The 246,835-nt window shown below is 46.0% G+C and overlaps 2 protein-coding genes and 1 long non-coding RNA gene across 4 annotated transcripts; 2 read left to right on the top strand and 1 right to left on the bottom strand.

The window, feature by feature from the left end:
- The first annotated feature begins 31,699 nt into the window (after positions 1-31,699).
- LOC141072981 (uncharacterized) lies at positions 31,700-162,039 on the top strand. Its single transcript, XM_073560247.1, has 22 exons — positions 31,700-31,830; positions 60,740-60,890; positions 61,018-61,206; positions 62,161-62,284; positions 62,368-62,465; positions 62,664-62,754; positions 67,388-68,625; positions 115,169-115,318; positions 115,448-115,636; positions 115,719-115,842; positions 115,926-116,023; positions 116,222-116,312; positions 120,962-122,218; positions 125,792-125,850; positions 128,506-128,808; positions 138,793-138,825; positions 157,088-157,165; positions 157,295-157,474; positions 157,558-157,681; positions 157,765-157,862; positions 158,060-158,159; positions 159,019-162,039. The coding sequence occupies exons 2-22, from the start codon at positions 60,819-60,821 to the stop codon at positions 160,599-160,601; spliced, it is 6,279 nt and encodes a 2,092-aa protein (XP_073416348.1). The 5' UTR covers positions 31,700-31,830; positions 60,740-60,818; the 3' UTR covers positions 160,602-162,039.
- A 9,633-nt stretch (positions 162,040-171,672) lies between these two features.
- Positions 171,673-193,506, top strand: LOC141073015 (uncharacterized). Its single transcript, XR_012226934.1, has 3 exons — positions 171,673-174,472; positions 190,191-190,406; positions 192,740-193,506. It is a non-coding gene; the product is annotated as an uncharacterized lncRNA (long non-coding RNA).
- A 22,227-nt stretch (positions 193,507-215,733) lies between these two features.
- Positions 215,734-238,540, bottom strand: LOC141072998 (uncharacterized). 2 transcript variants are annotated; one of them, XM_073560270.1, is made up of 7 exons: positions 238,451-238,540; positions 237,356-237,505; positions 237,047-237,226; positions 235,980-236,109; positions 235,799-235,896; positions 233,658-233,748; positions 215,734-216,773 (listed from the first exon to the last, which is right to left on the bottom strand). In XM_073560270.1, the coding sequence occupies exons 2-7, from the start codon at positions 237,431-237,433 to the stop codon at positions 215,734-215,736; spliced, it is 1,617 nt and encodes a 538-aa protein (XP_073416371.1). In that variant the 5' UTR covers positions 237,434-237,505; positions 238,451-238,540. The 2 variants fall into 2 exon arrangements, with proteins under 2 accessions (XP_073416371.1, XP_073416372.1); XM_073560271.1 differs by having other exon boundaries at positions 235,980-236,103.
- Positions 238,541-246,835: the final 8,295 nt, after the last annotated feature.

Below are 246,835 nucleotides of genomic sequence, written 5' to 3'. Positions count from 1 at the left end.
TGCTCACAGAGCTCGGCAGTGTGAGCGCTAGTGTATTGTCACAGGACTCCGCCCCTGAGACACTGGGTTAGAGCCCCTCTAGACACACTAGTGCTCGGCGCCGCAGCTGCGGTGCCAGCAGGATATTAACTGGAGTAATAGCGCACTTAAATTCGCACTGCACCGCTCTGGCAGACGCCACTAACCTGCCTGACGAGGGCATGGAAAGCGCACGGTGCCGCATTGGCAGTTGCAGCTACTAAATGCGGTACTGAGTTGCCTTGTGCTGAATGACACAATATGGCGCTAAGAAAAGTGCTGTGACTTGTAGCACAGTGGCGCAAGACCATGCCACTAGTAGGCGCTGACTCTAACTCAAGTGCCCTATACACATACACAACCAGAGGGAGGGAGTCTTAATGAGTCAGTCACCAGTGTACATGCATCCATCTTCACACACACAAATAACAATAAGAGTCTATACTAGCGCATGGCCGAGCGGCCATGCGAACCTTTTATAGCAGCGTCCTTCCAGGACCTTCCTGATGGTCCAATCCAAGCTACTTGAGGACTTGAGCATGTCACCTCCAACCTCCAATGAAAGGTCATCACACGGGCATGCTCAGTAGGCTGCAAAAGGGACTTAGACTCTAGAGCTGCTTGCTGCTGGCTAGTGCGGATTGCTAAAGCCATACCAGAGGTAGCAGTAGCAAATAACATGACAGCACTTGCCTGAGCAAGACGCCGGATCGACGCCTTTGCTGAGCAGCCTACTCTTTGGCCGGAACAGAATGGGAGACCGCAGAAGGCAAGGCTCGGGATTCCTCCTGTGCAGAGGCAGGAACCCGACGCCTAACATTACCCCCCTTCCAAGGGTCCTCTCCCCCCTAAGAGACTCGCACGATTCAATATACGATTTTATGGTTCAATATACTCTCTCAACCCTCTCATTTTATTTAATATGTTGAATTGATTTTTCGGGTGTTATTCATGATATTTGAGTTGTAACCGTGTAATTATTATCTTGATATCCTCCTCTGGAAACCTTTGTGTAGCCATATTGCATTTCACTCAGATTTCTGAAAGTTGCTGTTGTTTCAGCACATGTATATTAATTATGTTAATGCTTCTACATAGGCATGTGTGTGTGTTTATTTAACTCTTTATGTATCTATCTATCTATCTATCTATATATATATATATATATATATATATATATATATATACACACAACCCCTGGCAAAAATTATGGAATCACCGGCCTTGAAGGATTTTCATTCAGTTGTTTAATTTTGTTGAAAAAAAGCAGATCACAGACATGGCACAAAACTAAAGTCAATTCAAATGGCAACTTTCTGGCTTTAACACTATAAGAAATCAAGAGCAAAAAATGTGGTAGTCAGTAATGGTTACTTTTTTAAACCAAGCATAGGGAAAAAATTATGGAATCACTCAATTCTGAGGAAAAATTTATGGAATCACCCTGTAAATTTTTATTCCCAAAACTAACACCTGCATCAAATTAGATCTGCTCGTTAGTCTGCGTCTAAAAAGTAGTGGGCACACCTTGGAGAGCTGTTGCTCCAAGTGAACTAACATGAATCATGGCTCCAACATGAGAAATGTCAATTGAAACAAAGGAGAGGATTATTAAACTCTTAAAAGAGGGTAAATCATCAAGCAATGTTGCAAAAGATGTTGGTTGTTCGCAGTCAGCTGTGTCTAAAATCTAGACCAAATAAAAACAACATGGTAAGGTTGTTAAAGGCTAACATACTGGCAGAGCAAGGAAGACATCAAAGCGTCAAGACTGGAAACTAAAATCAATATGTCTCCAAAATAGGAAATGCGCAACAAAACAAATGAGGAACGAATGGGAGGAAATTGGAGTCAACGTCTGTGACCGAACTGTAAGAAACCATACAGAAAAGCTAAACGAAAGCCATCATTAACACCTAAACAGAAAAAAACAAGGTTACAATGGGCTAAGGAAAAGCAATCGTGGACTGTGAATGACTGGATGAAAGTCATATTCAATGATGAATCGCAAATCTGCATTGGGCAAGGTGATGATGCTGGAACTTTTGTTTGGTGCTGTTCCAATGAGATTTCTAAAGATGACTGCCTGAAGAGAACATGCAAATTTCCACAGTCATTGATGATATGGGGCTGCACGTCAGGTAAAGGCACTGGGGAGATGGCTGTCATTACATCTTCAATAAATGCACAAGTTTATGTTGATATTTTGGACACTTTTCTTATCCCATCAATTGAAAGGATGTTTGGGGATGATGAAATCATTTTTCAAGATGATAATGCATCCTGCCATAGAGCAAAAACTGTGCAAACATTCATTGAAAAAAGGCACATAAGGTCAATGTCATGGCCTGCAAATAGTCTGGATCTCAATCCAATTGAAAATCTTTGGTGGAGGTTGAAGAAAATGGTCCATGACAAGGCTCCAACCTGCAAATCTGATCTGGCAACAGCAATCAGAGAAAGTTGGAACCTGATGGATGAAGAGTTCTGTTTGACACTCATTAAGTCAGAGACAGCTAGCTGTTATAAAAGCCAGACGTGGTGCAACAAAATACTAGTGATGTGTTTGAGTGGTTTTTTGTTGGTTTGTTTTTCATGATTCCATAATTTTTTCCCTCAGAATTGAGTGATTCTATACTTTTTGAAACCAAGCATAGGGGAAAAATTAATTGTTACTGACTACCACATTTTTTGTTCTTGATTTCTTTTAGTGTTGCCATTTGAATTGACTTTAGTTTTGTGCCATGTCTGTGATCTGCTTTTTTTCTGAATGAACATCCTCCAAGGCCGGTGATTCCATAATTTTTGCCAGGGGTTTTATATATATATATATATATATATATATATATATATATATATATATATAGCCTTAATAATGAAGACTTTATTTATTTTCTTTACACAGAACTGAAGGGAACCTGCAAACTGCTCAGCCTCAAGAAAAGGAAATGGAAAATGTGCCTGCCACAACCTGCCTAGAAGCAGAAGCTGGCACATCTGCTTCTGCAGCTGCAGACATTACAGCAACTGCAAGCACATCCAGAGTTGCCTATCCTGTGTGTTACGGGCTGGCGGAATGCACCAAATAATAAAGAAGGTATAAGCCCACCATGCAGAGATGGTAACTGCTGCTCGGTAATGGAGGTACAATAGAGGAACACACAGGTTTAACTCCACCTAGTGTGTACAGAGGCAGACTCTGTTACCTCACAGAGCCGCCCGACTGCCAAACACAAATGCCGCAGCCTGTTTATGCTCACAGAGCTCGGCAATGTGAGCACTGGTGTATAGACACAGAACTCTACCCCTGAGACACTGGGTTAGAGTCCCTCTAGTCACACTAGAGCTCGGCACAGCAACCGCGATGCCTGAACAGACACCTATAGGATGCTGTGCCCTGTTAGAAGTCACAGGGCGCAGCTGAACATTGCTTACCGTACAGCGCAGCTCTGGCGGATACCACTAAACAGCCTAAACTCAGGCCTGGAAAGCGCATAGGACGCGCACGGCAGTGCAGTACCTGCAGTAGCGTGGTGCCTTAGGTAGATTGGCGCACACAGGCGCTAGCATGTGTGAAGAGCTGGGAGCACTGCGGCGCTAGACAGTGCCACACAACTCTGTACTCTAACCCTAGTAACATGCGTATCAAAGTGAAGGGGTTTCATAATGAGTCATTCAGCGGTTCACAAGCTTCCATCATCACACACATCTCTACCAAATACAGTGTATACCAGCGCATGGCCAAGCGACCAGCGACCATGCAAACCTTTTATAGCAGCATCCTTCCGGGACCTTCCTGATGGTCCAATCTGAGCTGGAGAAGGACCTGAGCATGTGACCTCCAATCTCCAATGAGAGATCGTCCCACGGGCATGCTCAGTAGACCGAAAGGAGGACTTAGTCCCTGGAGTAGCTCGCTGCTGACCAACATGCGTTGCTATAGCTGGACCAGGGGAGGCAGAAGCAACCAAACCAAAAGTGCTAGACTGAGCAAGACGCCGGGAACGATGTCTTTGCTGAGCAGGCTCCTCTGCGACTGGAGAGGTATGGGAGACCACAGAAGGCAAGGGTCAGAATTCCTCCTGTGCAGAGGCAGGAACCTGATGCCTAACATTACCCCCCTCCTAGCGCCCCCTCCCCCCTGTGCCTCGCCATGCTCAAAGGCTGCAAGGGAGCATGAATATTCTCCACAGGTTCGCAGGGCCATGACTGTTGTGAACTCATTTTCTGGTTTACCTCTGGCTTCTGGTGAGGGTGGTGGAGCTGGCTGTGTTGACAGAGGAGTTGAGAGTTCTCCATCCGGGCTCCCTCTAGTGGTGACAGTAGGTAATGAAGCTGATCTAAATAGCAGAGACCTGCCACCTGAGGAGGAGGACTGTGAGTGGACATCTGGAGTCTCTGACTGGATGTAAGACAGCCGACTCCCTAATTTTGTGCTGGTGATTTTTTCCTGCCCTGAGGTTCTGGCTAACAGTTCTGTTCCTGCCTTCTCAAGCTAAGTGTGCTCTGCTATTTTTTCACATGAGATTTGGTCTGGTTTACTCAGTTTTTGTGGTCAGCCAGCCCCTGCTGGGGCTGTGCTGAATTTCCATTCTTATGTCTCTGTTTATGCCAGTTTGCTTTTTGTCCCTGATCAGATTGGTCTCTTTTTGTTCTGTCTTCAGAATATACCAGAGTGCTGATATAGGGAATTGAAGTCTAGCGACTTCAGGGGTTTTGTTATCAGAAAGTGTTGGACATTTTTTGGCAGGGTTTTGTGCGTGATTGCAGACAGCATCTTTCCTTTCCTGTCCTTTCTAGTTAGTGTGGGCCCCATCGTTTGCTCAGCCTATTTTTCTATCTGTGTTTGTGTTTTCATCTTGTCTCACCGACAATACATGTTTGGGGGCTGTCTATTGCTTTGGGGGTCTGCTCTAGGACAGTTTAGATTTCCCCTTTTCTTGCTTTAGGCTTATTTAGTTCTCCGGCTGTGACGAGGCGTCTAGGATCAACGTAGGTACGCTCCACGGCTACTGCTAGTTGTGTGGAAAGGATCAGGGGTCTGCAATCCGCTTAGTTACCAACCTCTCTGGTTTTCTGTGGCTTAGCTTGTTTTTGTTTTTCCTCCTCGGTGACTCATTCATAACACATGACCCTTCCAGTCCACTAGATAATATTTTTTGCCCTGTACCACCTTACACCCCACGATGGCGTTCACCTCGTACTCGTCCAAGGACAAGCTTGAAGTCCCGGTAGGTGACCCCGAAAATCGGGACATGTGAACGGGCTTAAGGAGGGACAAGTGGAAGGTGTCAGTGATACCCAGGTGTGGAGAAAGAGCCAGACTGTAGACCACAGGGTTAACCTGTTCAAGGACCAATATAGCAAGGCGCGAACTTAGTGGACTCGACCCGTAGCCTGATATTACGGGCGGAGAGCCACACTAAGTGCCATGGGCAAAGGTCGGAGCAGGGCGCCGGTGTGCATCCGCTGAGACCCTCAATCTCTCCTTGGAGGCTCGGATGCCATCTTGGGTGCGGACCCAAATATCACGTGCCTCCACCACCCAGTCTTCCACCCTAGAGTCGGTGGAGGACACGGGCATGGGAACAGGGATGCATGGATGCTGGCCATAATTAAGGAGGAATGGGGTCTGACCGGTGGAATCGGCCACAGCGTTGTTTAAGGCCAACTCCACCCACGGCAGCAAGGATGCCCAGTCATTCTGCCTGGCCGAGACAAAATGTCGTAGGTATGTGACCAGGGTCTGGTTGGCCCTCTCTACCAACCCGTTCGTCTCGGGATGATAGGCCGAGGAGAGATTGAGCTCAGTGCTGAGCAGGTTACAGAGCTCTCTCCAAAACCGAGACACAAACTGGGTGCCCCGGTCGCTGACAATCTTGTCCGGCATGCCATGCAGGTGGAAAATGTGTTTAATGAACAGCGCTGCCAGGCCCCGTGCAGAAGGTAACCGGGAAAGAGGTATCAGGTGCACCATCTTGGAGAAATGGTTGGTGACAACCCAAATGACCGTGCTGCCACTGGACTTGGGCAGTCCCAACACAAAATCCATACCGACCATCTCCCAGGGCCTGTCTACTACTGGCAGGGGGTAAAGTAGCCCTGCTGGCCGCTGTCGAGAGGACCTATTCTGGGCGCAAGAGACACAGCCCGAATATAGTCCCTGACGTCACGGGCCATATGCTGCCACCAGTACATCCTCGCCAGAAGCTCAGAGGTCCGTTTTGTCCCGAAATGTACACCCACCCTGGACGAGTGAGCCCAAGAGAGGACCTCCAGTCGCAGACGGGCAGGGACAAATGTCTTGCCCAGAGGTACTGACTCAAGGGCGACCGGAGCCACGGTCCTCAGACTCTCGGACGGGATGATCAGCCGAGGCTCCTCCTCCGATGACACCACGGAGCAGGAGAGAGCATCAGCCCAGACGTTCTTCTCACCGGAGAGAAAATGGAGGGTAAAGTGGAACCGGGAGAAGAACAAGGACCATCTGGCCTGGCGAGAATTTAGCAACTTGACTGTCTGCAAATGCACCAGGTTCTTGTGGTCGGTGAACACCTGGAAAGGGTGGTGAGCCCCCTCCAGGAGGTGTCTCCACTCAGAGAAGGCCAACTTCATCGCTAGCAACTCCCTGTCCCCGATGGAATAATTCCTCTCCGCCGGTGTGAAGGTCTTAGAGAAAACGAAGCATGGGTGCTTCCGACCTTGCGTGTCCTTCTGGAACAGGACCGCTCCAGCACCAACAGATGAGGCATTCACCTCAGGAATGAAGGGTTTATCTACATCAGGGCGATGTAGAAAGGGAGCGCTAGCGAAATGGGACTCAATGGAGGAGATGGCCTTGGAGACAGGTTCCGACCACAAATTGGGATTTGCGCCCTTCTTGGTGAGGGCCACCAAGGGGGCTACCAAAGTCGAGAAGTGGGGATGAATTGGCGGTAGTAGTTTATGAACCCCATAAAGCGCTGCACCGCTTTGAAAGAATGGGGCTCCTGCCAATCCATCACCGCCTGTAGTTTGGCAGGATTCATGGCCAGTCCCTGGGTGGAGATGATATAGCCCAGGAAAGGCAAGGACTCCTGCTCAAACACACACTTCTCCAACTTGGCATAGAGGGAGTTTGCCCGCAGGAGGTCGAAGACTTTGCAAGCATCTCTCCGATGGGAGTCAATATCTGGAGAGTAGATGAGAATATCATCCAGATAGACTACTACCGAGGTGGTAAGCATATCCCGGAAGATATCGTTCACAAAGTCTTGGAAGATGGCCGGGGCATTACAGAGCCCAAAGGGCATAGCCAGGTATTCATAGTGCCCATCCCTGGTGTTAACTGCCGTCTTCCATTCGTCCCCTCACGGATGCGAATCAGGTTGTAAGCCCCCCGCAGATCGAGTTTGGTAAACACTCTCACTCCCTGTAGCCTATCAAACAGTTCCGATATCAGGGGCAGAGGGTACTTATTCTTAACGGTGATAGCGTTAAGACCCCTGTAATCGATGCAGGGATGCAGTTCTCCGTTCTTCTTCTGGATGAAGAAGAATCCCGCCCCTGCTGGTGACACTGACTTCCTAATGAATCCCCTTGCCAGATTCTCCCTGATATAGAATCATAGAATCATAGAGTTGGAAGGGACCTCCTGGTCCAACCCCCTGCTCAAAGCAGGATTCGCTAAATCATCCCAGTCAGATGTCTGTCCAGCCTCTGTTTGAAGACTTCCATTGAAGGAGAACTCACCACTTCTCCTGGCAGCTTGTTCCACTCATTGATCACTCTAACTGTCAAAAAGTTTTTTCTAATATCTAATCTGTGTCTCCTCCCATTCAGTTTCATCCCATTGCCTCTAGTCTTTCCTTGTGCAAATGAGAATAAAGTTAATCCTTCTACAATGTGACAGCCCTTTAGATATTTGTAGACAGCTATTAAGTCTCCTCTCAGTCTTCTCTTTTGCAAACTAAACAATCCCAAATCCTGCAACCTTTCCTCATAAGACAGGGTTTGCAGACCGGTCACCTTTCTGGTTGCTCTTTTCTGAACTTGCTCCAGTTTGTTGATGTCTTTTTTAAAATGTGGTGCCCAAAACTGGACACAATATTCCAGATGAGGTCTGACCAAAGAGGAGTAGAGGGAAATAATGACTTCACGTGATCTAGACTGTATGCTTCTGTTAATACATCCTAGAATTGCATTTGCATTTTTTGCTGCTGCATCACACTGTTGACTCATATTCAGTCTGTGATCTATTAGTATACCCAAGTCTTTTTCACATGTGCTGTTGCTTAGGCCTATTCCTCCCATTCTGTATATGCTTTTTTCATTTTTATTGCCCAGATGTAGTACTTTGCATTTTTCCCCATTAAAAACCATTCTGTTAGTTGCTGCCCACTTCTCCAGTTTATTTATATCTTTTTGAATCCTCTCTCTCTCTTCTCTAGTATTAGCTATCCCTCCTAGCTGTTAAGATGTGAGGCTGGGAACCTCCGGGGGCTGAACCCTCAGGACCGCGACGACGAACCTCCCCTAGGCGAGCTGACCAGGTGGACCACCCCCTATACAGGGAGTGTAAGGGGCAGACCCAAGGGAGACTATCGCCGCGGAAGCTGATACCCGGGGACAACCGGAGGATGACGTAAGCCGGGGGAGGACTGGAGAACCGGTGGGAATGAAGACGACCACAGGGGAGACTGCTGTTGCCGCGAGGAGGGAGGTGACCACCAGGAGGGATGCTGGAACATGTAGCAGAAGGGAAGCTGGAACAGGCGGGCGAGGACAGGAACGGAGTAGACCTGGAAAGGAACACGAGAGGGTAACTGACAGGCAGACTAACGGGAAGTCAGGAGAAGTACAAGGCACAGAGACAGACAGAGCGCTAGGAGACGTGGACCCGATATCAGAGCGCGAAGCACAATTGATAATCAGGCAGGGAGCCTAGGGAGAGGCTGCCTGATATAGGGCACGCAGGAGGACTTCCGGGTTAGGGAGAGGCGGAGTCTGGGATCCGAGGGATAGGACGCCTGGACAGGGGGGGCGTGCGCCTGCATACCTGGAGAGAGGCAGAGGAGGCGGGCCGAGAGGACCGGAAGTGCCTGGACCGCGTGGAGCCAGGGAGGAGAGCGGAGACCGCCGGCGTCATGGCAACAGGGGACGCAGCAGAGGCGGGCGGCGGCAGGAGCAGGGCCCGAAGCAAGGTCAGGACGCGCTGTGGTGGCAGCGGTCCGAGCGGCGGCTGCAGAGGCCAGAGGACGCGCTGGGGAGGTGAGCGTGACAGTACCCCCCTCCTTACGCCCCCCCCCTCTTAAGGCCAGAAAGAAATCGGGCTAGGATACGAGGAGCCTGAATATTCTCGCGAGGCTCCCAAGATCTCTCCTCGGGACCGAATCCTTTCCAGTCAATTAAGTAGAGGGTCCTACCTCTGGATCTTTTCATCGCAAGAATGTCTTTAACTTCAAAGACATCCTGTGCGGACACAGGCAGGGGTGAGCGGCCAGTGGAGGAGTGAAAACGGTTCAGGATAACAGGCTTTAGGAGAGAAGCATGGAACGAATTAGGAATTCTCAGCGAGGCGGGAAGTTTTAACTTGTAGGCGACATCATTGATACGAGCCAAGACTTCAAATGGACCTATATACCGAGGGCCCAGTTTGTATGAGGGTTGTTTTAGGCGGACAAACTTTGAAGACAGCCATACTTTATCTCCGGGTTGGTACAGTGGAGAATCCAGGCGTCTTTTGTCCGCATGTCTCTTGATCCTACCTTGAGCCAGATCAAGCGCGGTTTTGGTCTCCTGCCAGACCCTGGAGAACTCCTCGGTCAGAAGATCGGCCGCCGGCACACCTGAGACAGGAGGTACCGGCAGAGGTACACCTGGATGTTGTCCATAGACAATGAAGAAGGGTGATTTGGAGGAGGATTCACTGGTATGGTTGTTGTAGGTGAATTCGGCCCAAGGGAGTAGGTTGGACCAATCATTCTGGTGGGCGTTGGAAAAATGCCGAAGATAAGAAACAAGGATTTGATTCGTGCGTTCAGCCTGGCCGTTGGTCTGGGGATGGTAGGAAGAGGAGAAGTCCAACGTTACCTCCATCATACGGCACAGGGCCCTCCAAAACCGAGAGGTGAACTGAACCCCTCTGTCAGAAACGATATGTTTGGGGAAGCCGTGAATCCGGAACACATGGGTGACGAAAATCTTCGCCAATTCAGGCGCGGAGGGTAAGCCGGGCAGAGAAATAAAATGGGCCATCTTAGAAAACCGATCCACCACGACCAAGATGACGGTGTGACCAGAAGACCGGGGCAGATCGGTAATAAAGTCCATTGCAACATGCCAGGGGGCCGAAGGAATCGGAAGCGGATGTAAGAATCTGGAGGGTAGATGTCGTGGGACTTTGTTTCTGGCACACGATGGGCACGAGGCGATGAAGTCTCGGACATCTTGACGAAGCGATGGCCACCAATAAAAACGAGAAATGAGAAAGAGCGTTTTCTTGAGGCCTACATGGCCGGCTAATTTGGAGGTATGGCCCCAACGTAGTACTCGTCTCCGCTCACTTTCCTGCACGAAGGTCTTACCCGACGGTAAGGAAGTCAAGTTAACAGGTGCGACCATGATAACTTTGCTGGGATCCACGATGTGCGATGGCTCCTCTTCATGATCCGAGACCAGAAAGGACCGGGACAACGCATCTGCCTTGAGATTCTTGTCTCCAGGACGGAAATGCAGTTCAAAGTCAAAGCGGGCAAAGAATAGTGACCACCTGGCTTGCCGGGGGTTAAGTCTTTGTGCAGACCGGATGTATGCCAGGTTCTTGTGGTCGGTGTAGATTTTGAACGGATGCACAGCTCCCTCCAGAAGGTACCGCCACTCCTCCAGGGCCAATTTGATGGCAAGCAACTCTCTGTCACCAATGGCGTAGTTCCTCTCTGCGGTGGAGAACATCTTAGAGAAAAAACTGCAGGTGAGCAGACGGCTGGAGGGAGATCTCTGGGAAAGAACCGCCCCTGCTCCGATGGCTGATGCGTCTACTTCAAGAACAAAAGGTCTATTGATCTCAGGACGATGGAGGATGGGAGCTGTAGCGAAAGCTTGTCTCAAGGCTTGAAAAGCATCCTCAGCTTCCGAGGGCCAGGGGAGAGGATTGGCTCCCTTTCGGGTTAAGGCGGAGATTGGAGCGGTCAAGGTGGAAAAGTGTGGAATAAACTGCCGATAATAATTGGCAAAACCGAGGAAACGTTGAATCGCCTTGATTCCCTGGGGACGCGGCCATTTGAGCACGGCGGACACTTTTCCCGGGTCCATACGTAGGCCCGAGTCCGAAATAATATAACCCAGGAACGGCAGAGAAGATTGCTCGAAGGCACATTTTTCGAGTTTGGCGTAGAGACGATGCTCTCTTAATCGTAGTAAGACTTGACGGACGTCTTTTCGGTGAGCAGCCAGGTCCGGGGAAAATACGAGAATGTCGTCCAAATACACCACTACACAGGAGTAGAGAAGATCTCGAAACACGTCGTTGACAAACTCCTGAAACACTGCGGGAGCATTGCACAGGCCAAAAGGCATAACTAAATACTCGTAGTGGCCGTCTCGGGTATTGAAAGCGGTCTTCCACTCATCTCCGGAGCGAATGCGGACTAGATTATAGGCCCCTCGGAGATCCAATTTCGTGAAGACTCGTGCTCCCCGTAGACGGTCAAATAGCTCCGGAATGAGAGGCAGCGGGTATTTGTTTTTGATGGTGATGTTGTTGAGACCCCGATAATCTATGCAGGGGCGAAGAGACCCATCCTTTTTCTTGACGAAAAAGAAGCCTGCTCCAGCAGGAGACGACGACTTGCGAATAAAGCCTCTGGCCAAGTTCTCCTGGATATTTTCGGTCATGGCCAGAGTCTCGGGAGGGGATAAAGGATAGATCCGACCTCGAGGTGGAGTTGAGCCAGGGACCAGATCGATTGGGCAATCGTAGGGTCGATGCGGGGGTAGAACCTCTGCCTCCTTCTTATCGAAGACGTCCGAGAAAGCCCAATAGGCCGATGGAAGATCAGTGGAGGTCAAAGTGAGAGGCGTGAAGTTCTTCGGTAGAACGGCAGACAGACATCGGTCTTGACAAGACTGTCCCCAGCGCAGAATGTCCCCGGAGCGCCAGTTCAAGGTAGGCTCGTGCGTTTTCAACCAGGGTAGGCCCAAGAGGATAGTATGGGATAGCGCGGGCAGTACATAAAAAACAATCTTCTCCCGGTGTAAGGCTCCAATCTGAAGTTCCACTTCTTCGGTGACCTGAGTAACGGACATCCGCAAGGGTCGGCCGTCGACCGAAGCAATCTGCCGAGGAGTCTCCAGGGATCGCACAGGGATCCGAAGTCTCTTAACCGCCTCGAACTGAATAAAGTTGCCCGCTGCGCCTGAATCAAGATAAGCCCACTCAGAGAAACGTTTGGAGCCTATGTGCAGAAGAACGGAGAGAACCAAGGGTAGAGAGGAATCATAATCACCTAGGGAGGCCTCTCTTACCTGTCCTAGGCGGAGGCGTTTCCCGGGCGGATAGGGCAGGAACGGAGGAAGTGGGAAGCACTCCCACAATAGAAGCAGAGCCCCTGTTCGATCCTCTCTCTCCGGCGTTCCTCCACCGGTTTTAGCCGATCTACTTGCATGGGCACCGGTGCAGGAACCACAGAAGACGACGCCGGACGGGAGCGAGGAGGGCTGCGAGCGACCGGTAGGACGCGAGGTCTTCTCTCTCTGGCGGCCTCGCGGGATCGCTCCTGGAATCGTAGGTCGATGCGGGTGGCCAAGGAGATCAGGTCCTCCAGGGAGGCTGGAATATCACGGCCTGCTAACTCGTCCTTAATTCGAGCCGAGAGTCCCCGCCAGAAGGCTCCCACCAAGGCCTCATTGTTCCACCCCAACTCAGAAGATAGGGTATGAAACCGAATGGCGTACTGACCTACCGAGAGCGCCCCCTGGTGTAGATTAAACAGCGCTTCGGTAGTAGAGGCTAAGCGACCCGGTTCATCGAACACCTTCCGAAAGGTGTCCAGAAAAATGGACAGCTGGGAGACTATGGGATCATCTCGTTCCCAGAGGGGGTTTACCCAAGCCAGGGCCTCTCCTTCCAAGTGGGACACGACAAAAGCAACCTTGGCCCGGTCAGTGGAATACTGCAGAGGGGACAGCTCAAAGTGTAGCAGACATTGGTTCAGGAACCCTCTGCATAATTTGAGATCGCCGTTAAAGCGTGGGGGCTTTGCTAGACGGGGAGATGGGTGGGGAGCTGCAGCCTGGGGTGGAGTAGAGGCTGCGGACTGGAGAGCCAGAAGACGGTTATCCACTGAGGCCATATAGTTTAAAATGTGGGCCTGAGTGTCACGCTGCTGTGCGAGCTCCTGCTGAAGGCTCGCCACCTGAGGAGCGCTAGTGGGATCAGAGGTCTGTATGGAAGACAGACGGGACTCCAGGACTTGAGGAAGGACATTATCCTCGCCTGGTTTTCTCGTAGGAACAGGAGTCCCTTCTGAGTCGGGGTCGGGGTACCAGCGGGGTCCATGGCCTGATTATACTGTTAAGATGTAAGGCTGGGAACCTCCGGGGGCTGAACCCTCAGGACTGCGACGACGAACCTCCCCTAGGCGAGCTGACCAGGTGGACCACCCCCTATACAGGGAGTGTAAGGGGCAGACCCAAGGGAGACTATCGCCGCGGAAGCTGATACCCGGGGACAACCGGAGGATGACGTAAGCCGGGGGAGGACTGGAGAACCGGTGGGAATGAAGACGACCACAGGGGAGACTGCTGTTGCCGCGAGGAGGGAGGTGACCACCAGGAGGGATGCTGGAACATGTAGCAGAAGGGAAGCTGGAACAGGCGGGCCAGGACAGGAACAGAGTAGACCTGGAAAGGAACATGAGAGGGTAACTGACAGGCAGACTAACGGGAAGTCAGGAGAAGTACAAGGCACAGAGACAGACAGAGCGCTAGGAGACGTGGACCCGATATCAGAGCGCGAAGCACAATTGATAATCAGGCAGGGAGCCTAGGGAGAGGCTGCCTGATATAGGGCACGCAGGAGGACTTCCGGGTTAGGGAGAGGCGGAGTCTGGGATCCGAGGGATAGGACGCCTGGACAGGGGGGGGTGCGCCTGCGTACCTGGAGAGAGGCAGAGGAGGCGGGCCGAGAGGATCGGAAGTGCCTGGACCGCGTGGAGCCAGGGAGGAGAGCGGAGACCGCCGGCGTCATGGCAACAGGGGACGCAGCAGAGGCGGGCGGCGTGGCGGCGGCAGGAGCAGGGCCCGAAGCAAGGTCAGGACGCGCTGTGGTGGCAGCGGTCCGAGCGACGGCTGCAGAGGCCAGAGGACGCGCTGGGGAGGTGAGCATGACACTAGCTTTGCGTCATCAGCAAATTTAATCAGTTTACCCTCAATTCCTTCATCTAAATCGTTTATAAAGATGTTGAACAATACAGGGCCCAGGACAGAGCCCTGTGGTACCCCACTTGAGACATTCTTCCAACTGGATGTGCAGCTATTTACGACCACTCTTGGGTCCGATCACTAAGCCAGTTATGAATCCACCTAACAGTTGCCTTGTCCATTCCATACTTAGTCATTTTTTCAATAAGGATTGTATGAGATACTTTGTCAAATGCTTTGCTGAAGTCAATATATACTATATCTACAGCATTTCCTTGATCCACCCAATAAGTGATTCCGGCATAGAAGGAAATTAAGTTAGTCTGACATGACTTATTAGTTACAAACCCATGCTGACTCTGTTTAATCACTTCATTCTTATCCAGGTACTGACATACATGTTGTTTAATAATTTGTTCAAAGATCTTTCCTGGTATAGAAGTCAGACTCACCGGCCTATAGTTGCCTGGGTCCACCTTCTACCCCTTTTTGAAGATAGGAACAACATTTGCTCTTCTCCAGTCTTCTGGGACCTCCTGTTCTCCAAGAATTTTCAAAGATTATGGAGACATGGCCTCTGTCTCCAGGAGAGAAAGGGAATATATTCGACCCCGAGGAGGCTCAGCATCAGGCAAGAGGTCAATAGGACAGTCATAGGGGCGATGAGGCGGAAGAGTCTCTGCCGCCCGCTTGGAGAACACATCTGCATACTGTTGATAGTGTTTGGGGAGAGAGAAAAGATCTGCAGGGACTTCGGTGGAAGCAACCTGAACGCACTCCCTCTGGCATCCACCCTCACAGGCTTTACCCCAACCGAGAATCCTCCCCGAGGACCACTCTATATGGAGAGAGTGGAACCGTAACCAGGGAACCCCTAAAAGGACCTGATCGATACCCTTGGGCATGACGAGGAGGGATATCGTCTCTTGATGAGACGGAGACACCGAGAGTATCAACGGGGTGGTCTGGTGGGTAATTTGTGAGGGTAGAGTTGCGCCGTTCACCAACCTGACAGAGACTGACTTGGTCATCATAACCAGGGGCATTATGTGCCGTTGAGCGAGGGCAGAAGACATGAAATTGCCCTCCGCTCTGGAGTCCACACAATCCTCCACCGCCAAAGTGGATAAACCAACCTCAAGCGTTCCCTTAAAAGGAAAACGCCGCTGATTCTAGTGAGCCCCCTCCTATGACCACTAGAGATGAGCATTTTCCTGACCGCTGTGAGCACCGGTTGGCATGGTGACCAGCCTGCCGGCAAACATGGCAGACCACAGGTGCTCGCGTGAACCGGGACAAGAATCCCGCGCGAGGAGCCCCCAAGGCCCCCTGAGGCTCGGACGCCTGACTGGGAGATTCCAAAGGTTTAGTAAAACTAGGTGCCAACCTAAACCTCTGCCTACACTGGGCCCGCTCCAACCCTCACTCGACGGAGCGACGGTCTATACGGGTAGAGACGTTAATAAGCTCCTCCAGTGTGGCGGGAATCTCCCTGGTGGACAGAGCGTCCTTCACGTGGTCAGCCAGACCTCTCCAGAACAGAAACCAGGGTCCAGAACTGGATGGCATAATGGCTGACCAAGGACGAGCCTTGTGACAGTGCCAGCAGCTGGAGCGCGGTGTCATGGGTGACTCGCAGTCCCAGGAAGACCTGCTTCAGAGATGCCAAGAACCACGAGACACTCTGCACCACATCATCATCACGCTCCCACAGCGGTGTGGCCCACTCCAAAGCCCTGCCCGACAAAAGGGAAATAACAAATCCCACCTTAGGCCGCTCGGAGGAAAATCGTGCAGCCAGCAGCTCCAGCTGTATGGTACACTGGCTCTCGTAACCCCTACAAGAACCTCTGACTACACTGAGACCGCTCCAACCTTCGCTCAGTGAAACGAAGATCTATATGGGTGGAGACCGTGATAAGCTCCTCCAGTGTGGCGGGAATCTTCCTGGTGGCCAGGGTGTCCTTCACATGGTCAACCAAAGCTCTCCAGAATGCCGGAATGAGGACCTTATCTGGCCACTCCAACTCGGAGGCCAGAGTCCTGAACTGGTTTGCGAAATGGCTGACCAAGGACGAGCCCTGTGACAATGCCAGCATCTGGAGCGTGGTATCATGGGTGACTTGCGGTCCCAGGAAGACCAGCTTCAGAATGCCCAAGAACTGCGAGGCACTCTGCACCACATGATCACCACGCTCCCACAGTGGTGTGGCCCACTCCAAAGGCCTGCCCGACAAGAGGGAAATTACAAATCACACATTAGCTCGCTTGGAGGGGAATCGAGCAGCCAGCAGCTCAAGCTGAATAGCACACTGGCTGATGAAACCCCTACAAGAAACACCATCGCCGAGAACTTTTCGGGGAATGGAAGGCAGGACATAGGGCAGGGATGGCAGTGGTCGTCACACGGGAGGCAGCCTCCGTAGCTGCCTGAACAGCGACCGCGCTTACATCCACAGCTGAGGATGAGCTCTCGAGAGCCGCCAGCCTGCCCTCCAGCTGCTGGTTGCACCTGAGAAGTCGCTGTTCATCTGCCATTACTAGCCAGACCCTGGCGCTAGTATAATGTTACGGGCTGGCAGAATGCACCAAATAATAAAGAAGGTATAAGGTGAGTTCGCAGCCCGGGGTCCACCGTGCTGAGATGGTAACTGCTGCTTGGTAATGGCGGATGTTATATGGCGGTACAATAGAGGAACACATGGGGTTAACTCCACCTAGTGTGTACAGAGGCAGACTCTGTTACCTCACAGAGCTGCCCGACCGCCAAACAAATGCCGCAGCCTGTTCATGCTCTCAGAGCTCAGCAATGTGAGCACTGGTGTATAGACACAGAACTCTACCCCTGAGACACTGGGATAGAGCCCCTCTAGTCACACTAGTGCTCGGTACCGCAACTGTGATGCCTGAACAGACACCTATAGGATGCTGTGCCCTGTTAGTAGTCACAGGGTGCAGCTGAACGTTGCTTAGTGCACAGCGCAGCTCTGGCGGACGCCACTAACCAGCCTAAACTCAGGCCTGGAAAGAGCATAGGATGCGCAAGGCGCAGCACTAATGGATGCTGCAGTACCTGCAGTAGCGTTGTGCCTTAGGTAGATTGGCGCACACAGGCGCCAGCCTGTGTGAGGAGCTGGGAGCACTGCGGCACTAGGCAGTGCCACACAACTCGGCGCTGACTCTGAACTCTAACCCTAATAACATGCGTATCAAAGGGAAGGGGTTTCATAATGAGTCATTCAGAGGTTCACAAGCATCCATCATCACACACATCTTTACCAAATACAGTTTATACTAGCGCATGGCCGAGTGGCCATGCAAACCTTTTATAGCAGCTTCCTTCCGGGACCTTCCTGATGGTCCATTCCGAGCTGGAGAAGGACCTGAGCATGTGACCTCCGATCTCCAATGAGAGATTGTCCCATGGGCATGCTCAGTAGATCGAAAGGAGGACTTAGTCCCTGGAGTAGCTCGCTGTTGACCAGCATGCGTTGCTATAGCTGGACCAGAGGTGGCAGCAGCAGCAACCTAACCCATGGTGATAGACTGAGCAAGATGCCAGATGTGCCATCTTTGCTGAGCAGGCTCCTCTGCGGTTGGAGAGGAATGGGAGACCGCAGAAGGCAAGGGTTGGGATTCCTCCTGTGCAGAGGCAGGAACCTAACACTGTGGCCATAACTAAACACAGAAAATAAAATTAAAAAAAAAAAAAGAGCTACATGACTGGCTAGAGAAAAATTTGAGCTTAAAAAAGAGGATCACTGAGAATAACTTTGACTTTTCTGGCTCTACTATAGCCAGTAAAATTCGCTTATTGCCATGAGATAGGAATACACAATTTATGGCTGCTGTCTTATCCATGATGGATGCATATGAGGACCCAGCACCAATAGCAAGTCTAAGGCTAGTTTTACACTAGCGTTTGCGGGCGCAGCGCAGGGCCGCCGCTAAGCCACGCCCCCTTCGGTCATCTCCTCCTCCGATCGCATGACTGTGCATGCAATCAGCGTACCCTATACTTAGCATTGGGTGCGCTGGTCTGATTTTGCTGGCGCTTCTCCCAGCGCACAAAAATGCAACACAGCATGTTTTTGTGCGCTGGGCGCAGCGCCAAAAGGGCGCAGCGCCAGCAAAATCAGACCAAGCATAGGGTACGCTGATTGCATGCACAGTCATGCGATCGGAGATGACAGGAGGGGGCGTGGCCAGGGCGGGGCTTAGCAGCAGCCCTGCGCTGCGTCCGCAAACGCTAGTGTGAAACTAGCCTTACTGACATTGTGTTGGGGCTCAAATATGCTATACATCCGAATGCAAAACCACCAGCACCTGAACTACAACAGTGATACCCCAGACCAGCCACCACTTTTACGTACAATTCTGAAGCTGGTGATGGTTCACATGGGTATTACCATAACCCAAGAGCTCAGTCACCTAGTTCACAAAGGCCTGGCCCATCACCAAATCCAAGATATGGTTATTGCCCAGAATATAATTTTTTAAATTAAGCTAATTTCAATTCACTGACAGCAATAACATGTCTTTGGCATCTGGCTGTGCTGTGACTCTCGTAGTGGAACACACATGTACAGGGAGTACAGAGACCTGATCACAGCTGGTGCTGTGACCCTCCGCTACTGCTGATAAGGGTGCACACCATCGTGCTCATGCCCACTCCATTCACATTATGAAAGTGGAGGCGATTCCTGCGAACAAGTGACGCATCAAGCAGTTCCATGAATCAAAGATCAAGTTCCCTCTGCCACAGAGTTTTACATCGCCAGCACAAGCCCCGCTTCACCACCAAGATACCAAACACCTTCTTCAAGGCAACATTCTTGTTCTGTGGTGAAAAAAAAAAACTTATTTAAAAAAAAAATGTTTCATTTTTGAAAAAAAATGACAATGTCATAAATCATAATGGTTTTATTAGTTATAAAATAAAGTAATATTTGAAAAATTTAGTTTGATCAACATTCAAATAAAGGTTACATACAAGGGCTCTTGTGCTCAATAACATAAATACTTATGGCAAAACTCAAGCTAATTTTATTACATTGCTGGAGTGGTGATACAAATGTAAGTATCATGACCTACTGAACAGCCACCATGTTAATTTGTTCCTGGCGTCCCTCCCAACCTGAACCACCATTGTGGCGCCCCTGAGGGTTCAGTCGCCACAGAGGTACTGCACCTCCTCCTGAGGTGTGGTGCCCCACCATTCAGGTAAGGTGGAGACACCTGACCACACTCCAACACCTGCATCCCACACAACACAGTAGTGTAGCAAAGCACCCTTTGGTGGCTCCCTGCTTAGAACACGAAGCGTGCTGGGAGGCGGGTGGAGTTTAGTTGGCATCAAAAGAGCGGGAAGAGTTTAGGATTTGGTCTGTCCGACAGAGTCAGAGGAGGAGTGAAGATTCCCTGAGTGGGATGGATGAAGGAAGTGCTGCAGCCGACCTCAGTGACCTGGGTCCGCTGGCACAGGAAAGGAACATTGATAGAAAGCCTGACTCTCTCCATAAGAAAGAAGGATTAGTACGGAACGTGAGGAGAGGAGGACTAAGGATTAGGGTTAGAGCAGAACCCTTCCCAAGTTCACAGCGCACGGCCGGGGTCCGGTCCCCGAGGTTATATGGATACTAATGGTCCTGCAGCAGACACCGGAGGAATAGAAGTTGTCACCACTTTATTCCCACACAAGACTTGGGGGCACATCAGCAACATGAGTGACCCGGGACTTAGTAACACGGAGTCCCCGAAGCAGGCTACAGCTGTCTGCCGTACAAGTAGAGTTCATAGGAACATCTGACAGGAGGAACTCCAGTGTAACTCAGTACTGTGAGTACTTCACTATAGGCGCAAAAGGGAGACGTTCAGAAAAGGCACATATGTTGGCGGAGTGTTGGAAAGGAGTACTTCATCTTGCCTGGAAGTTGGCTGAGCTCCTGACCCGGAGGACACGGCACCGAGGCGGGCACCTGTACCTGCAACAGACTGTGAGTAAAGCTTTGGAACTACATGCCCTGGTGTCCTCCACTTATTCCTGAGTCAACACACCCAGCACTGCTACATACTTGTGCCTAGCCCTGCACCATCCTCGTCTCTCCCCTATCTCTTCATCTACACTGCCCTGGGACTACAGCCCTGCCTGTGGAGGGCTACACCATCATTGCTGCACCACAACATCTGTCCCAGAGGATGTCTGCAGCGTCGGCTTAACATCTTCATTGCCGAATACCACAGGTGGCGTCACGAAACATTCATTAATAAACTTTATTCCATCACTCAACATTCCCCTTTTACAATGGACGCCCAGGGCCACGGACTGGTCACAGCTACCGTGACAACTTCCATTGAAATCAACGGGCCCGGTACTGAGTACCCCACGGCCCTAGGTGAGGGCGATCCAAATCTTGGAGTCACGAACAGGATGCCGAAGCCCGGTGCCACCGGGTTCTGTGTGCCTGAATTTATTGGACTTAAACATTGCTGAGAATGTGCAAAATAACCAAATTGATAGACTGTAAAATGGACTCTAAAAATTGCCGCCGGCGAGGTGAAGAAGGGCGTGACAATATGGGTGGTCCTAAGAAAAGACCGCGAACTGTCCTGGGCCTCCCCTGCCTGAACTTCTATGCAACTGCAACATGGGGAAAAGGGCAAAGAGTCGAGAAAGAGTCCCCTGGAAGCAGCATAAGCGACCCGCTTCCACCAACCCAGGAGGAGACCACCAGCACTAAAATGTAAATAACTAACTGTTACTCAAGAGAGTATTTGCACCTTTGTGCCTTTTCCTTTATTTTTGTATTGTTCTTCATGTTTTTACAGTTTTCTCCAGTTGCCCAGTTTTGTTGGCAGCCTTTAACCCCTTCACCCCCAAGGGTGGTTTGCACGTTCATGACCGGGCCAATTTTTACAATTCTGACCACTGTACCTTTATGAGGTCATAACTCTGGAACGCTTCCATGGATCCCGGTGATTCTGACACTGTTTTCTCGTGACATATTGTACTTCATGTTAGTGGTAAAATTTCATTCAAATAACTTGCGTTTATTTGTGAGAAAAATGGAAATTTGGCAAAAATTTTGAAAATTTCGCAATTTTCCAACTTTGAATTTTTATGCCTTTAAATCACAGAGATACAGCACACAAAAAACTTGATAACTAACATTTCCCACATGTTTACTTTACATCAGCACAATTTTGGAACCAAAATTTTTTTTTGTTAGGAAGTTATAAGGTTTAAAAGTTGACCAGCGATTTCTCATTTTTACAACACCATTTTATTTTTAGGATCACATCACATCTGAAGCCACTTTGAGGGGTCTATATGATAGAAAATACCCAAAAGTGACACCATTCTAAAAACTGCACCCCTTAAGGTGCTCAAAACCACATTCAAGAAGTTTATTAACCCTTTAGGTGCGTCACAGGAATTTTTTTGAATATTTAAAAAAAAATGAACATCTAACTTTTTTTCACAAAAAAAAATACTTCAGGTTCAATTTTTTTTATTTTACCAAGGGTAACAGGAGAAATTGGACTGCAAAAGTTATTGTGCAATTTGTTCTGAGTACGCTGATACCTGATATGTGGGGGGAATGACTGTTTCGGCGCATGGCAGAGCTCAGAATGGAAGGAGCGCCGTTTGACTTTTTCAATGCAAAATTGGCTGGAATTCAGATCGGACGCCACGTCACGTTTGGAGAGTCCCTGATGTACCTAAACAGTGGAAACCCCCTACAAGTGACCCCATTTTGGAAACTAGACCTTATCTAGATATGTGGTGAGAACTTTGAACCCACAAGGGCTTTACAGAAGTTTATAACGTACAGCGGTGCAATTAAAAAATCATATTTTTTCCACAAAAATGATCTTTTCACCCTCAATTCTTATTGTTCCAAGGGTAACAGGACCCTAAAAGTTATTATGCAATTTGTCCTGAGTACGCTGATACCCCACATGTGGGGGTAAACCACTATTTGGGCGCATGGCAGAGTTCGGAAGGGAAGCAGCGCCATTTGACGTTTTTGGCTGGAATTGAGATCGGACACCATGTCGCGATTGGAAAACCCTTAATTTACCTAAACAGTGGAAACCCCCCACAAATGACACCATTTTGTAAACTAGACCCCCAAGGAACTTATCTAGATGTGTGGTGAGCACTTTAAACCCCCCAGTGCTTCACAGAAGTTTATAACGCCCGGGCGTGAAAATAAAAAATTCGTATTTTTTCCACAAACATGATCTTTTAGTCACCATTTTTTATTTTCCCAAGGGTACCAAGAGAAATTGGACCCCAAAAGTTGTTGTCCAATTTGTCCTGAGTATGCTGATGCCCCATATGTGGGAGAAAACTACTGTATGGACACACGTCGGGGCTTGGAAGGGAAGTAGTGACGTTTTGGAATGCAGACTTTGATGGAATGGTCTGCGGGTGTCATGTTGCCTTTGGAGAGCCCCTAATGTACCTAAACAGTGGAAACCCCCCACAAATGACCCCATTTTGAAAACTAGACCCCCTAAGGAACTTATCTAGATGTGAGATGAGCACTTTGAACTCCCAAGGGCGTCACAGAAGTTTATAATGCCAGGGCATGAAAATAAAAAAATCGTATTTTTTCCACAAACATGATCAATTAGTCCCCAATTTTTTTATTTTCCCAAGGGTAACAGGAGAAATTGGACCCCAAAAGTTGTTGTCCAATTTGTCATGAGTATGCTGAAACCCCATATGTGGGAGAAAACTATTGTATGGACACACGTCGGGGCTCGGAAGGGAAGCAGTGACGTTTTGGAATGCAGGCTTTGATGGAATGGTCTGCGGGTGTCATGTGCATTTGGAGAGCCCCTGATGTACCTAAACTCCCCACAAGTGACCCCATTTTGGACACTAGACCCCCCACGGAACTTATCCAGATGTGTGGTGAGCACTTTGAACCCCCAAGTGCTTCACAGAAATTTATAACGCTCGGACGTGAAAATAAAAAAATCATTTTTTTCCACAAAAATGATATTTTTGCCCCCAATTTTTTATTTTCCTAAGGGTAACAGGAGAAATTGGACCCCAAAAATTGTTTTGCAATTTGTCCTGAGTAGGCCGATACCCTACATGTGGGGGTAAAACACTGTTTGGGCGCATGGCAGAGCTTGGAAGGGAAGGAGCACCATTTAGACTTTTTCAACTCAGAATTGGCTGGAATTGAGATCAGACGCCATGTTGCATTTGGAGAGCCCCTGATGTGCCCAAACAGTGGAATCCCCCAATTCTAACTCCAAACCGAACCCCAACACACCCCTAACCCTAATCTCAGCCCTAACCGTAACCCTAGCCCTAACCCTAATGGAAAAATGGAAATAAATACATTTTTTTTATTTTAGTATTTTTCCCTAACTAAGGGGGTGATAACAGGGTGTTTGATTTACTATTTATGGTGGTTTTTATATTTGGCAGCTGTCGCACGCTAAAAGACGCTTTTTATTGTAAAAATAGTTTTTGCATCACCACATATTGAGAGCTATAATTTTTCCGTATTTTGACCCACCGAGTCATATGAGGTCTTATTTTTTTGCGGGACGAGTTGACGTTTTTATTGGTACCATTTTTGGGTATGTGACATTTTTTGATCGCTTTTTATTCCGATTTTTGGGACGCAGAATGAACAAAAACCAGCGTTTCATGAATTTCTTTTGGGGGGGTGCGTTTACACCGTTCCGCGTGCGGTAAAATTGATAAAGCGGTTTTATTCTTCGGGTCAGTACTGTTACAGCGATACCTCATTTAGGTCGTTTTTTATGTTTTGTCGGTTTTATGCAATGAAAACTATTTTATATAAAAAATAATTATTTTTGCATCGCTTTATTCTGCGAGCTATAACTTTTTTATTTTTTCGCTGATGATGCTGTGTGGCAGCTCGTTTTTTGCGGGACAAGATGACGTTTTCAGCGGTACCATGGATATTTATATGCGTCTTTTTGATCGCGCGTTATTACACTTTTTGTTTGGCGGTATGACAAATCATTATTTTTTGCTTCTTTTTTTTATTTTTTAAGGGGTTCGCTAAAGGGGTTAACTAATGGGACAGTTATATAGGGAAGGTCGTTACGGATGCGGCGATACCTAATATGTGTACTTTTATTGTTTTTTTTTTATTTCCAAAAAATGGATTTATTTGGGGGAATATTTTTTTTTCTAATTTATTTGGCGTTTTAAAATTATTTTAACACTTTTTTTTATTTTTTTTTTAACTTTATTAAATAGTCCCAGGTGGGACATCACTGTCCTGTGAGAGATTGCTGATCTGTCACATCACAGATCACTGTGACAGATCAGCGATCTGTCACAGGCAGTGCAGAAGGCTTCCTCATGCCTGCGCTTTGCAGGCACTGAGGAAGCCAGCTTCCTGCAGGCACCAGAAGGCCCCCGTCGCCATCTTGGATTCGGGGGCCTGCAGGAAAGGAGCCCCCCGCAGCAGCGCTGCACATTGCGCTGCCGTGGGGGGCTCAGGGAAGCATGGAGGGAGCCCCCTCCCTGCCGATGCTTCCCTTTAACCCCGGTACACCGCGATCATGTTTGATCGCGGTGTGCAAGGGGTTAACGTGTCGGGGGCGGTCCGTGACCGCCCCTGACACATTGTGCCGGGTGTCAGCTGTGATAATCAGCTGACACCCGGCCGCGATTAGCGGCGCTCACCACGTGGGCGCCGCTGATCGCGGTAGACGTACTATCCCGTCCATGAGCATAGAGGCCCGGGTCCCATGGACGGGATAGTACGTCGGATGTCAGGAAGGGGTTAAATTTGAACTGTAGAGATCATGGAAGCTGAATAATCCAGAACTGTTATGTATATAATTGCACCTCTTTAGGTGCCCGCTCTTGGTTTTACATAGCCCTCTTAGAATAAGGACAGTTCAAGGCAACTTGGCTGGACCAGTGTCTATTCTACATAATTGTACTTAACCATAATGTTTAGCACTTTTGATAGAACAGATTTTATAGTTACTAGTGAGATTTAGAAATCTGATTGATAGTGGATGCTTTACAGAGTTTATACTCATGCTCCTGTTTGAATAAAGATGTAAAAATTTGACTAAAGATTTAAAAAATTGCAGGTGACGAACCAGGCATCAGCGGTTGTCACCTAGAGTCTAGAAAATGCGAAAGAAAAGAAAATGATACTTGAATTGGTACTGAGTTTACTGCTAATAGCACTTTTGAATTAGATACTATATTAAGACATAGATAGTTAGTTAAAATTGTTGGTAACGTTCAAGAATCAGTGCCTCCCATATTGGGAAGATTAGATAAGAATTGTTTATTAAGCATTTCAAATTTTTGTATGTTCCTTATGTTTTGTCTAACTTTGTTTCACTTGCAGCCCGCGGACGTGCTGTGTTTAACAGGGGGTATGTGGCGCCCCTGAGGGTTCAGTCGCCACAGAGGTACTGCACCTCCTCCTGAGGTGTGGTGCCCCACCATTCAGGTAAGGTGGAGACACCTGACCACACTCCAACACCTGCATCCCACACAACACAGTAGTGTAGCAAAGCACCCTTTGGTGGCTCCCTTCTTGGAACACGAAGCGTGCTGGGAGGCGGGTGGAGTTTAGTTGGCATCAAAAGAGCGGGAAGAGTTAAGGATTTGGTCAGTCTGACAGAGTCAGAGGAGGAGTGAAGATCCCCTGAGTGGGATGGATGAAGGAAGTGCTGCAGCCGACCTCAGTGACCTGGGTCCGCTGGCACAGGAAAGGAACATTGATAGAAAGCCTGACTCTCTCCATAAAAAAGGATTAGTATGGAACGTGAGGAGAGGAGAACTAAGGATTAGGGTTAGAGCAGAACCCTTCCCAAGTTCACAGCGCACGGCCAGGGTCCGGTCCCCGAGGTTGTATGGCCACTAATGGTCCTGCAGCAGACACCAGAGGAATAGAAGTTGTCACCACTTTATTCCCACACAAGACTTGAGGGCACAACAGCAACGTTAGTGAGCCAGGACTTACAGTAGTAACAAGGAGTCCCCGAAGCAGGCTACAACTGTCTGCCGTACAAGTAGAGTTCATAGGAACATCTGACAGAAGGAACTCCAGTGTAACTCAGTACTGTGAGTACTTCACTATAGGCGCAAAAGGGAGACGTTCAGAAAAGGCACATATGTTGGCGGAGTGTTGGAAAGGAGTACTTCATCTTGCCTGGAAGTTGGCTGAGCTCCTGACCCGGAGGACACGGCACCGAGGCGGGCACCTGTACCTGCAACAGACTGTGAGTAAAGCTTTGGAACTACATGCCCTGGTGTCCTCCACTTATTCCTGCGTCAACACACCCAGCACTGCTACATCCTTGTGCCTAGCCCTGCACCATCCTCGTCTCTCCCCTATCTCTTCATCTACACTGCCCTGGGACTACAGCCCTGCCTGTGGAGGGCTACACCATCTTTGCTGCACCACAACATCTGTCCCAGAGGATCTGTCTGCAGCGTCGCCTTAACATCTTCATTGCCGAATACCACAGGTGGTGTCACGAAACATTCATTTATAAACTTTATTCCATCACTCAACATTCCCCTTTTACAATGGACACCCAGGGCCACGGACTGGGTCACAGCTACCGTGACAACTTCCATTGAAATCAATGGGCCCGGTACCGAGTACCCCACAGCCCTAGGTGAGGGCGATCCACCATCTTTGGCCAATGCTTGTGACTGAGCAGATTCAGAGTCACAATGTAATCTAAGTGTATGATAGCCCTGATCTAGCTGTCATGGACTTACATTGAGATATACTTTTATATTGCCCATCTAACACTGGAGCAGCTGCCAGTTCACTAACATAGTGGAGACTGTCATCATCTTTTTATCACTTGTGCTCTGTTCTTCTCTGTTGGTCAGGCTGCACATCACCAACACAGGAGTATTGCCAGTGCACAGCACCTTCTGGACTCATGAAATAGACAGTAAAGGTTTCTCACACCCAGGCAACAGAGATGGATGGCCTTCCCAGACCCACCTTGATCACTGGAGTAAATACTGGCTGCTGTGACTCATCATCTACCTCAGCGCTGTACTCAGGATTATAACTATGAAGTACACAGCATGCCTTAATCACAGCGTCAACTGTGTTTGTTTCCAACTGGATGAATGTGTGAAAGGTCCTAAACTGACTACTCATGATTCCGAAGGTCCATTCCACATATCTGAGTGCACGACTCAGCCGATAATTTAAAATCTTCCGCCGGACATCTAGTCCCCTTCGTGGGTATAGGTTGGTCAGTTGGTCATTAAGGTAAATGCCTCCTCTGATACCATCACAAAGGGAACGGAATGTGTGTGGAACCAGCAAAGGTTGTGGGTCTGGAAGCATTCCGCAATCTTGAAGAATTTTCAGACCTATCTGTGATGTTAAAAACACCCAAGAGTCCCCAGTACTGCCATAGGGACCAACATCAATGGCAACAAATTTATAATGTGCATCAGCCACCGCCATCAGGACCACAGAAAAATGCTTCTTATAATTAAAAAAGCGTGATCCTGATCATGGTGGTTGCTGAATCCTTACATGTTTTCCATCAACGGCACCTATGCAGTTTGGGAAATTGGCCACAGACCGAAAGCCTGCTGCGACATGCAGCCAAGTCTCCTCGGTTGGGGAAGGCATCACGATGGGTTGCAACTTCTGCCAGATCATGTTACATGTGCACCTCACAATTTGTGAAATGGTGGATTTACCAACCCTAAATTGGAGGTGTAGTGATGTATAGCTCTCTCCTGTGGCAGGAAATCTACATAGGAAAAGTAAAGATGATTAGAAGCGCCACAAAAAATCATTAACATACAAGGCATAATGATTTAATCTTAAACATATGCAGATTGCCTCTTTTGAAAAACACGTCACAAAAATACTTGAAATGACTGACCAGTCATCAGATCCAGGTATCGGCTTTAAAGCAGTTAAATCCCACTATCAAACTCTTGACAACGGGATTAAACATGCGACAGCTGAAAGTGCATCCTGCCGGCCACCCTTCACATGATTACGTGGCTAATCTATTGCCATGACAGTGTGGGGTCAGATGATGGACCTGTTGCTGTCATGAAGACCCTTCCCTGAACAACGGCCTGTGGCCAGCGTTCAGAGGAGACGTTCACTTCTGCTGTCCACAGCAGAGCTTTTGACACTGTAATAAAACAACACAAAACACATATTTGGTATCACTGTATTCAGAAATGGCCAATCAAAAAATATAAATAAACTAAACAATATAATGATAAAACAAAAATATAAGAATTTTACTTACCGCAAGGTGATGAGCAGCTTTTCCTCAGCAGAGATCGCATTTCTCATTAGAGTATCAGAATAATTCAGCTCTGGGGCTAAAATATAGTAACATAGTAACATAGTTAGCAAGGCCAAAAAAAGACATTTGTCCATCCAGTTCAGCCTGTATTCCGTCAGAATAAATCCACTGATCTACGTCCTTCTAAAGAACCTAATAACTGTAAGATACAATATTGTTACGCTCCAGGAAGACATTCAGGCCTCTCTTGAACCCTCGACTGAGTTCGCCATCACCACCTCCTCAGGCAAGGAATTCCAGATTCTCACTGCCCTAACAGTAAAGAATGATCTTCTATGCTGGTGGAAAAACCTTCTCTCCTCCAGACGCAGATTAACAGATGGTGAAATCCTTGTATAGGTATTCTGGAGAAAGATATAAATTTCTTGGGATATCTGAAAAAAAATTGACATAAAAAAAAGGTTAGGTAACCATGGTGATGTTTTTTGGGGACATATTTTACATATGAAAGTATCTTTACATACGGTTAACTTAAGTCCTTAAATCCCTGTATAACACATTGAAGTGCCCCTTCTCACTTCGTTCCAATACAATGGGGTGCACCCACATGTGGAGAAACGGGGGGGGTCCAAACCACATGGACCAGGGATCGCCCCTCCTAACGCCCGCTCTCCCGCTAAATGTGGGCATAACGCTACACAGACAATGCAGGACTAGGGTAAAACAGTGTGGCAATACTTTATTGAACCTCAACACCCAACAGCAAACAGAAAAATCCCAGCAATTACCCCACGATGGTGCACATTATAGGGTCTCACCCTTACGCTTACTCGCTGGGATAATGGTAGGTGTTAAGTCCAAGCTGCCAGGGTCGTTATTCCACCTGTGATACACACACAGAGAAGAAATATCGACAAGCGTAGGGAGATGACAGAGAACAGTCCATAGAGTCCGTACAAGATCCAAAGCCAGTTGACAACGTCAGAGCTCTCAGGGTTGCTATTCCATCTGTGAAACACAGAGAATAGGTAACAACAAGCATAGGGAGATGACAGAGCACAGTCCATAGAGTCCGTACAAGGTCCAAAGCCAGTTGACATGAGAGTCACCACCTGGTTTATCTGACCATCTCCATGGATCCAGGCAACCAGTGGGTCCCAAAATCTGGCTTTCCCCAAATGTATCCATGGTTCAACAATAGTCACTGGATCAGATCTGTGTCCTTCCAACTGGAACAGAAAACCCCTAGGTTGTTTCCTATAGAATCATAGATCCGTGTCCCTTGTGATGGTGTCATGATGAATTGGCTGCAGTCCTGTCTCTGGTCCATTGGGTGTTTTGCAGAACGTCCAGCTGGTAGCTCTGTGTTACTTCAGTTGGAGTGGTGAGATCTCTGAGTCTTTTTTATACCCGAGGCATGTAAGTTGTTTTTAGAAATACCCAGTGTCCTCACATTCTTTTCCCTCTTTACTTTCAAAGTCAACAAACTGGTTACAGACTACAATACACAATTAGCATATGAAGCAGTATACAGTATGTAGAACTAAACCTAACAGCAGGTTTCGATGGGGCCTGCGGTCTTCAATTCCAAATGGAGAATGAAAAAGAAGAGGCTGAACAAGGAAATGACATAACAATTCTTTTTTTAACAATATATCTTTATTTAGCTCTATGGCTTTGCAAAAACGCATGAAAAATGCATGCAAAAATGCGTTTTTTACCCAACGTCTTTCCTGCCAAGAGGGGCTGAAACCTTGCAGAAATTTCTGCAAGCAAATACGCAACGTGCGCACATTTCCTAAGGGCAAGGTTAAAGAACCATTTACCACCAAAGGTTTATTATAGTTATGGCTCTGCTCCGCACACACACGGCTCTACTCCATACACAAAAAGCCGCACACCTTGTACATATGCGTCTCCGCTCTGTACACACACAGCTCCGCTCTGTACACCTCGTACACACATGGCTCTGCTCTTTAAACCTCATACACACAGCACCGCTCCATACACTTTGTACGCGCATGGCTCCGCACACCTTGTACATGCACAACTCATATGCTCACCTCATATGCGCACGACTCTGCTCTGTACACCTTGTACATCCATGGCTCCACTCTGTACACCTTGTACGTGCACAGCTCTGCTCCGTACACCTCGTACACACACAACTCCACTCCATACACCTCGTACACACACTGCTCCACTCCATACACACACTGCTCCACTCTGTACACCCCGTACACGCACGGCTCTGCTCCGTACACCTCGTACACACACGGCTCCGCTCCATACACCTCGTACACACGCGGCTCCGCTCCGTACACCTCGTACACACCCGGCTCCGCTCCGTACACCTCGTACACACGGCTCCGCTCCGTACACCTCGTACACACGCGGCTCCGCTCCGTACACCTCGTACACACGGCTCTGCTCCGTACACCTCGTACACACACGGCTCCGCTCCGTACACCTCGTACACACACGGCTCCGCGCCGTACACCTCGTACACACACGGCTCCGTGCCGTACACCTCGTACACACACGGCTCCGCGCCGTACACCTCGTACACACACAGCTCCGCTCCGTACACACGCAGCTCCGCTCCGTACACCTCGTACACACGCAGCTCCGCTCCGTACACCTCGTACACACGGCTCCGCACCGTACACCTCGTACACACACGGCTCCGCTCCGTACACCTCGTACACACACGGCTCTGCTCCGTACACCTCGTACACACACGGCTCCGCTCCGTACACCTCGTACACACGCGGCTCCGCTCTGTACACCTCGTACACACGCGGCTCCGCTCCGTACACCTCGTACACACGTCTCCGCTCCGTACACCTCGTACACACACGGCTCCGCACACCTTGTACACACACGGCTCCGCTACGTACACCTCCTACACACACGACACTGCTACATCCACCTTGTAAACCCCTCCTGACCCCACACAGAAACTTCCCCTCTTCCAGCACCATGACAACCAGCACAGCAGAGTCCTGCATACACTGAGGCCACTGATCATGTGACCCCTGACTCCTCCCCTCCTGTGACCTCATCACAGGTCCTGTGTGCACAGAGCAGCCATATATGTGGAGTGCGGCTCTGCGGGTGGAGGTAGGTGCTGGAGATTTTTCATTACTGGGGGACATTAACCCCTTTAGCACTGAGACTCTTTTGGGTACTCCTTGTGGTGTGAACAGTGACATAACAGCTGTGGACAGAATGTGGTTTAGCTGGTTCCCAGCTCCACATTAGGTCCCAGGTTATCCGACAAGCTATAGCGCTTGCTGAATAAGCTGCAGAGGGATCCCGGATACATGGAGCGCATCAGCTGATCGGTGCCGCAGCTATGTCACAGTCACAGCACATAGAGAGCCTGTATGTTCCGCTCTCCTTGCATGTGCTTTGACAGTGACACAGCCACGACACATGCAGCTACGGTGCTGATCGGCTGGCTCATTCGATCAATCCGGGCTCCCTCTACAGCTTATTCGGCAAGCGTTAGGCTATGTGCACACGATGCAGATTTGCTGCGGATCCGCAGTGGATTTTTCCATGCAGAAACGCTGCAGATCCTCACTGTGATTTACAGTACAATGTAAATCAATGGAAAAAAAAAAGCTGTGCAGATGGTGCAGAAAAATCAGTGCGGAATTGCTGCGGATTTAAAAGAAGTGCATGTCACTTCTTTTGTGTGGATCTGCAGCGTTTCTGGACCCCTCCATGATAGAAATCCGCAGTGGCAAAAGCTGCAGAAAATCCGCATCAATTCGGCGGCAAATCCGCACAAAAACAGCGGCAAATCCGCGGCTGCGGATTCTGCCAGGAGATGCAGATTTTGTGCAGAAAATTCTGCACCACTTTTCCTACATGTGCACATAGCCTTATAGCAGGGGTCCTTAAACTTTTTAAACAGGGGGCCAGATCACGGTCCCTCGGACCGTTGGAGGGCCGGAATATAGTTTTAAAAAAATTATGAATAAATTCCTGTGCACACTGCACATATCTTATTTAGAAGTAATAAAACAAAAATAGGAACAAATACAATATTAAAAATGAAGTTAAATCATCAAACTTAACGATTTTTTGGGTTCTTCAAATATCCTACACTTCGAGTCAATTTTTTCTCTTTTTTGATATCATTGTTTCCTAGGGATTCAAAATTGCTATTCGTAAAATACCAACATATACAGCGCTACAAAAACAATATACCAGCAATAAAATTGCCCACACAGAGACATACAGACTGCACTGCCCATCAATGCAGCCTGATCAGTGCCCATCAGCGCAGCCTGATCAGTGCCCATCAATGCAGCCTGATCAGTGCCCATCAATGCAGCCTGATCAGTGCCCATCAGCGCAGCCTGATCAGTGCCCATCAATGCAGCCTGATCAGTGCCCATCAAAGCAGCCTGATCAGTGCCCATCAATGCAGCCTGATCAGTGCCCATCAGCGCAGCCTGATCAGTGCCCATCAATGCGGCCTGATCAGTGCCCATCAATGCGGCCTGATCAGTGCCCATCAATGCGGCCTGATCAGTGCCCATCAATGCAGCCTGATCAGTGCCCATCAATGCAGCCTGATCAGTGCCCATCAGCGCAGCCTGATAAGTGCACATCAATGAAGCCTGACCAGTGCCCATCAATGCAGCCTGATCAGTGCACATCAATGCAGTCTGATCAGTGCCTATCAATGCAGCCTCACCAGTGCCCATATTGGTGGAACTCCACTTTCACCTCAGGCTCAAACTGGTGTGGTGCAAGAATCCCCAATAGGCAGCATTGATCCCTAAAAGGCAGGCAAATGTCCCCAATAGGCAGCATACGTCTCCAATAGGCAGGTAAATGTCCCCAATAGATAGTACAGGTCCCCAATAAGCAGCACAGGTCCCCAATAGACAGATAAATGTCCCCAATAGGCAGCATAGGTCCCCAATAGGCAGGTAAATGTCCCCAATAGGCAGCAAAGGTCCCCATTAGGCAGCACAGGTCCCCAATAGGCAGGTAAATGTCCCCAATAGGCAGCACAGGTCCCCAATAGGCAGGTAAATGTCCCCAATAGGCAGGTAAATGTCCCCATTAGGCAGGTAAAAGTCCCCATTAGGCAGGTAAAAGTCCCCAATAGGCAGGTAAATGTCCCCATTAGGCAGCACAGGTCCCCAATAGGCAGGTAAATGTCCCCAATAGGCAGCACAGGTCCCCATTAGGCAGCACAAGTCCCCAATAGGCAGGTAATGTCCCCAATAGGCAGCACAGGTCCCCATTAGGCAGGTAAATGTCCCCATTAGGCAGCACAGGTCCCCATTAGGCAGCACAGGTCCCCAATAGGCAGGTAAATGTCCCCATTAGGCAGGTAAATGACACCAATAGGACCCAGCGTTAAGCACTGTGCACTGTGCTCTGCTGGATACGGAGGGCTGCGTAACGCCTTTCCTCGGTGTCTCGTCCCGCCCGCGATTACAGGGCCCGCCGGCATTGAACTGCAGTGCAGTTCATGAGTTCAATGTCGGCCTGGCGGGGGGCCGGATAAAAGTCCTTGGCGGGCCGCAGTTTGAGGACCCCTGCCTTATAGCTTGCCAAATAAGCGGGGACCCAAAGAAATTCACGCAACTCTAGTGATGAGTGACCGCACTCTCCACTCGATTATCACCGGTGATCGGACACTATGCTCAAGTTCTTGTCCCGCATGATTTGCCACTGTTAGACAGCCACTAACCATGCGGGGATTGCCCGCCATACACGGTGATGCTGTGGCCATGTTGGCTCCTGACATTACTGTGACTGTCCGGCCACATTACGTTATTGGGTTTATAGAAGACCCGGTGACACATCGTCCTCAAGAAGCATTTCAGGCAGAGTTGGTATGGGAGGGTGAACTTGGATTAATGTCCACCATCTCTAAGGGTGTATGTAATCTTTTTTAAATCTAATAAATAATTAAAAAAAAAAGTGTGGGGACCCCCCTAATTTTGATAGCCGGCCAAGGTAAAGCAGACAGCTGGGGGCTGATATTACCAGGCTGTTAAAGTCCATAGATATTGGCCCCTTCACAGCCTAAAAATACCATCCCCGGCACTTTGCCTGGCTCTTCCCCTTTGCCCTGGTGCTTTGGCAATCGGAGTAATATCTTTGGAGGTTGATGGCAGCTGTGTATTGCAAGCTGATGCCATGCCCAGGGGTTATTAGTAGAGAGGCGCTTATCAGACTCCCCCAATGACTAACCCAATAAATTAAAAGAAAAAACACAAAAATTTTATTTCAACAAACGTCTTCTTCCAGTACCGCCATCCACCCACATACAGTATAATGTTCCCACAGTACCTCCATCCTCAATTTTATTTTGCAACATTTTAACACCTGTTTCTTGTTTTTTTTAATGTAATATATGAAAGCCTACATCAATATACCCCAAAAAACCATCATATCCAGAAAAAAAAACACTGTACATGGAGACATTGGCCTCAGATATCTCCTGTCTTGTTGTTCTTACAAACAAGCTTTTATAAAAAGCCTCAAATTTCTGTGTGTGAATCAGACCTGAGATCTAACATTAATTTATACATCAGCCCCAGTCAAAAAACAGGGGATAAAGAGGCATAGGCAAAATTTGAAATAAAATTAAATATTTATTTGTAACATTTAAAATACAATTTCCAAGGGAGTCTCCCAAACAGGTAAGAAAGAAGGGGACAATGAGCAAAACCAAAAAACCAGTAGTGGTAAAAACACCATAGCAATGGTTAATATTGATAATGGCTAGAGTCATCCCTGGATATCCACCAAAAGCAAATCAGTTTACAAATGCATAGTGCCCATATATTGCAGCGGTATCAACCAAAAATGAGTAACCATATCCCAGCCTGTAAATTTATAAAGTGCTTCAGCGCGTGTATAAAAAAACCAATGCTAATAAACAAACATCATCTTACCTACATAGACGTGTGTCCTGGTCTTGTGATGCCCGCTGCCCGACCCCAACAGCGCCGTTTCGCCTTAATGGCTTCTTCACAATGGGGGCAATGTGTGTTATGTGCCGCGTGATGCTTATTTATGCAGAGCTCACAGCTGATAGTAATATCGGCAAGGTTGGTTTACCATTGCGCATGCGCTATTTTCCGGATTTCCCCTCTAGTAAATCTGACTTCCTGATTCATGCGTGGAACGCACTGCATACCATAGTGGCGCATGTCCGGAAGTCATCAGGTGATCCCAAAGCTCACATGCGCCACCAAACCAGCCGAGACACATGAAAAGACGCTGTAATGTTTGCTCAATGAAAAAAAGGGAAATGCAAATACAATACATCCAATAATGGGACATTAAGGGATGTGAGAGTGAGGAAGTGAAAAATAATGTAAATGAGTAATAAAATAAAACGGGGGGGGGAGAAAAAAGGGTGAACCATATAGGAGGCTACCATAGGCACCTGATTAGTTATAATATTTAGCAATAAAGTGATAAGGTGCATAACTATCATATAAATAAAAAATCATCTTCTACAATAAATATGTGTATTTTTTACAAAGTTTATAATTTGCCTACATATATATATATATATATATATATATATATATATATATTACAAATAAGTATATAAATTCCTATAAATTTATAGATTGCAAAAATTACTATTTAAATATAGAAATAATATTTCTAACATAAAACAAAATGATGTATAATATAATATCCCTATAGAAAAATGTGCACTACGATATTAATTAGAACACAGTCCAAATGAATTGAAATACATGAATCTTGCAGATGAATAATCCTCAATCAGAAGACTCTTTCAATTGGATCCAACTAAGAACCGATTTTCGTGATGGCCCTGAAGAAAACATCCCAATAGGAAACTTAAAGGGAAGGTGCCATGTTTTTTCATAATTTACTGTAAAAAAGAAAACAGTATAAAAAGATATTGTCCCCTAAGCTTGACTCAGTGGTGTGTATGGTTTGTTTTTTGTATGGTAGTAATGCAGCCACTGGGGGCTGCCATCTTACCTCTCTGGCTGCTGAATGACACTTTCCATGCTAATTTACGGCAGTCCCTGGGCATAAGAGACAATAGTCGGTTGCCGACCCTATCTGCATCATTGCAGCTGCATCAGGAGTGAACTGGCCATGCCTCTGTGGGCAGCTCAATTCACAGCTGTAGGTGTGGCCAGACGCCATCTTATGGATGCTGTACTGTTCCAGCATAACAGGGCTTGGATGTTCACTCTGCACATACCACCAGCTGTAGGAGAGGAACCAGGACGAGTTCCTGGAGACCGAGCTGCTCTTTCCAAAACACCCGACCAGCTGCTGCCCCTGCAAAACATAGGAGGAGCTGCTCCCTGCTGTTTCAAAACACTTGGCCATCTGCTGGACATCTAATCCTCTCCTGTGTGATACTGACTGCTGAGCTTTGTATCTAATCCTATCCTGTGTGATACTGTCTGCTGAGCAATGTATCTAATCCTATCCTGTGTGATACTGTGTGCTGAGCTGTGTATCTAATCCTATCCTGTGTCATACTGTGTGCTGAGCCGTGTATCTAATCCTCTCCTGTGTGATACTGACTGCTGAGCTGTGTATCTAATCCTATCCTGTGTGATACTGTCTGCTGAGCCATGTATCTAATCCTATCCTGTGTCATACTGTGTGCTGAGCCGTGTATCTAATCCTCTCCTGTGTGATACTGACTGCTGAGCTGTGTATCTAATCCTATCCTGTGTGATACTGTGTGCTGAGCCGTGTATCTAATCCTATCCTGTGTGATACTGTGTGCTGAGCCGTGTATCTAATCCTATCCTGTGTCATACTGTGTGCTGAGCCGTGTATCTAATCCTATCCTGTGTGATACTGTCTGCTGAGCTGTGTATCTAATCCTATCCTGTGTGATACTGTGTGCTGAGCTGTGTATCTAATCCTTTCCTGTGTCATACTGTGTGCTGAGCCGTGTATCTAATCCTCTCCTGTGTGATACTGACTGCTGAGCCGTGTATCTAATCCTATCCTGTGTGATACTGTGTGTTGAGCCGTGTATCTAATCCTATCCTGTGTGATACTGACTGCTGAGCCCTGTATCTAATCCGCTCCTGTGTGATACTGACTGCTGAGCCGTGTATCTAATCCTCTCCTGTGTGATACTGACTGCTGAGCCATGTGTCTAATCTTCTGTGTTCTACTGACCCGTGTATCTAATCCTATCCTGTGTGATACTGACTGCTGAGCCATGTATCTAATCCTATCCTGTGTGATACTGACTGCTGAGCCCTGTATCTAATCCTCTCCTGTGTGATACTGACTGCTGAGCTGTGTATCTAATCCTCTCCTGTGTGATACTGACTGCTGAGCCATGTGTCTAATCTTCTGTGTTCTACTGACCCGTGTATCTAATCCTATCCTGTGTGATACTGACTGATGAGCCGTGTATCTAATCCTATCCTGTGTGATACTGACTGATGAGCCGTGTATCTAATCCTATTCTGTAAATCCTCATGGATGAAATATTTTTTCGGACTCACTGTGTGCTGCTTGACATAGTTCAGTCGTACAACATAAAGGGTATTAACAGTTTAATTCCCAACGTGTTTCGAAGTTTCTAATACTTCTTCCTCAGGGGATGACATGGAGTGAACAAGTACAGCCATCTCCAGTTATATACATACAATATTTGAAATTGGGCGCCAAAAGCACATGTGATAGTGGGACAAATGTCAAAGTTCACAGGTTAAAACTGCGCAAGTTGTATTAATCCATTTGCAATAAAATTAAATTTTATTGCAAATGATTTAATTTTATTGCAAATGGATTAATACAACTTGCGCAGTTTTAACCTGTGAACTTTGACATTTGTCCCACTATCACATGTGCTTTTGGCGCCCAATTTCAAATATTGTATATATATAACTGGAGATGGCTGTACTTGTTCACTCCATGTCATCCCCTGAGGAAGAAGTATTAGAAACTTCGAAACGCGTTGGGAATTAAACTGTTAATACCCTTTATGTTGTACGACTGAACTATGTCAAGCAGCGCACAGTGAGTCCGAAAAAATATTTCATCCATGATGATTTACATTGGCGGTCACAGAGTGGACCTTCGGGCGTGCAGCAGCTGACAGTCGCTTATGTGCCTTTATTTCCCTCAGAAAAGGTGAGTGAATTTCTTATCATCTATTCCCAATATTACCCGGATAAGACCCTATAGCGCTTTCTTTTTCCTTTAGCCTCTTTTATATTTAATCCTATTCTGTGTGATACTGACTGCTGAGCCGTGTATCTAATCCTATCCTGTGATCCTGACTGCTGAGCCCTGTATCTAATCCTCTCCTGTGTGATACTGACTGCTGAGCTGTGTATCTAATCCTCTCCTGTGTGATACTGACTGCTGAGCTGTGTGTCTAATCCTATCCCGTGTGATACTGCTCTCCTGAAATACTCTGTGCTGCTGTTACCCTGCTCCCTCCACCATATACCTCCCTCTGTGACCCCCCCATAGACCAGCACACTGCTCTCCTGAAATACTCTGTGCTGCTGTCACCCTGCTCCTCCCCCATATATCTCCCTCTGTGCCCCCCATAGACCAGCACACTGCTCTCCTGAAATACCCTGTGCTGCTGTCACCCTGCTCCTCCCCCATACATCTCCCTCTGTGCCCCCCATAGACGAGCACACTGCTCTCCTGAAATACTCTGTGCTGCTGTCACCCTGCTCCCAGAATCCTTGCTGCCTGCCATCCTCAGTGACCGAAGACCCCATTCCTCTCCTCAGATCCCGTCCTGGCGATGTGTGAAAGCGAGGCGACAGGGGCCTGATATATGGAGGAAGGAGCAGGGTGACAGCAGCACAGAGTATTTCAGGAGAGCAGTGTGCTGGTCTATGGGGGGGTCACAGAGGGAGATGTATGGGGAAGGAGCAGGGTGACAGCAGCACAGAGTATTTCAGGAGAGCAGTGTGCTGGTCTATGGGGGGGTCACAGAGGGAGATGTATGGGGAAGGAGCAGGGTGACAGCAGCACAGAGTATTTCAGGAGAGCAGTGTGCTGGTCTATGGGGGGCACCCTGTTCGGTGCCAGGGATTGTACATAGAGCGCTGTGTTTTATACACATGGATGGACCGTCTGCTTGTCTGCTCCACAGAAATCCAGGACACATTTCTGCTGATTGATGGCCTGTTCTGATCCAGACTTTACATGCAAAGACAGTCAGTAACTTTGCAGGCCCCATCAAAATGGCAGCTCACTGTGTTCCTAGATGTCATCCTCTCTTTTCCCTTAGCAAACACCCAGAAGGGGAGGAGAGGAGTGACATCACACCCATGTCGGCAGACTCCGCCCATATTTACTCCAGTGCAGTAATGTGAGCTAGTTGCACTAGGTTTTTGTGCCAAACTTCAGTAGCTGCTCCCCCTAGTGTTAACAAGTGGAAATGCCAAACTTTTTAAAATTATTTTTCATATTTTACAAAATTAAAAACAAATGATAATATTTTTTAAGAAAATGTAAACATTAATTCTTTACATTTTTTCTATTGTTGAAAACATTTTTTTGGGATGTCACCTTCCCTTTAAGATAATTCAATTGAAAGAGTCTTCTCATTGAGGATTTTTCATCTGCAAGATTCATGTATTTCAATTCATTTGGACTGTGTTCTAATTAATATCGTAGTGCACATTTTTCTATAGGGATATTATTAGAGTTGAGCGATACCAGCCGATACTTGAAAATATCGGATCGGAATGGATCGGCCGATCTTAAAAAAAAAGTATCGGTATCGCCGATTCCGATACCGGGAACCAATGCAAGTCAATGGGGCCAAAATATCGGAATTAAAAAAAACCCTTTCTTTCCTTGTAGGTTAATTCTACATGAAGAAAAACAACTAAGAATAATGTAGAATGTATTGTGGGAGGTGGAGGAGACATTAAAGCCATAGAGGTTTAGCCCAATCAAATGGAATAGCAGGAATTAAACTTTTTTTTTAAAGATGTTAGGAGTTACAAAGATATTGACTATGTTAGCCTCATTTATATTTTGCCAGACATGCATGTCTTCTTCTTCTTTCTTCTTTCTTCTTCTTCTTCTTCTTCTACTTCCTTTTTTTACATTCTTCTTCTTCTTCTTCTACTTCTTCCTTTTTTTACATTCTTCTTCTTCTTCTTCTACTTCCTTTTTTTACATTCTTCTTCTTCTTCTTCTTCTACTTCCTTTTTTTACCTTCTTCTTCTTCTTCTTCTTCTACTTCCTTTTTTTACCTTCTTCTTCTTCTTCTTCTACTTCCTTTTTTTACATTCTTCTTCTACTTCCTTTTTTTACATTCTTCTTCTTCTTCTTCTACTTCCTTTTTTTACATTCTTCTTCTTATTCCTTTTTTTACATTCTTCTTCTTCTTCTTCTACTTCCTTTTTTTACATTCTTCTTCTTCTTCTTCTTCTTCTTCCTTTTCTTACATTCTTCATATTCTTCTTATTCAACAATTATTATTCTACATATTCAGCTTCTTCATCTTCTTCCTATTCTTCTTCATCATATTCTTGTTTGTGTCAGGCATTCCTGTAGTTGTTATCTAGAAAAGTTAGAAGTTTACACCTTCCGTTCTGCCTGTCACAAAAGATTTACAACAGGATTTGTCCGCGTTCAGTTTGGCCTGCAGCAGCAGGCCTTTTCCAGGGGCACCACGAGGAGGAACGGACTCACCCCCATACACTGCTTAGTCTTCTTCTGCTTATAAATAAGATAATATCATTTGCTCAGAGTATTAGTCTTATGCTTAATGTTCTTCTGCTTTGTTTTTTTTATGCTTCTTTGTCTTCTCTCTCTTGTTGTTCTGCATCTTGGTGGTTGTCTTCCTGTTCTTTGTCCTCTTGAACCAGCTGACGGTACTGGCACCCGGAGGGGCAGCAGAAGGAACAAGAGCCAATGGCACTACCGAGGACCAGCTGACGGTGCTGGAACCCGGTTACTAAGCAGGAGGTACCTGTGCTACAAAGCACTACCAAGGACCAGCAGACGTTGCCGGAACTCGGATACCGAGATGGAGGCACCTAGGCCAAAGGCTCTGACGAGAACCAGCTGACGGTGCTGGAACCCGGAGGGGTAGCATAAGCTGCAAGAGCAAATGGAAATAGCGAGGACCAGCTGACAGTGCTGGCACCCGGAGGGGCAGCAGAAGGAATAAGAGCCAATGGCACAACCGAGGACCAGCTGACGGTGCTGGAACCCGGTTACTAAGCAGGAGGTACCTGTGCTACAAAGCACTACCAAGGACCAGCAGACGTTGCCGGAACTCGGATACCGAGATGGAGGCACCTAGGCCAAAGGCTCTGACGAGAACCAGCTGACGGTGCTGGAACCCGGAGGGGTAGCATAAGCTGCAAGAGCAAATGGAAATAGCGAGGACCAGCTGACAGTGCTGGCACCCGGAGGGGCAGCAGAAGGAATAAGAGCCAATGGCACAACCGAGGACCAGCTGACGGTGCTGGAACCCGGTTACTAAGCAGGAGGTACCTGTGCTACAAAGCACTACCAAGGACCAGCAGACGTTGCCGGAACTCGGATACCGAGATGGAGGCACCTAGGCCAAAGGCTCTGATGAGAACCAGCTGACGGTGCTGGAACCCGGAGGGGTATCAGAAGTTACCCCTGAAAAGCAAAGTTGGCATGCCGCAAGCTGGCCGCAGTTACCGAATCACACAGTCCTACAGGGGGTGCTTGTCCTACTGGAACTATGGAACAAACCTTTCTTACCAGAACCCGCAGTCCACATAGGAAGCACCTAAACTGCTGGCACCCTAGCCTCGGCTAACCCAACCGCAACACGACATGGCAACTTGGGGTGGCAAACTGACATTGACACTTCCCGGAAACAGCAGGCAGGGCTGGAACCAAGCTGGGCAGGAGGGAGTACCCGTGCCAAAGTCAGTTATGAGCAGCAACTGGCGATGTTGGAGCCCAGGACAAGCACTTAGCAGGCTGAGGCCTGATGTGCTGTCAATTGGGAGGCAGCAGGACAGATTGCCATCAAAACAGCAGGGGAACAGCTGATGTTACTGAACCCCACAAACACAGGAGCTAGTGTTTTACTCTGTGAAGACGGCACTTCCGAGCAACAACTGGCTGTGTTGAAGCCCAGGGACAAGCACGGAGCAGGCTGAGGCTGCATTGAAGAAATTTTAAGATCGGTTGTAGACTACTAATTTGAACCAAGCTCCACTTAGGCCTGTGGCTTCACTGATTTTCGTATTTCCCCTGTCCTCCAACCCCGCCAGTTACAGCTCCGAAGTGGCGTCTGCACAATCCACACTTATTCCTGTGTTACAGGTGTTCAGTCCGGTCAGTTAATCCCCTGATGTGTGTCCGGCAATGTCGCCTGCTCTGTCCACATTCCCATAATGGGAATGTGGACAGAGCAGGCGACATTGCCGGACACACATCAGGGGATTAACTGACCGGACTGAACACCTGTAACACAGGAACAAGTGTGGATTGTGCAGACGCCACTTCGGAGCTGTAACTGGCGGGGTTGGAGGACAGGGGAAATACGAGAGACAGTGGAGCCACAGGCCTAATTGGAGCACGGTTAAAAATCAGTAGTGGTACGACTGTGTAGGCAGCAGGAGACTTTGCCATCCACACAGCAGGGGATCAGCTGACATTACTGAACCCCACTGAGACACGGGAGCAAGTATCTCTTTCCGTGTGGACGGCACTTCCGAACTACAACTGGCTGTGTTGAAGCCCAGGAAATAGGAGGGTGTAGGCAGAGGCCTACTGTATTTTGAATGAGGTGACAGCAGGAGAGACTGCCATCCACACAGCAGGGGATCAGCTGACGTTACTGAACCCCACTGAGACACGGGAGCAAGTATCTCTTTCCGTGTGGACGGCACTTCCGAACTACAACTGGCTGTGTTGAAGCCCAGGAAATAGGAGGGTGTAGGCAGAGGCCTACTGTATTTTGAATGAGGTGACAGCAGGAGAGACTGCCATCCACACAGCAGGGGATCAGCTGACATTACTGAACCCCACTGAGACACGGGAGCAAGTATCTCTTTCCGTGTGGACGGCACTTCCGAACTACAACTGGCTGTGTTGAAGCCCAGGAAATAGGAGGGTGTAGGCAGAGGCCTACTGTATTTTGAATGAGGTGACAGCAGGAGAGACTGCCATCCACACAGCAGGGGATCAGCTGACGTTACTGAACCCCACTGAGACACGGGAGCAAGTATCTCTTTCCGTGTGGACGGCACTTCCGAACTACAACTGGCTGTGTTGAAGCCCAGGAAATAGGAGGGTGTAGGCAGAGGCCTACTGTATTTTGAATGAGGTGACAGCAGGAGAGACTGCCATCCACACAGCAGGGGATCAGCTGACATTACTGAACCCCACTGAGACACGGGAGCAAGTATCTCTTTCCGTGTGGACGGCACTTCCGAACTACAACTGGCTGTGTTGAAGCCCAGGAAATAGGAGGGTGTAGGCAGAGGCCTACTGTATTTTGAATGAGGTGACAGCAGGAGAGACTGCCATCCACACAGCAGGGGATCAGCTGACATTACTGAACCCCACTGAGACACGGGAGCAAGTATCTCTTTCCGTGTGGACGGCACTTCCGAACTACAACTGGCTGTGTTGAAGCCCAGGAAATAGGAGGGTGTAGGCAGAGGCCTACTGTATTTTGAATGAGGTGACAGCAGGAGAGACTGCCATCCACACAGCAGGGGATCAGCTGACGTTACTGAACCCCACTGAGACACGGGAGCAAGTATCTCTTTCCGTGTGGACGGCACTTCCGAACTACAACTGGCTGTGTTGAAGCCCAGGAAATAGGAGGGTGTAGGCAGAGGCCTACTGTATTTTGAATGAGGTGACAGCAGGAGAGACTGCCATCCACACAGCAGGGGATCAGCTGACATTACTGAACCCCACTGAGACACGGGAGCAAGTATCTCTTTCCGTGTGGACGGCACTTCCGAACTACAACTGGCTGTGTTGAAGCCCAGGAAATAGGAGGGTGTAGGCAGAGGCCTACTGTATTTTGAATGAGGTGACAGCAGGAGAGACTGCCATCCACACAGCAGGGGATCAGCTGACATTACTGAACCCCACTGAGACACGGGAGCAAGTATCTCTTTCCGTGTGGACGGCACTTCCGAACTACAACTGGCTGTGTTGAAGCCCAGGAAATAGGAGGGTGTAGGCAGAGGCCTACTGTATTTTGAATGAGGTGACAGCAGGAGAGACTGCCATCCACACAGCAGGGGATCAGCTGACATTACTGAACCCCACTGAGACACGGGAGCAAGTATCTCTTTCCGTGTGGACGGCACTTCCGAACTACAACTGGCTGTGTTGAAGCCCAGGAAATAGGAGGGTGTAGGCAGAGGCCTACTGTATTTTGAATGAGGTGACAGCAGGAGAGACTGCCATCCACACAGCAGGGGATCAGCTGACATTACTGAACCCCACTGAGACACGGGAGCAAGTATCTCTTTCCGTGTGGACGGCACTTCCGAACTACAACTGGCTGTGTTGAAGCCCAGGAAATAGGAGGGTGTAGGCAGAGGCCTACTGTATTTTGAATGAGGTGACAGCAGGAGAGACTGCCATCCACACAGCAGGGGATCAGCTGACATTACTGAACCCCACTGAGACACGGGAGCAAGTATCTCTTTCCGTGTGGACGGCACTTCCGAACTACAACTGGCTGTGTTGAAGCCCAGGAAATAGGAGGGTGTAGGCAGAGGCCTACTGTATTTTGAATGAGGTGACAGCAGGAGAGACTGCCATCCACACAGCAGGGGATCAGCTGACATTACTGAACCCCACTGAGACACGGGAGCAAGTATCTCTTTCCGTGTGGACGGCACTTCCGAACTACAACTGGCTGTGTTGAAGCCCAGGAAATAGGAGGGTGTAGGCAGAGGCCTACTGTATTTTGAATGAGGTGACAGCAGGAGAGACTGCCATCCACACAGCAGGGGATCAGCTGACATTACTGAACCCCACTGAGACACGGGAGCAAGTATCTCTTTCCGTGTGGACGGCACTTCCGAACTACAACTGGCTGTGTTGAAGCCCAGGAAATAGGAGGGTGTAGGCAGAGGCCTACTGTATTTTGAATGAGGTGACAGCAGGAGAGACTGCCATCCACACAGCAGGGGATCAGCTGACATTACTGAACCCCACTGAGACACGGGAGCAAGTATCTCTTTCCGTGTGGACGGCACTTCCGAACTACAACTGGCTGTGTTGAAGCCCAGGAAATAGGAGGGTGTAGGCAGAGGCCTACTGTCTTTGTAATGCGGAGACAGCAGGAGAGACTGCCATCTCCACAGCAGGGGATCAGCTGGCAATGATGAACCCCACTAACACTTGAACGAATGTGTTTGGCTCTGTGGAGACGACACTTCTGAACACCAACTGACGCTGTTGGAGCCCAGGATTAGGCGAGGAGCAGGCTGGGGCCTACTGGATTTTGGCAGGTGAAGGCAGCAGGAGACTTGCCATCTCCACAGCAGGGGAACAGCTGGCAGTGCTGAACCCCACTAACACTCTAACGAAGGTGTTTGGCTCTGTGGAGACGACACTTCTGAACACCAACTGACGCTGTTGGAGCCCAGGATTAGGCGAGGAGCAGGCTGGGGCCTACAGGATTTTGGCAGGTGAAGGCAGCAGGAGACTTGCCATCTCCACAGCAGGGGAACAGCTGGCAGTGCTGAACCCCACTAACACTCTAACGAAGGTGTTTGGCTCTGTGGAGACGACACTTCTGAACACCAACTGACGCTGTTGGAGCCCAGGATTAGGCGAGGAGCAGGCTGGGGCCTACTGGATTTTGGCAGGTGAAGGCAGCAGGAGACTTGCCATCTCCACAGCAGGGGAACAGCTGGCAGTGCTGAACCCCACTAACACTCTAACGAAGGTGTTTGGCTCTGTGGAGACGACACTTCTGAACACCAACTGACGCTGTTGGAGCCCAGGATTAGGCGAGGAGCAGGCTGGGGCCTACTGGATTTTGGCAGGTGAAGGCAGCAGGAGACTTGCCATCTCCACAGCAGGGGAACAGCTGGCAGTGCTGAACCCCACTAACACTCTAACGAAGGTGTTTGGCTCTGTGGAGACGACACTTCTGAACACCAACTGACGCTGTTGGAGCCCAGGATTAGGCGAGGAGCAGGCTTGGGCCTACTGGATTTTGGCAGGTGAAGGCAGCAGGAGACTTGCCATCTCCACAGCAGGGGAACAGCTGGCAGTGCTGAACCCCACTAACACTCTAACGAAGGTGTTTGGCTCTGTGGAGACGACACTTCTGAACACCAACTGACGCTGTTGGAGCCCAGGATTAGGCGAGGAGCAGGCTGGGGCCTACTGGATTTTGGCAGGTGAAGGCAGCAGGAGACTTGCCATCTCCACAGCAGGGGAACAGCTGGCAGTGCTGAACCCCACTAACACTCTAACGAAGGTGTTTGGCTCTGTGGAGACGACACTTCTGAACACCAACTGACGCTGTTGGAGCCCAGGATTAGGCGAGGAGCAGGCTGGGGCCTACTGGATTTTGGCAGGTGAAGGCAGCAGGAGACTTGCCATCTCCACAGCAGGGGAACAGCTGGCAGTGCTGAACCCCACTAACACTCTAACGAAGGTGTTTGGCTCTGTGGAGACGACACTTCTGAACACCAACTGACGCTGTTGGAGCCCAGGATTAGGCGAGGAGCAGGCTGGGGCCTACTGGATTTTGGCAGGTGAAGGCAGCAGGAGACTTGCCATCTCCACAGCAGGGGAACAGCTGGCAGTGCTGAACCCCACTAACACTCTAACGAAGGTGTTTGGCTCTGTGGAGACGACACTTCTGAACACCAACTGACGCTGTTGGAGCCCAGGATTAGGCGAGGAGCAGGCTGGGGCCTACTGGATTTTGGCAGGTGAAGGCAGCAGGAGACTTGCCATCTCCACAGCAGGGGAACAGCTGGCAGTGCTGAACCCCACTAACACTCTAACGAATGTGTTTGGCTCTGTGGAGACGACACTTCTGAACACCAACTGACGCTGTTGGAGCCCAGGATTAGGCGAGGAGCAGGCTGTGGCCTACTGGATTTTGGCAGGTGAAGGCAGCAGGAGACTTGCCATCTCCACAGCAGGGGAACAGCTGGCAGTGCTGAACCCCACTAACACTCTAACGAATGTGTTTGGCTCTGTGGAGACGACACTTCTGAACACCAAATGAAGCTGTTGGAGCCCAGGATTACGCATGCCGCATGCAGAGGCCAATGGGCAGCGGTTTTTATGGAGGTTGTGGACTACTACTGATTCTAACCATGCTCCACTTAGGCCTCTGGCTCCACTGTCTCTACTATTTCCCCTGACCTCCAACCCCGCCATCTACATCTCTGAAGTGGCGTCAGCACAATCTACACTTGTTCCTGTGTTACTGGTGCTCAGTCCCGTCAGTTGATCCCCTGATGTTTGTCCGGCAAGTTCGCCAGCTCTGTCCTCATTCCCACTACTGGTTATGGGAATGTGGACAGAGCAGGAGACCTTGCCGGACACACATCAGGGGATAAACTGATGGGACTGAGCCACAGGAACACAGGAACAAGTGTAGATTGTGCTGACGCCACTTCAGAGATGTAGATGGCGGGGTTGGAGGTCAGGGGAAATAGTAGAGACAGTGGAGCCAGAGACCTAAGTTGGGCACGGTTAAAAATCAGTAGTGGTTTGAATGTTGATGGAGCTGGTGACTTTGCCGTCCACACAGCAGGGGATCAGCTGGCATTACTGAACCCCACTAACACAGGAGCTAGTGTGTTTCTCTGTGCAGACAACACATCTGAGCGACAACTGGCTGTGTTGAAGCAAAGGGATTATAGTTCAGGTGGTAGAAAAATGAACACACCAGCAGACCTGGATACAGTTGCCAACCACTAATTTAGTCTGTAAGAGGAATGGCAAAGTCTTTGGAGATCCAGGCCTTGTTCATTTTCAGAAAAGTCAGCCGGTCAACATTATCGGAAGATAGTCGCGTGCGACGGTCTGTTAGTACACCACCTGCGGCACTAAAGACACGTTCCGATAATACACTGGCAGCAGGGCAAGCCAGCACCTCCAATGCATACTGGCTAAGCTCTGGCCATGTATCCAGCTTAGAGACCCAAAACTTGAAGGGGGAAGAGCCATCTGGGAGTACAGCGACAGGGCAAGACATGTAGTCTGACACCATCTGACGGAAGCGTTGCCTCCTGCTGACTCGAGGCGTCGCTGATGGTGTAGACAATTGTGGTGGACACACAAAACTTTGCCACATTTGGGCCATAGTGGTCTTGCCTTGTGCTGCGGCGCTGCCTCTGCTCCCTCTTTGTGCAGAGTTTCCTCCACTGCCTCGACGCACAGAGATGCTTTGTAAAGCACTAGCAACAATGCTGTCGGGTGGAATGGAAAACATTATGGACTGCACCAGTGACTCTTCGTACTCCCGCATTTTACGCTCCCGGTTCAACGTTGGTATGAGCCTTTGTACGCTGTCCCGGTAGCGAGGATCTAGGAGGGTGTACACCCAATAATCAGCCGAGACGAGAATGTGGGCGATGCGGCGGTCGTTTCTCAGGCACTGCAGCATGAAATCAACCATGTGCTGCAGACTCCCAACTGCCAAAGAACCGCTGTCCCCTGTTTGAGGCGTGACCTCTGCCTGCTCTGCATCACCCCACCCTCGCTGTACATACTGAGTAGAGGTTTGTGTACCTCCCTCCTCTGGAGAGATGTCTTCCTCCTCCATCGACTCCTCCTCATCCTCCTCACAAAGTGTCCCCTGCCTAGGCCTTTGTGAGGAAACACGTAGCGCAGACTGTCCAGAAGCAGATGGCATTTGGGACTCCTCATCCTCCACCTCTTCTGAAACCTCATCCCTTAGTGCTTGCAGTGTTTGTTGAAGCAGGCAGATAAGGGGGACAGTCATGCTGACTAGTGCATCATCTGCACTCGCCATCCGCGTGGATTCATCGAAGGCACGCAAAACGAGGCAGATGTCCTTCATAGAGGCCCACTCAATGGTGCTGAAGTGTGAACGGCGCACAGTGCGACTTGTTTGCGCCTGATGCAGCTGGTACTCCATGACTGCTGCCTGCTGCTCACACAACCGCTCCAACATATGTAACGTTGAATTCCACCGGGTGGGTAGGTCACATATGATGCGATGTTCCGGAAGGCCAAATCATCTCTGCAGAGCAGCGAGGCGCGATCTTGCCGTGCTGGAACGTCGCAAGTGAGCGCACTCTATGCGGACCTTGTGCAACAGTGCAGCAAGATCCGGATAGTCCCTCAGAAAGCTCTGCACGACCAAGTTAAGAACATGTGCCAGACATGGGATGTGTGTGAGGTTGCCTAGGCCAAGAGCTGCCACCAGATTTCGGCCATTGTCACACACTACCAAGCCCGGCTGGAGATTCGCTGGCCCAAACCACACATCGCTCTCCAGCTTGATAGCATTCCAGAGCTCCTGCGCTGTGTGGCTTCGATTCCCCAAAGAAATTAATTTGAGTACAGCCTGTTGACGTTTGGCCACGGCTGTGCTCATATCGGTCGTAACAGGCTCCTGCTCTGCTGTTTCTGAGGAACTTGAGTAGGAGGAGGAGTCTATGTGTACAGACTGGAGTCCTGCAATCCGTGGCGTTGGAAGAACACGTACAGCGCCACTCTCCAGATCCGTACCCGGCTCCACAACATTGACCCAGTGGGCAGTGAGGGAAAGGTATCGTCCCTGTCCATGGTTACTGGTCCACGCATCGGTGGTCAGGTGGACCTTGCTACTAACGGCGTTTAGTAGCGCATGTTTTATTTTGCCCTCAACATGTTTCTGCAGGGCAGGGACGGCTCGCCTGCTGAAATAAAAGCGGCTGGGCACGTTGTATTGGGGGACTGCCAATGCCATTAAGTCCCGGAAGGTGTCAGTGTCCACCAGCCTGAATGACAGCATTTCAACTGCCAGAAGTTTGGCAATGCCAGCATTCAGAGACTGTGCTCGGGGATGGTTTGCCGAGTAAGGGCGCCTTTTATCCCATGCCTGTGCTACCGATGGCTGTGATGGATGGGAACGTGCTGCTATGGGTGTAATCTGACAGGGTCTCCGGACAACAGTGGCAGAGGTTCTTCCTTGGCGATCCTGTGAGGAAGCCGAACCAGCAGTGTGTGAGCTGGAGGAAGAGGGCCCAACACGAACTGAAGAGGTGGTAGGTGGTGCTGTACGTTGGCCTACGTCTTCAGGGTGTCTCTGCAACTCCAACTCGTGCTTGGTGCGCACATGTTTCCACATATTTGTGGTATTGAGGTTGCTGACATTTCTCCCTCTTTTGACTCTCTGATGACACAGCTTGCATTTGACAAAGCAAATGTCATCTGCAACTGTGTCAAAAAAGGACCACGCACTGCAACTCTTGTGAGCGCCCGGTTTGCCTTTGGAAGGAGGAATGCTCCTAACGGGTGCCGAAGTGGAGGGTACAGGCAACCAAGTCTTCCCCCTCCCTCTGCCTCCTGTTTTGGCCGGTAGGGGAATCTCTTCCTCCGAGCTGCTCCCACCACCTTCCTGTTGCTCACGCCATGATGGGTCAAGGACCTCATCATCTTCCCTCCCCTCTTCAAACAGCTGCTTCTCCGGGGTTGTCTCGCCAGCACCGTACGCACCAGAAAGTGGCAACTGAGTCTCGTCATCATCTGATGCGTACTGAGGTGTGCTGACCATAGGCACTGGCCCACTCGCCTCTTCAGATTCAGAGGGACAAAGAAGTTGCGCATCACTGCATACTCCCTCTTCTTCACATTCAGGAATGCTGCTTGGCTGGCCCCCTCTTTCCAAGCCAACAGATTCCGAGAACAGAAGTAGAGACTGTGATGGCTCCTGTCCATGTCTCTCTGACTGCCTGGGCACTTTGGCAGGTGGTGAAGAGACAGATGGTTGCTCTTCGGTGCTCTGACCCTGAGAGGATGCGGAAGTAATTGAAGTCGATGCGTTAGCTGCCATCCATCCGACAACGGCTTCAATTTGTTCCTCCCGCAGCAGTGGGGTACGTTGAGGTCCTACAAAGCTGCGCATAAAGGACTGTTGCCTGCTAAAACTGGGGGATGCTGATCCACTGGTGCCCGCAGCAGGCCCAGAATCCCCACGTCCTCTACCTGTAGAATCCCCACGTCCTCTCCCTGCAGAATCCCCACGTCCTCTCCCTGCTGAAACTCCACGCCCACGCCCACGCGCCTTACTCCCTGCCTTCTTCATCTTGCAAGACTGCTTAAGATAGGCAAAAAAGTACAAAGGGGGGCCTTAGTGTGCTTATTCCTGAACAGCTGGTTACAGGTACAAGAAACACTAATTTTATGAAGTGTGTGTGTGTGTGGACTAGACTTTAATAGGAGCTGATGTGGCCTACACAAGTTCAAAATGTAGTGTTTGGTGAACTTTTTTTGTGGTTTCTTTGTTGGAAACAAACTCAAAGTATGTGAACAAAGAATTGAAACTGATAGTATCACCAACTTTTTGGAGCTATTACAATGCAGGCAGGTAACCTACAATGCAAAAGATGAGGCTCCAAAAAAATTGGGTAATACTAATCTGGCTGCGCCGGCAGGGCACAAGCCAGAAAAAAAGGCTCCTCTATCTACTCCTATATAGTGTTTGCAACCAACCAATGTTGATGGATACGGATGGATGCACACTAATAGAAGAAAAAATGAGCTGCACTCAAAGACAAATATGTGTGAGGCAGTGACGCACGTTGAGCGTCCTACAACCAGACGTAGCTGCAGGACACTCTACTCAGCGTGAGCTGCACTCACACACAGTCAGAGGCCTCTCAGACAGCCGTCACCAGTGCAGCTAAGTGGGCACTGGCACTGACAGGCTGCAGAAAGGCTCCGCTGTGTACTCCTTTATAGTGTTTGCAACCACCGTAGATGGAGACGGATGGATGCACACTAATAGAAGAAAAAATGAGCTGCACTCAAATAAAAATATGTGTGAGGCACTGACGCACGCTGAGCGTCCTACAGCCAGACGTAGCTGCAGGACACACTACTCAGCGTGAGCTGCACTCACACACAGTCAGAGACCTCTCAGACAGCCGTGAACAGTGCAGCAAAGTGGACACTAGCACTGAAAGGCTGCAGAAAGGCTCCGCTGTCTACTACTAGTGTTTGCAACCAACGTATATGGATACGGATGGAAGCACACTAGATTGAAATTATGTAAAAAATGCAGCTCAAAAAATAAAAGATGTATGAGGCAGCAGTGATCACACTGGGTGGCCTACAGCCTGACGTGGCTGCAGGACCCACTCCACAGCGTGAGCTGCACTCACACAGCCCTTGCAGACAGCTGTGAACACTGCTGCTAGGGCAAAGAAGGCTACAGTGGTGGTTTATGTAGCCTGGGTAAAGCACTAGATGTTTGGTGGAATCGCTATTTCTAACTGTCCCTCACAGTCTTCTACAGCAGCCTGTCCCTAACTGAATTCACAGCAGAGTGACCAGAAATGGCGGCTGCGGTGGCTTTTATAGTGCATCATGACATCATTTCGGCAGCCAATCACAGCCATGCCAATAGTTAACATGCCTACATGCCTAACAGGATGTGCCCACACTTCAGAGGATTCCCATTGGCTTAATCAAAGCAAGCAGGCTCATAGCATGATGGGAACTTCCTATTCCGATTCCGGAATCCGATATGACAAAAGTATCGGAACTAAGTATCGGAATTCCGATACCGCTAATATCGGCCGATACCCGATACTTGCGGTATCGGAATGCTCAACACTAGATATTATACATAATTTTGTTTTATGTTAGAAATATTATTTCTATATTCAAATAGTAATTTTTGCAATCTATAAATTTATAGGAATTTATATACTTATTTGTAATATATATATATATATATATATATATATATATATATATGTATGTATGTGTAGGCAAATTATAAACTTTGTAAAAAATACACATATTTATTGTATAAGATGATTTTTTATTTATATGATAGTTATGCACCTTATCACTTTATTGCTAAATATTATAACATCAGCTGCCTATGGTAGCCTCCTATATGGATGACCTCCCCCCCCCCGTTTTATTTTTATTTTATTTCTCATTCACATTATTTTTCACTTCCTCACTCACATCCCTTATTTAATTTAATATATTTAATGTCCCATTATTGGATATATTGTATTTGCGTTTCCCTTTTTTTCATTGAGCAAACATTACAGCGTCTTTTCATGTGTCTCGGCTGGTTTGGTGGCGCATGTGAGCTTTGGGATCACCTGATGACTTCCGGACATGCGCCACTATGGTATGCAGTGCGTTCCACGCCTGCGTTCCAGGCGCTTGAATCAGGAAGTCAGATTTACTAGAGGGGAATTCCGGAAAATAGCGCATGCGCAATGGTAAGCCAACCTTGCCGATATTACTATCAGCTGTGAGCTCTGCATAAATAAGGATCACGCGGCACATAACACACATTGCCCCCATTGTGAAGAAGCCATTAAGGCGAAACGGCGCTGTTGGGGTCGGACAGCGGGCATCACAAGACCAGGACACACGTCTATGTAGGTAAGATGATGTTTGTTTATTAGCATTATTTTTTTTATACACGCGCTGAAGCACTTTATAAATTTACAGGCTGGGATATGGTTACTCATTTTTGGTTGATACCGCTGCAATATATGGGCACTATGCATTTCTAAACTGATTTGCTTTTGGTGGATATCCAGTGATAACTCTAGCCATTATCAATATTAACCATTGCTATGGTGTTTTTACCACTACTGGTTTTTTGGTTTTTGCTCATTGTCCCCTTCTTTCTTACCTGTTTGGGAGACTCCCTTGGAAATTGTATTTTAATTGTTACAAATAAATATTTAATTTTATTTCACATTTTACCTATGCCTCTTTATCCCCTGTTTTTTGACTGGGATTGATGTTTAAATTAATGCTGAAATGAGGATGGTGTTATATCTCCAAAGGATATTTGATATTCATGAGATCTAACATGAAAGAAGATTACAGTGCGGGGAAGATGAGAAACCTTCATATAGACGGCCGGTGGTGATGGAGTCAGTGGTAGAAGATGAAGATGTCATCCTTGTCATGATCCAGTCCGGGTTTTGAGTCCTATCTGCCCTTTCCCAGTCTGATCATGGCAAGGGTTAACTTTGCCTGGCCTCATTTTGGGTTCATGTCTCCTATTTTCTTCCTGCTGCGTCCTACAGGCAATGTCAGTTATGTTTTCTGACCTACGGTGTATCTGACTCTAGTAGTACCCTGATTTGTCCTACTGCACTTTCTGACTTAGCCCGTGTCTGTTCCTTCCTCCCTGCCCATCCCGTATTAGTGTTTCCCCTTGTTTTTGGATTTCCCCGTGTTAGACTCGGCCTTGGCTTTGACCTGACCTTGCCTCTTGCTTCTGGTACTGCTGCTTTGGACTGTTTTTGACCCTCTGGCACTCCTCTGACTCTGTGCTTGTTTTTTCCCTTCGTACTGAGTGACAGTCTAGGTTTTGACTTGGCTTGTTTGACTTTTCTGCTGCCACCTGATGGTAGCCTCATCTAGTGGAGCTTGCAGCTGCCTGCATAGCTGCAGCGTGACAGTCCTCATCATGAAGTAGTTATTTCTCATGTCACATGTAATGAATATCTCCTGCAGTATTGCTAATGCCGATTCCAGTGTCGGTAAATGAGACGAGAATTAGCGTTATGGAAGGTGAGTCTATGAGAAACATATTCAGCTGCCGACTCCGAAGAAGAAACTGCTTGTTGTGCAAGCAGTTAAAAAAATATAGGTTTTATTAGTGGATGAAAACTAAATATTGTAAAATAATAAAATAAATAAGAAATAAATTAAAAAATAAAAAATACAGAACTCTGTAAAATAATAAAAATACCAGTGCTCCATGGGTCTCCGCATTTCATGGTCAGTCCCAATGAACTTGTGATTCCTGCAGCTAATCAGTTGTCCAAATGTAACAAGGTGGCAAGGGGGGGTAGTCATGGCCGAGTCCGCTAGGTCACAGTCAGTGAGCACCCCGGCCCCTTGCACATCAAAGGAAAGTTCTAATCCAAGTCCCAGGTCACAGTGGGTTACCTCAGGCACACAGCTGCTCTCCATGCTTGAACGGCATCCTCTGGATGTATAGTGTAGGTAACAGCACAGCAGGTTCGCAGGATACAGTGACGAGACGCGAGACTGGTTGAACTTTGGAAAGCAAACTTTTATAAATTGAGGCCACTAGGGCTATACTAAGCAACCAAAAAGGGATAACAACAGTTGTCCTCGCAGGGACTAAGTATAACCAAACACTATTTGAAAAGAACACGACTAAACCGGCCGAGGCCGGTGACTATGGGGCCGCGGTATGGTCTTTTACGGGTCCTTATACTTTATAATGTCACTTATCCGTCCTGACGGCCCTCAGCGTCTCTGTTGGAGTTGCGTTGCGGATGAAGCTGCTTTGACGTCTTTGATGAGCCTACTTTGAAGTCTTTGACGAGGCCGCTTTGGCGACGCAGCCGCTGGGCCCAGCCGCTGAAGATTTGGAGTAGTCTTCGGGCACCCCAGCGCCCAGGAGGAGTTGGGGCACAACCGGCCCTGATGGAGTCTTGTGATGGAGTAACCCCCTGTGGTAACAGCGGGGTTGCGCTGATTAGCGAGTTCAGTGGGGTTCTTGTACTCAAGCAGGGTTGTGTCGCAGTCTTTAAAGAGTGGTGGTTTACTGGCCACGCACACAGCCTGAGGCTGTGTGCAGAGTGTCTCTGCTGACGAGGAACAGGCCCCAACTGCCGACTGCAGCGGGGTGAAGGCGGCTGTGAGCAGTGATATACAGGCTGCAACCTCGGGCTGAAGTGACACGGCAGTGTCCACGGGCAGCAGCAGGCAGGCCGCAACGGCGGGCTGAAGGGTGATGGCAGTCGCCGGGAGGGGCAGCGGACAGGCCGCGGCGGGCTCGGGCTCAGCGATAATGGCGGAGGATGACCGGGGGCAGTTTGAGACCTAGGATTGGGACGAAGAGGCAGTCCCCTGTCTGTAAGCTTGGCGGCTCTCTCCTGAGGGCCACTGTGTATCTACCCTCTGCTGCTGGTCTCCTCTCTGTACTATCTGTCTCCTCGTTCGCTCACGCCCCCCCGTCTCCTGCTCCGTGTCTGACATATCACCAACTGACTCCGCTGCGCGCTCCCTGTCCCTTTTATACTCGCCCCTCCCCTTGTTGTCCTGTCACTCTCCACAGTCCACCCTCCTCCTCCTCTGCTCCCCGGGTACTGTTTCCTTAGGAACTCAGATGGCGGTGGTACATCCAAAATCTTCCTCATGACTAGCAAATACCTTGCAGTACTGTCCGAGCAGTGTTTTTATCTGGGAGAGCTGGGCTGTAGTTAATCCGGAGAGCTTGGCCCGCATTTGTTCCAGGATGTCTCAATCCTTTTCCTGAGTTGAGATTTCGGTAGCCTGACTGTAGAGTCTGGATAGTTACTGCCCAAGGATCCTCGGAGTGCACACTCAATTGAACCGCAGGGGTCGGTAGCACTTCTTCAAAAGGCCTTATTAGCTTGGCCAGTTCTGTCCGGGGCTTCAGGACGATGTCTTGGTCTTCAAGGTTGACGCAGTGCACCAGGACAGTCCCCTTCTGCACTGTGGTCAGGGAGCAAGCCACCAGTATGCCAGGGGGGGTAAGAGCTCCGAGTAGCATGGCTGCACCTGCATCTCCACGCCTTCCAATGGTATCGGGGCTCAGATGGAGGGCCACCACTGTCTGTCCAGGGGGCAGTACAAGCAGGGGAGCCACTGGCGCGATGACATTGCCCAGGGCCTCGCCCACCTGGCAGTCCTGGAGGACTCGTGCTTCCCGCACCAACTGCTGTAATACCTGTCCTTGGGCCGTGCGGGAACCCCACTGTTTCAAGGTCTCATGTGTGGGATCATTGAGGAGTAGGTTGCCAAACTCCCGCAGTATGTTCATGCCCAGAATGACTGGGTGCTATTTATCAGTTTCTCCGTGGGTCAGAACCACTCCTCTGCGGCCGAGGAATTTACCGCACAGCGTCACCTGTACCCACACCACCCCGGCAACAGGGACCGGTAGTTGATTGGCGGCTACTAGTCTGATCATGGACCCCCACTGGGGTCTCGCTGCCTCGGGGAAATTCTGCTGGAAATAAGTTGCAGGCATAGTTGTTACTTGTGACCCCGTATCCACCAGGCACCGGACGGCACTGCCTTCGACTTCTGCCCATACCACCGGACACTTTGCGACCAAATCTTCGGGACTTCCACCACCACTAATCGTGGTTTCTGGCACCAAGCGGCGTCCCCCCAGCCTGGAGACCTCTAGTTTAATGGCCGCCGGGGTGGGTATCTCCCACGCCGCGGACACTCTCGGGCGAAGTGGCCGGCTCTCCGCACTCATAACACCGGGTCTGCGAGGTCTGTCCGCCCCGGGTCGGCCAGAGCCCCCAGGGACCAGGGTTGATACTAGGCCATCCAATCCTGGACTCAGTCCTTCTTTTCACTTCAGCCAACTCGCCCTGGATGTTCTTCAACTCCTGTTTCATTTCCTCTACCCAGTGAGGCTCCGCAACTACGTTCAGAGAAGCCTCCACACTCCGGACCTTCCCCACGGGGACCGCCATTCCTTGCTCCTGTTCTCGAGCACGTGCCTGACTTCCCACTTTGGAAAAGTCTATACGTGGATTCATTCTAATCTGCTCTTGTAATGCCTGCTTTATTAACGGTGCTATAGAAAAAGAAACGTGGCACAACTGGTGCGGTGCTCCGGTAGGATCCCAAACCAATAGTGCAAATAAGTAAAACCTGGCACTCCACTTGTTTAGCTGATTTAGTAGAAATTTTATGGAATAGTCAGTGGTACAAATAAATAGACGTTCTACTAAATCAGCTAAACAAGTTGAGTGCCAGGTTTTACTTATTTGCTTTATTAACGGGTCCCGTAGTCCAGTCACCAACAGGTCGCGTAGTGTAATGTCAACAGGTCCTACCCCTATGCTGTCCTTTCTTTCGATGGCCGTATGCAATTCTTGGAGGACATTCATATACTGGGTGATGGTCTCCCCCTCCCCCTGCATCCGACTGAACAACCGGGTTCTTAACTGTCCCACAATGGTTGGGTCCCCATGGGTCTGTTCTAAAATCTGTAAAAATCTTGTCAAGGGTGTTGCGGTGTCCCGAGGGCTTCAACATCACTGAATTCCGAGCCTTCCTGTCTAATGCCATGAGAGCTACTACTGCTTCCCAGTCTGGAGTCATTGGGCGCATTTGAAAGAGCCCCCGCATTCGCTCTGTCCAGCTCCATAGCATGGTATTGGAGCTGGAAAATCTAGGCAAGTTGCTCAGCATAGCCCCCAACGAAATGCTGGAACGAGGGCCCTTGCCAATTGTTGAGTTCACGGACCTGCCCTGGTCTGGGGCATCGTTGTCCGTGCTCGGAGACTGCATCCTGCCGACCTGCTGTTACCTACACTTGGCTTAGTCGGCACAGGGGGTTACTCCATCACAAGACTCCATCAGGGCCGGTTGTGCCCCAACTCCTCCTGGGCGCTGGGGTGCCCGAAGACTACTCCAAATCTTCAGCGGCTGGGCCCAGCGGCTGTGTCGCCAAAGGTTGAACTGATGGACAGGTCTGCCTGTGGTGTGAGAAGCAGAGGGACAGCGCAGTGTAGGTACAGGGGTGCTGAGATAAAGAGAAAGGGGTGCCGTGTCGCAGTTTGACCGTTAGAGGGCAGTGGGGAGTGTAGGAGTGTGCTGTGAAGCTGCCATTGGTCAGGTGATAGTGGGCGGGGCTACCAGGACTGGGAGTATAAGAGGTCAGGGAAGGTTCTGGAAAGTCCAGTCAGCTAGGGGAGCTCACTAGTAGGGAGGTTCTGCTGTAGTGACAGGGACCGTAGAAAGCATTCAGAGAGGAACTTACAGTTGAGACGGTCTCGAGGGGTAGCCCAGAGTAGCCACAGACGGAGACGGTCTGAGGATGTAAAACGGACGGTCTACTTTGAATGGTGAAGCGCTGTGGTGGATGTGCCTAGGGCAGCCACAGTGGGAAGAGCCACAGAGGATGCCACGACCGAGAAAATAAGAAGTGAAGGTACCCGGGTCTGCGAGCAAAAGGACTGTGAAATTCCTGTGATGAATTGCGGTGGTCGTCAGGAAGCGGCCAATAAAAACAGACCTGTTGAATATAACCCTTGTCTCAGTCTCGTGTCTGCCGGCAGCATGAAGCGGGTCACCCCCCATCCCTGTTGGTCTATCTCTCTCATCTCCCCCCGCCCTACCTACATACACCACACGTCACACTCTTTAGGACACATCAGTGACAACTTGTTTAATAAGAGAAAAAGGCAACAATTTATGAACTGTCCCTATTCACAGCAACAGCTGCAGCAGCAGAGGCAATGGCTCCCAGTTGGCTTCCAGGAGCAAACAGTCTCTAGTAGGGCACACACACAGTCCCGCTGCCCGACAGTCCACAGGTAGCTCTGTTCCTTCCAAGGGGTGCTGTATACTCCCAGCAGGGGAGCATCTCCTGCTCCTGATCCTTTGAGACTGCCAGTCCTGCCTCCTTTATTAACCTCTTCTGTCCTTAAGCTACATATAGTACATAAAACATTAAGACAATAAAAACCCAGCACAGCATAACCATGACACATTACATTAATACATATAGAAAACTTTACATGGTACTAAAAGGTAAACATTAATACAATACACACTAATGTATGATTCACAGTCAGGGCACCACATGGGGTACCATATACAGGGACAGAGACGGGGAGCAACCGAGGATGCCCGCCACCTCCTTACACAAACAGTGGCCAACTTAGCCAGTAACTGGGAGCATGGAGGAGATGTCTTAGTCAGCAATTCAACTTATATTCCAGTCCATGTACAACATCTACACGTTCTATCTCCTCATATGTTTCCCTTATTATATCCAGTAATTGTATTATTATATAGAATTCTTTATGATGTTACATCGGCTCATTATCTTTCTATTCAGGTCTCCACAATATCAAATCCGCTCAATGAAGATCATCTATATAAGAGAATTGTCCTGATTTTTCTCATCAAAGATAGATATGGACAGAGACAAGATGGCGGAAAGGATATTACACCTCACCCTAGAGATCCTCTTCCGGCTTACTGGAGAGGTGAGAAATTCTGATGATGTCACATTACATCATTCTTAACTATGGGAATGACAGATGGACAGGACTGGAGGTGAGGACTCTGGAAATGTCTGTAGTGAGATTTATTAATGTGTCTCTCTATAACCAGGATTACACAGTAGTGAAGAAGACCTCTAGTGAGCGCTGTCAAGACCCTGTGTCTGAGGGATGGGGAAGACATCTGAGCCCAATCACAGGACCTCCACCTCCTCCACCTCACCCCCTGATACATGAGGCCATCAATGACCAGAAGATCCTAGAACTCGCCTACAAGATGATTGAGCTTCTGACTGGAGAGGTAACACTGGTGGGAATGCTGGGACATTATACAGTAATGTGTTATGAATGGGTCACCGAGGAGAAAAAAGCAAAACAAGCTAAGTCACAGAAAACCTGAGAGGTTAGTAACTATGCAGATTGCAGATCCCTGATCCTACCACACAACTAGCAGCAGCCGTGGAGCGTACCTACGATGTTCCTAGATGCTTCGTCACAGCCGGAGGACTAAATAAGCCTGAAGCATGAAAAGGGGAAAACTAACTGCCCCAGAGCAGACCCCAAAGGAATAGATAGCCCCCACACATGTATTGACGGTGAAACAAGATGAAAGCACAAACACAGGCAGGAAAATAGGCTGAACAAACGATGGGGCCCAAACTAACTAGAAAGGAAAGGAAAGACACTGTCTGCAACCTGCAAAAAACCCTACAAAAATAATGTCCAACACTTCTGATAGCAAAATTAACCCTGAAGTCACTAGACTTCTCCCACTATATCAGCAATCTGAAATATTCTGAGACAGAGCAAAAAGAGGCCAAACTAGTAAGGGACAAAAAGCAAATTGGCAAAATACTGATAAATAAGAGTGGAAATTCAGAACAGCCCCCAGCCGGGGCTGGCTGACCACACAAAAGCTGAATAGACCAACAAAATCAAGTGTGAACATTAGCAGAAAAACTTAGCTTTAGATGACTGGAACAGAGCTGAAAACCAAGAGCTGACAAGCCAGAAGGAATCACCAGCAACTGAATAGGGCGTCGGCTGTCTTAAATCCAATCTGAAACTCCTGAGGTCCAATCGTCATCCTCATTCTCAGGTGGCAGATCTCCACCGATCAAATCAGCCTCACTACCTCCTGTTACCACCAGAGGGAGTCTGGAAGGAGAACTCACAACTGGTGAACCAGAGAATTAACTCACAACAGTAATGCTATCAAGATATCGGGGGATGACGGTATCATTGTATGTCTCAGGTTTCTATAAGGTGTCGGGATGTCGCCGTCTATTTCTCCTTGGAGGAGTGGGAGTACATAGAAGGACAAAAACATCTGTACAAGGATTTCATGATGGAGGTTCTCCAGCCCCTCACATCACCAGGTAATAGACAGGACTAAATACACATGGCCTATAATTATCTATATGTAAAGAATTAATTCAGTCCCTGCATGTGTTTCCTCCAGATCTATCCAGTAAGAGGACAACACCAGAGAGATGTCCCTGTCCTCTTCTTCCACAGGACTGTAAACAAGAAGATCCCAATGTTCCTCAGGATCATCAGGTAGATGGAGAGAAGGTGTCATGAGATCTCCCCTATGATGTGTAGACGGCGGTGAATGTCTTGTGCTCACTCTTGTTTTATCCACCAGTATTCTAGGTTTTATACTTTTGTAATGAGAATGGTGGAGATGGCAGGATTAGAGCTTATCATAGATGTGACTTCTCCATCTGTCTGTGACTTTTACAATATTTGTTTCAGGGTGAAGATCTGACCCATATTAATACTATAGAGACATATGTGAGGGGTGATGAGGTGTGTAAAGTGGCAATTCCTACATATGACTACCCAGGTGAGTAGTAATCACTAAATGCTGAGAAGTCACAGATTTTTTTCAGTCATTGCCTGCTTTATCGGTGGTGTAGTCAATCGTGTCATCACTGCTTTCTCTTTAGACCACTACATTCTCCTCCACCCAAAACTGTTCAAATGACTTTGGGCATTGAAAGCCCTTTTCTATAGAACTTACAACCTGGCGGATCTACCTACCTCCTGGGATTAGAAGACGCTGACCGTTACCTGCCCAGATCTGTAAACTACAAAGCCAAATGACAGCGTTTGTATAATGTGCAGACAAGTTAGAAAATCAGTTGAAGAAACATATTATGATTGGTCACTTAGAGAAAGCCGAGGGTAAACATGTTGCCTTTGTAGCAGCAGTGCCGGTGTCTCTGCATGGTCCTTTTCCAAGCTCCCGGCAGGAACGCCGTCATACTCACCTCCCTGGCCACTTGTTGGTGTCTCTGTTCCCTGTTGCCTCCTGCTTTTCTGGGCCTGTGCACGCTGCGGAGGGCTACCTGTGGCACGTCTAGTGTGCACTTCCCAATTTTTTAATGGGCAGCACGCACACTTTGCAAATAGCTGGAAGGCATCCGGTATATAATACACCCTCCCCAGTAGGGAGGTGCCTCACTAACTCCTGTAGTTAGTGTTTGTGCAACTAGCATGTTGCCAGGTTCCTGTCCTTGAGTCTCATATTGGTTTAACCTGTTCCTGAAACCCGTATTGCTAAACAAGCACCAATGTCCGTCCTGGATAGTTTTCCAGAATCCTAACTGTCTGAACAAGGATCAGTGTCTATCCAGTCTGGTGATCCAGAATCAGTACCGTTTAAACCAGCTCTGATATCTAGTTTACAGTATCTGAATCCGGTCCTGCCAAAGCGTCCGAGTCATGTCCATTACTGAGATCCTGACCCTCGGGGTCAACTAATGCAGTATCGTGGACTACCCAAGAGTGATACATGGTGGCTACCTGCAGCGCATGCTTAACTCCACCATTAGGAGCTTTAGCGAAAAACAAGGTAGTCACTTAGCCACACTCCTTCTGGGTAAGCATGGCTCATGGCACAGTGTGTCCACTATCCATGTGTGTTAAAGTTTGTTCAAGACATGGACCCTGCTAATCCCAATGCCTCTTCTCACTCTGAGTTATTCAAAAAGATGTTTGCCACCCAGATCAGTTGGAAAAGATTCTGTCTTTGAGGACAACGAATAGCCGTTTAGAAACCCTGAAGTTGGCTTCTTCATCCACTCCACCTCAAAGTGCAGCATCTATAGCCGTGACTTATGCACTTGGAGCTAATCCTTGTCTGTCTGCTACACAATGTTATGATGGGGATACTAAGCAGTGCCGTGGTTTCCTGAACCAGTGTACGCTGCACTATGAACTATTTTCCCATAAGTTTCCCTCTGATCATGCTAAAGTGGTATTCCTAATGTTCCACATAGCAGGAGAGGCCTTAGCGTGGCTCGACCTTTTGTGGAAGAGAGGGAACCCTGTGACATCGAATCTGCAGTCCTTCCTGGTGGCCATCCGTAAGGTACAGTGCGTTGCAAAAGTATTCGGCTCCCTGGAACTTTTCCACCTTTTTCCACATATCATGCTTCAAACATAAAGATACCAAATGTAAATTTTTGGTGAAGAATCAACAACAAGTGGGACACATTTGTGTAGTTGAATGAAATTCATTGGTTATTTTAAATTTTTGTGGAAATTCAAAAACTGAAAAGTGGGGCGTGCAGTATTATTTGACCCCTTTACTTTCAGTGCAGCAAACTCACTCCAGAAGTTCATTGTGGATCTCTGAATGATCCAATGTTGTCCTAAATGACTACTGATGATAAATATAATCCACCTGTGTGTAATCAAGTCTCCGTATAAATGCACCTGCTTTGTGATAGTCTCACGGTTCTGTTTTAAGCACAGAGAGCATCATGAAGACCAAGGAACACAACAGGCAGGTCCGTGATACTGTTGTGGAGAAGTTTAATGCCAGATTTGGATACAAAATGATTTCCAAAACTTTAAACATGCCAAGGAACACTGTGCAAGCGATCATATTGAAATGGAAGGCGTATCATACCACTGCAAATCTACCAAGACCCGGCCGTCCCTCTAAACTTTCATCTCAAACAAGGAGAAGACTAATCAGAGATGCAGCCAAGAGGCCCATGATCACTCTTGATGAACTGCAGAGATCTACAGCTGAGGTGGGACAGTCGTACACTGCACAAATCTTGCCTTTGTGGAACAGTGGCAAGAAGAAAGCCATTTTTCAAAGATATCCATAAAAAGTGTCATTTAAAGTTTGCAATAAACATGTGGAAGAAGGTGCTCTGGTCAGATGAAACCAAAATCGAACTTTTTGGAAACAATGCCAAAAGATATGTTTGGCGCAAAGGCAACACAGCTCATCACCCTGAACACACCATCCCCACTGTCAAACATGGTGGTGGCAGTATCAAGGTTTGGGCCTGCTTTTCTTCAGCAGAGACAGGGAAGATGGTTAAAATTGATGGGATGATGGATGGAGCCAAATACAGGACCATTCTTGAAGAAAACCTGTTGGTGTCTGCAAAATACCTGAGACTGAGACAATGATCCCAAATGATCCCAAACATAAAGCAAAATCTACAATGGAATGGTTCACAAATAAACGTATCCAGGTGTTAGAATGGCCAAGTCAAAGTCCAGACCTGAATCCAATCGAGAATCTGTGGAAAGATCTGAAAACTGCTGTTCACAAACGATCTCCATCAAACCTCACTGAGCTTGAGCTGTTTGCTAAGGAAGAATGGGCAAGAATTTCAGTCTCTCTATGTACAAAACTGATAGAGACATACCCCAAGCGACTTGCAGCTGTAATCGCAGCAAAAGGTGGTGCAACAAAGTATTAAGTTAAAGGGGCCGAATAATATTGCACGCCACACTTTTCAGTTTTTGAATTTCCACAAAAATTTAAAGTAACCAATAAATTTCGTTCAACTTCACAATTGTGTTCCACTTGTAATTGATTCTTCACCAAAAATTTACATTTGGTATCTTTATGTTTGAAGCATGATATGTGGGAAAAGGTTAAAAAGTTCCAGGGAGCCGAATACTTTTGCAAGGCACTGTATTCAATGAGCCTGGTTGTGTATCTTCTGCTGCAACTTCCCTTCTCAGACTGCGTCAGGGAGTTCTGTCTGTATTCCACTATGCTGTCTCGTTCCACTCCCTGTCTTCCAAACTTATTTGGAACGATGAAACTTTGGTAGCCGCGTTCTGAGAGGGTTTGTCCAGAAGGATTAAGCATGAATTGGCTGGTTGAGACATTCCTGCTACTTCAGATGACCTGATTTCCCTGGCAGTCCGGATCGACCTCAGGCTCCAGTAATGGACCAGAGAGGTGACACAGGAGAGGAAACCGTCGGTGTCTGGCTCCATCCTTTCAGAGACTAATAGTTCCCCAGCCTTCTAAAACAGCTACAGTTGTGCTCACAAGTTTACATACCCTGGCAGAATTTTTTCTTTCTTGGTCTCTTTTTCAGAGAATATGAATGATAACTCCAAAACTTTTTCTCCACTCATGGTTAGTAGTTGGCTGAAGCCATTTATTGTCAAACTACTGTGTTTTCTCTTTTTATTTATGCAAATTGTCTCTTCAGAGAGGAAGAGGACTAGAACTATTCCTATTGGAAGTAGCAATCCTAAAAGTCAATGTCGACCCTTTAACGAACCTTGTTGCATGACTTAGGATAAAACCAAGCCAGAATATCAATTTGCAGACACTGTGTTTTGGGGTACTGCCCCTCGTCAGTGCAAAGTGTGAGATCTGGTTTGGCTGTGAGAGAGGCGTCTGACCGATATCCCAGAAGTATAATCTCTCTCGAAATGCTTAGCATGTCATTCTCTGCAAGGAGAAATGATACTTCTCTTTTTAAATCATAATGAGAACCCAAAACATCCAAATGACCCTGATCAAAAGAATACATACCCCATTTCTTAATACCGTGTATTGCCCCCTCTAACATCAATGACAGCTTGAAGTCTTTTGTGGTATTTGTGGATGAGGTTCTTTATTTTCTCACATGGTAAAGCTGCCCACTCTTCTTGGCAAAAAGTCTCTAGCTTTTGTAAATTCCTGATTTGTCTAGCATGAACTGTGTGCTTGAGATCTCCCCAGAGTGGCTCAATGTTATTGAGGTCAGGTGACTGAGATGGCCAATCCAGAACCTTCACTATGTTCTGCTGTAGCCAATGACAGGTCGACTTGGCTTTGTGTGTTGCTTTTCAAAAGCCTTTGAGCCACTAATAGTGTGGAAACCTCTGTTTTCTGTTGACAGATGATAGACCTGAGTGGGGACTTGATTTCTTGTGAGACGAGTAGACATTTTTATTTGTATTACTGTATTTTGGCCAACATAACATTGGTAGCTTTTTATTCCATATTTTTGAGGCAGAATGAACAAACAGTTGAACACCATGCTCTACTGATTCATCCTATGAGGTTTTCTATTAGACTGTGAACTGTCATTGTCTTGGTGAATAATTCAGTATTTTTACAAAACTTGCTATTTTTATGGACAGTTTAAGTATAAATGTTCGAAAATATAAACTTCACGGATATTTTATTCAAAAATAATAATTGGTTTTATTCTTAGCAGATGACTGTACCAGGAGATCAGAGGGACAGCTGACATCTTCAATTTTTAAATCAGATGATCTAAAGATCCCACAAGATACAATTGAAGTGAATGCTATTACTCCAGATTTACCATCATCTCTTCACTGCAAAGATATATCATCTGATCCTTTGAAACAGGTCCTGTCTTCTGATTCATTACTGACTATTACGGAAAATAAAAGTCTCAAAATAATCTTTAAAAAAAATATTGCTCCTAAAGCAAACAAGCCATTTTCACGTTCAGAATGTGGAAATACTTTTCCTCTTGAAAAGTCTTTTTTTAAACATCAAAAAATTCACACATCAGAGAATAGATTTTTTTGTTCCAAGTGTGGGCGATGTTTTAACCAGAAATCAAATCTTGTTACACATCAAAGAACTCACACAGAGGAGAAGACTTTTTCGTGTTCAGAATGTGGAAAATGTTTTAACCAGAAATCAGAAGTTGTTACACACCAAAGAACCCACACAGGTGAGAAGCCACTTTCATGTTCAGAATGTGGAAAATGTTTTAAATGCAAATCAGATCTTGATAGCCACCAGAGAACCCACAGAGGGGAGAAGCCTTTTTCATGTTCAGAATGTGGGAAATGTTTTAAATGGAAAACAAATCTTATCAAACATCAGAGAACTCACAGAGGGGAGAAGCCTTTTTCATGTTCAGAATGTGGAAAATGTTTTAAATGGAAAACAAATCTTATCAAACATCAGAGAACCCACACAGGGGAGAAGCCATTTTCATGTTCGGAATGTTGGAGATGTTTTACTGATAAATCAAATCTTACCAAACATCAGAGAACCCACACAAGTGAGAAGCCATTTTCATGTTCAGAATGTGGAAAATGTTTTAAGCAAAAATCAGATTTTGTTCAGCACCAGAGAACCCACACAAGCGAGAAGCCGTATCCATGTTCAGAATGTGGGAAATATTTTAGCCAGAAATGGATTTTTGTTAGACATCAGAGAACCCACACAGGGGAGAAGCCTTTTTCATGTTCAGAATGTGGGAAATATTTTAACCAGAAATGGATTCTTGTTAGACATCAAAAAACTCACACAGGGGAGAAGCTTTATTCATGTTCAGAATGTGGGAAATGTTTTAACCAGAAGTCGAATCTTGATCGCCACTGGAGAATCCACAGAGGCGAGAATGCCATCCAACTGGTCTCTGTACAGACTAGAAAGGCCCTAGCTACACAACTAAAACACCACCTCTGACCTAACCCCTTAATAAGTTATTGGGGATGTTCTTGTACCTCCTGAGGAACCAGAGCGGATCCCACAACACACTGTCAAAAAAGAGAAAAGAAAATGTGAAGTAAGATCTGAAAACCCTGGGTGAGAAACTAAAACACTTTGATATAGGGCAAAGAAGGCAAGCTAAGGATAACCAAAAATAAAAGGAACAATTATAAGCTCCCAGAAGCCTTACAATGGTAGAAGGAAAAGGTGCTGGGAAGGAAATCAAACAGACTCAGTGCAAAAATACAACTGAATTTTACCAAGCATGGTAAACCACTTAACTGAAGGGCTGGAACTCCTGAACACACATTCACTAAGAGGTAAACGGGAAAATGAGAAACAGTTGGAGAGGAGCAAACAAAGAAAGGAAAACAAAGACAATAGAAACCATTAATAATTTTAATAATCTTTGTTTTTATATAGCGCTAACATATTCCGCAGCGCTTTACAGTTTTGCACACATTATCATAGCTGTCCCCAATGGGGCTCACAATCTAAATTCCCTATCAGTATGTCTTTGGAATGTGGGAGGAAACCCACGCAAAAACGGGGAGAACATACAAATTCCTTGCAGATGTTGTCCTTGGTGGGATTCAAACCCAGGACTCCAGCGCTGCAAGGCTGCAGTGTTATCCACTGAGCCACCGTGCTGCCATTAGCATTTGGACAGGGAAGAATAGGCAACAGGTGAGCAAACAGAAGAATCGACCACATGTCACATGATTGAGTCTCCAAACCAAACTATGACAGTACTCTCACTTCTATGAGGGGCCACCGAACCCTCATAAACCCCTGACATCACTGATGGAACTCTGTCATCACCCAATTCATAGTTACATAGGTTCAAAAAAGACAAGGCTCCATCAAGTTTAACCTTTCTTCACCAAATATACATTTTTTTTTCACTGCATTATCTATAACCCATAATGTTATATGTACTGAGGAAATCATCCATTCTTTTTTTTTTTAAAAGTTTTTATAGTGTCTGCCATTACTACCTCTTGTAGTGGTTCATTCCATAGTCTGAGTGCTCTAACTGTGAAGAACCCTTTCCTATTTAGCTGCCAGAATCATCTTTCTTCCACCTGTAATGAGTGGCGCTGGTTCTTAGTATGATATTTGGTTTGAGTAAGTTATGTGCCAGTCCTTTGAACAATCATAGAACCATAGAATGTTAGAGTTGGAACGGACCTCAAGGGTCATCGTGTCCAACCCCCTGCTCAATGCAGGGCGGGATTCACTACACCATCTCAGACAGATATTGTATTGACCACATGTGTTTTACACATATAAATGAGATCTTTGAGACGTCTTTTTTCTAACTAACATGCCCAAATTTTCAACATATCATATGGTAGGCCTTCGATCCTTTGTAATAAACTATTTGCCCACCATTGATCTAACTCTATGTAACGATTTCACCCCTCAATGTGTCTTAGGACACTGACAGCTCAGTCGTCCAGTGTTGTGCAGGGGCGTGCTGAGCTGTCTCTTTTCATTGACAGCTTGGCCATCCAATCTGAGACTGGATAGTGCAGAGCTCTAGTCAGGTGCTCCCTGTTCCCTCGATTACTCAGCTACTTGACTGGGCTGGCAGTCCCAGATAGCTGCCAGTTGTAGCTTCAGCTCAGTGTGTTTTTTTTCTCTATGCCTAGTGGTTGATCTATTGTTGCTTTACCTTGATCTCATTGTGATCATCTATTTGGCTAACCCTCTTGACCTGATCCGCTATCCTCCCAAGTATTTTCAAATCAGACCCTTACCTGACTTCACCTTTGTCTCTTCCCTCTATTTATGATGTACCCTCCTGGTTATTGACTTCTGCCTCCTTGTCTATCCCGACTTACAGCTAGTCTGTAAGAAGTGACTCAGTATCACTGTAGCTTCTGAGTATCCTTTTAAAAATGTGGATCCCAAAGTTGGATCTCATGATGTGACCTTACAAGTAATTAATAGAGGGGTAACAATATATTGGGATCACATCTCTCTTTTTATGCACCCTACACCCTACAGTCTTGTTTGCTTTTGCGGCTGCTGCTTGACATTAAGTACTGCTGCTCTGCTTACTTGTAACCACAATACTCAAGTCCTCCTGCTCTGTAGTTCTGAAGTTTCTTCCATTTAATATGTACAGTATATGCTACAATAGGATTACTCCGACGTAGGTGCATTACTCTACATTTATCAAAATTAAATCTGATTTGACAAGTGTTTGCCCATTCAGACATCTAATAAAGATTGCTTTGTAATATTGTACTGTTCGTGTCAGTTTTTAACCCCTTAATGTCCAATACGCCTTTTAACGGTGGCAATTAAGGGTACTTATGCCTTAGCGCTGCTTTTTAACCGCACTGAGAAATAAGTACAGTATATAGCACCCCCAGTGTTGGAATTTCTCAAAGAATATGATTCGGGTTGGTTTTTACAGACCCCAGTGTTGCGATCGCCGTTATTTTTCTTTCAATAAGTCAAACGGTGCTCCCTCCCTTCAGAGCCCTGCCATGCGCCCAAACAGTGGCTTTCCCCACATACAGGGTATTGGCATACTCAGGAGAAATTGCGCAACAAAGTTTGTGGTCCATTTTCTCCTGATACCCTTATGAAAATAAAAAAAAATGGCTCCAAATTAAACTTTTTTGTGAAAAAATGTAAAATATTCATTTTTTTTTTTCTTCCACAGTGTTTTAGCGCTCGTGAAGCACCTAAAGGGTTAACAAACTTTTTGAATGTGGTTTTGCGCACCTTGAGGGGTGCAGTTTTTAAAATGGTGTCGCTTTTGGGTATTTTTTGTTATATTGATCACCCAAACTCAATTCAAATGTGAAGTTGTCTCTAAAAAAAAAAAGGTTTTGTAAATTTTGTCGGAAAAATAAGAAATTGCTGGTCAAAGTTTAACCCTTATAACGTTCTAGCAAAAAAAAATTGTTTCCAAAATTGTGCTGATGTAAAGTAGACATGTGGGAATATTAGTTATATATTAACTATTTTGTGTGACACCAGTTTATGAGTTAAGGGTACAAAAATTAAAAGTTTGAAAATTGCATATATTTATTCCCATGACAGCACCACGAGAGAGGGGATCCGCCCTTCAGGAACAGGAAACCTACAGATACAAAAGGGCGGAACCTCTCCCACGCATCAGTTGGTTTCCTGTTCCTGAAGGGACGGGATCCTACAGACAGATGGATCCCAGGCCGGCCGGTGCAGGTAGCGGGGGGGTCTCCTACCTCGGCCTGGCGCGGAGCTCCTGGATGACGCCACGGTGGCCCTGGATGGGCAGCACGGCGGTGGCGTGTGCAGCAGGGAGCGGTGTCCAGAGGATGTCCGCCTTCATAGGAAGGATCAGCGGTGGTCGGCGGGGCCGGCGCGGCTGCAGGGTGCTGGGGACCGGGGAGAGCTGCATAGGGGAATGCCCGGGCGTCCCGCGTGACTTCCGGTTTTTGGGGTCGCAGTGACGTCGGGGGGCAGAGCCTGGGGGCGCTTCCGGGTTGGCAGCGCCACTGCGCAGGCGCGAAGACCCCAAGATGGCGGCGTCCCTTCGGGAGAGGTGCCGGTAAGCGCTGGTCCACCGGCCAATAGCGGCGCCAGCTGGGGAGGGCGCTGCATATCTGCTGTCCGGAGGAGTGGTATACAGGCAGTACCCTAGATGGGTGCCATGCCTTGGCCACATTATTGCAGTGCAGTAATAGAGAGTGATCAGCAGCAGCAAAGCATCACTGCCGCCCCTGGAGGACCTTCGGCAGGTCAGACAAAAGAGGAAAGAGTCCCATGAAAGGAGCATGCGGGACGAAGTGACCAATCCAGTCATAAAAGCTCTAGATGGACAGGAGCATCGACTGAGAAAAATCTCCCTCATTCTCCGGTACTTAATTGTGGCACTGGTAAGTGATCTACGTGAATGTTCACTCAGTGACGGGGCCTCCCTCTATGCTTTAGGGGAAGAAAGCCACAAGTAAAACAAAACACAGACAATGCACACTGTGTGCATGCCCTATGCCAGACTCGTGCCCCAATAGATTGTGTCCCCCCTGTATCCAGAAGACAGTGGCGGAAGAATCGCCCATGGTAGCTGCAATATTAAAGGACATAGTCAGGGCAGAGATGAGGGAAACCCTGAAATCCCTGTCTAAACCGGGAAGCTTAAGGGGTGGGGACCCTGTGGAGTCTGATTCCTCGGTAGAATGGAGGAATGGTTTCATCCCCCTCATCCTCAGAGGAGGAGGATTCGGGTCGGTTTTGTCTGCCGCTTGACCGAGTGGACAAGCTGGTAAAAGCAGTGAGAGGAACAATGGAAGTGGAGGAGCCTAGACCTCAGTTATCCATGCAGGATGTCATGTTCGGTGGGCTGGAGCAGAGGAAGCGAAGGGTCTTCCCCTTGAACGAAGATTCAAGATCTAATTCGTAGAGAGTGGAAGAAACCAGAAAAGAGAGGTTCGCTACCTCCAGCCCTCAAACGTAGATACCTGTTATGAATGGGTCACCGAGGAGAAAAAAGCAAAACAAGCTAAGTCACAGAAAACCAGAGAGGTTGGTATCTATGCAGATTGCAGATCCCTGATCCTACCACACAACTAGCAGCAGCCGTGGAGCGTACCTACGATGATCCTAGACGCCTCGTCACGGCCGGAGGACTAAATAAGCCTAAAGCAAGAAAAGGGGAAAACTGCCCCAGAGCAGACCCCAAAGGAAAGACAGCCCCCACACATGTATTGACGGTGAAACAAGATGAAAGCACAAACACAGGCAGGAAAATAGGCTGAGCAAACGATGGGGCCCAAACTAACTAGAAAGGAAAGGAAAGGGAAAGACACTGTCTGCAACCTGCAAAAAACCCTACAAAAATAATGTCCAACACTTCTGATAGCAAAATTAACCCTGAAGTCACTAGACTTATCCCACTATATCAGCACTCTGAAATATTCTGAGACAGAGCAAAAAGAGGCCAAACTAGTAAGGGACAAAAAGCAAATTGGCAAATACAGATAAATAAGAGTGGAAATTCAGCACAGCCCCCAGCCGGGGCTGGCTGACCACACAAAAAACTGAATAGACCAACAAAATCAAGTGTGAACATTAGCAGAAAAACTTAGCTTTAGATGACTGGAACAGAGCTGAAAACCAAGAGCTGACAAGCCAGAAGGAATCACCAGCAACTGAATAGGGCGTCGGCTGTCTTAAATCCAATCTGAGATTCCTAAGGTCCAATCGTCATCCTCATTCTCAGGTGGCAGATCTCCACCGATCAAATCAGCCTCACTACCTCCTGTTACCACCAGAGGGAGTCTGGAAGGAGAACTCACAACTGGTGAACCAGAGAATGAACTCACAACAGATACCCCTTCGATGATCCGACGGTGAACACTTGGGACAAAGCCCCCAAATTAGACGCGGCAATCGTGAAGGCATCAAAAAGGTCCTCACTACCTTTCGAGGACATGGGGTCCCTTAAAGATCCTCTAGATAGGAAGGCAGATACCTTCCTTAAGAGCACCTGGGAGATGGCAGCCGGTTCTTTAAGACCAGCAGTAGCCTCAACCTGTACGGCCAGGTCCATGATGATCTGGTTGGACCAGTTAGAATCACAGTTGAAACAGGGGACGTCTAGACAGACAATTCTTGGGGCCCTACCAGTAATTCAGGAGGCCGCAGCCTTCCTAGCGGACACCTCTGCTGATGCGGTAAGAATGGCCGCCAGGGCAGCAGGACTCTCTAATGCGGCTCGTAGAGCCCTGTGGCTAAAGTGCTGGCAGAGAGACATTCAATCCAGAGCAAAACTATGCACTATCCCGTGTGAGGGGGAATATTTGTTCGGAGCAGTCCTGGATGAGCTGCTTGAGAAAGCCGGGGATGATAAGAAAAAGTTCCTGAATTTGTGGTCTGCATCCTACCGACGTCCATTCAATAGAAGGAGATTCGGTCAGGGGAGAAGGCGCAATCCTTCACCTAATAGAGACCGTCCCAGATGGGAAGATGGGAGAAGAGGTACGGGCTTCATGTTCAGGCGTTCCTCAAGAGAGCGAAAGAAACCGAGCCAATGACTAGCAATTCCTGTGGGGGGGGGGTAGACTGTCAGCCTTCCTCCCAGCATGGTTGCAGATCACCAATAGTGACTGGGTGCGGAATGTAATATCCACCGGGCTCAGGTTGGAGTTCAGTTATGTTCCACAGGATACCTTTAAACTAACTCCCTTAAGATCTTTGCCCCTTGAACAGGCTGCTTTAGATGCAGAAGTAAAAAGCCTGTGCCTGAAAAATGTCCTGGTGGAGGTTCTGGAATCAGAGAGAGGTAGAAGCTTCTACTCTCCCTTATTCCTGATCCAAAAACCGGATAAGACATTTAGAACCATCATTAATTTACATTCCCTCAATGAATTTTTGGTTAATCACACCTTTAAGATGGAATCCATCAATTCAACAATAAAGATGTTGTTTGAAGGGTGTTTTATGGCAATCATGGATTTGAAAGACGCGTACTATCATGTGCCTATCCACGCAGACTTCCAGCAGTTCCTAAGAGTAGCGGTTTTAATAGACGGTCTGGTCCGTCATTTTCAGTATAGAGCTCTTCCTTTTGGTCTCTCAGCGGCGCCTCGGGTATTTACGAAAATAGTGACCGAGGTCATGGCTCTTTTGCGGGAGGCCGATATCTTGATTGTCCCGTACTTAGACGATTTCTTGATTGTGGGGAATTCGGTGGACCATTGTCTATCCCAGATAGAGAAGGCTAAATTCAGACTAGAGAGCCTCGGATGGATAATAAATTACGAGAAATCCTGATTTCAGCCCCTCAGAGTCCAAAAGTTTCTAGGCTTAAGGTACTGTCACACTTAGCGATGTACCAGCGATATGACGTGGTCAGGATCGCTGGTACATCGCTAAGTGGTCGCTAGTGAGCTGCCACACAGGCAAATCTCACCAGCGACATCGCTGGGGACTGGGGTCGCTACTTACCTGTCACACCAGGCGATCCTGCATCCTCCCACCCGGCTCCACGTGTCGCTCGTCGTCACAGCAGGAAGCGCCGCAGGAAGCTAACGACGAGAAACAGTCCAGCCTGTTCTCGCGTGATCAGCGATAACCAGCGGGGGAGCGGGTTGTAGGTAAGTATCACACACAGCGATATCGCTAGCAATATCGCTATAACGTCACAAGTTATAGCGATATTGCTAGCGATATCGCTTAGTGTGACAGTACCTTTACTGTTAAATTCAGAAACTCAGCAGTATCTTTTGCCATCAATTAGAACATATACAACAGCAGGTACTTCAGGCAATTAATAGGCCCTCCATGACCCTCAAGCAAGCCATGTCTCTGTTAGGCTCTCTGACCTCGTATTCCAGCAGTCAGGTGGGCACAATTTCACACTAGATCCCTTCAGAGAGATGTCCTAGTTAATAGCAGGGCCTTAGAGGGGTCTCTGCAGGGTCAAGTATCACTAAGCCCTTTGACTCTTACATCTCTTAGGTGGTGGCTCGATGACAAAAACTTATCCTCAGGGGTGCCCTGGGTGACGCAGATAACCCGCATAATAACCACAGATGCTAGCCCCTGGGGTTGGGGGGCCCAGATGGGGGACATAGTGGTACAGGGACATTGGGACCCCGATGCGGAGACCTCATCTAACCAGAGGGAGCTGTTGGTGATTGAGTTAGCAGTCAAAAAACTAGTTATGTACCTACAGGGTCATCATGTGAGGATCCTCTTGGACAACCAGGTAGCAGTAGCCTATGTCAGCCACCAAGGTGGAACACGCTCCAAGACCCTGATGCGGATAACGGAACGTCTTTTTCAGATAGCCGAGGAAACTTTTCAATCTTTAACTGCGCTCCACATCAGAGGGAAAGACAACATGAAGGCAGACTTTCTAAGTCGCAGGGCCCTAAGGCAAGGAGAATGGGCTTTATACACGGACATTTACAACCTGATTGTCCGCAAATGGGGTCAGCCGGAGGTAGACCTCTTTGCCACCAAAGAAAACAGAAAGGAAAAAACCTTCTACTCTCTGAATCCCAGGGAAAATCCACTGGCAGTGGACGCCCTCCTGATAAAATGGAACTTCTCTCTGGCATATGCCTTTCCACCATTAAATCTCTTACCTCTGGTAGTAAGGAAGATCAGGGAAGATCGAGCGAGGGTCATATTGATAGCCCCCTTCTGACCCAGAAGGACCTGGTTCGCATGGTTGAGGACCATGTCGGTATGTGATCCTTGGGTACTGCCGAACCTTCCGGATCTCCTCTACCAGGGGCCAGTCAGCCACCCACAGGTAGCAGGACTTCATTTGACGGCGTGGTGTTTGAGAGGACACTATTGAAGAATAGAGGTTTTTCCAAAAATTTAATTGATACCCTCCTGAAAAGCAGAAAACAAGCTACCACAAATATCTATGCTAGAACCTGGAGGCGATTCCTGTCCACCTTTGAGTTTAATATCAGGGACTGAATACCCACAAAACAGATTCTGGAATTCCTCCAGAGGGGTCTCTAATTGGGTCTCTCCACAAGTACATTAAAGGTGCAGGTTTCAGCCATGGGGGCCCAATTTGCATGTGATATTGCCAGCAACTATTGGGTGGCGAGATTCATCAAAGCGGCTGCTAGATCGAGACCCATACACAAGGTCAGATGTATACCATGGGACTTAAATTTAGTCCTTACAGCCACGACAGAAAAACCATTCAAACCTCTAGATTCGGCTTCACTAAAGGCTATATCACTCAAGACAGCTTTTCTGGTAGCGATAACATCCGCACATAGAATAAGCGATATACAGGCACTTTCCAGACTACCCCCTTATACAGAATTCTTACAGGATAGAGTAATTCTAAGGCCGGACCCGGCATACCTTCCCAAAGTAGCATCACACTTTCACAGGACACAAGAGATAGTTCTGCCTTCCTTCCTCCCTAATCCGACCAATCCTAAGGAACAAAAAGTTCAGGCGTTTGATGTTAAAAGATGCCTACTTAAATATTTATCAGCCACGGATCCTTCGAGGAAGGAGAACTCATTATTTCTATCCTTCCAAGGTCCCAAGAAAGGGTGTAGAGTATCCAAACGCACGTTAGCAAGGTGGATTAGGGAGGCTATCTCTCTTGCCTACACAGAAGGTGGCTGTCCGGCTCCACAGAATTTGAGGGCACATTCCACTCGTCCCATGGCGTCATGTTGGGCAGAGAGATCGGGAGTGTCAATTGACCAGATATGTAAGGCGGCCACCTGGTCATCTCCTTCCACCTTTTTTAACCCCGATAGTGGTTAAAACATGGGTGTCTCCTCAGATCTCACCTTCGGGCTAAGGGTGCTGCAGGCTGTAGTCCCTCCCTAAATTAGTTTACATCTCTGTAATTCTCTCGTGGTGCTGTCATGGTAGTCTGAATAAAGTATTAAGTTACGTACCGGTAACAGTATTTTTCAGAAGCCCATGACAGCACCCTTAGTTCCCTCCCTTGTTCACGTATAGGGGTGCACTCCTTTAGAAGATTGTTTCACGGATTTACCTTATATGGGAGATGGTATTGAAATTGTAAATAGGAGATATAGATTGTATATATTGCACTAGCTGAAGAGCCCGGCGCTGCCCGGACATAGTAACTAACTGTGGATAGTTATAACAAATTATAATTATCCTCCATCCCATGGTCCCGTGCTCATATACCCAACATGCCTATCCTCCATCCCATAGTCGAGTGCCCATATACCCATCACGCATCCTCCATCCCATAGTCCCATGCCCATATACCCATCATACATATTCGCCATCCCATAGTCGAGTGCCCATATACCCATCACACATCCTTCATCTCATAGTCCCATGCCCATATACCCATCATACATATCCTCCATCCCATAGTCCCGTGCCCATATACCCATCATACATATCCTCCATCCCATAGTCCCGTGCCCATATACCCGTCATACATATCCTCCATCCCATAGTCCCGTGCCCATATACCCATCACACATCCTCCATCCCATAGTCCCATGCCCATATACCCATCACACACCCTCCATCCCATAGTCCCATGCCCATATACCCATCATACATATTCGCCATCTCATAGTCGAGTGCCCATATACCCATCACACATCCTTCATCTCATAGTCCCATGCCCATATACCCATCATACATATCCTCCATCCCATAGTCCCGTGTCCATATACCCATCATACATATCCGCCATCCCATAGTCCCGTGCCCATATACCCGTCATACATATCCTCCATCCCATAGTCCAGTGCCCATATACCCGTCATACACATCCTCCATCCCATAGTCCCGTGCCCATATACCCGTCATACATATCCTCCATCCCACAGTCCAGTGCCCATATACCCATCACACATCCTCCATCCCATAGTCAACCATTATGACATCATAATGAGCGGTGGGGCTTGCAACCTATGACGACATCAGCGTCGCCATGGCAACCATTGTGACATCATAATGAGGGGCGGGGCTTGATACACACACACTTTTTCCCCATTATGTAGATAGGGGCAAAATTGTTTGGTGAATTGGAACGCGTGGGCTTAAAATTTCGCCTCACAACATAGCCTAGGACACTCTCGGGGTCCAGACGTGTGACTGCCAAATATTGTGGCTGTAGCTGCGACGGTGCGGATGCCAATCCCGGACATACATGCATACATACATACATACATACATACACACACTTGAGCTTTATATATTAGATATATGCTGTGCCACTAACCATGGTAGCCTCTCAAGCTCTGTAATCCAACTGATGCGTGGGAGAGGTGCCGCCCTTTTGTATCTGTAGAGTTCCTGTTCCTGAAGGGTGGATCCCCTCTCTCGTGGTGCTGTCATGGGCTTCCGAAAAATACCATTACCGGTACGTAACTTAATACTTTTCAAAATTTTTGCCAAATATCCATTTTTTTATATATATATATAAATGCAAGTTATCTTGAAGAAATTTTACCACTATCATGAAGTACAATGTCATGAAAAAAAAAATATTCTCCGAATCAGTGGGATATGTTTAAGCGTTCTAGAGCTATAAGTTCATAATGTGACAGTGGTCAGAATTGTAAAAATTGGCTTGTTCATTAAGTACCAAATTGGTTCTGTCACTAAGGGGTTAATAACCTACATAGTTTGGTGTTGTCATCAAAGAATCTTCACCCTGAGGAAGCTACATTGCTGTGGCATAAATGCGTGGGATCTGTGACTCTCCCTCTTCCCACTTCATATTGAGGGTTGCATTCCTCGTGTGTGAGACTGGAGAGCTCCGGCGGTAGAACCCTCAGGACCGTGACGTCGAACCTCCCTCGGGCGAGCTGGCCAGGTGTACCACCCCCTATACAGGGAGTGATAGGGGCAGACCCAAGGGAGACTATCGCCACGGAAGCTGATACCTGGGAACAGCCAGAAGGAGAAGCAGGCAGGGGACATGCAGGCGACCCGGTGGGAGATGGCGACGACCACAGGGGAGACTGCTGTAGCCGAGGGGAAGGAGGTGGACAGCAAGGGAGGAGGCAGGAATGGATTCTGGGTGAGACACTGGAACAGGCAGACAAAGGCAGGAACAGACTGGACCTGGAAGGGAACACAAGGAGGTCACAAGTAGGGAACCAGCGGAGAACCAGGAAAGGTACAAAGCGCAGAGACAGGAGGAACGCAGGAGAGCATGGACCCGGTATCAAACGTGAACCACAATTGATAGGCAGGGAGCATAGGGTGATGCTGCCTGATATAGGGCACGCTGCAGAACTTTCGGGTCGGGGTGCAGCAGTGTCATGGGACCAAGGGATAGGGCGCCTAGTCTAGGGGGCGTGCCTACATGAGCGCCTGCGTACCTGGAAGGGAGCGGCAGCCGGTCGCATAACAGGAGGAGAAGCAGTTGATGGACAGGCGCCAGCAGTGGGGGCGGGCCGAGAGGACCGGAGGCGCCGGAGAGTCCTGGGCGGCATGGAGGCACGGGAGGCGGCAGGGGCCGCCGGAGTCGAAACGAGGAGCCGCGGCAGAGGCGGACCAGGCGGCGGCGACAGGAGCACGACCAGCGGCAGGGGCGGACCGGGTGGCGGCGACAGGAGTACGACCAGCAGGAGCCACGGCAGGGCGAGCTGGAGCCGCGGAAGAAGGGGAGGCGAGTGTGACAGTACCCCCCTCCTTACACCCCCTCTTCTTAAGACCGGAAAGGAATCTGGCCAAGTTACGAGGAGCCTGAATGTTTTCCCAGGGCTCCCAAAATCTCTCCTCAGGGCCGAAACCCTTCCAATCGATTAAGAAGAGGATCTTACCTTCTTATCTTTTCATGGCGAGAATGTCTTTAACTTCAAAGACATAGTGTGCGGACACAGGTGAGGGCGAGCAGCCAGTGGAAGGATGAAAGCGGTTAAGTATAACAGGCTTTAAGAGAGAAGCATGGAAAGAATTAGGAATCCATAATAATAATCTTTATTTATATAGTGCCAACATATTCCGCAGCGCTTTACAGTTGAACAGTTTCAAACACAACAGTCATAAGTAACGACGTTAACAATACAATAATTAAAGCGAAATAAGACGACCCTGCTCGTGGGAGCTTACAATCTACAATGAGGTGGGGGAGATACAAAGCACAGGTTTGTATTTACAATGATGTATTTACAATGATGGTCCAGCCATCTTCAGGGGGTGGGGGTTAGATGGAGATAGTGAATGGGCTACACACACACAAAGATAACATGACTTTGATTACTGAATGTGATAGGCCGCTCTGAACAAATGTGTTTTGAGCGAGCGCCTAAAACTATGCAAATTGTGGATGGTCCTAATATCTTGGGGTAGAGCATTCCAGAGAATTGGCGCAGCACGGGAGAAGTCTTGGAGTCGGGAGTGGGAGGTGCGGATTAGGGCAGAGGTTAGTCGAAAGTCATTTGCAGAGCGCAGCGGTCGGTTAGGCCGATAGACAGAAATGAGGGAGGAGATGTAAGGGGGTGCCGCACTGTGGAGAGCTTTGTGGGTGAGAACAAGTACTTTGAATTGTACCCTGTAATGAATTGGCAGCCAGTGTAATGACTGGCGAAGAGCGGACGCGTCTGAGTAACGATTAGCCAGATGGACAACCCTGGCTGCTGCATTAAGGATAGACTGGAGAGGGGAGAGTCGAGTGAGAGGGAGGCCAAATAATAGAGCATTACAGTAGTCCAGGCAGGAGTGGATCAGGGCGACAGTGAGAGTTTTTGTTGTTTCCATGGTGAGAAAAGGGCGGATTCTAGAGATGTTCTTTAGGTGTAAGCGGCACGAGCGGGCAAGAGATTGTATATGGGAGGTGAAGGAGAGATCGGAGTCAAACATAACACCCAGACAGCGCGCCTGCTGTCGGGGTGTTATTATGGTGCCACCCACAGAGAGGGAAATGTCAGATTTAGGGAGGTTGGTAGATGGTGGGAGCAAAAGAAGTTCAGTTTTGGAGAGGTTGAGTTTCAGATAGAGAGCAGACATGATGTTGGAGACTGCAGACAGACAGTCATTGGCGTTCTGTAGTACAGCGGAGGTAAGGTCAGGGGATGATGTGTACAGTTGTGTGTCATCAGCATAAAGATGGTACTGAAAGCCAAATCTGCTGATGGTCTGTCCAATTGGGGCTGTGTAGATAGAGAAGAGAAGGGGGCCAAGGACTGAGCCCTGAGGTACCCCAACAGCGAGAGGAAGAGGAGATGAAGTGGAGCCAGAAAACAGAACACTGAAGGAGCGGTCGGAAAGATAGGAAGAGAACCAGGAAAGAGCAGTGTCCTTAATGCCTAGTGACTGGAGCCTAGAGAGTAGGAGAGGATGGTCAACAGTGTCGAAAGCTGCAGAAAGGTCGAGAAGAATGAGCAGAGAGTGGTCACCATTACGTTTTGCTGTCAGAAGGTCATTGGTCACTTTGATGAGTGCAGTTTCTGTCGAATGTAGGGGGCGGAAACCGGACTGTGAAGGGTCTAGGAGGGAGTGAGTGGAGAGGTAACGGGTAAGGCGGGAGTATATCAGGCGCTCCAAGAGTTTAGAGATGAAGGGGAGATTGGAGACTGGTCTGTAGTTGTTTGTGCAGGATGGGTCGAGGGTGGGTTTCTTTAGTAATGGAGTAATGATAGAGTGTTTGAAGGAGGAGGGGAAGATGCCAGAGGAGAGGGAGAGATTAAAGATTGTAGTTAGGTGAGTTGTGACGACTGGAGAGAGAGACTGGAGGAGATGTGAGGGAATGGGGTCGGTTGTGCATGTAGTCGGACGAGAAGAGGAGAGGAGCCTGGAGACTTCTTCTTCTGTGATGGGATCGAATGTGGAGAGTGAGCCAGGGGAAATGCAGGGAGGGATGGGAGTCACTGAATTTGGTGATTGGGAGCGGATTTCCTGATGGATATTGTCTATTTTCTCTATAAAGTGGGAGGCAAGGTCATCAGCGCAAATGTCTGTGATAGGGGCTTGTGCTTTTGGCCTGAGGAGGGAGTGAAAGGTGTCAAAAAGTTTCTTGGGGTTGTTGGATAGTGAGGAGATCAGGGTGGTGAAGTAGGTCTGTTTGGCGAGGTGAAGGGCAGAGTTATATGTCCTTAACATAAATTTGAAGTGTATGAAGTCTTCTGGTGTGCGTGTTTTCCTCCATAAGCGTTCAGCACACCTAGAGCATCGCTGGAGAAATCGGGTTTGCGATGTGAGCCAGGGCTGTTTCACTCTGTGTTTGGAGGTTCTGAGGGTGAGGGGAGCTACTTGGTCAAGGGTGCTTCTAAGAGTGTCATTGAAGTGATGTACAGCCAGATCAGGACAGGACAAAGAAGAGATTGGGGACAATGATGAGTGTAGGGAGTCTGAAAGTGTATGAGGGTTAATGGCTTGTAGATTTCTGACTGAATGGTAGGTAGGAGGGTGCTGGGGTGAGCGAGGATTTGTGAGTGTAAAGGAGAGAATGTTGTGGTCAGAGAGGGGAAGCGGTGAGTTATCTAGGTAGGAGATTGAGCAGAGCCGGGCGAAAACCAGGTCCAGGGTGTTACCGTCTTTGTGTGTTTCAGAGGTTGAGAGCTGAGAGAGGCCTAGAGAAGTGGTTAGTGATAGAAGCTGGGATGCAGATGTGGAAGTGGGGCTCTTAATGGGGATGTTGAAGTCTCCCAGGATAAGGGTTGGTAGTTCTGAGGACATGAAGTGCGGCAGCCAGGCAGAAAAAATGGTCCAGGAAGTGGGTGGGTGAGCCTGGGGGCCGGTATATGACCGCTACTCTGAGGGAGAGGGGACGAAAGAGCCTGATGGTGTGGACTTCAAAAGAAGGGAATGAGAGTGATGGAACTGGGGGGATGACCTGGAAAGTGCATTGTGGGGACAGGAGTATGCCGACTCCACCACCAGGTTTGTTTGTCGGTCTCGGGGAATGGGAGAATTGTAAGCCACCATGGGAAATGGCAGCAGGAGAGACAGTGTCAGAATCCTGAATCCAGGTTTCCGTGAGGGCCAACAGATTCAGAGAGTTTTTCAGAAAGTAATTGTGTAGGAAAGGAAGCTTGTTGCATACAGACCGTGGATTCCAAAGGGCACAAGTGAAAGAAGGAGATGAAGGAGTGCAAATAATATTAGTAAGATTATTAAGGTTTCGATGTGAGGTAGGGTAGGGGTTGAGGTTGGGGGATGGTGGACCGGGGTTGGGGGAGATGTCCCCTGAAATCAGTAGGAGCAGGAAGATAAAGAGCAAGTAGTTTTTGGAATTGTATGAAGATTTTTTGTGCAGTGTGTTTGGGCAAGATGGGCTGAGGTTTTTTAAGAAGGTGAGAAGTGCATGGGAGAAGGAAAGAGAGAGGAGCTGATGTATACGAGTTGTGATGGAGGTGGGGATTGGTCGGTGAGAGTGGATTGCAATAGAACATAGGAGGATAGGAATAAAGCACATGGATAAAAGGGACAGCAGAGTGTGGGTTACCTGACTCCTGCCCTGACTAACTGCCATGTAATAACTGCTGTATCCCGGCGCTTATCTTCGTGACGCTTTGCTTCTGTGATGCGTGCACCCCTATGGATGGTTCTAAATTTATAGTCCAGACTGCAGGTTCAGAAGAGATGGATTGTGGGAACTGGTTGAGGATAATTTGGCAGCTGGGGTCAGCACACCAGGGTTTTTGTTTTTTTTTTTGGATGATCAAAGACATACAGCCTGGCAACATCTATTTTAACGCCTCCACCAGATAAGATCTACACTGATCCCAGTCATGGAAATGCAACAGTGAGTTTTAAGTACAATGCACCAAATGATTTATAACAATGAATTAGCAGACACATTAAAATATGTTTCTAGATGGTAAAGCAGCAGATGACATAGCAGACAGCAAGCAGAGGGAATTTTTACCATTAGAGTCTATTGCAGCAGATGAGACAGCAATCAGGGGTGGGAAGTTGCGCTTATCTTCGTGACGCTTTGCTTCTGTGATGCGTGCACCCCTATGGATGGTTCTAAATTTATAGTCCAGACTGCAGGGTCAGAAGAGATGGATTGTGGGAACTGGTTGAGGATAATTTGGCAGCTGGGGTCAGCACACCAGAGTTTTTTTTTTTTTGGATGATCAAAGACATTCAGCCTGGCAACATCTATTTTAACACCTCCACCAGATAAGATCTACACTGATCCCAGTCATGGAAATGCAACAGTGAGTTTTAAGTACAATGCACCAAATGATTTATAACAATGAATTAGCAGACACATTAAAATATGTTTCTATAATAATATATAATAATAAATTTTATTTTTATAGCGCCGACATATTCCGCAGCACTTTACATTTCAGAGGGGATTTGTACAGACAATAGACATTACAGCATAACAATAATCACATACAGTAGATTATAACAAATACCAAGAGGAAAGAGGGCCCTGCTCGCAAGCTTACAGTCTATGAGGAAAGAGGTAGACACGAAAGGTGGGTGGTAAGAGTTGCCCTGATTGTATGGACCAGCCATAATGTTAGGTGTGTGACAGTACGGACACAGAGGGCTAATGGATGCATAAAGCATGTGGGAGAATGATGCGGGGAACCTGGTTATGGTAAAACTTTTGGCTCTGCCACACAGGGATAGATTAGGTTAATGTGTTGAGGTGGTAGGCCAGTCTGAATAAATGCGTTTTCAGGACACGCTTAAAATTGTGGGGATTGGGGACTAATCGTATTGACCTGGGAAGTGCATTCCAAAGAATTGGCGTGGCACATGTAAAGTCTTGGAGACGGGAGTGGGAGGTTCTGACTATTGAGGATGCTAACCTCAGGTCATCAGCAGAACGGAGGGTGCGGGTAGGGTGGTATACTGAAACAAGGGAGGAGATGTAGGGTGGTGCTGAGCCATGGAGGGCTTTGTGAGTGAGGGTAATAAGTTTATACTGAATTCTGGAGTGGATGGGTAGCCAGTGTAATGACTGGCACAAGATAGAGGCATCGGTGTAACGATTGGTGAGTAATATGATCCTGGCTGCAGCATTCAAGACAGATTGGAGAGGGGAGAGTTTGGTAAGAGGGAGACCGATTAGAAGAGAGTTACAATAGTCGAGACGAGAATGAATAAGAGAAACAGTAAGAGTTTTTGCAGAGTCAAAGGTAAGAAAAGGTCGAATTCTAGAAATGTTTTTGAGGTGCAGATGACAAGAGCGAGCCAGTGATCGAATGTGGGGGGCAAAGGAAAGCTCGGAATCAAGTATGACCCAAAGACAGCGGGCCTGTTGCTGGGGAGTAATAGTGGAACCACACACAGAAATGGCAATGTCGGGTATAGGTACATTAGTAGAGGGAGGAAAGACCAGGAGTTCAGTCTTTGACAGGTTCTGTTTCAGATATAGTGAGGACATGATATTAGACACAGCGTTTAGACAATCGCCGGTGTTTTCTAGAAAGGCTGGCGTGATGTCAGGAGAAGAAGCGTATAATTGGGTGTCATCAGCATAGAGATGGTACTGGAAACCAAATCTACTGATTGTTTGACCAATAGGGGCAGTGTACAAGGAGAAGAGGAGGGGGCCTAGAACCGATCCTTGGGGGACCCCAACAGTAAGGGGAAGATGAGAGGAGGAGGAACTGGCAAAAGATACAGTAAAGGAGCGGTCGGAGAGATAGGAGGAGAACCAGGAGAGAGCGGTATCCTTGAGGCCAATGGAACGGAGCATAGTGAGGAGGAGCTGATGATCCACAGTGTCGAATGCTGCAGAGAGATCCAAGAGAATTAGCATGGAGTAGTGACCATTTGATTTAGCTGTTAGCAGATCATTAGAGACTTTAGTGAGGGCAGTTTCAGTGGAGTGTAAAGAGCGGAAACCGGATTGGAGAGGGTCGAGAAGAGAGTTTTCTGAGAGATAGCGGATAAGACGGGAGTGGACCAGGCGTTCCAGGAGTTTAGAGATGAAGGGAAGATTAGAGACAGGTCTATAGATAGCGGCACAGTTTTGGTCGAGGGATGGTTTTTTAAGTAGTGGATGTATGATGGCATGCTTAAATGAGGAGGGAAAAATACCAGAAGAGAGAGAGAGGTTAAATATTTTAGTTAGGTGAGGGGTGACAGCAGGGGAAAGGGACTGGAGGAGCTGTGACGGAAATGGGTCACTGGTGCAAGTAGTTGGGCGAGAAGATGCAAGGAGCCTGCTTACTTTTTCTTCTGTGACTGGTTCAAAATCAGAGAGTGAGTTAGATGCAGTGGGGGAGGGAGGACAGTGCATGATATGAGGTGATTGGGAGATAATTTCCTGTCGGATCTGGTAAATTTTTTCTTTGAAGTAATTGGCCAGATCGTCAGCTCGGAGCTCCGTGGTTGGGGCCTGTACTCTTGGATTGAGTAGAGAATGAAAAGTGTCAAAGAGACGTTTCGGGTTATTGGACAGTGAGGTGATGAGGGTGTTGAAATAGGTTTGTTTGGAGAGGTGAAGGGCAGTGTTGTATGTTCTAAGCATAAACTTAAAATGGATGAAATCTTCGGGTAGATTGGATTTTCTCCACAGACGTTCGGCGCACCTGGAGCACCGCTGCAGGAAACGTGTTTGCACCGTCTGCCAGGGTTGTCGCAGTCTGCGTTGTGGTGTTCTATTTATAGGGGGTGCAAATTCATCCAGGGCAGTTTGAAGTGTTTCATTGTAATGCTTCAATGCAGAATCAGGACATGAGAGGGAGGAGATAGGGGCCAATGAAGACTGCAAGTTCTTCATAAGTTTCTGGGTGTTAATGGCCTGTATGTTTCTATAAGTCTGGACAGTGGGGGTGACCTGAGCAGCCTGGCAGTTCTTGATAGAGAATGAAAGAAGATTGTGGTCAGAGAGCGGGAGAGGGGAGTTTGCAAAATCATCCACTGCACAAAGCCGAGAGAAGACCAAGTCGAGGGAGTTTCCGTCTTCATGCGTTGGAGAATTAGTAAGCTGTGAAAGGCCAAATGAGGAGGTTAGAGATAAAAGGTGAGTAGCAGATGGTGAGAGGGGAAGAGCAATGGGGATGTTGAAATCGCCCATGATGAGGGTAGGGATGTCACAGGAGAGAAAATGTGGAAGCCAAGTGGCAAAATGATCCAGGAACTGATGGGAGGGGCCGGGAGGACGATACACCACCGCCACTCGCATGGAGAGGGGGGTGTAGAGTCTGACGGCATGGACCTCAAAAGAAGGGAAGACAAGTGAGGGTACTTGAGGGATAACCTGAAAGGTACATTTTGGTGATAGGAGCAGACCAACGCCTCCACCAGCTCTATTGTCTGATCTTGGGGTATGAGAGAAGTGAAGCCCCCCGTATGAAAGAGCAGCAGCAGCGGTAGTGTCTGACTGCTGGATCCAGGTTTCAGTAAGAGCCAGGAGGTTAAGAGAATTAGAAAGGAAAAAGTCATGAGTGAAGGAGAGTTTGTTAAACACTGAGCGAGAATTCCAAAGTGCACAATTAAGAGAGACAGATGGCATGCAGGGAATATTAATAAGATTAGAGGGGTTTCTGAGTGTAGCAGTTGGGGGGTTTGACTTTCTATAACATGGGGGACCAGGGTTGGGAGCAATGTCTCCTGCGACTAGGAGAAGGAGGATAGAAAGAGTGAGCAGATGGTTAAGTGATTTGTGAGAGCGTCCCTGATGTTGAATGGTGGGACTGACTGGATCTGTGCAGTTTAACAACGTGAAAAGAGCATGAGTGCTATACATAGGAGAGGAAAGAAGCGAGGGGCCAATGTGGATGGAGTGTAGAGAGTTAATGCCAGGGCGGTGGATGTGTGTGAATGCAGCGGCCAGGATTAAAATGACACAAATGCATATGGTATATATTTGTTGTACTCCTAATGTACAGGGAGTAGATGTATATAAATGTCTTACCTGTCTCCTGCCCAACTGCCATGTTATAACTGCCAGTACTTTGATAAACTGTACTTGGATAAAGTGTGCATAAATGCCCCCTGCATAAATGCTATCCCCAAGCTATGTCTGAATATATAGGAGGATAAGACTTAGAACTTTTTTTTTTTTTTTTTTGGCTCTCTCTCTTCTCGTTAATCAATCACACTAAATTGAGACACCAGGACCCAATAAAATGTTGTGGTCAAATAAACACATGTCCAGCACTACATGGATCATAAAGCACTTTGAAAAGTTTCTTGACCTCACAACATAAGGGGACAAGCAGAGTAAGTTGAAAAAAACTATATACCATATATAAGCTTGCAGAGTTGAAAACACAGAGATAGCATTCAGGATTAACTGCTTGCTGACATTGAATGGAGACACAGGAGTGGATTCAGAGCAGAGATTGGAAAAGCTGGTTACCATATATAAGCTTGCAGAGTTGAAAACACAGAGATAGCATTCAGGATTAACTGCTTGCTGACATAGATGGTAAAGCAGCAGATGACATAGCAGACAGCAAGCAGAGGGAATTTTTACCATTAGAGTCTATTGCAGCAGATGAGACAGCAATCAGGGGTGGGAAGTTGTACCATTTGAATATGTTGCAGAAGACCGCAAGCAGAGGGAATTTTTACCTGTATGAAGAGAGAAGATGGATTTTAGTTCTGTGCCATGTAATAACTGCTGTATCCCGGCGCTTATCTTCGTGACGCTTTGCTTCTGTGATGCGTGCACCCCCACAATCCTTAGCAAAGCGGGAAGTTTTAACTTGTAGTCCACATCATTGATACGGGCTAAGACCTCAAACGGACCTATATACCGAGGACCCAGTTTATACGAGGGTTGCTTCAGACGGACAAATTTAGATACAGCCATACTTTATATCCGGGTTGGTACAGTGGAGAATCCAGGCGTTATTTATCAGCATGTCTCTTGATCCTGCCTTGAGCATGATCAAGTGCGGTTTTGGTATCCTGCCAGACCCTGGAGAACTCCTCGGTCAGAAGATCGGTCGCCGGCACACCCGAGACAGGAGGTACCGGCAGAGGAACACCAGGATATTGTCCGTAGACAATAAAGAAGGATGATTTGGAGGAGGATTCACTGGTATGGTTGTTGTAGGTGAATTCGGCCCACGGGAGCAGGCTGGACCAGTCGTTCTGGTGAGCGTTGGAAAAATGCCAGAGATAAGTCACAAGGATTTGATTTGTACGTTCTGCCTGGCCGTTGGTCTGGGGATGGTAGGAAGAGGAGAAGTCCAACGTTACTTCCATCATCTTGCACAAGGCCCTCCAAAACCGCGAGGTGAACTGAACCCCTCTGTCGGAAACGATATGCTTGGGGGAAGCAGTGAATCCGGAAAACATGGGTGACGAAGATCCTCGCCAACTCGGGCACAGAGGGTAATCCTGGCAGAGCAATAAAATGGGCCATCTTGGAAAATCGATCCACCACGACCAAGATGACAGTGTGGCCCGAAGACCGAGGCAGATCAGTAATCAGGGCCGGACTGGGACTAAAATTCAGCCCTGGCATGTGAAGGTGCACAGGCCCACTTGTCAAATGGTGAATTTGTAATATGTTTGTACACCTGTATGTTACAAGAAGTGAGATGCCTGAAAAACGACTATATAACATCTAGTCACAGCTGCGTCCAGTATTACAGCTCAGTCCTATTTATTGCTCTTGATTTGAACCCAGGACTCCAGTGCTGCAAGGATGCAGTGCTAACCACTGAGCCACCAAAAAGCTCTAGAAAGGTAAAGATCTATATTGCCTCCATATGGTGACCATATAGTGGTAGATACCAGTCCTGCAGAACATATAAGATCACAGCACAGTTATAGATGGTGACTTACACTTTTCCTGTCTTTTCCATCTGCCCCAGACAAACATGACAACTTCTCCAGCCAGGACTCGGTCGCAGAGCTTACAGCACAGACACATCTGACTTCTCACATTTCCAGCACCGTCCCCATCTATCCCCAACCTGCACAAACTCCTCATCCTGCTGACATCCCAATTCTGAGCAGCCGCTGCCATGTGTGTCCCTATTACTGCACATACTGTATGGTACAATAACCGTGCTCCTCTTTCTGCCCCACATAATAATGCCACCACTGTGTTCCTTACATAGTAATGACTCTTTTGCGCCCTATAGATGGTAAAATTGCCCCCTAGAAAATATTAATGCCCTGTGCAAATACACTAAAAAACGGTATCCACATTTTTCCCCTAAAAAGTAATAATGCTCCAGGTGCACATATGATGGGCATTGTACTCTGAGAGCCCCTATAACAAATCTGCTTCTTACGTGCCCACTTAACATCTACTAATGTCCCTAGTCCCCAATGTACAGCTCCTCTATACACATCATGATGGGCAAACTGATCCCTTATATACAATATACTGTAATACACCCAGAGTTCCTCTATACACAATATGATGTTCCCACAACTGCTATCTACACAGCATGATGGGTCCACAGCTCCTCTGTACGCTACTGTTGTTCCACAGCTCCACTATACACAGTATGGTGGTCCGACAGCTCTTCAATCACAGTACAATGGTTCTACAGCTCCACTATACACAGTATGATGTCCTCACAGCTCCATTGTACACAGTATGGTGGTTCCACATCTCTACTATACACAGTACTGTGGTTCTAAAGCTACACTGGACACAGTTTGATGGGCCAACAGCTCCACTATACACAGTATGATGGGTCCACAGTTCCTCTTTACACAGTATGATGGTCCGACAGCTCCCTAATCACAGTATGGTGGTCCCAGAGCTTCCCAATACACAGTATGGTGGGCCCAAAGCTCCCCTATACACAATATATTGGGCTAACAGCTCCGCTATACAGAGTATGCAGGGCCAACAGCTTTCCTACACATAGCATGATGTGCCCACTGCTCCCCCAAAATGCTGAATGAATCCCACAGTAGCCCTCAGACTGTATAATGGCCCCCGCATTAGTCCCCAAACTGTATAATGGTCCCCGAATTAGTCCCCAAACTGAATAATGGCCCCCCACATTAGCTCCCAAGCTGTACAGTATAACGCTCCCCCACATTAGTTCCCAAATTGTATAATGATCCCAGCATTAGTCCCAAAACTGTACAATTCCCCCCACATTAGCTCCCAATCTGTATAATGACCCCCACACACTAGCTCCCAAACTGTATAATGGCCCCTTATGTAAAGCCCTCCCACATTAGCTCCCAAACTGTATAATGACCCTGGCATTAGTCCCAAAGCTGTATAATGGCTGCTGAAATAGCCCCTAAACCGTATGAGGGCCTCCACACAGTTTCAGGGTCCCTCACACTATGTATAAGGTTCCCCCATTGTTTATGATGCCCCCACATCACACCACAAGTTTTAATTAAAACAAAAAATAAACATACTCTTCTAACCCAGGATACTGATGAGTCCAGCAGCAAGGCAACGTGCTGGAACAGCGCCGACTCCCGCACCAAACGTCAGAGTCCTGGTGCAGCGTGATGACGGCAATGTGCCAGGACTCTGACGTCCTCAGCGTGCGTCGTTCAGTAGACCTGAGGCATAAAGCGATCTGCAATCTACAGAACAGAGAGCGGTAGTGCCAGGAGATCTACCGCAGGGTTTAAACATATGTGCATTATACATGCTGCTGATTAATTAAGGGCAGTGTAGCTCTGGGTGGGCCCCCTGAGCTTGGGGCCCAGGGTAACCATCCACTCTGCACCCCCAGGAAGTTATGCTACTGTATACTGTGGCTACAGACATCAGATATTACACCAGTCTTATATTTAATGCCCGTACTGATAGCACAGCCCTTCACTTATATTAAGGTGCATTATTTATTGCTATTCATACAGAAAATACTGTCAGAACGATAATCATCAAATTCATAATTATCACTGTTTTAAATATCACTGCTTTCATTTTTATTTTAGTGTGCTCATTGTGTCTGAAGACAATCATCCCATTCTACCCAGAATCATATGATTTCACCAAAAATATTGCAGGTATTCATTTGTACAATTGATCAGCAATGTTTTATGGTGTCTGATCCTTTAGCGCGAGTACGTAATTGTTTGATTTATTTATTTATTATTGCTTACTCCATTGTGGTAGGGGTTTTCTGTGGTACTTGCAGCAGAGGCAGCCCATTTATACTAGTGCCGCTGATAAACCATCTACAGTCTTATATTTCCTTGTACAATAATAATATAACATCTGATGTCTGTGCACACAGTATATTATATCCCTGCTATATCCTACACAATATGTACAGACCTCAGATGTTATATACAGGATTATATGTCATGCTATATATTACACTATGTGAACAGATATTAGATTTTATATCATCACATATTATCCTGTATATAGGATCAGATGCCTGTGCACATAGTATAGGATTTATCAGTGACATATTGTCCTGTACACTGTATATACTATGTGCACTGTGTATATATTTATATATGACTGATCACTCCTGGACCTGGCTACAGGCCATACATGATATAATATATGGTGGCTGTATATATTATGTGCAGTGTATGATGTCCTGCAGCCAGGCTCAGGAGCAATTAGTATGACCCCTGTATACAGCTGGCTGCTGTGAGACTGGGAGTCATTGCTGCAGCTTGATCTTACACACAGATTGAGTGACGCTGGAGCTGATGACCCCACTGACAGTGTGACCCAATCTGTGTCAAGGTTCAAGCTGGGCAATAAATCATCTCACCATGCCTCAGCCCGACTGCAGACATGACAAGGCAAGATTCAACCCTGCCAGAGACCTTCTGCCCCGGCCCCCTGGTTTGCAGTGCTCGCCTTATTGCAGAAGCTCCTATCAGCCCTGCCGGCTCGCAGGTGGACATGACCAGGCAAGATTCGACCCTACCAGAGACCTCCTGCCCCGGCCCCCTGCTCTGCTCACCTTATTGCAGAAGCTCCTCTCAGCCCTGCTGGCTCGCATGTGACATACACTCTCGTCAACGCACGACAGGACACAGTGAGTAGGCGCTGCGCTGCCCTCCTGCAGGCAACCATTGACGGCACAGCGTGCTCTCTCCGGCTCCGCCCTCAAAGATCGCGCCACGACGTGCAGCTTCACGTCGCCGTGCATTCTTAACCCCTAGGGTGCCAGTGTGCCACCCCAAAATCTGCAGCGCGCTCACCTTTGAAACCGCCGCCGTGCCCGCAAATTTAAAGGGCCGGCGACCGCCGCATTAGCCAGCGGCCCACAACGGCCTAATAAATAGCTGCCCAGTGGGAAAATGCCCGGTTGGGCAGATTACCAATCCGGGCCTGTCAGTAATAAAGTCCATTGCGACATGCTGCCAGGGAGCCGAAGGAACTGGAAGCGGGTGTAAGAGTCCAGAGGGTAGATGCCGAGGAACTTTGTTTCTGGCACATGATGGGCAGGAGGCAATAAAACTTTGGACATCTTGAAGAAGAGATGGCCACCAATAGAAACGAGAGATGAGAAGAAGCGTCTTCTTGAGGCCCACGTGGCCGGCTAGCTTGGAAGCATGACCCCTGGATAACACTAGTTTCCTCTCGTTTTCTTGCACCCGGCGGCAATGAAGTCACGGTAATGGGTGCGACCATGATAATTTTACTGGGATCTACAATGTGTGATGGCTCTTCCTCATTATCGGAGACCAGAATGGACCTGGATAAAGCATCTGCTTTGAGATTCTTGTCACCGGGACGGAAATGAAGCTCAAAATCGAACCGGGCAAAGAACAGCGACCACCTGGCTTGCCGGGGATTAAGTCTTTGTGCTGACTGAATGTATGCCAGGTTCTTGTGGTCGGTGCAGATTTTAAACGGATGTATGGCTCCTTCCAGAAGATACCGCCACTCCTCCAAGGCCAATTTGATGGCAAGCAGCTCTCTGTCACCAATGGTGTAATTTCTCTCTGCGGTGGAGAACATCTTTGAGAAGAAACTGCAGGTGAGCAGTCGACCGGAGGAAGATCTCTGGGAAAGAACCGCCCCGGCTCCGATGGCCGATGCATCTACCTCGAGGATAAAGGGTTTGTTGACTTCTGGACGATGGAGCACGGGTGCGATAGCGAAAGCTTGTCTCAAGGTTTGAAAGGCATTCTTGGCTTCCGGGGACCAGAGGTGAGGGTTGGCTCCTTTACGGGTTAAGGTGGAGATAGGAGCAGTCAAGGTAGAAAAGTGTGGAATAAACTGCCGGTAGTAATTAGCAAAACCAAGGAATCGTTGGATCGCCTTGATTCCCTGGGGACGCGGCTATTTGAGCACGGCGGACACTTTTAAAGGGTCCATACGTAGGCCCAAGTCAGAAATGATATAACCCAAGAAGGACAGGGAGGACTGCTCAAAGGCGCACTTCTCGAGTTTGGCATAGAGACACTGCTCTCTTAAACGTAGTAATACTTGGCGGACATCTTTTCAGTGGGTCATGCAAATATATAAGCCGCGGAGACACCATCACATGTTTCTCAACGCAGGCAGTGACTAGCCAGGTCTTTCACCGGGAAGGAACAACCACGGGAAGGGCAGTCTCCAGTGAAGGAAACCACCTATGCCAAAACATGGTATCCATCCACAGACAGCTGTTTCGGGGTATTTCCCCTCATCAGTGTGGAGTAGGAAACTGGCTAGTGGGAGCAATGCCTAGTAACAGACCATGAAAAGAGGAGGATGAATGACCTCATGGAGATCAACATCCGACACTGCGGAGACACCATCACGTGTTTCTCAATGCAGTGATTCTAGAGCATTGCTCCCATCCCTTATGGGAAATATGTAAAACATGCAAATATATAAGCCGCGGAGACACCATCACATGTTTCTCAACGCAGGCAGTGACTAGCCAGGTCTTTCACCGGGAAGGAACAACCACGGGAAGGGCAGTCTCCAGTGAAGGAAACCACCTATGCCAAAACATGGTATCCATCCACAGACAGCTGTTTCGGGGTATTGCCCCTCATCAGTGTGGAGTAGGAAACTGGCTAGTGGGAGCAATGCCTAGTAACAGACCATGAAAAGAGGAGGATGAATGACCTCATGGAGATCAACATCCGACACTGCGGAGACACCATCCTCTTTTCATGGTCTGTTACTAGGCATTGCTCCCACTAGCCAGTTTCCTACTCCACACTGATGAGGGGCAATACCCCGAAACAGCTGTCTGTGGATGGATACCATGTTTTGGCATAGGTGGTTTCCTTCACTGGAGACTGCCCTTCCCGTGGTTGTTCCTTCCCGGTGAAAGACCTGGCTAGTCACTGCCTGCGTTGAGAAACATGTGATGGTGTCTCCGCGGCTTATATATTTGCATGTTTTACATATTTCCCATAAGGGATGGGAGCAATGCTCTAGAATCACTGCGTTGGGAAACACGTGATGGTGTCTCCGCAGTGTCGGATGTTGATCTCCATGAGGTCATTCATCCTCCTCTTTTCATGGTCTGTTACTAGGCATTGCTCCCACTAGCCAGTTTCCTACTCCACACTGATGAGGGGCAATACCTCGAAACAGCTGTCTGTGGATGGATACCATGTTTTGGCATAGGTGGTTTCCTTCACTGGAGACTGCCCTTACCGTGGTTGTTCCTTCCCGGTGAAAGACCTGGCTAGTCACTGCCTGCGTTGAGAAACATGTGATGGTGTCTCCGCGGCTTATATATTTGCATGTTTTACATATTTCCCATAAGGGATGGGAGCAATGCTCTAGAATCACTGCGTTGAGAAACACGTGATGGTGTCTCCGCAGTGTCGGATGTTGATCTCCATGGGGTCATTCATCCTCCTCTTTTCATCTTTTCAGTGGGTAGCCAGGTCCAAGGAAAACAAAAGGATGTCGTCCAAATACACCACCACACAGGAGTAGAGAAGGTCTTGAAACACGTCATTGACGAACTCCTGGCACACTGCGGGAACGTTGCACAGGCCAAAGGGCATGACCAAATATTCATAGTGGCCATCTCGGGTATTGAAGGCGGTCTTCCATTCGTCTCCGGAACAAATGCGGATCAGATTACAGGCCCCTCGCAGATCCAATTTCATGAAGACCCATGCTCCCCGTAGACGGTCGAATAGCTCCGGAATGAGAGGCAGCGGATATTTGTTTTTGATGGTGATATCATTGAGGCCCCGGTAATCAATGCATGGCCGAAGGGATCCGTCCTTCTTCTTAACAAAAAAGAACCCTGCTCCTGCAGGTGAGGACGACTTGCAAATAAAGCCTCTGGCCAGGTTTTCTTGGATATATTCGGACATGGCCAGAGTCTCGGAGGGGGATAGAGGATAGATCCGACCACGGGGTGGAGTGGAACTGGGGAAAAGGTCGATGGGGCAATCATAGGGCCAATGCGGGGGCAGGACCTCTGCCTCCTTGTTGAAGACGTCAGAGAATGCCCAATAGGCCGAGGGTAAATCTGCAGAGACAGAAGTGGGAGGCGTGAAGTTCTTCAGTTGAACGGAAGACAGACATTTGTCTTGACATGACTGTCCCCAACGCAGGATATCCCCAGAGCGCCAGTCCAGGATAGGCTCGTGGGTTCTCAACCAGGGTAGGCCCAAGAGGATGATATGAGATAACTAGGGCAGCACATAAAAGACTATCTTCTTCCGGTGTAAGGCTCCAATCTGAAGTTCCACTTCTTCGGTGACCAGAGTAACGGACATCCGCAAGGGTCGACCGTCGACCAAGCAGTCTGCCGAAGAGTCTCCAGGGATCGGACAGGGATCCGAAGTCTCTTAACCGCCTCGCACTAAATAAAGTTGCCAGCTGTGCCCGAATCCATATAAGCCCACTCAGAGGAACGTTTGGGGCCTATATGCAAAAGAACGGAGAGAATCAAGGGTAGAGAGGGATCACAATTACCTAGGGAGGCCTCTCTTACCTGTCCTAGGCGGAGGCGTTTCCCAGGCGTATAGGATAGGAGCGGAGGAAGTGGAATGCACTCCCACAATAGAAGCAGAGCCTCTGTTCGATTGTCTCTCTCCGATGCTCCTCCACCGGTTTGAGACGATCCACTTGCATGGGTTCCGGTGCAGGAGCCGCAGAAGACGACCCAGGGCGGGAGTGAGGTGGACTACGAGCGGCTGGAAAAACACGGGGTCTTCTCTCTCTAGCTGCCTCTTGGGATCGCTCCGGAAAGTGTAGGTCGATGCGGGTGGCCAAGGAGATCAGATCCTCCAGGGAAGCTGGAGTATCTCATCCCGCTAACTTGTCCTTAACTCGACCAGAGAGGCCCTGCCAAAAGGCTCCCACCAAGCCCTCATTGTTCCACCCCAACTCAGAGGACAGGGTGCGAAACCGAATGGCGTACTGACCTACCGAAAGCGGGCCCTGGTGGAGATTAAACAGCGCCTCGATAGTAGAGACCAAGCGACCAGGTTCATCGAACACCTTCCGAAAGGTGTCCAAAAAAATTGGGAGTTGGGAGACAATGGGGTTGTCCCGCTCCCAGAGGGGGTTTACCCAAGCTAGAGCCTCACCCTCCAAGTGGGACACCACAAAAGCCACCTTGGCCCGGTTAGTAGAGTACGGCAGAGGGGACAGCTCGAAGTGTAGCGGAGATTGATTTAGGAACCCTCTGCATAATTTGGGATCGCCGTTATACAGTGGGGGTTTCGCAAAACGGGGTGGTGGGTGAGGGGTTGCTGCCTGGTCTGGAGTAGAGGCCACGGTCTGGAGAGCCAGGAGACGGTTATCCACTGAGGCCATGTAATTCAAAATATGAGCCTGAGTGTCGCGCTGCAGTGCGAGCTCCTGCTGGAGACCCGCCATCTGGGGAGCGCTTGTGGGGTCAGAGGCCTGTAAGGACAACAGACGGGATTCCATAGATTTGAGGAAGGACATTATCCTCATTTGGTTCTCCCGTAGGAAGAGGAGTTCCTTTTGAGTCGGGGTCGAGGTACCAGCGGGGTCCATGGCCTGACTATACTGTGAGACTGGAGAGCTCCGGGGGTAGAACCCTCAGGACCGTGACGACGAACCTCCCTCGGGCGAGCTGGCCAGGTGTACCACCCCCTATACAGGGAACGTTAGGGGCAGACCCAAGGGAGACTATCGCCGCGGATGCTGATACCTGGGAACAGCCGGAAGGAGAAGCGGGCAGGGGACGTGCAGGCAACCCGGTGGGAGATGGCGATGACCACAGGGGAGACTGCTGTAGCCGCGGGGACAGAGGTGGACAGCAAGGGAGGAGGCAGGAACGGATTCTGGGTGAGACACTGGAACAGGCGGACAAAGGCAGGAACGGACTGGACCTGGAAGGGAACACAAGGAGGTCACAAGTAGGGAACCAGCGGAGAAAAAGGAAAGGTACAAAGCTCAGAGACAGGAGGAACGCAGGGGAGAGTGGACCCGATATCAAACGTGAACCACAATTGATAGTCAGGCAGGGAGCATAGGGTGAGGCTGCCTGATATAGGGCATGCTGCAGAACTTCCGGGTCAGGGTGCAGCAGTGTCATGGGGCCATGGGATAGGGCTCCTAGTCTAGGGGGCGTGCCTAGATGAGCGCCTGCGTACCAGGAAGGGAGCGGCAGCCGGTCGCAGAACAGGAGGAGAAGCAGCTAATGGACAGGCGCCAGCAGTGGGGAGGGCCGAAAGGACCGGAGGCGCCAGAGAGTCCTAGGCGGTGTGGAGGCACGGGAGGCGGCGGGGGCCACCAGAGTCGAGACAAGAGGAGCCGCGGCATAGGTGGACCGGGCGGCGGCGACAGGAGTACGACCAGCGGGAGCCACGGCAGCGGCGGCCAGAGCAGCCGCAGGGCGAGCTGGAGCCGCGGAAGCAGAAGGGGATATGAGCGTGACATCGTGGTTCTTATGAATAATTTACATTTAACTATTGCTTATATGGGCCTTTGGGGAACCCTTGTTTATTGTAGTTAGATTTTTGCATGCACTTTTGCTATTTTGAGAGTCAGTCTTTTTGAACTTGTTTACCTTCTTGTCTGCTTTTAATTGCTTTTATCCTCATTCCTGCGTATGTTTTGGCATCAATAAAGTATCGTTTTCACTTTTTTGGATATTCCAGCTTATATTGTTTTACTTTGAATTATTGATGCCTCATTTATAGTGGGTACGGAAAGTATTCAGAGAAAGTTCCACAAAGTCAACTATCACTGCAGCCCTCCACCAGTCAGGCGTTTATGGCAGAGTGGCCCGACGGAAGCCTCTCCTCAGTGCAAGACATATGAAAACCCTCAGAGTTTGCTAAAAAACACATGAAGGGACTCCAAGACTATGAGAAATAAGATTCTCTGGTCTGAGACGAAGATAGACCTTTTTGGTGATAATTCTAAGCTGTATGTGTGGAGAAAACCAGGCACTGCTTATCACCTGCCCAATACAATCCCAACAGTGAAACATGGTGGTGACAGCATCATGCTATGGGGGTGTTTTTCAGCTGCAGGGACAGGACAACTGGTTGCTATTGAAGGAAACATGAAAGCAGCCAAGTACAGAGACATCCTGGATGAAGACCTCTTCCAGAGTGCTCTGGACCGCAGACTTGGCCGAAGGTTCACCTTCCAACAAGAAAATTATCCTAAGCACAAAGCTAAAATAACAAAGGAGTGGCTTCAGAACAAATCGGTGACCATTCTTGACTGGCCCAGCCAGAGCCCTGACCTAAACCCAATTGAGTGTAATACGGCCGGGGGGGTAGACACATCAGCACACTCCGTACTCACTGTGCTGTCTGCTGCTTCTTCCCTGGTGCGTCCCACATTCTTCCTGGAGTTCAAAGGACTGGAAGCAGAGCCCAGGATAACTTCAAACAATAAAGATTTATTCTCTTCAGGACACAGCACATCCAATACACCTTTAGCACCAGGGCTGTGGAGTCGGTAAGCCAAACCTGTGACTCCGACTCCTCAATTTCCCTTACACCGACTCCGACTCCAACTCCGACTCCACGACTCCGACTCCCACACATATTGCTTATATTTAAGTGAAAAATTTATTGTAGTACAATGTGAACCTCAGACATTTAATCATTTTTATGATCCAATAATCAAGATATTTAGATAGAACAGAATATATATTGGTGTACTACCCGGTTTTCATTCTTTTTGGTACAGATACGAAATGGATAGACAGAAATGGATAAATGGATAGAGCAGATTTCTAATCTGCTTTTGCTATTGAAAACATTATCTATGAGCTCAAAAACCTTTCAGGTGATACAGTTTTTTAAAAAGCTGATCTGCTTTTGCAGCTGAAAAACGTATCCTCAAAAAACACAGGAAAAACGCTGTGTGTGAATGTAGCCTTAGATCAGGAATAGAACAGCCATTTATAGGACATTTCATAACTTTCCCAAACTCCTATGAAAAAATATTCAGCACATCCTGCATTGAATTACTGTACCCAATTTATTATATATTTTAGGAGTCGGAGTCGGTCCATTTTACACCGACTCCAACTCCGACTCCACCAAAATGAGCACCGACTCCGACTCCACGACTCCGACTCCACAGCCCTGTTTAGCACACTTGATACGGTACCAGCAATACATTTTCGTCAGCCTTCCCTAGCACCGTCTTCTTTACCAGAATGGACCACAAAGTTACAACGGGATGAGGAGCCCGGTGAAAAAGGCACTTCAACCTATCTCCCTGGAACCGACTTCAGCCCAGACACGGAAATAATCATCTACTAGGTCGTCCACCCCCTTTTGGTTATCCTCCCTGAGCACTCGCTGGTGGCCCATTCGACTACTTGTTCAGCACCCAGACTTCTGCTAACACTTCATCAGTGACTTCACTGACTTCTTCACCACGTTGCTGCAGATTCCTTGCACTTTACTCTGCTCTGACAATTCTCCCACATCTACTATGGATGGCTAGGGATTCCACTTCACACGCTATATGGCAGCTATACAGCTCAGGAACAGGACATCTGAGCAGCACCAGGGGTCTACCCCCGACTATCTCCAGGAAATCTGTTTAGCTTATTCCCCAGCTACCACTCCTACAATTAACCTCTAAGTGTCCTATAACTATACATTCTTATGCAGTGTACTAAGTGCCCCATCTAGTGGCCTTTTCTCTAACTGCACTGTCCCTAACTTACATGTAATACAATATAGCAATAAACACGTATATACAGCGTACACATCGTAAATACGACACATTTAAATATGGCAATCATATACAGGTAACTAGTGGCAACAACATTTACAGGGCTAGGCCCTGACCCTCTTACATGAGCATCTCTGGAGAGACCTGAAAATGTCTGTCTGCCAATGTTCACCATCCAACCTGATTGAACTGGAGAAGATCTGCAAGGAAGAATGGCAGAGGATCCCCAAATCCAGGTGTGAAAAACTTGTTGCATCATTCCCAAGAAGACTCATGGCGGTACTAGCTCAAAAGGTTGCTTCTACTCAATACTGAGCAAAGGGTCTGAATACTTATGACTATGTGATATTTCAGTTTTTCTTCCGGTGAAGATGGGGTGCAGAGTGCACCGTATTTTTCGGACCATAAGAAGCACTTTTTTCCCCCAAAATTTGGGGGAAAATGGGGGTGCGTCTTATGGTCCAGATGCACTTACCAGGAGACACCATCCGAGGCTGATGGGCGGCGATTTGGCAGATGATCGGTGGTGCGGGGGCTCCGCTGGCATAAGTGGAAATCCTTGAGCCCCCCGCTCATCCATCCCGGGCTGGTGCGACACTTTTGCAGGTGATCGGCATTTTGTGAAAGGAGCCCCCGCATTTCCATAGTTGTAATGCTGATTTGAAAATGGCCGCACATAGTGAGTTCTCGGGAGACAAGATGTCGTCCCGAGAGACGAGATCTCGTCTCCTGAGCTCTCACTCTGCGCTTGCACCGCCTCCTGTGGCCATTTTCCTGAAGCTCAATTCAGCATTACAATTGAGCTTCAGGAAAATGGCCGCAATGTAATGCTGAATTGAGCTTCAGGAAAATGGCCGCCGGAGGCAGCGCATGCGCAGAGTGGGGTCTCCCGAGATCTCACTATGCGCGGTCATTTTCAAATCAGCATTACAACTATGGAAATGCGGGGGCTCCTTTCACAAAATGCCGGCGGAGCCCCTGCACCGCCGATCACCTGCAAAAGTGCCGCACCAGTCCAGGATGGATGTGTGGGGGCTCCAGGATTTCCACCAATGCCGGTGGAGCCCCCGCACCACCAATCATCTGCCAAATCGCCGCCCATCAGCCTAAGATGGATGTGTGGGGGCTTTCACAAAATGGCAGAGCCCCCACACCACCGAACCTGCTGCACCAGCCAGGGATGAGCCAGACCACCTCCTGTGACCCCACTCCACCAGCGCTCCATATCACACCCTACCCCCCAGGTAAGCTGAATAATTCGGACTATAAGACGGACCCTCATTTGACACATTAATTTTTTTTCCCTATTTTTCTTCTGAAAATTTGGGGAGCGTCTTATGTTCCGGTGCGTCTTACAGTCCGAAAAATACGGTAAGTTGTTTTTAGAAATACCCAGTGTCCTCACATTCTTTTCCCTCTTTACTTTCAAAGTCGGCAAACTGGTTCCAGACTACAATACACAATTAGCATATCAGCACACATCAATAAATAAAGATAAACACACACTATGTACAAGTCACTATTACAGACTTACACAGTATGTTATATGGTATATCAATTTTCAAAAACATAGTCGTCTGGTTAATTAAGATATACTCTGGTTTAACAATTTATCTTTATTTAGCTCTATGGCTTTGCAAAAACGCAGAAAAATGCATGCAAAAATGCATTTTTTACCCAACGTCTTTCCTGCCAAGAGGGGCTGAAACCTTGCAGAAATTTCTGCAAGCAAATACGCAACGTGCGCATATTTCCTAAGGGCAAGGTTAAAGAACCATTTACCACCAAAGGTTTATTATAGTTATGGCTCTGCTCCGCACACACACGGCTCTACTCCATACACAAAAAGCCGCACACCTTGTACATATGCGTCTCCGCCCTGTACACACACGGCTCCTCTCCGTACACCTCGCACACACACGGCTCCGCTCCGTACACCTCGCACACACACGGCTCCGCTCCGTACACCTCGTACACACACGGCTCCGCTCCGTACACCTCGTACACACACGGCTCCGCTCCGTACACCTCGTACACACACGGCTCCGCTCCGTACACCTCGTACACACACGGCTCCGCTCCGTACACCTCGTACACACACGGCTCCGCTCCGTACACCTCGTACACACACGGCTCCGCTCCGTACACCTCGTACACACACGGCTCCGCTCCGTACACCTCGTACACACACGGCTCCGCTCCGTACACCTCGTACACACACGGCTCCGCTCCGTACACCTCGTACACACGCGGCTCCGCTCCGTACACCTCGTACACACACGGCTCCGCTCCGTACACCTCGTACACACACGGCTCCGCTCCGTACACCTCGTACACACACGGCTCCTCTCCGTGCACCTCGTACACACACGGCTCCGCTCCGTACACCTCGTACACACACGGCTCCGCTCCGTACACCTCGTACACACACGGCTCCGCTCCGTACACCTCGTACACACGCGGCTCCGCTCCGTACACCTCGTACACACGCGGTTCCGCTCCGTGCACCTCGTACACACACGGCTCCGCTCCGTGCACCTCGTACACACGCGGCTCTGCTACATCCACCCTGTAAACCCCTCCTGACCCCACACATAACCTTCCCCTCATCCAGCACGATGACAACCAGCACAGCAGAGGCCTGCATACACTGAGGCCTTGATCATGTGACCCCTGACTCCTCCCCTCCTGTGACCTCATCCCAGGTCCTGTGCGCACAGAGCGGCCATATATGTGGAGTGCGGCTCTGCAGGTGGAGGTAGGTGCTGATGATTTCCCATTACTAGGAACAGGCTGCATTAACCCCTTCAGCACTGAGACTCTTTTGGGTATTCCTTGTGGTGTGAACAGTGACATAACAGCTGTGGACAGAATGCGGTTTAGCTGGTTCCCAGCTCCACATTAGGTCCCAGGTTATCCGACAAGCTATAGCGCTTGCTGAATAAGCTGCAGAGGGATCCCGGATACATGGAGCGCATCAGCTGATCGGTGCCGCAGCTATGTCACAGTCACAGCACATAGAGAGCCTGTATGTTCCGCTCTCCTTGCATGTGCTTTGACAGTGACACAGCCACGACACATGCAGCTACGGTGCTGATCGGCTGGCTCCTTCGATGAATCCGGGCTCCCTCTACAGCTTATTCGGCAAGCGTTATAGCTTGCCATATAAGCGGGGACCCAAAGAAATTTGCTCAATTCTAGTGATGAGTGACCGCACTCTCCACTCGATTATCACCGGTGATCGGACACTATGCTCAAGTTCTTGTCTCGCATGATTTGCCACTGATAGACAGCCAGTAACCATGCGGGGATTGCCCGCCATACACGGTAATATTGTAGTCATGTTGGCTCCTGACATTACTGTGACTGTCTGTCCACATCACGTTATTGGGTTTATAGAAGACCCGGTGACACATCGTCCTCAGGAAGCATTTCAGGCAGAGTTGGTATGGGAGGGTGAACTTGGATTAATGTCCACCATCTCTAAGGGTGTATGTAATCTTTTTTAAATCTAATAAATAATTTAAAAAAAAGTGTGGGGACCCCTCTAATTTTGATAGCCGGCCAAGGTAAAGCAGACAGCTGGGGGCTGATATTACCAGGCTGTTAAAGTCCATAGATATTGGCCCCTTCACAGCCTAAAAATACCATCCCCGGCACTTTGCCTGGCTCTTCCCCTTTGCCCTGGTGCTTTGGCAATCGGAGTAATATCTTTGGAGGTTGATGGCAGCTGTGTATTGCAAGCTGATGCCATGCCCAGGGGTTATTAGTAGAGAGGCGCTTATCAGACTCCCCCAATGACTAACCCAATAAATTAAAAGAAAAAACACAAAAATTTTATTTCAACAAACGTCTTCTTCCAGTACCGCCATCCACCCACATACAGTATAATGTTCCCACAGTACCTCCATCCTCAATTTTATTTTGCAACATTTTAACACTTGTTTCTTGTTTTTTTAACCCCTTAAGCCCCAAGAGTGGTTTGCACGTTCATGACCGGGCCAATTTTTACAATTCTGACCACTGTCCCTTTATGAGGTAATAACTCTGAAACGCTTCCATGGATCCCAGTGATTCTGACATTGTTTTCTCGTGACATATTGTACTTCATGTTAGTGGTAAAATTTCATTCATATAACTTGCACTTATTTGTGAAAAAATGGAAATTTGGCGAAAATTTTGAAAATTTCGCAATTTTCCAACTTTGAATTTTTATGCCCTTAAATCACAGAGATACGGCACACAAAAAACTTAATAAATAACATTTCCCACATGTTTACTTTACATCAGCACAATTTTGGAACCAAATTTCTTTTTTGTTAGGAAGTTATAAGGGTTAAAAATTGACCAGCGATTTCTCATTTTTGCAACATCATTTTATTTTTATGGACCACATCACATTTCAAGCCACTTTGAGGGGTCTATATGATAGAAAATACCCAAAAGTGACACCATTCTAAAAACTGCACCCCTTAACGTGCTCAAAACCACATTCAAGAAGTTTATTAACCCTTTAGGTGCGTCACAGGAATTTTTTGAATATTTAAAAAAAAATGAACATTTAACTTTTTTTCACAAAAAAAATACTTCAATTTCAATTTTTTTTATTTTACCAAGTGTAACAGGAGAAATTGGACTGCAAAAGTTATTGTGCAATTTGTCCGGAGTACGCTGATAGCTGATATGTCGGGGGGAACCACTGTTTCGGCGCATGACAGAGCTCAGAAGGGAAGGAGCGCCATTTGACTTTTTCAATGCAAAATTGGCTGGAATTCAGATTGGACGCCATGTCGCGTTTGGAGAGCCCCTGATGTGCCTAAACAGTGGAAACCCCCACAAGTAACCCCATTTTGGAAACTAGACCCCCCAAGGAACTTATCTAGATATATGGTGAGAACTTTGAACCCACAAGGGCTTCACAGAAGTTTATAACGTACAGCGGTACAATTAAAAAATCATATTTTTTCTACAAAAATGATCTTTTCACCCCCAATTTTTATTTTTCCAAGGGTAACAGGACACTAAAAGTTATTGTGCAATTTGTCCAGAGTACGCGGATACCCCATATTTGGGTGTAAATGACTATTTGGGCACATGGCAGAGCTCGGAAGGGAAGCAGCGCCATTTGACGTTTTTGGCTGGAATTGAGATCGGACAGCATGTCGCGATTGGAAAACCCCTGATGTACCAAAACAGTGGAAACCCCCCCCACAAATGACACCATTTTGGAAACTAGACCCCCCAAGGAACTTATCTAGATGAGAACTTTGAACCCCCCAGTGCTTCACAGAAGTTTATAACGCCCGGGCGTGAAAATAAAAAAATCGTATTTTTTCCACAAACATGATCTTTTAGTCACCAATTTTTTTATTTTCCCAAGGGTACCAGGAGAAATTGGACCCCAAAAGTTGTTGTCCAATTTGTCCTGAGTACGCTGATACCTCATATGTGGGAGAAAACTACTGTATGGGCACACGTCGGGGCTCGGAAGGGAAGTAGTGACGTTTTGGAATGCAGACTTTGATGGAATGGTCTGCAGGTGTCATGTTGCCTTTGGAGAGCCCCTAATGTACCTAAACAGTGGAAACCCCCCACAAATGACCCCATTTTGGAAACTAGACCCCTAAGGAACTTATCTAGATGTGTGGTGAGCACTTTGAACCCCCAAGGGCTTCACAGAAGTTTATAATGCCCAGGCATGAAAATAAAAAAATCGTATTTTTTCCACAAATATTATCAATTAGTCTCCAATTTTTTTATTTTCCCAAGGGTACAAGGAGAAATTGGACCCCAAAAGTTGTTGTCCAATTTGTTCTGAGTATGCTGATACCTCATATGTGGGAGAAAACTACTGTATGGGCACACATCAGGGCTCAGAAGGGAAGTAGTGACGTTTTGGAATGCAGACTTTGATGGAATAGTCTGCGGGTGTCATGTGCGTTTGGAGAGCCCCTGATGTACCTAAACTATTGAAACTCCCCACAAGTGACCCCATTTTGGAAACTAGACCCCCCACAGAACTTATCTAGATGTGTGGTGAGCACTTTGAACCCCCAAGTGCTTCACAGAAGTTTATAACGCCTGGGCGTTTTTTATTTTCCTAAGGGTAACAGGAGAAATTGGACCCCATAAATTGTTTTGCAATTTGACCTGAGTAGGCTGATACCCTACATGTGGGGGTAAAACACTGTTTGGGCGCATGGCAGAGCTTGGAAGGGAAGGAGCACCATTTGACTTTTTCAGCGCAGAATTGGCTGAAATTGAGATCAGATGCCATGTTGCGTTTGGAGATCCCCTGATGTGCCCAAACAGTGGAAACCCCCCAATTCTAACTCCAACCCTAACCCCAACACACCCCTAACTCTAACCCTAGCCCTAACCCTAATGGGAAAATGGAAATAAATACATTTTTTTAATTTTATTATTTTTCCCTAAGGGGTGATAACGGGGGGTTTGATTTACTATTTATGGCGGGTTTTTATGTTTGGCGGCCGTCACACGCTAAAAGACGCTTTTTATTGTAAAAATAGTTTTTGCATCACCACATATTAAGAGCTATAATTTTTCCGTATTTTGACCCACCGAGTCATGTGTGGTCTTATTTTTTGCGGGACGAGTTGACGTTTTTATTGGTATCATTTTTGGGTACGTGACATTTTTTTATCGCTTTTTATTCCGATTTTTGGGACGCAGAATGAACAAAAACCAGCGTTTCATGAATTTCTTTTGAGGGGTGCGTTTAGATCGTTCCGCGTGCGGTAAAATTGATAAAGCGGTTTTATTCTTCGGGTCAGTACGGTTACAGCGATACCTCATTTAGGTCTTTTTTTTATGTTTTGACGGTTTTATGCAATGAAAACTATTTTATATAAAAAATAATTATTTTTGCATCGCTTTATTCTGCGAGCTATAACTTTTTTATTTTTTGGCGGATGACGCTGAATGGCGGCTCGTTTTTTGCGGGACAAGATGACGTTTTCAGCAGTACCATGGATATTTATATGCATCTTTTTGATCGTGCGTTATTGCACTTTTTGTTCGGTGGTATAATAATAAATCATTATTTTTTGCTTCGTTTTTTATTTTTATTTTTTAAGGGGTTCGCTAAAGGGGTTAACTAATGGGACAGTTTTATAGGACGGGTCATTACGGATGCGGCGATACCAAATATGTGTACTTTTATCGTTTTTTTTTTTTTTATTTTCAAAAAATGAATTTATTGGGGAATATTTTTTTTTTTTTTACTAATTTATTTAGCGATTTTTTTAAAATTATTTTTCCACTTTTTTTTTTAACTTTATTACATTGTCCCAGGTGGGACATCACTGTCCTGTGACAGATCGCTGATCTGTCACATCACAGATCACTGTGACAGATCAGCAATCTGTTACAGGCAGTGCAGCAGGCTTCCTCATGCCTGCGCTTTGCAGGCAGTGAGGAAGTCAGCTCCCTACAGGCCACCGAAGGTCCCCGTCGCCATCTTGGATCTGGGGGGCTGTAGGGAAAGTGCCCCCCGCAGCAGCGCTGCACATTGCGCTGCCGTGGGGGGCTCAGGGAAGCACGGAGGGAACCCCCTCCCTGCCGATGCTTCCCTTTAACGCCCGGTACACCGCGATCGTGTTTGAACGCAGTGTACAAGGGGTTAACGTGACACATTGTGCCGGGTGTCAGCTGTGATAATCAGCTGACACCCGGCCACGATCAGCGGCACTCACCACGTGGGTGCCGCTGATCGCTGTGACGTACTATCCCGTCCCTTGGAATTAAGTCCCAGGGCATATGGACGGGATAGTACGTCTCATGGCAGAAAGGGGTTAATGTAATATATGAAAGCCTACATCAATATACCCCAAAAAACCATCATATCCAGAAAAAAAAACACTGTACATGGAGACATTGGCCTCAGATATCTCCTGTCTTGTTGTTCTTACAAACAAGCTTTTATAAAAGCCTCAAATTTCTGTGTGTGAATCAGACCTGAGATCTAACATTAATTTATATATCAACCCCAGTCAAAAAACAGGGGATAAAGAGGCATAGGCAAAATTTGAAATAAAATTAAATATTTATTTGTAACATTTAAAATACAATTTCCAAGGGAGTCTCCCAAACAGGTAAGAAAGAAGGGGACAATGAGCAAAACCAAAAAACCAGTAGTGGTAAAAACACCATAGCAATGGTTAATATTGATAATGGCTAGAGTCATCCCTGGTATCCACCAAAAGCAAATCAGTTTACAAATGCATAGTGCCCATATATTGCAGCGGTATCAACCAAAAATGAGTAACCATATCCCAGCCTGTAAATCCTTATTTATGCAGAGCTCACCGCTGATAGTAATATCGGCAAGGTTGGCTTACCATTGCGCATGCGCTATTTTCCAGAATTCCCCTCTAGTAAATCTGACTTCCTGATTCAAGCGCCTGGAACGCAGGCGTGGAACGCACTGCGTACCATAGTGGCGCATGTCCGGAAGTCATGGGGTGATCCCAAAGCGCGCATGCGCCACCAGACCAGCCGAGACATGAAAAGACGCTGTAATGTTTGCTCAATGAATAAAAGGGAAATGCAAATACAATATACAGCGTCTTTTCACGTGTCTCGGCTGGTTTGGTGGCGCATGTGAGCTTTGGGATCACCTGATGACTTCCGGACATGCGCCACTATGGTATGCAGTGCGTTCCACGCATGCGTTGCAGGCGCATGAATCAGGAAGTCAGATTTACTAGAGGGGAATTCCGGAAAATAGCGCATGCGCAATGGTAAGCCAACCTTGCTGATATTACTGTCGGGTATGAGCTCTGCATAAATAAGGATCACGCGGCACATAACACACATTGCCCCCATTGTGAAGACACCATTAAGGCAAAATGGCGCGGTCGGGCAGCGGGCATCACAAGACCAGGACACACGTCTATGTAGGTAAGATGATGTTTGTTTATTAGCGCTGGTTTTTTATACCCGCACTGAAGCATTTTATAAATTTACAGGCTGGGATTTGGTTACTCATTTTTGGTTGATACCGCTGCAATATATGGGCACTATGCACTTGTAAACTGATTTACTTTTCGTGGATATCCAGTGATAACTCTAGCCATTATCAATATTAACCATTGCTATGGTGTTTTTACCACTACTGGTTTTTTGGTTTTGCTCATTGTCCACTTCTTACCTGTTTGGGAGACTCCCTTGGAAATTGTATTTTAAATGCTCGGATGGGCAGGGCCACCTCTGTCTGTCCAGGGGGATGTACAAGCAGTGGAGCCGCTGGCGCGATGACTTTGCCCAGGGCCTAGCCCACCTGGCAGTCCTGGAGGACTCGTGCTTCCCGCACCAACTGCTGGAATACCTGTCCTTGGGCCGTGTGGGAATCCCACTGTTTCAAGGTCTCGTGTGGGATCATTGAGGAGTAGGTTGTCAAACTCCCGCAGTATGTTCATGCCCAGAATGACTGGGTGCTGTTTATCAGTTTCTCCGTGGGTCAGAACCACTCCTCTGTGGCCGAGGAATTTACCCACACCACCCTGGCAACAGGGACCGGTAGTTGATTGGCGGCTACTAGTCTGATCATGGGCCCCCACTGGGGTCTCGCTGCCTCGGGGAAATTCTGCTGGAAATAAGTTGCAGGCATAGTTGTTACTTGTGACCCCGTATCCACCAGGCACCGGACGGCACGGCCCTCGACTTCTGCCCATACCACCGGACACCTTGCGTCCAAATCTTCGGGACTTCCACCACCCCTAATTGTGGTTTCTAGCTCCGAGCGGCGTCCCCCCAGCCCGGAGACCTCTAGTTTAATGGCCACCGGGGTGGGTATCTCACATGCCGCGGACACTCTCGGGCGAAGTGGCCTGGCTCCCCGCACTCATAACACCGGGTCTGCGAGGTCTGTCCGCCCCGGGTGGGCCGAAGCCCCCAGGGACCAGGGTTGATACTAGGCCATCCAATCCCAGACACAGTCCTTCTTTTCACTTCAGCCAACTCGCCCTGGATGTTCTTCAACTCCTGTTTCATTTCCTCTACCCAGTGAGGCTCCGCAACTACGTTCAGAGAAGCCTCCACACTCCGGACCTTCCCCACGGTGACCGCCATTCCTTGCTCCTGTTCTCGAGCGCGTGCCTGACTTCCCACTTTGGAAAAGTCTATACGTGGATTCATTCTAATCTGCTCCCGTAATGCCTGCTTTATTAACGGGTCCTGCAGTCCAGTCACCAACAGGTCGTGTACTGTAATGTCAACAGGTCCTACCCCTACGCTGTCCTTTCTTTCGATGGCCGTGTGCAATTCTTGGAGGACATTCATATACTGGGTGATGGTCTCCCCCTGCATCTGACTGAACAACCGGGTTCTTAACTGTCCCACATTGGTTGGGTCCCCATGGGTCTGTTCTAAAATCTGTAAAACCTTGTCAAAGGTGTTGCGGTGTCCCGTGGGCTTCAACATCACTGAATTCCGAGCCTCCCCGTCTAATGCCATGAGAGCTACTTCTGCTTCCAGGTCAGGAGTAATTGGGTGCATTTGAAAGAGCCCCCTCATTCGCTCTGTTCAGCTCCATAGCATGGTATTGGAGCTAGAAAATCTAGGCAGGTTGCTCAGCATAGCCCCCAACGAAATGCTGGAACGAGGGCCCTTGCCAATTGTTGAGTTCACGGACCTGCCATGGTCTGGGGCATCGTTGTCTGCGCTCGGAGACTGCATCCTGCCGACCTGCTGTTACCTACACTTGGCGTAGTCGGCATGGTGGTTACTCCATCACAAGACTCCATCAGGGCCGGTTGTGCCCCAACTCCGCCTGGGCGCTGGGGTGCCCGAAGACTACTCCAAATCTTCAGCAGCTGGGCCCAGCGGCTGTGTCGCCAAAGGTTGAACTGATGGACAGGTCTGCCTGTGGTGTGAGAAGCAGGGGGACAGCGCAGTGTAGGTACAGGGGCGCTGAGATAAAGAGAAAGGGGTGCCGTGTCGCAGTTTGACCGTTAGAGGGCAGTGGGGAGTGTAGGAGTGTGCTGTGAAGCTGCCATTGGTCAAATTAACTGTCAGGTGATAGTGGGCGGGGCTACCAGGACTGGGAGTATAAGAGGTCAGGGAAGGTTCTGGAAAGTTCAGTCAGCTAGGGGAGCTCACTAGTAAGGAGGTTCTGCTGTAGTGACAGGGACGGTAGAAAGCTTTCAGAGAGGAACTGACAGTTGAGACGGTCACGAGGGGTGGCCCAGAGTAGCCACAGACCGAGACGGTCTGAGGGTGTAAAACGGACGGTGTACTTTGAATGGTGAAGCGCTGTGGTGGATGTGCCTAGGGCAGCCACAGTGGGAAGAGCCACAGAGGACACCATGACCGAGAAAATAAGAAGTGAAGGTACCCGGGTCTGCGAGCAAAAGGACTGTGAAATTCCTGTGATGAATTGCGGTGGTTGTCAGAGAAGCGGCCAATAAAAACGGACCTGTTGATTATAACCCTTGTCTCAGTCTCGTGTCTGCCGGCGGCATGAAGCGGGTCACCCCCCATCCCTGTTGTTCTATCTCTCTCATCTCCCCCCGCCCTACCTACATACACCACACGTCACACTCTTTAGGACACATCAGTGACAACTTGTTTAATAAGAGAAAAAGGCAACAATTTATGAACTGTCCCTATTCACAGCAACAGCTGCAGCAGCAGAGGAAATGGCTCCCAGTTGGCTTCCAGGAGCAAACAGTCTCTAGTAGGGCACACACACAGTCCTTGTGCCCGCTGCCCGACAGTCCACAGGTAGCTCTGTTCCTTCCAAGGGGTGCTGTATACTCCCAGCAGGGGAGCACTTCCTGCTCCTGATCCTTTGAGACTGCCTGTCCTGCCTCCTTTATTAACCTCTTCTGTCCTTAAGCTACATATAGTATATAAAACATTAAGACAATACAAACCCAGCACAGCATAACCATGACACATTACATTAATAGATATAGAACACTTTACATGGTACAAAAAGGTAAACATTAATACAATACACATTAATGTATGATTCGCAGTCAGGGCACCGCATGGGGTACCACATACAGCAGGGGTGGGGAACGTCCGGCCCGCGGGCCGTATACGGCTCGCCATATCTTGGTGTGCGGCCCGCAGCCACTTTCCAGGTGCTGCAGTATTGTGCTCAGCAGGGCCATATTTTCCATTTGCACCCCCCCCGATCATACTCACCTCCTCCAGCCGTGCCTGCGCCGCAGCTTCCATGGTCCTGCACTTCCTGTGTGAGTGCGCGCAGTCACGTGGTACCGCTCATTAAAATCATGAATATGGACGCCACTCCTCTCTCATAGGCGTGGCGCCCATATTCATGATCCTAATAAGGGGTACCACTTGACGGCACGCACACAGGAAGAAGCTGTGGCAGGGAATGGACGGTCCAAGTCACAGGTGAGCCAGGGGGAGAAAGGGCGGCGCCGGTGGGGGGAGAATGAGTGGCGGGCGGTGGCAATGGGCGCTTGAGGGGTATAGAATGAGCGCCGGAGGGGGGAGATGGCTGCACTGGGGAGATGGCTGCACTGGGGAAACAGCTGCAGTGTGCAGGGTAATCACGGTACCTCAGGCCCGTTGCTTGGGCTTTCCTGAGCATGCTCAGGTGTCCTCGGAGTGTTTTGGCGTGCTCGGAGATTTAGTTTGTCGACGCATTTGCATGATTTGTGGCTGCTGGACATCCTGAATACATGTGAGGAATGCCTGTTAAGGAATCCCCACATGTATTCATGTCCAGCAGCCGCAAATCATGCAAATGCGTCGACTAACTAAATTTCCGAGCACACCAAAATACTCAGAGGACACCCGAGCATGCTTGGGAAAACCCGAGCAACGAGTATACTCGCTTATCATTATTAATAATTTTATACGGCCCCCAAACGCTATTATAAAATTCCAAATGGCCCTCGGCAGAAAAAAGGTTCCCCACCCCTGACATACAGGGACAGAGACAGGGTGCAACTGAGGGTCCTCGCCACATCCTTACACAAACAGTGGCCAACTTAGCCAGTAACTGGTAGCATGGAGGAGATGTCTTAGTCAGCAATTCATCTTATATTCCAGTCCATATACAACATCTACACGTTCTATCTCCTCATATGTTTCCCTTATTATATCCAGTAATTGTATTATCTTTCTATTCAGGTCTCCACAATATCGGATCCGCTCAATGAAGATCTTCTATATAAGAGAATTGTCCTGATTTACCCATCAATGATGGATATGGACAGAGACAAGATGGCGGAGAGGATATTACACCTCACCCTAGAGATCCTCTTCCGGCTTACTGGAGAGGTGAGAGATTCTGATGATGTCACATTACATCATTCTTATCTATGGGAATAACAGATGGACAGAACTGGAGAGGTTAGGACTCTGGAAATGTCTGTAGTGAGATTTATTAATGTGTCTCTCCATTACCAGGATTACACAGTAGTGAAGAAGACCTCTAGTGAGCACTGTCAGGACCCTGTGTCTGAGGGATGGGGAAGACCCCTGAGCCCAGTCACAGGACCTCCACCTCCTCCACCTCACCCCATGATACATGAGGCCATCAATGACCAGAAGATCCTAGAACTTACCTACAAGATGATTGAGCTTCTGACTGGAGAGGTGACACTGCTGGGAATGCTGGGACATTATACAGTAATGCTATCAAGGTATCGGGGGATGACGGTATCATTGTATGTCTCAGGTTTCTATAAGGTGTCGGGATGTCGCCGTCTATTTCTCCATGGAGGAGTGGGAGTACATAGAAGGACAAAAACATCTGTACAAGGATGTCATGATGGAGGTTCCCCAGCCCCTCACATCACCAGGTAATAGACAGGACTAAATACACACGGCCTATAATTATCTATATGTAAAGAATTAATTCAGTCCCTGCATGTGTTTCCTCCAGATCTATCCAGTAAGAGGACAACACCAGAGAGATGTCCCTGTCCTCTTCTTCCACAGAACTGTAAACAAGAAGATCCCAATGTTCCTCAGGATCATCAGGTAGATGGAGAGAAGGTGTCATGAGATCTCCCCTATGATGTGTAGACGGCGGTGAATGTCTTGTGCTCACTCTTGTTTTATCCACCAGTATTCTATGTTTTATACTTGTGTAATGAGAATGGTGGAGATGGCAGGATTAGAGCTTATCATAGATGTGACGTCTCCATCTGTCTGTGCCTTTTACAATATTTATTTCAGGGTGAAGATCTGACCCATATTAATACTACAGAGACATATGTGAGGGGTGATGAGGTGTGTAAAGTGGCAATTCCTACATATGACTACCCAGGTGAGTAGTAACCACAAAATGCTGAGAAGTCACAGATTTTTTTCAGTCATTGCCTCTCGCTGCTTTATCGGTGGTGTAGTCAATCGTGTCATCATCGCTTTCTCTTTAGACCACTTCATTCTCCTCCACCCAAAACTGTTCAAATGACTTTGGGCATTGAAAGCCCTTTTCTATAGAACTTACAACCTGGCGGATCCACCTACCTCCTGGGATTAGAAGGCGCTGACCGTTACCTGCCCACATCTGTAAACTATAAAGCCAAATGACAGCGTTTGTATAATGTGCAGACAAGTTAGAAAATCAGTTGAAGAAACATATTATGATTGGTCACTTAGAGAAAGCCGAGGGTAAACATGTTGCCTTTGTAGCAGCAATGTCGGTGTCTTTGCATGGTCCTTTTCCATTCTCCCGGCAGGAACGCCGCCATACTCGCCTCCCTGGCCACTTGTTGGTGTCTCTGTTCCCTGTTGCCTATTGCTTTTCTGGGCCTGTGCACGCTGCGGAGGGCTTCCTGTGGCACGTCTAGTGTGCACTTCCCAATTTTTTAATGGGCAGCACGCGCACTTTGCAAATAGCTGGAAGGCATCCGGTATATAATATACCCTCCCCAGTAGGGAGGTGCCTCACTAACTCCTGTAGTTAGTGTTTGTGCAACTAGCATGTTGCCAGGTTCCTGTCCTTGAGTCCCATATTGGTTGAACCTGTTCCTGAAACGCGTATTGCTAAACAAGCACCACTGTCCGTCCTGGATAGTTTTCCAGAATCCTAACTGTCTGAACAAGGATCAGTGTCTATCCAGTCTGGTGATCCAGAATCAGTACCGTTTAAACCAGCTCTGATATCTAGTTTACAGTATCTGAATCCTGTCCTGCCAAAGCGTCCGAGTCCATGACCATTACTGAGATCCTGACCCTTGGGGTCAACTAATGCAGTATCGTGGACTACCCAAGGTTGATACCTGGTGGCTACCTGCAGCACATGCTTAACTCCACCATTAGGAGCTTTAGCGAAAACAAGGTAGCCACTTAGCCACACTCCTCCTGGGGAAGCATGGCTCATGGCACAGTGTGTCCACTATCCATGTGTGTTAAAGTTTGTTCAAGACATGGACCCTGCTAATCCCAATGCCTCTTCTCACTCTGAGTTATTCAAAAAGATGTTTGCCACCCAGATCAGTTGGAAAAGATTCTGTCTTTGCGGACAATGAATAGCCGTTTGGAAACCCTGAAGTTGACTTCTTCATCCACTCCACCTCAAAGTGCAGCATCTATAGCCGTGACTTATGCACTTGGAGCTAATCCACGTCTGTCTGCTACACAATGTTATGATGGGGATACTAAGCAGTGCCGTGGTTTCCTGAACCAGTGTACGCTGCACTATGAACTATTTTCCCATAAGTTTCCCTCTGATCATGCTAAAGTGGTATTCCTAATGTTCCACATAGCAGGAGAGGCCTTAGCGTGGCTCGACCTTTTGTGGAAGAGAGGGAACCCTGTGACATCAGATCTGCAGGCCTTCCTGGTGGCCATCCGTAAGGTACAGTGCGTTGCGAAAGTATTCGGCTCCTTGGAACTTTTCCACCTTTTCCGACATATCATGCTTCAAACATAAATATACCAAATGTAAAGTTTTGGTGAAGAATCAACAACAAGTGGGACACATTTGTGTAGTTGAATGAAATTCATTGGTTATTTTAAATTTTTGTGGAAATTCAAAAACTGAAAAGTGGGGCGTGCAGTATTATTCGGCCCCTTTACTTTCAGTGCAGCAAACTCACTCCAGAAGTTCATTGTGGATCTCTGAATGATCCAATGTTGTCCTAAATGACTAGTGATGATAAATATAATCCACCTGTGTGTAATCAAGTCTCCGTATAAATGCACCTGCTCTGTGATAGTCTCACGGTTCTGTTTGAAGCACAGAGAGCATCATGAAGACCAAGGAACACAACAGGCAGGTCCGTGATACTGTTGTGGAGAAGTTTAAAGCCGGATTTGGATACAAAATGATTTCCAAAACTTTAACCATCCCAAGGAGCACTGTGCAAGCGATCATATTGGAATGGAAGGCGTATCATACCACTGCAAATCTACCAAGACCCGGCCGTCCCTCTAAACTTTCATCTCAAACAAGGAGAAGACTAATCAGAGATGCAGCCAAGAGGCCCATGATCACTCTTGATGAACTGCAGAGATCTACAGCTGAGGTGGGACAGTCGTACACTGCACAAATCTGGCCTTTATGGAAGAGTGGCAAGAAGAAAGCCATTTCTTAAAGATATCCATAAAAAATGTCATTTAAAGTTTGCAACAAACATGTGGAAGAAGGTGCTCTGGTCAGATGAAACCAAAATCGAACTTTTTGGCAACAATGCCAAAAGATATGTTTGGCGTAAAGGCAACACAGCTCATCACCCTGAACACACCATCCCCACTGTCAAACATGGTGGTGGCAGCATCATGGTTTGGGCCTGCTTTTCTTCAGCAGAGACAGGGAAGATGGTTAAAATTGCTGGGATGATGGAGCCAAATACAGGACCATCCTTGAAGAAAACCTGTTGGTGACTGCAAAATACCTGAGACTGGGACTGAGATTTGTCTTCCAACAAGACAATGATCCCAAACATAAAGCAAAATCTACAATGGAATGGTTCACAAATGAACGTATCCAGGTGTTAGAATGGCCAAGTCAAAGTCCAGACCTGAATCCTATCGAGAATCTGTGGAAAGATCTGAAAACTGCTGTTCACAAACGATCTCCATCAAACCTCACTGAGCTCGAGATGTTTGCTAAGGAAGAATGGGCAAGAATTTCAGTCTCTCTATGTACAAAACTGATAGAGACATACCCCAAGCGACTTGCAGCTGTAATCGCAGCAAAAGGTGGTGCAACAAAGTATTAAGTTAAAGGGGCCGAATAATATTGCACGCCCCATTTTTCAGTTTTTGAATTTCCACAAAAATTTAAAATAACCAATAAATTTCGTTCAACTTCACAATTGTGTCCCACTTGTAATTGATTCTTCACCAAAAATGTACATTTGGTATCTTTATGTTTGAAGCATGATATGTGGGAAAAGGTTAAAAAGTTCCAGGGAGCCGAATACTTTTGCAAGGCACTGTATTCAATGAGCCTGGTTGTGTATCTTCTGCTGCAACTTCCCTTCTCAGACTGTGTCAGGGAGTTCTGTCTGTATTCCACTATGCTGTCTCGTTCCACTCCTTGTCTTCCAAACTTATTTGGAACGATGAAACTTTGGTAGCCGCGTTCTGAGAGGGTTTGTCCAGAAGGATTAAGCATGAATTGGCTGGTTGAGACATTCCTGCTACTCTAGATGACCTGATTTCCCTGGCAGTCCGGATCGACCTCAGGCTCCAGTAATGGACCAGAGAGGTGACACAGGAGAGGAAACCGTCGGTGTCTGGCTCCATCCTTTCAGAGACTAATAGTTCCCCAGCCTTCTAAAACAGCTACAGTTGTGCTCACAAGTTTACATACCCTGGCAGAATTTTTTCTTTCTTGGTCTCTTTTTCAGAGAATATGAATGATAACTCGAAAATTTTTTCTCCACTCATGGTTAGTAGTTGGCTGAAGCCATTTTTTGTCAAACTACTGTGTTTTCTCTTTTTATTTATGCAAATTGTATCTTCACAGAGGAAGAGGACTAGAACTATTCCTATTGGAAGTAGCAATCCTAAAAGTCAATGTCGACCCTTTAACAAGCCTTGTTGCATGACTTAGGATAAAACCAACCCAGAATATCAATTTGCAGACACTGTATTTTGGGGTACTGCGCCTCGTCAGTGCAAAGTGTGAGATCTGGTTTGGCTGTGAGAGAGGCGTCTGACCGATATCCAAGAAGTATAATTTCTCTCGAAATGCTTAGCATGTCTTTCTCTGCAAGGAGAAATGATACTTCTCTTTTTAAATCATAATGAGAACCCAAAACATCCAAACGACCCTGATCAAAAGATTACATACCCCATTTCTTAATACCGTGTATTGACCCCTCTAACATCAATGACAGCTTGAAGTCTTTTGTGGTATTTGTGGATGAGGTTCTTTATTTTCTAACATGGTAAATCTGCCCACTCTTCTTGGCAAAAAGTCTCTAGCTTTTGTAAATTCCTGATTTGTCTAGCATGAACTGTGTTCTTGAGATCTCCCCAGAGTGTCTCAATGTTATTGAGGTCAGGAGACTGAGATGGCCAATCCAGAACCTTCAATATGATCTGCTGTAGCCAATGACAGGTCGACTTGGCTTTGTGTGTTGCTTTTCAAAAGCCTTTGAGCCACTAATAGTGTGGAAACCTCTGTTTTCTGTTGACAGATGATTGACCTGAATTGGGGACTTGATTTTATGTGAGATGAGTAGACATTTTTATTTGTATTACTGTATTTTGGCCAACATAACATTGGTAGCTTTTTATTCCATATTTTTGAGGCAGAATGAACAGACAGTTGAACACCATGCTCTACTGATTCATCCTATGAGGTTTTCTATTAGACTGTGAACTGTCATTGTCTCGGTGAATAATTCAGTATTTTTACATAACTTGCTATTTTTATGGACAGTTTAAGTATAAATGTTCGAAAATATAAACTTCAAGGATATTTTATTCAAAAATAATAATTGGTTTTATTCTTAGCAGATGACTGCACCAGGAGATCAGAGGGACAGCTGACATCTTCAATTTTTAAATCAGATGATCTAAACATCCCACAAGATACAATTGAAGTGAATGCTATTACTCCAGATTTACCATCATCTCTTCACTGCAAAGATATATCATCTGATCCTTTGAAACAGGTCCTGTCTTCTGATTCATTACTGACTATTAAGGAAAATCAAAGTCTCAAAATAATCTTTAAAAAAAATATTGCTCCTAAAGCAAAGAAGCCATTTTCACGTTCAGAATGTGGAAATACTTTTCCTCTTGAAAAATCTTTTTTTAATCATCAAAAAATTCACACATCAGAGAATAGATTTTTTTGTTCCAAGTGTGGGCGATGTTTTAACCAGAAATCAAATCTTGTTACACATCAAAGAACTCACACAGAGGAGAAGACTCTTTCATGTTCAGCATGTGGAAAATGTTTTAAATGCAAATCAGATCTTGATAGCCACCAGAGAACACACAGAGGGGAGAAGCCTTTTTCATGTTCAGAATGTGGGAAATGTTTTAAATGGAAAACAAATCTTATCAAACATAAGAGAACCCACACAGGGGAGAAGCCACTTTCATGTTCAGAATGTGGGAAATGTTTTAAATGGAAAACAAATCTTATCAAACATAAGAGAACCCACACAGGGGAGAAGCCATTTTCATGTTCAGAATGTTGGAGATGTTTTACTGAGAAATCAAATCTTATCAAACATCAGAGAACCCACACAAGTGAGAAGCCATTTTCATGTTCAGAATGTGGAAAATGTTTTAAGCGAAAATCAAATTTTGTTCAGCACCAGAGAACTCACACAGGCGAGAAGCCGTATTCATGTTCAGAATGTGGGAAATATTTTAGCCGGAAATGGATTCTTGTTAGACATCAGAGAACCCACACAGGGGAGAAGCCTTTTTCATGTTCAGAATGTGGGAAATATTTTAACCAGAAATGGATTCTTGTTAGACATCAAAAAACTCACACAGGGGAGAAGCTTTATTCATGTTCAGAATGTGGGAAATGTTTTAACCAGAAAGCATATCTTGATATCCATCAGAGAACTCACACAGGGGAGAAGCCTTTTTCCTGTTCAGAATGTGGGAAATGTTTTAACCAGAAGTCGAATCTTGATCGCCACTGGAGAATCCACAGAGGCGAGAATGCCATCCAACTGGTCTCTGTACAGACTAGAAAGGCCTTAGCTGCACAACTAAAACACCACCTCAGACCTAACCCCTTAATAAGTTATTGAGGATTTTCTTGTACCTCCTGAGGAACCTGAGCGGATCCCACAACACACTGTCAAAAAAGAGAAAAGAAAATGTGAAGTAAGATCTGAAAACCCTGGGTGAGAAACTAAAACACTTTCATATAGGGCAAGAAGACAAGCTAAGGAAAACCAAAAATAAAAGGAACAATTATAAGCTCCCAGAAGCCTTACAATGGTAGAAGGAAAAGGTGCTGAATTTTACCAAGCATGGTAAACCACTTAGCTGAAGGGCTGGAACTCCTGAACACACATTCACTAAGAGGTAAACGGGAAAATGAGATACAGTTGGAGAGGAGCAAACAAAGAAAGGAAAACAAAGACAATAGAAACCATTAATAATAATAAATAATAATCTTTATTTTTATATAGCGCATATTTTATATATTCCGCAGCGCTTTACAGTGTAACACACATTATCATCGCTGTCCCCGATGGGGCTCACAATCTAAATTCCTTATCAGTATGTCTTTGGAATGTTGGAGGAAACCGGAGTGCCCAGAGGAGACCCACGCAAACATGGGGAGAACATACAAACTCCTTGCAGATGTTGTCCTTGGTGGGATTCGAACCCAGGACTCCAGCGCTGCAAGGCTGCAGTGTTATCCTCTGAGCCACCGTGCTGCCATTAGCATTTGAACAGGGAAGAAAAGGCAGCAGGTGAGCAAACAGAAGAATCGATCACGCAGCAACATGTCACATGATTGAGTCTCCAAACCAAACTATGACAGTACTCTCACTTCTATGAGGGGCCACCGAACCCTCATAAACCTCTGACATCACTGATGGAACTCTGTCATCAGGCGATTCTTAGTTACATAGGTTGAAAAAAGACAAGGCTCCATCAAGTTTAACCTTTCTTCACAAAATATTCGGTTTTTTTTCACTGCATTATCTATAACCCATAATGTTATATGTACAGAGGAAATAATCCATCCCGTTTTTTTTTTTTTTTTTTTTTAAAAGCTGTTATAGTGTCTGCCATTACTACCTCTTGTAGTGGTTCATTCCATAGTCTGAATGGTCTAACTGTGAAGAACCCTTTCCTATTTAGCTGCCAGAATCATCTTTCTTCCACCTGTAATGAGTGGCACTGGTTCTTAGTATGATATCTGGTTTGAGTAAGTTATGTGCCAGTCCTTTGAACAATCATAGAATCATAGAATGTTAGAGTTGGAACGGACCTCAAGGGTCATCGTGTCCAACCCCCTGCTCAATGCAGGGCGGGATTCACTACACCATCTCAGACAAATATTGTATTGACCACATGTGTTTTACACATATAAATGAGATCTTGGAGACGTCTTTTTTCTAACTAACATGCCCAAATTTTCAACATATCATATGGTAGGCCTTCGATCCTTTGTAATAAACTATTTGCCCACCATTGAACTAACTCTATGTAACGATTTCATCCCTCATTGTGTCTTAGGACACTGACAGCTCAGTCGTCCAGTGTTGTGCAGGGGCGTGCTGAGCTGTCTCTTTTCATTGACAGCTTGGCCATCCAATCTGAGACTGGATGGTGCAGAGCTCTTGTCAGGTGCTCCCTGTTCCCTCGATTACTCAGCTACTTGACTGGGCTGTCAGTCCCAGATAACTGCCAGTTGTAGCTTCAGCTCAGTGTGTTTTTTTTCTCTATGCCTAGTGGTTGATCTATTGTTGCCTTACCTTGATCTCATTGTGATCATCTATTTGGCTAACCCTCTTGACCTGATCCGCTATCCTCCCAAGTATTTTCACATCAGACCCTTACCTGACTTCACCTTTGTCTCTTCCCTCTATTTATGATGTACCCTCCTGGTTATTGATTTCTGCCTCCTTGTCTATCCCAATTCACAGCTAGTCTGTGAGAAGTGACTCAGGATCACTGTAGCTTCTGAGTATCCTTTTAAAAATGTGGATCCCAAAGTTGGATCTCATGATGTGACCTTACAAGTAATTAATAGAGGGGTAACAATATATTGGGATCACATCTCTCTTTTTATGCACCCTACAGTCTTGTTTGCTTTTGCGGCTGCTGATTGACATTTAGTACTGCTGCTCTCCTTACTTGTAACCACAATACTCAAGTTCTTCTCCTGTTCTGTAGTCCTGAGTTTCTTCCATTTAATATATATATATATATGCTACAATAGGATTACTCCGACGTAGGTACATTACTCTACATTTATCAACATTAAATCTGATTTGCCAAGTGTTTGCCCATTCAGACATCTAATAAAGATTGTTTTGTAATATTGTACTGTTCATGTCAGTTTTTAACCGCTTAACAACGTCCAATACGCCTTTTAACGGTGGCAATTAAGGGTACTTATGCCTTCAGGAACAGGAAACCTACAGATACAAACGGGCGGCACCTCTCCCACGCATCTGTTGGTTTCCTGTTCCTGAGGGGACGGGATCCTACAGACAGATGGATCGTCGGCCGGCCGGTGCAGGTAGCGGGGGGTCTCCTACCTCGGCCTGGCGCGGAGCTACTGGAGGATGCCACGGTGGCCCTGGATGGGCAGCACGGAGTTGGCGTGTGCAGCAGGGAGCGGCATCCAGAGGATGTCCGCCTCCATAGGAAGGATCAGCCGCCGCCGTTGAGTATGCCCCCCGGGGTCTCCCGGCTCCGGCGGCGCGATTGCAGTGGTCGGCGGGGCCGGCGCGGCTGCAGGATGCTGGGGACTGGGGAGCGCTGCATAGGGGAATGCCCGGGCGTTCCGGTTTTCTGGGTCGCGGTGATGTCGGGGGCCGAGCCTGGGAGCGCTTCCGGGTCGGCGGCGCCACTGCGCAGGCGCGAAGGCCCCAAGATGGCAGCGCCCATCGGGAGAGGCGCCGGTCCACCGGCCATTAGCGGAGCCAGCTGGGGAGGGGGGCCCTATTAGGGGGGAGGGCGCGGTATATCTGCTGTCTGGAGGAGAGATATATAGGCAGGACCCTAGATGGGTGCCATGCCTTGGCCACATTATTACAGTGCAGTAATGGAGAGTGATCAGCAGCAGCAAAAGCAGCCAGCAGCAGCAGCAGCGACAAGCATCACTGCCGCCCCTGGAGGACCTTCGGTAGGTCAGACAAAAGAGGAAAGAGTCCCGTGACAGTAAGGAACATGCAGGACGAAGTGACCAATCCAGTCATAAAAGCTCCTTTAGACAGACAGCAGCATCGACTGAGAAAACTCCCCCTCATTCTCCGGTACTTAATTGTGGCACTGGTAAGTGATCTACGTGAATGTTCACTCAGTGACGGGGCCTCCCTCTATGTTTTATTTTAGGAGAAGAAAGCCACAAGTAATACAAAACACAGAATGCACACTGTGTGCATGCCCGTTGCCAGACTCGTGCCCCAAAAGGTTGTGTCCCCCCTGTATCCAGCAGACTGGCGGAAGAATCGCCCGTGGTAGCTGCAAGCTTAAAGGACATAGTCAGGGCAGAGATGAGGGAAGCCCTGAAATCCCTGTCCCAACCGGGAAGCTTAAGGGGTTGGGACCCTGTGGAGTCTGATTCCTCGGTAGAATGGAGAAGTAAGGACTCCCATGTTTCATCCCCCTCATCCTCCTCCTCAGAGGAGGATTCGGGTCGGTTTTGTCTGCCGCTTGACCGAGTGGACAAACTGGTAAAAGCGGTGAGAGGAACAATGGAAGTGGAGGAGCCTAGACCTCAGTTATCCATGCAGGATGTCATATTTGGTGGGCTGGAGCAGAGGAAGCGAAGGGTCTTCCCCTTGAACGAAAAGATTCAAGATCTAATCCGTAGAGAGTGGAAGAAACCAGATAAGAGAGGTTCGCTACCTTCAGCCCTCAAACGTAGATACCCCTTCGATGATCCGACGGTGAACACTTGGGACAAAGCCCCCAAATTAGACGCGGCAATTGTGAAGGCATCAAAAAGGCAGATACAGTTGTGGCCAAAAGTATTGACACCCCTGCAATTCTGTCAGATAATACTCAGTTTCTTCTTGAAAATGATTGCAAACACAAATTCTTTGATATATTATCTTCATTTAATTTGTCTTAAATGAAAAAACAAAAGAGAATGACGCAAAAAGCAAAACATTGATTATTTCACACAAAACTCCAAAAATGGGCCAGACAAAAGTATTGGCTCCCTCAGCCTAATACTTGGTTGCACAACCTTTAGGCAAAATAACTGCGACAACCGCTTCCGGTAACCATCAATGAGTTTCTTACAATGCTCTGCTGGAATTTTAGACCATTCTTCTTTGGCAAACTGCTCCAGGTCCCTGATATTTGAAGGGTGCCTTCTCCAAACTACCATTTTTAGATCTCTCCACAGGTGTTCTATGGGATTCAGGTCTGGACTCATTGCTGGCCACCTTAGAAGTCTCCAGTGCTTTCTCTCAAACCATTTTCTAGTGCTTTTTGAAGTGTGTTTTGGGTCATTGTCCTGCAGGAAGACCCATGACCTCTGAGGGAGACCCAGCTTTCTCACACTGGGCCCTACATTATGCTGCAAAATTTGTTGGTAGCCTTCAGACTTCATAATGCCTTGCACATGGTCAAGCAGTCCAGTGCCAGAGGCAGCAAAGCAACCCCAAAACATCAGGGAACCTCCGCCATGTTTGACTGTAGGGACCGTTTTCTTTTCTTTGCCTCTTTTTTTCTCCTGTAAACTCTATGTTGATGCCTTTGCCCAAAAAGCTCTTCTTTTGTCTCATCTGACCAGAGAACATTCTTCCAAAACGTTTTAGGCTTTTTCAGGTAAGTTTTTGCAAACTCCAGCCTGGCTTTTTTATGTCTCAGGGTAAGAAGTGGGGTCTTCCTGGGTCTCCTACCATACAGACCCTTTTCATTCAGACGCCGACGGATAGTACGGGTTGACATTGTTATACCCTCGGACTGCAGGGCAGCTTGAACTTGTTTGGATGTTAGTCGAGGTTCTTTATCCAACATCCGCACAATCTTGCGTTGAAATCTCTTGTCAATTTTTCTTTTCCGTCCACATCTAGGGAGGTTAGCCACAGTGCCATGGGCTTTAAACTTCTTGATGACACTGCGCACGGTAGACACAGGAACATTCAGGTCTTTGGAGATGGACTTGTAGCCTTGAGATTGCTCATGCTTCCTCACAATTTGGTTTCTCAAGTCCTCAGACAGTTCTTTGGTCTTCTTTCTTTTCTCCATGCTCAATGTGGTACACACAAGGACACAGGACAGAGGTTGAGTCAACTTTAATCCATGTCAACTGGCTGCAAGAGTGATTTAGTTATTGCCAATACCTGTTAGGTGCCACAGGTAAGTTACAGGTGCTGTTAATTACACAAATTAGAGAAGCATCACATGATTTTTGGAACAGTGCTAATACTTTTGTCCACCCTCTTTTTTATGTTTGGTGTGGAATTATATCCAATTTGTCTTTAGGACAATTCTTTTTGTGTTTTTTCATTTAAGACAAATTAATTGAAGATAATAATACCAAAGAATTTGTGTTTGCAATCATTTTCAGGAAGAAACTGAGTATTATCTGACAGAATTGCAGGGGTGTCAATACTTTTGGCCACAACTGTACCTTCCTTAAGAGCACCTGGGAGATGGCAGCCGGTTCTTTAAGACCAGCAGTAGCCTCAACCTGTATGGCCAGGTCCATGATGATCTGGTTGGACCAGTTAGAATCACAGTTGAAACGGGACGTCTAGACAGACAATTCTTGGGGCCCTACCAGTAATCCAGGTGGCCGCAGCCTTCCTAGCGGACGCCTCTGCCGATGCAGTAAGAATGGCCGCCAGGGCAGCAGGACTCTCTAATGCGGCTTTTAGAGCCCTGTGGCTAAAGTGCTGGCAGGGAGACATTCAATCCAGAGCAAAACTCTGCACTATCCCATGTGAGGGGGAATATTTGTTCGGAGCAGTCCTGGATGAGCTGCTTGAGAAAGCCAGGGACGATAAGAAAAAGTTCCCAAATTTGTGGTCCGCATCCTACCGACGTCCATTCAATAGAAGGAGATTCGGTCAGGGGAGAAGGCGCAATCCTTCACCTAATAGAGACCGTCCCAGATGGGAAGATAGAAGGAGAAGAGGTACGGGTTTCATGTTCAGGCGTTCCTCAAGAGAGCGAAAGAAACCGAGCCAATGACTAGCAATTCCCGTGGGGGGTAGACTGGCAGCCTTCCTCCCAGCGTGGTGGCAGATCACCCATGTTGGCAGATCACCCATAGTGACTGGGTGCGGAATGTAATATCCACCGGGCTCAGGTTGGAGTTCAGTTATGTTCCACGGCATACCTTTAAACTAACTCCCTTAAGATCTTTGCCCCTTGAACAGGCTGCTTTAGAGGCAGAAGTAAAAAGCCTGTGCCTGAAAAATGTCCTGGTGGAGGTTCCGGAATCGGATAGAGGTAGAGGCTTCTACTCTCCCTTATTCCTGATCCAAAAACTGGATAAGACATTTAGAACCATCATTAATTTACGTTCCCGCAATGAATTTTTGGTTAATCACACCTTTAAGATGCAATCCATCAATTCAACAATAAAGATGTTGTTTGAAGGGTGTTTTATGTCAGTCATGGATTTGAAAGATGCATACTATCATGTGCCTATCCACGCAGACTTCCAGCAGTTCCTAAGAGTAACGGTTTCAATAGACCGTCATTTTCAGTATAGAGCTCTTCCTTTTGGTCTCTCTCAGCGGCGCCTCGGGTATTTATGAAAATAGTGGCCGAGGTCATGGCTCATTTGCGGGAGGCCGATATCTTGATTGTCCCGTACTTAGACGATTTCTTGATTGTGGGGAATTCGGTGGACCATTGTCTATCCCAGATAGAGAAGGCTAAATTTAGACTAAAGAGCCTCGGATGGATAATAAATTACGAGAAATCCCGATTTCAGCCCCTAAGAGTCCAAAAGTTTCTAGGCTTACTGTTAAATTCAGAAACTCAGCAGTGTCTTTTGCCATCAGATAAATTAGAACATATACAACAGCAGAAACTTCAGGCAATTAATAGGCCCTCCATGACCCTCAAGCAAGCCATGTCTCTGTTAGGCTCTCTGACCTCGTATTCCAGCAGTCAGGTGGGCACAATTTCACACTAGATCCCTTCAGAGAGATGTCATAGTTAATAGCAGGGCCTTAGAGGGATCTTTACAGGGTCAAGTATCGCTAAGCCCTTTGACTCTTACATCTCTTAGGTGGTGGCTCGATGACAAAAACTTATCCTCTTGGGTGCCCTGGGTGACGCAGATAACCCGCATAATAGCCACAGATGCTAGCCCCTGGGGTTGGGGGGACCACATGGGGGACATAGTGGAACAGGGACATTGGGACCCCGATGCGGAGACCTCATGTAACCAGAGGGAGCTGTTGGCGATTGAGTTAGCAGTCAACAAACTCGTTATGTACCTACAGGGTCATCATGTGAGGAACCTCTCGGACAACCAGGTAGCAGTATCCTATGTCAACCACCAAGGTGGAACACGCTCCGAGGCCTTGATGCGGATAACGGAACGTCTTTTTCAGATAGCCAAGGAAAATTTTCAATCTTTAACTGCGCTCAACATCAGAGGGAAAGACAACATGAAGGCAGACTTTCTAAGCCGCAGGGCCCTAAGGCAAGGAGAATGGGCTTTAAACACGGACATTTACAACCTGATTGTCCGCAAATGAGGTCAGCCGGAGGTAGACCTCTTTGCCACCAAAGAAAACAGAAAGGAAAAAACATTCTACTCTCTGAATCCCAGGGAAAATCCACTGGCAGTGGATGCCCTCCTGATAAAATGGGACTTCTGTCTGGCATATGCCTTTCCACCATTAAACCTCTTACCTCTGGTAGTAAGGAAGATCAGGGAAGATCGAGCGAGGGTCATATTGATTGCCCCCTTCTGGCCCAGAAGGACCTGGTTCGCATGGTTGAGGACCATGTCAGTTTGCGATCCCTGGGTACTTCCGAACCTTCCGGATCTCCTCTACCAGGGGCCAGTCAGCCACCCACAGGTAGCGGGACTTCATTTGATGGCGTGGTGTTTGAGAGGACACTATTGAAGAATAGAGGTTTTTCCAAAAATGTAATTGATACCCTCCTGAAAAGCAGAAAACAAGCTACCACAAATATCTATGCTAGAACCTGGAGGCGATTCCTTTCCACCTTTGAGTTTAATATCAGGGACGGAATACCCACAAAACAGATTCTGGAATTCCTCCAGAGGGGTCTCGAATTGGGCCTCTCCACAAGTACATTAAAGGTACAGGTTTCAGCCTTGGGGGCCCTATTAGCATGTGATATTGCCAGCAACTATTGGGTGGCGAGATTCATCAAAGCGGCTGCTAGATCGAGACCCATACACAAGGACAGATGTATACCATGGGACTTAAATTTAGTCCTTACAGCCATGACAGAAAAATCATTCGAACTTCTAGATTCAGCTTCACTAAAGGTTATATCCCTCAAGACGGCTTTTCTGGTAGTGATAACATCCGCACGTAGAATAAGCGATATACAGGCACTTTCCAGACTACCCCCTTATACAGAATTTTTACAGGATAGAGTAATCCTAAGACCGGACCCGGCATACCTTCCCAAAGTAGCATCACACTTTCACAGGACACAAGAGATAGTTCTGCCTTCCTTCCTCCCTAATCCAACCAATCCTAAGGAACAAAAACTTCAGGCGTTAGATGTTAAAAGATGCCTACTTAAATATTTATCAGCCACGGTTCATTGGAGGAAGGAGAACGCATTATTTCTATCCTTCCAAGGTCCCAAGAAAGGGTGTAGAGTATCCAAACGCACGTTAGCAAGGTGGATTAGGGAGGCTATCTCTCTTGCCTACACAGCAGGTGGCGGTCCGGCTCCACAGAATTTGAGGGCGCAATTCCACTTGTGCCATGGCGTCATCTTGGGCAGAGAGATCGGGAGTGTCAATTGACCAGATATGTAAGGCGGCCACCTGGTCATCTCCTTCCACCTTTTTTTCCTTGTACATCCAGTTCGGGAGGGGGGAAGAGTGTGGGCAGTGCGTGGGCGGACACTGTGAGTGTCTGTGTGTGCGGGCGGGCTCTGTGCGGGCCTCTTGTGGGTCTGTATGGGCCTAACGGGGGTCAGTGCCAGCTGCCAGATGTCTATACGGGCCTGCCGGGGGTCTGTGTCGGCTGCCGGGGGGTCTGTGTGTGTGTGCAGGCATCGTCCAATGGGACTACAGGTCCCATCGGGCGATGCCTGCTACAATGACAGTGATTGACACATTAGCCAATGATGGGACAGTAGTAGTCCCATCATCCGGCTAATGTGTTGAATGTAAAAAAAAAAAAACATACATACTACATACATACAACTTTCATACAACATACATACTACATACATAGTTCATATATACTACATTCATATAACATACATACTACATATATACTACATTCATACAGCATACATGCATGCTACATATATACAACATTCATACAACATACATACTACATATATACAGCATACATACATACTACATATATACAACATTCATACAACATACATACTACATACATACTACATATATACTACATTCATACAGCATACATGCATGCTACATATATACAACATTCAGACAACATACATACATACTACATATATACTACATTTATACAGCATACATACATACTACATATATACAACATTCATACAACATACATACTACATACATACTACATATATACTACATTTATACAGCATGCATACATACATACTACATACATACTTAATATATACTACATACTGTACATACTACATATATACTACATTCATACAACATACATACATATATACTACATTCATACTACATACATACATACTACATACATACATGCTACAGATATACTACATACAATACATACATATAGACATACAGTGCATATAACATAGAGTACATACTCACCATTACTTGTCACTTTGATCCCCGAAGCCAGTGTCATCTATGAAGAATATGAAAAAAACAAACCACCAAATAATCCCTGTTCCGCAGAAATCCACGAGTGAGTGTCCCACAATGATCTCCCGTGGAGAACAGCAGCATCAGCTGATGCGACCGTTCTCTAGGGGCTCCAGGAATCCAATGATGGGAGGTAGGTATCCTTCCGCACTGTATTCCTCCACCACTGTAAAAAAAAAATAGTCCCTACAAAGACAGGAGGAACGCAGGAGAGCGTGGACCCGATTTCAAACGTGAACCACAATTGATAGGCAGGGAGCATAGGGTGATGCCTGATATAGGACACGCTGCAGAACTTCTGGGTCAGGGTGCAGCAGTGTCATGGGGCCAAGGGATAGGGCGCCTAGTCTAGGGGGCGTGCCTAGATGAGTGCCTGTGCACCTGGAAGGGAGCGGCAGCCAGTCGCAGAACAGGAGGAGAAGCAGTTGATGGACAGGCGCCAGCAGTGGGGGCGGGCTGAGAGGACCGGAGGCGCCGGAGAGTCCTGGGCGGCGTGGAGGCACGGGAGGCAGCAGGGGCCACCGGAGCTGAGACAAGAGGAGCCGCGGCGGACCGGGCAGCGGCGACAGGAGCACGACCAGTGGCAGAGGTGGAATGGACAGCGGCGACAGGAGTATGACCAGTGGGAGCCGCGGCAGCTGCGGCCATAGCAGGAGCCGCAGCAGCTGCAGGGCGAGCTGGAGCCGCGGAAGAAGAAGGGGAGATGAGCGTGACAGTACCCCCCTCCTTACGCCCCCTCTTCTTAAGACTGGAAAGGAATCTGGCCAAGATACGAGGAGCCTGAATGTTTTCCCGGGGCTCCCAAGATCTCTCAGGGCCGAAACCCTTCCAATCGATTAAGAAGAGGGTCTTACCTTCTTATCTTTTCATGGCGAGAATGTCTAACTTCAAAGACATCCTGTGCGGACACAGGCGGGGGCAAGCAGCCAGTGGAAGGATGAAAGCGGTTAAGTATAACAGGCTTTAAGAGAGAAGCATGGAAAGAATTAGGAATCCTTAGCGAAGTGGGAAGTTTTAACTTGTAGTCCACACCATTGATACGGGCTAAGACCTCAAACGGACCTATATACCGAGGACCCAGTTTATACGAGGGTTGCTTCAGAAGGACAAATTTAGATACAGCCATACTTTATGTTCGGGTTGGTACAGTGGAGAACCCAGGCGTTTTTTATCGGCATGTCTCTTGATCCTGCCTTGAGCACGATCAAGCGCGGTTTTTGTCTGCCAGTCCCTGGAGATCTCCTCGGTAAGAAGATCGGCCGCCGGCACACCCGAGACAGGAGGTACCGGCAGAGGAACATCAGGATATTGTCCGTAGACAATAAAGAAGGGTGATTTGGAGGAGGATTCATTGGTATGGTTGTTGTAGGGGAATTCGGCCCACGGGGAGTTTCAATAGTTTAGATACATCAGGGGCTCTCCAAACGCACATGACACCCGCAGACCATTCCATCAAAGTCTGCATTCCAAAACGTCACTACTTCCCTTCCGAGCCCTGACGTGTGTCCATACAGTAGTTTTCTCCCACATATGGGGTGTCAGAGTACTCAGGACAAATTGGACAACAACTTTTGGGGTTCAATTTCTCCTGTTGCCCTTGGGAAAATAAAAAAATTGGGACTAATTGATCATGTTTGTGGAAAAAATAAGATTTTTTTATTTTCATGCCCTGGCATTATAAACTTCTGTGAAGCCTTTGGGGGTTCAAAGTGCTCACCTCACATCTAGATAAGTTCCTTAGGGGGTCTAGTTTTCAAAATGGGGTCATTTATGGGGGGCTTCCACTGTTTAGGTACATTAGGGGCTCTCCAAAGGCAACATGACATCCGCAGACCATTCCATCAAAGTCTGCATTCCAAAACGTCACTACTTCCCTTTCGAGCACCTACGTGTGCCCATACAGTAGTTTTCTCCCACATATGGGCTTTCAGCATACTCAGTACAAATTGGACAACAACTTTTGGGGTCCAATTTCTCCTGGTACCCTTGGGAAAATAAAAAAATGGTGACTAAAAGATCATGTTTGTGGAAAAAATACAAATTTTTTATTTTCACGCCCGGGCGTTATAAACTTCTGTGAAGCACTGGGGGGTTCAAAGTGCTCACCACACATCTAGATAAGTTCCTTGGGGGGTCTAGTTTACAAAATGGTGTAATTTGTGGGGGGTTTCCACTGTTTAGGTACATCAGGGGTTTTCCAATCGCGACATGGTGTCCGATCTCAATTCCAGCCAAAAACGTCAAATGGCGCTGCTTCCCTTCCGAGCTCTGCCATGCGCCCAAATAGTGGTTTACCCCCACATGTTGGGTGTCAGCGTACTCAGGACAAATTGCACAATAACTTTTAGGGTCCTGTTACCCTTGGAAAAATAAGAATTGAGGGTGAAAAGATCATTTTTGTGGAAAAAATATGATTTTTTAATTGTACGGCTGTATGTTATAAACTTCTGTGAAGCCCTTGGGGGTTCAAAGTTCTCACCACACATCTAGATAAGTTCCTTCGGGGGTCTAGTTTCCAAAATGGTGTCATTTGTGGGGGGTTTCCACTGTTTTGGTACATCAGGGGTTTTCCAATCACGACATGATGTCCGATCTCAATTCCAGCCAAAAACGTCAAATGGCGCTGCTTCCCTTCCGAGCTCTGCCATGCGCCCAAATAGTGGTTTACCCCCACATGTGGGGTATCAACGTACTCAGGACAAATTGCACAATAACTTTTAGGGTCCTGTTACCCATGGGAAAATAAAAATTGGGGTGAAAAGATCATTTTTGTGGAAAAAATATGATTTTTTAATTGTACCGCTGTACGTTATAAACTTCTGTAAAGCCCTTGTGGGTTCAAAGTTCTCACCACATATCTAGATAAGTTCCTTGGGGGGTCTAGTTCCCAAAATGGGGTCACTTGTAGGAGGTTTCCACTGTTTAGGTACATCAGGGACTCTCCAAACGTGACATGGCGTCCGATCTGAATTCCAGCCAATTTTGCATTGAAAAAGTCAAATGGCGCTCCTTCCATTCTGAGCTTTGCCATGCGCCGAAACAGTCGTTCCCTCCCACATATCAGGTATCAGCGTACTCAGGACAAATTGCACAATAACTTTTGCAGTCCAATTTCTCCTGTTACCCTTGGTAAAATAAAAAAAATTGAACCTGAAGTATTTTTTTTGTGAAAAAAAGTTAGATGTTCATTTTTTTTTAAATATTCAAAAAAATTCCTGTGACGCACCTGAAGGGTTAATAAACTTCTTGAATGTGGATTTGAGCACCTTAAGGGGTGCAGTTTTTAGAATGGTGTCACTTTTGGGTATTTTCTATCATATAGACCCCTCAAAGTGGCTTCAAATGTGATGTGGTCCTAAAAATAAAATGGTGTTGTAAAAATGAGAAATCGCTGGTCAAATTTTAACCCTTATAACTTCCTAACAAAAAAAAATTTTGGTTCCAAAATTGTGCTGATGTAAAGTAAACATGTGTGCCATATCTCTGTGATTTAAGGACATAAAAATTCAAAGTTGGAAAATTGCGAAATTTTCAAAATTTTCGCCAAATTTCCGTTTTTCTCACAAATAAACGCAAGTTATTTGAATGAAATTTTACCACTAATATGAAGTACAATATGTCACGAGAAAACAATGTCAGAATCACCGGGATCCATGGAAGCGTTCCAGAGTTATGACCTCATAAAGGTACAGTGGTCAGAATTGTAAAAATTGGCCCGGTCATGAACGTGCAAACCACCCTTGGGGTGAAGGGGGTTAATATCATATTCATAATTCTAAATATAATTACTGGAGTAGATTTTAATTTTCACTAAAAAATACAGTTCTACAATCTCTACTTCTACAAACACTCTATATATACTGTATGAATATGTATATCTACAAAACTATAGAACTACAGAATTATACTCTATAAAATAATTGCATATAACTAATACATTGTATAACGCTTTAACACAACATATGATTACTTTTTTTAGCCAATTCCTAAACCAGACTTATTTCTCTGCAAAAAAATATCCTGAAAAGTTCTTGTGATTTTGAAGCTGATGGATTCTCTGAGCAAAGTGTTCAGTTTACAGGCCATGATGTCACTCACCACCTGCTTCTGTCTGTCAAATTCCGCCATCTTTTTTACAGAAAGAAGATCAAAACTTCGAATTTTTCTTGACTCAATCTGTGAAGTTTTTTCGGTGGTCGTTTGCATAATTTCATACGGTATAAAGCGAACGTGTAATTTTCTTCGTTCTTCATAGATTTGATTACTTAGTTTTGGAGGCTTTGATACCGGCTTCTGATAAGATTTTACTTTGCCTGTCTTTTCAAAATTAGCACAATTTATTTTCCTTTCACGATTCTCGTGTTTCCTAGCAAAATCAAGGGATTGCACACATTCAAATAAAGAATCTTTTTGTGACGCAATAACACGAGATTCAGGATTTAGAAACCCAAATTTGTTTACAAAACTCTTAATCATGGACTGTGTTTTGACATTCTCAATGACTGTTCTATACAAGCGGTCAAATATGGACATAAATGTATAGGTACATTCCTTCCGGCCAATCCTTAATTTTTGAAGACTATCAATATCTGGATAATTTTCATTTGATGTGCAAAAAATCAGAATTTTTAATCTGTCTTTATCATTTAAATTCACATGTGTTTCACCAGATATCATTAAAGATAATGTCCTAGCAAAGTTTACAGGGATCCACATTTTAAATAACTGATTCCTTTCCTCGTTACTCAAATCAAATTTGTCAACACAGCTTTCAGAAACCTCAGAGTTTCTGCAAACATGGATTTTGTTATCATATGCAGGAATGATTTTGCATATTTTTAACAAATTTTTCCTTACTTTACTTTGGAGTTGGGCCTCTGAGTGATCTATTCTTAGTGGTCCGTCTTTCCCTTGTCATCTACATCAGTTCTGAAGTCACCTCCTACTTCTCCATCTTGTTCCACGTCTGCAAGGTCACCTTGAATGGCTGCTTGAAATATCTCAGCTTGTAGTTCCTTTGATGGACAACGCTGGTCTCTTGTCTTCACACGTCTACCTTCAGCACGTCTGGCACTTGTAGTACTTCTCAATCCATCTGGCAATTCTTAGTCCTCACTTCTAGGTTCTGTCTGATTCTTGTGACTTGTCCATAATAATGGAGTTCCTGATAACTTGCACATATGACGTTAGCAAAGTTCATTCCCCCTTTTGGGCAATTTGAGGGAAATCCGCGAAAAGTACAAAAATTCAGATCTGGCTGGCTCTCCAATGTAAAAAATGCGTATTCTTGTAAAATACTCAGGACTTGTTACCAGATAAAAATGTAGTGGTTTATTTGGATTCTTCCATCAAAGAAAAGATTATTACAGAAAAACATAAAAATAGGTGCATGATTATAAAGAGATAGTCCATTTGTTCTTAGCAAAACTTATATCCTTCTTTCTCTGGGATCCCACATGGCGAATGGCGTCTGTCTCTGTTCGGCTTCTCACGTAGCCATCAAGTTACATACCAGCTGTCCGTAATGTCATGGCCCAGCACAGATGACTCCTCGAATGTGTTGTGTTTCATGGTGATAGGGAAGGAGAGCGCGAGCGACCCCCCCCCCTAGAGTAAGCCCCCACCTTAAATATACATCTTTCAAAGCACGTGGTCTCCACATATAGGGTTGTCCTTTTCCATGAGCTAACCTTACAAAAATAGCCTATGTAATGTCAGCTAAAGCAATGTACAGAACTGCGTGTAAAAAGAAATTAACGGATTATTAATATTTAACAGTGTACCGTATTTTTCGGACCATAAGACACACTTTTTTCCCCCAAAATTTGAGGGGAAAATGGGGGTGCCTCTTATGGTCCAGATGCACTTACCAGGAGACACCATCCGAGGCTGATGGGCGGCAATTTGGCAGATGATCGGTGGTGCGGGGGCTCCGCCGGCATTGGTGGAAATCCCGGAGCCCCTGCACATCCATCCCAGGCTGGTGCGGCACTTTTGCAGGTGATCGGCAGTGCAGGGGCTCCGCCGGCATTTTGTGAAAGGAGCCCCCGCACTTCCATAGTTGTAATGCTGATTTGAAAATGGCCGCTCATAGTGAGATCTCGGAAGACGAGATGACATCCCGGGAGACGAGATCTTGTCTCCTGAGATCTCACTCTGCGCATGCGCCGCCTCCCGCGGCCATTTTCCTGAAGCTCAATTCAGCATTACAATTGAGCTTCAGGAAAATGGGCGCAATGTAATGCTGAATTGAGCTTCAGGAAAATGGCCGCCGGAGGCGGCGCATGCGCAGAGTGAGATCTCAGGAGACGAGATCTCGTCTCCCGAGATTTCTCTGCGCGGCCATTTTCAAATCAGCATTACAACTATGGAAGTGCGGGGGCTCCTTTCACAAAATGCCGGCAGAGCCCCTGCACTGCCGATCACCTGCAAAAGTGCCGCACCAGCCCAGGATGGATGTGTGGGGGCTCCAGGATTTCCACCAATGCCGGTGGAGCCCCCGCACCACCGATCATCTGCCAAATCGCCGCCCATCAGCCTAGGATGGATGTGTGGGGGCTTTCACAAAATGGCAGAGCCCCCACACCACCGAACCTGCTGCACTAGCCAGGGATGAGCCAGACCACCTCCTGTGACCCCACTCCACCAGCGCTCCATATCACACCCTACCCCCCAGGTGAGCTGAATAATTCAGACTATAAGACGGACCCTCATTTTGTTTCCCTATTTTTCTTCTGAAAATTTGGGGTGCATCTTATGGTCCGGTGCATCTTATAGTCCGAAAAATACGGTAAGTTGTTTTTAGAAATACCCAGTGTCCTCACATTCTTTTCCCTCTTTACTTTCAAAGTCAACAAACTGGTTCCAGACTATAATACACAATTAGCATATCAGCACACATCAATAAATAAAGATAAACACACACTATGTACAAGTCACTGTTACAGACTTACACAGTATGTTATATGGTATATCAATTTTCAAAAACATAGTCGTCTGGTTAATTAAGATATACTCTGGTTTAACAAATTATCTTTATTTAGCTCTATGGCTTTGCAAAAACGCAGAAAAATGCATGCAAAAATGCATTTTTTACCCAACGTTTTTCCTGCCAAGAGGGGCTGAAACCTTGTAGAAATTTCTACAAGCAAATACGCAACGTGCGCACATTTCCTAGGGGCAAGGTTAAAGAACCATTTACCACCAAAGGTTTATTATAGTTATGGCTCTGCTCCGCACACACACGGCTCTACTCCATACACAAAAAGCCGCACACCTTGTACATATGCGTCTCCGCTCTGTACACACACAGCTCCGCTCTGTACACCTTGTACACACACGGCTCTGCTCTTTAAACCCCGTACACACGGCTCCACCCCGTACACACATGGCTCCGCTCCGCACATTTCGTACACGCACGGCTGCACACACCTCATACACACACGGCTCCGCTCCGTACACCTCGTACGTGCAGGGCTCCACTCCTTACAGTATGCTCACAGCACTGCTCCGTACACCTCATACACCCATGGCTCTGCTCCGTTCACCTCGTACGTGCATGGCTCAGCTCCGTACACCCAGTATGCACACAATTCCACTACGTACACCTCGTACACACAGCTCCGCTCCGTACACCTCGTACACACACAGCTCCGCTCCGTACACCTTGTACACACACGGCTCCGCTCCGTACACCTCGTACACACGCGGCTCCGCTCCGTACACCTCGTACACACACGGCTCCGCTCCGTACACCTCGCACACACATGGCTCTTCTCCGTACACCTCGTACACACACGGCTCTTCTCCGTACACCTCGTACACACACGGCTCCGCTCCGTACACCTCGTACACACACTGCTCCGCTCCGTACACCTCGTACACGCGGCTCCTCTCCGTACACCTCATACACACACGGATCCGCTCCGTACACCTCGTACACACGCGGCTCTGCTATATCCCCCCCTGTAAACCCCTCCTGACCCCACACAGAAACTTCCCCTCATCCAGCACCATGACAACCAGTACAGCAGAGTCCTGCATAGCTGAGGGCCCTGATCATGTGACCCCTGACTCCTCCCCTCCTGTGACCTCATCACAGGTCCTGTGTGCACGGAGTAGCCATATAAGTGGAGTGCGGGGGAGGTAGGTGCTGATGATTTCCCATTACTAGGAACAGGCGGCATTAACCCCTTTAGCACTGAGATTCTTTTGGGGTCTCTGTGGTGTGAACAGTGACGTAACAGCTGTGGACAGAATGCGGTTTAGCTGGTTCCCAGCTCCACATTAGGTCCTAGATTATTCGGCTAGCTATAGCGCTTGCTGAATAAGCTGCAGAGGGATCCCGGATACATGGAGCGCATCAGCTGATCGGTGCCGCAGCTATGTCACAGTCACAGCACATAGAGAGCCTGTATGTTCCGCTCTCCTTGCATGTGCTTTGACAGTGACACAGCCACGACACATGCAGCTACGGTGCTGATCGGCTGGCTCCTTCGATGAATCCGGGCTCCCTCTACAGCTTATTCGGCAAGCGTTATAGCTTGCCATATAAGCGGGGACCCAAAGAAATTTGCTCAATTCTAGTGATGAGTGACCGCACTCTCCACTCGATTATCACCGGTGATCGGACACTATGCTCAAGTTCTTGTCCCGCATGATTTGCCACTGATAGACAGCCAGTAACCATGCGGGGATTGCCCGCCATACACGGTGATGCTGTGGTCATGTTGGCTCCTGACATTACTGTGACTGTCTGTCCACATCACGTTATTGGGTTTATAGAAGACCCGGTGACACATCGTCCTCAGGAAGCATTTCAGGCAGAGTTGGTATGGGAGGGTGAACTTGGATTAATGTCCACCATCTCTAAAGGTGTATGTAATCTTTTTTAAATCATTAAATAAATAATTAAAAAAAAAAAAACAATGTGGGGACCCCTCTAATTTTGATAGCCAGCCAAGGTAAAGCAGACAGCTGGGGGCTGATATTACCAGGCTGTTAAAGTCCATAGATATTGGCCCCTTCACAGCCTAAAAATACCATCCCCGGCACTTTGCCTGGCTCTTCCCCGTTGCCCTGGTGCATTGGCTATCAAAGTAATATCTTTGGAGGTTGATGCCAGCTGTGTATTGTAAGCTGACACCAAGCCCAGGGGTTATTAGTGGAGAGGCACTTATCAGACACCCCCAATGACTAACCCCATAAGTTAAAAGAAAAAACATAAAAATATTTTATTTCAACAAAAATCTTGTTCCAGTACCACTATCCACCCACATACAGTATAATGTTCCCACAGTACCTCCATCCTCAAATTTATTTTGCAACATTTTAACACCTGTTTCTTGTTTTTTTTTCATATAATATATGAAAGCCTACATCAAAATGCCACAAAAAAAATCATATCCAGAAACAAAACACTGTACATGGAGACATTGGCATCAAATATCTCTTGTCTTGTTGTTCTTTCAAAAAAGCTTTTATAAAATTCTCAAACTTCTGTGTGTGATTCAGACATGAGATCTAACGTGATAGAAGATTACAGTGCGGGGAAGACGGGAAACCTTCATATGGACGGCCGGTGGTGATGGAGTCAGTGATGGACTCTGGCCAAATATGTTTCTAGAGCCATAGTAGAAGATGAAGATGTCATGCTTGTCATGATCCAGTCTGGATTTTGAGCCCTGTCTGCCCTTTCCTGGTCTGATCATGGCAAGGGTTAACTTTGCCTGGCCTCGTTTTGGGTTCAGGTCTGCTATTTCTTCCTGCTGCGTCCTGCAGGTGATATCAGTTATATTTTCTGCCTATGGCGTATCTGACTCTGGTAGTACCCTGATTTGTTGTGCTGCGTTTTCTGACTTAGCCCATGTCTGTTCCTTACTTCCTGCCTGTCCCGCCATAGTGTTTCCCCTTGTTTTTGGATTTCCTGGTGTTAGACTCGGCCTTGGCTTTGACCTGGCTTTGCCTTTTACTTCTGGTACTGCTGCTTTGGACTGGTTTTGACCCTCTGGTGCTCCTCTGACTCTGTGCTTGTTTTCTCCCTTTGTACTGCAGGACAGTCTATGTTTTGACTTGGCTTGTTTGACTTTTCTGTTGCCACCTGATGGTAGCCTCGCTACAGCGCTGCCATGAACAGTATTTTTTTCTGTTTTCTCCTCTCTTTATGGATCCGCTTCGCACGCTGGGGGATCAGGTGGTTAGTCTGACTAAGATGATACTGGATTTGTCTGTGGAACATAGAGCCCTGGCCACCTCTCATAATCAACTTCAGAGGGAGCTCTCTGAGACAGTTAGGTTTTTTCAGGGTTCTATTACCCAATCTGTTTGTAATCACTTGGAACCTATAGATGTCTCACTCCACTCCCCTGAACCTATGGTCAAGCTCCCAGATACTTTTTCCGGGGAGAAGGAGAAGTTCTGCACATTTAGGGAGAGTTGCAAATTGTTTTTCTCCCTTATAACCCATCCTCTGAGGATGAGAGTCAACAGGTGAGGATAGTTATTTCTTTACTCTGGGAGGGTCCTCAGACTTGGACTTTTTCACTGCCTGCTACTGCCCCTGAACATGTATCTGTGGATAGGTTCTTTGAGGCCTTAGGACTGATTTTTGATGAACCAGACCGGGTTAGTGTGGCAGAGGACACAATCATGGGTCTATCCCAGGGTAAACTCACCGCTGAATAGTTTTGCTCTGAGTTAAGGCGGTGGTCCACAGAAGTGACCTGGAACGACTGTGCTAAGTTGTCAGTTCAGGAGAGGACTGTTGGATCATCTTAAGGACGTTCTGGTTCTTCACACACCACTTAGCTCCTTGTAGGAGGCTATTACTCAGGCCATTGTTATGGGAGAGAGGTGTTATGCAGCGAGAGGTTCATTTACTTCTGGCTAATTCTGACTTGGCTCAATATACTGAATCTATGGAGGCTGGAGGCCACAACCTTAAAGAGGAGAGGAGGCACCGTCGAGAGGGGAGATTGTGTTTTTTCTGTGGAAGTCTTGGACATTGGAAAAAGGACTGCCCCTCTTGCCCACCGACTGACAAGCTTCCGAGTCTGGTTGATCATGGAGGAGGTCACACAGACTCTCCGGTACCTTTTTCCTCATGTCAAACGATGTTGTTGGAAGTGGAACTTTGTTATGGGAATTGTTTCACATCCACTTTGGCTTTCGTGGACTGTGGGTCATCCCTAAACTTCATTGTCTCATGATTGGTGTCCAAGTGTTAGATAGGGACAGTTAGGCTCGAATCACCAGTTCATATCGTTGCTGTTGATAAGACTCCGCTGGTTAAGAATATTGTGAAATTTGTCTTGGAGGAATTTCTCCTCAAGGTGGGTTCCTTGCATCAGGAAAGCATCTCATGTTATGTTCTGGACAATCTTCCAGCGGGACTGGTGTTGGGATTCCCCTGGTTAAGATTACATAATCCTGTTATTGACTGGGAATTTCGGGATATTGCAAAATGTGGTCCTAATTGTTCTAAAGGTTATCTTTCTGCTGTGCTGGTGTCATCCATTAATCTAGAGGGTATTTCAGAGTACCTGAAAGATTTTAAGGACATGTTTTCCGAAAAGGAGGCTGAGGTTTTACCACCACATCGTTCCTATGACTGTGCTATCAATCTTGTTCTGGGTGCTAAATTGCCCAAGGCCCGTCTGTACAATCTTTCCAGCCCGGAACGTTCCGCTATGAAAGAGTATGTCTCTGAAAGTTTACGTAAAGGCCACATCGATCCCTCTGTTTCCCCTATGGCTGCTGGATTCCTTTTTGTTAAGAAAAAAGATGGTGGTTTACGCCCTTTCTTCGATTTTCGGGAACTTAAGATTATGGTGAGAAATACCTACCCTTTGCCACTTATCCCTGATCTTTTCAACCAATTGTCTGGGGCTAAGTGGTTTTTCAAGTTAGACCTCCGGGGAGCATAAAATCTTATCCGTATTCGGGAGGGGGATGACTGGAAAACAGCATTTCTCACCTCTGAAGGTTTGTTTGAAAACTTGGTTATGCCCTTTGGTCTCACTGATGCGCCATTGGGCACTTTGTGGTGATGTATTTAGATGACATCCTGGTATTTTCATCTGAAAAGGAATCTCACATGGGTCATCTGTATGCAGCTATTCAGAGGTTATGGGAAAACTTGCTGTTCACTAAACCTGAGAAGTGTATTTTTTTGTCCAAGAACTGTCCTTTCTGGAGGTCATTCTATCTGCTAACGGGTTTTGCATGGACCCTGGAAAGGTACAGGCCATTGCTGATTGGGTGCAACCTAAAGACCTTAAAAGTCTTTAGCGTTTTTTGGGGTTTGCTAGTTACTATTGTTAAATCATTAAAGTATTTTCTCAGGTGATCAAGCCTGTCACTGATCTCACTTGCAAAGGGACTAATGTTAAAAACTGGTCGGTCCCGGCAGTTACAGCCTTTTCTTGTTTAAAAAAATGTTTCATGTCTGCTCCTGTATTAGTCCAGCCCAATCCGTCTGAACCACTCATTGTTGAGGTAGACGCATCAGAGTTGGGGGTGGGGGCAGTGTTGTCTCAGGGACACACCACTTTGACCACCTTAAGGCTAAGTGCACACGTACCGGAACTCTCGCGGAAATTACCGCGAGAATTCCGGAATTCCAGTCCGCGGGAAAATCGCATTTTAAATTCCCGCGATTTTCCCGCGGAAAAACTAGCATTTTGCAAGCGTAATTAGCTTGCAAAATGCTAGCGTTCTCCAAGCGATCTGTAGCATCGCTTGGAGAACTGATTGACAGGTTGGTCACACTCGTCAAACATAGTGTTTGACTAGTGTGACCAACCTTTTACTACTGAGGCTGCTTATGCGGCATCAGTAGTAAAAGATAGAATGTAAAAAAAAATAAAAAATATTGTTATTCTTACCTTCCGACGTCCCGCGCAGGCGTTCCCAGTAGTCCTTTGCGAAAATGCCCGTGATGACGTCAGTTCTCGCGGGATCGCGATGTCTCGCGGTAATTCGCGATGACGTCGTGCGAATTACCGCGAGACTTCGCGATCCCGCGAGATCGGACGCCATCGCGGGCATTTTCGCAAAGGACTACAGGGAACGGGAGCGTGGAGAGAGGCGGGAAGGCTGCGCGGGACGTCGGAGGGTGAGAATAACAATATTTTTTATTTTAAATTCTATTTTTTACAGGGATATGGTACCCAAAGCCCGGAGGACAGTCTCCTCTCCTCCGGACCGTGGGTACCATCCGCAATTGTTCTGCTTACTTTCCGCATGGTGTGCACAGCCACATGCGGGAAGGAAGCGGAACAATGCATTCCTATGGGTGCGGGATCGCCGCGATTCCGCAAAATAATGAGCATGCTGCGGTTTTTACCGCGAAGCGATTCCGCCGCGGTAAAAACCGCAGCATTAGCACAGCATTGCGGAATCCCATAGGAATGCATGGGATGCTTATTTTTCGCGTTTTCGCGGCAAAATCGCGCGGTTAAAACTGCCGCGGAAACGCAAAAAAAAACGCCACGTGTGAACTCAGCCTCAGACCTTGTGCTTTTTTCTCTGAGAAAATTTCTTCTGCAGAGAGAAATTATGATGTCGGGAATCAGAAGTTATTAGCCATAAAATTGGTTTTTAAAGAGTGGAGACATTTTTTGGAGGGGGCTGTTCATGGGATTATGGTGATTACGGACCACAAGAACCTGTCTTAAATGTTGGCTAAGTGCTTAACTCCTAGACAGGCGAGGTGGTCACTTTTTTTCACGTTTTCATTTTTCCATCACCTTTCAGCCTGATTCCAAGAATGTCAAGACCGATGGCTTATCTCGCAGTTTGGACCCAGTTTCACCTCCCAAACCTCCTCCCTCCATTATTCAGCATGGGGTGGTCGTTGCTGGGGTGACCTCCGAGTTGGAGCGGGAGATTCGTGAGGCTCTGTCTCTTGATCCTACGTCATTGCCTAATAATAAGCTCTTTGTTCCTGTTCAGTATTGGCTGACTCTGCTCTGTGGGCATCGAGGAGTCTCGGCTACCCGGAGAGCTATTGCTAGACTGTTCTGGTGGTCCTCCATGTCTTCTGACATCGCCGTGTTTGTGTCTGTTTGTGATACGTGTGCCCGTGCTTAAAAGCTCCCATAGCCGGACAGGGAATTGGTGCCATTGCCAATTCCGGATAGACCTGGGACTCTTTTATCCATGGATTTTATCACTGATCTCCCTCCTTCCAATGGAAAGACTGTGGTTTGGGTGGTGGTTGACAAATTTAGTAAATAGGCGCATTGTTACCATTGGTAGGACTACCTAACGTGGAAACGTTATCCAAGTTATTTATTGAGCATGTTGTGCGGTTGCATGGTGTGAATTTGGTGTCTGATAGAGGGGTGCAATTTGTGTCCAATTTCTGGAGGACATTTTGTAAGAGATTGGGTATTGATTTTGTAAGAGATTGGGTATTGACTTGACCTTCTCAGTCTACCATCCTGAAACCAACGGGCAGACGTAGAGGACCAGTCACTTGATAATTGGTGCTCCTCCCTGCTGGTGGCTGAGTTCGCATTTAATAATCGGGTTAATCAGTCCACTGGGTCCTCTCTGTTTTTCTGTAACTATGGCTTTCAACCCCATTTTGGTAAATTTTCCAGGTTGGATTCGGGGTGTCCTGGGGCTGATTCGGCGGTCCAATGGTTGGAGGAAGTATAGAGGGAGGTTTAAAAGAACATTGGGGTGGCTCAGAGCAAACAAACATTTTGCTGATAAACGAAGATCTGTGGGACCTGTGGTTTCTAGTGGGAGACAATGTGTGGTTGTCTACCAGGAACATACATCTGAAGGCTCCTTCCATTAAGCTGGGTCCTAAGTTTATTGGTCCTTACGAGATCATTGAGGTTGTCAATCCAGTTGCCTTCCATTTACACTTACCTCCGTCGCGTCGGATCCCCAATGTATTCCATAAGTCCCTTCTTAAGCCATGTGTACCTTCCTCTGCTGGGTCTCCACCCCCTTTGCCTCCTGTTTCGGTGGACCATCAGACTGAGTATGAAGTTGACCGGATTGTTGATTGTCGGAGGGTTCGCAGATCGCTTCAGTACTTGGTCAATTTGGAGGGGTTACGGTCCTGAGGAGCGATCTTGAGTTCCGGCGCGATCCGTCTATGCTGATCATCTGGTTCAGGCGTTTCATGCACAGTATACTGGAAAACCTGGGGATCCGGTGGCCCCCCTTGAGAGGAGGGTACTGTCATGATCCAGTCCGGGTTTTGAGCCCTGTCTGCCCTTTCCCAGTGTGATCATGGCAAGGTCTAACTTTGCCTGGCCTTTTTTTGGGTTCAGGTCTGCTATTTCTTCCTGCTGCATCCTGCAGGTGATGTCAGTTATATTTTCTGCCTACTGCATGAGTATCTGTCTCTGGTAGTACCCTTATTTGTCCTGCTGTGCTTTCTGACTACCCGTGTCTATTCCTTTCTCCCTGCCTGTCCCGTCTTAGTGTTTCCGCTTGGTTTTGGATTTACCGGTGTTTGACTCGGCCTTGGCTTTGACTTGACCTTGCCTCTTCTTGTACTGCTGCTATGGACTGGTTTTGACCCTCTGGAGCTCCTCTGACTCTGTGATTGTTTTTTCCCTTTGTACTGTGTGAAGGTCTAGGTTTTGACTCTCAGAAAGTTGTGGGAAGCAGGGTGTGTTGCAGTCCGCGCTGCCGAGATTCACAAATCACCTGGGATACAAGATGTTGTAGCAGTGTACTCCTTTATTTCCTCCTACGCGTTTCGGCGCCCTTCCTGGCACCTTCCTCAGGGATATTACATCAGCCATAGGAGCAGGGAATTTATAGCCCCTTACATTAGCAATTATGGGTGTGTTCTGTTTACATGTGATGTCATAATGGTCATCACTGGGGGAGGGGCCAGCATTTTTGGCGGAATTTCACATAAATAGCATGATAAAACAAGAAAATGGTCCAAAACACTTGCTAAAATGTACATAAAAATCTTACAAACAGAATGATGTAAAAATTTCCATGAAAAATGCAGCAGAAACGTTGCTAAAATATCCAGACTATCACTGCAGAAAAAATGTTTTATAACCCATTGTCACCCGACTTTCAGGGTAGTAGAACCCATGTATTTGCTGGTTTCAGTGTTTTCTCTTGTGACTAATGTTGAGCGCCACCGTCTCTCTGGTATCAGTGCCGTTGGATCGAAGGTTCTATAAACTGCTATTTCATGACACTATCCTGTTAAATATATGGTCCTATGGTTGTTATAAAAGAATTGTTATGAAAAATTATCAAAGAAATATGTCAAAAATATTATTATGTTAAATTGTATGAATTGTTTAACAGAATTCGTTATCTGTTTGCTTGAATGCCCGTGTGGATTGCAATATATAGGGAGGACCATCAGACCGCTTCACGAAAGGCTAAACAAACACCGTTCAAACATAAAGAATGGTTATAGAGCCCATGGTGTGTCACTCCATTATGACACCCATCACAACAGAGATATAAGAGCAATCAAACTAACCCCAATTGATCACATAGCAGACAATGTACCAAATAGGTTCGAACACCTAAAAAAACGTGAGAAATACTGGATGTTTAAGCTGGACACAAAACCAAAAGGCTTGAATATAATTTCTGAATTGATATGAATTCCCACACCACGCTCACTTCCTGACACTTATCTAAGTGGGTGACACAATCACAGGTAATAGATGCTATCAGTATAAACACATACACACTGAGATCACTCCCAATCCCTTTCTAAAATCTGTTATTTTCAAATCTGTTTCACCCACATTTTTGTATTCACTTTTATTTTTATTATTTTTTCCCACTGGTATATAGCAATCACAATTCACTAGTATTTGTTAGAATAATGTTCACTCGAACACAAGATACACGAATTCACAATAATCAACTGATGGTTTAATATATCTATTTTTACTTCCACATAGTAACAGCATCCACACTGCTTGGTATGAATGTATGTAGTGCCATCTACTGGTGCTTTAGAATACTAACACCAACATAAGATCTAATGAACAGCTATATGAATTTGTCTTGTTTTTTTCTGGTTATTGAAGATAGTATTTGAATACCAACACCGACATAAGATCTAATGAATAGCTATGTGAACTTTCTGGTTTTTCTGATGGCGTGTATTTTCTCCTCATTGTCCTTTATGCTATATTGCTTGTGCTATATTGTTTGCGCCTGTATGGAGACCTGTGTTCTTCCTGGGTATTAGAACCTAGGTTTGCTGTACCTACAGACACACGATCTATGGGTGATACCACCACAACCATTATATAAAATAGTGACCATAAACACACGGAAGATGAGAAACACAGTTTTTAAGCCATTTTTAATCATTTTAATACAATTTTTTAGATAATTTTTTATTGACAATGAATAGTTGGTATAGAATAAAAATAAAAACTTTTAAGAAGCAGTTGATCTTGGGAATGTTCTGGTTTATATTTTATGAAGTTTATTTTAATAGCAGCACCACTCTTTGCTCCCCTCCTAAAACAAAAATAAAGAAGATTGTTTGTTAACATAATAATAATATTTTTGACATATTTCTTTGATAATTTTTCATAACAATTCTTTTATAACAACCATAGGACCATATATTTAACAGGATAGTGTCATGAAATAGCAGAACCTTCGATCCAAAGGCACTGATACCAGTGAGACGGTGGCGCTCAACATTAGTCACAAGTGAAAACACTGAAACCAGCAAATGCATGGGTTCTACTACCCTGAAAGTCGGGTGACAATGGGTTTAAAAAACATTTTTTCTGCAGTGATAGTCTGGATATTTTAGCAACGTTTCTGCTGCATTTTTCATGGAAATTTTTACATCATTCTGTTTGTAAGATTTTTATGTACATTTTAGCAAGTGTTTTGGACCATTTTCTTGTTTTATTATGCTATTTATGTGAAATTCCACCAAAAATGCTGGCCCCTCCCCCAGTGATGACCATTATGACACCAGGGAGGCTAGTCCTGATCTGGCACACCCCAATAAGTTTGCTAAGTTGGCAGATGAGGGGAGTGTTAGTGCAGGAGTAGCACTGCTGCAGCAAGGCATGTCCTCTGAAAGCCAGAGGAGTGTCTGCTCCAGTAAGGGGGGAAATAGGAGAGCAGGGCAGGCCAGACAGGTTCTGGTAGTGGGGGACTCAATTATTAGGGGAACAGATAGGGCAATCTGTCACAAAGACAGATCGTCGAACGGTGTGCTGCCTACCTGGCGCTCGAGTCCGACACATCGCTGATCGGGTTGACAGATTACTGCGAGGGGCTGGAGAGGATCCAGCGGTCATGGTGCACATTGGCACAAATGACAAAGTTAGAGGTAGGTGGAAGGTCCTTAAAGATGATTTCAGGGAATTAGGCTGTAAGCTTAAAGCAAGGACCTCCAAGGTGGTATTTTCGGAAATACTTCCTGTACCACGTGCCATGCCAGAGAGGCAACGGGAGATTAGGGAGATTAATAAGTGGCTTAGGAATTGGTGTAGGAAGGAGGGGTTTGGGTTCCTGCAGAACTGGGCCGACTTCTCAGTTGGCTACAGGTTCTACGCTAGGGACGGGCTGCACCTCAATGGGGAGGGTGCAGCTGTCCTGGGGGAGAAAATGGCTAGAAGGTTGGAGGAGTGTTTAAACTAGGGACGGGGGGGAGGGTATTCCTTTTATAGGAGGGGAAGACAGTGCAGATAGAGACCTGGGCACAAATAATGACATTGGGGGTGGGGGTTGCATGGGGGGTGGGGTTAGAACAGTTAATAATTTAAGAAAGAACAGAGGTACAGAGAGATACATAAAGTGCATGTATACTAATGCCAGAAGCCTCGCCAACAAGATGGAGGAATTGGAGTTAATGTTGTTGGAACATAATTATGACATGGTGGGGATATCTGAGACATGGCTGGATGAGAGCCATGACTGGGCGGTTAATTTACCGGGCTATAGTCTGTTCAGAAATGACCGTACAAATAAGCGAGGGGGAGGCGTGTGTTTATATGTAAAATCATCCTTAAAACCCATCCTTCGTGATAATCTATATGAATCTAATGAAAATGTAGAGTCCCTGTGGGTAGAGATAAGGGGAGGGGGAAAAATAATAAATTACTGATAGGGGTTTTTTATAAATCTCCAAAAATAATGGAAGCTACAGAGAATATCCTCATAAAGCAAATAGATGAAGCAGCGACTCAAGGAGAAGTCATTATTATGGGGGACTTCAACTACCCTGAAATACATTGGGGAACAGAAACCTGCAGTTCCAGCAAAGGTAATAGGTTTCTGACAACGATGAGAGACAATTACCTTTCGCAACTGGTTCAGGACCCAACAAGAGGGGGGGCACTGCTAGACCTAATATTAACCAACAGGCCAGACCGCATATCAAATGTAAGGGTTGAGGGTCACTTGGGTAATAGTGATCACAAATTAATAAGTTTTCATGTATCCTATAATAAGATGTGTAGTAGAGGGGTTACAAGGACACTAAACTTCAGGAAGGCAAATTTCCAACGGATGAGAGATGATCTTGGTGCAATTAACTGGGACGATATCCTGAGACATAAAAATACACAAAGAAAATGGGAGACGTTTATTATCATCCTGAATAGGACCTGTGCACAATATATACCGTATGGGAATAAACATGCGAGAAATAGGAGGAAACCACTATGGCTAAATAGAGCTGTAAGGGGCGCAATAAGAGATAAAAATAAAGCATTTAGAGAATTAAAGCAAGTAGGTAGTGATGAGGCATTAAATAAATACAGAAGATTAAATAAATTCTGTAAAAAGCAAATCAAGACAGCAAAGATTGAGACAGAGAGACTCATTGCCAGAGAAAGTAAAAATAATCCCAAAATATTCTTTAACTACATAAATAGTAAGAAGCTAAAAAATGATAGTGTTGGTCCCCTTAAAAATAGTCTGGGTGAAATGGTGGATGAGGATGAGGAAAAAGCCAATATGCTAAATGACTTTTTTTCAACAGTATTTACACAAGAAAATCCCATGACTGATAACATGATCAGGGATAAAAATTCTCCATTAAATGTCACCTGCTTAACCCAGCAGGAAGTACGGCGGCGTCTACAAATCACTAAAATTGACAAATCCCCGGGCCCGGATGGGATACACCCCCGAGTACTGCAGGAATTAAGCACAGTCATAGATAGACCACTATTTTTAATCTTTAAAGATTCCATAATAACAGGGTCTGTACCACAGGACTGGCGTATAGCAAATGTGGTGCCAATATTCAAAAAGGGGACAAAAACTGAACTTGGAAATTATAGGCCAGTAAGTTTAACCTCAACTGTGGGTAAAATCCTGGAGGGTTTTCTAAGAGATACTATACTGGAGTATCTGAAGAAGAATAACCTCATGACCCAATATCAACATGGGTTTACAAGGGACCGTTCCTGTCAGACTAATCTGATAAGCTTTTATGAAGAGGTAAGTTCCAGACTGGACCAAGGGAATGCAGTGGACGTGGTGTACATGGACTTTTCAAAAGCTTTTGATACGGTGCCACACAAAAGGTTGATACATAAAATGAGAACAATGGGGATAGGGGAAAATATGTGTAGGTGGGTTAAGAGCTGGCTCAGGGATAGGAAACAAAGGGTGGTTATTAATGGAGCACACTCGGACTGGGTCACGGTTAGCAGTGGGGTACCACAGGGGTCAGTTTTGGGCCCGCTTCTTTTTAACATATTTATTAATGACCTTGTAGGGGGCATAGAGAGTAGAATTTCAATATTTGCAGATGACACTAAACTCTGCAGGGTAATTAATACAGAGGAGGACAATTTTATATTACAGGAGGATTTATGTAAACTAGAAGCTTGGGCTGATAAATGGCAAATGAGCTTTAATGGGGATAAATGTAAGGTCATGCACTTGGGTAGAACGAACAAGTTGTTTAATTATGTGCTTAATTGTAAAACACTGGGCAAAACAGTCACTGAAAAAGACCTGGGTGTATGGGTGGACGACAAACTCACATTTAGTGGCCAGAGTCAAGCAGCTGCTGCAAAGGCAAATAAAATAATGGGATGCATTAAAAGAGGCATAGATGCTCATGAGGAGAGCAAAATTTTACCTCTATATAAGTCACTAGTGCGACCACACTTAGAATACTGTGTACAGTTCTGGTCTCCGGTGTATAAGAAAGACATAGCTGAACTGGAGCGGGTGCAGAGAAGAGCAACCAAGGTTATTAGGGAACTAGGGGGTCTGCAATACCAAGACAGGTTATTACACTTGGGGTTATTTAGTTTGGAGAATCGAAGGCTTAGGGGTGATCTTATTACAATGTATAAATATATGTGGGGACAATACAAAGACCTTTCTAATGATCTTTTTACTCTTAGACCTGTGACGGGGACAAGGGGGCATCCTCTACGTCTGGAGGAAAGAAGGTTTAAGCATACTCACAGACGCGGATTCTTTACTGTAAGAGCAGTGAGACTATGGAACTCTCTGCCATATGATGTTGTAATGAGTGATTCACTACTAAAATTTAAGAAGGGACTGGATGCCTTTCTTGAAAAGTATAATACTACAGGGTATATACACTAGTCTCCTTAATATTGCGTTGATCCAGGGAGCTAGTCTGATTGCCGTATGTGGAGTCGGGAAGGAATTTTTTTCCCCAATGTGAAGCTTACTGTTGCCACATGGAGTTTTTTTGCCTTCCTCTGGATCAACATGTTAGGGCAAGTTAGGATAGGATATGGGTTGAACTAGATGGACTTAAAGTCTCCCTTCAACCTTAATAACTATGTTACTATGTTACTATGTTACATGTAAACAGAACACACCCATAATTGCTAAGGTAAGGGGCTATAAATTCCCTGCTCCTATGGCTGATGTAATATCCCTGAGGAAGGTGCCAGGAAGGGCGCCGAAACGCGTAGGAGGAAATAAAGGAGTACACTGCTACAACATCTTGCATCCCAGGTGTTTTGTGAATCTCGGCAGCGTGGACTGCAACACACCCTGCTTCCCACAACTTTCTGAAGGTTTTTCCACGTGCGAGTGGTTGGTGGAGGTCCTGCAGCAGCTGATTCTGTGATATGCTCTCAAGCCAGTTGTGGGTTACACAACTGGAATAGGTGAGTGCAACTGTATTATACCGCTCATACTTCAAGTGTCACTAGTGATAGGGCACTATTGCGCCTCTGGTTCCCCCCACCATTTTTGTATCGATAGGTTTTGACTCGGCTAATTTGACTATTCTGCTGCTACCTGGTGGTAGCCTCGCTACAGTGCTGCAGGTCTGCTCTTGCAGACATGCTGTCCTCCTTCCACTCTATTGCCATCTAGTGGAGCTTGCAGCTATCTGCATAATTGCAGCGTGACAGTCCTCATCAAGAAGTAGTTATTTCTCATGTCACGTGTAATGAATATCTCCAGTATTGCTAATAATAATAATAAATTTTATTTCTATAGCGCCGACCTATTCCGCAGCACTTTACATTTCAGAGGGGACTTGTACAAACAATAGACATTACAGCATAACAATAATCACATAGATCATAACAGATGCCAAGAGGAATGAGGGCCCTGCTCGCAAGCTTACAGTCTATGAGGAAAGAGGTAGACACGAAAGGTGGGTGGTAACATTTGCCCTGATTGTTTGGATCAGCCATAATGTTAAGTGTGTAACAATACAGACACAGAGGGCTAATGGATGCATAAAGCATGTGGGAACATGATGCGGGGAACCTGGTTATGGTAAAACTTTTGCCTGTGCCACACAGGGATAGATTAGGTTAATGTGTTGAGGCGGTAGGCCAGTCTGAATAAATGCGTTTTCAGGGCACGCTTAAAATTGTGGGGATTGGGGACTAATCGTATTGACCTGGGAAGTGCATTCCAAAGAATTGGCGCAGCACGTGTATAGTCTTGGAGACGGGAGTGGGAGGTCCTGATTATTGTGGATGCTAACCTCAGGTCATCAGCAGAACGTAGGGCGCGGGTAGGATGGTATACTGAAACAAAGGAGGAGATGTAGAGTGGTGCTGAGCCATGGAGAGCTTTGTGGGTGAAGGTAATAAGTTTGTACTGGATTCTGGAGTGGATGGGTAGCCAGTGTAATGACTGGCACAAGGTAGAGGTATCGGTGTAACGATTGGTGAGGAATATGATCCTGGCAGCAGCATTCAAGACAGATTGGAGGGGGGAGAGTTTGGTAAGAGCGAGACCTATTAGAAGAGAGTAACAATAGTCGAGACGAGAATGAATAAGAGAAACAGTAAGAGTTTTTACGGAGTCAAAAGTAAGAAAAAGTCGAATTCTAGAAATGTTTTTGAGGTGCAGATAACAAGAGTGAGCCAATGATCGTATGTGGGGGACAAAGGAAAGCTCGGAGTCAAGTATGACCCCAAGACAACGGGCATGTTGCTGGGGAGTAATAGTGGACCCACACATGGAAATGGCAATGTCGGGTATAGGTACAGGTGCTAATGCCGATTTCAGTGTTGGTAAATGAGACGAGAATTAGCGTTATGGAAGATGAGTTTATGAGAAACATATTCAGCTGCCGACTCCGAAGAAGAAACTGCTTGTTGTGTGTGGCCTAAAATATATAGGTTTTATTAGTGGATATAAAGATGACAACTAAATATTGTAAAATAATTAAATAAGAAGAAATAAATTAAAAAATAAAAAATACAGAATGTTGTTAAATACTAAAAATACCATTGCTGCTTGGGTCTCTGCATTTTATGGTCTGTCCCAATGAACTTGTGATTCCTGCAGCTAATCAGTTGACCAAATGTAACAAGGTGGCAAGGGGGGGTAGTCATGGGCGAGTCTGCTAGGTCACAGTGACAGAAAAAACTGACGGCACATCCTAGTCTGAATAGGTGCATACCAAAAAACAGCTTACATATCAAAATAAGGAAATGGTTGCACTCAATTGCATTAAGACATATCAAATATTTTGCGCTAAGTATCTCATATGTTTTTTCTAAATTCCAAAAGCCATTATGCTATTCACACTTCATATATTTCATATTGGATATGCTAGGTCACAGTGAGCACCCCGACCCCTTGCATATGAAAAAACAGTTCTAATCCCAGTCCCAGGTCACAGTGGGTTACCTCAGGCACACAGCTGCTCTCCATGCTTGAACGGCATCCTCTGGATGCACCACACGTCACACTCTTTAGGGCACATCAGTGGCAACTTGTTTAATGAGAGAAAAAGGCAACAATTTATGAACTGTCCCTATTCACAGCAACAGCTGCAGCAGCAGAGGAAATGGCTCCCAGTTGGCTTCCAGGAGCAAACAGTCTCTAGTAGGGCACACACACAGTCCTTGTGCCCGCTGCCCGACAGTCCACAGGTAGCTCTGTTCCTTCCAAGGAGTGCAGTATGCTCCCAGCAGGGGAGCACTTCCTGCTCCTGATCCTTTGAGACTGACAGTCCTGCCTCCTTTATTAACCTCTTCTGTCCTTAAGCTACATATAGTTTATAAAACATTAAGACAACACAAACCCAGCACAGCATAACCATGACACATTACATTATTACATATAGAAAACTTTACATGGTACAAAAAGGTAAACATTAATACAATACACATTAATGTATGATTCACAGTCAGGGCACCGCATGAGGTTCCACATACAGGGATGGAGACAGGGAGCAACCGAGGATGCCCGCCACCTCCTTACACAAACAGTGGCCAACTTAGCCAGTAATTGAGAGCATGGAGATTTCTTAGTCAGCAATTCAACTTATATTCCAGTCCATATACAACATCTACACGTTCTATCTCCTCATATGTTTCCCCTATTATATCCAGTAATTGTATTATTATATAGAATTCTTTATGATGTTACATCGGCTCATCTTTCTATTCAGGTCTCTACAATATCAGATCCTGTCAGTGAAGATCTTCTATATAAGAGAATTTTTCTGATTTTTCCCATCACAGATGGATATGGACAGAGACAAGATGGCGGAGAGGATATTACACCTCACCCTAGAGATCCTCTTCCGGCTTACTGGAGAGGTGAGAGATTCTGATGACGTCACATTACTTCATTCTTAACTATGGGAATAACAGATGGACAGAATTGGAGAGGTGAGGACTCTGGAAATGTCTGTAGTGAGATTTATTAATGTGTCTCTCCATAACCAGGATTACACAGTAGTGAAGAAGACCTCTAGTGAGCGCTGTCAGGACCCTGTGTCTGAGAGATGGGGAAGACCCCTGAGCCCAATCACAGGGCCTCCACCTCACCCCCTGATACATGAGGCCATCAATGACCAGAAGATCCTAGAAATCACCTACAAGATGATTGAGCTGCTGACTGGAGAGGTAACATTGGTGGGAATGCTGGGACATTATACAGTAATGCTATGAAGGTATCGGGGGGATGACGGTATCATTGTATGTGTCAGGTTCCTATAAGGTGTCGGGATGTCGCCATCTATTTCTCCATGGAGGAGTGGGAGTATTTAGAAGGACACAAAGATCTGTACAAGGACATCATGATGGAGGTTCACCAGCCCCTCACATCACCAGGTAATAGACAGGACTAAATACACACGGCCTATAATTATCTATATGTAAAGAATGAATTCAGTCCTTGTATGTGTTTCCTCCAGATCTATCCAGTAAGAGGACAACACCAGAGAGATGTCCCTGTCCTCTTCTTCCACAGGACTGTAAGCAAGAAGATCCCAGTGTTCCTCAGGATCATCAGGTAGATGGAGAGAAGGTGTCATGAGATCTCCCCTATTATGTGTAGACGGCAAGAAGATCTTGTGCTCAGTCTTGTTTTATCCACCAGTATTATATGTTTTATACATGTGTAATGAGAATGGTGGAGATGGCAGGATTAGAGCTTATCATAGATGTGACTTCTCCATCTGTCTGTGACTTTTACAATATTTATTTCAGGGTGAAGATCTGACCCATATTAATAATAATAATACTACAGAGACATATGTGAATGGTGATGAGGTGTGTAAAGAGGCAATTCCTACATATGACTACCCAGGTGAGTAGTAACCACTAAATGCTGAGAAGTCACATATTTTTTTCAGAGAATATGAATGATAACTCCAAAACTTTTTCTCCACTCATGGATAGTAGTTGGCTGAAGCCATTTATTGTGAAACTACTGTGCTTTCTCTTTTTAAATCATAATGACAACCCAAAACATCCAAATGACCCTGATCAAAAGTTTACATACCCCATTTCTTAATACCGTGTATTGCCCCCTCTAACATCAATGACAGCTTGAAATCTTTCGTGGTAGTTGTGGATGAGGTTCTTTATTTTCTGACATGGTAAAGCTGACCACTCTTTTTGGGAATAAGTCTCCAGTTTTTGTAAATTCCTGGGTTGTCTAGCATGAACTGTGTGCTTGAGATCTCCCCAGAGTGGCTCAATGTTACTGAGGTCAGGAGACTGAGATGGCCAATCCAGAACCTTCACTTTGTTCTGCTGTAGCCAATGACAGGTCGATTTGGCTTTGTGTGTTGCTTTTCAAGAGCCTTTGAGCCACAAATAATGTGGAAACCTCTGTTTTATTCTGTTGACAGATGATGGACCTGAGTGGGGACTTGTTTTTTTGTGAGATGAGTAGACATTTTTAGTGGTGTTATTTTGGCCAACATAACATTTGTAGCTTTTCCATATTTGTGAGGCAGAATGAACAAACAGTTGAACACCTCACTCTACTGATTCATCCTATGACGTTTGCTATTAGAATGTGAACTGTCATTGTCTTGGTGAATAATTCAGTATTTTTAAAAAAACTTGCTATTTTTTATGGACAGCTTAAGTAGAAATGTTCAAAAATATAAACTTCAAGGATATTTTATTAAAAAATAATTGGTTTTATTATTTATTAGCAGATGACTGTACCAGGAGATCAGAGGGACAGCTGACATCTTCAGTTTTTAAATCAGATTATATAAAGATCCCACAGGATAGAATTGAAGTGCATGACATTACTCCAGATATACCATCATCTCTTCACTGCAAAGATTTATCATCTGATCCTTTGAAACAGGTCCTGTCTTTTGATTCATTACTGACTATTAAGGGAAATCAAAGTCTCAAAATAATCATTAAAAAAAATATTGCTCCTAAAGCAAAGAAGCAATTTTCACGTTCAGAATGTGGAAATACTTTTCCTCTTGAAAAATCTTTTTTTAAACATCAAAAAACTCACACATCAGAGAATAGATTTTTTTGTTTCAAGTGTGGGCGATGTTTTAACCAGAAATCAAATCTTGTTATACATCAAAGAACTCACACAGAGGAGAAGCCTTTTTCGTGCTCAGAATGTGGAAAATGTTTTAAATGGAAATCAGATCTTGATAGCCACCAGAGAACCCACAAAGGGGAGAAGCCTTTTTCATGTTCAGAATGTGGGAAATGTTTTAAATGGAAAACAAATCTTATCAAACATCAGAGAACCCACACAGAGGAGAAGCCATTTTCATGTTCTGAATGTTGGAGATGTTTTACTGATAAATCAAATCTTATCAAACATCAGAGAACCCACACAGGGGAGAAGCCATTTTCATGTTCAGAATGTGGAAAATGTTTTAAGCGAAAATCAGATTTTGTTCAGCACCAGAGAACCCACACAGGCGAGAAGCCATTTTCATGTTCAGAATGTGGGAAATATTTTAACCAGAAATGGATTCTTGTTAGGCATCAAAGAACTCACACAGGGGAGAAGCTTTGTTCATGTTCAGAATGTGGGAAATGTTTTAACCAGAAAGTGCATCTTGATATCCATCAGAGAACTCACACAGGGGAGAAGCCTTTTTTCTGTTCAGATTGTGGAAAATCTTTTACAGATTCATCAAGTCTTATCAGACATCAGAGAACCCACACAGGGGAGAAGCCTTTTTCATGTTCAGAATGTGGGAAATATTTTAACCAGAAATGGATTCTTGTTAGACATCAAAAAACTCACACAGGAGAGAAGCTTTACTCATGTTCAGAATGTGGGAAATGTTTTAACCAGAAAGCATATCTTGATATCCATCAGAGAACTCACACAGGGGAGAAGCCTTTTTTCTGTTCAGAATGTGGAAAATGTTTTACAGATTCATCAAGTCTTATCAGACATCAGAGAACCCACACAGGGGAGAAGCCTTTTTCATGTTCAGAATGTGGGAAATATTTTAACCAGAAATGGATTCTTGTTAGACATCAAAAAACTCACACAGGAGAGAAGCTTTATTCATGTTCAGAATGTGGGAAATGTTTTAACCAGAAAGCATATCTTGATATCCATCAGAGAACTCACACAGGGGAGAAGCCTTTTTCCTGTTCAGAATGTGGGAAATGTTTTAACCAGAAATCGAATCTTGATAGCCACTGGAGAATCCACACAGGGGAGAACACCACCCAACTGGTCTCTGTACAGACTAGGAAGTCCCTAGCTGCACAACTAAAAACACCACCTCTGACCTAACTCATTAATAGGTCATTGAGGATTTTCTTGTACCTCCTGAGGAACCAGAGCAGAAGCCACAACACACTGTCAACAAAGAGAATAGAAAATGTGAAGTAAGATCTGAAAACCCTGGGTGAGAAACAAAAACACTTTTTCATATAGGTCAAAGAACGCAAGCTAAGGAGAACTAAAAATAAAAGGAACAATTGTAAGCTCCCAGAAGCCTTACAATGGTAGAAGGAAAAGGTGCTGGGAAGGAAATCAAACAGACTCAGTGCAAAAATACAACTGAATTTTACCAAGCATGGTAAACCACTTAACTGAAGGGCTGGAACTCCTGAACACACATTCACTAAGAGGTAAACGGGAAAATGAGAAACAGTTGGAGAGGAGCAAACAAAGAAAGGAAAACAAAGACAATAGAAACCATTAGCATTTGGACAGGGAAGAATAGGCAACAGGTGAGCAGACAGAAGAATTGACCACGCAGCTACATGTCACATGATTGAGTCTCCAAACCAAACTATGACAGTACTCTCACTTCTATGAGGGGCCACCGAACCCTCATAAACCCCTGACATCACTGATGGAACTCTGTCATCACCCAATTCATAGTTACATAGGTTCAAAAAAGACAAGGCTCCATCAAGTTTAACCTTTCTTCACCAAATATACATTTTTTTTCACTGCATTATCTATAACACACGATGTTATATGTACTGAGGAAATCATCCATCCTTTTTTTTTTTTTAAAGCTGTTATAGTGTCTGCCATTACTACCTCTTGTAGTGGTTCATTCCATAGTCTGAATGGTCTAACTGTGAAGAACCCTTTCCTATTTAGCTGCCAGAATCATCTTTCTTCCACCTGTAATGAGTGGCGCTGGTTCTTAGTATGATATCTGGTTTGAGTAAGTTATGTGCCAGTCCTTTGAACAATCATAGAATCATAGAATGTTAGAGTTGGAAGGGACCTCAAGGGTCATCGTGTCTATCCCCCTGCACAATGCAGGGCGGGATTCACTACACCATCTCAGACAGATATTGTATTGACCACATGTGTTTTACACATATAAATGAGATCTCCTTAGAGACGTCTTTTTTCTAAGCTAAACATGCCCAACTTTTTTCAACTTATCATATGGTAGGCCTTCCATCTTTTGTAATAATTTAGTTGCCCGCCATTGAACTAACTCTATGTAACAATTTCACCCCTCAATGTGTTTTAGGACACTGACAGTTCAGTCATCCAGGGTTGTGCAGGGATGTGCTGAGCTGTCTTTGTTTTCTTTGACAGCTTGGCCATCCAATCTGAGACTGGGTGGTGCAGCGCTCTCGTCAGGTGCTCCCTGTTCTCTTGATTACTCAGCTACTTGACTGGGCTGGCAGTCCCAGATAGCTGCAAGTCATAGCTTCAGCTCAATATGGTTTGTTTTCTAATAAAGATTGTTTTGTAATATTGTACTGTTCGTGTCAGTTTTTAACCCCTTAACTATGTCCAATACGCCTCTTAACGGTGGCAATTAAGGATTCTTATGCTTTAACGCTGCTTTTTAACGGCACTGAGAAATAAGTACAGTATATAGCACCCCCAGTGTCGGAATTTCTCAAAGAACATGATTCGGGTTGGTTTTTACGGACCCCAGTGTTGCGATCGCCGTTATTTTTCTTTCAATAATTCAAACGGTGCTCCCTCCCTTCGGAGCCCTGCCATGCGCCCAAACAGTGGCTTTCCCCACATACAGGGTATTGGCATACTCAGGAGAAATTGCGCAACAAAGTTTGTGGTCCATTTTCTCCTGATACCCTTTTGAAAATAAAAATAATGGCTCCAAATTAAACTTTTTGTGAAAAAAGTAAAATATTCATTTTTTTTCGTCCACAGTGCTTTAGCGCTCGTGAAGCACCTGAAGGGTTAACAAACTTTTTGAATGTGGTTTTGCGCACCTTGAGGGGTGCAGTTTTTAAAATGGTGTCGCTTTTGGGTATTTTTTGTTATATTGATCCCCCAAACTCACTTCAAATGTGAAGATGTCCCTAAAAAAAAGGTTTTGTAAATTTTGTCGGAAAAATGAGAAATTGCTGGTCAACATTTAACCCTTCTAATGTTCTAGCAAAAAAAAAAATTGTTTCCAAAATTGTGCTGATGTACAGTAGACATGTGGGAAATGTTATATATTAACATTTTGTGTGACACCAGTTTCTGAGTTAAGGGTACAAAAATTAAAAGTTTCAAAATTGCATATATTTTCAAAATTTTTGCCAAATATCCATTTTTTTTATATATATAAATGCAAGTTATATTGAAGAAATGTTACCACTATCACGAAGTACAATATGTCATGGAAAAAAAAACATTCTCCGAATCAGTGGGATATGTTGAAGCGTTCTAAAGCTATAAGTTCATAATGTGACAGTGGTCAGAATTGTAACAATTGGCTTGGTCATTAAGTACCAAATTGGTTCTGTCACTAAGGGGTTAATAACCTACATAGTTTGGTGTTGTCATCAAAGAATCTTCACCCTGAGGAAGCTACACTGCTGTGGCATAAATGCGTGGGATCTGTGACTCTCCCACTTCCCACTTCATATTGAGGGTTGCATTCCTCGTGGTTCTTATGAATAATTTATATTTAGCTATTGCTTATATGGGCCTTTGGGGAACCCTTGTTTATTGTAGTTAGATTTTTGCATGCTGTTTTGCTATTTTGAGAGTCAGTCTTTTTGAACTTGTTTACCTTCTTATCTGCTTTTAATTGCTTTTATCCTCATTCCTGTGTATGTTTTGGCAGCAATAAAGTATCGTTTTCATTTTTTTGGATATTCCAGCTTATATTGTTTTACTTTGAATTTTTGATGCCTCATTTATAGTGGGTATGGAAAGTATTCAGACCCCTTTAAATTTTTCACTTTGTTTCATTGCAGCCATTTGGTAAATTCAAAAATGTTCATTTTTTTTCTCATTAATGTACACTCTGCACCACATCTTGACTGAAAAAAACAGAAATGTAGAAATTTTTGCAAATTTGTTAAAAAAATGAAAAAAAAACTGAAATATCACATGGTCATAAGTATTCAGACCCTTTGCTCAGACACTCATATTTAAGTCACATGCTGTCCATTTCCTTATGATCCTTCTTGAGATGGTTCTACTCCTTTATTGGAGTCCAGCTGTGTTTAATTAGACTGATAGGACTTGATTTGTAAAAGCACACACCTGTCTATATAAGACAGTACATGTCAGACTAAATGACAATCATGAGGTTAAAGAACTGGCCAAGTAGCTCAGATACGGAATTGTGGCAAGGCACCGATCTAGCCAAGGTTACAAAAGAATTTCTGCAATACTCGAGGTTCCTAAGAGCACAGTGGCCTCCATAGTCCTTAAATGGAAGACGTTTGGAACCACCAGAAGTCTTCCTAGACCTAGCCATCCAGCCAAACAACAATTATGGGAGAAGAGTCTTGGTGAGAGAGGTAAAGAAGAACCCCAAGATCACCGTGGCTGAGCTCCAGAGATGCAGTAGGGAGATGGGAGAAAGTTCCACAAAGTCAACTATCACTGCAGCCCTCCACCAGTCGGGCGTTTATGGCAGAGTGGCCCGACGGAAGCCTCTCCTCAGTGCGAGACATATGAAAACCCTCATAGAGTTTTTTAAAAAACACATGAAGGGACTCCAAGACTATGAGAAATAAGATTCTCTGGTTTGAGATGAAGATAGACCTTTTTGGTGATAATACAAAGCTGTATGTGTGGAGAAAACCAGGCACTGCTTATCACCTGCCCAATACAATCCCAGCAGTGAAACATGGTGGTGACAGCATCATGCTATTGGGGTGTTTTTCAGCTGCAGGGACAGGACAACTGGTTGCTATTGAAGGAAACATGAAAGCAGTGAAAGTACAGAGATATCCTGGATAAAGACCTCTTCCAGAGTGCTCTGGACCTCGGACTTGGCCGAAGTTTCACCTTCCAACAAGAAAATTACCCTAAGCACAACGCTAAAATAACAAAGGCGTGGCATCAGAACAAATCGGTGACCATTCTTGACTTGCCCAGCCAGAGCTCTGACCTAAACCCAATTGAGTGTAATACGGCCGGGGGGTAGACAAATCGCACACTCCGTACTCACTGTGCTGTCTGCTGCTTCTTCCCTGGTGCATCCCACATTCTTCCTGGAGTTCAAAGGACTGGAAGTAGAGCCCAGGATAACTTCAAACAATAAAGATTTATTCTCTTCAGGACACAGCACATCCAATACACCTTTAGTACACTTGATACGGTACCAGCAATACATTTTTGTCAGCCTTCCCTACCTCCGTCTTCTTTACCAGAATGGACCACAAAGTTACAACGGGATGAGGAGCCCGGTGAAAAAGGCACTTCAACCTATCTCCCTGGAACCGACTTCTGCCCAGACATGGAAATAATCATCTACTAGGTCGTCCACCCCCTTTTGGGTATCCTCCCCGAGCACTCGCTTGTGGCCCACTCGACTACTTCTTCAGCACCCAGACTTCTGCTAACACTTCATCAGTGACTTATTGTTGGGAATCTCTCTCAGGCAAAACTAACAGGTCAGGGAAATTCTTATCCTCTCTTGCTGACAATTTTATCTTCCAAAAGGTAGGGGAGAAAACAAGGGGAACTGCTACCTTGGATCTAATCCTTATAAACAGGGAGGAAATGGTTGAGGAGGTAAAAGTGGCTGGGACCCTAGGAGGTAGCGACCATGCTATTTTAGAATTTTGGATAACTAGAGGAGGAAGACCTGTGAAGACTCAGACGTCAAGGTTAGATTTCAGAAAGGCAGATTTTAAGGGATTCAGAAAGAGAATTGGAGGGATCCAATGGCTGGATATCCTTAAAGACAAAAATGTCCAGGAAGGATGGGAAATCTTGAAAAATGAAATTCTCAAAGCATAATTGTTAACAATTCCGAAAATAGGGAAGAATAGGAAGCATTTAAGGAAACCAGGATGAATGAACACAGAACTTAAGCACATGCTAAAAAGGAAGAAAAAAATGTTTATAAAATGGAAAGAGGGAGGCATATCTAAAGAAGAATATAATGCTGTCTGCAGAACCTGCAGGACACAAATCAGATTATCTAAAGCTGACAATGAATTGAGGCTTGCAAGAGATGTCAAAAGCAATAATAAAGGATTTTGGGGATATGTCAAAAGTAAAAGAAAAGTCAAAGATGCTATAGGATTTTTACAGGATGAAAATGATGAAATGGTAAGACAGGATGTTGAGAAGGCCGAACTTTTAAATTCCTATTTTGCATCTGTTTTCTCTCAGAAAGGAAATGTAACATCAACTGTTCTTCACTGTCCTATTAAGGGAATAGAAGAATCCAGGATATCTATAAACAGAAATATAGTGAGGAAACACTTAGCTAACCTAAATTAATTCAAGTCTCCAGGTCCAGATGAATTACACCCCAGAGTACTGAAGGAGATAGCAGAAGAAATTTTTGAACCCATAATCTTTGAAAATTCTTGGAGAACAGGAGAAGTCCCAGAAGATTGGAGAAGAGCAAATGTTGTTCCTATCTTCAAAAAGGGGAAGAAGGTGGACCCAGGCAACTATAGGCCAGTGAGTCTGACTTCTATACCAGGAAAGATCTTTGAACAAATTATTAAACAACATGTATGTCAGTACCTGGATAAGAATGAAGTGATTAAACAGTCAGCATGGGTTTGTAACTAATAAGTCATGTCAGACTAACTTAATTTCCTTCTATGATGGAATCACTGATTGGGTGGATCAAGAAAATGCTGTAGATATAGTATATCTTGACTACAGCAAAGCATTTTACAAAGTATCTCATACAATCCTTATTGAAAAAATGACTAAGTATGGAATGGACAAGGCAACTGTTAGGTGGATTCATAACTGGCTTAGTGATCGGACCCAAAGAGTGGTCGTAAATGGCTGCACATCCAGTTGGAAGAATGACTCAAGTGGGGTACCACAGGGCTCTGTCCTGGGACCTGTATTGTTCAACATCTTTATCAACGATTTAGATGAAGGAATTGAGGGTAAACTGATTAAATTTGCTGATGACACAAAGCTAGGAGGGATAGCTAATACTAGAGAAGAGAAAGAGAGAGGATTCAAAAAGATATAAATAAACTGGAGAAGTGGGCAGCAAATAACAGAATGGTTTTTAACAGGGAAAAATGCAAAATACTACATCTGGGCAATAAAAATGAAAAAAGCATATACAGAGTGGGAGGAATAGGGCTAAGCAACAGCACATGTGAAAAAGACTTGGGTATACTAATAGATCACAGACTGAATGAGTCAACAGTGTGATGAAGCAGCAAAAAAGGCAAATGCAATTCTAGGATGTATTAACAGAAGCATACAGTCTAGATCACGTGAAGTCATTATTTCCCTCTACTTTTCTTTGGTCAGACCTCATCTGGAATATTGTGTCCAGTTTTGGGCGCCACATTTTAAAAAAGACATCAACAAACTGGAGCAAGTTCAGAAAAGAGCGACCAGAATGGTGACCAGTCTGCAAACCCTGTCTTATGAGGAAAGGTTGCAGGATTTGGGAATGTTTAGTTTGCAAAAGAGAAGACTGAGAGGAGACTTAATAGCTGTCTACAAATATCTAAAGGGCTATCACATTGTAGAAGGATCAACTTTATTCTCATTTGCACAAGGAAAGACTAGAAGCAATGGGATGAAACTGAATGGGAGGAGACACAGATTAGATATTAGAAAAAACTTTTTGACAGAGTGATCAATGAGTGGAACAAGCTGCCACGATAAGTGGTGAGTTCTCCTTCAATGGAAGTCTTCAAACAGAGGCTGGACAGACATCTGACTGGGATGATTTAGCGAATCCTGCTTTGAGCAGGGGGTTGGACCAGATGGCCCAGGAGGTCCCTTCCAACTCTACGATTCTCTGATTCTATGATTCTATGACTTCACTGACTTCTTCACCACGTTGCTGCAGATACCTTGCACTTTACTCTGCTCTGACAATTCTCCCACATCTACTATGGATTGCTAGGGATTCCACTTCACACGCTATATGGCAGCTATACAGCTCAGGAACAGGACATCTGAGCAGCACCAGGGGTCTACCCCCGACTTTCTCCAGGAAATCTGTCTAGCTTATTCCCCAGCTACCACTCCTACAATTAACCTCTAAGTGTCCTATAACTATACCTTCTTATGCAGTATACTCAGTGCCCCCATCTAGTGGCCTTTTCCCTAACTGCACTGTCCCTAACTTACATATAATACAATATAGCAATAAACATGTATATGCAGCGTACACATCGTAAATACGACACATTTAAATATGGCAATCATATACAGGTAACTAGTGGCAACAACATTTACAGGGCTAGGCCCTGACCCTCTTACATGAGCATCTCTGGAGAGACCTGAAAATGTCTGTCCGCCAATGTTCACCATCCAACCTGATGGAACTGGAGAGGATCTGCAAGGAAGAATGGCAGAGGATCCCCAAATCCAGGTGTGAAAAACTTGTTGGACCATTCCCAAGAAGACTCATGGCTGTACTAGCTCAAAAGGTTGCTTCTACTCAATACTGAGCAAAGGGTCTGAATACTTATTATGATCATGTGATATTTCAGTTTTTCTTTTAAAATAAATGTGCAAAAATTTCTACATTTTTTTTTTACAGTCAAGATGGAGTGCAGAGTGTACATTAATGAGAAAAAATTAACTTTTTTGAATTTACCAAATGGCTGCAATGAAACAAAGAGTGAATAATTTAAAGGGGGTGTGACTACTTTCTGTACCCACTGTATGCCTATCCTGTTAAGTATATGTATTTGATATTTAATTATGAAGATTTACAAAATATGGACACTTACATTCAAAATGGATGCTTTGCTGAATACGTATAAGAATCCCAGATATTAAATGATGTACTTGTGTGAGCTAATTCATGTTTGTCAGCAGGTTACATAAACCTTCAGTGGACTCTGATATGATTGTATAATATACTGAGCTGATAAAGAATGAGTAATACCTAATCTGTTCATACCAGGGTGTATCAACCCTACTCCCCTCATGTTGATCAAAGGTCAATATGCTGTGTGCAAGACAGATGTCAGCTTGACCTAATTGATTAACCATCAGAAATCAGCAATGACTGGCAATAATTATGAGATAAGACAATGAGGTAATTGTCATGTCGGACGCTATTCACACCACAGCGTCCGGCAGGCAGCGGTAGTTCCATCTCCATCCACTATAGCCTCAGTGGCGCCAGCTTGATTTTACTCAGGTTATCGGGGGTTAATCTAGCTGGAAATCAGGTGGGATGTTTGGTCACACCAACGGTCTTTAAATAGTCGTGCTGGCCTGTGGGCGTCGCCGATTATAGCTTGTGTTTTATGCCAAGTGGTTCCGGTCTGGAGAGGAGGTGTTGGAGAGAGAAATTAATATCTGGTGTCGTATGATCCGTTGTTACCTTTTCGCCTTCCCATATTTGTGTTTTGTTTTGCCCTGTTCACATTACGGTATTGTCCTGTGTGTATGCGGCGCTGTGCGGTTTAAGTTCTCCCTGTCTGTCAGTACTGTGTGGGCTTTGGTGGTTTGACAACTCACTGGGTGGAGGGTGGAGGGTTCAGCTTAGGGCTGAGCAGAAGATAAGGAAAGGTTGGAGGCTCAGGCATTTGCACCATTAGCAAAAACCCTGGGTTGAGGGTCAGACAGGGTTTTCCCTAGTTTGAGGGACTCTGCAGGGGCCCGGGTTTTGTCAGCCTCCTTCGACCTAAGCCTCGCATAACATTATAATCGGCCCAACATTTTTCCATGGATTCCATGACTTCCATAAACCGCCAGTTGGCGGCGCTGTCCATACAGGTCACCGAGTTGAAGGGGGCAGTTCAGCAGCAGGGCCTGGTGGTAGCTAATGTACAAGCGGCTTCTGCTGGTGCAGGTGCAGAGCCAAAGATTCCGCTGCCTGAATGATTTTCTGGGGAACGCAGCAAATTTGTCATCTTTCGGGAGGTCTGCAAGTTATACTTTCGCATGCGCCCTGTCTCCTCAGGTAATGAGGCTCAGCGGGTGGGTCTGGTGTTATCATTACTGAGTGGGGACCCTCAAGCATGGGCGTTTTCCTTACCAGCCGACTCTGCTACGTTTCATTCGGTTGAGAATGTTTTTTCAGCACTCGGGCTCATTTAAGATGATCCCGACAGATTGGCTTTGGCGGAATCTAAAATCCGCGCCCTCCGTCAGGGGGAATGTATGGCGGAAGACTATTGTTCAGAATTTCGCCGTTGGGCAGTAGACACACAGTGGAACGACCCAGCGCTGCGGAGTCAGTTTATTCATGGGGTTTCAGAAAGAGTTAAACAGGCCCTCCTGATGTATGAGACTCCTGCATCGTTAGAGTCTGCCATGAGTTTGGTTATTCGTATTGATCGCCGTTTGCGTCAAGGGGCGCAGGAGACGCTGCCCCTGGGGGAAAGCAGGGGTGCAAGTGTGGTTTCTGCAGGTGAGCCCACGGAACCTATGCAAATCGCTGGGGTATCACATGTGCAGCGTCACGTTCCTGGGTTCAGGAAGCATGGAGCATGTTTTTACTGTGGTAAAAGAGATCATTATGTAAATGCTTGTCCTGTGCTACCAAAGAAAGTCGCACCGGCGGAAAACTGATAAGCTAAGAGGGTATGGAGGAGGCCCAACTGAGCGTATGCATATCCTCCATGATGGTATCTCAATGTATGCTCCCTGCCAGGGTTATTATTGCGGGCAGAGAGCTACCCATATCAGTGTTTGTGGATAGCGGTTCCACCACCAATCTCATGGATGAGGAGTTTGCACGCACGGCAGGTTTTAAGATCGAAAAACTCCCTCATCCTATTTGTGTGGTTACCATTAATGCCGTTCCCCTCCCACAGGGGGAGATTACTGAGTTTGTAGCTGAGGTTAAACTCCACATTGGGGTCCTACATTCTGAGTGGGTTACATGTAGGGTACTCAATAATCTCCCAGCACAAATGGTCCTGGGTTTCCCATGATTGTCCAAGCACAACCCGGTGATTGACTGGAGAACCCAGGACATAGTCCAGTGGAGTGGTTTCTGCCAGGAAAATTGCTTGGCCACATGTGTGTCCGCCGTGAAGTCCAGCCTTCCGGAGGCATTGCTGGATTTTGCGGACGTATTCTCTGAGAGGGGTTGCTCAGAACTACCTCCACATCGAGCCTATGACTGTGAGATTAGGTTAAAACCCGGGGCTAAATTGCCAAAGGCGAGGATGTTTAGTATTTCTGGTCCGGAGAGACAAGCTCTTAAAGACTACATCGCGGAGAGTTTGAGTAAAGGGCACATCCGGCCTTCATCCTCACCTGTAGCAGCAGGGTTTTTCTTCATTAAGAAAAAAGATGGGGGGTTACGCCAGTGTCTGATTTCCAGGAGTTAAACCAGATTACGTTCCGTGATCCCTACCCGATGCCGCTGATCCCTGATTTGTTCAACCAGGTGGCTGGTGCGAAGTGGTTTTCCAAACTTGACCTCAGGGGGCCATATAACCTCATAAGGGTCCGTCAGGGGGATGAGTGGAAGACGGCGTTTAATACCCCTGAGGGTCATTTTGAAAGCCTAGTTATGCCATTTGGGTTGACAACCGCGCCTGCTGTTTTCCAACATTTCATAAATTATGTATTCGCTCATGTGCTGGGGAAATTTGTGATTGCGTACCCGGATGATATCCTCATTTATTCGAGCGACCAGGACACTCATTTAGAGCATGTCAGGCAGGTGTTACAGTTGCTCCGTGAGAATAAGCTCTATGCTAAGCTTGAAAAATGCGTATTTTTTGTTCAGGAGTTGCCTTTTTTGGGATATATTGTGTCCACCGCAGGGTTTAAAATGGACGCCGCGAAGGTGCAAGCTGTGCTGCGATGGGAACGGCCTGATAATCTGAAAGCGCTCCAGCGGTTCCTTGGGTTTGCCAACTATTATAGGAAGTTTATTAAGAACTTTTCTACTATAGCCAAACCGCTCACGGACATGACGAAAAAAGGTACCAATCTCGCTATCTGGTCTGAGGATGCGGTGCGTGCATTTGAGCTTCTGAAAAAACGTTTTGCTTCAGCCCCCATTCTGGTGCAACCGGACGTATCTAAACCTTTTACGGTGGAGGTCGATGCGTCTGAGGTGGGAGTGGGGGCAGTACTGTCACAGGGCTCGTCCTTGAGCAATATGCGTCCATGCGCCTACTTCTCCAAGAAGCTGTCGCCTGCCGAACGGAATTACGACATCGGCAACAGGGAGTTGTTGGCCATCAAATTGGCTTTTGAGGAATGGCGACACTTCCTGGAGGGGGCGGCCCACCAGGTCACAGTCATCACCGACCATAAAAACCTGCTCTATCTGGAGTCGGCCAAGCGTCTGTCTCCCAGGCAGGCTCGCTGGGCATTGTTTTTTACACGTTTTAACTTTCTGGTGACTTACCGTCCTGGGGCTAAAAACACCAAGGCGGATGCCTTGTCCAGGTGTTTTCCGGGGGGGAGAACCTCGGGAAGATCCGGTACCCATCCTCCAGGAAGGTGTAGTGGTTTCGGCTCTCACGACTGAGGTAGAGGCGGAGATTGCCGAGGCCCAGGAGGAGGTACCGCCAGGACTTCCCGCTAATAAGTCATTCATACCCCTTCATCTTCGTCTTAAAGTGTTGGGGGAACACCACGACTCTGTCCTGGCCAGTCATCCAGGGGTTAGGGGCACCTTGGAGCTGGTATCGCGCCGCTTCTGGTGGCCAAAAAATCCGGCAGGACGTGGTCTCGTACGTGACAGCTTGCATCACGTGCGCCAGGGCCAAGTCGCCCAGAACCCGTCCTGCTGGCACTCTACGGCCTCTGGGGGTACCTAGTAGGCCATGGACAGAAATCTCCATGGACTTTATCACGGACTTGCCTGCCTCGGCGGGGAACACGGTCATCCTGGTGGTGGTTGATCGATTTTCAAAGATGGCGCATTTTGTGTCGTTGCCTTCCTTGCCCAACGTGAAGACGTTGGCTCAGGTCTTTGTGCAGGAGGTGGTCAGACTATACGGAGTTCCGTCGGGCATAGTGTCTGATAGGGGGACCCAGTTTGTGGCGAAGTTTTGGAAAGCTTTTTGCTCACGATTGGGGATCAAGTTGTCTCATTCATCGGCGTTTCATCCGCAGTCAAATGATCAAACTGAGCGCATGAACCAAAATCTGGAGCAGTATTTGCGATGTTTTGTGTCTGACAACCAAGAGGAGTGGTCGACGTTCCTTCCCTTGGCCGAGTTCGCATTAAATAATCACCGCCAAGAATCATCGGGAGAGTCTCTGTTCTTTTGTGTTTATGGGCACCATCCTCAATTTTGTACCTTGCGTCAGGGGGGTCTGGGGGCGTCCCAGAGGAGGACCGGTTAGGAGTTCAACTATCATCGGTCTGGAGGAGTGTGAAACAGCGATTGCTGAGCATGAGTGCAAGGTGCAAACGTGTGGCTGACGCTAGACGCGTGCAAGGTCCGGACCTGTGTGTGGGTGATTGGGTGTGGTTAGCTACTAAAAACATAAAACTCAAAATTCCATCATTGAAAATGGGTCCACAGTTTATTGGCCCTTTTAGGATTGCTGCCATCATTAACCCGGTTGCTTATCGGTTGGACCTTCCTGCGGTATACAAGATACACAACGTGTTTCACAGGGCTTTATTGAAAAAGGTGGTAGGCTCTGTGGACACGACGCTGATGCCACCTCCAGTCATGGTGGATGGCAATTTAGAGTTTGAAGTCTCCAAGGTGGTGGACTCTCGAGTACTGCGCCGTTCTCTTCAGTATTTGGTACACTGGCGGGGGTATGGTCCGGAGGAGAGGTCTTGGGTACCAGCCTCGGACATACATGCGGATCGGCTGGTCAGTTCCTTTCACCGCCGTCATCTGGACAAGCCGGGTCCTATGAATCTTGAGGGCCCTGGGGACCCTCGTAGAAGACTGGGTACTGTCATGTCGGACGCTATTCACACCACTGCGTCCGGCAGGCAGCGGTAGTTCCATCTCCGTCCACTATAGCCTCAGTGGCGCCAGCTTGATTTTACTCAGGTTATCGGGAGTTAATCTAGCTGGAAATCAGGTGGGATGTTTGGTCACGCCCACGGTCTTTAAATAGTCGTGCTGGCCTGTGGGCGTCGCCGATTATAGCTTGTGTTTTATGCCAAGTGGTTCCGGTCTGGAGAGGAGGTGTTGGAGAGAGAAATTCATATCTGGTGTCGTATGATCCGTTGTCACCTTTTCGCCTTCCTATATTTGTGCTTTGTTTTGCCCTGTTCACATTACGGTATTGTCCTGTGTGTATGCGGCGCTGTGCGGTTTAAGTTCTCCCTGTCTGTCATTACTGTGTGGGCTTTGGTGGTTTGACAACTCACTGGGTGGAAGGTGGAGGGTTCAGCTTAGGGCTGAGCAGGAGACAAGGAAAGGTTGGAGGCTCAGGCATTTTCACCATTAGCAAAAACCCTGGGTTGAGGGTCAGACAGGGTTTTCCCTAGTTGGAGGGACTCCGCAGGGGCCCCGGGTATTTCAGCCTCCTTTGACCTAAGCCCCACATAACAGTAATATTTGGGTATACACCTTATTTCTCTCTATAAATACTGTACATTTTCAGTCAATAAACCAGAATTCATATGAGACACGGACTCATTGTCTTTTTCCTTTGATTTCTCCGGCCGTAAACCTCCAAGATACAATTTGGTGGCAGACAACTAAGATGACAACACACGCATCTCGTCTGCCCTAACATTTTGGCGTCCAAACGTGAGGCTAGGATGAGACGTTCGGAGATGACCAGCCGCAAGAACGACCTACAATCTTAGTACAAACCACTCGAGGGTGGAGAGCGCACCTCCTAATTAGGTAAGAAAATTATTTATCTTATCTATAACCCTCCAGTGTCTCCATGCTGAGATAAAGGTCAGTCGGCTGTCAGACTCGGACATAGTGACCGATCGCTGATAAGTCCTAGCACCAAAAACCCACCGTGGTCACGATTTCCTTAATGGTCTGCCTTATCCGCTTTGTCTCTCCACTTTACTGTTTTGTTTGTTTACAAAAATGTTCCCTAATTGTTTGGGCATCTGTGTGTTTTTTTTCCGACCAAGCGAGAAGGTGCGTCTAGTGTCCAGTTATAGGGATACCATACTGCACAAGGGCTGTCAAAACAGAACAAGAGGAGTTATCAGATTAACACCGACTAATCGCCTTGGTTCCGATCTTAGACGGTCAATGAACTGTTCTCATAGGACTCATGTTCGGCCGCCTACCCATGGTACGTGTCCAGGGTCCGGCAATGTGACTAACAAAAAAAAAAGATTGTGCCATTGCTTCAACTCCTCTGCTTGTATATAAATTGCTAAAAGTCACAGCCAAAGATCCAAGGTAGTTAATCACTAGCTGTGTTTTTGTCATCCAGGCCAAACCACAGGTCGAGCCCTGGTTGTCTTGGTGACAAACACATTAGATAGGATATATCTCTGCATGTCATGCCCTAGGTTAACTGTCTTATGGAAAAGAAAGAAAGGAAAAAAGTATTAACCATTTCTCTACTGGTCACACTGGTCAGATATCGTGCCCTGATTGTGTGCAGATCCTAGAGTTCAGCATTTCCCAACAAGGCTGGAGCATTATTGAAGTACTAGACACACCCCTCACCAGATTCAGCAATTTGGCCCGGGTGTAGACTTTTGAGCTCTACAAATCAGGCTGGCATATAGATAGATATATTGTGAAGTGTTTTGGTGTCGAGGATTCACAGTTGAATAGTATTGCAAAGACTGTTATTAGTGTCATCATAAGCTGTTTCCTCTCTGTATCCATTTGTATTGTGTATGACTTGCCAGCAGGAGGCATACTAGCATATACCGTATATACTCGTGTATAAGCCGAGATTTTCAGCCCATTTTTTGGGGCTGAAAGTCCCCCTCTCGGCTTATACACGAGTCATATGCCGGGGGGATCGGTGGGGGAGCGGGGGTGTCAGAGATCATACTTACCCTCTGCAGCCCCCCTGCTTATTAAATATGCGCTGAAGCAGGAAGGAAGAGCAGCGCCGACAACATGGAACAAGCAGGGGCTGCGCTGCAGAGACAAGCGCCAGGACCCGGTGAGTATGAACAGGGGGGAGGCATAGTCACCTGTCCCTGCGCTCTGCTGTCTTGCGTCCTCTGCAGTGACATTCAGGTCAGAGGGCGCGATCGTGCCCTCTGCCTGCACAGTCACTGCAGAGCCGGCAACGCTGATGAGCAGGGAGCAGCGATGGAGGTGAGTATACAGTTTGTTTTTTTTTGGTAACGGAGGCAGCGGCAGCAGCAGCAATATGATGGGGCCACACACTGTGCAGCAAAGCTGGGGCCACTCACTGTGCAGATAACGGGCCACTCACTGTGCAGCAAAGCTGGGGCCACACACTGTGCAGCATAACTGGGGCCACTCACTGTGCAGATAACTGGGGCCACACACTGTGCAGCATAACTGGGGCCACTCACTGTGCAGATAACTGGGGCCACACACTGTGCAGCATAACTGGGGCCACTCACTGTGCAGCATAACTGGGGCCACTCACTGTGCAGCATAACTGGGGCCACTCACTGTGCAGCATTATCTGGGGCCACACACTGTGCAGCATAACTGGGGCCACTCACTGTGCAGATAACTGGGGCCACACACTGTGCAGCATAACTGGGGCCACTCACTGTGCAGATAACTGGGGCCACACACTGTGCAGCATAACTGGGGCCACTCACTGTGCAGCATAACTGGGGCCACTCACTGTGCAGCATAACTGGGGCCACACACTGAGCAGAAAAAATGGGGCCACACACTGTGCAGCATAACTGGGGCCACTCACTGTGCAGCATAACTGGGGCCACTCACTGTGCAGCATTATCTGGGGCCACTCACTGTGCAGCATTATCTGGGGCCACTCACTGTGCAGCATTATCTGGGGCCACTCACTGTGCACCCACAGCTTATACGCAAGTAAATATGTTTTCCCAGTTTTTGTGACAAAATTAGGGGGGTCAGCTTATACACGGGTCGGCTTATACACGAGTATATACACGGTAGTTAAAGTTTCGAATTCATTCTGTATATATTCATTGTGAGATTAGAGAATTAGTTTTAATCTGGTTTTGCTTTTGCATAGTTTAGAATTGTAAGTTGGATATTAAAAGTGTTCATGTAAAGAGAGAATCTCTTAAATTGTAGTTGTTTCACAGACATCGTTGATAGCGTGAGACCAAAGTCTATTGCAAGCTACTGTGGTTAATCATTCATTGGCGTGACTGCATTTTCTGTGTGACACTTACAAGTTTATTTTTGTTAAAGTGAAAGTGTTGTGAAATCAGATATTTTAACAATTTATATAATGTTTTTAGATTACATAGATCCAGGGTACACAAGAATTTTTAAATGCCCTTATGGTGGAACAGACTAATTATTACCTTACACAATATTACTGAGACCCCTTTCCCTGGACATAAAGAGTATATATAGCCAGGGGCTGGCTGGCACTTTTCAGCCTGAGGGGCAATCATAAAGCAGTGGCCCTCGAGTTGCGCTGGCCCTTCTTTTCCCTGCTTATCTCTGGCCATTGCATTACAGCAGCAGAGATAACAGGCTTTAAAACTAGGCTGATACGTAGATATGGAAACAGTAAGGAGCTTGCTGCATAGATATGGGAAGCAGAACCAAGCTTACTCCAGAGATATGGGAGCAGAATCAAGATTACTTCAGAGATATGGGAGCAGAACGGAGCTTACTCCAGAGATATGGGCGCAGAATCAAGCTTACTTCAGAGATATGGGAGCAGAATCAAGCTTACTCCAGAGATATGGTAGCAGAACAGAGCTTACTCCAGAGATATGGGAACAGATCAGAGCTTACTCCAAAGATTTGGGAGCAGAACGGAGCTTACTAAAGAAATATGGGAGCAGAACGGAGCTTACTCCAGAGATATGAGAGCAGAACCAAGCTTACTACAGAAATATGGGAGCAGAACAGAGATTACTCCAGAGATATGGGAGCAGAACAGAGCTTACTCCAGAGATATGGGAGCAGAACGGAGCTTACTACAGAAATATGGGAGCAGAACGGAGCTTACTCCAGAGATATGAGAGCAGAACGGAGCTTACTACAGAAATATGGGAGCAGAACAGAGCTTACTCCAGAGATATGGGAGCAGAACGGAGCTTACTACAGAAATATGGGAGCAGAACGGAGCTTACTCCAGAGATATGGGAGCAGAACGGAGCTTACTCCAGAGATATGGGAGCAGAACGGAGCTTACTCCAGAGATATGGGAGCAGAACCGAGCTTACTACAAAGATATGGGAGCAGGACCGAGCTTACTCCAGAGATACGGATCAGAACGGAGAATACTCCAGAGATATGGGAACAGAACATAGCTTACTCCAGAGATATGGGAGCAGAACGGAGCTTACTCCAGAGATATGGGAGCAGAACCAAGCTTACTACAAAGATATGGGAGCAGAACCAAGCTTACTCCAAAGATAAGGATCAGAACGGAGAATACTCCAGAGATATGGGAGCAGAAAGAAGCTTACTACAGAGATATGAGAACAGAACCCAGCTTACTACAAAGATAAGTGAGCAGAACTGAGCTTATTACAGAGATTTGGAGCAGAACTGAGCTTACCCCAAAATATGGAAGCAGAACAGAGCTTACCAGAGATATGAGATATATACAGTGCGATGGTCCCAGTTCCCACCATAAATATAGTGCAGTGGCCCCAGTTGCCCATATATATAGTATGATGGCCCCAGTTCTCCCCACATATCTATTATGATGGCCCCAGTTCTCCCCACATATATATACAGTTGTGGCCAAAAGTATTGACACCCCTGCAATTTTGTCAGATAATACTCAGTTTCTTCCTGAAAATCATTGCAAACACAAATTCTTTGGTATTATTATCTTCATTTAATTTGTCTTAAATGAAAAAACACAAAAAGAATTGTCCTAAAGCCAAATTGGATATAATTCCACACCAAATATAAAAAAGAGGGTGGACAAAAGTATTGGCACTGTTCGAAAAATCATGTGATGCTTCTCTAATTTGTGTAATTAACAGCACCTGTAACTTACCTGTGGCACCTAACAGGTGTTGGCAATAACTAAATAACACTTGCAGCCAGTTGACATGGATTAAAGTTGACTCAACCTCTGTCCTGTGTCCTTGTGTGTACCACATTGAGCATGGAGAAAAGAAAGAAGACCAAAGAACTGTCTGAGGACTTGAGAAACTAAATTGTGAGGAAGCATGAGCAATCTCAAGGCTACAAGTCCATCTCCAAAGACCTGAATGTTCCTGTGTCTACCGTGCGCAGTGTCATCAAGACGTTTAAAGCCCATGGCACTGTGGCTAACATCCCTAGATGTGGACGGAAAAGAAAAATTGACAAGAGATTTCAACGCAAGATTGTGCGGATGTTGGATAAAGAACCTCGACTAACATCCAAACAAGTTCAAGCTGCCCTGCAGTCCGAGGGTGCAACAGTGTCAACCCGTACTATCCGTCGGCGTCTGAATGAAAAGGGACTGTATGGTAGGAGACCCAGGAAGACCCCACTTCTTACCCCGAGACATAAAAAAGCCAGGCTGGAGTTTGCCAAAACTTACCTGAAAAAGCCTAAAACGTTTTGGAAGAATGTTCTCTGGTCAGATGAGACAAAAGTAGAGCTTTTTGGGCAAAGGCATCAACATAGAGTTTACAGGAGAAAAAAGAGGCATTCAAAGAAAAAAACACGGTCCCTACAGTCAAACATGGCGGAGGTTCCCTGATGTTTTGGGGTTGCTTTGCTGCCTCTGGCACTGGACTGCTTGACCGTGTGCATGGCATTATGAAGTCTGAAGACTACCAACAAATTTTGCAGCATAATGTAGGGCCCAGTGTGAGAAAGCTGGGTCTCCCTCAGAGGTCATGGGTCTTCCTGCAGGACAATGACCCAAAACACACTTCAAAAAGCACTAGAAAATGGTTTGAGAGAAAGCACTGGAGACTTCTAAGGTGGCCAGCAATGAGTCCAGACCTGAATCCCATAGAACACCTGTTGAGAGATCTAAAAATGGCAGTTTGGAGAAGGCACCCTTCTAATATCAGGGACCTGGAGCAGTTTGCCAAAGAAGAATGGTCTAAAATTCCAGCAGAGCATTGTAAGAAACTCATTGATGGTTACCGGAAGCGGTTGGTCGCAGTTATTTTGGCTAAAGGTTGTGCAACCAGGTATTAGGCTGAGGGTGCCAATACTTTTCTCTGGTCCATTTTTGGAGTTTTGTGTGAAATGATCAATGTTTTGCTTTTTGCTGCATTCTCTTTTGTGTTTTTTTCATTTAAGACAAATTAAATGAAGATAATAATACCAAAGAATTTGTGTTTGCAATCATTTTCAGGAAGAAACTGAGTATTATCTGACAGAATTGCAGGGGTGTCAATACTTTTGGCCATAACTGTATAGTATGATGGCCCCAGTTCTCCTCAAATATAAATACATAGTATGATGAACCCAGTTCTCCCCATATATAGTACGACGGTCCCAGTTATCCTCATATATATAGTATAATAGCCCCAGTTCTCCCATATATATAGTAGGATGGCCCCAGTTCTCCATATTAAAAAATAATGAAGTTTATACTCACCGCATCCTGATTCCTGGCATCGCAGCCTCCATTTTCTCTTCCGGTCCGCAGAGCGCCATGAGACATGCCTGCGTGAGCACACTGAAGTTTCTGGAAGCTGCGGTCTGCAGCTTATGAGACAGACCAAGGCTTCCACTAAGAATTTTGGGGCCCCATACTGGCAAATTTTTCAGGTTCCCTTGAGACTCCACAGTCCCACCGCCCACTCTTGGAAAAATTCAACTTCACCACCACATCCTCACCAATCAGATATTAACAGTTCCCATCAAACACCAGATCACATTCATAACCAGCAGCTTTTGTTCTGGCCAAAATAATTTTTAAGCTGATACCACGACACGGTAGACTCTTTCGGCCGGGCCCTACTCTGCTCTAAACTATTAAAAATAAATATATATTTAGGTATTTTTCTTTAAGGGAATGAGTCACATACATTTACATTTTTTTTTAACAACCACATACAAGGGACAAATATAGTCACCCCATGACCAGACCACATATTACCACCACATAGTGATCGCCCCTCCATCATGTACAACCCCACTCCCCCTCCATCATGTACAGCCCCACTCTCCCCCCCTTCATGTACAGCCCCACTCCCCCCTCCATCATGTACAGCCCCACTCTCCCCCACCATCATGTACAACCCCACTCCCCTTCCATCATGTACAGCCCCACTCCCCCCTCCATCATGTACAGCCCCACTCCATCATGTACAGCCCCACTCCATCATGTACAGCCCCACTCCCCCCCTCCATCATGTACAGCCCCACTCCCCCCCTCCATCATGTACAGCCACACTCACCCCCTCCATCATGTACCGCTCCACTCCCCCCTTTATCATGTACAGCCCCACTCCCCCCTTCATCATGTACAGCCCCACTCCTCCCCTTCATCATGTACAGCCCCACTCCTCCCCTTCATCATGTGCAGCCCCTCTCACCACCTTCATTATGTGCAGCCCCCACAGCCCTGAGTGACAGTATTACTGCACCTGTAATGGGGAGAGCTGCAGTAATGTCTCTGATCGCTGGCAATATGGCATAATACACCCTCTTACCACCCAGGATAAAGAAGCCCACACAGGAGGTGATGCAGACAGGAAGGTCAGGACATGAATCATGGGAAAGTGCCCACCTGCAAGCAGTGCAGGAACTCCATGGCCCCAGGCAGCAGAACTTACAGCAGATGGCATCCAGCAGCTTGAGACGCTGAGGAGTGGAGCTGTCATACTCCTCCTCCAGGAAGCGGCTGCAGGTGTAGGAGCAGAGCCGCAAGCTTCCCTGCAACTTCTCTCTACGGCTCCCTGGCTGTGCCCGGCCTGCGGCTGCACAAAGATTTAAAGGGGCAGCGGCGGCCCGATTTACCTTCAGCCTATTGCCAGCCTGGGCCTGCTCATCACATACTGCAGCAGCCAGGCAGCCTGCATGTCGGGCGGGATGACGTGACCGCGCACTACAGGTGCGCTATGTATTAAAATCATTGCCGGTCCTCCAGCGGCCCTGTGCAGCTGCTTAGGCACCGGCCCGGGGGGCATATGCATTCCTGCCACCCGGCCCAGCCCACCCCTGTATATAGCCTTCCCAGTCACATGACCAGAATTTAAAAGCACTTAGATTAAGTATACCTGTAGTGACCAGAAAAACCATTACTAATGTATGTTATATGTCATATTCCTTACATGATTACAATTGTGACACCGGCTCCCCATCTTGCCATGTGAGAAGGTAAATTATTTAATAATATGCTGCACTCTCCTGCCTTGTTTTGGTATTACATCTTGTAGTACTATGCTGCCCTCTTTTGCCTTAGTTTGGCATTGCAACTTGTTTTTCTGATTTGAAAATAAGTGGCAGTTGGAAGTGGTGCATGGGGGACTGAAAAGGGGAGGTTATGGGCGGTTTTGGTGGTGAGAGGAGGTAGAAAATTGGGGCTCCTCGACTGGGACTAGCGGGAAGTACAAAAAGCACCCTATTCGGAGTCCACCACGTTTACAGCAACAGAGTGCTGAGACAAGAGAAGGAACTGAAGAACTGCACAGCAAATTTCCCGGATACTCTGAGCTGATTAGGGTCGGCTGATCCTCCCACTTTCACTCAGCACAGTTAGTCAAATGGAAAGTTACCGCTATCCTCCCAAGGCCGGGACCGAGAAGAGGCTTTGGCAATCGCAATGTGTAAGAAAAATTTTATCTGCTACCCATGATTGTTATATTGAAAAATATAAGAATTGTTACAAGTCTTCAGTAAAGTTCATCTTTCAAGTTTGCACGGGACCCCCCGCTGTATGCTTCTTTCGTCTGCGGCCTCATACCTTGTGGGCATCAACATACAGTTGTGGCCAAAAGTATTGACATCCCTGCAATTCTGCCAGATAATACTCAGTTTCTTCCTGAAAATGATTGCAAACACAAATTCTTTGGTATTATTATCTTCATTTAATTTGTCTTAAATGAAAAAACACAAAAGAGAATGAAGCAAAAAGCAAAACATTGATCATTTCACACAAAACTCCAAAAATGGGCCAGACAAAAGTATTGGCACCCTCAGCCTAAGGCCGGGGTCACACTAGAGAGGAATACGGCCGAGTGAGAGGCGCTAAAAGCACGCATTACACACGGACCAATGATTCTCTATGGGGCAGCTCCTATCAGCCGTATATTTCTCGTCCGTATTCTACGCTCCGTGCCAATCGCAGCATGCTCCGATTGTCAGCGTACTACGCCCGTATTACGCCAATGCAAGTCTATGGGTGCGCAAAAAATACGGATTACACACGGACCACACGTGTGACTTGCGAGAAATACGCAGGTCTTTTGGCAGGTGACAGGAAATGGCCCAATCCATCATCAGGAAGTTTAGACATGCTAATTAGCTCAAAAAGCGCTCCAGACATCCAGGAAGTCAGCCTCCACAGAGTACAGCAGCGTCATGGCGCCATATTTACTCAATGTGGAGATGCTGATTGTACTGGTGCAGGAGCGACCGGAAATCTGGGACCAACGTGATGCCCATTATGCCAACCGGGCAAGAAAGGAGGCGTCATGGAGGCGCACATGTCGCCAGATGTTCCAAGATTTTGGTGATCGGCCACGTGAGGAGCAGCAGCAACTGAGTAAGTACAACCCAAAAACTGTTTAAAATTACCTCACATCAAAAAATGCATATAGAATCAGCCACCCCCCCTTCCTGTGCTTGTACTTTTTTCATCATGAGGCGGGTAGATTTTGATGTGACCCATGGTTTTACACTGCCATCATTTGGCACAGGCCACAAGCTCCTCATCCTCCTAGCCTACCAAGTTAGTAAGTGTAGTTACTTGATACATGAACTACTGTGACCCTGTGTATCTTGCTGGATGCCCCAATTAGATATGCCACCCTGGATAGAAAGCACACCTCAGAAGGCCACATGCCTAGGCTACTGGTAGCAAATTTGACATATCAAATATGTGAAATTGAGAAAATTTCCTGTCACATTGTAGTGGAAGATGTGATGAGACGCTGGCGCACCATCCTTGAACAATACAGGCGGGAACGTCAGCAGCGGTCCAGGAGTGGTGATGCGGGCCACGTAAAGAGGAAATACATCTATTATGACCGCCTCTCCTTCCTTGCCCCTATTCTGGATCTGAGACCGTAAGTAGATACCTCACACTACATTACACAGATACTTTACAGGGCCAAAAATATTGATTTATTTTTGGCTCTGTTCTATTTCATAACAGAACTCAGTCCAGCCTTACGGAGAGAGGAACTGGCTCAGATACAGAGCCCATCATTGATCCTGTAGGGGATGAGGTGGCTGGACCATGTTCTCCCCCTACAAGAAGCATGGTTGAAGACTCCTCTCTGGAAAACCCAGTGCCTGCGCAACAAACCCCACCACCAGGACCACATCCACAACCAGGACCGTCTGCTGCTGCACCATCAGCCATACAGGAGGACAGGGCAACATGAGCAGCAGCCCAACTACCCAGATCCAGGGCTCCCCACAGCCTGCTGGACCATCCTGGCAAGGAAGAAGAAGGCGCCAGATCCCTGCCCAAGATACACGTACAAATGTGGACACTGGGGTCCTCAACTATTTGGCTAGAGTCAATAATGATGATGATGAGGAGGCATACTCGCGCAGCCTGGCCCTTTATCTTCATGCCCTTTCCCGTGAGGTGAGGCTCCGTATTCGAGAATGTTTTCAGATCCTGCTTGATGCTTGCACACACCCAAATACCCCATATGAATTATTTGAATATCTGGAGAGGTGGCAGCTTTCACCCAGAAATCTAATGCGCCTTAAACCACCCACACACATGCTTGCTCAAGCAGGCTCCGAGGATCCTCAAATACGTGGGCCTACACCTCACCCCCTTCCTCCCACTACCCAACCTTCCCAACAGCAGACGCATATGTCTGGCTCTAGCCAACCTCACCAATATGGCCACTTGTTCCCACCCAGTGTTGGAGGCTGGTCCCAACCTGGTTGGAGACGACATGGATATATTGGTGGGTATGAGACTCGGGCCTACCAGACCCAACAAGATGCCCCTCTTCATTTTTACTCTGGCCAGTACCCACAACAATCCCAGGAGGCAGTACACTACCCACATCATGGGCAACAGTATGCCCCCACGCAGGGCGATGTTGGGCAAAGTAGCCAGCAGCAACCACAGGCTGGTCTTCCGTCTTCTCCTTTCCCAACGTACCAAAATTTATAATGTAGCCATTTTGGTATTGCATAATATTGTTTTTTTTTTCTATGTGTGAAAATGTTATTTGGAAAAAATGTTCACAACTGCAAAAAGGCCAATTTGGCCCATTGCCACAGTTTTCATATGGCAATAATATGTTTTGCTTGAAAAAAAAAAAAAAAAAAAGGCAAAAGTAAATATTTGTCTACTACATTTTATGTCTCTGTCTCAATTCTAAAAAACAGTGTCAGCATACTAACATACGCTTACCAATGCAATTAAACACTCATAGAATCAGAAGGGGTAGAAATATATATATTTAGACACACATAAACCAAAAAATTATAACATAGACACAGCATGCTCTTGCCAAGAAGTTTCACCCTCAGGTGACATAAAGTAATTTGTGAAAATATCACGCACTTTGAGGCCAGAGAGCGGTCTACGTTGAGGGTTGATAGGTGGTCTCACCCTACGCACATTGTCCAACCCATGCACAACACCAGCAGAGGAGGAACAATCATGTATCCTGGTGAAGTTATGAAGAACCACACAGGCTTTAACTACTTCATTAACATTTTGTTCACTCAGCTGAATGGCAGACTGGAGTACTCGCCATTTGTCAGAAAGAATCCCAAAGGAACACTCCACCAGTCGCCTAGCACGTGATAGGCGCAAGTTAAAAATTCTGCGCCTGTGGTCAAGGTTGTGGCGGGGATATGGCCTCATGACATTGCGCGTTAACTGAAACGCCTCATCTGCCACAAGAACATAAGGGACAGATTCTTGAGTGGAGCCTGGTAGCTGGCGAGGTGGTTGTAGATCCAACTGGTTGGTGCGTAGCCGCCGAGCCATAATGGAAGTATTGAAGACTCTAGAGTCTCCCGTCCTTCCATAGGCCCCAATGTCAACAATTATAAACTTGTATTGAGGGTCGACCAGAGCCAACAATACAACAGAAAAGTATTGTTTATAATTGAAGAATTGGGAGCCAGAGTTCGGCGGCTTACGCACCCGATATGTTTGCCATCAAGGGCCCCAATACAATTAGGAAAGTGGCATTCCTCCTCAAAGTCCCTTGATATCCTCAACCAGTCTTCCATCCTGGGCTTGGGCATGACGAGTTGATGCAGTCTTGACCATATTTCACTACATGTCGACCTGACTATGCCAGAAATGGTAGATCTTCCAATGAGAAACTCATGGTGGAGGGCGGCATAAGATAGGCCAGTGGACAGGAAGCTGAAGAACAACAGAAAAGGAACATTTTAGAATGCACAAATTAACCAAAGAACAGGTACATACATACCAAACTTGTTAGGATTTCAGATCTACTAACACACACATATTTGGTCGCACAATGACTAAGTGATATTCAGTACATATTACACATAACATTCTGGTCTGTAAGTTTCAGCATATCTGGAATAAGATGAGGGCATTAAAATTAGTCCATGAAGCAAAAAATACATACTTTGGGCAACACATCATGAACATAGAGAATGTGGTTGTGTAGTACATACCGTAATGTGAGTAGAAGTCGCTCCTCTGCAGATATAGCTTTGCGCATCCTTGTGTCCTGAAAGGTTATCCCAGGGCGCACTGTCTCCAAGAGTCGATCAAATGTTGCAAGGCTCATGCGACAGTATTGGTAGAATTTTACAGGATGCTCCCGCAGAGAAGAATAGAGGTGGTGAAAATGACGTCTTGTGAGTCGTTGCCTCAAAAGTGGATGTACCCACATGCGTCTCCTCCTCCGTGGATCCACTATCACTGGGTATGTTTGACCAAAGCGGCGTGACAAAAGCCAGTTGAAGAGAACCTGCTCAGTTGTGTTGAAAGTCAGACTGTCTGCCATATTGCACATACAACACCAACACACCTAGTGAAGGCAAGGTCACAAATGGACAGAATGGAGGCTGCCACCTGTTCCTGAGGCAATAAATAGGGTGCAGGCTACTGACTTAAATAGTTTGCAGGCCTCAAAACCGTTAAATGTCCATTTTGCAAGCCTGCGAGAAAATCTCGCAATAAGGATTCCATACGGATGCTGACATGTGCAAAATACGCGACCACACCTTGCTTATGGATGACATACGGAGCACTATTTAGGGGTCATTCATCCGTATTACGCATGTAAACTATGGACCGTATTTTGCGTCAGTGTGACCCTGGCCTAATACTTGGTTGCACAACCTTTAGCCAAAATAACTGCGACCAACCTCTTCCGGTAACCATCAATGAGTTTCTTACAATGCTCTGCTGGAATTTTAGACCATTCTTCTTTGGCAAACTGCTCCAGATCCCTGATATTTGAAGGGTGCCTTCTCCAAACTGCCATTTTTAGATCTCTTCACAGGTGTTCTATGGGATTCAGGTCTGGACTCATTGCTGGCCACCTTAGAAGTCTCCAGTGCTTTCTCTCAAACCATTTTCTAGTGCTTTTTGAAGTATGTTTTGGGTCATTGTCCTGCTGGAAGACCCATAACCTCTGAGGGAGACCCAGCTTTCTCACACTGGGCCCTACATTATGCTGCAAAATTTGTTGGTAGTCTTCAGACTTCCTAATGCCATGCACACGGTCAAGCAATCCAGTGCCAGAGGCAGCAAAGCAACCCCAAAACATCAGGGAACCTCCGCCATGTTTGACTGTAGGGACCGTGTTCTTTTCTTTGAATGCCTCTTTTTTTCTCCTGTAAACTGTATGTTGATGCCTTTGCCCAAAAAGCTCTACTTTTGTCTCATCTGACCAGAGAACATTCTTCCAAAACGTTTTAGGCTTTTTCAGGTAAGTTTTGGCAAACTCCAGCCTGGCTTTTTTATGTCTTGGGGTAAGAAGTGAGGTCTTCCTGGGTCTCCTACCATACAGTCCCTTTTCATTCAGACGCCGACAGATAGTACGGGTTGACACTGTTGTACCCTCGGACTGCAGGGCAGCTTGAACTTGTTTGGATGTTAGTCGAGGTTCTTTATCCAACATCCGCACAATCTTGCGTTGAAATCTCTTGTCAATTTTTCTTTTCCGTCCACATCTAGGGAGGTTAGCTACAGTGCCATGGGCTTTAAACTTCTTGATGACACTGCGCACGGTAGACACAGGAACATTCAGGTCTTTGGAGATGGACTTGTAGCCTTGAGATTGCTCATGCTTCCTCACAATTTAGTTTCTCAAGTCCTCAGACAGTTCTTTGGTCTTCTTTCTTTTCTCCATGCTGAATGTGGTACACACAAGGACATAGGACAGAGGTTGAGTCAACTTTAATCCATGTCAACTGGCTGCAAGTGTGATTTAGTTATTGCCAACACCTGTTAGGTGCCACAGGTAAGTTACAGGTGCTGTTAATTACACAAATTAGAGAAGCATCACATGATTTTTCGAACAGTGCCAATACTTTTGTCCACCCTCTTTTCTATGTTTGGTGTGGAATTATATCCAAGTTGGCTTTAGGACAATTCTTTTTGTGCTTTTTCATTTAAGACAAATTAAATGAAGATAATAATACCAAAGAATTTGTGTTTGCAATCATTTTCAGGAAGAAACTGAGTATTATCTGACAGAATTGCAGTGGTGTCAATACTTTTGGCCACAACTGTAACTCTCAGTCTCATACATCCATCAGCTCCCCCTTTATAATTACCACCTAACCTAGCGATTGTTAGAGCCATCGGAGTCACCGCGACTGAACCATCATCCGAGATACTAGGACCTGCATCTCATAAGGCGGTGCGTCATACCTACCAGATTAACTATTCAAAAACCCTTTGAGAATTTGTCTCAAGAAACAGACACACATGTCCCTCAGACACCATCAGAATTTAGATGATAGAATGGGTGGCAGTAATATGAAGCCGGTAGTGGAGAGCGGAAAGAAAACGCAGTGAGGAAAAACCTTCTGACCGTAAAAGGAGGATTAGATAAGGAATGGAAGAATGTGTTAATGAGTAAAAAGCAGCATCTCAGCCTCAGGTATTTTGAGGTCTTACAGGACCCTGAAGCAATTTTTAAGATTGTAAAGAAAGTGAAAAGACAGGCATGGAGAGAGGAACATGACAATGTTATTGAATGTTATGCCGATCAGGCACCTAAGGAAAGTGTGTCAGTTGCAGCATCTACACTACAACCATTGATACCTCCTATATACATTTCTGCTGACAGGACATGTACCAGCTGTCAAACACAGAATGCAGAGTATCTTGAGATTTGGTATGACTGTCAGATGATCAACCCAAATAGTCCTACCTTATTCCCGGTTATTTATGCAGATGGCACCCCCTATGCCACCTCCTGTCCAGCATCCACTGTGGCTCCATTAATTAATGCAGTCTATAAAAAGAATAATGAAGAGGTACATGATCAAGGAGAACAGGGAAGATGGGAATCAACAGCTCAGACTGATAATCCACAGCATCCCATGAACAAGATCAGCATCCACCACTATATGGTGGGGGAACATCATAATAATCATCATCTTTATCCTGTCCATGTAAACCCCAAAGCTTACTGTACACCCTGACACACAACCTATTCCCTGCAAAGACTCCTGGAAATAACAGGAGATAGATACTCTAGTGAACAGCTTGCCAGACCAAGAAAACATCCCATGCCATTCTACAGAGCATGCATCAAAGGCAGAAGGTGCATTCTGCCTCATGGACAGATTAAGAGAGGGTCGCTCAAAATAAAACAGAATATTCCTTTTGGCAGAGGATGTGACTGGCCCTTGAACCCGACAATCTGCATGTAGAATGGCTTGAATCACATCTTTGGCTAAAGATAGGTCTGGCCAAAGTTAGGGTTATGGTTGGGATTAGGGTTAGGGGTGTGTACTCAGGAGAAATTGCACAACAAATTTTGTTGTCCATTTTCTCCTGATACCCTTGTAAAAATAAAAAAATTGGTTCCAAAGTAATTTTTTTGTGAAAAAAAAAATGCCCACAGGAAAATTGGCCACATGGAAAATTGCCCACATGGAAATTTGCCCACACGGAAAATTGCCCACACAGAAAATTACCCACATGGAAAATTGCCAATTTCAGAATTACAAAGTTTCAGATCTATGATATTTGAGGTGCAAGGTTCACATGATATGTGATTAACTTGTGATTTACAGTTGACCTAGTGCAAAACTGCAAAAATGATGATCTGTAGTTGTAGCAGTCTGTCATTATCAGCAATAGATAGATCTAGTCTGCTCTCATTTCTCACTCATTCTGCCTTACTCCTCCCACCAGCCCAAAACAGCAGCACATGCAGAACCAGAAGCAGTGTGACCCATTGGAGCCATCAATGCTATCAGTACTCAAAAAGGTATCACTGTATTATCTGTGAAGTTACATGGGACTGCAGGTCACACCTAATACATTATCATCTCAGTGGGAGCCCACCAAAAGCAGGGTGCTGCTGGCAAAGATAGTTGTTCCTGGAAGCCCAGAAGGCACAGCAGAAAGGTTAGATTCTGTCACTTGTACTACCTTGTGTTCTTGCTGAGAATGTATGTTTTTGCAGTGGTGTAACTGGAGTCCGATGGGCCCCAGTGCAAAATTTGGACCTGCCCCCCCCACACAAACACACACGTTGGTCAGATGTACGGGCCCCTGTTGTGTTCTAAATTCTATAAAGACTTATGAATTGCCCCCCTCCCCCTTCATTATGTAGTAATGTCCCCCATCCTAGTATATATGCCTATCATCCTGGTGAATATGTCCGCATCCTGGTATATATGTCCCAATACTGGTATATATGGTCCCCATCCTGGTATATATGGTCTACATGTTCTGCATCCTGGTATATAAGTCCCCTTCCTGGTATATATGTCCCCATGCTGGTTTACATCTTCCCCAATCCTAGTGTATGTGTCCCTGTTCTGCTTCTAATGCATAATTAAAAACAAAAACAATCTACTCACCTTTCCTCTGCTCCCACCTTGCCCTGTGTCTTTTGTAGCCACCGCACAGCCCGGCAGCTGACATCAGGGTGTGCACCATTGTCATGCGCAGCTCCCTGTGGCTGCACCTCTGACGTCAGCTCACAGCCACTGTGACGGCATCATGTATTGCAGTGCAGGGACCCGACAGATCTCTGCAACACGATGCATGTCATCTGGATCTGTGTCTTCAGTGAGGACGCAGATCCAGCAGAAGCAGGCATCTGTACCCCCATGCCTTGTCGTGGCATTGATCCCTGCGACCACAGTCGTTACACCTGTTTTTTTCTGCTGGCTAACCAATAGTCTTACCAATGTGTGTTTCCCTCACCCTGTGTTTTCTGAGTGGTGTTCTACCCACGGGTATCGAGTGCGGGCGTTCAGTGGGATGAACCCTGGTTCTTGCAGGCTCTTGAAAGACAGCCAGGTCAGCAGACAAGAGCCCCCACTGACCGGTGTGCCTCCATAGTGATGTCACTGACCAACAGAGGAGGTGGAAGTGCCAGAGCAGCGCTGCTCTCCCATTGATTTCAGTGGCAGTGAATCTGGTGCCTGCACTTCCTTCCCTGTCCACTTATGACTACCAAGAGTAAGAGTGAACAAATCCTACATAGTTATGTATCATACACATATACTGGAGGTGTAGGCAGGCATAGCATGAAAGAAAATGCAGAATGGATTTGAATAAGGGTCTCTAGGCCCATACACACCACACTGAGAGTGGAATTATTTTTAGCACTAAAGTAATCGCAGGAACACGGGATGTCATCACGGTAGTAGACAGATAAGAGTTAATAGATTTATTAACAACAAGTATACTCCATGCAGGGAGTGACGGGAGATGGGGGTGAGATAGGGATTTGGGTAGAACTATGAGCTCAGTTGGGATAGGATGGGGCGAACGATAGTTCAATAGATGGCAGAAAAACTTATTAGTCTGTAGTCGTCTTGATTGCAGCGTCTCGGTTCTCTAACGATGGCACAGACAACAGCGGCACAAGGGGGAGAGCCCTTGATGAATGAGGGAAGCTTCCAAACTCCCGAATATTAAACACTGTGCTCAGTTCAGTACAGAGAACCACCGGAGCGAGGCTTCGCTCCGTGCTGTATACGGGTACTTGATTAACAGGCTCCAGCCTAGTCACTTGTTGATTACTGCACCGTGCACACATTACAGTCTCTGGCGTCCAATCTGAGTCACATCCCAGCATGGAGGATAGCTGGGAACCGTCAATCAATAGTCCTTCTGCAGTGGAACAATACGCAGGAGATGAGTCAAGTCGTCCTGCGTTCACGGGGTACTCTGCTCTCACAACCACAACGGCACCTGACCATCCACTCAGCTTTCCCACCCGGATTCTGCCGCAATTGTCACGTTCAGTGCTTTCTAACGCAGCTCCGCCTGCCGCAGTCACATGCAAGGGTAGGTCCTTGTCCGAAAGTCTTCCCCCTGCAACACTGATGACAGCCCCAGTGGTTCCATAACCGGTGTGAGAACGGTACTCCCGATCTTGTCCTTCCTCTTACAGCACAGTGGAATGACAACTCGTAAGAACAGAATCTGTCCTCTGGGACTAGGTATGAGTGAACCAAACTTGTAGAACTTGGAGAAGTAAACTGGGCCCACATACCTTTGTTGAAATCCATTCTGCATTTTTTTGCTGCCTGTGTTGTGCTGTATTGTATTTCAATTGAGCCCATGGAAGTTAATTGGCTTTCCTTGTTGACATTATTTCAAATGGGCCTTCCAGCGTTCCCCCACCCCCATTGTTTTCAATTGGCAATCGTGTCATTCCTTATTTCTTTTCAATAAAAGTGTATTTTGAATTAATCTAAGTATTCTATTTCTTCTTGTAGTGCAAACAATGGAGTTTTCAAGAAGCCACAGGAACATCAAAGTTATGATTTACTTGGGGTTTGAATATCTTGCATTTCGTACTATCAATGCAGTGGTGACTTGAAGATGCCGACTGCATCGTTCTTCAAAGTGCCATTCAATTCTCAAAGCAAAAGATGCAACATAGTTCAAGAACCAACAGAACATTGTCATGACTCCTGCCTTCAAAAAGCAGAAGCAAACATTGCCAGAAGCAAAATGAAAGAAAACATGAGAGCAGTAAGTGCTACTCCTCGCAATGTGATGGGAAAGGTGTTGTCTGTGTTGAGTAATGATGTATTGGCCCATATACCAAAACAATCATCTCTTGCAAGAAGCCTGGTATATCATAGAACAGGTAATTTGCCTAACCCAAAAACGATACATTTTTGCATTCCGGAAAAATATAGTCAACTGATACTTCATGATTCAGGAAAGGATGATCGAAACAGAATTCTCGTTTTAGGAGATAGAGATCTTATGCGTTAACTAAACAAAGATACTATGTATGGAGATGGCACCTTTGATAAAGTGCCCAATATGTTTTACCGGTAAGTCATATCCGCTATGTTTGTACATTTTACTACAAAGAAAGGACATGAACACGTATAACAGAATTTTTGAAATAATTAAGCTATTGATTCCAAATCTGGCACCTCAAAAGGTTTCAGTGGATTTTGAGAAGGCTTGTATGACTGCAGTAAGGATTGTCTTTTCACTTGCTGATGTTAAAGGGTGTTAAAGGGTGTTATTTTCATCTTTGTCAGAGTCTCATTACAAAAATAAAAAATGTTGGGGCATGGCTATGTAGCTCTGCAGTGAGGACATGCTTCTGAGAGCTCCTGCCATCCTGGAAAATATCCGGCCAGTGGACCCTTACCCCTGCCTACATTTGCCCCGTCCTCTGGCTCCTCTGGACTTGGGGGCGCTCCTGGATCCCCGCGGGAGAGCGGGGCTGGATTTTTAAGCCCCTGCGGCTGCGAAGATTTGGGCGGCCGGCGGGGCCTGCACAGGGCGGCGGCCATTTTGGAGGCGCGTGCTCTGCCTGTGTGAGATGCGGCGCCGGGCTCCATCGCTGCAGTGCTGAAGGAGCAACAGGATGGTGAGCAGACATTCTGATTGATTGAGGGGAGCAGGCGGTGTGTGCCCTGGAAGATTGGGCCCCGCGTTCCCCTCTCTATTATATTGCCTGCCCTGCCAGCGCCATGATTATAGGGACTTGGATCCCTCTCTGGTTGTTGTCCCTGTGGGGTCCTGGGGGTCTCTCCCTGGGCTATAGGAGCCCCTGTCTGCCGCCTGGACGCTGCCTCCATGTGTGACGCTGCGGGTCTGGGCTGCTCCTGAGACCCTGCAGCCACCACCTGATCATTATACCCCGTCTGTAACTCTGACTCAGGGGGCTTTAGAGTACATTGTTTCTACTACCCGGCTGTGCCCTATTGTGCTAAAATGAGTCGTTCTAAGGGGTCTGGAACAGCGGCTGAAAGGCTAAAGGAATATGACAGATTAGACCATGCTGAGGGCTCAAGATCTAATAAAAATAATCCCTCACAAGCTCAGTGTAAGAGCCGCACCTCTGAGGGTGGGGAGGAGAGCGAACTGGAGTAATTAACCCTTAAGCAGGCGTCTGAACTACTCATGCAGGCCATCTCCTTAACCAGGACTTCTCTGGGAAGATAGAGGACGTGTACACTGAGGTGGGACACCTCAGACAGCATATGCAAGCCAAGAAGGGCCGCATTACGGAGGTGGAGACGCGGGTATCCCAGGTAGAAGACACCATCACACCCATGGAAGCTAAACTAACGAAAGTGGCAGGCTCCATGAATGCGTGGAGGCAAAAAGCAGATTACCTGGAAAATAGAATGCGTTGGAATAACATCCGAATTATTGGTTTGCCAGAGCGATCGGAAGGACAACACCCGGAGCAATTCCTAGAAGACTGGCTTAAAACCACTTTGGGTGACGAATTATCAATCTTTGCGGTGGAAAGGGCTCACAGAGTCCCTACTAGGCCTCTTCGTCCTGGAGCCCCGCCTAGACCCTTTCTGGCGCGCATCCTCAACTGCAGGGATAGAGACGTGGCTCTACGTCTGGTGCGGCAAAAGAGTCCTATCAAGTTCAACAATGCCACAATCTCGATTTTCCCGGATTTCTCTGCAGAACTCCAGAAACAACGGGCGCAGTTTACGGAGGTCAAAAGACATCTACGGGAGAAGAATGTTGTGTACTCGATGATTTACCTGGCCTGGCTCCGGGTGGTCCACGGGGGTTCTACTTTGTTTTTTACAGACCCGGCGGAGGCGGCGGAGTGGCTGCGATCCCATGGAGGGTCTGCTGAAAAAGAATCCTAATGCATCTATTGCTAGTTGGTATTTTTCTATTAATTGGCTGATTGGAGCTTTACTCGAAGGCGTCCAGGTTACCAACAATACCGGACACTGGGCTCTGTGACGGTATCCCCTTTTTTGTTTTGTGATGGGAGTACAGGACTCTGCTCCTACGTTGTTTGTTGTTTTTTCACTTTGCTTTTTTTCCGTAGTGGTTTTTGGTATTTTTTAGGTTATAATCGCAGTCGACAACAATTTCAGTCTCTAGGTGATGTCTCTAAATTTTGCCCGGGTAATACTATGCACCATGTTCAGTGGAGTGAAATATGGGGTCGGAGTTAATATGTATGACATGGAATGTGAGGGGAATAAAAACTCCTCGAAAAAAAGATCAAGGTCTTCTCACAGGTCAGACATTATCGCCCTCACGTTGTGGCCTTGATGGAGATGCACCTGACTAGGGATACAGCGCGGTGCATGCAGAAGCCCTGGGTACAATGGTCTGCCCATACGTTCCATACCAGCTACTCGAGGGGGGTCTCGCTGTTGGTACATAAAGACGTCAGATGGGAAGCGAGGGAGACTCGGAGGGATCCCGAGGGTCATTTTATTTTTGTCCATGCATTGATAAACACCAGGAAATATGTGGTCTTATGTATTTAAAACCCCCCTCCGGCTCGTATATCCATTCTGCAGAAGGCAATGAGTTTTGCCCTTAACTACCCAGACGTAGATGTTATTTATATGGGCGACTTTAATATGGTCATGAACAACCGTCTTGATAAATTGAGGTTGGATGATGAAGCGACTGGGGGGTCCTCTCCAACGACTACAACCCCGTTGTCATCATTTATGGGGGGTGGCGGGTGGTTGAATTTGTGGAGGGTGCGTCACTCTGAGTTAAGGGAATACACTTGCCACTCATCCACTAAACGCTCTCTATCACGCATAGACTATATATTTGGTTCTGGCGGTCTGGCAATGTGGGTGGCTGATATAGAGCATGGAAGTAGGCGGATCTCCGACCATAGTCCGGTTATCCTTAAACTCAAATATGGGCATGTAAACAATGGGATAGCTTGGAAGTTGAATCCTTTCTGGTTAAAACTGATGGGGTCTCCTGACAGAACGATTGATCAGTTGAATTGCTTCATCGCGTCCCACCCGGAACCCCAAGATATTAATTTATTTTGGGATGCCCTTAAGGCATACCTGAGGGGCTGTTTGTCCTCCACGATCTCTTATATTAAGCGGGTGATCACAAGGAAGGATGACAAGGTGGAGCAACGACTGAAAGACACAGAGGCAACATATGTATCTAACCAAACTAGCGGGAACAGGATTGAGTGGCTGGCTGCCCAAAGGTTATATACTCAACATGTGGATACTAAGTCTAAGCGCAAACTATTCTTCACCCGTCAATCCTATTTTGAATTGGGGAACCAGACGGGCAAATTCTTGGCCTATCTGGTGCGCCAACATAGCACCTCTAATACGATATTGCAGACTCGCAGGGTGGACGGCACACTGGTGTCTTCGACCGAGGAGATTCTTGGCTGGTTTCAGGATTACTACAGGTCACTATATGAATCTAAAAGTGACTTTTTTTTGTAATTCTTTATTTAAGAAAATTTTTACATACAGTACAACACAAGAAAGATATGACTCAGCTCATTAATCAGCACATGCTTCATAAGTCAAAAAATAATAATTGGATAGAGAATCAATGAAATTCCCATGAAAACATATTGGCAGAGACCATAAAACATGTAAATTATAAAAGGAACTAAACAATAAAAAGAACTAGGTTCAGGTAGTATTAACTTGTAGTAACGGCTTCAAAAGAACGTATGTAGTCCTTCTGGAGATCTACAAAGACGAGACAAATCGGAGTGAGGAGTGCACCAGTTAAAGTAGTCAAATGAGTCAAAAGATGGGTAATTGGATTTGTCAAGATTAAAAATATATGTAGTAATTTGGGGCAGTTTTGAGGTCGGGCTCTGCCACTTCGGCGCAGGACTCATAAAGGGAGATGAGGGATGAATAGGTATGGCAGCAACTGAGAGCCGTCAAGGGATAAGGGGGTCTATATATCCAAGAATGCCAAGTTAATTGGAACTCGCTATGTGAGCGCGACTCCAAACTTGACAACTCTTCCATTCTATAGATATATTGAACTTTAGTTACCCATTCAGCAATTGTGGGGGGAGGGTTGTCTCCAATGAATGGAGATGAGATGCTTTGCAGCCGCTAACAAAAGGGGTAATAGGTTATGTTTTTTGGGTTTAAACTCTCTAGTAGGTAGAGATAGAAGAACATCTTGAGGAGTTAGATTCCGTTTAGTTAAACCTAATTGGCGTAGGGAACTATCAATTCCTGACCAGTATGCAGAAATAGCCGGGCATGTCCAAAAGATGTGGGTCATTATCCCAACCGATCCAGAGCATCTCCAACCTAGAGGAGAGGAAACCAAACCCATATGAAACAGTCTTTCCGGAGTTCTGTACCAGCGTGAAAGAATTTTGAAAGCATTTTCCTGTAATAGAATACACCTTGAGAAACCATGGGAGTTGCTTAAGATTTGACTAGTCTCCTGGGTAGATAAAGACAGATTTAGTTCAGATTCCCATGAGGATAAATAAAGTGGCTTAAATTGAGATAGCGGATTGACCAGATTAACATACAATTTAAAGACGAGTTTAGGGGGAATAGACTGTAGACCTACCAAGAATTCTAGCCATAGCCAGTCAGAACCATGTTTGTATCTCGATCTAAATTTAATAATAATAAAACGTATATGAAGTTTATGTAAAAGGTCTTGAGGTTGTTTTCTGGCGGCTTTTGGCCAGTCCTCTGTACAGGGGTCCTGGTTAGATAGAAGGTGCGAGATTGGTAGATTCGGTAAAGAATCCCATAGACCATAAACGTCAACATAGTTCGGGTCAGTCAGCCAAGGAATGACTCTTATTGGAATATGGTCTAAAAAATAGCAATGAGGTATTATATTAGGAAATAAAGAACGTCTAATAGATAATGTATTATAAGTTATGGCATCGATCGAGTGAGTAGCTGGGGTACAGGAAGACCAGAGAAAAACCTCAGCCATATTGCCCAACAGACTTACTTCCAAATTTAGGGCTTTCTGATCAGGGTTGGTCTTGACCATGCGTAGCCAACGGGAAAGGTGGATGGCCTGGTAGTATTTCTTGAAGTCAGGGAGACCGAGTCCCCCTTTATTTTTTGGTAAAAATAAAATTTTGGGAGGCAGTGTGGCTCTTTTGTTTTTCCATATGAATTTTGAAACTAATTTGTTCACTATAATAAAAAAGAATTGGGAAGAGGAATAGGGACCATATTCATAACATAAAACATTTTTGGAAAAATATAGGATTTGACAACATTGATTCTCCCTATCCAAGAAAGAAAAGGTAATTCGTAAGAATTGAGTAAAGTTTGTAAGTTGGATAGCATAGGGAGAAAATTAAATTTATATAGTGTAGAGGGGTCAGCGGTTAAATGAATCCCCAGAAATTTTAATTTTTCAGGAGGCCAATGAAAAGGGGTTGTTTGTTTTAACTTCGAGACCTCTTTTTCTGATGCCGTTATATTCAAAATTTCAGACTTACTCATATTAATTTTGAAGTTAGAAAGAATTCCAAATTCCGTAAACAAATCTGAGAGGTGTGAAAAAGCTGTTTTGGGGTTAGTAATCAAAAGTAAGAGGTCATCTGCAAAAGCTGCTATCTTGAATTCAATCTGGCCCACCACTAATCCCCTGATATCAGGGTCTTGCCTGATTTTCTGTATCAATATTTCCATCACTAGGACAAAAAGGGAGGGGGAGAGAGGGCAGCCCTGTCTAGTGCTGTTGGTAATCTTAAAAGAGTTTGAAAATAATCCATTTACCCTGACCTTAGCAGTTGGGGTCGTATAAAGAGGCATAATGGCTTCTATAAAAGAAGGAGGAAAATCAAATTTTTGCAAAGTGCAAATCAAATAATGCCAGCCAATTCTATCGAAGGCCTTCTCGGCGTCTGTTAACAGAATGGATAATGGAATGCCAGAGTGTTTAGCGTGAGAAATAGCGAGTAAGGTTTTTGTAGCATTGTCTTTTCCTTCCCTTCCCTTTACGAAACCCACTTGGTCAGGGTGGATTAATGATTCTAGGACACTATTAATTCTAGAGGCTAGAATCTTCGACCATAACTTCAAATCGGTATTAAGTAAAGAAATAGGCCGATAATTGCTGCAAAGGGTGCCGTCTCTACCCTCTTTGGGTATAATAGTAATGTATGCCTCCAGGGACTGTCTAGATGGGGGCCTCCCCTCCAGAAATGCATTAAACAAGTTAACTAGGTGAGGCAGGAGAATGTCTGCAAATTTTTTATAATAAATCACAGGGAAACCGTCTGGGCCTGGCGTTTTATTGCTTGGTATAGTGTTGTAAGGTATCCTGAATTTCTTGGAAGGTAATTTTTGAGAGAAGAGATATACTTTTTTCTAATGGGACCTTGGGAAGGGAAAGGGGGGCTAAAAATTTCTGTATCCTGTCTGCTGCAGTAGAGCAGTCTGTCATCGGTTCAGGAGTATCTAAATTATAGAGTGATTCGTAGTATTGTCGAAAAGTCTCGGCAATCTCGTCGGACCTAAACACTTTCTTGTTAGCTTTAGTAAAGAAATGCTTTATGAACGTTTTTTCTTTTTGTTTTTTGAGCAGATGGGACGTGAGCTTACTGCATTTGTTCCCATGCAAATAGAATCTGTGTCTACAATGCATAAATAATTTCACATTTAATAAATCTTTAAGTTTGCTTCGAAGAGAGGTGAGGTCCTGAAGAGAAGTCCGAGAACTTGTTTTTATGGAAGCGTTCTAAACTGCTAATTTGTTGTAATAGTGACATGTGCTCCTTATCCCTTTGTCTTTTATGATAGGAAGCAATTGATATAAGTCCCCCCCCTAATGACGGCTTTATGAGTCTCCCAAATATTGGGGGTAAGCTGATTATCAGTGACATTTTCAGTAAAAAAAAGTGCTATAGTAGTTTTTAATTTCTCGATAATATTTGGTTTGTCTAAAAGGGATTCATTTAATCGCCATGACATGGCAGGACGGGGTAACGTGTCGACAGAGAGCTCAAGAAAGATTGGGGCATGATCTGAAATAGTAATGACACCTATTTTAGCAGATTTGATTAATTGCAAAGCTTGTGCTTGGACTAAGAGAAAGTCGATTCGGTGGTATGAGGAGTGGGGAGGTGAGAAAAACGTAAAATCTTTCGTGGTGGGGTGTAGAAGACGCCAGGGATCGATAAGTTGAAGTGTTTCTAATTTATATAAAAGTTTACGTCTTAAGGCTTGAGAAATAGTAGAAGAACCACTTGTGGCATCTATTTCAGGTTGAAAAGTAAGGTTGAAGTCCCCACTCAAAATCAGTAGCCCTTCCTTAAATAGTTGCAGTGTGTCTAGTGTTTTAATAAACCATTGCACTTGTTGAGCGTTGGGGGCGTATAGATTAGCAAAGGTGACCATAGTATTAGCTAGCATTCCCTTAACAAAAATATACCGTCCTTCGTGGTCGCTTAAACTGTCCTTTAGGGCGAATGGGGTACCTTTTTTTATTGCCACACTAACCCCTTTGGAGGAGGAGGAATTACAGCTATTAAACCATACAGGAAAAGAAGAGAAAGATGTGTTAGGGACTCTACCTAATTTGAAGTGGGTTTCTTGTAAGAAAAGAATTTGTGCATTCTGTTTTTTTAAAAGGTTAAGGACTTGGTTGCGTTTAGAAGGGGAGTTCAGTCCTTTGACATTAAACGACGCCACCGTGACAGAGCCCTGGTTCACCTGACTACTCATGGTTAATGAAACTCATAGAGAATCCTGTCTCATCTGAAAACCTGAAAAATAAGAACATCATAAACAAACTTTTTACAAACAATAACTCGCCTACCACAGGGGGGGGTACAAGAACCCAAACATAGGCGAGGTAGTCCAAGTTGTGAGCTAGATTAGAAATTGAGGGAGAAAAGTGTATAACGCAGACAACATAAAATAGAGGGAAAGCTAGGTCAAAAGGAAGAGCATTAATAAGAAATTCCAAGACATCGAAAAAGTGATATCAAGACAGGAGAATAGACGAAATTTTCAAAGACTCAGAGGTTTCTGCAGATCAAGGCGGATGTTTCTTGGGATCCTGCTTCTTGGTTTTAGGAGAAGTATGTTTCTTTTTCACGGACCATTCTTGCAGTCTAGTAAGGGGTAGGAAGATTCCAGTTGGTGTCTATCGGCATGCATGAAGGTAAGTCCATTGGTGAAATGCCCAAAGAGTCCCAAGCCTTGGGTAGATCTTTCAGGGTATGAATCGAAATTTGCCTGCCCCCTGCGTTTATTGCATGGCCAAAGGGGTATAGCCATTTGTAGTTAAGATTTTTGGCTCTTAAAGCTGAAAGGAGTGGTTTAAGAATCCGTCTCTTAGCTAGGGTCGAAGGAGCAAGGTCCTGAAAGAGTTGCAGTTGAGAGTTCTCATACATGATTTTGTCCTGTTCTCTAGCGTTTGCTAGGATGTCTGCAGTGTCCACAAAGCTAAGGAGGCCACAAATAACATCTCTTGGTGGTTCGTCTTGCTTTGGCTTAGGTCTCAGAGCACGATGTACTCATTCAATAGTGATAGAGGCGGCTCTGTCCTGACCGAGAATGCTGGCAAAAATTTCTCTGGATACTTTTCCCAAGGTGTCATGTGCAAAAGATTCAGGAATGCCTCATACGGATATTCTTTCGTCTGCTCCTATTTTCCTGATCTGCTGCTAATAGAGCTACATTGAGTTGTTGTTGTTGTTTGAGGACTTGCTCGTTAAGACAGTTAAGAGCGTCTACTTGCTCTGAGTTTGCAGACTCTAAGTCCTCAACCCTTTGACCCAGGTGTTGGAGATCCGACCGCATGCCGGATAACTCCTCCAGGATGGGTTTCATGTTTTGAGCTAGCAGCTTTTTCATGAACGCTCTAGAAATGGGAGCGGCGTCTTCCATCATAGAGTTGCTGTCGAAGTCGTCACCACTAGATTCAGAATCATCCAAATTCTCGAAAGAAGTTGATTTTTTGAGTGACCTTCTTGCAGAAGTTTGGGAGGTTTCGGCTTTTTTCTTTAGATATTTGTCTAAGTCTCCATGTGTGTTTTTTTCTGTTCGTCTGCTGCTGCTTTATTAGCTAGTTTTTCACGTTCTTTCTGTGATTTAACCATTCTAAGAGTTCTGATAACGTGAAGGCTGTGCTCACAACTTGGACATTTGAGAAAATTGTTTAAAAGGGCATTATGTCTAGAATTTGAATGCAGTACCTATCTTGGCCATTGGAGGTCACTAGAGGAGCACAAAATGATATAGAGATTGCGACGGTGCTAGTAGAATATAGAAAATGTCAGGTAATAATAAAAGGATGGAAAATTTCACCATAAGTATATAGGTAGCGTGTTTATGGCACAAAAATAGAGGAGTATGGTGATATCTGTGGAAAGTCTCAATTATCCGCCAAATATAAATCTTGTTTATTGCAAGTAGTTGCTCCCCAGGGTTATCCACACAAGCTCCTTTGCATCAATATTACTGACAAATGGGTATGGGGCAGCAGGTAGTAACGCAAGGCACAGTATGCAGGAGGGGAAAAGAGCCAGTTCAAAATTTTTTCCGTCCCAGCGCAGTCCGCACAATCTCACCTCCACAGGAGCTCAGCTAAGATGGCTGCTGAGGATCTGGGATCCCTCCACAGGCGCACTGAAGCCAGACACGCCGCCCAGCACCGAGGGGCCGTAAAGCGCCGTTCCTCTTCCCTCCGGAGGACAGAGATACGTCCCTGAGATCGCCTCTGCAGATGGCACCGAGCCCAGAAACACTCGCCGCGTCCCAGATGAGAGGACCTCCACGGGCCACCGCCGCGGCACCAGGAAGCCCGCCCGGCAGGACACGAAGCCGCTCCAGATGGAATGCACACTCCCGGCCGCCCAGCACCAGACAGGCGCCGCAGGACCGCACACGGTAAGCCGGATAAGTGACGCTGGGCTATAGGAGCGCCGGAGTAGCCACCGGTCCTCTGACAGGGGATTTTATCTAGTGACTCCTCCACAACAGCGTTACCTTCACAACAGTCCTTGCAGCTTGCAATCCACCTTTCCCCTCAGTCTCACAAGATGGCGCCTGTCTCTCCCAGCCACGCTCCACTACTTGTTTATGAAGCACTTCAGGGGTGACTAAGGCCAAGCCTCCCTCTTCTTTTATGACTCTCAGATGTGCCAGAGAGGTTTATCTCAGCTCTGGGAGCCAAACCGCAGCTGTAGTATCTCTCAAAGTCCTAAATTTAGTTGGTAATGTGGAGGAGCTCCAAGTCCACACGTCCTTTCTCCTCTGCAGTTAGGCCACGCCCCCAATCTAAAAGTGACTTTGACACTTTGGGGTGTTTAGACTATTTGTCAGATATATATCATTCCCCACATTAGATTCGGAACAACGAGCCCTTATGGACGCTGTGTTCCCCGCAGAGGAGATAGATAAAGCTATGACAGACATGGCCTCTGGGAAGGCCCCTGGACCTGATGGGTTCCCTATTAAACTATATAGGAAGTATCAGGATATACTGATGCCACTTTTGGTGAAGGTATTTCGGGGAATATGGGAAGGGAATTCTATCCCTGAGGCCTTTTATGGGGCTAATATCATAGTGCTTCGGAAGGAGGGGAAGGATCCTCTGGAATGTGGATCCTATCGTCCCATTTCATTAGTTAATGTGGACTATAAAATTTCCACCAAGATCCTAGCTACCAGACTGAATTCAATTATATTGAATCTCATACATCCTGATCAAACGGGTTTTATGCCTGGTAAAAGTACTTCTATTAACATCAGAAGAGTCCAGTCAATAGTCCAATATAGCTCCCTGGTGCCAGACAACAGATGGGCATTAGCATTGTTAGATGCTGCCAAGGCATTTTGACTCTCTTGAATGGCCTTTCCTGTCCGCATGTTTGCAATGGTATGGCTTTGGCAATAAATTTATAACATGGATCAAAATATTATACATGAAACTTAAGGCCCGTATTATAATAAATCTATATCTGAGTCTTTCGCATTGCATAGGGGAACTCATCAGGGTTGCCCTCTTTCCCCAGCTCTCTTCGCCCTTGCGATTGAGGCACTAGCAATACGCATAAGGTCCTTCCCTAATATCCGAGGTATAGATATTGCAGGTCGGGTAGATACCATAGGCCTATATGCCGTTGACATGGTGATATTCTTGAATGATGTGGAAGAAACTTTGCCACAGGTGATATCCCTTATAGATAGATTCAGTAAATATTCAGGTTTACATACAGTTGTGGCCAAAAGTATTGACACCCCTGCAATTTTGTCAGATAATACTCAGTTTCTTCCTGAAAATGATTGCAATCACAAATTCTTTGGTATTATTATCTTCATTTTATTTGTCTTAAATGAAAAAACACAAAAGAGAATGAAGCAAAAAGCAAAACATTGATCATTTCACACAAAACTCCAAAAATGGGCAAGACAAAAGTATTGGCACCCTCAGCCTAATACTTGGTTGCACAACCTTTAGCCAAAATAATTGCGACCAACCGCTTCCGGTAACCATTAATGAGTTTCTTACAATGCTCTGCTGGAATTTTAGACCATTCTTCTTTGGCAAACTGCTCCAGGTCTCTGATATTAGAAGGGTGCCTTCTCCAAACTGCCATTTTAGATCTCTCCACAGGTGTTCTATGGGATTCAGGCCTGGACTCATTGCTGGCCACCTTAGAAGTCTCCTGTGCTTTCTCTCAAACCATTTTCTAGTGCTTTTTGAAGCGTGTTTTGGGTCATTGTCCTGCTGGAAGACCCATGACCTCTGAGGGAGACCCAGCTTTCTCACACTGGGCCCTACATTATGCTGCAAAATTTGTTGGTAGTCTTCAGACTTCATAATGCCATGCACACGGTCAAGCAGTCCAGTGCCAGAGGCAGCAAAGCAACCCCAAAACATCAGGGAACCGCCGCAATGTTTGAATGTAGGTACCGTATTTTTTTCTTTGAATGCCTCTTTCTTTCTCCTGTAAACTATGTTGATGCCTTTGCCCAAAAAGCTCTACTTTTGTCTCATCTGACCAGAGAACATTCTTCCAAAACGTTTTAGGCTTTTTCAGGTAAGTTTTGGCAAACTCCAGCCTGGCTTTTTTATGTCTGGGGTAAGAAGTGGGGTCTTCCTGGGTCTCCTATCATACAGTCCCTTTTCATTCAGACACCGACGGATAGTACAGGTTGACACTGTTGTACCCTCGGACTGCAGGGCAGCTTGAACTTGTTTGGATGTTAGTCGAGGTTCTTTATCAAACAACATCCGCGCAATCTTGCGTTGAAATCTCTTGTCAATTTTTATTTTCCGTCCACATCTAGAGAGGTTAGCCACAGTGCCATGGGCTTTAAACTTCTTGATGACACTGCGCACGGTAGACACAGGAACATTCAGGTCTTTGGAGATGGACTTGTAGCCTTGAGATTGCTCATGATTCCTCATAATTTGGTTTCTCAAGTCCTCAGACAGTTCTTTGGGCTTCTTTCTTTTCTCCATGCTCAATGTGGTACACACAAGGACACAGGACAGAGGTTGAGTCAACTTTAATCCATGTCAACTGGCTGCAAGTGTGATTTAGTTATTGCCAACACCTGTTAGGTGCCACAGGTAAGTTACAGGTGCTGTTAATTACACAAATTAGAGAAGCATCACATGATTTTTCGAACAGTGCCAATACTTTTGTCCACCCTCTTTTTTATGTTTGGTGTAGAATTATATCCATTTTGGCTTTAGGACAATTCTTTTTGTGTTTTTTCATTTAAGACAAATTAAATGAAGATGATAACAAATAATTTGTGTTTGCAATCATTTTCAGGAAGAAACTGAGTATTATCTGACAAAACTGCAGGGGTGTCAATACTTTTGGCCTCAACTGTATAAATTGGGAAAGTCTGTCCTGTTACCCCTTTCCCATGCCCCGATGCCCCAGCTGGCGGCTCTCTCCTCGCCGTCTATTGTATCTAGTTTTAAATATTTGGGCATCCACATCTCTAATAATAGCATGCTTGATTTACAACTTAATGTCCACCCATTGCTGGAACTAGTTAAAGCTAAATTTGCATCGTGGAGTAGGCTCCCATTATCTGTGGCTGGACGCATTAACCTGATTAAAATATTACTCCCTAAATTTGGCTACTCGCTCCAACACAGTGCGGTAGCGGTGCCCAAGTCCTTTTTTGTTAATCTTAACTCTCTGGTCACGACCTTTATTTTGGGGAAAACTAGGCCCAAACTTAAATTGTCCACTTTACAAAGACCAAAGAAGGGAGGTGGGGCGGCGTTGCCAGATTTTTTCCTATACTACTTAGCTGGGCAGGCTAAAGCTTTAAATAACTGGATGCCGGGTAATTGCCTCCCTAATTCTGAAAGCCACCTGCTTCACGCTGCAGAAGCAGATTGCCCATTAGGTTTCCTTGAGTTGGAAAAAACTAATGTTCCACGTCTGTCACCCCTGCTTTGGCTGGCTCGATTAATATGGAGACAAATCAAGAATGTGATCGGGTTTAAAGATGATATAGCTGAAATGCCTCTGTGGAGTAATAGCTATTTTCCGGAGCTACTGAATCACCCATCCGTGGTTTTTTGGACCCAGTGTGGCGCTTCTTCAGTGGGAGACTTGTATGACCAGGGGACCTTAAAGTCTTTTGAACAATTGCAGACCACACATGATATTCCGAGATCTCAATTTTTTCACTATCTGCAGCTCAGATCTGCTCTTCAATCACATATGAGGGACAGGGGTGTGGACCGTACTATTTCATCTTTACCTCTGATAAGAATTCTTAATTCGCAGGGTCCCCAGGGTCTCCTATCCTCTTTGTACACATACATGCTATCAGTAGGGGCAGAATCGGCCATAAGCTCTATTAAGAAGTGGGAACGACTCATCCCTGATATGCAAAAAGAGGAGTGGGAGGAGATTCTGGAGTCTCCGATTGGAGTATCACCATCTATTAATAACAGAATGATACAATTGTATATAATCAATCATATTTGACTCCGTTGCGACTTTTTAGGATGGGTCGGCTTCAATCATCAGAATGTATGCGATGTCACTCACCAGATGCTGATTTTATTCATACGGTATGGCAATGTCCCACTATCCTACATTACTGGAAAGGGGTGACATCATTACTGTCATCCCTAGTACAAGCCCCTGTCCCTCTAGAGCCATTGGTCTGCTTGTTTGGGGTATGGGAGGAGATTTGGGATCGCTATGCTGGGGTCTTTTTGCGAGAGATGCTGTTTATGGCGCGGAAGGTGCTGGCACTGCGGTGGATGGGGGGCTCATGTCCTACCCTTAGATTTTGGATCAAGTTGGCAAATTCAATTGTTCCATATCTGAAAAGATCTGGGAGAGGTGGAATTCCTCGCACCTCACTTTACAAAGCTGAGACATCACATGCGACACAGTGTGATATAGGAAACCAAGCTGCGGAAATAGTGAATATTAGTTGATGTAGTGGTAGTTGTAGTTTAGGAGTTTTAGTTAGATCTTACTGTTGCATGATATGACAAGGTTTGTGAAATTGGATTGATATACATGCTGGAAAATGCATAAACAATTATCCTTTACATATGCTTGGAAGGAAATGTACATATTACCTTGTTTATCTATAAGAGTGTGCAATTTCTTTGTATTACATTTTACTATGGACAGAGATGCCTGTTATCATAAGCCATTGTGTATCTTGTACATTCTTTGTACCCTGATGTTTAATAAATGAATTTAAAAAAAAATAAAAAAATGTTGGTTGGAAAACAGAATATGAATCTAATATTAATATAGAAACTACACTTAAGTCTCTTGCTGCATTAGCCTTTGTGCCAATTGAAGACGTGAGATGTGTTTTTGATAAGCTTGCTGCCACATTCCCAGATGAAGAATGCTATAATGAGGTGCTTACATACTTTTTTTCTACATATATTGAGGGTGCAGCTGGTTGAGATCCTCAATTTCCTATATGAATATGGAATCATCATGATGCAGCCCTGGAACAGTCCCCGAAAACTACAAACTGTTGGGAGGGATTTCACAATGCCCTTAATTCCATGTTCCACTGCAGTCATCCCAGTTTGTGGTTTCTCTTTGATGGATTGCAGAAGGACCTGGCTTGCCACAAATTAACACTGGTCTATGCACTGGCAGGTCGCCTTGAGATAAAAAGAGAAAGTATGAGGCGCTGTATCACATGGTTGCAACTTCTGTACAGGACTATCACCAGGTGGAAGATAAACTAAAGTACTTAAGGAGAATAGCCAATTTGCAGGTGTGCAATGATTGTTTGTTAAATTGGGGTTATTGTTATTAGACCTCCTTAATAGACTGTTCTTAATAAACTTGTGGGTAATTTTCTGTGTGAGCAATTTTCGACAACATTCTTCTGTGCTGAAGAGTCTCACCTATAACTCTCTACTGTTTTCCTGTGGGTATTCATGCCTGTGGGCAATTTTCTGTGGCCATTTTTCACATATCATGTGAACATCCTCACCTTGCACCTCAAATATCATAGATCTGAAACCTTGTGATGCTGCAATTGGCAACTTTCCGTGTGGGCGTTTTTCCTGTGGGCATTTTTCTGGTCACCCTATTTAACATATGGCTAAAATCAAGTTTATTAATAAATACATATATAAGTTTATAACAATATATGAGAGATTATGAGTTAGGAGCTGCTCACTAACCTACTTAAAATGAATCAATTCATTGCATAAAATCATTTAATTAATTTATATAAATACATCTGTATATAAAAAAGGAGGGAAGTGGGAATATATATATATATATATATATATACACAATAAATATAGGGGGACAGCCTTAATACAAAGGTGGAGAAATAAATAAACCGGGAAAAGCTAAAAAAAATTTTTTGCACAATGGGTGGAAAAAAGGGGGGAGGATGGGATATTAAATCATACTGTAGGATGGAGGAGGAAAGGGCAAAAAAATAAATAAATTGCAGGCATGTACCGCATATACTCGTGTATAAGCCGACCTGTGTATAAGCCGACGCGTGTATAAACCGACCCCCTAATTTTGCCACAAAAAACTGGGAAAACGTATTGACTCGTGTATTAGTCGAGGGTGGACTCCATAGACTATGCCCCCATATGCTGCTCAATAGTTTATGCCCCCATATGCTGCTCCATAGAATATGCCCCCATATGCTTCTCCAAAGAATATGCCCCCATATACTACTCCATAGACTATGCCCCCATATGCTGCTCAATAGTTTATGCCCCCATATGCTGCACCATAGAATATGCCCCCATATGCTGCTCCATAGAATATGCCCCCATATGCTGCTCCATAGAATATGCCCTCATATGCTGCTCCACAGTTTATGCCACCATATGCTTCTCCATAGATTATGCCCCCATATGCTGCTCCATAGATTATGCCCCCATATGCTTCTCCACAGTTTATGCCCCCATATGCTGCTCCATAGACTATGCCCCCATATACTGCCCCATAGACTATGCCCCCATATGCTGCTCCATAGACTATGCCCCCATATGCTGCTCCACAGAATATGTGCATATTCATGAGTGTAATGAGCAGTACCCTGTGACCGCTGAAGACCAGAAGGGAGACAGTGGAGAAGCGAGGCTGCAGAGACCGCAGCAGGATGGGTGAGTATGATCTCTTGACACCCCCGCTCCCCCTCCCCTGCCGACCCCCAGGTATATGACCTGTGTATAAGCCTTTAGGAGTCAATTAAGTAAAAAAAAACATTTTGATTCCACCCGTGAAATTTGGTCAATCTACTTGCCCCCTCGCCAGTTTTTGCAGACATTCTCAATACCACAAAAGGTTAGACCTTTACTAGATTGGTTGTGATAATCTTTAAAATGCCTGGATAATGGATGGCCCAAACAACCTTTCTTGATATTATTCAGATGTTCTTTCACCCTTTCAGTTAATTTCCTTATTGTTCTGCCTACATAGATTTTGCTTCACAATTCCCCATGTTGGATCTCTCCTCCCATAATCCAAAAGGTGCAGTCATTGTTCAGAAAACTGATATGATACAAGCGAAACGCAAGGATGAAACTGGCGTCACTTCAAAGGGACAAAACTGAGAGCGGTCTGGAGATTCCGGATCCATGGATCTATTTCATAGCTTCATAGAAGCAACATTTTCATGGGTGGAGAAAAAAAAAAAGAGTCTGGGCAAGAATGGTAGTCATGTCCTTCAAGACAAAAAAATATGTGTCACCCATATACGAACTGGAGGTGGGCACTAAGTATACAGATAGAGACCGACCTTAGCAATGATGTACAAGGTGTGGGACAGGGGAAGAGACTAATTGGGATTAGTGAATACTCTAATTTTACCCCATTATGGCAAAATCAGTGACTGGTGGAAATTGACTGGTTTCGGAGGTTGGGAATCAAGTCAAATTCAGACTTTAGATCAGTTAGTAGGAAATCGAACACTTAAAAGCTTTAACAAACTGCAAGAGTTTGGATTGCCTAATCTCCTCTTCTTTCAACACCTACAAATCATATCTGAATCAGTTTAGCAATGCAGCACTAGATATATGGAATAAATATTTACTAGTCTCTCTCAGATACACCTTATACATAGAGTATATAGAACGCCAAGCTTTCTTTTTAGAATTGGGGTAGGTCTAAATACAGATTATCCAAGATTTGGAACTGGAGAAGCGCATTTGTTACACATGTTCCGGAGGAGTGCAGGAGATTGGGCTCCTAAAGGAAAAAAAACACATTATCTTTAATAAAAAGGTTATTTGGTGTGCAAATCCAAGCAGACCCCAAAATCTGCATATTGGGGCATTTGGGAGAATCGGTCGATTTTGAATCCCCGTTAGCTGTAGGTCTTCACAAACTTTGTATCAAGCTCACAAACTCATCTGGAGTACTCCTGAGAGATAACATATGACAATTTCTGGCTTCAGGAATACAATCAATCCAGGCTGAATGATATAATTAGGGCCAGAACACAAGCAAACTAATTATTATAGCTGAATGGCAGACATTCTAATGAATACACATCGTAAAAAAAAAATATGAATATAGTTTTCACTGGAGTATTATCGGGGGAAGGGAGTTGTATTAGTTTGGTTCAATGAAAAAAAATGGAATCCTTGGAAGAAGATGACAACTTTATTGTATTTTATGTATAAAAATAATGTATAATGATACCATGTAACATTTGAAAATATCTTTGTTCTACTGATGTCTCTTTTTAGAAATTTTGTGTAATTTTCTTAATAAAAATCATCGGAATAAATCAAATCAAATCAAATTTATTATTGCCAAGTACATATTACATATATACAAGGAATTCTTTGTGGCAAAGAGGCAACATAATATATAACAACAGATACAACAAGTAACATCTAACAAGACAGATACAGTATATAGTCTACACATGACGATTTAATTGTTGAACAGAGAGTGGATAGAAGCTGTTCATATGGCGGTTGGTGCTGCATTTGGGGACTCTGAAGCGACGTCCTGAAGGGAGTAGTTGGAATGAGGAGTGTCCCGGGTGAGAGGGATCGGATGAAATTTTCAATGCGTGGGATCAAATACTCTTATCATAAAGATCCTGGATTTTAGTCAGGGGGGAACCTATAATTCTCTCTGCTGTTCTGAAAGTCCTTTGTAAGCGGAGTTTGTCATGCGCAGTGGCTCCCCCATACCAGACTATCAGAGGAACAAATCACAGATCTGATGACAGCATTAAAGAATAAGATCAGCAGATTCTTAGACAAACCATATCTTTTCAGCTGACGCAGGAAGAACATCCTCTGTTGTGCTTTTCTTATAACAGCATCCACGTTTTTCCCCCATTTAAGATCATGAGAGATGATAACACCAAGGAATTTGGTCTCTGTGACCCTAAGAACCACTTCGTCATGGATGTAGATTGGAAGTATCTCATGTTGATCTTTCCTAAAATCCACAACCATCTCAGCAGTTTTTTTAGTGTTGAGTACAAGATTATTGGCTTTACACCAGTCACATATTCTTTCCACCTCACTCCGATACAAGTCTTCAGCATTTCCCCTGATGAGACCAATCAGTGTCATATCATCGGCAAATTTCAAGATTTTTACTGAGTCTGCTGAAGAGATGCAATCATTCGTATAGAGAGAAAACAGTAACGGGGACAAAACACACCCCTGAGGTGCCCCGATGTTTGTGACCAAGGTGTCCGAAGTGAATGGTCCAACTTTTACACTCTGTATCCTGGCTGTCAGGAAGTTATAAATCCACAAGCATAAGTTGAGAGGGACTCCAAGAGCTACCATTTTCTTATGAAGTAAATTCGGATCAATGGTATTGAACGCTGAGCTAAAGTCCATGAAAAGAATCCGGACATATGAGTGCAGTTCATCTGTATGATCCAAAATGTACTTCAGTGCCAGATTGACAGTGTCGTTTGCCGAACGATTCTCCTTATAGGCAAACTGAAGCGGGTCCCATAGCTTCTGCGTGAATTTTATCAGGTGAGACATCATAATTCTTTCGAAGACTTTCATAGCTACAGATGTGAGTGCTACTGGTCTATAGTCGTTCAACTCAGAGGATCCCACTTTCTTGGGGACAGGGATAATTGTGGAATTTTTCCAACACTGAGGTACAACGCACTCTTTCAGTGACACATTGTATATATTTGTCAGTATAGGGGCAAGCTGGGTAGCACATACTTTCAGACACATTGGAGATACACCATCAGGGCCAGGTGCCTTTTTGACCTTAAGTCCCTTTAGTATGCGTATCACCTCTGCCTCGGAGATCACTACTTGGGTGTTGCACAATGAATGATCTTTATATGAACAGACTGAGGAGCTTAGAGATGAATAGCCACTGTGTGTAGAGCTTGCCTCAAATCTGCAGTAGAATTCATTTAACTCTGCTGCCAGACTTCTGCTGGGGTTCACTATAGTGGGGTGGCTTTTATAATTGGTGACCTCTCTTAATCCTCTCCATGCAGATCTATTATCTTTTGATGAGAACCTTTCCTCCAGAATCTTTGCATACTCGTGTTTGGCTAACTTGATCTCTTTAGATAGCGAGTTCCTAAGTTTCTTGATATCAGTAATATCGCCTGCTTTATAAGCCTCCTCTTTTCTCTTACGGATCAACCTGACTTTATTTGTAAACCACGGCTTGTTGTTTCCCCGAAAGTGGACAGATTTGGATGGAATAAACGTGTCTTCACAAAAACGGATATATGAGGACACTGCATCAACCCATTCATCCAGACCCGAGCATGTTTCCTGGAATACCTCCCAGTCCGTGCATTCAAAGCATGCTTGTAGTTGCAATTTTGCCTCCTCAGACCATGTCTTCTTTGTATAAACTGTAGGTTTGGATGTTTTCAACCTTTGCCTGTAGGCTGGAATTAAATGAATTAGACAATGATCTGAAAAGCCCACTGCTGCTCTCCTCACTGCCCTGTAGGCCCCTTTTATGACTGTATAGCAGTGATCAAGCGTATTGTTCTCTCTCGTGAAGCAGTTTATATGTTGAGTAAATTTGGGGAGATCCAGGTTGAGTTTTCCTTTGTTAAAGTCCCCCATTACGATCACAAATGCTTCTGGAGATCCTTTCTCCCATTCTGATATTTTGCATACTAATTCACCAATAGCAGCTTTAACAGATGCTTGGGGGGGAATATATACTGCAACCAGAACCATAGATGAAAACTCTCTTGGAGAGTAAAATGGTCTACAATTGAGTGCAAGGTACTCTAGATCTGGAGAGCAACCTTTTCCCAGTATGTTAACATCACAGCACCAGCTAGTGTTGATGTAGAGACATACCCCACCCCCCTTTGTTTACCTGAAGCTACACAATCACGGTCAGCTCTGTAGATAACAAAACCAGGTAGATCCAGACTACAATCAGGGATGGTCTCATTCAACCAGGTCTCAATAAAACAAAGAGCAGCTGAATTGGCCATATCAGATCTCATGTTACAAAGTAAGTTCAGTTCCTCCATTTTGTTAGATAAGGAACGGACACTAGCCAAGTGGAGTGAAGGAAGAGCTGTTCTGAACCCTCTCCTCCGAAGGCGTGCCAGGACTCCTCCTCTCCTACCTCTCTTGCAGTACACCTCCACAGGTTTCACAGAAGTAATGGATTTTATGTGCTCAATTGTTGAATTAGCAATCATGCTCCAAGAAGGGGAGTCCATGAGAAATTGCGGATGATTCCAGAATAATAAATCGTCCCTTGAAATCATAAGAGTAGGTTTACAGAGTGCAGTGGCCATGATTACACTCAGCTTGTAGCTATAAAGACTGAACAGTCACAGCTTAGCAAAGTTAAATGTACAACTTTCCATAAAGGGTGCTTCCAGCACTGCTGGGGGGAGGGCATGGGTGCAACAAGACAGGGACATCAGGGGACATGCCAACAGTCAGTCCAAACCTGCCCAGCTCACCCCTTCAGCTCCACCTGGACCACAAGATCTCCAGAACATCTCCAGCACCGCACACTCCACCAGCTTTCCTATCCCGGGATCATCTGCATTCTGGAAATGGGTACAAGTTGTAGGAAAGTTGGCAGGCAGCTAGCAGCTTCACTCTCCCCCAGCTGAAACCAGTCACGGAGCTCCACGAGGACAGTAATACACCGGTCCCAGATGGTAGCAGTCTCCACACTACTCCCAGCTCTGCCGAATCCTGTAGCCCTACAGCTCCACGTGGACCACAAGATCTCCAGAACAACTCCAGCACCGCACACTCCACCAGCTTTCCTATCCTGGGATCATCTGCATTCTGGAATTGGTTACAAGTTGTAGTCCAAGAAATACAGTAAGTTCTAAAGTAATTTCCCTTTCTCATTTAATTATACAACCATCTGTTGTATGTTTTGTACAACTTCTCATTAAAATGCATTGTTTCCCTGCGTCTGAGTACTAGTTTCCAGTAATTCATTTTTCACTCTGTAGGTATAATAATGACTTCTCTCCTCTGTGTGAAATTTTTGACTTTTAAAGGGGTTGTCCACTACTTGGACAACCCCTTCTCATTCCTTATGTTTGGTCCTATTAAAATAAAAACACTTATATTACCTTCCATGCCGGCACGGTTTCAGCACTTGTGTTTTGGGAGCTCATGTAAGGTTGCTTTGTCATGTGAACCCTGCGTTCAAATTAGCGCAGGCATCACTGTTCTCCCCTTTGGACAAATTGATCAATAAGAGGAAATCATAGAGAAGTCACAGCCCTGGCTTTCTGTTGATGTTCAATATGTCCAAAGGGGAAGACAGTGAACAGGACCTGATTGGGCGCAGGGTTCCTGTGATGTAACAACCTCATATAAGCCCCGGGAATGCAAGTGCCGACACCACTGGAACAGCGCAGGTGTGGAAAGAAAGTATGAGTATTCTTTATTTTAACGAAGCCAAACATGAGGAATGACAAGGGGTTGCCATACTAGTGTACAATCCCTTTAAGAATATACAATTTTCGGTTAAAACATTTCCAACACTTCTCTGATGTTTTTAAAGAATTGCTTTTCAATTAAAACATTTCCCACATTAAGAGCATGAAAAAGGCTTCTCCCCTGTGTGAGTTCTCTGATGTGTGATAAGATTTGATTTATCTGTAAAACATTTCCCACATTCTGAGCAGGAAAAAGGCTTCTCCACTGTGTGAGTTCTCTGGTGCTTAACCAAATTTGATTTTTGTTTAAAATATTTCCCACATTCTGAACATGACAAAGGCTTCTCCCCTGTGTGAGTTTTCTGATGTGTGATAAGATTTGATTTGTCTGTAAAACATTTCCCACATTCTGAACAGGAAAAGGGCTTCTCACCTGTGTGGGTTCTCTGGTGAATAACAAGTTCTGATTTCTGGTTAAAACATTTCCCACATTCTGAACATGAAAAAGGCTTCTCTCCTGTGTGATTTCGCTGGTGCCTAACCAAACTTGAGTTAAGATTAAAACATTTCCCACATTCTAAACAGGAAAAAGGCTTCTCCCCTGTGTGAGTTCTCTGGTGCCTAACCAAACTTGAGTTAACATTAAAAGATTTCCCACATTCTAAACAGGAAAAAGGCTTCTCCCCTGTGTGAGTTCTCTGGTGCCTAACCAAATCTGATTTCTGTTTAAAACATTTTCCACATTCTGAACAGGAAAAAGGCTTCTCTCCTGTGTGAATTCTCTGGTGCTTAATCAAATCTGATTTTTCGTTAAAACACTTCCCACACACACACTTGGAACAAGAAAATCTGTTCTCTGCTGTGTGAATTTTTTGATGTTTAAGAAAAGACTTTTCGTGTGGAAAATTATTTCCATATTCTGAACTTGATAATGGCTTCTTTGGTTTAGGAGTAGTTTGTTTTTTAATGCTTATTTTGCAACTATGATTTTCCTTAGTAGTCGGTAATGAATCAGAAGACAGGACCTGTTTCAAAGGATCAGATGACAGATCTTTGCTGTGAAGGGATAATGGTATATCCGGAGTAATGGCATTCACTTCAGTTGTATCCTGTGGGATCTTTAGATCATCTGATTTAAAAACTGAAGATGTCAGCTGTCCCTCTGATCTCCTGGTACAGTCATCTGGTAATAAATCTGCTAAGAATAAAACCAATTATTATTTTAGAATATAATATCCACACATTTTATATTTTTTAACATTTCTGCTTAAACTGTCAGTAAAAATGGCACGTTATGTAAAAAATTTGAATTATTCACCAAGACAAAGACAGTTCAAAGTCTAATAGAAAACCTCATAGTATGAATAAGAGGAGCGTGGTGTTCAACTGTTGTTCATTCTGCCTCACAAATATGGAATAAAAATCACTTAAATAATGTTATGTAGGTGTGAGGGAGGGCCAGGGCTGTAGTTGTGGCTGAGGCTAATGGCTCTTGTGTGCTCTGGTCTCCCGTCACATGAAAATAATGTCCATTAATCAGTGTATCTGTTTCTCTGCTCTCTGCACCTTCAGGATCTCCTCTGAGATGCCTCAGACCCCTTCTATCCGATTGTGCGCAAACAGAGACACAGTCCAGTTGCAACTTAAAATGTAGAACTTTACTACTTTCTTTGCACAGCACATCCTTGTCAAATACATCATCAGCATAGGGTTCCATACAGTCCACATTCTCCACTTTCCCTGCACTTCTTCCTACAGCTTTCAGTACATGCCCGGGTCATACTGCCGCTTGCACTAATGCAGCATCCTCCTTGTCCAGACCCTCTGCGCTTGGGGGTTCCCTCTGCTGTTTCGTCCCGGATCTGAGGGCAACAGCCCATGCGATGATCTGCCACAGGATAGAGCCACCTGTGTCCCCGTACTGTTCTGACCTTGTCTTTAGTCTCTGCTCCACTACTGCTGACACCCTGTTGCAGAGACTGTCCTTCTGGCCTCACTGGGCCCTGGATGGCTGGGTAACTTGCTTCAAAGTTGTGTAGCTGTCTGCCCTGTGTGGGCCCTAAGCCCTACTGACTCACTATCCAGAATCCCTCCTCCTTACTCGCAGACACCTCTTCCTATATTAACTACTTACAGTGTGCTGTGTAACTAAACACTATTAGGTCCCCATCTTGTGGACTATCTAGGTACTTCACTTTCCCTCGTAAAAGTATTTTACATATATACAATGATAAAGGACAAAACACTATTTATAGTAGCAGCAATCAAATGTAACCCTTTAGTTTACCAGAACGTATATGAGGGTATAAGACGGACTTTGCCACCCCTTTCATTGGCAAAAATAATACCACAAAAGTTCCACTCATCTTACAAAAAACAAGTTCCCTCTCAGGTTCACCACCTGTCAATGGAAAAACAGAGGTTTACTCATTATTAGTGGCTCAAAGGCTATTGAAAAGCAACATGGCTTCCATAAACTAATCCACCAATATCCGCTCTCCCAAAGTCAAATTTCCCCCTCGCTTCTGAGCCTTGCAGTGTGCCCAAACCACATTTAGCATCCATGTATTTGGCATTGCTGTAATGAGAAGAACCCACTTAATTTGCTGTGTGTGTCCTGCTGCACAATCTGGGCACTATGTGCTCGGTAATAAAATGGCATATTTGAAATTTTTACTCTCCAACATCCATTGCGTGTTAATAGAGGAGACGTCAGAACCAGAAGCTCTGAGTGGCACTAGCTCTGTCCTCAGCCACTAAGGTTAGGGAGCCTGGGACCAGCAGCACCATCCAGTCTGGCACTATGGATGTGTGTGCTGTCCAGCTGAAGTAATCTGCTCCCTGCTTCAGCCAACTGGAAAGCACCACACCCTACTAAAGCCTGAAACATATTGCTGGAATTAATCTGATCAGTAAATAGCTTAGCAATAAAAATGTCAAAACACTAGAATTACTTTTTTGTTGTTGCTGCAACATTGCATTAAAATGCAATAACGGGCGATCAAAAGATTGTATCTAGTGATGAGTGAGTATACTCGTTGCTCGGGTGTCCTCCGAGTATTTTGGTGTGCTCGGAGATTTAGTTTCTGTTGACGCAGCTGCACCCGCATATGCGACTCCATTAGTATGTCGTGTTCAACGACCTGTGTGCGCCCTGGCAATTCCGAGAATAGATCACGGTTCTGTTGCAGCAGCTCTCGACATTGCAGAGACATTAACGCCAACTCAGAAGCAGCAATGACAAACTCTTCGACCTTGGCTTCGGGATAGGCCCCCAGGCAAAGAGCTTCCAGTGGTTCATGTTCCAACCAGGGTTTGAGCAGGTTCACATGGTACACCTGGTACAGCTTCCTGCGAATGGGCTGGTGTATCTTATAATTCATGCCCCCGAGTTTCTCCAGGACCTCATACGGGCCTTGACACTTGGCTAGAAACTTGCTCTACACCGTTAGTATGAGTACTAGCACGCTGTCACTGGACTGGAACTGCCTCAGCCTTGCTGATCGGTTGTACACCTTGCCTTTGGCCTCCTGCACCTGGAGATGTTCCTTCACGTTAGGCATTACATGAGCCATCCTCTCCTGCAGCTGGGTGACATGCTCTATCACGCTTTGGTGTGGTGTGACCTCGGCTTTGCCGGTTTCCTTGGCAATGTTCAGGAGCCCTCGTTGATGTTGGCCGTACATAAGCTCGAACGGTGAGAACCCCGTGGATGCCTGTGGAACTTCTCTATTGGAAAAAAGCAAGAACGGGAGCAGATAGTCCCAGTCTCGACAGTCCTTCTGATCGACCCTCTTGAGCATGGCCTTCAAGGTCTTGTTGAAGCGCTCCACCAGGCCATCGGTCTGCGGATGGTACACGGAGGTTTGCAGATGAGTGATCTGGAGGACTCTACACAGCTCCCTCATCACTTTGCTCATAAACGGTCCTGGCAAAGATGTGTACCAGCTCCCGGGCAATACTCTTAGCTAACGAGTTCCTCAGTGGCACTGATTCGGGGTATCGGGTCGCATAATCCATAACAACCTTGATGTATTGTTGGCCGCGTGCCGACATAACAAGAGGACCCACCAAGTCCATAGCTATTCTCTTGAATGGAATTTCTATCATTGGCAATGGAACTAAGGGACTTCTGAAGTGAGACCCAGGGGCAGCTATGTGGCAGGTAGGGCAAGACCTACAATAATCTAGAATTTCACGGCAACAACCTGACTAATAAAATCTCTCCAGTACTCCCTCCTGGGTTTTCTCTACCCCTAGATGACCACCCAGTATATGTGCATGGGCCATATCTACAACCCACCGCCGGTACAATGTCAGAACTAACCATTGTTCCACAATTTCTCTACTCCTCAATTTAGTCACCCAGCACAGTAGGTCACTAGTCATTGCAAAATCAGGGAACCTCGTGTCAGCCCCGGGCTCTTGAGCAAACCCATTACATACAGTGACATTTTCAAAAGCATATTTCAATGTGAGGTCTCAAAGCTGAGCAGTCCCGAAGTTCACTCCGAACACCTCCAAGTCAGGGAATCAGGGCTCCTGTTGTGAATTCTCTCTTTGTCTTCCCTCTGGTGATTACTGAAGGTAGTGGAGCTGGTCAGATTGACAGAGGGGTTGTGAGTTCTCTTTCTGGACTCCCTCTTGTGGATACTGGAGGTAGTGGAGCTGATCTGATTGACAGAGGCTTGCCACCTGATAATGAAGAAGACGATTGGAGATCTGGGGTTTCTGATTGGAATTTAAGACAGCTGACTCCCTCTATCCCTGCTGGTGATTTTCTTCTTGTGCCTTCTAGGTCTGATTTCTCCTGCTCTTTCCCTGCATGGTTCAGCTAAGTGGTTAATTTGTTATTCTGTTTGCATTTGATCTGGTTTTGATTATCTCTGCTTTGTGCGGGTCAGCCAGCTCTGGCTGGGGCTGTGCTGAATCACAGCCCATATGTTAATGCATGTGCCAGTTTGTTTTGTCCCTTTTTATATTGGTCTCTTTTTGCTTTGCTTTCAGAATATACCAGAGTGCTGATATAGTGGGGGTGAAGTAGTGCGACTTCAGTGTTTTTTGTGCATCAGATGTGTTGGACTTTTTGCAGGGTTTTTTGCGTGATTGCAGACAGTGTCTTTCCTTTCCTGTCCTGTCTAGTCAGTGTGGGCCCCATCGTTTGCTCAGTCTATTTTTCTGCCTGCGTTTGTGTTTTCATCTTGTCTCACCGACAATATATGTTTGGGGGCTATCTATTCCTTTGGGGTCTGCTCAGGGGCAGTTTAGATTTCCCCTTTCTTACTTTAGGCTTAGTTAGCTCTCCGGCTGTGCCGAGGCGTCTAGAATCATCGTAGGCACGCTCCACGGCTACTGCTAGTTGTGTGGATAGGATCAAGGGTCTGCAATCCGCTTAGTTACCAACCTCTCTGGTTTTCTGTGGCTTAGCTTGGGCCTGCTATCCTCCTCGGTGCCCATTCATAACAGAATCTCCAGCCTAACTGTAGACTCTAGGGTACTCTAAAGAAGGAAAGAATTAAAAAAAAAAAAGTGTCACAATTTTTTAAATATATTTTTTCCTCTTTTTTTTCTGGGGCTGTAGGAGGATATTTTTTTCTCTCTTCCCCAACCTCATGGGTCTTATCATCACAGTCTGTCCCCATGGTTACTCTGTTAACAGGGTAGTCCTTGGCGTCTCCATGTATGCTGCGGACACCCACCAACTTATTGAGAATTAACTGGTGGAGTAGTGCAGCATTGATTAGTGTCACCAGACTTCCAGAGTTCAGCAGCCCGAGGACTAGTGTTGAGCATTCCGATACTGCAAATATCGGATACCGGTATCGGAAGTCCCCATAATGCAATGAGCCACTGTTGTGGCTGTGATTGGCTGCTGAAATGATGTCATCATGATGCGCGGTCTGTGCTGACTGCGGGGGGTCTGTGCCGACTGTCGGGGGTGTGTGCCGGCTGCCGGTGGTCTGTATGGGCCTCTCGGGGGTCTGTACAGGCCTGTCGGGCGCCTGTGCCGGCTGTCGGTGGTCTGTGCCGGCTGCCGGGGGCCTGTGCCGGCTGCCGGTGGTCTGTACGGGCCTCTCGGGGGCCTGTGCCGGCTGTCGGTGGTCTGTGCTGGCTGCCGGGGGCCTGTGCCGGCTGCCGGGGGCCTGTGCCGGCTGCTGGTGGTCAGTGCGGGCCTGCTAGGGGTCTTGTGTGTGTGCAGGCATCGTCCGATGGGACTACAAGTCCCATCAGGCGATGCCTGCTACAATGACAGTGATTGACACATTAGCCAGAAACAAGCAATCAAGATTTCTGGCTCTCACAGACCTGTAACTTCTTCTTTAAGAGTCTCCTCTTTCCTCCACTCATTACCTGTAGTAATGGCACCTGTTTAAACTTGTTATCAGTATAAAAAGACACCTGTGCACACCCTCAAACAGTCTGACTCCAAACTCCACTATGGTGAAGACCAAAGAGCTGTCAAAGGACACCAGAAACAAAATTGTAGCCCTGCACCAGGCTGGGAAGACTGAATCTGCAATAGCCAACCAGCTTGGAGTGAAGAAATCAACTGTGGGAGCAATAATTAGAAAATGGAAGACATACAAGACCACTGATAATCTCCCTCGATCTGGTGCTCCACGCAAAATCCCACCCCGTGGGGTCAGAATGATGACAAGAACGGTGAGCAAAAATCCCAGAACCACGCGGGGGGACCTAGTGAATGAACTGCAGAGAGCTGGGACCAATGTAACAAGGCCTACCATAAGTAACACACTACGCCACCATGGACTCAGATCCTGCAGTGCCAGACGTGTCCCACTGCTTAAGCCTGTACATGTCCGGGCCCGTCTGAAGTTTGCTAGAGAGCATTTGGATGATCCAGAGGAGTTTTGGGAGAATGTCCTATGGTCTGATGAAACCAAACTGGAACTGTTTGGTAGAAACACAACTTGTCGTGTTTGGAGGAAAAAGAATACTGAGTTGCATCCATCAAACACCATACCTACTGTAAAGCATGGTGGTGGAAACATCATGCTTTGGGGCTGTTTCTCTGCAAAGGGGCCAGGACGACTGATCCGGGTACATGAAAGAATGAATGGGGCCATGTATCGTGAGATTTTGAGTGCAAACCTCCTTCCATCAGCAAGGGCATTGAAGATGAAACGTGGCTGGGTCTTTCAACATGACAATGATCCAAAGCACACTGCCAGGGCAACGAAGGAGTGGCTTCGTAAGAAGCATTTCAAGGTCCTGGAGTGGCCTAGCCAGTCTCCAGATCTCAACCCTATAGAAAACCTTTGGAGGGAGTTGAAAGTCCATGTTGCCAAGCGAAAAGCCAAAAACATCACTGCTCTAGAGGAGATCTGCATGGAGGAATGGGCCAACATACCAACAACAGTGTGTGGCAACCTTGTGAAGACTTACAGAAAACGTTTGACCTCTGTCATTGCCAACAAAGGATATATCACAAAGTATTGAGATGAAATTTTGTTTCTGACCAAATACTTATTTTCCACCATAATATGCAAATAAATTGAAAAAAAAACAGACAATGTGATTTTCTGGATTTTTTTCTCAGTTTGTCTCCCATAGTTGAGGTCTACCTATGATGTAAATTACAGACGCCTCTCATCTTTTTAAGTGGTGGAACTTGCACTATTGCTGACTGACTAAATACTTTTTTTCCCCACTGTATGTTGCATGAATGTAGTATATATGTAGCATGTATGTAGTATGTATGTATGTTGTATGAATGTAGTATATATGTAGTATGTATGTATGTATGTTGTATGAATGTAGTATGTATGTAGCATGTATGTTGTATGAATGTAGTATATATGTAGTATGTATGCAGTATATATGTATGTTGTTTGAATGTAGTATATATGTAGCATGTATGTAGTATATATGTATGTTGTATGAATGTAGTATATATGTAGCATGTATGTAGTATGTATGTATGTTGTATGAATGTAGTATATATGTAGCATGTATGTAGTATATACAGTGGGGAAAAAAAGTATTTAGTCAGTCAGCAATAGTGCAAGTTCCACCACTTAAAAAGATGAGAGGCGTCTGTAATTTACATCATAGGTAGACCTCAACTATGGGAGACAAACTGAGAAAAAAAAATCCAGAAAATCACATTGTCTGTTTTTTTTTCATTTTATTTGCATATTATGGTGGAAAATAAGTATTTGGTCAGAAACAAGCAATCAAGATTTCTGGCTCTCACAGACCTGTAACTTCTTCTTTAAGAGTCTCCTCTTTCCTCCACTCATTACCTGTAGTAATGGCACCTGTTTAAACTTGTTATCAGTATAAAAAGACACCTGTGCACACCCTCAAACAGTCTGACTCCAAACTCCACTATGGTGAAGACCAAAGAGCTGTCAAAGGACACCAGAAACAAAATTGTAACCCTGCACCAGGCTGGGAAGACTGAATCTGCAATAGCCAACCAGCTTGGAGTGAAGAAATCAACTGTGGGAGCAATAATTAGAAGATGGAAGACATACAAGACCACTGATAATCTCCCTCGATCTGGTGCTCCACACAAAATCCCACCCCGTGGAGTCAGAATGATCACAAGAACGGTGAGCAAAAATCCCAGAACCACGCGGGGGGACCTAGTGAATGAACTGCAGAGAGCTGGGACCAATGTAACAAGGCCTACCATAAGTAACACACTACGCCACCATGGACTCAGATCCTGCAGTGCCAGACGTGTCCCACTGCTTAAGCCTGTACATGTCCGGGCCCGTCTGAAGTTTGCTAGAGAGCATTTGGATGATCCAGAGGAGTTTTGGGAGAATGTCCTATGGTCTGATGAAACCAAACTGGAACTGTTTGGTAGAAACACAACTTGTCGTGTTTGGAGGAAAAAGAATACTGAGTTGCATCCATCAAACACCATACCTACTGTAAAGCATGGTGGTGGAAACATCATGCTTTGGGGCTGTTTCTCTGCAAAGGGGCCAGGACGACTGATCCGGGTACATGAAAGAATGAATGGGGCCATGTATCGTGAGATTTTGAGTGCAAACCTCCTTCCATCAGCAAGGGCATTGAAGATGAAACGTGGCTGGGTCTTTCAACATGACAATGATCCAAAGCACACCGCCAGGGCAACGAAGGAGTGGCTTCGTAAGAAGCATTTCAAGGTCCTGGAGTGGCCTAGCCAGTCTCCAGATCTCAACCCTATAGAAAACCTTTGGAGGGAGTTGAAAGTCCGTGTTGCCAAGCGAAAAGCCAAAAACATCACTGCTCTAGAGGAGATCTGCATGGAGGAATGGGCCAACATACCAACAACAGTGTGTGGCAACCTTGTGAAGACTTACAGAAAACGTTTGACCTCTGTCATTGCCAACAAAGGATATATCACAAAGTATTGAGATGAAATTTTGTTTCTGACCAAATACTTATTTTCCACCATAATATGCAAATAAAATGAAAAAAAAACAGACAATGTGATTTTCTGGATTTTTTTTTTCTCAGTTTGTCTCCCATAGTTGAGGTCTACCTATGATGTAAATTACAGACGCCTCTCATCTTTTTAAGTGGTGGAACTTGCACTATTGCTGACTGACTAAATACTTTTTTTCCCCACTGTATGTATGTTGTATGAATGTAGTATATATGTAGCATGTATGTAGTATGTATGTATGTTGTATGAATGTAGTATATATGTAGTATGTATGTAGTATGTTTTTTTTTTTTACATTCAACACCTTAGCCGGATGATGGGACTACTACTGTCCCATCATTGGCTAATGTGTCAATCACTGTCATTGTATCAGGCATCGCCCGATGGGACTTGTAGTCCCATCGGACGATGCCTGCACACACACAAGACCCCCGGCAGGCCCGCACAGACCACCGGCAGCCGGCACAGGCCCCGGCAGCCGGCACAGACCATCGACAGCCGGCACAGGCCCCCGAGAGGCTCGTACAGACCACCGGCAGCCGGCATAGGCCCCCGACAGTCGGCACAGACCCCCGAGAGGCCCGTACAGACCACCGGCAGCCGGCACAGGCCCCCGACAGGCCTGTACAGACCCCCGAGAGGCCCGTACAGACCACCGGCAGCCGGCACAGGCCCCCGACAGTCGGCACAGACCCCCGAGAGGCCCGTACAGACCACCGGCAGCCGGCACAGGCCCCCGACAGGCCTGTACAGACCCCCGAGAGGCCCGTACAGACCACCGGCAGCCGGCACAAGCCCCCGACAGTCGGCACAGACCCCCGAGAGGCCCGTACAGACCACCGGCAGCCGGCACAGGCCCCCGACAGTCGGCACAGACCCCTGAGAGGCCCGCACAGACCCCGCCCGCACACACAGACACGCACAGTGTCCAAGGCAAGAAAGGGTTTTTTTTAATTCCGATATTTCTGTCCCATTGACTTGAATGGGACTTCCGGTATCGGAATCGGCGATACCGATACTTTTTGGGGTATCGGGCCGATCCAATCCGATCTGATATTTCTGAATATCGGATGGTATCGCTCAACACTACCGAGGACTCTTATCACATTGGCGGAGACGGAACACTACTGGGGACCGTTGCTGGGTTTACAGTCTACACTGCAGACCTGGTAAGCATAATACAAGCATCATCTGCCGAAACTGCAGTCCATGGGTTCAGGGGGCATATTGCACCGGGCGGCTACGTGCCCGGGAATGTGACACTGCCAACAGACCACGTCTTTCATCCCAGTCTAAGAGGTCCCCTCAGCAGGATTGGGTCGTCACCCAGTTGTGGGTCTAGCCTCCCTCTTTGGTGATCCCGCTCCCTTTTGGGTATCCCAGTACAGGGATGTAGTAACATCTGGTCTCCCCAGGGATTTTTCCACCACCTGGTACCTCTCAACCAATCCAAGCAAATGAGGTCTTTGTTATAGGGGAATCTAACTACTCAAATATTAACTGGGAAACAGAGACATGCGAAACCCATAAAGGCAACAGGTATCTGCTAATAGCCAAGAATAATTATCTTTCACAATTAGTGCAGAATTCAACCAGAGGAGCAGCACTTTTAGACCTAATACTATCTAATAGACCTCAAGGAATAACAAATCTGCAGTTTGTCAGGTATCTGGGAAATAGCGACTACAACATTGTACAGTTTCACTTGTCTTTCGCTATGGGGACTTGTCAGGGAGTCAAAAATCACTGAATTTTAGGAAGGCAAAGTTTGGCCAGTTAAGAGATGCCCTTAATCTGGTTGACTGGGATAATGTCCTCAGAAATAAGAATACAGATAATAAATGGGAAATGTTTAAGAACATCCTAAATAGGCACTGTAAGCAGTTTATACCTTGTGGGAATAAAAGGACAAGAAATAGGAAAAAATTAATGTGGCTAAACAAAGAAGTAAGAGGGGCAATTAACAGTAAAAGAAAGTATTGAAACTACTAAAGCAGGATGGCACCGTTGAAGCTCTAAAAAACTATAGGGAGAAAAATAATTTATCAAAAAAACTAATTAAAGCTGCCAAAAAGGAAACAGAGAAGCACATTGCTAAGGAGAGTAAAACTAATCCCTAACTGTTCTTCAACTATATCAGTAGTAAAAGAATCAACACTTAAAATGTAGGCCCCTTAAAAAAATTGTGAGGAAAGAATGGTTGTACATGACAATCAAAAAGCTAATACACTGCTCAAAAAAATAAAGGGAACACTTAAACAACAGAATATAACTCCAAGTAAATCAAACTTCTGTGAAATCAAACTACCCACTTAGGAAGCAACACTGATTGACAATCAATTTCACATGCTGTTGTGCAACTGGAATAGACAACAGATGGAAATTATTGGCAATTATCAAGACACACTCAATAAAGAAGTGGTTCTGCAGGTGGGGACCACAGACCACAACTCCACACCAATGTTTTCTGGTTGATGTTTTGGGCACTTTTGAATGTTGGTTGTGCTTTCACACTCGTGGTAGCATGAGAGAGACTCTACAACCCACACAAGTTGCTCCAGTAGTGCAGCTCATCTAGGATGGCACATCAATGTGAGCTGTGGCAAGAAGGTTTGCTGTGTCTGTCAGCGTAGTGACCAGAGGCAGGAGGCGCTACCAGGAGACAGGCAAGTACACCAGGAGACGTGGAGGGGGCCATACGAGGGCAACAACCCAGCAGCAGGACCGCAATCTCCGCCTTTGTGCATGGAAAAACATGAGGAGCACTGCCAGAACCCTGCAAAATCACCTCCAGCAGACCAAAAATGTGCATGTGTCTGCACAGACAGTTAGAAACCGACTCCATGAGGATGGTCTGAGAGCTCGACATCCACAGATGGGGGTTGTGCTCACAGCCCAACACCGTGCAGGATGCTTGGCATTTGCTACAGAACACCAGGATTGGCAAATTCACCACTGGCGCCCTGTGCTATTCACAGATGAAAGCAGGTTCACACTGAGCACATGTGACAGACGTGACAGAGTCTGGAGACACTGTGGAGAGCGATCTGCTGCCTGCAACATCCTTCAGCATGACCGGTTTGACAGTGGGTCAGTAATGGTGTGGGGTGGCATTTCTTTGGAGGGCCGCACAGTGTTGGGCTGTGAGCACAACCCCCATCTGTGGACGTCGGGCACTCAGGCCATCCTCATGGAGTCGGTTTCTAACCATTTGTACAGACACATGCACATTTGTGGCCTGCTGGAGGTCATTTTACAGGGCTCTGGCAGTGATCCTCCTGTTACTCCTTGCACAAAGGCTGAGGTAGCGGTCCTGCTGCTGGGCTGTTGCCCACCTACGGCCCCCTTCACGTCTCCTGGTGTACTGGCCTGTCTCCTGGTAGCGCCTCCAGCCTCTGATCACTACTCTGACAGACACAGCAAACCTTTTTGCCACAGCTCGCATTGATGTGCCATCCTGGATGAGCTGCACTACCTGAGCCACTTGTGTGGGTTGTAGAGTCCATCTCATGCTACCACAAGTGTGAAAGCACAACCAACATTCAAAGCTGACCAAAACATCAGCCAGAAAGCATTGGTACTGAGATGTGATCTGTGGTCCCCACCTGCAGAACCACTCCTTTATTCAGGGTGTCTTGATAATTGCCAATATTTTCCATCTGTTGTCTATTCCATTTGCACAACATCATGTGACATTGATTGAACAGCATTGATTGTCAATCAGTGTTGCTTCCTAAGTGGACAGTTTGATTTCACAGAAGTTTGATTTACTTGGAGTTATATTCTGTTGTTTAAGTGTTCCCTTTATTTTATTATTGAGCAGTGTATAATAAACACCTTCTTCTCCACGGTATTCACAGTTGACAATAAAATGCTAGGTGAAATGCCGAGAAGCAAAGAAAACCCAATATTAAGGGTCATAAATCTAACCCAAGAAGAGTTGCGAAATCGGCTAAATAAGATTAAAATAGATAAATCTCTGGGTCCGGATGGCATACACCCACGAGTACTAAGAGAACTAAATAATGTAATAGACTAACCATTATTTCTTATATTTAGGGACTCTATAGTGATGGGGTCTGTTCCACAGGACTGGCGCATAGCAAATGTGGTACCAATATTCAAAAATGGCTCTAAAGTGAACCTGGAAATTATAGACCAGTAAGTCTAACCTCTATTGTTGGTAAAATATTTGAAGGGTTTCTGTTATTCTGGAATATATCAATGAGAATAACTGCTTAACTCCACATCAGCATGGGTTTATGAGGAATCGCTCCTGCCAAACCAAACTAATCTGTTTTTATGAAGAGGTAAGCTACAGACTGGACCAAGCTGAGTCATTGGATGTGGTATATCTTGATTTTTCCAAAGCGTTTGATACTGTTTCATAGAAAAAAGGAGCGGGGGAGGACGGATCCAAAGCACAACCAAGGGTCATAATAAAATTACTTTATTAAAGTGGTAAGGCAAGGGACAGTTACAAAATACTTCATAGCTAAAAAATCATTGCCAAAATGGAGACACAGGAAACCATGTTGACAATATTGCTACAAGGATGTATACCATAAATGGCAAGTGCCACATGACAGTATATATAATGAGAAAAAGCAGGAGCCTAAACAGCGAATATCTACTAGCATGGTGTTTCTAGTATAATGGTTGATAACCACGCTGTTAAGCAGTAAATCCAGCAACAATCAAAATACATTTGCATGTGAATAGAACATGTTACCTGGAATTAGTAGCAGGAGGCCAACAGAGGGTCCCTGTGTCATAAATTATTCTGAGTCTAAGAGCGTATACCGCTCGAAACGCGTACAGAACCTCCTGGGCACTCTCTGTGCGGCTATCCCATGTCAGGGTAAAAACTGCAATGATGACTATAGCAGCCATGCTTGTATTTTAATGAAATAAATAAAGAAAATTCTGGATTTTATTCCTTGAGCTGGACTTTCCTTTTTTCTATGAAGCATTTCAAGATGTCCAAGTGGAGACGTGTCCTTGCTCGGATCTTGCTGCAGCATCAATGATGGGTGAGCTGAACTAAATCATCTTTTTTCAATGTATTTGATACTGTTCCACACAAGAGGTTGGTACACAAAATGAGAATGCTGGGTCTGGGGGAAAATGTGTGTAAATGGGTAAGTAACTGGCTTAGTGATAGAAAGCAGAGGGTGGTTATAAATGATATATTCTCTAACTGGGAGGCTGTGACCAGTGGGGTACCGCAGGGGTCGGTGTTGGGACCTATTCTCTTCAACATATTTATTAACGATCTGGTAGAAGGTTTGCACAGTAAAATATCGATATTTGCAGATGATACAAAACGATGTTAATCAGGCAATACAAGAGAAGATAGTATTCTGCTACAGATGGATCTGGATAAGTTGGGAACTTGGGCTGAAAGGTGGCAGATGCGGTTTAACAATGATAAATGTAAGGTTATACACATGGGAAGAAGGAATCAATATCACCATTACACACTGAACGGTAAACCACTGGGTAAATCTGACATGGAGAAGGACTTGGGGATCCTAGTTAATGATAAACTTACCTGGAGCAGCCAGTGCCAGGCAGCGGCTGCCAAGGCAAACAGGATCATGGGGTACATTGAAAGAGGTCTGGATAAACATGATGAGAGCATTATACTGCCTCTGTACAAATCTCTGGTTAGACCGCACATGGAGTACTGTGTACAGTTTTGGGCACTGGTGCTCAGGAAGGATATAATGGAACTAGAGCGAGTACAAAGGAAGGCAACAAAATTAATAAATGGGATGGGGATCTACAATACCCAGAGAGATTAGGAAAATTAGGATTATTTAGTCTAGAAAAAATACAACTGAGGGGCGATCTAATAACCATGTATAAGTATATAAGGGGACAATACAAATACCTCTCTGAGATTCTGTTTATACAAAGGAAGGTGAAGGTCACAAGGGGGCATTCTCTGCGTCTGGAGGAGAGAAGGTTTTTCCACCAACATAGAAGAGGATTCTTTACTGTTAGGGCAGTGAGAATCTGGAATTCCTTGCCTGAGGAGGTGGTGATGGCGAACTCAGTCGAGGGGTTCAAGAGAGGCCTAGATGTCTTCCTGGAGAGTAACAATATTGTATCTTACAGTTATTAGTTTCTTTAGAAGTACGTAGATCTGGGGATTTATTCTGACCGAATATAGGCTGAACTGGATGGACAAATGTCTTTTTTCGGCCTTGCTAGCTATGTTACTATGTATGTTACTATGTCTGCATTTCAGGGGTCGCCCTGGGCAACCCAGGTCTGTATTGGCCTGAGTAAGGAAAGGATGAATCGGTCCATCACCACCCACTCGAACATCTGTGCCGGAGTGGACAACTCTGGCTGCAGCCACTCTTGGACCAGGTGTAGCAAGTCAAACATCTGTGAGCAAGGTGGTTTATCGCCAGCATATGACCAACGGTGGACTCGTTGAGCCCTTACAGACATTGTCACCCCCAGGCGTGCCAGTATCTCAGTTTTTAACTTCTCATACACCTTGGCATTCTGGAGGGCGAAGTCATAATATGCCTTCTGGGGCTCCCACGTCAGATATGGCACCAAAACCTCTGCTCACTGCTCCGGGCAGAAGTCTCTCCCGTTAAGCCACTCGCTCAAAAACTGTCAAGAAGGCTTCCACGTCATCGCCTGGGGTCATTTTCTGCATAGCTCGCCTTACCGTTTTCCGGGTGTATGCATCACCTTCTGGAGATGAAGAGGAGACTGATGGTCATACTCGAACCGTCTCTGCGAGGAGCTCCATTTGTTGCGCTAGCGCCTGCTTCTGAGATTGTTGAAGCTGCTGTATCAACAGCTTATTCGTTTCCTGATGTGATAGCTGTGCCTACTGACAAGCAAGTTTGTGCACGAGATGTTTCACCAGCTCCTCCATGTCGTTCTGGATGGCGGATTTAACCTAGGACATTTAATCGTCCACAGCCTCTATCCGGGTTTCTGTATCGCTGCCTGCACTCAAACCACGTGTGAGGGGTTGACTCACTCTGCTGCTTCACAAGGTAGACACAGGAACAGTTCTGGTAGTAATTCACCTGCTGGTTTATTATAGACTGCATAAACCTTAACAGGGATCAGAAAAATAAACAGAGCCTTTCTGGCATAAAGGTAAAACAAAGATAAAGTCTATCAGAGTCCTTGTCCTGCAGGCTTCACAGCAGGTAACGCACACAGCGTCCTTAGCTCCTATGGGAGCCACGTGGGAGTAGAACTTCTCTCCCAATACACCACCCAGACAGAACCACAGGTCCAGGTATAGATCTCATGTACTAGTCACAAGATCATGACATCACTTCAGGTCCTCAAACACCTGCAGGGAAAGGGGTGCGGTGAACATCCTCTCTCCTGCTCTGCGGATGCTCACATGAAACTGGATCATTGAACTCTGAATATGGCCTCTTAGCACCTAGTGTGCTAGAAACACAAAAACATTCCGGTTTCACATTACTGACCGCTGCATGCGCAGTGACACGTACCTTCTTTCCTCTACAAAGCCAGTGAATCTGTCACAGTATATTACAGCCATCAGCCACGCACAGCTTAGAGATATATCATCATGACACAGGTGTAATGTTTTTTATGTAGTTTATCACAATCCTGTTTGAAGTTAGTCGGTTTTAAAAGAAATGTAAAAGTTAGGATAAGGGGAAACTCTGTTCTTATTGTACAGAAATTCACACTTGCCCTCACTGCACATTCAATGTCGTAGATTATAAAAGTGAAGTTTGGCCAGAAAGACTGGACCTGGTCTTGTAGGGACCATATGAGAACATTCAGCAGCACAGAAGGGAGAGAAGGGAGATTCACCCCATAAGATATCAGGGATCTAGGAAGTCAACAGCATCATTACCCTCCACTTTCTCTTACAGACCCATTATTATATTTTTTCTTCAAGTGATTTTCTAACTTATCGGCACATTCTACATACGCTATCATTTGGCTTTGTAGTTTACAGATCTCGGCAGGTAACAGTCAGTATCTTAAAATCCTAGGAGGTAGGTAGATCCTCCAGGTTGTAAATTCTATAGAAAAGTTTTACGATGTACAATACAAAATAATATTGTAGTACCGTGTTAGCCAGAAAATAGATGTAAATACTTATGTCCCCCCAAAAAATTGAGAAAAGTATTCAAGCAGTGATACCTTTATTGGCTAACCAGAGAAATTATATTTGCAAGCTTTCAGGGCTCAGAAGGCTCCTTCATCAGGCTGGATTACAAGTGAATTACTGAGAGGAGACGGCAACATTTAAATAGAAAAGAATGTTAGACCCTTTGCTAGAACTTTGATAGAAATGTTGCCGTCTCCTCTCAGTAATTCACTTGTAATCTAGCCTGATGAAGGGGCCTTCTGAGCCCTGAAAACTTGCAAATATAATTTCTCTGGTTAGCCAATAAAGGAATCACTGCTTGAATACTTTTCTCAATTTTTGGGGGGGGGGACATAAGTATTTACATCTATAGAAAATTTTCATGCCCAAAGTCATTTGAACAGTTTTGGGTGGAGAAGAATGTTGTAGTCTAGAGGCAAAATGGTGATCACATGATTCTGATACGGCCGGACTACACCACCGATAATGCAGCCACAGCCGGTGACTGAGAAGAATCTGTGACTTCTCTGCATTTAGTGGTTACTAGTCACCTGGGTAGTCATATGTAGGAATCTCCTCTTTCCATCGCTCATCACCCCTCACATACGTCTCTGTAGTATTAATATGGGTCAGATCTTCACCCTGAAACAAATATGGTAAAAGTCACAGACAGATGGAGAAATCACATCTATGATCAGCTCTAATCCTGCCATCTCCACCGTTCTCATTACACAAGTATAAAACATATAATACTGGTGGATACAACAAGACTGAGCAGGGTAATTCCATGTCAAGTGATCCCAATCTGAATTTTCTTTTTTACCTAATGTCTTCAGGTTTTTATTTTCTTTATTTTTTTGAACTGCTACTTTAATGAATTACAAAAAAAAGTTTTACATTTTTATTTCTATTACCGTAGTTAATTTTTATAGATTTCTAAAGTTTTTAAAAAGTCTGAATTTTGGGCTTGTATGATGTAATGTTACATTTTTGTTTAACATATCTTGTGTTAGAAATAAGATAAAGAGATGGGGGAGGCACCGTTTTGTTTAGAACGGTATTAGGCTTTAATTTGATATGTCACAAGATGATATTTGCTGATATTTTGTTTTTGAGGAGTCAAATTCAAAATTTTGATGGGCAATACTGTACGCTCTACAGCAGAGGTCCCCAACCTGTGACTCAGGAGTCTCTTGTGGCTCACGGGGCCCATGATGTGTGGTTCGCGTCTGTCTACCAGCTTGGTGCATTAGCACCAGGTCTAGCAATCAGCTATGAAGAATAGGTCTCCAGAGAGTGACTTTTGTGAGTAGCCCCTCATAGTAGTGCAGATTGGAGATGCGGTAAGGTAGGAACCCCTGGATCTTGGTATACTGCCTCAGTGTGATTTGTGTGGGCAGGCTTTGGCTGTCATTATACCAGTAATGGGGCCTCTGGGTGTCACTACTGAGAGTGTGGTGAGAGCTGGATGTGGCTTGCAAGCCTCGCTCAGAGCTGATTGTGGCTCTCAAGGTCAGAAGGGTTGGAGATCACTGCTCTATAGTAGCACAGTAATAAAAATGGAGTTGTTCAGTACTCTACACTGTGGATTTACAGTTTTACCTGAAGTCAGTATTAATACAAAAAGAAAACCATTAAACTATTAATAGGAATGCACTGAAAGTGAACACACCAGCCCGGATGTAGTACATGGACTCACTGGAAGCCTTTGTAGAGATTACTGTTGGTTTAACTCAGCAAGAGGGCACAGGACCAGGTGCGTCAGGTCATGGGTTCTCCTTTGCCTCTCTTGCTTTTACAATAATACTTTACTTCTCTCAGTATTGACCCCTTAATTTTCCCCTTTGGGTAATTATTTATTTGTCCTTTTTTATGTTAATTAATGCTATATTCCACACCTCTTCAGGGGTGCGCTTGTGGCAGTCGCCTTATCTGCTCAGGTTGTCTCCGTTGCTGGGCAGATCGGGGAGATTTTACTGGATTGGTGGAGAACAGTCTGAGTGGGAAGATTTGAGTGTTTATAAAGCTCATCTCACGGTCCAGGCAGCTGTTCATCGTGTGAAGAAGCAGCCGAAGCTTCCCTCCCAATAACTAAAAAAACATGAGTTTTTTATTTGAAAAACTTAGACCCTACACTGTTTGACCACAGACCAAACAGATCTGAATTCAAGATTTTCGAATTGACTCTGTTTATATAGAGGTTTTCTTTGTTTTTTTTTATTTAAGTGTGATCAAATTGACAGCCAAACTTGAATTTTGGTACAGATGTGGCTAGGAGCATATGAGGCACATGGGAATTTGCTGCTCATTTTTATTTCAGATTGATTTTTCGAAAATGCGTTTTGAAATTTTGCATTGATTTCTGCAAGAGTAAGATAATAACAAACATACTCTTGTGACATATCTGTTGAAAGTCTGTACTGTTCTAAGTTGAAAGGTGTTTTTCCCAGAAACTCACATTTTTTGTCCAGAATTTTGGAAATTAATTTAAAAAAACTAAAATTTATAGAAGTTTTCTTCTTCACATTTTGCATCCTCTAACACAGTATTACCACAGAATAAGTTCTCAAAAGAATTAAAAATCTAGTGGTAATATTCATTGGTTCACTTGACATGGAAAGAAACAGCACAAGACCTTCACAGCCATCTACACATCATAGGCGAGATCTCATGACACCTTCTCTCCATCTACCTGATGATCCTGAGGAACATTGGGATCTTCTTGTTTACAGTCCTGTGGAAGAAGAGGATGGGGACATCTCTCTGGTGTTGTCCTCTTACTGGATAGATCTGGAGGAAACACATACAGGGACTGAATTCATTCTTTACATACAGATAATTATAGGCCGTGTGTATTTAGTCCTGTCTATTACCTGGTGATGTGAGGGGCTGGGGAACCTCCATCATGACGTCCTTGTACAGATTTTTGTGTCCTTCTAAATACTCCCACTCCTCCATGGAGAAATAGACGGCGACATCCTGACTCCTTATAGGAACCTGGATCTGAATTTGGCAAATGGAATTTTGTCACCTCTTTCAACCAATCCCATGGTTTGATAAAGAAACTCCTCACTAAATATTGGTTTATTCTTAAGGGTGATCCTATATTATCTAGTTATATTCCTGGCCAACCTAGAACAATATTCCGAAGAAATCGCACGCTTCGGAACCTTGTTGCACCGAGTAATACTACCCTGATCCCATGTCACTCTTTGCTTCATCAAACGTCCTTGAGTCCGGGTTGCTATGCGTGCAGAACCACAAAGTGTCCCTGTTGTGCATCAATTTTAAATGGGGTAAAAGAATTTAAATCTAATATTTCCGGTTATCAGTTATAAAATTAATTATCGTGTTAACTGCCACTTTATATATGTAGTTTATTTAATTGAATGTGGCTGCGGCCTCCAATATATGTAGGTCGCACTATACAAACTACGCACGCAAGGTTGAAAAGCATCGGCAGAGTATTCGGAACGCAAAGCTTATCAAAACATTTTTTAACCACGCATCTTTTTTTAACCCTTGTTTTATTATGTTGCTTCATTTCTTTGTAATTTTATTCATCATGTGATTGGTTGTTTCTTACCCCTTCCTGTCTGTCATCAATAAACTGCTACCTGATGAAGACGGTGCAACCGTCGAAACGCATTGTGGATTGAAACAATATATCTGTGTTTTGGTGTTCCTAGTGCTCCTCTGACCGTGTGTTGACTCTTAACCCTTACTGCAACTGCCCTCCCTTGAAGGTGTGCGGCTGGAGCTGTGATGGTTCTCCTATTGACACTTAGCCCTCTCGGACCTGTCTCCCGGCGCTCCCCCAGTGACCGCTACATTTTCCTTCCGTACCTCATAGGAACCTGACACATACAATGGTACCTTCATCCCCCCGATCCCTTCATAGCGTTACTGTATAATATCCCAGCATTCCCAGCAGTGTCACCTCTCCAGTCAGCAGCTCAATCATCTTGTAGATGAGTTCTAGTATCTTCTGGTCATTGATGTCCTCATGTATCAGGGGGTGAGGTGGAGGCCCCATGATTGGGCTAAGGGGTCTTTCCCATCCCTCAGACACAGGGTCCTGACAGCGATCACTAGAGGTCTTCTTCACTACTGTGTAATCCTGGTTATGGAGAGACACATTAATAAATCTCTCTACAGACATTTCCAGAGTCCTCGCCTCTCCAGTTCTGTCCATCTGTTATTCCCATAGATAAGAGTGATGTAATGTGACGTCATCAGAATCTCTCACCTCTCCAGTAAGCCGGAAGAGGATCTCTAGGGTGAGGTGTAATATCCTCTCCACCATCTTGTCTCTGTCCATATCCATCCTCGATGGGTAAATCAGGAAAATTCTCTTATATAGAAGATCTTCACTGAGAGGATCCGATATTGTAGAGACCTGAATGAGAAGATGAGCCGATGTAACATCATAAAAATCCTGTTTAATAATACAATTACTGGAGATAATAAGGGAAACATATGAGGAGATTTATTATTTTACAGTATTTAGTTTTCTTCTTTACATCTACTAATAAAACCTATATATTTAGGCCACAGACAACAAGCAGTTTCCTCCTCGGAGTCGGCAGCTGAATACGTTCCTCATAGACTCATCTTCCATAACGCTAATTCTCGTCTCATTTCCCGACACTGGAATCGGCATTAGCAATACTGCAGGAGATATTCATTACACGGGACAGGAGAAATAACTACTTCATGATGAGGACGACATCTTCATCTTCTACTACGGCTCTAGAAACATATTTGGCCAGAGTCCGTCACTGACTCCATCCCCACCGGCCGTCTATATGAATGTCTCCCGTCTTCCCCGCACTGTAATCTTCTATCACGTTAGATCTCAGGTCTGATTCACACACAGAAGTTTGAGGCTTTTAGAAAAGATTCTTTGTAAGAACAAGACAGGAGATATCTGAGGCCAATGTCTCCATGTACAGGGTTTCTATTTCCCTGGATATGATGCTTTTTTTAGCATTTTCACTTTGGCTTCTATATATTACATGAAAAACACAAAAAAATAAATTAAAATTGAGGCGATGACAGTACTATGGGAACCTTAAACTGTGTGGGGGCCCGGTACTATGAGAGTAATACACGTTTCCTTGGTTCCCGTCTGTCATATTTGGCTCGTATCTATCAGTGTAAAAGGAACATAACCATGATTCTTATAAAGTGACAGCAAAAACCCCAAAAGAGTCTCTGTGCTGAAGTCAGGGCCGGCGTCCACTCACCATTAGGGTCACCGACACGCTAAGCGGGCCCAATGCTGGTGCTCGTGAGTGCCCCCCCCCCGCTTGCTCAGGGCCCCAGTATTTGCAATACTTACCTCTCTTCGTTTGTCAGCTGCGGCATCTTCTGCTCTCAACAGTCACAGCGCAGAGAGCCGGTAGATGGCGACGATGAGGAGTCCGGACCTGCGGATAGTGAGGAGAATGAAGGATTTCATTACTTTTTTATTGTTTGCAGTAATATATAAGGTGCGTGATATTGTGTAGAGGACAATACTGTCCGGATTCTGAGCTATTGGAGAATTTACAATAGATATCACTCATGTAATGGAAGAAGTGAGATCTTTTTCATTGTACAACACCTATATTTCTCTGCCGTATCTTTGCATCATGAATCATGGTATGTATTAAAGGGGCCACTGAGACTCTTTCACCCAGGGCCAAAGGAAACCTGGAATCGGCCCTGACAGTGTCTCTCCCCACCTACCTCCACCCGCAGAGCCGCACTCCACATATATGGCTGCTCGGTGCGCACAGGACCTGTGATGAGGTCACAGGAGGGGAGGAGTCAGGGGTCACATGATCAGGGGCCTCAGTGTATGCAGGACTCTGCTGTGCTGGTTGTCATGGTGCTGGATGAGGGGAAGTTTATGTGTGGGGTCAGGAGGGGGTTACAGTGTGGATGTAGCAGAGCTGTGTGTGTACGAGGTGTACGGAGCGGAGCCGTGTGTGTACGAGGTGTACGGAGCGGAGCCGTGTGTGTACGAGGTGTACGGAGCGGAGCCGTGTGTGTACGAGGTGTACGGAGCAGAGCCGTGTGTGTACAAGGTGTACGGAGCGGAGCCGTGTGTGTACGAGGTGTACGGAGCGGAGCCGTGTGTGTACAGTCATGGCCAAAAGTTTTGAGAATGACACAAATATTAATTTTTTACAAAGTCTACTGCTTCATTTTTTCTAATGGCAATTTGCATATACTCCAGAATGTTATAAAGAGTGATCAGCTTACAGCAATTACTTGCAAAGTCAATATTTGCCTAGAAAATGAACTTTATCCCCCAAAACACATTTCAACATCATTGCAGCCCTGCCTTAAAAGGACCAGCTAACATCGTTTCAGTGATTGCTCCATTAACACAGGTGTGGATGTTGATGAGGACAGGGCTGGAGATCAATCTGTCATGATTAAGTAAGAATGACACCACTGGACACTTTAAAAGGAAGCTGGTGCTTGGCATCATTGTTTCTCTTCTGTTAACCATGGTTATCTCTAAAGAAACACGTGCAGTCATCATTGCACTGCACAAAAATGGCCTAACAGGGAAGAGTATCGCAGCTAGAAAGATTGCACCTCAGTCAACAATCTATCGCATCATCAAGAACTTCAAGGAGAGAGGTTCCCTTGTTGCCAAAAAGGCTCCAGGGCGCCCAAGAAAGACCAGCAAGCGCCAGGACTGTCTCTTAAAAGTGTTTCAGCTGCGGGATCGGGCTACCAGCAGTGCAGAGCTTGCTCAGGAATGGCAGCAGGCAGGTGTGAGTGCATCTGCATGCACTGTGAGGTGGAGACTCTTGGAGCAAGGCCTGGTCTCAAGGAGGGCAGCAAAGAAGCCGCTTCTCTCCAGGAAAAACATCATGGACAGACTGATATTCTGCAAGAGGTACAGGGAGTGGACTGCTGAGGACCGGGGTAAAGTCATTTTCTCTGATGAATCCCCTTTTCGATTGTTTGGGACATCTGGAAAACGGCTTATTCGGAGAAGACCAGGTGAGCGCTGCCACCAGTCTTGTCTCATACCAACTGTCAAGCATCCTGAAACCATTCATGTGTGGGGTGGCTTCTCAGCCAAGGGAATGGGCTCTCTCTCAGTCTTGCCTAAAAACACAGCCATGAATAAAGAATGGTACCAGAATGTCCTCCAAGAGCAACTTCTCCCAACCGTCCAAGAGCAGTTTGGCGATCAACAATGCCTTTTTCAACATGATGGAGCACCTTGCCATAAAGCAAAGGTGATAACTAAATGGCTCAGGGAACAAAACATAGAGATTTTGGGACCATGGCCTGGAAACTCCCCAGATCTTAATCCCATTGAGAACTTGTGGTCAATCATCAAGAGACGGGTGGACAAACAAAAACCTTCAAATTCAGACAAAATAAAAGCATTGATTTTGCAAGAATGGACTGCTATCAGTCAGGATTTGATCCAGAAGTTGATTGAGAGCATGCCAGGGAGAATTGCTGAGGTCCTGAATAAGAAGGGTCAACACTGCAAATATTGACTTGCTGCATTAACTCATTCTAACTGTCAATATAACCTTTTGTTACTAATAATATGATTGCAATTATATTTCTGTATGTGATAAAAACATCTGACAAACACACATAAAAACCAGAGGGCAGCAGATCATGTGAAAATATAATATTTGTGTCATTCTCAAAACTTTTGGCCATGACTGTACAGCGCAGAGCCGTGTGTGTACGAGGTGTACGGAGCGGAGCCGTGTGTGTACGAGGTGTACAGAGCGGAGCCGTGTGTGTACGGCGCAGAGCCGTGTGTGTACGAGGTGTACGGAGCTGAGCCGTGTGTGTACGAGGTGTACGGAGCGGAGCCGCGTGTGTACGAGGTGTACGGAGCGGAGCCGTGTGTGTACGAGGTGTACGGAGCGGAGCCATGTGTGTACGAGGTGTACGGAGCGGAGCCGTGTGTGTACGAGGTGTACGGAGCGGAGCTGTGTGTGTACGAGGTGTACGGAGCGGAGCTGTGTGTGTACAAGGTGTACGGAGTGGAGCCGCGTGTGTGCGAGGTGTACGGAGCAGAGCCGTGTGTGTACGGAGCGGAGCCGTGTGTGTACGAGGTGTACAGAGCGGAGCTGTGTGTGTACGAGGTGTATGGAGCGCAGCGCTGTGTGTACGAGGTGTACGGAGCAGAGTCGTGTGTGTTCAAGGTGTACAGAGCAGAGCTGTGTGTGTACGAGGTGTATGGAGCACAGCGCTGTGTGTACGAGGTGTACGGAGCAGAGCCGTATGTGTACGAGGTGTATGGAGCAAAGTCGTGTGTGTATGAGGCGTACGGAGCGGAGCCATGTGTGTACGGGGTGTACGGAGCAGAGCCATGTGTGTACGGGGTGTACAGAGCAGAGCCGTGTGTGTACGAGGTGTACGGAGCAGAGCAGTATGTGTATGAGGTGTACGGAGCAGAGCCATGTGTGTACAGGGTGTACGGAGCAGAGCCGTGTGTGTACGAGGTGTATGGAGCAGAACCGTGTGTGTACAAGGTGTATGGAGCGGAGCCACGCGTGTACGAGGTGTACGGAGCAGAGCCGCGTGTGTATATAGCCGTGTTTGTATGGATCCCTGTGTGTACACTGTATACACCCATATACCCCAAGCTACGGTTGCAGACCCCTGTGTGTGTGGATCCACGTGTACGCTATATACACATATATACCCTCAGTTTCAGTTGCAGACCCCTGTGTGTACACTGTATACACCCTTATACCCCCAGCTTTGGGCACAGACCCCCGTGTGTACATCATATACACCTGTATACCTCCAGGAGGGCCGTCATCAGGGCATTACTGCCCTGACTGACGTATGGGGCCTGGTGGGCAGAGAGGGCCCGCATCGGGCCCAGTCTCCTCTGCTCACTGGGCCCCTACCGGCAGGTAAACCGGGCCCTTAGCACGTTAATAGTTAACTGCAGCCTGCCAATCGGAGGCTGGCAGCTGACATCAGCCGCAGCGCGCACATCGCCGGCGTCTGACGTCACTGTCAGTCACCGGCGAGTGCACGCTTCAGCTGAGTGGAGGGACGGAGCCTTGCCGCTGCAGCACGGCCAGGTAAGAACTTGTTTTTTTTATTTTTGAGAGCAGCAATCCGGGGGGCCCGGGGCAGACTGTGAGACGGGGGCAGAATGCTGGACGCTGGGGCAGAATGCTGGACACTGGGGCAGATTGCTGGACATGGGGAAGAATGCTTGACACTGGGGAAGAATGCTGGACACTGGGGCTGAATGCAGACATGGGGGCAGAATGCTGGACACTGGGGCAGAATGCAGACACGGGCGTAGAATGCCGGGCACTGGGGCAGAATGCTGGACACTGGGGCCGAATGTAGACACGGGGATAGAATGCTGGACACTGGAGCAGAATGCTGGACACTGGGGTCAAATGCAGACACGGGGGTAGAATTCTGGACACTGGGGCAGAATGCTGGACACTGAGGCCGAATGCAGACATGGGGGCAGAATGCTAGAAACGGGGGCAGAATGCTGGACACTGGGGCAGAATGCAGACACGGGGGTAGAATGCTGGACACTGGGGTAGAATGCAGACATGGGGGCAGAATGCCGGATGCTGGGGCAGAATGCTGGACACTGGGGCAGAAAGCAGACATGGGGCAGAATGCTGGATGCTGGGGCAGAATGCTGGACACTGGGGCAGATTGCTGGACATGGGGAAGAATGCTGGACACTGGGGCAGAATGCTGGACACTGGGGCTGAATGCAGACATGGGGACAGAATGCTGGATGCTGGGGCAGAATGCTGGACGCTGGGGCAGAATGCTGGACACGGGCAGAATGCTGGATGCTGGGGCAGAATGCAGGACATGGGGGCAGAATGTTACAGTGAGACACAGGAGGGGGCAGAATGTGAGCGTAAGACACAGGAGGGGGCAGAATGTGAGACATGGGGCAGAATGTAAGTCATGGGGCAGAATGCGAGACACGGAGCATGATTGGAGACACGGGGCAGAATGGAGATACGGGGCATGATTGGAGACAGATGGGGCAGGGTTGGAGACAGATCACACAGGATCATGGGGCAGGATGGATACGATGGAGACAGATGGGGCAGGATGGGGAGATCATATGGGGCAGAATGGATACTCTTGAGGGTGGGATGGGAGAACATATGGATGAAGGAATGAGACACATGGTGGTCAGGTTGGAGGATATTATTACCATAGGGGCTAATTAAGGGATATTATCACTGCAGTGATGTATTTCATTTTTTGAGTATACTGTTTTAAATGGGGGGGCGGTCCTGTTACTGTGCAGAGTGACACTATGTCGCCTTTTTTTCTTCATGTGGTGTAATGTAGAAAGTTGGGGAAAAAAAAGTAATGTGTTCTGCAAGCGGAGCTCTAGATAACTGTGTTATTTCCTGCAGAGTTGAGCCCTGGCTGGAAGATGTGATGGCGATCTGTGCTGGATGAAAGATGAAAAGCAAGGATGAAGGCCTTCACCTAGAGAAATCACTGGTGAGTTAGTGTGTTACCTATACACTGACACTATACACTGTATACTATATACAGAGGTCCTGTGTATAATGTCACTAGTGATCACTGTGTTACCTGTACATTATATACAGAGCTCCTGTGTATAATGTCTTTGATCACTATATTACCTGTACACAGACACTGCATACTGAGTACAGATCTCCTGTGCATTATGCCACTTATGGTGATAGTATTATGTTTTTTAATAATGATCAGTATTGTAGTATTCAGTCACCATGTGGTAGTAATATGTGGTCTGGGCTTGGTGCGGTGGTATTTGTCCCTTGTATGTCCTATTATTTGGTCACTTTGTGGTGGTAATATGTGGTCTGGTCATGGTGCAGTGGTATTTGTTCCTTGTATGTGTTATTTTACGTCACTATGTGGTGGTAATATGTGGTCTGGACATGGTGTAGCGGTATTTGTTACTTGTATGTGATATTATTGGTCATTTTAAAAATTGAAAAATAAATAAAAATATACCTAAATTGTATTGCATATTTTAACAAATATGTAATAGGTTACAGTAGAGTAGGGCGTGGCCAAAAGTGTCTACCTTGTTATGGTGGCGGCTTAAAAAAATCTTTTGGCCAAAGCAAAAGCTGCCGGCTATATGTGTGATCTGGTGATGGGAACTGTTAATGTGTGATAGGTGAGAAGTGGAGTTTTTCCAAAAGAGAGCGGTGGGACTGTGGACAGTTCGAGGGTTGGAGGCGGGGCGGAGTCTCAAGGGGGCACCAAAAATTTTGCCAGTATGGGGCCCCGAAATTCCTAGTGGCAGCCCTGACCTCCAGCTTCAGTCGCATACCCCTGTGTGTATGCTGTATACCCCCATATACCTCCAGCTTCGATTGCATACCCCTCTGTGTACGCTGTATACACCCATATACCCCCGCTTCAGTCGCAGTCTCCTCTGTGTACGCTGTATACACATGTTTATCCCCAGCTTCGGTCGCAGACCCCTCTGTGTATGCTGTTGTCATGATAATATGGATCTGCTCATATCCTAAGTACACTTACAGAACTTGACATTGCATTTACTGGGACACACACGCTGACCTTACCCCAATGGGTGTCTACAGTACTCACACAAAGCACCTTGCAGGCACATGGCTGCAAGCCCCCCTCCTTCCCCTCCCTCCAGCTACACACCATCATGACTCTGGACAGGATGGTTCCGCCTCCATCCTGGTCAGGTCAGGGCTAAATCTAGTTCGCCTCTCTTTCGTTCTGGGGTGGCTATTTAATGTTGCCAGTACCTGCATTTACTGTTGGTGATACTTCCGTATACTCGGTTAGTGGTTGCTGACCCAGGTGACTCGTCCTTAAATGTGTGCCTCTGTTCTTGTGTGCCTTGCTGTGTATGATTGTGTTTGTCCCCCATGAGGTGAATGGAGGTGTAGTTGATTGGGGCTGGGAGAGATTCCTACCTTCCGTTTCCTCAATGCAGAGCAGACAGGACCATTGTTGCTGTTCAGTGTTCGGAGAGATTATTCACACCAAGGATTGTGAGGTCCAGTCTTGTTTATTGGAAATCTGGACATACAGCGTATGATTGGTAATGTAGTACTTCTCCAAAAAAGCAGGTGTAACAACCAAGGTGGTACAGCAAATGTGATGCAGCAAGGTGGTTGCAAGTTGGAGCAAGGTGGTCAAAAAACTGATGCCTTTCACAGCACGGTACAGGCGCATCTCTCCCGGGTGAAAATGAAACTAAAAATGACCGCAAGCAGGAAGACAAGGAGTGACCTGACCTGGAAGTGGAAGGCATGTACTAGAATTAATTAGCTGCAGGCTGCTGTACAGAAAAAAAACAGCAGGTGGCAGCAGACCAAATGCAAGACTACACAGCTTGGAAAATAACACAACCTATGAAACCATATAATCATAACTTTAGACGGAACAGCACACTCCCCGCCTGAAATTCCGTAAGGGATTTCACTATATTGTTTTTTTTTTTAAATAAAGTTCAATAGCCTGGAAAACAAACACAAATATGCATGCAATAATAACTTCAAAACGAGGTAGATGACAGACAGTTCCTGAGACAATCCAAAGAAAACCCATCTTCGGATTGGAGAAGCCGCACTAGGCCAAATTGTCTCCGACCCAACGGTAATCCAATGGACGAAGTACTAGGGCAGTGTTCTGTTCATGGTTCATCCTACCGGAATATCCTCGGTAGAGAGTGGTTTGTGGCAGACGTGCCAACCGTGGCAGACTTTGTCTCCACGTGAGCTGAGATAAGATCTCGCAATGTGGACTTACCTTGCTATAGTCTCGATGAGTTTCATCCAATTGGAGAAGCATTCGAAGCGCTGGCAACCTGGGCTGGAGGTTGTTTTAGTGTTCGTCGCCAAAGAACTGACCTCGGAGTGGACTTCTGGATCGCCACTTCCCTTCTGTTCCAACAGAAACTTAGGACCTGAAAGCCAAGAAGAGTTAGCAAAGGACCTTATAGACACAGGTCTCGTGGCATGGTCAGCTGGATTAAGTTCAGATGAGATATAGTGCCATTGTTCAGGCTTGGAAGACCTCCTTATTCTTTCGATGCGGTTACTGATGTACATGTAGAAGCGCCTTATTTGGTTGTAGATGTAACCTAAGACAACCTTACTGTCATTGTAGTATTGTACGTCGTCTATGTTGGTGTCCATCTTGTGCTGTATAAAGTCTCCGAGTTCTACTGCAAGCACGGTTGCACAGAGTTCAAGCCTGGGAATAGTGTGATCAGGCTTGGGAGCCAACTTAGCCTTGCCGAAAACGAACCAAACGTGATCTTTTTTTTTCAGTAAATATATTTATTAAAGTTTTAAGCAGTAAAAGCAGTACAGAGAGCCATTTACCATGTCCAAGGCTAAACATTAAATCTCTGTAAAAGCAGCACACTTATAGCCAAACAAGGACTCAGGCATATATAGGATACATGCTTGCTATCTTGAGAAACATCTCCAGATATGAACCTTAAAAACAAAGTAAATAACCTGTAAGAAAAGCAGTTATAGAGATAGAAGAAGAAGGAAAGCAAGATAAAAAGAGAGAAGAGAGAGAAAAAAAAAGGGGGGGCGGAATAGGAAAAAAGGGGAGTAGGGAGGGAGAGGGTTAAAGGGGACCCAATAGCATCAGTGTCCACGTATTGAGGGTTGTGAATATGTACGTAGCCAGTTCAGGAACCCCGCGCTTTCCTTGAAGGATTGCCAGAGGAACC

The sequence above is a fragment of the Dendrobates tinctorius genome, unplaced genomic scaffold, assembly GCF_039654945.1.
Source record: "Dendrobates tinctorius isolate UK_male_01 unplaced genomic scaffold, ASM3965494v1 ptg000294l, whole genome shotgun sequence".
NCBI classification, from domain to species: Eukaryota; Metazoa; Chordata; class Amphibia; order Anura; family Dendrobatidae; genus Dendrobates; species Dendrobates tinctorius.
The sequence above is the reverse complement of the archived record's forward strand: the minus strand, read 5'-3'. Positions and strand labels throughout refer to the sequence as shown.

Bases quoted from the DNA above. Each gene is read 5' to 3' on its own strand.
- LOC141072981 (XM_073560247.1), top strand. From the start codon at position 60,819: ATGGACAGAGACAAGATGGCGGAAAGGATATTACACCTCACCCTAGAG. The intron at 138,826-157,087 runs GTGAGCTGAATA...TTCCCATCACAG, and splicing joins TATCACACCCTACCCCCCAG to ATGGATATGGACAGAGACAA. The intron at 157,682-157,764 runs GTAATAGACAGG...TGTTTCCTCCAG, and splicing joins CCAGCCCCTCACATCACCAG to ATCTATCCAGTAAGAGGACA.
- LOC141072998 (XM_073560270.1), bottom strand. From the start codon at position 237,433: ATGGATATGGACAGAGACAAGATGGTGGAGAGGATATTACACCTCACC. The intron at 236,110-237,046 runs GTGACACTGCTG...TGCCAAATTCAG, and splicing joins TTGAGCTGCTGACTGGAGAG to ATCCAGGTTCCTATAAGGAG. The intron at 235,897-235,979 runs GTAATAGACAGG...TGTTTCCTCCAG, and splicing joins CCAGCCCCTCACATCACCAG to ATCTATCCAGTAAGAGGACA.